Consider the following 275111-nt stretch of genomic DNA (forward strand, 5'->3'; position numbering starts at 1 on the left):
AAGGTATTCCCCTTGTGCCGGAGAATATGGACTTGGTTAATTTCTTATTGTTTCTCAAAGTTCAAGAATGTTCTGAGTGCAAAGGAATGATGCATACACATAAAAAAGTAACAACTTTCATCATAAGGGAGTGGGGAAAGACACACACTGTTATATGGACAGTGTTGGAAGAAAAACAGGAGGGCCAGATTGAGTATATTATCAGCCGAGGGACTAAGTTAAAGTATTGCATCTTACTTTTTGGTGGTTTGTTATCAGTTTGTCTCTTTTCTTTCTACTTCTTTCTTATTTTCTTAAGGCTTTTGGTGTATTCGTTTTTATACTTTAAGACTTTAGCTTCGTGATTCTATTATTTAAATATATATACATTTTTTTCTTGTAACTAGTTTTTTCACATTTCCGGCTGCTATTTTCAATCTTAAAGGCCAAGGTCTCTTGATCCTTTGGCATGTTTTTCTTCTTATTTGATTTTGGATAAGAACCGGTCTTTGGGCAAAGTTCATGAGAATTCTGTATGTGTCTTCGTCTGGCCGTTCTTCATACCGACATTATCGCTGGTAATTGATCCTCCTCCCATCAGGAACAACTTAACTATCAAACTTAAAACATCTCCGATGGTTATCAATTTATCATCAAATATCAATAAACTAAAATTTGAGGTAGTCGTTGAAAAATCAGTTAAGCACAGATTTCATCAGTTTTTCAGTAATTACGTCTAAAAGTCTTTTTTTTAAAAAAATTGGAAGGTATTTTCAATTTTACTGTAAAATTTATTAATTTGTTAAATGATTTTTCTTTTCATTCTAGATTTATAATGTTAGATTGTTAGTTCTATTACTGGTTCTGTTACATTTATTTAGATAATTAATAATTTTTATTTAGGAAAAGTAAATATGTTCTTAATTTATATGTCCAATTCTAAAACATTAATTGATAAAAATGGAGGAGTTTAGAGCATTCTTATTGGAAATTCTCACAAAAGGGTTCTCAATTCATGTATATATTTATATATGTATATATATAAGCATTAGTTTTTAATCATGAGTATCTCAAAATTATGAGAAACGTAACTCAAAATATCTGAATTGAGATATGTATTTTGGGTTGAATTTTCCATAATTTTGAGATACCCAATCCAATGGTTTATTATATTTTTATTTTATAATTTATTGATAACTTTGCTTATATACTATTGATATGGTTATTCTTAGCCAAACAAAATTTTTTTACAGCAAAGTAAGTAAATAAATAACAGCTTCAAAGAGTATAATTTTAACTACTCTATGTAAAAGGCACTTTGTTTAGTTTTCTTCTTTCTGACTGGTAAACTCGAACTCACGTTGGAATTTGTTTTCTACACCAAAATACGCAAAGCCAAATAACCAAAAGCAAAGAGTCCAAAAACAATCTTAACAGAACAGTAACTTGCAAGCAACAGATTGAGATATCTTAAAGGACACATCCATAAAGACCATCACATTTGCCCCTCCTTCTACCCCCCCCCCCCCCCCCCCCACAAAAGTGACACTTTTACTTCTGTCGTCATACACATGACAAACACTCCAAACCAGCGTTGTAAAGTGAATCTAACGATTATTCGACTTGTAAATAAAAAGAAAGAACTCAAAAGCAAAACTGAGAACAAAGATCAAAAGATGGGCTCTACAAACATAACAACTTATTAGGAAACAAATGGATTAAAAACACATACAACAATGTTAACCAGATGATACTGGCAAACTCTAAAAAAAGCTTTTTAACTTTTAGCCAACTTATTATAACCTGTTTCCTTTTTCTGGTCCTCTACCAATACAGAGATGATTGTATTCAAATTGAAATTTTTTTGTAAAGAAAAACAAATACAGAAGAGGAAGAAGCATAAAGGGTTGGAGAGAGAGGCTTGGAACCTTCAATGGAGTCTTTTTGACCCATCAACAACAAGAATCTGGAGAGGGTCTTCAAATGTTGTTTCAGCAACCCATCACTGCACAATTGTACACAAAGTTAGGAGAATGTTTCCTATCAAGCAACGTCCACTGTGGTGGATCACCGTCCCTCGGTGTCCATGAATTCAGCTCTATAAACCCACCTCCCGAGTACTTTGGTCCACCTATAACTATCAACCTCTCCCCACAAGCTCTAAAAGCAAGCCCCCATCCATTAACCGAGCCAGCTCTCTCAGGCAACCTCCCAATAGTCAACCATTTCTTCTTCTCCTTATCATACTTCCTCACCTCCATGTCCGCGTGATCAGCTGCGTACAGCTGGTTATTCACAACCGCAACAAGAGGTGGCGCTTCAGCCGCTGGCCGCGCATCAGCTTGATCAGCACGGCTTCTCGGAGGCGACAAGTCAGGGACTTCAGTCCATTTCTTGGCCTCAAGGTCATACTCTTCCCCGCACGTCAAGGCTTTGGCATCAGCACCGCCGATCCCACCAATGACGTAGAACTTACCGTCCATGAAGACCCCTGAACACATCTTCCTCGGTTTGTTCATCCGAGGAAGAGTCACCCAAGTCTGAAGCTCGGAGTTGTACATCTCAGCGAAGTCAAGAATCTTCCCCTGAGAGTCACAACCGCCAGCGAATATAGCAATCTCTCCGAGACTAGCTGATCCAAACAAACACCTCGGAGAGTTCATCTTCATACCGGAAGACCAAGAATTAGTTAGAAGGCTGTATCTGTATATTACATGAGAAGAGAAATCATCTTTTCCTAAGACGAGAAGATCCGTGCCAACGGCTAAAGACTCCTTATCTGCACACATGAAGGTGACACTAGAAGGCATCGTTGGCAACTGCATCCACCTTCTCTCTACAGGATCAAACGCAACCCACTCAAGGAGCTGGCAAGAGAAGTAAACCCAATGCTCCACGTAACCGTTTTGCCGTCTCAGCTTATAGATATCTCCACTCTTCACCAAAGAACGGAAGTTTCTACTCAAGGAAGCGATGGAGCCGTAATCAGACCGCGAGCAGCGGATCAGACAGTCGATGGAGTTGTCCCGACCAATCTCGTTGATAAGGGAATGTGAATCAGAGGAATCACCACCGTTGGTGTTGGAATCACCTTGCTCTTGCTCCTGAATAGACCCATCTTCAGAATAGTCAGAGGAATCGCTATCGTATGTAATAGAGAAACCCATTAGTTTAAGCGACTTGGTGCCTCTGATCTCACCAACAACCTCCAAAGCTCTCTTCTTGCCGTTGCCGTTGCCGTTGCTGAGCTTATTGTCGTCGTCATCCTGTGGAAACATGAAAGACTTGGACCAGGTTGATTCGGAGAAAAGCCTTGAACTCAAACACGAATCTGGTGATCGATTCTCCAACATGTCTTCCAAAAAATCGCTCGGCTTGGATTAAAAGTCTTCGAATTTCGAATCTAGATCAAAAACCCAGATGAGAAACGGATTCAGATTCGAGTAATAACCTAAATCAAAATCAAAATCAGTAATCAAGAACAGTTGCAACCCACCACAACACGCGCAAAGTCGCGAGCTTTCGAGATCCAGATCTCCAATTTCACGAGAAGAGGGAGAAAGAATCAAACCCGGAAGCTTAGAACAGCGAAATCTTCGATCCCGATCTGTTCATGATTCCTTCTGCTGAAGAAGAAAGTGAGAAAAAAAAATGATTCCTTTTGAAGAATGAAACAAAAGGGGTTTGTTTGTTTTGTTTTGTTTGGTTAATTGAAAATTAACAGATTGTTAAAGAGAGAGAGCTTACGAGATTGGATTAAAGAGAAGAAAATAATCAAATTTAAAAATCTGAGCAGTTTCTGTTCTTCGCGTTTTATCGATGTTGTCTCTGCGAATCAGAGTGAAGCTTTGGTTTTCTCAGCGGCTCCTCAAAGTTAAAACTCTTTCGACGAACTATTCTCTCTCTCTCTCTATCTCTTGTTTATTCCTCTTTTGTTAACTTTTTAACAATTATAATATGCAAAAACAGAATAATTTTTAAATTATTTACAACAACTATTCCTATTATTGTAAAAAAGAATTAGAAATTAATTAATTGAGAAGGGACAATACACCAACACAAAAAAAACTATCTCAACTAACGCAAATTATGTCTTTTTCCATAGACTAGATTTGGTTTAGTTTACTTTTTATATCTTGAAAGTATATTATAAGAAAGGAGAAAACGGAAGGCCTAAACGATTAGCCACTTTTAAAATTTAAAATACCCTTTATTTATTTCATTTGTTTAGTATAAAGGCATAGTCGTCTAGCTTGTTTACCTCATTAGTGACGTTTTGGAATCATTTTCCGAAAACAATCGCTATTCATATTTTTGGTACTTATGATGATTGGGTAATTGGAAAAATAAAGAAAATATTTAGTGCCAAAAGGACCATGAAAATTAAATTGGAATGTATTTTTTTGTCGAGGGTGAGGAAATAAGGAAAAAGAAACAATCTACTTTTCAGCGTTGAATGCAGATGTTCAGACTTCAGAGTACTTCAGCTGTTAGTTTTCAGTGGTCAAAAGGAATTTAATTACCAGCAGAAAAAGTTGTTTACAAATCCCACGTTATTGAATTTCAATATTCTTTTATTATGAAAGTACATTACAGCGAGACAAATAGATATATCTATCTCACCAGTATTAACAAAATCTCTTGAAATGTTTGAAATTTTATTTCTGTAATGTAATATACATACAGTCTAATCTACAATTAGTGAATTTTTTTTTTTGCTAAACTAACTTAGTGAATCATTGATTTAAGTTACTACTGCAAATGATTTGATCTCTTTTTCTTATGAGCACATATTTTTTTTGTGCTAAATAAAATGTTAAATCCAGATCTATTAAAGATACATTATCTAATCTCTGGATTGAAAGTACAGCCTACGGATAGTCCATCTTCCGGATATTCAAATGGATCGAAAAACAGTAGTCTATATCCGTATAGAGTGATCAATAAAATATGACTTAGTTTCGCATGACATGTGAATCGAACTTCAAATGTAGTAAAGTGTCAAACCTTTCCGCTTACCACTTGACCACAAGCTCCCGGTCAAGCACATATATCTTCTCAGACTGTTTTAGCTCTGGATAATGTGCGAGGTGAACCATATCACAACAAATTCTGGAAAATGTAAGAATATATGACTTAACCATTTACTTGGAACTTTGGAGTTACAATTTTATTGTTATCAGTATGCATAAGAAAACTATTCTTGACAAATATAACTAGAAAATTACAATAAACAAAGACTTAGTTATCCATGACAGCCCCATTCTTATAAATGTAATCACACTACCGTTCTATTCATTCACCTATCGACAGAGAAAGACAAAATCGCCAACCAATCACCACGTTAAACAATATATTTAACCATTTAAGCAAAAAAAAACAATAATTTTAACCACACACCTCTCTTTTTTACCATGCATTTATATAACCACGCACCTCTGGTTATCTATATTATTAATTTTGTAATTTGAGAAACGACGAAGGAATATTTTCAGGCGCTTGTTACCAAAAAAATATTTTCAGGCGCTTATTTATTTTTTCTCAAAGAAAAAAAAATCTCAAGCGCCAGCTTTCGACGCGTTCGGCGTTAAGGAGATGCAAGAGATGACGTGCCAAGTTATGGTACATGTTTTTTCTCTTTATTTAGGTCAAGGCCGCGTTCACCACGTGCTCTTTCTAGAATGTAATTTGTTAACAAATTTGGTATTAATCAACTTTTTTTTTTTTTTTTTTTTTTTTGTAAAAGGGCAGGTATTAATCAACTTTATTACCAGTTAAATTCCTTATCCACATACCAACTGTATATAGATATCTTGTGATCCACCGTAATATCCAAATTATTTGGTAAGTAGGTCTGAGTTTTCTGTAAATCCTTTTACGATTAACCATATAATTTATTTGTATTCAGAACTAAATAATCCCTTTTTCTGTTACAAGATTTTAAAGACTCAGTTAGGCATGCTTTTGTCGACTATCTTGTCTCGGTAGAAACTTTTGATCAGGACAATGTAAGAGTAGTGTGAAAAATATGGTCAATGGAGGTTTTTAAGTGAGTCATTTATGTTAAAAATGATAAATACATAAGAGCAAAATAAACGAAGATCTCAGAAAAAAAATTATACTCATGAGGGATTATTCGTAGTAAAGTTGTCATCATTAATTACGTTTTCATCGTATAATTAGTCTAGTGTTATCTAAACTATACTAAAAACCAGATATAAAGCCCTCTGAAGGGGTCCACGTCAGCATGTAAATTCGTCCAGTAATAATGCAGCAAATCGCCACGTCATCGGCGAGTTAAGTTGGTTTGGATTTCTGATGTTTTCTGCCTGTTTTTATCTTGATCTTGCGGCCCACAGTCTGCAAATGCTGGCCCGACCCAATGTGTTATGCGTTGTCTTCGTAACCCTAATTCGATCTTCACTCACCTTTCGACTTCCATCTCTTCCTTCGATCTTCTCTCGCCTTTCGACCTCCATCTCTTCCATCTCTATTTTCTCCAAAACCGTTTTGCCGAGTAATATCTCAATTAACTCCTCTAATCAAAACTATACTAAATCATTCAATGGATCCTTTCCACCTTCCTCACAATTTCTTTATTTATAAATATGTTTCCTATCTTATGCTCCTTCAAAGTTGATAATTTTCTCTCTAAAATTCATTGCGATGGAACCCACCGGCAAATCTTCATATCTCCACCGACCGCAAATCAGCGATAAGACCGTCGTCTCCTCCCGTAGGTGAAAACCAAACGGATCTTCGATCTCCACCGACTGCAAGATCAGCGAGAAGACCGTCGTCTCCTCGGCGTCTGTGAAACCAAAACGGATCTTCGATCTCCACCGACCGCAAAGGAAGCTCTGGAGATTACTGCAGGTGATAAGGCTAGAAAAGCCACTGAGATCCTTGAGGCAGATGAGGCAAAACGTCCTAAGAGTGGCTAATGGGTTTTCTACTTATCTTCTTATGCAGTGATTGTTTTTTTTTTTTGCTGCATTCCAAGTCGTTTTTTTATGTTTCTCTTTGGCTTTGGTGATTCTGGCTAGAAAATACACTTAGATCCTTGAGGCAGATGAGGCAAAACGTCCTAAGAGTGGCTAATGGGTTTTCTACTTATCTTCTTATGCAGTGATTGTTTTTTTTTGCTGCATTCCAAGTCGTTTTTTTATGTTTCTCTTTTTGGCTTTGTGTTCTTTTCCTTTCAGACTTCTGGCTTTTTACTTTTATGTTTAAGTTTTTTTAATACAATTTCGTTATATGGTTCTTCTTATCCTTTTTTGATATTTTTTGTTTACGATACTTCTAAAATAGGAAAAATTTTGATTTGATTGTTCCAATTGTCTCAAATGATGCAGTGTGCAGATGCCTTGAAGAGGAGGTGAGAATCAGAAGAAACTAAACGCTCACAGGATTGACTTTGCGCTCATCTATATGCACCACTCTCTTTGCATTATTTTTTTTTTCTGTTGTTGATGTTTTTGATTGAAGTTTCCTTTAGTCATAAAGAATGACTCCCTCTTTTGAAACAAAGTGGAAGAAGAAATGATTTTAATCATTCATTTTTTTTTTGCTTGAATTGCCTACTTTAATGATTGAAAACTGTGATTTACTATACGCAATCAAACAAACATTTAATACCTCTCGATGTCTACTCTACGAACGTATTTTTTTTGAAATCATTACAGAATACCATATTTATATCAATCTGCGTATGAAAAGGAAAGTTAATATTCTAACAATGCTTCTTTGAACTGAATAGGGAACTCTTGCCTAATACCCTGTTGTAAACGATTCTCTCATAAACTACCTCTTCTTGCCTAAACCAACAGCTCCTCTCTCCCACCTTCTCACGACTATTCTCCAGAAGCTCTGTAAGCTAAATAGAATCAATATTAACTCAACATATTAGTAAGTTAATATTCTTAACAATGCTTCTTTGAACTGAATAGTGGAACTCTTGCCTAATACCCTGTTGTAAACGATTCTCTCATAAACCTACCTCTTTCTTGCCTAAACCAACAGCTCCTCTCTCCCACCTTCTCACGACTATTCTCCAGAAGCTCTGTAAGCTAAATAGAATCAATATTAACTCAACATATTAGTAAGCAGGTACCTGTATTGACATATCTGATCTGCAGCGAGTTGGTTGCAACAGTCGCTGTTCAAGACTAGAATGGATAACACACCCTCCGACTAAGCCACATCGCTTGCAGATAAACAAGTCATCTCCTGCTTCATTCTCTGCAGTGTTTAATCGGAAATAAGCCATGGCTAAATCTCAGAACTGATTCGAATTGTTCAGCGTAGAAGCTTTTTATACTTACGTTGCTTTAAGCTAGGCTCTACCCTTAAGGTTTATAATTGTTTGAGGCCATTTGTTGCGTTTATTATCCCCTTTATTTATCAAAGATTGGATTGACAATTAATAAAGAAGAATTTAGACTAAATATAAAAAAATTCTGAGAAAGACTTGCAAAAACAACTCCAAACCAATGTTCTAAATGTATAATTTATATTTTAGTGTTATATATTGTGTAACTCTATGATATTATCGTTTATATTTTTTATTCTATATTATTAATATATAGTGATTTTTATTTATTTTTTGTTACTGGATAGTGATTTTTTAATACATTTAACTTTTTATTAGTTCTTTACTTACTGCTATATTTCAAGTTAAGTACAATAAAATATGTTATTATTTGATTTATATATTTTGTATATAACACATTTTAAATTAATTTATATTATACTTTTGACATCTATCCTTTTAGTATTTTACAGAATTTAGAAATAAAAATTCTGTTCTGTTTAAATAATGCAGCTCTATTATTTTAGTAAATTTTTATGCATAGTAGCATATATCATATTATTTAAGAAAAATTATAATTTAAATTTGATTTTTCTGTAATATTCTAAATTAACTACCAAAACTTCAAAGTTTACTAATAACATGTTTTTAAATAGTATATGAACTAAAGTTTATTATTTCCTATTATATTTTGTATATAAACATTTTTAAACAATATATTGTTGATAGTTTTAAAACAATTTTACGTCAATCCATTCGATCTGGTGATTAGAAAAGATATTACATAGTTTACGAATAAATTTATTTTTAGATAATATATAGTTATAGATATAAGAGTTTAGCCTATGTTAATAAATTTATTTTTGTAAACAATATTATATAGTTTACAAATTATAACCCATTTTAATGATGAGTGCTAATTTATTAAAATTAAACATTTTAAAATATATATATATTTTACTTATTTATTACAATTTGTAGACCAAAAAGACAAGCCAAATTACATATTAGAAGACGCCGAAAATATATTAATTATAATGTTCATATTACAAAATACAACTCTATTATATCGTATTGGACATTCTTGTGTAATTCCAATAGCAATTACAATTTTGCAGGAAGTTATGTATTTCAGATAAGAACGTGGTAAGCAATGTAAGAATATCTATCTATATAGTCAATGATATAAAATTTGTATTAAGAAGTTAGCTAACTATACTATTAGAAGTTTTGTAGGTAAGACAACTGTAATTTCGTATGAATTTCTTATGCTTTGTATGAATAATATTGTTTTGGTTGCACTCGCAGACCTAATAATTTTACAAAAAAGTATGTACATATATTATCAATTTAAACAACATTAGAATAAATTATTTTTATTTTTATGAAATATTTAATAATTAACAGAATATTAATTTAAATATATTATAACTTTGTAATACTGGTGAATGTATGTTCTTGCTTAAAATTGCATGTTTTACAGTGATATCTCACATGCAACACATTCCTCAAAGAATCCACCAACTTCAGGAATGAATCTCAGTGCGCCCTATCACGGTTTGTATAAGAAGTGTTTGGGACATCAGAAAACACCAAGCAGATAATACTAAAATTTTCATCGGCTTCATGTGCTACGACCACCACGTAAGCCTTTTATTAAAACTTTAACATATACATATATATGTATTTTCCAATCCAACATATTTGGTTTAAAATACTCACTACTTACTTAATTGGTTCGGCACATCAAAATTTTTTCACATTCAGGGACAACTATTTAGAAGGTCGGTTCACCGGAAATATTCAGCCAAATGATCCAAAAAAATTAACCGAGGAAGATATATTTGAATTTTCAGGATTTTCTGTCATACATAATTCACGACATCGAAAACTCACCCAACTGCCGTATTACATTCAGATCGATCAAAAGACAATAACATCGAAAGTTACAGACATTGGTCCAATATTTCCAGTTCACAATTTCTCTCCTCAGAATTACAAAAATCTATTGTGCTTAGCCACTACACCCACCTACTTACTAGGTAAGTAAGTCAGCCCAATATCAATTAAACAAATATGGATGTTTATTCTAACTCATAATCAATGTGCAAATGTCGTCGGGCAGATACTCATAATACAAAAAATAAATCAGTACCACCCAGAATTCAATATTGATGCCACAATTGGTCTACGACTGAACATGTAAGTCTAACACAGTATGTAAAACGAAATCATAATTCTCTTCACACATACACCTCTATCTCAGGTCGACAATTGTTAAACTCATACTGCGCGACAAGCAAACGGCAGATTTTAGCATCTTACAAAACATGAAGAATAGGAAATTTAAAGTTGTCATCATCACAAGCATAATTCCTAAACTTTTCCAAGGTAAATAATTTTGTTAAACACATCAAAACATAATACATATCTAATTTGTTTTATCAACAGAACAATAATATTCAATATTCTCCAGGCAAACTACTATTAAGTTCATCACCAGCAACAAAATTTCTACTTCAACAAATCAATTGATTACATAAAGCATTTCAAAAAGCGAATAAGAAATCATGCATAAGCATGCAGCAAAGAGTGACTTTAATTCATGTATCATCCAGATTATTATTCTCTTTCCCACACAGCTTGATACCTTGATTTATTTGCATTTTAAACAATTTTTTCATTGCTTTTTTTTTTAAATCTTACTTCTCTATAAAATCTTAAACTCAACTTCTGTCTTCGAACTTTACTAAGCAATTTAAATATATAGAGAATAAGAGTTTACATGAGATTGTTCGCTGACTTATGCTAAAAGACATGATTTATATCTATCATCTAAATTTTCAATCTCAAACTTATTAAAACTCAACATTTTCCGCGCGTAGCGCGGACGAAGTCTCTAGTAGTTTAAAATAAAACCAGACAATTAAATTATAGCAAAATCAGACTATTATACTGATAAGAAACTCCATGTCCTATGAGTTTCACTCAAACAACGTAAAAGGAGACTAATTTAAGTGAGTTAATTTGATTGTTTGGACTAAACAAAATTTGGAATCGAACCGTCGATATGGAAATGAAACTAGTTGAACATAATCTGGTTTTCGATTTGATGATATGATTATGAACTGAGCCTAAAGTTTATTAAATAAATAGATAACAGTTTAGTTAGTTATTTGTTTCAGAATTAATTACAAAGAGGAAATATAATTTAGTTATCAACTTACAATTTGAAAATTATCTTTGAATGTAGTCAGACCAAATCGAGTCAAAAATGAGACAAGAACAAACGAATGTGAATATTGAAAACTAGGCATGAAAAGTTTGATTAAACACGTTTGATAGGACTCAAAAAACACCTAAACCGGTCTGATATATAATTATAAGAGGTACGAAAAACAAACAATAGAAACATAAAACCCTTTAACAATAAAAAAAAAAAACAATAGAAACACGTCCATTGAAAATCTCTCATGCGAATTTATCATCTACAGATATTCAATTTTGATATCTCATGAAAATATTTTAATAAATATTTGAAAACTTTACCTATAAACTTAACAAATTAGGTGTTTTAATATGTTTATTCACTATTTAAAAACCATCTATTTAAATGTTATTTTGATTATGTTAAGTTGAAGAAATGCTTTAAATCTATAGAACACAAACTGACACATTTAATTTAATTTTAACTATCAAATAATGAAAATTAATTGTGAATAAATTTACAATTATTTTGGTAAGAATTATAGTTTAATTATTTATAAAATATATACTAAAACAAATTATTTTGAAAGTTTTCATCGAAATAAAAAAATTCCATAAAAATGCCGTCTCCATGAAATAATTATATGTATTGGTTGCAACAGAAGAAATATATATATATATATATATATATATATATATCAGATTTTAGTACTTAAAATCATGAATGCATATGTATGCTCTACAATAAATTATGAAATTGTTAGAATAGACAATTCCTCTTGTCTTTTTTTACTTTTTGTCTATAATGGCTCCTTAAAAAGGTTACTTAGTTTTATTTTTTCAAAACCAAAAAAAAATGAAGTCGATTTTTTATGACTAAAAAAATTCAATAAAAGAATCCAGTACCATTTAATACCAAAATGAACCGTTCTCATGTCAATTTAGTCATTTTATTTTATGAAAGGAAAAAAAAACACCATAACAATTATAGCAAACCTCAAAAATTGAGGTCTTAACACAACTGAAAATGATTGGCTTTAAACTTGTTATAAAAGTGCAGTTGATGTAATAAAGAAACAAAAAGTAAAATAAAAGATTGGACATAAGAGGTCATGTACACGAAGGAGAAAGAGAGGGACAAGGAGAGATGGAGAAAGAAAGACGTAAGTATATTAAATTGTGCCTACACCTTTCATTTTCCAGAAGCAAGAATCATAATCTTCTTAGCATTTTTTTCACCAATACATCATCATAACATCTGTTAGGCTCACGTCTTTTTCCTTTCCTCCTTTTGTAAATTTCTTCTCTCTCTTTTCGTATAATCCCTATCACGTTATATGCTACAAGCCTATATATATCATGCTATACAAACATGTCTACGCTGGGGTTTAATGGGCTTGTTTTATGATATGGGCTGAACAACGAGAACTGTAGGCCCATTATGAAACAACAGCGTTTTCTGTTTTAGAAAGCGCGCTTTTATGTTTGGCGTCGGTGACGGCGACTTTCGTCCGCTTTTTCTTTAAACCGAAGCAACGGTTCCGATCCGTACAAATAAAAACCAACGGTGGTGATTACACGACGAAGAAGTTGACTTACGAGTTACGACCGGTAAGTCTTATAATAGACTAGGAGATACAATCTCAACCGTCCATCTATAGATCAACGGTGTCTGTAAAACGAATCTAAAAAATAAAACGATCGTCGTCTCCAAAATTGACTCATCTGCTAGATCTTCGATCGTCGTCTCCGAATCTCCAGGCGCGATTCGAGAGTATTATAATCTATTTGAATCGGAAATTTAGGGATCTGTAGTGGTTTCGGGGGGGCATTGTTGACGACGGCGAGATATGGCCGGGAAGAGTGGAGACTCGGTGTCGATCTCGGTGCCGTATAGGAATTTGAGGAAGGATGTTGAAGTTGAGATGGTGACGAAGCATGGAAACGAACACGCTTCGTCTTCGTCGTCGTCTCCTTTGAATGGTTCTGACGGTGGTGAGCCCGTGGCGAAGGATTGTAGCTTGGTGACGCTGGTGCTTAGCTGTACAGTCGCTGCTGGTGTTCAATTCGGATGGGCATTGCAGCTTTCTCTCCTCACTCCTTATATTCAGGTATTGTTCGTTCCCGCCATTTCTGGTAGATTGTACGAATAAAGTTAAGGGACTCTAATGGTTTGTTTGGCGTATTTTATTTGCTGAATTGGATGATGTGAATTAATATATAGTTACGTTTTGACTGGTAACCATCGTAGGAACGGATAGAAAATGAATGAGTAGGAATAAAATTTTAGGAATGATGGTTCCTTGTCAAAATTAATGAGTAATAGATTTGTTCTATAATTCTCTACGAACAAAGGAATGAAGGGGAATGAAAAAGAAAATCCATTCCTCATGAATGGTAAAAAATTTAAGGAATATTAAGGAACAAAGTGTTCCTCCTCGTTCCCTTGGTCACCAGTCATATTGAACCAGTCATATTGAACGGCTTTTATAAATCAGCTTTATTGTTGTTGTAGTTGCTGATGAAGCGTTTTGAGTATCTTACCTAACAGTGTTGTTGCATTTTGGGTGATTGGTGTGCAGACTCTTGGAATATCTCACGCTTTTTCTTCTTTTATTTGGCTATGCGGCCCTATCACAGGCCTTGTGGTAAGTTTTCAATCATGTTTTGTTTCCTTTAAATTTTTTTGAGAATTTATACAAATTTTCTTGTAAGGAGATATTTATTTGGTGATGGTGGGGATATTTGTCTGTCTTGGGAGTTAAAACTCTGACTTGTATATATATGATCAGAAACATTTTGTTGGTACTTATTTGTTTGTTGGTACTTATTTGTTTGTTGGTTATTAGGTCCAGCCTTGTGTGGGCATTTGGAGTGATAAATGTACTTCAAAGTATGGAAGACGACGACCTTTCATCCTTGTGGGATCACTCCTGATCTCTATAGCAGTAAGGGGGCAATTGAAGATATGATTTTTTTTATTTTCTTTAGGATATAGCTGCGTACGTTGTGTGTTTATATATATAAGCTAAACAAAAACTTGCTATTTAGGTGATAATAATCGGGTTTTCTGCAGACATTGGGTATCTATTAGGAGATACGAAGGAACATTGCAGGTTGCTCTCTTGCTACCCTGCCTATGTCATTATTTTATAAAGAATGTTTAAATATATAGTGTTTGACGACTTGATGATGTGTATATGCGAATGCAGTACTTTCAAAGGGACACGGACCAGGGCAGCTTTTGTATTTATCCTTGGGTTTTGGTTGTTGGATCTAGCAAACAACACAGTACAGGTTCAGATCCAATCTAATCTACTAGTTCAATGGTGTTAGTCATTACCTAAATATCCTGGAATGATGTTTTCTGCTTTGGATTCAGGGACCTGCTCGTGCTCTTCTAGCTGATCTATCAGGTAGTGATAGGAATTTTCCATACATGTAACAGACTGAAATCTAGAATAGATTGAATTTTCATTGTTTCTGATCTTTAGAATAAAAAACATAAGAGATGTCTCTTGCTTTCCTTAGGTCCTGATCAGCGGAATACTGCAAATGCTGTCTTCTGCTTGTGGATGGCTATTGGGAATATCCTTGGGTTTTCTGCTGGGGCTAGTGGACGATGGCAAGAGTAATCTTTGAGATCCTCATTCTCAGAAGCTTGTATTCTATTTCCTCATTTGCAGTTTTGCATTTTTCACAAGCTGTTAAATAATCCGGGTATCTTTACTGAGCAGATGGTTCCCTTTCCTAACCAGTAGAGCATGTTGTGCCGCATGCGGAAATCTTAAAGCAGCTTTTCTTCTTGCAGTGGTAAGCAGTATGTTCTTTTTTTCTGACACATGCATCTACCAAACCATGTCATGTTTATATCTTGGGGACCATTTAGTCACAACTCAAGACATATTAATCTACCTAGTGGCTTTTGTTCGTATTTTGCAATCTGAATATATTGTTGGATATTGTTCTAAGAGTTGTCATTATTTCAGGTCTTTCTCACTATATGCACTCTTGTCACAATCTATTTTGCGAAAGAGATTCCTTTGGCAAGCAGTAAGCCCACCCGCATACCAGATTCGGCACCTTTGCTGGATGATCTCCAGCCTGAAGGCCTTGAGCACTCAAAATCGAATCATGGTGCTGCCAATGGGATTAAGTATGAAAGAGTGGAACGTGATATGGATGGACATCTTAAAAAGTCAAACAATGAGCATCAAGATGAGACCTTCATTGATGGCCCTGGATCTGTTCTAGTGAATTTGTTAACCAGTTTAAGGCATTTGCCGCCTGCTATGCACTCTGTTCTTATCGTCATGGCTCTAACATGGGTGAGTACCAAATAAAACATTATGGTATATCTTTATAACGGTTATCACCTTTGCGACATTGTTTCCTGTTCTTAGGTCCTTTTATATATTGATTGTTGTCGTCTTCCTTGCAGCTATCGTGGTTCCCCTTCTTTCTGTTTGATACAGATTGGATGGGAAGAGAAGTTTACCATGGTGATCCAACGGGAGATAGTTTGCGCGTGGAACTTTATGATCAAGGTGTTCGGGAAGGTGCATTTGGCTTGTTACTAAACTCTGTAAGGATCAGTATAACAACATTATGGTCTGCTGACACCAGTCACTCAGTTATTGAATTTTCTTCTTCCTGGTTTCTGTAGGTTGTCCTTGGGATCAGCTCATTCTTGATTGAACCAATGTGTCAGCGGATGGGTGCACGAGCTGTATGGGCTCTGAGCAATTTTACAGTATTCGCATGCATGGCAGGAACAGCTGTTATTAGCTTGATGTCTTTGAGGGATAACTCTAAAGGAATTGAACATATAATAGATGGAAACGAAACAACAAGAACTGCAGCCATAATCGTTTTTGCACTCCTCGGTTTTCCTCTAGCTGTATGTATTTTAATTCGAGCCGAAACCCTCTTTTTAAAGTTATTGTTGCAACATTTCTTTTAAATATGTGATGATAAAACTATCCTTTTGTTTCCTTTTGTGCAGATCACATACAGTGTCCCTTTCTCTGTCACAGCAGAAGTCACTGCTGATTCCGGTGGTGGTCAAGGTCGGTGTAAAGCTTCAACCATTCATAGCTCTAGCGTCTTAGATTTCAAAGTACCAAATGGTTACTTCACTCTTTTTGAATTTTGTTCTCAATGTAGGTTTGGCTATAGGAGTGTTGAACCTTGCAATTGTTATCCCTCAGGCAATCTCTCAAATCTAACCACACTTAACTTCATTATTTTTATATAATACTGCTCAAGTCCTGTTAATAGTGACAATATGGTTTGAAACAGATGATAGTCTCGCTTGGAGCGGGTCCATGGGATGCATTGTTTGGAGGAGGAAACTTACCGGCGTTTGTTTTGGCGTCTGTTGCTGCTTTTGCTGCCGGAGTTATTGCTTTGCGTAGCCTTCCCACACTATCTAGTTCTTTCAAGTCTACTGGTTTCCATATCGGGTGAAAACTTTTAAACCGGGACTCCAATACAAAACCGAGCCACACAGTTTTTTTTTTCTTGAGGTATAGACTTAAAATTCAGATTCTTTTTGTTGGCCATGTTCTCGTCTCTCGACATATATGTATGTAGGTTTTGTACATTTTTAGTTTTGTTGTAATGTAACGACACAACAATGGGACTATAAATTTACAAATACACCTCTTTATCACCTGAAAAGGTACATTTATCTTCGTTATTTTGAATCACTTCAAAGAGTTTCCCTCCCTAAAAATAAAATACTAGGTAATATTGTTTTCTGGTTAATATGTTATGTACGTTTACCAAACACTTACTGTTTGTTTGATCGTATTTGTTAAAATTTCATATATACATAATATAAAACAAGCAATATACGACTACTGTAAAGACTCCGATCCTTGCTGTACACAAATTCATAATTTTCACATTTTAAAATGGTCTGAAACGTTTCTTTTAATGCTCTTTAGCTATTTTGCATAATATTTTGGTATTAAAGACGAATTGTATTTAGAAAATGATTTACACGAAATTCTTTGAAAGGTTTGCGATTTTGATTTTCTAAAATTTAAAATGATATACATGATTAAAATAGCTTTCAAGAAACGTCTTTTGGCAGTATTAAACGTTGAAAAATACATTTCAGTGATTTAAATCGTTTACTCTAATTTAAGTCACAATACTTACTAAGATTTGAGTTTTATGAATATATTTCATAATAACTAACGTCAATGGAGTGAATGGTGACTCAACAAATGAGCCGACAACCTAACCCGAGAATGGTTAACCACAGAACACTGCTTACGTAAGTTCTAGTTGTTCCTAGCAACCTAAATGGACTTCAGCCCAATTAGTTTGATGTATGAATTTCAAGCAGTGGCAGCAAAGAATCCACTTCTTTCTGACTACTCTGAAACTGGCTAGGTATCTTACTGAAGTCAAACCAGTGCTACATGCGACAGTACTGATCTAAGGGTGTTATATGCGATAACACTGATCTAAGGGAAATAGCTAGCTTTGACGTATGGAACTGTGGTGACTTTCTATGCAAAGGTTATATCAAAAATTCTTTGGTGGACCAATTTTTCAATGTATACAATAAAGTCGAAACATCCAAACATCTATAAGATGCTTTGGAAAAAAAAAAATCAAAATTTACAATGTAGATTCAGAAAAATTTGCTACAACAAAATTTCTTAATTTTGTGAAGGTGGACTCAAGACCTATCATGGATCAAATGCATGAACAACAATTGATCTTTCAAGATATCACATATGAAGTTATGAATCTCTGCGAAATGTTCACTGTGAATTGCTTCATTGATAAGCTTCTTTCAAACTGGAAAGACTTCAAAAATTATCTTATTTACAAATAAAACTTTTTTGATTTTGGCAAACCTGTTTACCCAACTTCAGAATGAGTCACTAAAACATGATAAAATACTAAAACATGATAAAATAGATCATTTTGTACTCATGATGCTAATGTTACTAAATACATGAATAAAGGTAAATAAAAGAAAAGATTTCAAAATTTTGGTTTGAAGATTGCTTAACAAGCACTTAAGAGCTTCAAGAAACAAAGTTCAACCTCCCATAAAAAATAAGCTAGGTGGTGTGACAATTTTGGTAACCTCCCATAAACATCATATGCTTTGGTAAGTTTCTAAGTTCCACCAAAATCTCTAGTCTTTCTAAAGTAAGTTTCGAGAGCATAGCGCAGATGTTACATTCGCATATTTTGTTTCGGGTGATGTAAACAGTCTCACATACGAACGATTTATTAAGTTAAAAAAATATATCAAATTTTGACTACATATATTCGTCTATTTTCTTAATGGTTTTCGAACGTTTCAATGCCTTATATTATTGTTTCCAACTTGTTTATTTTGTAATTTTTCATTTGGATTCTCGCGTCCTAACAAAACAAAAATAAACCAAACAAAAGATAATTTGGGTGACTAAAGTCAGTTTACAACTTTACAAAGACAATGTGTCCATAAATGATAAATGACCATATATCGTGGATTCTTGAGACCTTCAATGAAACAGAACAAAATAGTATTAAATGCCTTCATATCTTCTTTGAAAACTCTTTGTGCACTTTCTCTTCATATTATTGTTGGTTTGTTCTTCTCATTCACTCTCTATAGACCATCTCCCTCCCTACCTCTCTGACTGTATACACTTTCTCAGAAGATTGATCGATGGCCAAGGGAAGCGGCACTGCACCATGCTCGGCTCGTGCTATAGTAGCTTTGATGGTTGTCTCAGTGTTGGTGCTTCAGTCTTATTACGTTGAAGCTTCGACTTACATTGTTGGTGATTCTTTGAAATGGGCCTTTAATGCTGTGGACTGGCCTAAAGGCAAACATTTTAATGCCGGTGACGTTCTCGGTATACATAATTTTACGTCCTTCACTTGAGCTTTGATAGTATTCTATTGTTTTGCTACACCTACACATATACCACAAGCAATTAAGTTTTTGCTGCCCGCCCTAGATATGTCTAAACTGTGTGTTTTTAACCAAGAATGCATGTGCAAAATCATCGTTTAAGTATTTATATGTATCATAGTCTGCAAACATTTTCATTTATTTACAATTTTCAAAAATTTGTCGTAGTGTTTAACTATAATCCGAGTTTTCACAACGTGGTCGTGGTGGATAGTGGAGGGTACAACAGTTGCAAAACTCCGGCAGGTGCGACAACATACACTTCAGGCAAAGATCATCTAACTTTGTCTAAAGGACAAAACTTCTTCATCTGCAATTTTCCAGGCCACTGTGAAGGCAATATGAAAATTGCAGTCACTGCCGTTTGATTTTCGTCATGCATTCAAGATAGTACTATGATCTTCACTTTGTCTATGTTCTTAAGAAAATATATTAAGCATCCAATAAATTTTGCATCATTAATTAGTTACCCTGTTTTTATCTTTGTTCTGATAAGTATCTGGTTCAATATCCGCAGAAGATAGATATAGCTTGATAATTTGGAGGATCCTTCGTTACTTATGTAGATTTTAAAATAGAAAAGCAGAAATCATAAACGTGATATAAATTAGAACTTCATTAATGGACTTTGTGATAACGTAATTGCTGTAGTACACTGGCCATCAATTGAACATGTTAGTGTATTAATATTTGAAGTTTTTGTATTAGAAATTTTCGGCAAAATTTTAAAATAGAAATTCTAGCTGTAAATCTATTCTGAATACAGTTTATATGAAAAATATGCCTGCGACAGTCTGCAACTAATGATATTGTCTTATACTATGATTATAATCAGACAATAATGTGACAGATTAAACAAACAAAAGAAATGTTATAACACTGAGGAACAAATCTATTAGCTTTGGGACGCCCTCTGCATATTGAATGAGTACGACCACACATTAAATATATAACAACTACTTAGATTCCACAATTTAAAATTTATTTCATGTAAGAAGAAATTAAAATGTTTAAACTAACTGGTTGAAACATTACTAATATAAAAAACCACAATCCAGACTTCTTTAGAAATTGATCTAAGCTATCATTCTTTTTTTTTGTGCAAACAAGCTATCATTCATATCCAACAAAACAAAAGAATGTTGTTCAAATTAGAAACTAGTCAAGCTAGGCTGTTATATGCCATGTTGACCTATATCGGTGAAGTTAACCTACATTGGATTCCAAAGTATAGCTAGGTGAGTCTATATAAAAACAAGAGTTTGGTTGTGAGAATTTGCTTTGATGTCTGACACATTCTCACCAAAACTGAGGCAGTCTTCTCCATTTTCCTTGATCATTATGCTTTTCTTTGCAAATATTATATGATTATGAGAAATAGTTCAAAAAAGATAAAGTATATTATATGATTATACTATGGAACCCTTATACTATATATGTATCATTTGTTTTTGTTGTTTAAGAAATGCTTCCTTTTGTTCTTACGTTGCGTTTTATATTTACGTAGACATGCGTCTATACATACACAAATAAATTTCATTATTATTGTCATTTTTAGTCTGGTTTCACTAAACCAAATTGATCATATCTAGCAATTTTTTGTACATATATTATATATATCATATCCAAAATATACAGTTTATCTGTATAATCCGTAAGGAGTTGAACCATAAACTTATGTATACATTATATGTGAGATTGATGAAGTCTTATAGATCAACTTGCCACTATTTAATTAAGTGGTGGTGACATTGAATCAGCTAAAAGTTCGAAATAATTTGTTACATCTAGCTCTATAAAATATAGTAAATGAAATATTCAATATATAGTTATATTCACTCAAATTAAAGTCGGGTGTTTAAAATTTGAATGACCTCTTAACTATAAAACTTACCACTGTTTCATTCACGTAATGCCGCGATTAAACATTGGTGGGTGAATACATATACGAGTGATGTATATATACTAATAAACGCACACACGGTGTGTACATAAGAGAGTGTATGGGCGGTAGAATCTTGGAAACAAAAAAATGATTGGAGGATTGATTTAACATAAAGAGAAAAGGGCCTCTCAGCTGTTGATAAAGACGCAATATTTGCAGAATTATCATAGGTTAAAGCTTTAAGCCACATGCATGGCCACATTGTGTATACATTTACATGTTTTATCACACATTTACATGATTTATTACATGTGCCCTGTTTATAAATACATGTATGTCGTGTCTATATACATATCCATTCGTTTTATGTACATTACATATTCGTACGTAAAGTTAAGTAGTTAACTACTTTTATTTGGATAGTTAACAGTATGACTCTTTGGGCAAATGGTTTATGTTTAAGAAACAAAAAGCTGTTTTGGTCAAATGGTCAAACTGACAAGTGACAACTAACCTTAAACTATGCACTTGTGTCATATAAATATATCCTGGTCTTTTCTGTCTTTCTTAATTACATGTTATTTCAAAATATAAAAATATCCCAAAAATTAATACTAGTATAGTATGAAAGAAACTTCACACCCTCCAAGAAGTATAGTTAATTAACAACAAAAGATTATTCATTAAACTAATTGATGGTGTTTTAGTGGCCTCCATCATTTATTAAGTTTCATTAGACATGTTCTTATTGATGAATGCAAATTCAGGTGACAGCTGTTGGCTGTTGCAGCTTGGATTGTCCAAAACATCTACCAGTTTCATTTATTTTGTATACTTACATATATAACACTCCTCACTTAGTCACTTAGATCATAGTTTTGATAAATAGTTGAATCTGAAATTATGATGATTTAGGCCCAATTAACGAAACTTTAGTTAAGCAAGCTAAGATTAAGATTAAGATAGGCATCGGATTCCTAGAAAGCTTGTGGGCATAGGGAGAGCGTGCATGAGGTAATATATGTTAAAAGTCATATAAGTAAAAGAACAGAAAATAGACGAAAAAAAAGAAAGAAAGAAAAACAAAAGGTTAGGGTTTTAGAAAAGTCGGTTCAAGTTTCTAAAGTGAGGTGCCCACACGGTTGTAGGAATCCCAAGCAATTCAGCATCTATAAATCATTTTTTACATTGCTAATATTGATTTTAATTACTTTCTTTGCACACGTGGGACAGATGAATGTGTTTTTTTTATTTCCAGTGTTGTCTTTATTTTATTTCCTGTTAACTTTGTATGATGAATGGGTTTCGGGAAAACAAAAAAGACAAACTCATGATGATAAGGGAGCGGCCTAATACCCAAAATTAAGAGCATAACCTTATGCAGTAGACAAAAGTGTATATAAAACTCTTCTTAATATTTTGGTCAAAAGATATCAAATTAAAAGAAAGTACGATCGAAAAATTCTCTTTAGTAATTTCTTTTTGTTGACGAAAAATATCCCTTAGTAATTGACTAATTTCTTCTAGGGAACGTTTCTGCTTTAACATTAAATCTACCCATAAGCATCCTTTTAAACTGTCTACATATCAATAACAATATAACTCTTTATATGTATTCATTTATTCCACTCAAATTATGTATGAGGTACTTCTATAATGGATGTAAATACAAGTGTTCGGTTTTACAAATTTCCTAGAACCATGATATTTAAGTGTCAGTCTTGTATCTGTGACAACAATACCTATCTTCCTTTGGAATGCTCTACAAGAGGCACTCCCAGTAGGTGAACAATTTGCAATCAGGAACATACCTCTTTCAAACCGATGTGCTCGATGCAATGAGGTGGAATCAGTGACACATCTGCTCTTCACTTGCACTTTTTCGAGAGAGGTTTGGGCAAGAGCCCCGCTTGCTGAAATAGTGGATGTGGAGCGCATCACAAGCACTAGTGCGGGACTTGATCAGATAAGAAGAATCCCATCTCTTCCACCGGTGGGACTGGGACCAGGAACGCTGACTGCTTCGATCTGCTGGAATCTATGGATATCACGAAACCAATTGACCTTCCAACAGAGAAAATTCACACCAGAGGAGACTCTAAAAAAAGCGACCTGTGAAGCTCGAGAATGGACGCTTGCTCAAACTCCACCGCTAACTCCGAGCCAGAGACCTCCTAGCATCAACCAGGATCCTCCTCTAAGTACCTCAACAACGCGCATGTACACAGATGCTGCTTGGAACGCCTCAACGGGCTTTGCGGGACTTGGATGGATCATCGATGATACGGGATCGTCATCATCATACTCAGCGACTGCAACCTTTGTAAAGTCGCCCCTCTTTGCGGAAACCTTGGCTTTGCGAAAAGCTATGACCTCTGCTATTGATAAAGGGATTAACTCTCTCCTGATTCTCTCGGATTCTCAGTCTCTCATCAAGCTTCTGAATTCAAAGGGAAGGAATCTTGAGATCGCAGGACTCCTCAACGACATTTATCTCCTATCTACTTCCTTTAATGCTATCCAGTTTAAGTTTATTCCTAGAGCAAACAATGATAGGGCAGACTCTGTTGCCAAACAAGCTCTAGCTGTAATGTTTTAAATGTTTAAGTTTTAATGAGTGCAGTTTCACAAAAAAAAAAAAAAAAAGAACACATTTTTAAGAAATTGAAATTTTATAAATCAACCCAAACACATTACCATATGCTTTGATTTAATCCATGATTATTATGTCAAAATTAAATAATACCTACTGAACAATAAGTCCTAGTATATAGTGATGAATGAGCTATGATCATCATTATTTAGCCACCGTATTATGAAAGTTTTTGAACTTCTTATAAAGTTCTTTTGGTAAAAAATTCTTAGAAAAAACAAATTCTTAGAAAATATCACGTTTAGTTGATAACCAGAATAAGACATGCGTCTTGCGCATGGTGAATTTATTTTTATATATTATCGAATTTTTTTAAATATATTTTATCATTTTCATACATATACAAATTTTTTGTTATTATTATATAATTTCTTTCCGATTGACCGGATCAATATTTATTAAAAATTGCAGAACTAAACTATATCATGGGTTGATCGGATTGAACATTAAACAAATTCTGACACAAAAACCTTATTTTTTTTCACCGAACACATTCTTGAAAAAAAATGAACAGTACTGCTTCCACAGTTGAATTATTTTGACATTTATCTTCCATATGGTTTTGAAAGGTTTCAAATCAACCATCAAATTGATACATATCATTTTAATGCTTTTAGTCGTATGCTTAAGGAAAATTTACAATTTTGGTAATTTAAAGTCGTTTTAATTTTTTTAAATATAACATATAAGAAAAAATATAACATATAAGGTTTCCTCATTTTTATGATTTAAAGTCGTTTTGAAAAATTTAAAATATAACATATAAGGTTTCTTCATTTTTGTAATTTAAAGTCATTTTTAAAAATTCAAAATATAACATATAAGAAAAATATATTTTTATTATATGGTAAATATGATTGTTTATTTTTTTTAATAATATAAAATTAAACAAAAATAAAAAAGAATGCAAAAAATTATTGTCAAATCTTTATTATTCATAGTCATTAATTATCATATATATGTTAATCATATTAGATAATTATGTAATTTTTATTTAAGGAAAGAATACATGCTTCTTATATATATTTTTGGTTAATATAATGTTCCCTATTAATTGAATTTGAACTAACATTTTTTTCAATTGATTCTTAAGCTGCCACGTAACCTAAATTGTCATCCTAATTTAGCAACACCTAAGCATGATTTCTTTTTAGTTAATACAAACTTAAAATTATAATTTTTAAATGATTTTCAATTAATATATAGGAGATTTGTGCGACATATATAATAACTAGTGGAGATTCGTAATCATCCAATTCCGTATGCTTTCGATATATAGAAATAAAACTCAACGTAATGTGATTATCATCTATTCAGAAGACGTAAATATGATCTTTGCATAATCACCTAATACTAGTTTGCAATAGTTATCATTGTGTTACTATTCAAAAAATTATAAATACAAATAATATACTTATCAAAAAAAATACAAATAATATATATATATGGATGTACATGTATTAATCTTAGAGACCTAATATTTTAAATAAAATGTGACAAAATAATATACAAAAGACATTGAGCAAGTTGCATGAGTTTGTAATTCAAAAAAAAAAAAAAGTTGGATGAGTTTGAGTTCGAATAGTTGTTTATATTTTTCAAAACGTTGGCTGTGCAACGTGGTGGAAACCCAAGTAGGAATACAGTAGAACACAACGACAAGTGGTTGCAATTGATTGGAGCAGAGGCCGCTCTACTTGGCATGATGAGATCATGTAAAGAAGGTGAAAGCAAGAAAAGATGCACATATCACGTTCTGTTAATATAACAAAATTAATAAACTACTATAAATCACTATGGGAAATTGGGTCATTCCTCCAACAAGACAACAACAAAACCCCATCAATTCCCACTTCACACAATAGTTCTGTTATATAACTAATCATTTCCATCTATGGATTAAGCTTTTAATATTTTTATAAGTAGTCGTTTCTACTCACTAATTTTATCATCATCTTCACTGGACCACATCCTCGTCACTCCAATAGAATAGTAGAAAGTGGTTATCCAATATATTTTCATTCTATGAGAGTTCTTAAGCAATAAAACAGTGTAGCATATTCTTATAGTTACTGCAAACAAACTATTTTTTTTATCCTGTCTTAATACACAAACATGCTCTGTGCTCTATTTTTATTTCTTAAGTTGCAAAATATTATCACTATATGATATTAATAAAATGTGGACTCACCATTCTTTCGTTTCTTCCCTTTTATTTGATAAGCATGCTAAGTAGACTATACACAAATAGTGTTGCTTTAATGTGGTACTAGATTTTGAACCGTATGAGAATAGAACTCTTTGGAAAGCAATAAATATGCGACCCTGAATAATTTATATAAAGAATATATCTTTCTTTATATATATAATAATGTGTGGGGATGAACAAGGCAATAGTGTGAGGGGTTAAGTCAAAAAAAATTTGTTGCAAAGCTATAAGAGCTGGCCACTGCCTTAAACAAACAAAAATTCAATCAATCTCTTTCCGCATTTCTTTATATATTCAATTTTATCTCGCATCTTCCATCGTATTGATCAATAGACAATATGAAACCGCTATAATCACCCCCCCCCCCCCCCAATAATCATGATATATGTGATAAATGTTTATAAAATATAGTGACGATAACAGCTTATTTCCAATTCATGTTTCTTAAAATCTTGCTTGTATTCCACTTGTGTGTATCATACTGTTAAACTCCCACTCATCTATAGATTCTGTATACTATTTTTGCATTGGATTTTATACTATATCGTTGTTGTAAATTCGTATTTTGGTGGAAACATGTGTTAAAAGTTTATAAGTTATACGATGAGCTTATGGCATAGATACTATTATTGTTATGAATGAAAATCTTAACAAGGGTGGTGGATTCACTTAATCAAAGAAGGAAAAACCCAAGTACATGATGTGAAAATATATTAAAGGAAAAGAAGACTATATATGTGTAGTTGGAGTTGGTAAAGTTGCATTATAGGTTTAGGAAATTGGAAGCTACAAACACTTTATCCAATGGGAATATCATGTACAAGTGATGGGAGATAAATGTTCACTCTCTTTCAAAGTAGAGCCCAAACGCCACAATATGACAATTTTTTGTGACATAAAGAATTGAGAACGACCCATGTTGTGGTGGGAATCATTTTTCATCTCCACCATATTTTCTTTTATTGTGATTATTTAACAATAAATATATTTAATAAATGAGTGATTTTTATAAGTCAGGTTTTCATAAATTATAAGAAAATATAAGGTCGTTAAGAAAATATAATAAGCCTTAGTTTTTTTTTTTGAACTATAAGCCTTAGTTAATCCTCAACTGATGACTTGGAGCACTATAATAAAAGGAGTGAAATTTATAAAACGAGTGAAATTTATATGGTTTATATAAACGTTTGAGTAAAAGAAATATTTTAAAAGAGAGAGCGAATATTATAAAGACAAAAACTTTGTTGGCTGATAGAAATTAAAGAAAGAAAAACGTAAATTTTTTGGTCGAACGAAAACGTACTTTAGTGTAAGAAATTGTGATAAAATGAGGGAAGAAAGGAGTGAACTTTTGCATTGGGTTCCATTATCTATCATAGAGTCGCCCTTTTTGTGGCTGCTTGTGGGCCTTTCTCATTTCACCGACCTTACTCTCCTTGCATCTATATCTCTTTTCGTTTTAACATAAAGTAGATACAGTTTCAGTTTTATACAAAATACAATAATAGTATAAGAAAAATAGATATACACCAAAAAATAGTTTAGTGTCAAATACTGTAAACCAATACGTAGTACGCATGCTTTCCCATACATATATGACGACAAGTTTGCTCGATAATTCTCACGGATTCATCATCATCCACCACGTTATAAAATTTTGTATCCACCATTTTCTTTTCTATTATAACACAAATATAAAATGGAGTATATCTTGTATACATCCAAATCCAACCCTTTAGTATAAAAAATAAAATTATGTACAAAACAATAGGGATGGAATTATTGTATGAGATCTGGATCAGTCCCGAAATTCGTTCAGGATCTATTTTAAAAGTTGCGATATTCGAAAGAGTACTTAAATCTAAAAGTAAAATTTAGATTCGTCAAAAATAAATCCGGATTTAGATATCTTGAATAACAAATCCATATAACGTAAACACAAATCTAAATTGGGATATTTGGATTTTTCTTTCTCTACTAAGCAGATTATGTAGATTGTAATTCTCTTGTAAATGAAATAAAATATTAATTTGCTCTAAGATTATTTTCAAAATTAATTTCAAACCTAAGTTTTACATGCTCCAAAAATAATTTCAAAACTTTAAATTTTAAATTTTATATAGTGAAATTTCATATTTGTAAGTTATATTGTACAAAACCTCACATTTGAAGTTTCATATAACTTTTTTAATAATTTATTTTTCAAATAATTTTGTTAACTTTTTTAGTTATCATTTTAATTTTGTATCTTATACAATTTTTGAAATTTTAGTCTTTATAATAATCTTGTTAAATTTAATACTTATCATTTTTAGTCATTATAAATTTTATTTTTATACAATTTGATACAATTTCATATAATTTTATCACTTTTATAGTTATCATTTTCGTTCTTAAAATTTAAATTTTAGTCTAATTTTTTTTATAATTTTTTATACAATGCAATATTTCATTAATTGAATAATTTGTAATATGCTTATTATATATTCTATCATTAGATAAAATTTTGTGATTTTTATTATAAATAAAAAGATTATTGTGTAAAATATAAAGTTTATAAAATAATTTTGAACTTTTTATTTTGTAGAAAAATACCCTCACACTTCAAAATTTAAAGTTTTGCCAATTTAAATTGAAATTGTTTTGAGAGATGCTCTAAACCAGAAATTAAGATATTGTAGTTTCTATACAAACCAAATCTCAAAATAGACCCTACATTTGTGTAAGGGAATTAAGCTCGAGGGAAAAATAAATGTAACTTGGATGTAGACAAGTAGTAACAGTTTTTTTTTTGTCGACTAGTAGTAGTATTATACGTATCCCTTTGTTAAGAAAAAAGTATTATACGTATCCCGGTCATATTGCAGTACAACAAACATCTATCATATAGTATTTGTTATTTACTTACAAGAAGAGTGATTTGTGACTTGTCTGACTGCTTCGGTGGTTAAATCTGCTACTATTCCAGATTCCCAAACATCACGCGCTCAAATCTCACGTGTACCTTAACATCCTGGTCAAAGTTTGAACTAACGAATCGTCCAACTGATAGTTTTAACTTTTACGATTTAACCAAAAATATAAACATTATCTTTATCACATTCCCATGTGATTAACCACTGTAAAATACTTAAAAAGTATGAAAATAGAAGTCCAAATAAAAATACTTCTATTCATTCTCTTGGAGTGTTTTAAGTAGGTTTGAGTGATATATAAGTCCAAATAGTTTACAAGTAAAAAAAAATCCAAATAGTTACCAAATAAGGTTTAAGTTTGGATACATCGAACTGCATCTTCTTTTTAAGTTACAGCTAAATTCTTCTTCAAATATTAATTTAAGTTTAAAACGAATTTCGTTAAATGTTGAATTTCTTAAACCAAAAGCATTGGTTGCTCGTTGAGTCATGTAAATTTAGTATAGTATTTGAACAAAATAACAACAACATTAATGCCAGTAGCTACTTCCTTGCAATAACTGTTCCGTAATATCTCAGTTGAAGTGATATATTTTTGTTCTATTTTACAAAATTTGGAAATAAAACTCGAACCAAATCGCTATGGAGATAAAATTATATTTAAGCAGTATGCCAGTATCTACTTATCGAAAGATAAGGAAACACAATCAAGATGAACAATAGGTGTGAAAAATGAAAACCCTATATTTCTAGATACGACTATATTGTCTGAAGATCACATGTCGAACCATGTGCACTTTTCAAATGCAAACAGTTTGAAAGATTATTCTGTGATTTAAAAAAAATTATATCATACACTCAACAAAAAAAAAACTCTTGGCAATATGCCGTAATAAAACCAGCACGTTCGGTTGTGTGCAACTTAAGGCAAGTTTTTGAATGTACTAAACTTTATTGTATTATATATTCATAAGGTAACACATTCATAATACAGTATTACATTAAGTTCATACTTTACAGGTAACTAGGATCGGTCATGAGCCCAGCCTAACGAAATATTCGCTTTGAATTTTCAAAAATTTTGAAAAAATTATATATACATAAATCCCTAAATTTGTTTAAAAAAAAAATTAAACCTTCAAATTATTAAAAATTTTATTTTATTAAATCATCCGAGATCCCAAAATTTCAGGGCCGACTTCGATGTAACTTATATATGTAAAGAAAAATGAAATAAATAGAGAAAAAACAAAAGAAGCGTTAATGGGGAGACACATGGATTTGGGGTTTATTTTTCAAACTTGCCTTCATACCCGCGCACTAAACCCCAACCTTTTTAATTTATTTTCTTTAAATTCAAGAAATCGTTTAAACACAAATACAGAGAGAGAGAGAGTTTTTAAAAGAGGAGACATGTGAAGGAGAGAGAGGAATGAGATCATTTTTTCCATTTCTTATTTACAGTTCCAACGAACTGTGAGAGAGGTTTCTAATTCTAAAACAAAACCAGTGTTCATGAATTGTCTGAATGATAACCGAAAAAAAAAAATTAAAAAAACATTTCAATCCGGGAAAAAAATCAAAACTTTATTTCTTCCTATAAAACCCTCTTTTCCAATTTCGTCAAAATTCACTCTCTTTGCGAACCTACGAATCCAGACGACTCTGTGAAGTTTATTTTATAAAGCAAGGATGAAAATGGGGCTCCTTTTCACAGAGTGATACTTTTTTTTTTTAATTTAAAGATTGGGTTTTTATTAGCAAAGTTGGAGGGGTCGTCTCGTCTGGTCTGGTCTCTGTGGGATAGAGATAGTTTTGGGGGTTTTAATAAAGGGACAAGGAGCGTCGACGAGATAATAATATTACATTAGAACAAAAGAAGACGAGAGAGAGAGCGTCAGTGAGAGAAACTAAACTAATGGAAGAGACAAGGAAGAAGAAGAAGGATGATTCCAAAAAGAAGGAGCGTCATATTGTCACTTGGTCTCAAGAGGTTTCTATCTCTATTTATTTATTTATATGATTGCTCTGTATGATCGAACAGAGTTTCTGAGATGTGTGTTTGTTCGCAGGAGGATGATATACTTCGAAAGCAAATCACTTTACATGGCACTGACAAGTTCGTGTCTTATTCTCTTCTATTTCTTCAATCTCTCTGATGGTTTTATTTGATTGATTCTGATGAAAAGATGTGTTTTTTTTTTGGTTGGGTTGATTGATATCAGTTGGGCGATCATTGCTTCCAACTTCACTGATAAGAGCACAAGGCAGTGTAGACGCAGGTTTGGATGATTGTTTTATTTTTCTTGAGTTTCTTTTTTTTTTTTGTTTAATCGGATCATGGATTTTGGGTTTTTGAAGATGGTATACATACTTAAACTCTGATTTCAAGAGAGGAGGTTGGTCCCCTGAAGAAGATACTCTTTTGTGTGAGGTTAGTCATCTATTTTTTGTTTTGTTATTACATAGAGTTTGTATCTCATCTTGTGTGTGTCTGTGTTTTGGTTTTATATAGGCACAAAGAGTGTTTGGGAACAGATGGACTGAGATTGCAAAAGTGGTCTCAGGCAGGTATATATATTGCATAACCAAAAAAAGAGCTTTTATGGTGAATGAAGTTTATGAATATGAAAGCAGATGGTAAAAGGTGTGTTGTTTCTTGTTTTGTGTGTAGAACGGATAATGCAGTGAAGAACAGGTTCACAACACTGTGCAAGAAGAGAGCCAAGTATGAAGCCATGGCTAAAGACAATAGTCTTGCTTCTTGTATCATCAACTCTAACAACAAAAGAATGTTGCTCCCAGATTGTGGTATCAGTACACCACCGAAAGCCGAAACCCATTCCCCTCTTGCTAAAAAGATGAGGTGACAACTTTTTTTTTGGTTTCTCTTCTGGTGTCCCATTGATTCAAAGAAATGAGTTTTGAAACGTTTGGTCATGTTTCATTATTTCAGGAGAAGTGACGTTCCAGATGTAACAGTGTTCGGTAGCTATGGGGATAGGTCACACATAAAGGTTAACTCGGGTGTGAATCAGCATCTCTATGGGAATAGATCACATATAAAGGTTGTGAATCAGCAGATAAGACCTCCTTTCTTAGTACTAGCCCACAATGAGGAGAAGGAGGAGGAGAAGAATCAAACAAACAGTGCCAAGGAGAGTGAAGGTGAGCAACTAACTCTGCGCAAATTTCTTCTTCTTGATGCTTATCCTGGAGCAATAGTGAAGATGCAACATAGTGAGTTCCTATTCTGTTAACTTGTGTGTTTTCTGTAAATAGGTGAGGATAAAGGGAATCATGAGGTGTTTCTTAAGAAGGATGATCCGAAGGCAACATGTTTGATGCAACAAGCTGAGCTTCTCAGTTCATTGGCCCAGAAAGTTAATGCAGATAACACAGACCAAAGCATGGAGAATGCCTGGAAGGTAAACTATTCTGCGGTTTTGCCGTGATCCTCAACTCATTTTAGCCACTACACTTTGAAACTATTGACTGGAAATATAACTACACCGTTGCAAGATTCTCTTGTGAGCTTTCAAGTAACAGAACTGTTATTGTTGTTGTTGTTCTACATGGTGCAGGTCCTGCAGGATTTCTTTAATAAAAGCAAAGAGAATGACTTATTCAGATACGGACTACCTGATATCGATTTCCAGCTTGAGGAATTTAAGGATCTTGTTGATGACTTGAGGAGTAGTAACGAAGATAGCCAAGCCTCTTGGAGGTTCTGATCTCACACTTCTTATGATTGTAGTGTTATACCGAAACGGTTTCTGACATTTTAATGACCCTTTATAGGCAACCGGATCTCCATGACTCACCTGCAAGCTCTGACTATAGCTCAGGATCAACTACAATACCACACTCTTCTGGTGATCAAACCCAACAACCCATGTCTGGTTCTCAGACAGAAACACAGTTACTACCAGATAATGAGCAAGTGGATTTACTGTCAACTTGTCATGAGATTGTGCCCATGTCGGTTGAGGAAGAGTTTAACTCGCCTGTTCAAGTCACTCCATTGTTCAGATCTCTGGCAGCAGGCATCCCAAGCCCACAGTTCTCTGAAAGTGTAAGCTTTGCACCTAAATATTTATGGTAATAGTTTTATAAAAGAGAAACATGATGGAGTATGTCTTCTGCAGGAGAGGAACTTTGTGCTAAAAACACTTGGTGTTGAGTCCCCATGTCCAAGTGCTAATCTTTCACAACCACCTCCTTGCAAAAGAGTCCTTCTTGATAGCTTGTAAACCAAACCAAAAGACCGCGGTTATGTCTCTATGGAGCTGACATAACTTGCATTTTTTTGCTTAGATTTTCTTCATAGGTTTGCAGCCATATCGGCCTGAAAAGTTTTAGTGTAGCGGGCGTGCCATGATCTGCATTCTTTTCCCCCTCGGTGTTCATAATCTAGAATCTAAGAATGTTAAGAGGTAACATTTCAAAGTCTAGACCTGAGTTTCTCTCTCAGATACTCAGGAGTGTTTCTTTTCATCATTAGCATACTTGAAGCCCATTTCATAAAAGGGTTAGCAAGTATGTACCCTTTTTTTCAGTTCATGACTTGTGTTGTGTGTAAGAAACATTCTTTTGTTTGTCCTCCTTCTTTTTAGGGTCAAACCCGGATACATAATCCGGGTCTTTTCCTTACCAATGAATTCTTGATTTGTTGTGTTCTTGATTCTCTGTACAGAATCTATAAATATTACATAAAAAGCAGATCTTTTTGTTTTAGAGTGTAAAAAGATAAAAGGCATCTGGCCTTTCTATATACAGTGATGGTTAGAAAACATGAAGAAGAAGAAAACTTAAGCCAAGACTTTCATAAAGGTTTTTGGAGAACCTTTCTTTAAGAAGAAGACAGAAACATAATGGTATTTTTTAAAGAAGATTCATGTGATTTGTAAAGAGATTATATGAATGGAAATCATTTGATTTTGGTGTGAATTACCTTATCTTTATTACTACTACTACAAATTTAAACGTACCTATGTTTTCTTGTTCTTCTCCTTCCTCCGTAGTTATAGTTGCAGAAACATAAGATTTCAAATGAAGAGGGGTTCTTAGTTGGATCTGGATTGCTTCTCTATTAAATGGGAAGAGTTAAAGTAAGTGTTAGTTAGTGGAAAGACAAAACGCAATCATCACCTTTCTTACCTTTTTTGTTTTTAGTTTGAAATTTCCAACCGCTCTTTCTTTGTACTCCTAAACCGGTTTTCAGTTCATAAAATCAATTTTTTTTTTCTAAAATGAACCATAATACCGGTTGACCCGACCAAGAACCGCTCATTACCAATGACACAATGATGCTAAGTTGCTAACAAACTTCCTGGTCGTGGTTATGGTCGTGTTAGCTCGTCATAAATATGAAGTTTTGTCCCTCGCACTGCATAGACAGTATTTTAGAATGTCCCATGCCGCTTCTGGGTGTTTCTTCTTATAGAAATCCATTGCTTCGAATCCGATCTCTTGTGGTAAGGTAAACATGTAGAGCATGTTGTATATTGTGCCCCATGTATAAGTTCATTCTCAGCCGGCGCAGCCTATGAGCATAGATTCAGCTCAACTATAGATTCAATAGAATCTTTAGGACCTGCTTGCATCACCAGCATTATGTCTCACGCGAGATTTTCATTGTACGTATGATGATATATGATTATATGTAGTACCCATGAGGCAATGGGGCATTGGGTGGTGTTTGTGAATCCGTCAAAGGCTGAGGTTTACTTTACGCATGCCTGGCTTTATTATAGGGTGTGCACCAAAGTGGGTCACAATCATTAAGGGTTGGTCGTCGTTGGTTTAAATGGAATTTTAATAATTTCAGAAATCACGAAACTTATATTTTTCTAAAAAGTTTCAGTTAAATTATTCAGGGGGAAATTAAGAAACTCGTGCATGATAGGGAGATAGATATATACGTTGTTTATTAAATCGTGAATTTAATAAAATATTAAAAGTTTATTAAAAACAAAGGTGATAAGATACTTTTGTTTAAAGGAAAAGATGATAATATTGTTAATGAATAAAATAAGGTTGAAAGCATGATAGCAACTACAATATTATGCACTCAAACGTATTTTTAAAATACGTGAAAGTTCTTTAGGTTACGATTATCATAACGGATGGCTCAATGGATAGATCATAGATGATTTGGTTGACAAACCATATAAAAAGAAAAGAGATTATGTTGTTTGAAATAGTTACAAGATTACTACTATTTCAATGCTTGGTATATAAACTTTAAACCTTCATAAAAAAAATATCAAGTTGCAAAATACATATATTGTATTCAGTCAAAAAAATAATACATATATTGTAAGTTTGTACTTTGTAACAATCTATACTCCTACCACTATTCATAAAATGCAAGTTGTCACATACGCTTTTCCAACAAAAATAATTTAAGAAATTACTTTAAGTTTGCTATATATGAAAACTATTCTAGGTACCATTAATTTGTATTGCTGCGATTAGTAACGTTTGTTTCATTAGTTCTGCCAATTTATAAAACGATTTCAAATGCAATTTTTTTTCGACTTAATTTCAAATGCAATTTTCCACAGGTGACAACTGTCAAGGTGTAATATGGACAAAAAGTCTGCTCTTGTATGTAATGTGTCGGTCCATGCTCCATGGTAATGTGAATAGATAGATCTACAAGGGAATGTGTTGGGTCAATGCATGGAATAAAGTTATAACTACAATTGAGATTAAAATATTACAAAAGCGTGTAAACTACCTCTTTTTCGTTAAAAACTAGTCTAAACTTGCTGTCACCAATAGTTATGAATTTAATAAACAAACACCTGTAGGTTTATCTAGATAAATCATTCGAATCTTTTACCACATTCAATAAAATACTATCATTCTAGATTTGATGCATCTTATAGGAGACTTTTAGCTTTTGCTTAAAGTTAAAAATGTAAAGTTGAGACCAATCCGACGTGGACTTGCTGACGCAAGCAAACACGTAACCAGATGTAGTAACCACTTTTATACCAAACTGCAGTTCTGTCTTCGGATAAGCGTATTATTGATTTGGCTCTCTGGCTGCATGCTCCCCAATCAAATGATAGAAGGATAGAATGGTAATTTCGCATAAACCCACACCACCACGAGCCTTTTTGAAATGTAAGAGTGTGCTGTGCTTACCTGTGTCCTCTCTCAGAATTTAACATTCCTTCTTCTCTCCTTCTGATATTTTGGCTTTTTCTTAGAATCTTCCTTTTTTATTTTCACCAAAAAAAGAAAATAAAATAAAAAAGTATTAATCATTTACCGGTATCAGTTACACCTACACTTTGCGCCGCTGAGCAAATCAATAAGGATAATAAGAAGAAGCTCGTTTGCTTCCATTTTCAAATATTCGTTGCCTAGAGCAAAAAATCAAAAAACAAAAAGATTGAGACTTGATCTTAGCAAAATGGGTAATTGTTTGGATTCATCAGCTAAAGTGGATAGTAGCAGCCGCCATGCTAACTCTGGTTAGTCTCCTCCTCTCCTTGCTTTCTCTTCCTTTACCCAGTTTTGTTGCTTGCTTTAGACTTAAAGACTTCTCCTTACTCTCCAATTCCAAGCCAAAGTCTTAACCTTTAAGCTGTTTGGATCTTCAAAGATCAATCCTTTTCAATTACCAGCTGTCTGATTTCAAAGATTGTAGATATATCTTTGGTACTCAATGTTGGATCAAGTTGATTTAAGATGGTTGATATGCTTAACGTTGAGATTAAGTTTATGAGCCAAAGCTAAAAGTCTTAACCTTTTTAAGCTTCTGTTTTGTCTGTGATCTTCAAAGATCAATCCTTTTGAATTACCCATCTCTGCAGCTGTCTGGTTTCAAAGATTGTAGATATCTCTTTGAGATTTAAGTGTTGGAACAAGTTGATTTATTTAGATATATTGTATAGGTTCATCGGGTTCAAGACCTTCTAGCAAGACAAGCCGTTCCACAGTTCCCTCAAGCCTAAGCATCAATTCCTACACTAGCGTAGAGTCTTTGCCTACTACACCAAGAACCGAAGGAGAGATACTGTCATCACCCAATCTCAAAGCTTTCACCTTTCACGAGCTCAAGAGCGCTACTAGGAACTTCCGACCTGATAGTCTTCTAGGCGAAGGAGGTTTTGGTTATGTCTTCAAAGGCTGGCTTGATCGAACAACTCTTACCGCTTCCAAGCCTGGTTCTGGTATCGTTGTCGCTGTTAAGAAGCTTAAAACCGAAGGTTTTCAAGGTCACAAGGAGTGGCTGGTACGTTCTTTGTTCACCTCTCCTCCATGTAAATCATAAAAGTTGTTTGCTAACATGTTTTTGGTTTCAGACTGAAGTGAACTACCTTGGTCAGCTTAGTCATCCAAATCTCGTCAAGCTAGTTGGGTATTGTGTAGAAGGTGAAGACCGGTTGTTGGTGTATGAGTTCATGCCAAAAGGAAGCTTGGAGAATCATCTTTTTCGACGTATGTCAAACCTCAGCAAAGTCTTGTTCATAACCATGTTTTTGTAATCCCTTCTTAAATGATTTTCCTGTGGTGTTGCAGGTGGTGCGCAGCCACTAACATGGGCTATAAGGATGAAAGTTGCAATAGGAGCAGCTAAGGGTCTTACTTTTCTTCATGATGCTAAATCACAAGTGATATATAGAGACTTTAAAGCTGCAAACATTCTACTCGACGCTGTAAGCAAACTCCTTTTCAACCTCCACAGTTCAAGATGTCACTTCGTTTCTAACTAAAAAACTTCTTTATTGGTGTTAATTCACAGGAGTTCAATGCTAAGCTTTCAGACTTTGGTCTTGCTAAAGCTGGTCCTACTGGGGATAGGACACATGTGTCCACACAAGTGGTTGGTACTCATGGTTACGCAGCCCCTGAATATGTAGCCACAGGTGAGACAAACTTTGGCCTTAGCTTTATAAAGCTATTTATCCCTTAGCTTATTAAACTCTTAAGCTCACATCTGAATTTTCATGTACAGGACGGTTAACTGCTAAGAGTGATGTCTACAGTTTTGGTGTGGTGCTACTGGAACTACTCTCAGGACGAAGGGCAGTGGACAAATTTCTAAAGTAGGAGTGGAGCAGAGTCTAGTGGATTGGGCAACACCGTATCTTGGCGACAGGAGAAAGCTCTTCCGGATAATGGACACGAGGTTAGGAGGTCAGTATCCTCAGAAAGGAGCATATACAGCTGCTAGTCTTGCATTGCAATGCTTAAACCCTGACGCAAAACTCAGACCCAAAATGTCAGAAGTTTTGGCCAAGTTGGATCAGCTTGAATCAACAACTACTAAACCTGGAACTGGAACTGGAACTGGTACAAGACAAGGTCTGGTTGATTCTCCGAGAGGTAGTAACGGAACTGGAACAAGGCAAGGTAAGATTGATTCTCCGAGAGGTAGTAATGGAACTGGAACCAGACAAGGTCTTGTTGATTCTCCAAGAGGTAGTAGCGGATCTGTTGTACAGAAATCTCCGAGGAGGTATAGTTATGATCGGCCTCTCTTGCACATAACACCTGTTGCTTCTCCTTTGCCTTCTCACAATCAATCTCCTCGTGTAAGATAGTATCACTGTAGTTTGGTTGCACTAATGTTCACGCTACAATGGATTTGGTGGTGTTCTTTTTTTTTTGTCATAAGCATTTTGAAATAGTTTTCTGTTGTAAAGTATATGCTGCTCAGTGTGTAAATTAATGTATCTGTTCACATTATTGATGTTTTTCTCTTTAGGTGAGCACTATGTGATCTGTGTTCAGGTTTTGGTTTTGAACTTTTTATCTTTTGAGTTATGATTACAAGACTTTGGTTCAGTTCCATTTCACTTTATATTATATCTTTGTTTTACAGAGAACTAATAAAGCATAATTCATGAAGAAATTGTAAATGACTAGGGAGAAGCATTATAACTACTATTTACCAAAAACCCTATTTGTTTGTGAAAACAAAGCATCCTTACAGTAAAACTTAAGAGAACATGTCAAAGACTCAGGCACACCAAACCAAAGTAAAACACATTGAAAACATACAGAAACAAAACAGTTAAAATGTTTAAAAAGGTTTGAGAGCTTTGTCCAACAGTGTAAGATGATCAGAGGATGACTCTCTGGATTGCTCTCTCCATTGCCTCAAAACGAATTCACCGTTTCCACTCAGCTTTTGTCGATTTATCTGAAATAAACATGAACAAACATAAATGATGTAGATTTCAGTGTAAATGTTGAAACTTTGAAGAGCCTTGTGTATAAAGGTTATAGACATCTTACCACCAATGTCCTTGGAAGAAGAAAAAGATCTGTCACTGTTGATTGATCCTTTAGCTGAAGCTATGAGAAGTCTGTGAACTCTTGGAGATATTGCACTCAGCTTATCATTATTGGCTATATGAGGCAGAGAGTGGCGCCTAGTTGTCCCGTTTTTCTCTGGCTTCTCTTGACCACCAATCCTCGGAGACCCTTGTCCTCCTCTTACCCTCGCCTTTGCAGATGCAGTTGGAGCCATGTAGCTTGGGATCTTTCTCCCGCTCTGTGTAGTAAGCCCATCTTCTTGCTGTTGACTTTCAATCTTTGCAGGCAGCGAAGTTCTTCTATCGCTTTGCTTTGTGTTCTCAGACACAACATTTCCATTCTCAGAGCTGATAATCAGAACGTCTGGCTCTTGGATCTCTTCTTCAGCTTTGTCATTTCTCTCTGCGGTTTTGAGCTCATCTTTCTCTGGCTTATCCAGAACCAGTACATTCTCATCTTTATCGAGATCAGCCTCTTTGGAAACTGTTTCAGGGCTATCTTTCACCTTTTCTTCTCCTTCCTCAGGAGTGTCGTCAACTACAGAAGCTGAAACCTTGTCACCAGGCAATTCTTTCTGCACTGAATCTACAATCTCTTTCTTCTTCTTCTCAGCGGATTTGCGTGCAGGTTTATCTACCCCATTAGAAACTGAAGCCTTTTTGAGACTAGTTCTCGGCTTCTCGTCTTTAACCTCCAGTGAAGACCCTTCTTTTATGGCGCTAGTACTTTTTCTCGAACTCTGTTTCGACTTGTTGTCATTCAGCTCTTTACCAAGCGTGGAAGGCTTCCTCACAGTTCGCTTAGGCTTTTCGTTTTCAGCTGTAGAACGGCTACTAGAGCTAGTTCCAGTATTCAAACCACCGGGTGGTTTCTTGATTCCTCTCTTGAGTTTTCCCTTGTCCGCTTCAACTGCTTGGAAGCTTCGTTTCTTTGTCTGAGATTTGGGAACCAGACTCTTAACCACCAGTGGACCAGGAGCCCAAACCTGCAACTGTGTCCAGCGGTCAAGCCACACCTTGGCTGAGTTAGGATCCTCAGGACTATACTGAATCTTCAGAGGTAATGCCGTTGGTGAGGAAACTAGAATCTGAAAAAGCCAGAGAAGCAAATAAGTAAGAGCGCGTCAGAGAATGTAATAGCAAAACTGTTGATGTTACCTTATCAATCATGGAAAGTTTTGTGGGATTCCCAAGCCAACTGCATGTGTTGGTTACTTGTAAAGTCTCAGAACTCTCAGTTTCCTACCAAACAGAAGAAAGTTCGAGTAAAGGAAATCAAAGTGGAGCTTGTAACCTAACAGAGATTCAACAATACCGTATTTGTTTTCTGAAGTTGAACCCCAGTTTCTGAAGATCTAGCATTCTTCCCACGAACAAGAGCTTGTAACTTCACAATTCCCCAAATGCACGAGTACGTAGCAACAGCTTGTCTTCTAACCAAGTGACCACGAATAACTGCTTGTACCTTAATGATACATTTAAGCTTTTGAAATTCTTCACGGGCCTTCACGAGTTTGGGCAAAAACAACAGAGTGTCAGCAGAATAAGACCCAAAATCTCAATACTAGAATGTAGTAAAAAAGTTCACCCGGTGAGATCTGACAACAGCTTGGACCTTTGTAGCAGCTTCTTCAAGCTTGAGTTCTTCAGTGTCATTCCCTGACTCAAGATTCGCATTTGGCTCATCACCTTCAATGTCTCTACTTGGCTGCTGCTCGGGGACTAGTGCAGTTTGTGTAGCTGCAACTTCTTGTGATGAAACCACCGGAGGGGCGTTGGTCGGTAAGTTTGAGACATTGTTCACCACCTTCACTACATTTTCTTCTTTTTTCGCAGATCTCTATCACACATCAACGATGATATCATTATGTTTTTCTAGACATTAGAGAAAAAAAAAAAAATCTTCTATGTTCTTACCAGCTTCTCGCTTCCTTTCTCCAAACTAGATTTTGACGACTTCTTCCCAAGAAGAGACTTGATCCATTTACCAGGACTTGGAGTCTTCCCCATTCTTTAATGGCTATAATTAGAAAGTTTCTACAGATATAGCAACCTGCATTTGGTATAAAGCACCACAAGTCTAGGTGAATTCAGGTGATACACAGCGAATCTATTGTCGCAAATGGAACATTCCGTATATAGATTCACAAATCTGTTGATGGAAACCCTAGAAAGACACACACACACACACACACAAGACATGAACCCTAACAGTCGGAAACAAGACGAAGACAGACATCGACGGTGCAGTAACTAAAGCGAAAGTAGCAGAGCACGAATCAAAAAGATAAGGGGCGAGACAAAGGCAAAGGGCACACAGACCCATTAAGTAAAGTGGACAAAGCAGAGATTTTGACGATACCAAACCAAAACCCATCTCGATTTAACAGAGAAACAAGCGGGAAAACGAGGGGAGAGTGAAAAATCGAAAACGTTTTACAAAGATATTAGAGAGACGAAATCGAGTTGTAAAGCCAAATCAAAAGAGTGAGAGAAGATGGAGCTGAAGATGTACCGAATCGAGTCTTTTGTGATCTTCAAAATGTTGTCTTTTTTTTTTTTTTTTGGCCTCCTCGCCGGAGCAGTGCCCTAAATAGCAAAAGTGGTTACAGTGAGTGAGAATCACACACTCACCGTTTTGTAATGTGTGAGAGAGAGAGAGAAAGAAAGTGGAGACTGGAGAGAGAAAAGAACGGAGTCGAAACGACAGCGTTCTTAGTATGGGCCTTAGATACTGGGCTTTAGGATGGTATGAGCCTAATTGCAGTTCATATTTGAATTTACGGAAATAACCTTTACTTTTGATTGTCAACTGTCATTATTGAAGTCGCTGATTACCGGCATTAAATGTTTTATTAACTACGTGTTACATTCTTTTGTCAAGGAGTCTTTTCATTACTCCTATCACTTTAATTCCAGATAAAATTGTTAGATGTAACGTAAAGTAAATAAGAATGTTGGACACCCCAGTTCAAATTTGATGGAATATGTGCCATTGAAAAACTTTCTACGTAGAAAAACAAGAGAGAGAGAATTATTCTCTCGAGAGTCTCTCCTTCCCACTGTCAAAAACCCTAGAATCGCCCCCGGATTCTCCTGCTTTTCGCGGTGGCTGGTGACGTTCCGTCTCCGGTCACCGTCGGACAACGATTTCGAGTTCTCGTTCCAGCCTCTATCCTTTGCGGTCCCTGCCTTTTCTCTTCTCCTTGCTCGGATGCTCTGGATTTCTCTTCGAGATCTAACATAATCCATGGAAGTCCTTGGCTTCTCTGGAGCTCCGACGAGAAGCGACGAGTTGTGGGTCTCTCTGGGGCCTTGATTTGTGAAAGTGGGAAATATTTCTTTGATTGATTTACAGATTTACATAGGTTTATATACACAAGATTGTTCCAAGATATGATAAGAACAATCCCAAAAATATAGGAACGTAAATCAGAATATTCTACAAAGTCTAACACCCTCTGACTTTTTCTCTGACAAAATGAATATCAATCTCAATGTGTTTAGTGCGCTGGTGTTGAACTGGATTAGAAGAGAGATAGACCGCACTGATGTTGTCGCAATACACTATGGTGGCGCGTCGGAGAGGACAGTGCATTTCAAGAAGAAGATTTCGAAGCCAACAAGTCTCTGCAACAACATTTGCCACGCCCTTATACTCTGCCTCCGCACTTGATCGAGAAACAGTAGGTTGCCGTTTTGCAGACCAAGACAGAAGATTATCACCCAAGAAGACACAGAACCCAGAGGTAGATCGACGAGTAGAAGAACACCCAGCCCAATCAGCATCCGAATACGCAGTCATCGTCATGTTCTGATTTTTAAGAAGATGTAACCCTTTGTCTTTTGTGCCTTGTATGTAGCGTAGAATACGACGTAGAGCTTGTAAATGTAGGTCTCGTGGATCATGCATGAACAAGCATATTTGTTGAACCGCATACGCAATGTCTGGTCTCGTAAACGTTAGATACTGTAATGCACCTGCAAGACTCCTATATTGAGTTGGATTGTCCACTGGTTTGCCTATGTCTTCAGCAAGTTTAGATTTGAGATCTACCGGGGTTGAAACTGGATTGCAATCCTGCATCCCAGCCCGTAGCAAAATTTCCTCTGCATATTTTGTTTGATTTAAAAACATGCCTCTGTCATTGTGAATCGCGGAGATGCCAAGGAATGAATCAATAAGCCCACCACCAGTCATAGGAAACTCTTGTTTCATTGTAGCGATTATGTTCTTTGTCAAGGTAGGAGTGGAGAAAGTAAGAATTATGTCATCGACATAGAGGAGCAGGTACGCAAGATCACTTCCATTCCTGTAAACAAACAAAGAAGCATCGCTTAAAGCCTTGATTAGTGATAAAGTTGACAAAGCGAGCATTCCAAGCACGAGGCGCCTGTTTCAAACCATAAATGGATCGATTCAGCTTGCAAACATAATCAGGATGATCTTTGCTGACAAAACCCGGGGGCTGGAACATGTACACTGTCTCATCAAGAGTACCATGGAGGAAGGCATTTTGCACGTCTAGCTGGTGCACTGGCCAAGCATTGACTAGCGCCACATGAAGAACACATCGAATGGTTGCAGGTTTTACAACAGGGCTGAAAGTCTCTGTAAAGTCAACTCCTTCTTCCTGTGACTTGCCATTAGCGACCAACCTAGATTTATGACACTTGAAATTCCCATGAGCATCATATTTATGTTTATACAACCAGAGACAACGGATGATATTAGCATTCTTAGGTCGAGGCACCAAATCATAAGTACCACTCTTAATAATGGCATCATACTCACATGTCATAGATGGTGTCCAATTGGGATCAGTAAGGGCGTGTTTGTAGCTTTTTGGAAGAGGAGATTGAGTCTGAGACCAAAGGGAGATGATTTGTTTTGGCTTGTGAATACCATGCATTGATCTTGTGGTCATCGAATGTCTAGGAGCCTCAGGGACCGCGGGTACAGTTTGAGTTGACTGACTCGATGAAGAAGGAGCAGCTGGAGAAGTGGGTGTCACAGCTGGAGCTGTAAGGATGCTTTTAAATATTGGAGAGACATCCATATCAGCATTAAGAAAGTCGTATTCAGTCTCCGAGATTGAAGTGGAGTCTTGATACGGGAAGCACGTTTCATCAAAGGTGACGTTACGTGAGATAATAATCTTTTTGGACTCAAGATCAAGGCATCTGTAGCCTCGGTGAAAATGAGGGTAGCCAAGGAAGATGCATCTTGAGGAACGAGGAGAAAGCTTTGAAAGATTAGCATGGTTTTTATTTGGATAACAGAGGCAGCCGAAAACTCTGAGATGAGAATAAGAAACTGGCTTCTTGAAGAGGACAGAGTAAGGTATCTGGTTGTTAATGGCTTTGGATGGTAAAAGGTTTAAGATATGAACAGAGGCATTGAGAGCCTCAACCCAATAAGTGGAAGGAAGTTTGGCTTGAAAAAGAAGAGTTCGAACAGAGTTGTTTATTGTACGTATCATCCTTTCGGATCGTCCATTTTGTTGGGACGTATACGGACAGGAGAATCGAAAATTAATCCCTTGTTCTGCAAAAAAATTATGAAACTTTGAGTTGTTATACTCTGTTCCATTGTCACATTGCAAGGATTGAATTTTCGTTTTGAAGTGTGTTTCAACATATTTGAAAAAGAGATGAAATGTTGAAAACACTTCCTCCTTGGAGCTGTGGGGATAAACCCATAAAAAATGAGAGAATTGATCCAAGAAGAGGACATAATATCGTTTTCCACTTAAACTGAGGACTGGAGATGTCCATAAGTCAGAGTGAATGATTTGAAAAGGTGCAGTGACAGATGAATCAGAAGAATAAAAAGGCAATTTTATTTGTTTTCCAAGTTGACAAGCATCGCAAACTAGAGAAAGATCATGTTTATTACAAGATAAGAGCTTAGAAGATAATAAAGACGAAAGAGATTGATTGGTCAAATGAGCTAAACGACGATGCCAAGTGTTTGAGGTGGTGGTGAGGAAAGCTGAATGCCCTGTAGTGAGCTTATTTGAAGAAGAAAACACTGGATACAGATCACCCGTACTGTCACTGCGGAGAATCGTCCGACGATTTTGAAGATCCTTCACAGAAAAACCATAAGGATCAAACTCAATGGAAACAGAGTTATCTCTGGTAAATTTACGAACAGAGATTAGATTTTTGATAATAGAGAGAGTTACTAAGATGGATGAGAGATTTAAAGGACGAGAATTTGAAGGAAAAGAAAAGAAACCCGTTTTGGTTATTGGAATTTTGACCCCATTGGCAACAGTGACTGTGTGTTTGGTGCCATTATTAAGAACAGACTGTAGATTACCTGGGTTGTTTGCTAAGTGAGCAGTGGCGCCAGAGTCCATATACCACTGATGATCAGATGGATCCATTAACGTCATGGTGTTGAAAGCAGAGGCAAAGTCTGTAGTCGGAACTGCAGCGACGAGATGATTGTTCTGACCTTGCGGCTGAGCCTGAAGCATCTGTTGGTTGATAACAGGACGAGGACCAAGAATGCCTTGATTGTTGAATTGTTGCTGCGGTATCCATTGACCTGGTTGTTGATTATTCCACGTCTGATATCCAGTAGGCCAGAAGGGAACGCCCCATTGGTTGTACATTGGTCGATGTTGATTGTTGTTGTGTCGTCCACGACCTCTGTAGTTGTTGCGTTTGGAACCTCTGTTATTGAAGAATCGCTGCTGTGGTTGAGGTTGATGATCAGATCGCTGAGTAGGAGTCGAAGACGAGACGTTGAGGACTTTGTCAGATGAGGCGGAGTCCTTGACAACAGAGGATTTCTTTCCCTTGTTAAGCCTTTCTTCTTCAAGGATGAGCATCGAACGAGCTTGTTCAAAGGTAGGGAAAGGTTGACGATGCATGATCACATTGATGATGTTGTCAAACTTGTCGCTCAAGCCATTGATCATGTAGGTGACAAGAGTTCTTTCTGAAACTGGTGCATCAACGTTAGCAAGCAGATCAGCCGTGGACTTGAGATCTTGAGAATAGGCATGGATCGTCTGGTCTCCAATGACCTTGGTACGCAGATCGTGATCGAGCTGAATAGCACGGGCCTCTTTGTTGTCCCTGAAGAAGTTCTCGATGCGAGTCCAGATTTCCCGAGAAGTACCTCCAGTTTTGAACGTACTTTTGAAGAGATTCTTCGAGAGAGTCCCGTAGAGCCACAGTTTGACCAACCCGTCACGTTTAGACCACTGTTGATCGTTATCATCCGTTGGAAGAAGCGTGCCGTCAAGGTGACCAGCAACGTCGAAGCTCTGGCAGTGAGTGAGGAAGAGCTCTCTCCAGGCGTCATAGTTGTGATCATCAATATCTAGAATGATGGGGATATGATTTTTGATGTTGTTAACACCGTACGCACGTTCAAGAGCAGTAGCGACAGGAGCAACCATGGTGGATGAGAGTAAGAAACAGAAAAAGAGCGAAGAAGATTTGAGAAAAAGAGAAGAAGAAGAGAATTATAGGTTCAGGATCGATGAACCCTCTGATACCATGAAAGTGGGAAATATTTCCTTGATTGATTTACAGATTTACATAGGTTTATATACACAAGATTGTTCCAAGATATGATAAGAACAATCCCAAAAATATAGGAACGTAAATCAGAATATTCTACAAAGTCTAACAATTTGACTTGGATGCTCCGATTGTGCTCGGATCTGGGTCAGATTCGAGACCCGAGTCTCGCCGGGATTGTGCGTCGCGTCGCTGCCAACGCTGTCCTAGCCTCTCCGTCTCGCTCCAATCGCCTTCTTCCTCAGCTCGTTTCAAGGTTTGTTTAGAGCTTCTCTTCTCAGTTCAGATCTGAGTGACATGTGGTCTCGAGGCTTGCCACAAAGAACCTCTTTCTATAGGTCGAGAGCCAACCCCATGGCGTGCTTTGGCGATCGTTGTAGCTTCCCTTCTCGCTGGTTGATGTCTAAAGGTTGGGTTTTGAGGACGACCCTCTCCGAAGGTGTCCTTGCCTGAATGTGGAGTTTTCGATCCCCTCTTTGCCCGCCTGTTGTTGTGGAGTTCTCAGTCAACTCTATATGTACTTCATGTTCCCTTATTGCATATCTCCGGTTGAAGCGTTTGTGTCTTCCCTTGATGGTTCTTGCCGCATATTGTGGTCGCGTGGCCGGTTTGAGGAACTTGTTTGTACCGCCTACGTTTGACTGGAGCTTGCTCTTCATCTTCAGCGGTGGACTGTCGGGTTTACACTTCCACTCTCTCCCGTGTTAGCTGAAGGCTAGTTTGATCGGCGTCCTCCTCATGTGGTGCCCCGGAGCCGTTGCCAGCCGCCTCCGTTGAAGCCGCTTGGAGCCACCTTCAGGTGAGTGTTCGTCTGAACGGCCTACAGCTATTCTCTTGGTTCCTTTCGGTGATCGAGAAGTGGTATGTTTGGGAAGTCATATGTTGTTTCTTGTCCTAGTTCACTTATTAAGTTCATGGCTTACCTTCATCGGATTGCTTTGATCTTAATCCTAGTTCTTAGGGGTTTTTTTATTTTTTTGCGGCCCTTAAGAACAGAATGGCTTTATAAGCAAATTCTGGTTCAATCACAATTGTAACCAAACCTTCATTCACTGCAATGATATTTACATTCTTAGCAAAAAAAAAAAAAAAAGAATATGTGCCATTTAAAGAAAAATAAAACATTTTCAAAATATTTGAAAACTCGGCGTATATCTTTTTTTGTATCAAACATATATTTAAGGATATGTTGAAAAGTATTTATGCTTGTTCACTCGATCATTCATCTCTATTTCGTGTGGTAGGCGGTGCATTAATTTTTGGAGATTCGAAAGATTTGTTTATTGATCTTATTCACACTATGTTACAAATCATTTTTCGACAAGTGATTTATCCAGCTCAAACATTATTTAAATTTAGTTATGGAGTTTTTTTCTAAATGTACTATCGAAAAAAAAAAACTTTAGTGACATAAACCAATCAATTTTTAATTGTTTGCATGTAATATAAACCGGAATGTTATTTAAGATGATAACAAAATAATGCGGGCGGGCCTAAATGTGTTAGAATAGAGGGACTGAAATACGAAGAAGCCCAAATAACGGCGTCTATTTATTTATTTGGAAGTTTTTAGGGAATTTAATAGTAAAAGAGTTGGATTGAGCGATTTGCATAAAAAATATACAATAATAATGAAATTTGCAAGAATGGAAAAAACATGTGGAGCCCAATAACAGTAGATGCAAAAAGACACTGGTAACCCTATCACTTGTATCATTCTCTCTCTCTCCTTCTTTCTTTTTTAATTGTAACAAAATTATATTAATTTTTCCCTGATAAAGGGACGTCGGAGAAAATATACGGTATCGGAAAAACGTTAGAACCCTGAACGAACGGATTCAGCAAGAACGAACAAGCATAAACACAACAAAATCTAGACCAAGATCTAAAGAGAGGAGATTGTAGCAAGGGAAAGAAGACATATGAGCTATTGGCCCAGTCCCGACGAACACAAAGGGGTATTGGATCCGATGGCCTCGCAAATTCACGGCATCCGGTGTGTTCGAAACCGTACATCGATCCATCCACGATTAGTCTTCACCAAAAGAGCCATCCCCGTAGTTGCTCTACGGCCTCGACCACTGAATCTACAAGAGACCCGACTCTCAAACTTTTTCCACCAAGTTCAGCCGCTGCCTCGCCGTCACACGCATGCTACAGCACCGCACACAAACCCTAAAATATACCGGCCAGTAAGAGCTTCAACATCTAAGAGGGATATGTCCCGGAGAACCAACATCCCGAAAACAAGCTCGTCGACACCAGGATCTTCACAGCAACGGCGCAACAAGAAGAGTGTAGTGCCGATAACTAACTAGCAAAACTCCGCAAAGATAAATAATAATTAGCCAGCTAACATGGGTTATTAAAGTTTATGTATTTGTTAGTTTAGCTGGCCAATATTCGTTAATATTAGTTATTTTAGCCGGTTAACATTCGTTAACATTAATTAGTTTAGTCGGCTAACAAATATATATTTTACGTATTTGCATCAAATCTTTACGGGCAGTATATTTGTTAGTTTAGCCGGCTAACAGATATATAAACACGTACTCATCTTCTTTGCTTTTAGTTTGGGTAGGGTTGGCGTAAGTACAAATTATATGGTTGATATATAAGTTAGTATGGTTATAATGTGACTCATTTATATCTTCCATAAATTAGCATGGCTACATGGTCGGTTAAACATAATATTAACTCTATAACCAACCACAACACATGATAAAATTTGTGTACGGCTAAACACAAAATTAACTCTTTACCAAACCTCAACACATATGATTAAAAAGATTTTTAGCCGGATATAACACTGAAAGCATAGTTAATTAATTGCAAATTTATGCTTTACAACCGATAGCACCTGAGACGAATATCTTTAGATAAAAACGGCTAAACTAAAACTTGTTATTGATATAAATTTTGGCCTGGTCCTCTTCAAAGTATCTGTAAGATCTTTGCTGGAAACTAAAATGCCACCAACAGTAATAGACCTGAAAACAGAACGTAAATGAACTGAATTATTAATATTGCTTGGCCGTATAATGTTTATCTTAAACCGGTCACTATAACACGTATCCGGCCACATAGATAAGTAAATAAACACATACCTTGGCTGAAACTGGTCTGGCCCTCTCTGCAATATTTATAGAGATCTTTGCTGGAAACTGGAACTTCGCAAGCCTTTGAACCCTCCCATTATAGACCCTTCCGATCTAAAGCAACAAAAGACATAAACTTTGTCCTATATCTGGTGAAAATCAGAGTACATGCAAATGGTGGAGAAGAAAGTTCTGTAAAAGAGAGGAGGAGAGAATTAGGAGAGAGGAGAGAGATAAAATAACAGAAGATTTTACGGGAGAAAACTTACAATTGTACAGAGCCTGGATAATCCGGTGAGAATTCGATTAGTTTGTAAGAAAGGTTCCGGCGGAGTAAACAATGAGAATGGGAAAGATGAGAGATGTAATGGCTATTTTAGAAATAAGGAGTGTATCGATTATAGTGAAAAAGGAAGTAATTCTCTCCGATAATTTTTTTTCACGCATAAGATAAAGATATAGGTGTTTTGTATGTACGTTAGGCTTTTAGAATGTTTTGTACAGTGAATAGGGGTAATGCGGACAATAAAAAAAAACACATCAGCGAGAAATGCTAAATTCCATCCTTGCAAATTACTCAGTTAGTGGTGTACATGGAATGCAATTTCTCTTGGATTTTCTAGGAGAAAAATATACTTTCAACATTGGAAAATATATATAAATGACTGATATTTTACCTTTTTATTTGATATATAAATGCCTGTTGTAGAAATATTAAATGATATACTTTCGCAGTGACGATTGTTCCAAGGCGGTTGCATGTGCTTCATCGTCTAGAATCCATAAATATTTTACAGTAAATCATTTCTTAATACTTTCTTGAAGACACGATATCACGAATTCTTTATCAAATAATGAAAAACCAGTAGTTTCACTGCACAATCATTAACTGAAGGTAATTTAATTAGCAAAAAAAAAAGATTTTACCAAATAATAAATAAATAAATAAAAGAGAAAGTAAATGAACAGTTCATCAAAACAAAAGAACACAGCTCGACATTTGTTAGAATCTCGACACTTTAAAAGAAAAGAACACAAACGTAATGGCTTCGTTTTCAGTCGAACAAGAAACGACATACATTTCTTGATCTCATTCTCACCGACAAGTGACCAAACATCATCTCTAACCTGTTCAATTATACAGAGGTTTTAATCAAACAAGTGTTATCATACATGTTTTGAACAAAATCACGTGTTGCATTATTAAAAATAAGGGTCCCTTTAAAAAAAACAAAGCACATGATCAATTTGTTTCCAAAAATTCACAAAAGAAAAACTAGTAATGCTCTCAAGTATCCTATGATCTTGGTTTGGATTTTAATACATTTTATTTATTGTCAATTCCTTTTTGACATTCATAATTACATATACCGGTCAATCGAAACTAGTTATAAACAAGTTGAACTAAATTAAACCAAAAAACATTATCTAAATCAGAAGACCTTTTATTACACAATACAATACAGTTTATAATGTGAACTTAAAATAAAATAAAATAAAAAATCATAATCCATGTTCTTCAGTGTATTAAAAGTTTGAAAAGTAGAATATAAAAAATCATAGTCATGTTCTTCTATGCATTAAAACCAGTCTGTCAAGCGGAGGTTGTGCGATGTGCAGTAATGAACAAACAACCAAACACAAAAATATCAAAAAAATTACTATAAGAAATGAAAGATGGCATTAAATGCATCCACTTAATTTTCCCATGAACATCTTAACTCTCTTTTTTGATCCCAAGCTATCCTCCAGGCTCCATCTTCCCACATAGATCTGCCAGTCTCTGTGATCCCAGAAAAAAGAAAGAGGACAACCTTCAATGAGTAATCTGTTTCTCTAAGCCAAAACACATCTCCAAACACTAAAAATTTAACAGAGAAAATGCAAAGTTCCCTCCAAAGCCATGTATTGCCCTTCACTTTCCTTCTTCTTCTTCTCCTTCTTCCACTACTCTCTGAGTCTCAGTTACCTCCAAGTGAATCAAAAACTCTCTTTGATATCCAAAAGCAGCTACAGTATCCACATATTCTTCAGTCATGGACCAGTACAGCCAACTTCTGCAACCTTCCTTCTTCTCCTTCCTTCAGAATCCTATGCTCCAAAGGTCACATAACAGAATTAACCATCACTGGAAACAGAACCAGTAAGCTCTCTGGAAGATTTGAAGAGCTCTTCACTCTTCTTACAAAACTCCCAAGCTTAAACACTTTGTATCTTACCTCACTCGGTATATCCGGTCCTCTCTCTCCTAAGATCATCACCAAGTTACCACCTTCTCTCCAATCTCTCAACCTCAGCTCTAATTTCATATCCGGGAGTATTCCAAAAGAGATTTCCTCTTTGAAGAATCTGAAAAGCCTTGTTTTAACAGACAATCTTCTCAACGGTTCTGTCTTTGATCTCAGAGGGTTGTCTAATCTTCAAGAGCTGGACTTGGGAGGTAATAATCTCGGTCCTGAATTGCCTTCACTCCCAAGTAACCTCATCTCTGTTTCGTTGAAGAACAACTCCTTTAGATCCAAGCTTTCAGAACAGATCAAGAAGATGAACAAGCTTCAAAGTTTAGACCTCTCTTCCAACGAGTTCACCGGATCGATTCCGGAGGTTCTGTTTTCTCTTCCTTCTCTTCAAACTCTCAGTTTCGCTCAGAATATGTTTAGCGGATCGCTTCCAAATTCTACCTGCAGCTCCTCAAAGGTTAGAACTTTAGACGTTTCTCATAATCTTCTAACCGGAAAGCTTCCGTCTTGCTACTCTTCCAAGAGTTTCAAGAACCAGACAGTGCTCTTTTCATTCAATTGCTTGTCTTTGAATGGGACTCCTAACGCTAAATATCAGCGTCCGCTTTCTTTCTGTCAAAACCAAGCGAGCAAAGCAGTAGCTGTGGAGCCTGTCCCCAAAGTTGAAGAGAAAGATTCTGCAAGAAGCAAACTCGGTTTGGTGATTTTGGTAATCATTGGTGTGGTCATCCTTGCAGCAATTTTGGTTGTTTCGGTTTTGATTATCCTGAGAAGAAGAAGATCAGAATCAGAAGAAGATACTTTTGAAGTGAACAACAACAACAATGATAGACATGCATCTGATAAAGCCTCAGTTTGCAGCAACACAACCACCAGCACTAAGTCATTACCAGATTCAAGTAAACAAAGTCTATTACTACTACTTTATGATTCAGTTTTTTCTCTAGCAGAATGATTAAAAGAATTTTACGAACGTAGGACGTGTACCGCAGACAATGAGATCTGCAGTGATTGGTCTGCCACCGTACTACATGTTCTCCTTGGAGGAACTGGAAGAAGCGACTAACGACTTTGATGCAGCAAGTCTTCTCTGCGAGCAGGTAAAAACAACAACAAACATAGCATGAAACAACATAATATAAAGTCTTGATTGGTTGATATATATTTGGTATATTACAACAGTTGTACAGAGGTCGTCTAAGAGAAGGCATAGCAGTGACAGTGAGATGCATCAAGCTGAAGCAGAAGAGTTTACCACAGAGCTTAGCTCAGCAGATGGAAGTTTTATCAAAGCTAAGGCACATGCATTTGGTCAGCGTTCTTGGACATTGCATTGCTAGTAACCAAGGCCACAATCAACACGCTGGACACACCATCTTCATTGTCCAAGAGTATATCTCAAACGGGTCGTTAAAGGATTTTCTCACAGGTAAAACCTGAAAAAGACATAAAAAACACATTCAATTTACGGTAGATTTATATGGGAATTTTTTAATCAGATTGTAGGAAGAAAGAGGTGCTGCAATGGCCTCAGAGAATGGCGATAGCAATAGGAGTCGCTAGAGGGATACAGTTCTTGCACATGGGAGTAGCACCAGGAATCTTTGGGAACAATTTGGATATAGAAAATATTCTGCTTGATGGAACACTCACTGTTAAAATCAGTGGCTACACTATTCCTTTACCATCCAAGGTATAAAGCCATTTTGCACAATTTTCATTTTCCTCTTTTAAATCAATCTAAGAAATTTTCTCGCATTTTTAGGTTGGAGCAGAGAGCCATCAAGTCAAAACTCCAAAGAGGTATATATCTTATAAGATATGGTAAATTACGTTTTCATCTATCAAATTCTGAAACTTGTTATGGAATTGTGTGCAGTAATGAGGATGGAGAGAAAGAAGATGTGTACCAGTTTGGAGTGATACTACTTCAGATCATCACAGGGAAGGTAGTAGCTGCAGGCTCTTCAGAGATGGGAAGTTTGAAGCTTCAGGTCTGTTCATGTTTCATATTCTCAATTAAAAACTTTTTTTCATATTTGTTAATCTACTAAATTTGGAACCCTCTTTCGTTATACCTCACAGCTGGAGAATGGTTTGAGAGATGAACCATCAGTATTGAGCAGCTTAGCAGATCCAGCTGTTAGAGGATCATATGCTTATGAGTCGCTGAGAACAACCGTGGAATTTGCTATCAACTGTCTTTGTGAAGATCAGAGCAAGCGACCATCTATTGAAGATGTTGTATGGAATCTGCAATATACAATTCAAGTGCAACAAGGATGGACAAACAGTGGGAATCATGAAGCAACCATGAAGGCAATATATGAATGAAAAATCCTCAAGAAAAAAAGCTGATCATAGAGAGAGAAACTTGTAGAAACAATAATGCAAGATGAATGTAGAGAGAATAAGTCAATATGTAGTCTCATGGATTACAATATTACATGAACCATCTTACATTGAACTCTCCAAGCTGACTTAGTAACCTGTTGTTTGAAACAAAGTAAAATAACATCTCCGAAAGATAATCAAATTGAAATAGATATAATGTGGTTGAGATAATACGTGGAAATACATAGAAACATTAATAGCAACAATCACAGAGTTTGAAAAACACACGGAAGACAGGAAAGAGAAAGAGCTAGCGGAACCAAACACAAGAGAGGAGGTTCAATGTTGTTGAAGACAAATGCTACAGCATGTTATTACTAGTCTGCAGTCCAGCTTTGTTCCACAACCTCACGGACTCTTCTGTTATACTCGCGTTTGCTTTCACTGAACATTCGAGCAGCTTCGGAATTCGCAGGAGAATTCGGATTAGGATCACAGAGCAGTGACTGTGATTTACAAAGAAAAAGAGAGAGATGGTTTAGCCAATGTGATCATATCAAGAACACCAACACTTTAAAATGGAGGCAGTCGAGGAAGTAGAGGAACAACAATCATCAACTGTTTGTTAGAACAAAGACATGGGAAGCATTTCAATATGAATGTTTCTATTATTACCTGAATGGAGGTAAGAATAGCAGCGACATCATATATAGGACTCCACTGGTTTTGGAGGATGTCCAAGCATATACTCCCATCAGCATAAACTGCACGACAACGACCAAGTGTCAGTTTCGTGAATAAGAAAAACAGGTGATGTTGGTATCTATAAACTTACTGTTAGGATGGAACATCCGAGAAACAAACCGAACAGTTGGTGGTTTGTTTGGATAATCTTCAGAAAACTGCAGTGAGAGTTTGAAAGTACCTGACAAGATCATACAAGATAGAGAATGTAAGAAGAGATAACAAAAGATTGCTAAAAAATATCAATCAAGATAAGTGATGACAATTAGAAAACATTACCTCCATCCCAAGGGGTATCATCAGGCCTGCAAATCCCCAAACAGAAGAAGGAGACGACGTAATTAGTAGAGTGAAGTGAAGGACTCAGAAAAAAAAAGGGGTTCTAATTTCACTTGTTTGATTGATTACCCGAAAATAACAGCGTTCCAGAGCATGATGTTGTTGTCTTGAGGAGCACCGCTGATTCCAGCAGGAGGGTCTTGCTGCAACCTCTTGAAATCCCTCATCAACCTCTTCCTCGCTGGAGTAGACATCCTTCTCTACCAATGATCACAGAAACTACTAAAAATCAGGACTTTCAATGTGTTCCCTCAACCACTTGCCTAAGTATCTGAAATCTACAGACGGTTATATAATAATCTATGATCATAAAGCTACATAGCTTAGAAGCACATCAGTTGCAAACAAGGGAAAAGTAAATCTCTTAGGACCGGATCAATTCAGCAAAAAGAGAGAAACTTTGAAAAGCATGTGTGATAAAAAAGTACAAACTACGGATCTACCAACGAAGATGAAAGAGATCTCACTGTTAAGCAAAAAAAGGGGAGGCGAGAACGGTGTAGGTCGTCGTCGTCAAGCAAGCATCTCTCCTCGCGGCGAGAAACGGTTGGAAACTAAAGAGGAAGATGATGAAGGCCCGGTGATGAGAGAAGAGTCTCCGATCGATCCTCGAATTCACCCCGTTGCGATTGAGAAATGATGAAGTGGAGAACTTCGTATAACGCACGCAGAAGAGAAGAGAGGGTGCTTAACCGGAAATAGACTCGTAATAACCAATTTGAACCAACAATAGAACCGAGTTTAGCAGCCTTTACTTCGGTTTATTCTTCTTTGCTTGGTGCATGTAGGTAACAGTGGGATCCAGTACTTGGACTTGGAGAGCTTATATGCTGCGTTAGAAAGATGGCAAGATGTGGGAAGTATCAGAGGCATGTAATAGATGAGAAGCAACTTGTTAAACTTACCAGGTGTGTTAGTTTGTCTGGTTAAAGTATTTGGACTGGTGTCTGGTGATGCAAAAACAGGGTTACGTGTAATTGGCATGGTCTTGATTAGGAAAGACAGACACTAAAGGACCTAACCCAACAAAAAGAAACAGCTCATTGTGTGGTCTATTACACTCGGTTTAATGTCTGAATGCGATAATCCACATAATGATCTCTTTCTCTTTGTTGGTTTTAGGTCCCTTAGTGTCTTCTATACCTCGAATGCAATCTTGATAACACAGAAGGAAGGAGCAAGTTGATTCTTGTATTACCAAAATTCTAACCTTTTGCTCTTGAATAAAAAAAAGTCTCAACACGTAACATGAATTTTTCCTCCACAACAACACATCCCATTTGGTCTAAACACTAGTTCAGTCTCTAACTGCTACTCGTTGATTGCGATAACAAAAAGATGGGATGGACACAAGAACCGAGTTCCCAAGGTTGCATGTAATTCTCAATCATCTACTCCATTCGTAGTCTCCTCCATACTTAGGTGACGACGCATTGTTAAGACGGTTAGAGTCTTCTGGTTTGATGGAGCTTGCAAACGCTTGCCAGCCTATAAGGTGTGGCAAGATGAACTGCTGACACAATGTATACTGTTAAAATAAAGGGCAAAGGGTCTTTTTACAAAGAGATTAAGAGAGAGAGAGAGAGGGCTTACGTTGAAAGCAGAGATAAGAACAGCAAACTCTGCTTTGGTGATTGGTATGTATACACTCTCATCTACATTCAAAAGCTTGTTCTGAACACCTTCATGAAAAAAAAACACAACAACGGTGGATATCAGAAGAGCTTTTAATCCATGAAAGAAACTAAAAAAAAAAGATTCACTTACTCAGGTTAAAGAAGCGGCCAGAACCATCTGGAAGAGGCTCAACTTTCAGTACCTTCCTCACTTTACCTTCATCACTACTACAACAACCATAACACAAGATCGATTCACGAATCAGAACTAAAAGAACAACATAATCTGAGTAATCAAATAGATCTCACAGGGTCCTAATCATACCCTTTTCCTTTGTTAGGATCATGGAAGAACTCACATGATTCCTTCGGCCCAAGGCTAACTAAATTACCAATCTCTGTAACTGATAATGAGAACACCTGCATCAAGTCAAATCAAAACATCAACTTACCACAATCATGTTCATGTAACAATCTATGAAGTACTAAGTTAAATATTAAACCAAACGTCAACACATGATCTAACCACAATCATAATTTCTTTCATCAAACCAAGAGATGATCATCATCACAATTCCATAGACTACTAGATAACACCAGACCTGTTTCCTGCTCCAATCGTACTGACGAACACCAGCTGCAGGAGCAAACTGAAGCAGCAAGAACCCTTCCTTCGAAAGCTTGAACGCACCGGACTGAACAAAGACAATGGAGACCAATCTAAGATCAATGCAAAGATGATTCAACAGAGATTTAGTAAAAGAGACATACTTCTAAAGCCACAAACTCGGGCGCACGAGGCTCTATAGTAAGAGCAGCCTTCCCTTTGTAAATCGAATGACCCACATAAAACCGTGGCGAGGATCCTTCCCCTAATCCAAACAAAACACATACACAAATCACAAGTATGATTTCAAGCTTCCATTTTCACAATTCAGACAGAAAGGAACAAGCTTTTTTCAAGTGGGTTTTACCATTTTGTTGAGAGTAAGCCGGCGAAGATGAGTCGCTATACCGAGACTTCACCGTTAACTTCACCCTCTCCGTCGGCTTCACGGAGAAGCCACGCCCTTTTCCGACGAAAACACCGGCGGTGAGAAAACGAGCTTCTGGGAATCGATGGGTTAAGAAGATTCTAGAGTTTACCGCCAATGGAGGAGTAGAAGATAAGAGCTGCGACATCGTCGTCTTCTCCACTGGATACGACGGAGGAAAAAAGGTTTTAAATTTCAACTAAAGGAGAGAGACAGAACTTTTCGTTAATTCGCTTTTACTCAATAGTTTTAAGATCTTTATAAAATTGGCCCAATAGTTTTTAGGGCAAATCTCCAAAATAGCACATTTCTAAGTTTATATCACAAAAATAACACTCAAAAATTAAAATGACCAAAATAGCATTTTATCTTTTGAAAAATTTAAATTTTTTTATTTTTCAAAATTTGAAATCTTATCCCCAAAACCTCACTTCTCAACTCTAAACCCTAAAACCTAAACTCTAAACCCTAAACCCTAAATTCTAAACCCTAAACTCTACCCCTTGAGTGCTATTTTTGTGATTTTTGCCCTTAAGTGCTAGTTTGAGAACAAAAACTTGATTTATTGCTATTTTGGTCTTTTTCTCTAGTTTTTACCTAAAAAAATTAAAATCAACGATTTAGATTTACTAGGTCCTTGTCTGCGCTACGCGCAGATAGTATTTTGATTTTTTTTTTCATATTTTTGTACTATTATGTCAATTGTTTAGTTTTATAAAATGTTATGTTTTTACTGTAAATTTGGAATTAAAAATCTAATTTTTTACTTACTGTAAAGTAAGTTAATTTTTTTGAATCTTACCACAACACATTATACACGAAGAGAATATAGTTGGTCTTTATATTCTTATTTGGTGTAATATTGAAAATTTTGATGGTTTGTTTAAATAGTTTTTTTAAATTATATTTTAGAATTGATTTTCGTGACTATATTCTATAATTGTCTAAAAAAATTGTTTGTCCCATATAGACATCCACATAAATATGGACTTCTGATGAATTTGTTCATTGGGATATTTAGTTTCACTTTCCACTTTATTCTCTTTTTTGGCACCCTTATGCTAGCTTGTGGGGCTAGCCAACTTGGTGCAAAAGGGTTTACAAAAGATGATTGAGATGCGCGTGATCAGACACCTTTTGCTAGGCTATTCGTACGGAATTTTAAAGATCTAGGAATATAGACAATATTTTAATAATATTAAATTTCTATTTTATATTAAAATTTAGTTAGTTTTTCTTATTTGTCATATTTTATTAGGTTTGAGACTTTTAGATAGGTTATTGATTTATTATTAATTTCTAACTGATTCGCTAATGTGTTAATTAAAACAATACCCTTAATGAATTTTATATATAACTAAAAACAAATTTTATTTTAATCATATAAAATTTATATATTATATTAATATTAAATATTTGATTCTAAAATAATATAATAAAATTTTAATTTTTTTAAAAAATAAGATAATTCTTATATATATTTTGTTGCTATCTGAAAACAATATTTTTATTATAAAAGTTAAAAAAATACAAAAAGTTATAATTAAATATTATTCAAGAAAAATTATCATTGCACATGGTACAGGAAAACACCTAGTATTATTTGAATTTCAAAAACTATGTGATGCACTGACTTTTGTGACAAATCAAATTTAAGGAACTGGGCAAGAGATTGAGAGGAGGGATGTGGAGAGGTACAAAGAGTCTTCACTTGATGAGTTATAATGGAGCATTGAAGTGCCTTTGTTGTAGTCGTAGGAGTTACACCGGTGAAATTGGGTAGACGAACAGATTTGGAGTCGCTGGAGACGTCTGAGGCGAGTAGGCTAAAGAAAAGGAAGCTATAAGTTATACAATGGACTCACTATTTTGATGGATTTGGATAGTTCGAGACCCATCATCTGAACATTTGCGATGACGTGGTAATTTGATTGGTGGGAAATATTTTGTCATATGTGGCAGTCCTAAGAAGCTTCAAAATTAGTAGCTTTTATATAGTAGGATATATGATTTTATACGCTTGTGTGTGTATCATCAACGGCCCAGACTAGTTTCTTAAAACGACAGCGTTTAGTATAATTAAACGACAGTTTATTTATCAGGCTTGACAGTATATTACAAAATTGGCCCAATAGAGTTAAAATGTACGGTTCAGATTTGTTTATTACGCTTGTGTGCATCATCAACGGCCCATATTTGTTTTAACAAAACGACCCCGTTCCGCAAAACCAGCATTGAGCAGCTTGACAGAGAGGGAGGTTTATTACGCCGGCGAGAGCTAAGTTTCAGACCTCGACGAAGAAGAAGAAGAAGAATAAAGACAACTTCTTTTATCGACCATGGCTATGCAATCCGGTATTGGGTTAACGAGGATTTTGATTCTAGCTGGAGCAGGTAACTAGGGGCTTTACGTTTCTGAGGATTTATCAAACTCTCTTTTGTTGCTTATTGGTTTTCGAATGTGAAAGGTTATACAAGTACAATCCTTGTGAAGAATGGAAAAATGGCGGATCTTTTGGGGGGGAGCTACAGGTAGTAAAGCTTTTAACTTGTTCTTCTAAGTTTTGAATGAGAAGGGTTTAGTAAAAAAGGTTCCTTTTTGTTTTTTAAGTCTTTGGTGAAGCGATTTGAGGGGTCAGGAGATCATTCAGATGACGATTCTGATGACATGGCTACTCAGGTACTGTTGTGTGTGAGTCTTTTTGAGGTGAAGAGATTGTAAAGTAACTAATGTGTTGGGTGTTTAGATGCAACGGTTAGCTATGGAGGTCCGGCAGATGTCCTCATCGCGGCAGATAACTGTCATGAATGGAGGAGCTCAAGGAGGTTTGTTTTTGTTTTGGTATTTTAAAAAGAATGTGTGTGTAGGAATCTCTGACGTTCTCTGCTATGTTTTACAGCTGATTTCACCCCGTTTATAGTCCCGGCAGCGACACTAGGAGCTATAGGTTATGGCTACATGTGGTACAAGGTAAAGTTATTATTACTTGTTTGTTTCTTTGTAACTTGGGAATGATTTCTTTCTATGAAGCTGATGTTTTGTTCCTGTTGTAGGGTATGTCGTTCTCTGACATCATGTGCGTAACAAAGCGGAGCATGGAAGAGGCAGTCTCGAACTTGACTAAGCATTTGGATACTGTTTCTGAAGCTATTTCTGTATGGTGCTTCTTCCATCAGTTTTTGCTGCCTCTTAAAATATGTTCCAATTGTATAGTGATTTTGCTTTTATGTTGTTGGTCAGAATGCTAAGAAGCACTTGACTGAGCGGCTTAAGAGGACGGACGATAAGATGGAATTGCACAAGGATCTCTTAAAGGGAGTCCAGGACAATGTATGAATATTGCATTTAAGTATTAACTAATTTATTTGACCAAAAAAAAAAAAGTATTAACTAATTTCAAGAGTTTTTTTTTAAGGGTGGTATTAATAAGTTTCAGATGGATGGATGGAACAGGTGGGTTTGGCTCTAGAGGATCTTGCTAACATTGGAGATGATTTTGACTCAATGCATAGCATTTTCGGTGGTACGGTACGTGTGAAGCTGTTTTAAAGAACCTTTTATCTGTTTCATTTGACTACCAATAGGGGACTCTTCCTCTTTTTCTTACTTACAACTGAACATTAGCCTAACTAGTGTATATAGCAAACAAAAAAATATATATAGAGAGAGCTTCTAGTGGTGGTTATTTGCATACTGATTCCATCTAAATCTCATGTCTTTCAGGGTGGAAAATTAGATAGTATTGAGTACAAGCAGGTAACTTCATTTCCCTTCTTATCAGCTCAATGACATTTGTAGAGATCATTGCAGAGATAATGTACTTATCTGTCTTCTTCTTATGTTGTTGTTATTTGTTTGTTTTCTCTGGGCAGAATATTGCGAATATGGGTTTAATGTATCTATGCGACTCTATGGGAGGAGAAAGTCACAAGATGCCGGATATTCTGATGCAGGCAAGCATTCTCTTTGAAGATAAATATATGAATGTCCATGCACATAGTTTCATCTTCTCCCTAATGATAACTTGCCACTATGGTATTGCAGGAGAAGCTTCGACTCTCTGGGAAGTTAAACACATGTATAGTCATTACAAACGAAGAAACTTCAACCACAGAGGTATTGTCTGATCAAATACATTTTTATCAAATACAGTCACGGATAGGTTTTGATCTGTGTCTTGACATGTTTCAGGGTTTAAAAGAAAGCGATAAGATAGAGCTACTTGAAGGCTGATTCAGATGGTATCAAATATCATCAAGCCTTGATGATATAATAGATGATAGTATAGGATCTACGGAGACTAGGAGTAACTATTATGTACTGGTGTTTAAACTGAGTTGTCCTTTGGGGCAATAAAGAAGATTGAATAACAAAAAGAATAACATTTTTCTAACAGCCAAAAGAAATGAAGCCTAATGATTTATCCCTACTGCACTATGTGCATACTTAGTTACAATTCTCTTTTTACAGTCTTTTTCTTGTTAGTTACCATAACAAACATGGCACACACACACACACAAACGCGCCAGCAGAGAACTTTTTAATCAGCAGGACTTGCCTGGTGTACAACCAAGCGTACCAGCATCCTTAGTGAGTCTTCTTACACCTGTTCCTGATTGAGGCCGGATCGCAAACTTTCTATGGATTGGGTTTTTCGGGGCAGGGCTCCACGCGTTTGCCCTTCCTGAATTTACAAAGTAAGCTCCGTTCAAGAAGTAATCTCTCTCTGACTGCCAGTTCCATGACTTCCACTCTGTATAAGGCGTATACTCTCTCTTTGTAACCTGCGCTTTGTTTTAAAAAAAGTTGCGTCTCAAATTGTTATGCAGTGATTAGAGAATGTAGTTGTTTTTGTGTACCTGCTTGCAGGTTTCTTTATGAGGAGCAATGAAACGGTTGCCTTGACTTATAATGGTAGGGTTCTTGTTCCCACCAATAGCATACATTTCCCAGTGAGTGTAGTCATTGTTCACTACATGGACCAAACCGTATCTGACCCTTGGCATTCTTTGGACCAATCTCTTACCAAAATGGTTAAACGCAACCGTTATCTGCATTTTCTTGTCGATCACATCCCCGTCTTTACCCCCAAACAACAGCACCTGCACATCCCAAACGCCAAACATGGTAAGGAGAGACGTTTAACAAACATTTAAAAATATATAATCCTTCCGTTCCTAAAAAAATTTATATTCTACGAAAAACTTTTGTTTCAAAATGATACATATTTTATATTAGTTTTTGTCAACTAATAATGAAAAATTGTGAAGTTCAAGAACATTAATTTCATTTTTTTAAATCTTATTGGTTTAAAAATATAGAAAATATAAAATTACAAAAAATTAAGTTTTAATATGTTTTATTAAAAGTGTGAAAATCATAAAAACATGGATCTTTTAGAAACGGAAAGAGTATTACATTGTTTAATTTAAATAATTAGTGAATTAAATCTAAGAGTAAAAACTATAAATTTTATTTAATATTTGCATTAAAAAAATCTAAAAGGACACCTATAATAAAACAAAATTTTAAATCTAAAACGACATTCTTTTGTTTATGTTTCCCATGTGTTGGTTCGGTTTTATGCTACGTTACCTCGTTATGGTCGGTTAAATGGGAGTTGGAGATAGTAATGGCGGTCGATCCCATAATGGCATCGATCATCCCATCAGAACAATGAGTCATGGAGACATGATCGATCCAAATATTCGTGGCTCCGAAAATATTGATCCCATCACCATCACTCTTTGAACGCTGCCCAACATGATGTTCACAGTCTCTGATCATCCCACCAGCCCCACATTTAATGTGTTTGATATGAATATTGTGTATGATCACATTCTTCACGAACTGTAACGTTAAACCTGCACCTCCCATTATATGTACATTCGCTCCTCGACCATCGATAGTTTTATCGTGTGTTATGATCAGTTCTTGCTGCAGTTTTATGATCATGGATCTACCGAATATGATCCATAGCGGTCTGTCGCGAGTCACTGCGTGTCTTAGAGTTCCTGGCTTGGGGTTGATGAGATCGTGGTCAGATGCGTCGGTGACTACGTAGAACTGTCCCTTTTTGCCTCCGGTTGTTTTCCGACCAAATCCTAGGACGCAGTCCGCTAGCTTTTTTCGGTTTTTGTGCCAGTTTTTGTCGCCTCGCCAGCATTTATCGATAGCGTTAAGGGAGTGGTGCCTTCCGCCACGTCTCCTTGTTTTCCGACCGCGTCTAACTTGTCGGAGCTCTCTCCTTGTTCCGTTGTCTGCACCAGTCGTCTCCATTGCTCTGAACAGTGAACAAAAAGAAGAAAACATTAAAAGAAGTTAAGTTTTTATAGAAATCAAGTTTACTTGAGTAAGAAGTTAGGTTTTAAAGACAAATATAACGAGGTTGTTTTTTCGAGAACATACAATGCGGCATGGTGGTTAAAGTGGTCCGTGACGTTAAACGGGTTCGGGTCATAAGATTTTATAGTTTCTCGCAATGCGTCGGTTTGGCGTTGGGTCCAATATTCATCGTATACCGCGACGTGACCTTGAACCGATGGAGCCACGACGGCTAGAGATAACGAGACAAAGGCGAAGACGTAGCTCCCAAGATTCAAATGAGCAGACGCCATTTGAAATCGACGGTGAGTTTTTGTAACTTATTCTGGTGATAGATAACCCTTGGAACTAGGGTCGTCCAAAAAAAAGTTTTCTGGTCGGCCTAGGGTTTAGAAATAGATGATCGGATTCATAGGTTGTTTAAATAACAAGGAACCTGAAAGAGAGGGAAGATGAAAGACATTAATCGAGGATTAACGAATATTAGCAGAGTAGTTATCATGTAACCATTGATTTTTAAAACTTTATTTGTTTTCTTGCAAAACCAATAATAGTTTGGCTGATTCTTTTTATTGTTCTTTCTATGTTTTATCCTTCTTTTGTGGAAGATATTGAGTTATTTTGTGTGGTATTTATATTTTGGGTTTTGTGCTAAAAGCTCTTCTTTTTGTCAGAATTGTTATCAAATGAGTTCAGTAAATAATCGTATAGAAAGATGCTCTAACATATTCTAAAGCGAAAACTTAGTCACATATCATCACAAGACCTTTTGGGATGGACTTTATACGGTATAATTATACCATATCAAGAGATCAACGTTGCTCTTCCGCCCACACTGATCGATTACAAAAGAAAACCTGGAAACTGAATACTGCTCTCGAGATACATCATTTCCTATAGAGAATGCTATCACATGCATTGGCGGTTGGAACCACATTAGGATGTTGATGTTGCACGGGTGAAGAATCCATGGTACTAGTTCTCAGAAAAAAAAAAGAAAAATCCATGGTACTATTTCTTGAAGTGTATTTATGCACATGCATGTTGGAATGGATCCCCTATTACAAATGAGATTCTCTTGGATTCTACTAGTTCTTTTGAAGACAAATTTCAAGCAGTGTTAGATTGTTATAGTAATATAAATCTCTCTCATCAGTCATCAGTTGAGAAAACTAATTAATAATATGGATTCTTTGAAGAGTAGGAAGAGTTGAAATCTCCTTTTACAATATAAAAGCAGAACAGTGGATCGTGCTAAGATTGCCATTACAAACTGAATATATGCAACAACGTCTTGATGAAAAGAAATCCACATGTACAGTTTGAAAGTGATAATAAAACGGTATTCAATCTACTTTAATTAATGTGATTGAAATCAATTTAATTAGATTCGTTAGGTCTATTGATGGACTTGCAAGATGTTCTAACCAAGCAGGTGATTATCCTGTTAAACTGAATTATAGTTCCTTTGTTTCCATCATGCGTTGAAACAATTTTCCTTGACGATCAGTCAATTTTTAGTTAATGAAACAACTAGTTAAAGAAAAACAATTAAAACATTTAAGACGTGTTTGGTGGTGGTGGCCAGGGTAATGCAGTCCAATGGGCTGAACTAAGTTTTTGGTCCAGTCCATAAAAGTGATGAGTGAATGACACGTGTTATCATGTTGAGATGATAGACAGTGTAATTTGCCGCGTAAGCGAATTTGCTTCGATTCGATACTCAAGTGAAAGCCACACGTCATTGAAAATGGATAAGTATGGACAGTCAGATTCCTTGTCGTTTTCTTGTATTTGCTTACGTGGAATCTCGGTTTATAGGACCCCACGCTCCTAATATCAGATGTGATTAAATTGACAGGAAATATATGAACAAAAAGATTAGCCGACACATCCGGTGTGATTTTTATCATTAATCCTGATAACCACTATTTTTTTTCTTATCACACTGCCATTTTGAATTCAGAACATTTCCAATGATATGTTTACAATAAAAAATAAAATAGAAATCCAATTGACTCCAATAAATGATAACTAAAACATTTTTTTAACTTTAAATATAAAATACTATATATTCCTTTTTTGAGAAAATATTACTTTAAATGTAAAAAGAATATATATTCCTTCAAATATGGAGAAAATAGTTTAGCAAAAAACATAGAGAAAATAATATTTTTAATAAAAAATGGAGAAGGATTTGAGTAAGATTCTCTTTTCTAAATATTACTACAGAGAAGATATGGATTTTTCAGACTAACTAAATTTTGTTTTCATATTATTATTATATATATTTTTGTAAATAATATACAAAAAACTGTTTTTTAAAGTAGAATTTGGATGGTTGGATCAGAAATGAATAGTAAGGTCATCTCCAACCCAATTCCAAAACACTATTTTATTGTGATTTTGACACAAAAATTTTTTCCAACCCAACACTAAAAATCACACCATTTTAGTGCAACACTATAATTTCACACCAAATTTGGTGTGATACTATTCACCACACTAAAACACTATTCATCCCATTAAAACACTATTAATTTATTTTATTAATAAAATAGATAATTAAATAAATGATAAATAAAAACATAAATATATATAATATTATAAATAACTTTTAATGTGAAGTTTAGTGTTATGGTTGGAGAAAAACTTTTTTTTTAGTATTGAAATTACATTAAAATAGTGTGATTTTGACACTAAAAAATAATATTATAGGTTGGAGATGCTCTAAGAAGTACACTTATCCTACTTGAGCTCTTCTGCCCCACTAATAAAACCTTGTAGTTATCCTAAATCCGTGTGGATAATTGTTGATAATGACATATAATTATAGTAACTACTAGCTGTTACTCCAATCATAAAACAAAACAAAGCTGTCACATATAACCAAAAAAATATCTAAATTTAAAAAATGGTTTAATACAGAACAGAACCGTCCCCTCTTCCAATAGCCACAGAATCACACAAGAAAATAAAATATCAGAGAGACAACGAGAGAATCATCAGAAGAAAGAAGAAAGAAGAAAGTTTCTTCTACCCAAGATTACATCAATCGACGCTAACTCCTCCTCGATTATCTTCTTCTTCTTCTTCATTCACTGTCACTTCCTTATCCGAAATTGTGTAAAGCTTCGATTTTTTTCTTTCTCAATGGGTTTTCTTGAGTCCCGATTGAAATTGTAATCTGGGTTTTCGTGTTCCGATCAAACCCAAGAAGAAAGGTTTAAACTTTCGCTCTAAAACCCACATGGGATTGGCACTGAATAGTAGAAGAAGAAGAAGAAGAACAGTGATACCAGTCATCGAGTGTTCGCTACGACTATGTCCATAACCCAATCTTCAGCATCGCTTTTCACCACCGCCACCGAGGAGAAAGAAGGAGCCTTTAGCGCCCGTTACTCGCTATGGATCAAAGAAGCTTTAGACGAGCTTCCCCACAGCTTCACAATCACCGACCCGTTTATCTCGGGTCACCCGATCGTTTTCGCCAGCCCCGGGTTTCTCAAAATGACCGGGTACTCGCGAGAGGAGGTCATCGGGAGAAACGGGAGGGCCTTTCAGGGTCCCAAGACAAATCGGAGATCGATCATGGAGATTCGCGAGGCGATTCGTGAGGAGAGACCCGTTCAAGTGAGCATCTTGAATTACCGAAAATCCGGATCGCCGTTTTGGATGTTGTTCCATATGATTCCTGTTTTCGGGAATGACGACGGGAGAGTGATCCATTTCGTCGCGGTTCAGGTCCCAATCTCGGGACGGAAGATGAGAAACGGGTCGGGTTGTTCAGAAATGGTGTTTGGTTCTTGTCGGAGAGAGGTTTGTTTAGGTAGTTACGTGCATCAGGAACGAGCGTTGCCAGTGGAGTGCGATGAACAAGGTACATGCCTGTAACTTGTTCGATGAAATTACTCAGAGAGCTTTCTTAAATCGGCTTTGTTAACGAATGATCTAATTATTGTTAAGCGGGTTGCTTTCTAAATCATTGTTTACGAATGTAGAGTTAGAGAACTGGGAACACTGTGAGGCGAGCGAGTCCGAGAAGCTTAAATCTGTTGAAGCAGTTGGCAATGTATTATCTGTTTTGACGCGTTACAGCGAGTTCGCTGGCAGATTAGTTTGTGGGAAGCGGAGCTGTTTGCGTGTTGCAGATTGCTTAAGCTCGTCGTTAGTTATATCTCTTGGTAGAATCAAACAAAGTTTCGTATTGTGAGTTTTTTTTTATCTTCTTTTGTTATGGAGTTACTGTCTGCTATACTATAGATTTTTTTCCCGTGACATTCGTATGGTAACTTTGCAGAACCAACCCATGCTTACCGGATATGCCTGTCGTTTATGCTAGTGATGCCTTTTTGACATTGACTGGTGAGTGTCTGAAATAAGTAAACTTTTAATCAGATCATGGCACTGTTCTTATTTATGTAACTCATGTTTATAGGTTACAAGAGACATGAAGTGTTGGGACAAAACTGTAGATTTCTGAGTGGGGTTGATACTGATTCCTCAGTACTCTACGAGGTAGTGATTTCGTTTTCACTTTTGAATAATAATGCACTGCGACTTTCATGTGATTGGAAGTTTATAAATGTTGGTTTAGATGAAGGAATGCATCCTAAAGGGGAAACCATGCACAGTGCAAATACTAAATTACAGGTTGAAGATTTGTATTCCTTCAAAACATTTTGTAAGAGAGTTCTTGTTTGTTTTATTTATTTATTTTCCTGATCATTTATGGTTTTGATCAGTAACAGAAAAGATAAGAGCACGTTCTGGAATCTTCTTCACATATCGCCAGTTCGTAATGCTTCAGGCAAGGTAAAATCCCATTTCTTTGTAGTGGCGTTGTCTGGTTTCTATGCAGAATCTTGATTTTATATTCAAAATTAAAAAAGAAAGGAAGTGCAGTTTGGGTTCTGTTTTTTTTTGGGATATAATAAACCGGATATGGAAAAAACAATCATAACGGTTTAGTTCCACTATGGTTTATTTTCGAATTGATTATGGTTTGGAGTTTGAGAGTTCAGTGATCTGATGTTTCTCTGTTTTTCTTGTTCATGTTTGGTTTCAGACAGCATATTTTGTAGGGGTTCAGATGGAAGCAAGTTGCAAAGATATTGAAAGTAAAGAACTGAGACCGGAGACAAGGCAGCTGAGTGTGGTTGGTGCGGTTAGAGTTGCGGTGAGGAGCTCTTTCATGGTGACTTGTTGATAGTTATTTCGCCACGAAGAAAAATGTATTTTAGAGAGAGGTAGAAACAATATGAAGTGAATTTAACGCAACATCTCTATAATAAAGTATAAATTATTGTACATGAACATAAAGTCTTTATTGAGACAGTTAAAACTTGTGGTCTTTTTTTATGTGTTCGAAATTTTCAAAACAGAGAGATGGTAATATAAAAAGAGGGTAAGTAATCAAGTTGTGTGCAATCCCAAGCATGCCGGGTTTTACAAGAAAACGGACTATAGTTAAGGCTCCTACAGAGTAAATGGGCTTTTGCACTGACAAGAAAAAGAATGGAGATGCGGGGTATCGATCCCCGTACCTCTCGCATGCTAAGCGAGCGCTCTACCATCTGAGCTACATCCCCTTTTGCTTAACAACAGCATAGAATATTATATATTATATGGTATTATAATTTTCCTGAACTGATAATTGAAATCTTCTTATAGCAAAGTGTCTGATAAATGACATGATTTGAATACCAGTAAGGATTTTTTTATAAAAGAAGATAGAATTGAGGAAAAGAAGGAGACCAAAACATCTTTCGATTCTTCACAAAAGAACCAAGAACCATAATAATACGTGAAGAACTCTTCTTCAATGTAAAGCCAATTCAAGGCAAAGACGGTCTTATAGACTTGCTAATGTTCCTGAGAACACTCCACATAACTGTCGATACAAAGAAGAGAAGAATACCAGCAACAACGGCTTCTTTAAAACCAAGATTCACCAGCAAGTTCACAAGCAGCCCCGCTAACACAACCCCACAGAAGTTAGCAGAGACAGCAGACCAGAAGGGCATGTCGAGGATCGACGCTATTATAGCTCCTGTCCAAGCACCGGTCCCAGGGAATGGAACAGCTACAAAGAGCATAAGTCCTAGCCACTGGAACTCTTCCACAGGCCCAGCTTTCTCTTTAGCGCTTTTCAATAATATTGCAAGTAATTTGGAAGCTGTCTGGCTCTTACCCGCTAAGAAAGTCACCACCTTTTTGAGGTAAAGTATGATGAATGGAACCGGAACCATGTTGCTGCAAAAACCCAAAAACATTGTCACTTCTTTTTCGTTTATACAAATGAAATGTTTGCTCTAACTTATCATTATTACAAGACTCGATCTCATTCAAGCTCACATTATTTCAAATAAAAATAACATAAAGTGTGCACCTCCTCAAACAAGACACATTGTAAATGTCACACACAAGTTATTCAATCTCTATCACAGATTCAACTAATAACAGACACGTGTAATCCTCAAACACAAAAGAACATTTCAGACAAAACTAATCACCAAGAAGACTAACCCGAGAACAGAGAAGAAAGTGAGAGACATAGGTTTAAGCTGCATCCAGTAACCGACGGGAATAGCACCACGAAGCTCGATAACCGGAAGCGTGGCTAAAGCGAACACCACAGCTTCGTCCGGCCAGCCAAAGCGGCGGAGAGCGGCGGCGATTCTGAGACCAAAGCTTGATGATTTGATGGAATCAGCGGCGGCTTTGGCATCGCCGGACCTAGCGAACCAAAGCAAAGAGAGAGAGGCCCAGAAGACAAGGCATATCGCGAATTTAACTGGGTTTACGCCGATAGATGGAAGCTGGATGATGCTTTCGTTTCCTTCTTCATTGGGTTTTCCGAGAAACCCATCTGGAGAAGAAGAAGAGGAGGAGCATCTGGTGAAGTTACGGCGTAGTGGGTGGAAAAGACTGAAACTTTGAGTCAATACTCGTGGAGAAATAGAAGATGAGTAAGCTCGAGTGGGTGATGAAGTAAGGAGATGTGGTTTTGTGGATGAGGAAGGTAGAGTGAAAGGAGAGATTGAAATCGTCATTTGTGGATTCAGCTCTGATTCTTCATTACAGGCTTGAACAAGTATGACTGCAATTATCGGACCGGAACCTTTATCAGTTTGGTCGGAAAATAGTTAATCGGGGGGAGGGGGTATTATTGAACTAAATATTTATTTTGGATACATTTATGAACTTTCTTAAGTTGAGGGTTATTATTGAAATTAAAAGAAACTTGCCGGTTCGCGTTCGGGTGTTAATATCTAGCGAGTGCAAAACGGCGTGCAGTTTTTGTTAGTATAAACAGAACAATAAGTAGAGCTTCCTTCTTCCTTCTCTCTAAAATATCTTTGGCGACGAAGAAGAACATTGGTGAGGAGGAAAGATTCGATTCGATTCGAAGCTTGAGTTTGGAGAAGAAGATGGAGGGAGAAGAAGAAGTGAGCATCAAAGAGTTAGCTTCCAATCTCACTACCTACAAAGAGCAGCTCCAACAGGTGAATAACTGTTTAATCTCTTCTTCTTTTTCAGGGATTTGGGGCTTTAGAATCGAATTATTCTTGCTTGAGAATTGGTGAAGAACAAATTGAATTGAGGCAGATTAGAGTTATTAGAGGATGCTTCAAATTAGGGTTTCGTTGAGTGTTGTTTTTTGTGAAGTAGAATGATAATCTGATTGAGAAGTTACACTCTTTTTGGGGCAGGTGAGGCAGCTTTTGTCGCAAGACCCTAGAAACTCTGAATATGCTGACATGGAAAAGGAGCTTAAAGAGGTGATCCATCACACATCCTTCCTTCTCCATCTTACTTTTGCAAACTATCAAATCTTTATGTCTCTATTGTCCACGTCATTGTGTTCGTGAGTGAAAGTAGATTATGTTAGTTGAGCATCTAGGTATCATGTCCTTTTATGTTTTCCATTCCCTCCCTCTTTTGAAGGATTCAGCATCTTGCTTGCTCGAATTAGCAACCTCATTTAACAGCTAATCATCATACTGTGGAGCTAGGTCTCACATTTGTTATCTGAAAGGTGAGTATATTTGAGTGCTCTTCCCTGGGAGAATTAGCGAGGAATTCATCATTATTTCTTATCTTGGTTGTTGTGCAGGTGTGCTATTATGGGTCTTGATTACCACTCTGCTTCCTGATTTCTCCCTGAAGTTCTATTTCTGATATAAATCTTAATAAACATTTCTTGTGGTGAAATTGCTGGCATCCTCTATGCTCTCTGACACACTTGTTTTTCACCACGTAGGTGATTGCATTGACTGAAGAACTTCTTGCAACCGCTAAGCAAAATGAGATTCCTCTTTCAGATGCTGGAGCAACCCCTGAATCACCCGATTTACTTGAGGGTGCTTGGCAAAAGATGGTATGTTTATTTCTGTTATCTCATCTCTTCTCCTTTTGTCATTTTACCTGAAAAATGCGGCTACGTGATTATTTTAGTCAGTTCTTCTTAGCAGGACTGATGTGATATGTAAACCTTGATCCATGTTACTCCAAAGTCCACTACATGTTTTAGTCACTAGGCGTGATTGTTTTCCATTTTCTTATACAGGAATCAAGGAATGACCCAATACATGAGGGTAAGTTCCCCATTGGAACAAAAGTTCAAGCTGTCTATAGCTACGATGGCGAGTGGTATGTCTGAAAAAACTCTCTGGTCTCTTGTAATTTGTCTTCTTTCCCATATTTTTGTTTGTTTGTTTGATAAGTTAAATGTTCAGGTATGATGCGACTATTGAGGCGCATACTATAAATGGCTATTTTGTTTCGTATAATGAGTGGGGTAACAAGGAAGAGGTAATGCTTCTGTTCCCGTTTGTGTTTTTCTATTAAACAAAAACTAATGTTGAGGTTGCCTTGTTTTAATATAGGTTGATCCAGATAATGTGAGGGCAATAGAGACCAATGCCCTCTTGGAAGCTGAAAGAATAGCTGAAGCTGCGAAGAACGCACTCAAAAGAAAGGTTGAGCAAGCTGCGAGTTCTGATTATCAATCCAAAACTCTACCGGCAAAGCTTAAAATCGATCCTAATGATCCCGAGGATGTGGTAAGTCAAAGATGATGTGTGATTATTTCATTTTTCTGGTCTGTCTTGTTTATGAGATCTCTCGCTTATTGTTTTTTGCAGAAAATTGCAAAGCGTAAGAAGATACATGCTTTCAAGTCAAAGGCGAGGCAGGAGCAACTCGAGGTTACACAGAACAAGAAACAGAATGCGTGGCAACAGTTTCAGACGACTAAAGCCAAAACTAAAAAGGTTAAAAAATATTCGGAATTTGGATAGATCTTCTTTCTTTGCCTGTTCTGTGATTCTGAGATGGGGTTTGGTTTGGTTGGCAGGTAGGGTTTTTTACAGGGAGGAAGAAAGAGAGTATATTCAAATCACCAGAGGATCCATTTGGAAAAGTGGGTGTGATTGGAAGTGGAAAAGGTTTGACTGATTTCCAAAAGCGAGAGAAGCATCTTCATCTCAAGTCTGGTAATGATGCTGAGGGTTCTAATGAATAAGAGAAGAGATTTTATGTTACTAAAGGATTTTCAGCTACTTACTTGAGTATCAATTGTTCCCCCCCCCCCCCTCTCGAATAAACCTCTTAAAGCAGAAGATCTAAAAACCCTTGTGGATTTTCTGCTCTTTTGTAAGTTGAATCAAAGATTAGCTATTTCCTATTGGGTGGTGTTGTTTCCCTTTGTTTAGTTGACAATAGAGTAGAGTCGACCAATCCAATTGAGTGCAATGCTTATCTTGTTTCCCTGTCCTGTCACTGTTTGCTATCAAATTGGGATTTTTTACCTTTTGCAAACTGCGATGTTATACTCCAAAGTAATATTGGGTCTATTGAAGTATTTGTCTGATTTCTTTTCCTCTACTCATTCTATTCATAAAGAGAGTACGTATTTAAAGATTTATCAGACGAGCTCTCTTGGGGTACAACATTCAGCAAAAGAATGATAAAAATATCAAAAGATGCAGCCTGTTTTGCGAGCCAGTCTGCACTCGGTTGCCTTCTCTTCCAGTTAAGTATTTGTCAATTTAGTCTGCGACATATAACATGTGCCGTTTCCCATAGTTTCATACTGCCTGAGCTTATGAGTTCACTTGCACATCATCTCATTCTTTACTAGTTATTGAAAAATCAAACAATAGAAGACTAAAATCATTCACCGTCGCAAAAATGCAATACTTGCAAAGCATATCAATAACTCAAACAAAGGTTTAATAAAAAAAACTTTTACTATTGCAAAAGTAAAAACAAAAAAGATTTCTTTTTAAATGACAGTCTGAACAATATAATCATTGTTCGCGACAAAGAAAAAAACTATGTTCTCATTTTTTCCATGTACCCTCTTGAAGTAATTGTCTCATCTCAGGCAGAGGAATTCATCATCGACCACCTTTTTTATGTAGTAACACAACATACAAACTCTTTACTCGTTGCGGATTGTCTGGTACTTTCCCCACAATCGTTCAGACCTCTTCATGTCAGCCATTAAGCTCTTGAACTTGTGGCTATAATCCACTCCACTGTTTGACATTTCACATTTAATTCAAAGAAAAGAATGATCAGATCAGTTTCGTACTTAACGCAAAAGAGAAAAATCATAATCTTAAAGAAGATACCTGATCCGATCCAAAGATGAGATAGCACGAAGAGCACTTCTGATCATGTCTTCATTACGGTCATGCTCTTGCTTCACTGCATCTTGCTTTGGCTTGAAATTTATTGTTTTTTGCAGGGGTTCCACAAGCGAATCCAGTACTTGAGAGAAACATCATGACAAAATGAAGACACATTTAAACAAATCTCTATTTTTTCTTTTCCAATTTAGAAACAATGATTTTGGAAGCTATTTAACATACCAGCTAGCACGGCTGAGGGGCATTTATCCGCTAGGAGTGAGAGTATGAGATGACACAGCATCTTCAGATCGTAATGATCTGCATAAACAGATATTTATGTTATAAAGAAATTACACCATAGGTTAATTATCATATGAAAGAGATATAGACAAACCCACCTTCTAGTCCGGATTTGAGGAAAGGAATAATGAAAGAAGACGGATTCAGTTGATCAAGACAGCTATCGAGTAGAGTAAATACACATTCAAAAGCTGCTTTCCTCAATTCAAGCCCATCATCTACAACGTGCTTGAATGGCCCTAGATCAACCGTTCTTATTAATTCTTTCTGCAAAACAAAACTTCCGAGTTATTATGATATATGACAACAATTGTGTTATACATCACTAAGACCCTTTAACATAAATTACCTTAATAACGGTTTGATCATAAAGAAGCGGTAACAATTCAGGGAGGAGTCCTTTAATAAGGTTTGGTTTATAGTGAGCAAATGTACTCAGTGCTGACACAGCTGCACGCCTCACATGCTGCATAAACCATAGAACCGGAGAAAATTTTTATGATTAGTCACAGCAAAATCATTTTGTTATCATCGAACGGGGTTGATTTTAATTGACTTACCCTGTCACCATCTTTAATTAGCATGAGGAAAGAAGAAATCTCAGGGAAGATGATTTCATCTAATTTCTCAGGCCGTTCCACTACAGAATATTTCACAGCGGTAACAACAGTCGCACGAGTAAAAGCGGCTTGGCTAGTCGTCCTTACCTATAAAGTTCAGAATGCAACACAAAGAATTGTCCATCGTTAAATCATGACGGAAAATGAGTAAATGCAGATAGTTAGATTGATCTGTATCACTTCTCTAGCTACCTTAAGTGCAGGGACCAGTTTCTCAGGTTCTATCAACGCCATTTTTCCCAAGCATTCAGCAACAACATTCCTTACACCCTCTTCCTCGCTTTCACAGTGGTTAAACAGTAAAGCAAGTATTTTCTCAACACTACAATTCTGGAAGTCCGCTTTATCAACAGACTGCCTCACGATCACCTGAAAAAACGGGGTAACAATATATCAAATCCAGTAAACCATGTAATTTGACACTATACTTAGTTCAGTAAAACTCACCTCCTTGAGTGAATGAAGAAGAATATATTGTTTTTTCTGTTGATTATCAATCTGGTTCAAGATAAAAGGTAAATAATTGGGTAGATTGCCAACAGCAATGTTTCCAAGAGCATATGAAGCCGCAGACTTTATTTCTTCAAAGGGAGATTGGAAAGACTCAATGACTATCGTTTCAATGCCAGCATGTGCGCTTAGATCTTTCCTTCTCCCAATCTCACCAAGAGACAACAGGGCAAGGTGCTGTTTTGCCTGCACGAGAAAATCCACCACCACAAAAATTAGCTGTAGATCTATAAAGGAAAATAAGCTCGACTTTAATCCCTAATAGTTCGCACACTAATACAAAATCAGAAAGCTTACTGTGTTTGTGCCGCTGTCATCTTTAAGTATTTCCATTAGCATTTTAACCGTAGAAGAACAATTCTTATCACCTGCCGCGAGACAAAGAACCGCGACACACTGTGCAATTGAATATAATGCTTGCTTTGGGACACCTCCAGACTGAGGAGAAGGTTTAGCGCAGGAAAGTAATGAGTCCAGCAAGGTGTAGAAACTCGTATTTGCATGATAAACCAAAGCTTCAAAGAATCCTTGCAAAGCCTGTGTCAAGCGTTCAAGAAATCATTTCCGTTTTGTATTTTGATCTCAGGCAAAGTATAAAAAAATTCAAACAAAACGACGAGTTACCAAAAGTGCTTGACCCTGGAGCAATGGGCTTTTAACTAAAGTTATTGCCTGCGGAAGAACTTTGTTGCGAACCGCCAAACTGATATTTTCACTACAACTCTTTCCAGTCATCAGAGTGCAGCAGAGTTCAAGCGCAAGAGCTGTCATGTGGAGATCCGAAACACTGGAAAGACAGATGAAGTCATTTTTCTAATAAAACAACCAACCCAGAAAGTAAAAAAGTAAAGAACGTTAGGAAAATTCTGGACAAACAGACCTTATCAGAGACGAAAGCTCCACAACAATAACTTCATAAGCATCTGAGACAATCTTATCTCCATACGCTGTTACCAAGGTATTCATGGTGATCAGTGTTGCTTGCCTTAGCACCCGATTAGCCTGTTATACAACAACATTAATACAAATTGCCTAAGTACCAGATATTGTATTCAGGGATATTTTCCACTGATCATGAACAGTAGAAGGAAATTGATAACAATTAGATATTGTTGCAAAAAAGCCATATACCTTTCTCAAGAATCCAGTTAGTTCAGCAATCAAATTGACCAAAACACATGACAGATCAATGTGCAGCGGAGAAGTGGCAATGACAGCAAATGCCTGCATTGGTTAACAGGATCACAGACATGAGCTAAAAAGTTCGGAAATAAAAACGTCAACAGAAGAACGAGAACAACCTTTACTGCTGTGAGGCGAGTGATTTCGTTTCCCATTCGGTCAACAAGCACAGGAAGGCATGAAGGTAATTCTTTTCTGAGTTCATCGCCAAAAGTTGAAATAACGAGACCCATGCAGGTAATAGCACACTCCTTGACCTCCTGTTGAAGCGAAGTGAGAGTTTAAGAAACATAAATAGTACAATACAAACACATCAATCTGCTTCAGTTATCCAAATTCTGTAATTACTCATAAAGACAAACTAAAAAATTTTACAGAGAAAAATATTCAGATCTAAAGCCTCCAAAACGCAGGGATATTAAAAACTATTAATAATAAATAAAAAGGGGGATTCATGCCACAAACCTGGTCCTGGTCTTGATTTGTCAAGCGAGACATTATGGCATTGTAGATTGGATGAACAAATGGTTTAAAATCAAAGCCCATACTCTGAACCACAGAAAAGAAAATTTCAGATGCAAGGATCTGTGGGTTGTGTATGGTTTGAATAATAAGTATCTAGAGAACAGACTGACTCGGCAAGTTAATAAAAAATGTCTCAATGAAGTGAGAATGTGAGATACCCACCTGAGTACTTGGACGGACTACTCTAACAAGTTCCCCACAAACCCTTAATGCCTCAGCGGTCACCTTGTAATAGCGTTCTCCAACAGCAGCTAAAACAGGACTGGAGAGAGCCTAGATTAACATAGGAGTTGGAAGAGTCAGTCAAATCAACCCGCATCGGTTGTTTATGTTCATCTTTTGGGTCAAAGGTTGTTGATGTTCATTTTTTTGAAGACTAAGGGTTTTGAAGTATTGGGACTCAACAACAATCCCTGAACATTTTGATAATATTTCAATGGACTAAACCATAAAACGTTTCCAACCTTAATGTAAGGATGAAAAACAGGAGGCGCATGCGATGCCAAGACTAACTTTGTGAAGACAAGAGCTTCGATTTTCAAGTTTGATGTAGAAGATTTATCCTGGAGGGAAAAAAACAGGAAACATGAGCAAATGAACAAAAAACAACACTGAAAGTACATAAATAAATATACTGAACATCCCGACTAACGTTTAGTGCTCTTTCAATTCCAGGAACTAGCGAACCAATATGATCAGCAAGGCAGTCAGGCAAGACGACCACAAGCTCTCTCAAAACAGAGAATGCTCCAACCTGCAGATAGTTACGGAGTTACTAAAACATTAAATAGGAACCAAACCAAACGGAGAGTTCATACTTCCGTACCTTTGTCTTAACAGACTTCTCACGCAGTTGCCTATTAATGGATTTCACAATCTTTGAGACTTCTTGCTTCAGTAGCCATTTAGGACTGCTTTAAACAAAGTTATATATTTAGTCAGCATGGATTCATTAGTAACGTGACAGACATCCATACTGATGGAGTGAAAGGGTGCAGAAGATTTGCCTTGATTCATCTGTGTCAGTTTGACCTTTTGTCACATTTCCTGTTTGTCGTAACAGATCAATGAATGTGTTGAAAACATCCATCTGTAACACAGTACCTCGGATCAGTAACCATATAGCAATGCAGGATAACTAATTTATTTATTTTACATACCTTCACATTTTCCTCCCTTTCCTTAAATCTATCAATTAGTTTCGGGCATGCCTGCACAAGAATAAATTTATTACTTAATTTCTCAACAGTGAAGACTACAGTAGAATTTCATTCCTAACATGATTAAACACAATAATAATGCCAGACTATCAACGGAAGTAAAAGATGATTTTTCTTGTAAAAAAAAATGTATAATCCTCTTGGTCATAACTAAGAAAAAGATGTATACCTCTTGATATACTTTAGAGATCATCTCAGAACGAGACACTATTAATCCCGCCAAGCATTTCGCTGCAGCTCTCCTAACTTTCCAGCTGGCATCCTCATCATCCGTGTACTCATTTGCACTCTCGCTGTGAGGGAAAAAGACATATATCACTGAGACAATGGTGCACTGTAAGGGGATAGGACTCGGATCCAATGTTTATATCAGAACTTACTCATCGTCTTCGTCTTCAGGAGTCTCACCATCAGTATCTTCATCCATGTTGTCCGTAAAATTCGGGTCATAACATATATATTCCAAAGTGAGATTTAAAATTTCATCACAATACGGTGAGATGTCTCTTGGACATCGTAGCAAGAAACTTTCAAGTGCCTGCAGTTGAATTTCAGAACGGGCATATTATCACCAATCATACCACTTAATTGAAGCTTGATAAATATTTAAATCCCAATTTCATACGACAGAATAAGAGAAAAGAGGCTACAAGCACGCCTACGTAATTATCCATTGGATAAGAAAACAAAGATTACGTCTAGTGACAAAGTAGAATAGGAATCTCAGTTGACCTGTAAGCTATATTCCCGGAGCTCCTCATCATTTTCTGAAGCGCTGGTGCAGTAATCGATCAATACTGGAACAGTGTTACCAAGATGAGTCCCAAATCGGTATCCGACAGCACGGCTAAAAACAAAAAAAACGTATTAAATAACATTACACAAATGGCAAGCCTAATAATAGATATGTATGGTAAACCATGCATCCCACTCAATAAATAGGTACAAAACCACAACTAACAGAAACATATGATAAAACTGCAGTATTACATTGGTAAGAAGTTAAAGACAAATACCACAACCAAGAACGATAGAAAAGGAAGTACCTTATTGCTCCAATCATTTGTATATTGGTGCGTGTAATCTCCGATTTAGCATTCTTGTTACTTAGGTTTTTCACAACTTTAACTGTCGCCTTTGCGAGCAAATCATCAGACAGACTCGACGCAAGAGATGCTGGACCCAAAAAAATTAAAAATTTAATGAGAAATCAGATATCCAACATTGAGTTAGGAGTTCTACATAAGACTGGGGAGAACACAAATGGAGCAGAATATATCGTTTGAACCAGCGTTGGTATCACATGAACTGACACCAACAACTGAGGAAAGCTGTCAATTAAGCCTCATGAGCTAGAATCTGGTTTCAAACAAATTTTGTTAACTTACCAATGCATGTAACAGTCTTCTTCCTGACTGTGGCTTGGTTACAGTCCAATTGCAATAACAGTGTATTCAGTAGCTTCTCGTGATCATCTGCCATTAAACTTCCATATTTTTGAACAACATCACACATGATCTCAAGACATTCACACTTAATCCCTTGGCTCATTTCCTTCAGAAGCAAGCCAGCAGAAAGTTAGTCATCTCAGATTTCGTAGGGTACGCAAATAATTATAAGCGCGCACTGTTCTCTGGTTTACTAAGAGCTATTCAGAAAGAGCTATTAAACTATAACAGCGCCAACAATACTTTAACCTAAGATCAATTCCACTATAAGTATCAATCCATCTATTGTGTACTTGTGGCATATACAATCGAAAAAAAAGAAGGAATAGGCCTCCCAGAAACTAACCTGGCCACTTATACCTCCAATCATTAGTGGAGTTAGAGTAACAAGAATAGATGGAGCGAGCGAAGGAGCAACTTGAGCGACAACAGTCCTGAGAGCTATGCTTGCGGTATCACGGTGTTGGTCTTTCCCATGCAGCAGTTTATCACATAAATTGTTGGTCATCTCCACAACACGCTCTTCTCCGACCTTCTTCACCAATGGAGCAAGACTGGAAGCAAAAAGAAACACACCAAGAGTCGGATATGGAAGAGAGAGAGAGAGAGAGAAAACCAAAAGATGCAGAGAGAAGAAAGCTAACCACTTAACAGCCAATCCAGAAACATCATCGAGCTGTTGCAATATGATGCTGGACAATCTCATCTCCAGGTCCGAGTCGAGTTTAAAGGAGTCTTTATTCAACTCATTGAGCAAGTCAGAGGTCGCCATATATCTATAGTCTTTATCTTTACCCGTCATCTGAACATTGAAACACGAAAAGTGAATCTAATCATCAAAATCAAAAGTGAGCTTAGTTCGAAATAGCTGATGAAAGACCTTTTCAATGATTCCAGAGAGTTGTAAGTTCGCCATCTTCCAACTGCAATCAAACATTGGGACTTAAAACGCTTTCACAGAAACCATATCAGCAGGAGGAGCGATGCAACTCTCACAAGCTCTCTAACAAACTGTGAAGATCGCAAAGAAGAAGCTCCGTTCTACAAATCCAACTACCTAAGACGACTACGTGTGCGAATACCAAACGAGTTAGTCACACGAGGAGGAAACCCTAACCTGAGAAGAAGAAATCGACGGCGACGGGAACAGAGCAGTGAGAGGTTTCGATCTTACGGTGTGTGAAGTTGCAAAGTAATTAAGGATTGGAGGGCCACAACTGTAATTAAGCGTTTTTTTTTTGTTCTCTCAAAAATATATTTAATACTTTTTGTCCAAACAAATTTTTTTTTTTTTTTACAACAATCCAAACAAATTTTATTTGTTAACTTTTTTTGGGTAGTATTTGATTTTAGGGCTTATTTAGGGAATAACCAAAAAAAAAAGAGAAATTAGATTTTTAGAGAGAGAAAAGAGAGAGATAGGAAGAGAAAAGAGGAGAGAGGGTGGAATTTTAGTTAGATAGTGAATTTTGTTTTTTTTCTTAGCTATTGGGTGCAATTTCTCTTGATTTTATTCCATAAGTCTATTGTTATTTTGAGGTGCCATAACAAAAGAAAAGAAACATGATTGTTGATTACGGAACAAGCAAAAGCCGTTCAATTTCACTTTTTGCACAGATAATCTAATGGTAAACTGAAAGTGAGTGTGATCGAGTCCAATCGTTAGTTCATTTACACACTCGCGTAGCTTTCTACACACACGCGTAGCTTCTAATACGATCGAGATCCAATCATTACGTAAATATTATTACATGAGATACATTTTTATTACAATATTTTGGTACATATATCTTCTAATACCAAACTGGAATGATAATTTAGCTGAAAAGACAAACAAAAGAAAACTCAAATTTCATAAACATTAAGTAGTTTTACAGGAAAACAGAAGGAAGAAAAGCACGCTAAGGAAATTTTTTCCATTTACTCACAAACTTCGCAGTGTTTCCATTTTCCACAATGTAAAGTCCATCATTTTTAGCAACAAATGAGAGTAATCCTTTCTTACATGGAAGATTTGAAAAGCTTGTTATCGCCAAAATACTATATTAATCCAACGGTGAAGATCCTTTATAAATCGAAAATATCAAAGTTTTTGGATTGCCCCCACCAGTATCATAGTTGTGTTTCGCATCAAATTTTAATTCTCCGCTTTCAACCATAGGAGATCCCCAACGATATTTCAGAATTTGACCAGGACCGAGTTTATTTTGAAGTTCCAACTTTTGATTGTGGCATACTAATGGTAGCAATGGTAGCGCTTCACCCAATCCAATACACATAGCAGCAACAGTAACTGACAGAAAAGGTATGATGTTCTTCATTTATCTTTTGAACAAAAGAATATTTTTGAATTAGTATGAATATAAAACATCAAAAAGTGTAGTATTTAAACACAAAAATAGCATCGCAAGCGTACTTTTCGCTTAGCTATAAATAACTTTATGACTTTATCTAAATTTAAGCACAAACATAAACCAATTACTTCTATGGCCAAAAAAAAAGAGTCCGATGTCGAAAAGCAAGGTTGGCCGATAAAATTAAACAATATATATTAGAGAAATTACGTATTTATTTACCAATTAGTTACATGCTTAAAGACAAAATAACCAATCATAATTGGCATTTATCATTTATACATGACAATTTGATCTATAAATAAGAAATTATATTTCATTAAATTTATAAAACATACATTATTTCACATATCATCCAAAAATACACATAAACCAAAACAATTCCTAAGATTGCTAAGTCAAGGAACTTCATCTTCAATCTTCAAAAAAAATCCAAAGATCACCTGCAAGGACAAAGCGGTGCACCATACGAATCTTTATGCTCAGCCATACCCTGTTCCCAGAAACAGCCACTTCATTAGTTAAGAGCTAGAGGTGGAAATGTTCACATGCATAGACTCAATTTCTTGAGCAGATTCCACATCAAGATTTCTAAAATAGCTACTGTATAAATCAAGAAAACAAGGCCAAACATCTTCTGGCAAGTGTTATCTACAAGTAGAAAGAACCAATCTCGATCCAAATCATATATAATCTTTGAACAAAGAAGAGAAAGTTGGAGACTTTAAGGTTAATTTACTGAAGTAACTCCGAAGTAATTCCCTGAGTCAAGCTCTTCTTGTGACTTTGTGAGTTTAGTCAGGTTTATCACGATTCAAGGAGAGAGAGTGTTCAATTGCGGGTGAGTGGAGACGACAGAGCTCGAGATCGAGCAAAGGGGAAACGCAGAGAAGAGACTCAGAGGAGGAAATAGAGTACGAGATGGGACAGGCATAAAAGTTGCAATGGCATGCCCCTCAATTTCTCATCTATTCTTTACAGATGATAGTCTCTTCTTTTATAAATCACAAAATGAGGAGTCCCAAAAAAATATTCAGGATTTTAAAAGAATACGAAGCGGTATCAGATCAACATATAAATTTCAAAAAATCTTCGATTTAGTTCAGTCATAAGATTGAAAAACCCATCAAACATGAATTGAGAAATATTCTAAGGATACAAAATGTAAGTGGAATGTGATCATATTTGGATATCCCTAAAAATCTAGGAGGGTTGCTTGGTTTACTTTTGGTTTATTTAATGAGAAAAGTACGAGAGAAGTGTGTACTTGATGTAAAATTTTACAAAAAAATATTATGTCCAAGAAAATGTTTATGTTTCAATAAGAGAGATGTTAATATTGTAATAAATGTCAGTTATGATTAATTATTTTGTCAATAAACATGTAACTAATTAGTAAATAAATATGTAATTTTCTCTAATATATATTGTTTAATTTTATCGGCCAACCTTGCTTTTCGACATCGGACTCTTTTTTTTTAGCCATAGAAGTAATTGGTTTATGTTTGTGCTTAAATTTAGATAAAGCCATAAAGTTATTTATAGCTAAGCGAAAATACGTTTGCGATGCTATTTTTTGTGTTTAAATACTACACTTTTTGATGTTTTGTATTCATACTAATTCAAAATATTCTTTTGTTCAAAAGAAAAATGAAGAATTTCATACCTTTTGTGTCAGTTACTGTTTGCTGCTATGTATATTGGATTGGGTGAAGCGCTACCGTCAGTATGCAACAGTCGAATGGTAGAAATTCAAAACAAAATCGGTCCTGGTCAGACTCTGATATTTCACTGTTCATATCCTATTATCCGACGCGGAGTTTTAAAATTTAATGAGAAACAACAATATGAAACCCGTGAGGGAAAAGCAAGATCTTGGATATGTGTGATGTATAAACAAGGACCTCAAGGACCTCAAACTGATCGTTATAGTGTTATGTTTAGACGAGATTTTTCAAAACCTCCATGTCAAGGATTACTTTCAGCGATCGCTAAAAACGATGGACTTCACTTAGAGGACAATGGAAAACCTATAAACTTCGTTGGTAAATGGGGAAAACACCCTCTTTAGTTTTTGAAGTGACCATTGGAGATGATCTTAGCTTTTTTTCCTTCTATTTTTCCCGTAAGACTAATTAATGTTTATAAAAGTTGAGTTTTCTTTTGTTTGTATTTTCAGCTAAATCATCATTCTAGTTTGGTATATTATAAGATATATACACCAAAATATTGTAATAAAATATCTTTTGCAAAAAAAAAGTGTTGTAATAAAATATGAGTCTCATGTAATATTTATGTAACGATTGGATCTCGATTGTATTAGAAGCTACGCGTGTGCGTAGAAATCTATGTGCGAGTGCGTACATGAACTAACGATTGGACTCGATCACACTCACTTTCAGTTTACCAATAGATTCTCTGTGCAAAAAGTGAAATTGAATGGCTTTTGCTTGTCCCGTAATCAACAATCCAGTTTCTTTTCTTTTGTTATGGCACCTCAATAACAATAGACTTATGGAAGTACAATCAAATATTACCCAAAAAAATGAACAAAATAATTTTTTTTGGACAAAAAGTATTAAATATGTTTTTTAGAGAACAAAAAAACTATTTGCTACAGAACTAAAGGAAGAATTTTTATTTGAGTAATGTGAAATGTAACCAGAGATTACGGTAGGATTTGACTTCTGAAACTTGTTTGTTATAGCAAATGATTAGGTAATAATCTGCGTGATGTACAGAGTGAGATATTTTATAAAATATATGCTGAATCAATAAGCTTTTCTCTGAAAAATATTATTTTAATAATAACAAAAATATGAAATATATTTTAATGATTTTATCAAACTAAAATTATAAGAACATATTTCACCAATTCAAGTAGGGCTGGGTAAACGGCTCATAATCATGTTTTGATTCTGATTCATTTGGGTTTGGGGTTTTCGGATTCATTAAGCCGCATTCAGATATTATAAAAGTCTGGATCGGATTCAGTTTGGATTTTGTTATTATTGGGATCAAAATCAGTCACGATGAAATCAACGGCTCCGAAAAATTAAGCCTTATTCAAATATGAGCCGGAAATGTCGAAGAAACTACAACGCATAAACCAAGCCTATTAAAATAAGGATACGAGAACAAAACTTTGTAATTTCATCCCGTACAAAGAATGAAAGAGTTTCTGTCCAAACATGAAATGATCAGAAAAATGTTCTTGCAGAAAGTTTTACGAGAAATGACAAGTTTTACGAAATAATCTTCCGTAAAACAAAATTCAAAAAGTTTACGCAGAAAAACCTCTTAGAAAAATCTATGAGATAATCTTCCGCATAGCAACTTTTGGAGAATCCTTGTGGAAAAACTTGCATAAAATAAACGGAGGGAATAATAAGAGAAGAAATGCCTCTTCATGCTTTAATGTCGCACTTCTCCTCAAATGCCCCTCGTCCTTCTTCTCTCTTCCATGTTCCCCCTTCCCCTTCTCCTCAAATACCCCCTCGCCCTTCTCCTCGTCCAATGTCGACATTCTCTCTCTCTCTCCATGGTCAACGATGCCTAACTCCTCCCTCTCCTTGATCAACGATGCCTAACTCCTCCCTCTCCCTGGTCAATGTCGCCATTCTGCCTCTCTCCTTGCTCAATGTCGCCATTCTCTCTCTCTCCTTGTCAATGTTACTCACCTCCTCTCTCTCTCTCTCTCCTTGATTAAAGTCGCCATTCTCTATCTCTCTCATCACTCCAGTGTCACCCTTCTCCTCTCTCATCACTCTAATGTCGCCCTTCATGCTTCCAATAAGGCCCCCATCACGTTCTCTTTGAATCTCATCCGAAATGTCTCTTGTTGGGGGCGAAATTGATAACGACGAAACCAATGTCAAAAAGATCCCGAAAAACCTTTCTAAAAAGATAATGAGAATACGAAAAACTGAAACTTTGCATTCCTAAGATTATTACACGACAAGTCATTCGCAAGGGATCGATCAAACCATCAAACAAACAATTCCCGAGCATCGGAACGACCGAACCAATGCCGTCCGACCATCAGAGAAGTTGGATTAGCCAAGGCCAACTCGCCCAACGGCGATTTGGACCGACCGATCCAACTTGCGGTTGGGCGAGTTGGACGAACTATGTCCAACTCGCCCAACGGCGAGTTGGATCCGTCGTGTCCAGCTTCGCCTTTGCCGAGTTGGATGAATCCAGAAATGTGCAATCTCGTCTCCGGAACTCCCCCGTTTGTCACATAAATCATATTTGTCTACATTCTAAAAAGGCGAAATAGAGTTTGGCATTTCAGCTTTCTGATCGATTTGGGATATACATTTTTTATTGTTCTAACTCTTTATATATGAAGTTTTTTTTCAGTTTTGGTCCAAATCTAATAGGATTCGAATTCTCTTAGGTCGTTTTTATTGTGAGCTTTAGGATATGTAACCAATGGTCCAAATCTAATAGGATTCGAATTCTTTTTTGATGTGTACTCTCTTAGGATATGTAACCAACGATGTCTACATTTTTCAGTTTTGGTCCAAATCTAATAGGATTTGAATCATCTATTATAGACTACAAACTAGATTTTTCACCCATACATTTTCATTTTATAAATATATAACAGATATTATCGCAAAACTTTCAAAGATATAATTTACATTTTAGTGTTATATATTGTGTAAATCTATAATGTTATTAGTTATGTTTCTTATTCGATATTATTAATGTATAATGATTTGTTTTATACATTTTACTTTATTATTAATTGTTATTATATATTAATATATTTTCAAGTTTGGTAAAATAAATTCATAATATGAAATAAACAAATTGAGAATCTCCTTCACTTTTTCTAATTTTTACAGACTGAATACAACACATTTTAAAATTTTATTTAGTTACTATAGAATTGATATTTTCTTAGCATAATTTATATTTCTATGTTATTTATTTTAGTATATTGTGGGATTTTTTATAAGTAAATAGATTATAATAATACTATATTATTAATTATGAAATCAATCGTTGCATTAATTTAAAAATATTTTAAAATTTTATTAAGATTTTGTTAGATATTTCCCAACATATTTTGTTATAAGTAGAAATAAAATTTAAATTTACAGTTAAAGTTTATTTATCAATATCTATATAATTTATAAGATTCTTTAGAAATGTTATATATTAAATATATTAACTTAAATAATCAAATAGATGTAATTGATGAAATAGACCTAATATGATTTTTTATGGTATTTCTTTTAATAAAGAAGATATAGAATAGGGGAAATTACATGTTTATCACTTTCATGGTACCACTTTTCATTTTTACCACTACTAATGAAGCATTTTCAAAAATACATTTTTTATTAAGTGGCAAAAGACTCGTATGCCCTTGTTATTTATATATATAATAAATTATTATTTAAATAAAAAAAATTATAATAAAAATAATAATAATAAAAAAATAAAAATGTAAATTTTTTTTATGTTTTCGAATTATACTTTTTCAAATTAGAACTTTTTTATAAATTTTTTTTTGAATTCTTTTTTTCGAATTTTTTTTTTCAAATTTCTTTTTGAAAAACGAAAATTATGTTTGAAACTATTTTTTAAAATTTTTAATATATTTTTAAGTATTTATATATTTATTAGAATCATAAATTTCGCATTCCAAAAATCCTATCCCACCCCTCAACTCTAAACACTAAGTCTAGATTAGTTATCCCTAAGGGTATAATTGTATTTTACCCTTCATTAAAGGTGATGGTAAAAGTAGTTAGTGTAAACATGAAAATTGGTACTATGAATGTGGTATTTGTGGCAATTTCCCTAGAATATAATTATAAAATTTGAAAAATAGCATACACTTTTATTTTATTTTGTTTTATAATAAAATCTTATTTAAATTAATGTAATAGTATATTTTATTAATTACGAAATTAATCAATGGTATTAATTTAAATAAAATATTTAAAATTTTTAGAAAGATTTTGTTAAATTTTTTCTCAACATTTTGTTATAACTAAAGATAAAATTTAAATTTACAGTTAAAATTGATTTATTAGTAATATCTTTATATATTTAATAGATTAATGTAAATAATTAAATAAATGTAATTAATGAAATAGATCTAATAAGGCTAGTATGATTTTTTTATGGTAGATAAAAAATGTATTTCTCTTTTAACAGATAAGATATATAGAGAAAAAAAGCAAAATAACATAAGCATATTTTCTGCATTCATGCATTACATACTCCTATAACTTATTTGAAGCGCTCGATATTAAGGAAAGAAACATTTGACTTCGCTAATCATTAGTCGAGTTTGTGGATATCAACGGCCGAAACTTGGAGGACAACAAGGTAAAGTTGGAACGCAAATAGAAGGGAGGACCTGATCCACTGATTTCTTCCCATCAGGTTTGGTTTGGTTGATAAAACCGATGGTTAAGAGTCGGTTTGGAAGTTTGGGTAAGACCAAATGCAAGAAGAACAAAAGTGAACACCGTTGTCATTGTAGAGAGCTTCATGATCTTGGTCATCTTTGTATTTGTTATAGAAAATGCTTAGCCTAGTTTGCTTATTTATATTAGACTATAGAGTAATACCATCTCAGAAAAAAGAACAATTCATTCATCGAAGAAAGAATCGTGACACTTACGTAAGTAACCTAAAATGGTGAAGAGAATCATCTACGAGTATATGCCATTAACAAAAAAACGGCAGCTGTTCATTAACTTAATTTTTCTGTAAGAAAATGCAACACAAACCAAAAAAAAATATTAACCACTGCTCAAGATTGACATTTTATTAAATTTCATAGTAACATTTTTCTAAGTTTTATAAAAAGAACACAAAAAGGAGAGTCTATTAAACTCAATAAGATATGAACTTTACAGTGAATAAAATTAAAACTATCCTTTGACATATCAATCATCAAATAGTATTCAAGGAAAACTATGTTGTAAGTGGAATAACAGATGAGGAAATTAGAGTTTGAGTGAACAATTCTGTTTTCATGACTCTTGAAACTAAAGCTTCATCTTCTAAAGTTACCTTCTGCCTTCCTTGGCTTAGCACATCCATTAAATAGAGAGAATCCTCTCTTTCGAATTCTTCGGGGACGAACAGGAGTTCCCTTACCCTGTTTCTACGAAATCAAATCAGCATAATGAGATAAACAAAACGAATCAATATATTGAAAAGAAGGTTCAGTTTCTGATTAATGACCACATACCTTGTTACTCCTTTGAGTCTTGTGTGTGTTCCAACAAAATAAAATATTACAACCAACTCTTCTTGTTCCTGGTCCTGATTCGTATCCTCCTCTGCACAAACCAAATCCAAAATGTTCATACACAACCAACTTTTTGCAGCCAGCATGGAACAACAAGGATCATGAAAAACTTACAGATTGTCTTTCTTGTGTCCGAAGCTAGAATCATGAAGCAAGCTCGGGGAAAGAGGACAATGCTCTCCTCTTTTACCTGTTAGATTCTCTTGAAGCTCACCGTTCTCACCGATTTTCAAAAGCTTAACTTCATTGTTTAGCTCATCTACCCAATGGTGAGAAGTTAATCCGGAAGAAGATATCGCAGGAGAACCTACGTTAGGCTGGCGACAAGCGTCTTCTTGAGGTAGAATCTGATTCCTTTCAGGTTTTATCCCTATTATAGATCCAGGTGTGTCTTTATCAGCTGTTTGTAGCCACGCGGTCTCTAATCTTTGTTCTCGGATGATGGATTCTATCCTTTGCATTGGGATTTTTGATCTGCTTTCTTCGCTGCTACCAACTCCTACGTCTGATGCAGCGTTAAAACCAGTAATGGCATTCAGATCTCCACCTCTGTTGGTCATTTCTGGTTTCCGAGGGACAACGAGCAACTCGGTTTCAGGCAAGAGAATTATCCTCACCTCTACGCTTCGCCTTAATACCATTTCCATCGAGTTTGTGATACTGCTTAGAAACCTTTCAGCTCTTGATTTGATATCTGTTTCTCCAAAGGCGAGATAAGCAACTAGAATACCTGCAAGTCATATACAACTTTTCAACACAGCAGGAAAGAAAAAGTGAGAGAAGAAAGAAACTTTTTGGTCTTTTACCTTCAACTTCACTGATAGATATAAGTTTCCCATGAGTATAGAGCAGCTGCCTCAGTGTTTTGGAATGGCATCTTTCTATACATTTTCTCCATATATCATTTAGTTTCTCTGAACTTCTTTGGGTAAGCATCATGGTGCTTGCGGTGCTATTGTCATGCGAGGAGATGGAGGCTTCGCTCTCTGGAACTTGGCTAGATGAGGAGGATTTATAGCAGGTGTTATCGATAACCCTGGAGAATGATTTGGCTTCGTGGGTGTGATTTCCGCTCCTCTTTCTAATCGACGCTGGGGATGCTGACTTACTAAAGTGAAGTCCTCCTACTCTCTGTTTGTATGCCATCACTTCCCTTGAAAGGCTTGATGGGTCATCATCAGTCGCTCTAGAGCTTTGCCTTCTACTACTTCCTGTATGTGTGGTTCCAGGAGAAGGCATTGACCCAAGCTGAAGCAAAGTCGCTGTGAACCATGTTGAACGGTCATTTGAAACTCTTAGCTGCTTCTCAGCCTCAGAAAGAAGTTTCAAAGCGTGCTTTAGTCCCTCCATATCCGCTTCAGTCACTACAAAAACGAAGCACAAAATTAATCAATCAGCTAAAAAGTTCAAATCAAACTGAGTGGTCAAAGACACATCGTAGCATTACTCTCACAAAACAATGGCTTATAAGGGTCTGGTTCTGATTGAGGAAAAAATCGAATGTTCTCAACAAGCTAATATATCATAATGCATCAATAAGCTAAAGTTCTAACCACTATGGATTATTTTAAATAGTTTGCTAGTAACTCACAGTTTCGTCCATCAAGGAAGGCGTCGCTGTATTTTTCGTCTACGACCTTGTATGTACCAGCAATGATATCCATGATAAGACTAGCAAGTTGAGACATCAAGACTATTGGGTCAGCTCCAAGGTCCAATAACTCTCTAGCTCGTTTCACTGTCTCTGCCGTATCAGATGACAATGCTAATTCCAAGAGCTCTAGCAATTTTTCATCTGAAACAACACCCACCTACACAAACATCAATGCCATATTAATTACATTAGTAGGTTTACCTTTTCTAATACACAGAAACATAGACAAGTTAGAAAAACTTACTAGCTCGTTTACTAGAGCAGTGGTGATACGTTTTCCCAGCAAACTTAGCTGCTCCAACATAGTTTCAGCATCTCGAAGTGAGCCATCCGCGTTCATAGCAATCAGGTCCAACGCGTGCGATTCCACATCAAGATTTTCGTCAGAAGCAATCTTCTTTAGTCTCACTACTATGTCTGCATCTTTGAGTTTGTCGAAGAGGAACTTCTGGCACCTTGACTGAATGGTCCGAGGAACATTGTCAAGGTCTGTAGTTATAAATATGAAGACAACTTTCTGCAGAGGTTTCTCAAGAAACTTAAGAAAAGACAGCCACGTCTTAGATGGCAGCAAATGACACTCATCTATCACAAAAACCTTGTATGTTGAGGAACTCCGTGGAAGCATAGTCGGTAAGTTTTTTAAAAGGTACCTAACCTTATCAGCTCCCTTCTTATTAGCTCCATCAAGTTCCCAAAAATCTCTACTTTTACCAGACATGAAGTCATTGCATTCTTTACAGTACCCACAAGGCTTCATTTCTTCAGTGGCCACACAATTCAAGGCGGCTGAAAAAATCCTTGCCGTCGATGTCTTCCCAGTCCCCCTCGGACCCTGGAAGAGATAAACAGGAGCGATCCTACTCCTTTTTACAGCGTTCATTAGCGACTGAACCACTATACTCTGCCCAATCAATTCATCAAAGAACATTGGTTTGTATTTTTGGCTGAAGCTTCTGATGTTTTCAGGTGTACTTCCTTCTTCTCCTTCGCCATCTAACACTGCAGCCTCCAAACCATCTTGACTCCTATAACTAGTAGACCATCTCCTCCCGTCTAATCTACTCTGAGCCTCTAAATCAATCTCACCAAAATTGGTGGAAAGCTCGTCGTCACTAAGCCCGGTTCCTATAGAAGACCCCCCTCTACCATCACAGCCGTATGTGAGCAAAGGCAAAACACCTTGAGCACTCCTCGAAGCAATTTTCTGTTTACTAAACCCTCCAGAAGAATGTCGACTATGTCTACGGTACACCGATTGACTCCCACACAAAATGCTACTCCCCGTTCTCCTCAAAGTATCCGAAAACGACGGAGAGCAGCAGCTTCTACATCCACCTCTATGTTTCATAGCCTTCTTGGTCCAATAACATGGAATCCCACAGCCTTGCCTCCCTGGTAAATCCAAGTGATCATCATCCAACTCATCATCACCATCATTAACTGAAGTAGTGGTACCATCCCAAGATCCAACGTTGCTTGGGTTACGAACAGCATACATGTTGTACGAGCTAGTGGACAAAGCCGGCGTGCTGTTATAAGTACACGAGGAATCCTCTTTCCTAGCAGCTCTCAGCAGCTTATTAGAGGAAGAACGTGACCAGTTCTTGTGCTTAAGCTTCAAAAGCAGAGGAGAAGCACCACCATTACCAGTGACCTTCCTCAGATCCTCCGCATTGCTGAGTTCCTCTGTATCGTCTGATAACTCAGCAGTGTCACCTCTCCTTAGAGCTAAAGCTGATCCACCATTTCTAGGTTGATATTTTGATAGAAAATCCAAACGAGACGAGTTTTGTTTCTTGCTCTTCTTCTTCCTCATCTTTGACACGCCTTGTGACGTGTCTCTGCATCTGGATATCAACGAAGCCGATTGGATTCCATACGAATCGCCATCCTTCCTCGCATCACTCACATCGTCATCATCGTTGACACTAGCTTCAGTCCACGAAGATTCTTCTTCTTCTTCTTCATCTCCTTCTCCATCCTCCTTGCTGTTTTTAGCTAAACCGCTTTTATCGCTAGAGGATCTCTGAGTTTTCCAGTTATACAAGAACACTTTCTTCTCCTTGCCTCGGTTACTACTACTCTCTCCTCGAATCGGGAGCTTACCACTCTGACTCGAGATCCTGCTCGGCGGAGGATCCACAACCGCCGCAGCGAGGGATCTAGAGGAGTTGAGAGGGGATCTCCAGGAGGAAGTGGTGCCGGGATCGCGCAGAACGCGGCCAGCTTTCCTGATTTGAGTGAGCTCTCTCTTGAGATGCAGATCCGAAACTCTCGAACCCGACATTAGCTTCCCTACCTTTTCGCCTTCCCTAGATTCTCGCTTCCGTTGTTTCGCATTCTCGAGCACACACACACAAGCGAGTAGCTACGAGAGGATCACGATGGAAAGAATCAAAACGTTAGATCCAGGAAACAGTACGAATCACTAAAGGAGAAGCAGAAAAAAAAGAGAAAGTTACTATACTATATAGGGAGTGTACTTGTTTTTCGCCGGAACTACGCGCTAGGGCTTATGCATCGTCGGCGGTGGAACAGAGAAAAGAAAAGGATGAATCTCGAGCTCTGAGTTGCCTGCGACTGCGAGAGAGAGAGAGCATGAAAGAAAGAAAGAGAGAGAGAGTGAGAATAATTTAAAATTTCAATGATTTTCCGATTATTTAAATATTGGTTATTTTATTTTTGGGAATAAACAGTGAAATGAAGAAAAAACTGTAACGCCCAAAGGAAAGGCGTGGTTTTTCCACCTTTGCTCCGGTCTCGTCATGTCATGTGTCCTCTCTTTTTTACTTTTTACTTATACTCCCTCTGTTCCTAAATAATCTATGTTTTAGAATTTTCACACTTATTAAGAAAACACTTAAAATTTTGATAATAAATGTATGATTTTCTGTGTTTAGCTATTTCCTATGATTTTTAACCAATTAAAATTCAGTAAACACAATTAATGTTTTTGAAATTTACAATTTTCTATTATTACATACATTGAAAATGTAAAATATGGATTTTTTAGAAACAAAATATCTTTCTAAAACATGGATCATTTAGAAACGGAGGGAGTATATTTTAATCTTTTGTTATAAAATTATAATCAAGAAGATTGTTAGTAATAATTTTGTTTTGTCGATGAAAACTAAGATGAACAGAATTAGAAGGAATTGGGGAATACATATATAAATAGATGAATTCTGAAACAAGTTTGAGTATAGTGTTGTTGAATAATGTACTTACATTTGTTTTCAAGACTAGCATTTTGCTTATACCCTTTTTAACGTCCAAAAACTATTCTATTACCTAAACTATAGGTAGTTTGGAAATTCAGATCGGAATAAACAACCAACAAAAATCAAATATTTATGAAAAGTACAAGTTATTTTAGCTAAACTATTTGTTGTCCAATTTTGCATGCTTGGTATATGGAAAATCTTGAAGTCCATAAAAATTTTTTGAAGCAATGCAACCTCCCTTAGCTGTGTGGAGAAACTTGACCATGCGTTTGGGTCTAGAATCATTGATATAATATCCTTGCAGTATGTTACAAACTGTTGGCAATTCTTGTGTTGAAGTATTGTGTCCATTGCTCAAATTAACTCTTACATTTCTAAGTGCAAAGAAGACATACAACTTTTTTTGTTCTCAATCCTAAAAGTTATTTATTTTCTGATCGACCATACATACTCAACCATATTCATTGTACTGTGATTCAGCAGTCTATGATCCATTTACCAAACAAATATTATGCAAGTTTAGGACTTGTATATTCCTTGCTTGATGTACTGTTTGAGTTTTACTTGAGGTTTTTGAGTTTGCGTCAAATCATATTTGGCATTTATTTTTTGTGTGTCTAATCAACTCAACTAAATCCCGTGTGATTCTTCGAAACAATTAATCGTTACGAATTTTCCATAGATACTAAATAATCTATGAATAACGATCTTCAATTTTTGATCTGACTATTGGATTGTTTCTCCGGGTAGTTGAACTCCAACCAGTTGAATTGGAAAGATAACTTAGTTATTTATCTTGTGACAAAAAATGAGATCGATCCATCAATTGGAAGCCCTGTATCCATTATTAAACCGACGTATTAGCATAGTTATGCAGTTTTTAATTATTATTTTACATCAAAATAGATTTATTATGTTTCAATCAAAAACTTGAAAATGCTCGATAAATGACTGAAAACCTTTAAACCCACATTTTAATTCGATACAAAACTCAAAACAAAATTATAAAACTGATAAAACATAATTTATCAACTAAATTTACGAAGTTTAGCAGATAAGGATAAAGAACAAATTGCATGATCCATCCTTAATTTTTTTTTTTGAATGAATGTTAAATTTATTCATCAAAAAAGCCTTCATACAACTAAGTGCATCCTTTATACTCTAGGAGCAATACCAAACTTACTCACAACCTTTCAAAATGAAAAAGCTATTTACAATCTACTTTGAAACCAAAACTGCATCAGCTTCTCCATGCCCTTAACCCCTTTCATTCTTAACAGACTGATTTTGTTCCTGATTCCCTTGTCTATCATTCTTTTAAGCACTGATAACGGCAGAAGCTTGTCACCATGTTTGAGCTTGTTACGTTCACGCCAAACAGCATACAGAACAGCTTGGAATGCATATCTGATACAGAAAAGACTCAACTTCTCCCTGGTCTCATCAGCGATAAGTAACATGATCTCAGACCAAACATTTGTGAAGGAGTTGCATAATATACCTTTGACAGTGAATTCCCAAATCTTGGATGAGTAAGCGCACTCAAAGAACAAGTGATCCATCCTTAATTACTGATATCCATTAAGTTTATAAATAGATAATCTATCGTTCCTTTTTCATCAAATAATGATGACATGTGAAATCATTTTGAAAAAAAAAACTTCAAACCCCAAATATGACGAGTTGTTTACAAAAATTCTGTTTTAAAATAATTTGAAATGTAGTGATTTTCATATTAGCTTAATATTTTGTGTTGCTTATCTAGTACTTGTTTGTTTTTTTGTCAATTTAAACATTTTTGTTTTTTTGACTAAATTTAAAACATTTTTGTTGTTGGCTAGTTTGTTTTATAACCGCTTATATTATGGAGACCAAATAATTATACTACTATCTCACCAAAATTGCTTTTTCTCTTTTGGGTAAAGTATCTCATCAAATTGCTTTATCAGCAATGAGAGCCTAAATCTTTGCCGTGACAAATGTCTTTTTTTTTTAGCAACACCGTGACAAATGTCTAAACTGTGAAAGTGCGTTAGCTGTTTTAATGTTCGGTCCGTTGGATGCGCCGAAGAAAATGAATAAGATCACATGACTATTTGTTCCCATTATTAGTATTTATTATTGATGCTATTCTCTGATTGCAGTTATTGTTGTCATCAATTATCCTTTTTATTTCATGATAACTACGTGCATAGAGAGGAACATATTTTTAAAACGTAAATTCATAAATCCAAATATGATGAGGCTTTAGAAAAAGGGTGAATTGTTCTGATGACAGGTAAGAAATTAAATGAGCAATCAACGAGTAAGTAAGCTTGTCGTCAAAAATAAATTAAAATCATAACGGAGTTTAAATCTTGAGCGAACTTTCAATGATTTGGTCATACTCATACTTGTAAGACAGTCAAAAGAAAGTATGAAATGCAAAATCATGTGGACACAAGTTGAAAATTCACCACTTCCAAACCATGTCTTAAATATGATTATTACTATCTCATCATTAACAAATTGCTATTTTTGGTCAATCCTATAAGGATAATGTGCCATAACACACTTTAAATATTCAGTTCCTTTTATATAAGACGTTTTGAAAGTTTATATTTCGTTAGTTTTACAAACATTTTATCCAAATTGTTTTTTTTTTTGCTAAAAAATGTATGCAAATTGTGTACTTATGTTATATATGTTATAACCATTTGCAGTTACATTTATTTTTATTTATCAAACCAAAATTGTATATTTACAAAAAAGAATTGGGAAATAAAATTATAAAAAATTTGAATTAAGTCAAGTCAAAACCAAACAAATAAAATAAAACAAATCAGAGATGCATTGCTAAAAAAAGTTGATCACATAACAGGCTTCGAAGCATCAGTGGAAAATGGTAAGCATACTTGAACGAAGCAAATACGACTACAAATAGATTTTTCGATGGTGTTAGTCAGCTAAGAAACATAGATCAATACATCATTATGACGTATTTCAATACGAACCCGAACGAAGTCTAATCTATTGCAAGCTTTAGATTAAAAATTTGGGAACTTATGAGACTAGCATATGGTGAACTTCAAACAAAAAACACTATTATTCAAATATTTAAATTATAGTACTAAACTGTTTCTAATTAAGTACTGAACGATAGCTTTTATGTAAAATAAAAAAAAACATTTATGGCTTTTCATTTTTGTTTGTTTTAACAAAAAGAAAAATATATTAAAGAGTCATACTTTTTCAAAACATTGTACCAAATATGGGTTTGGAGACTATCTAGATGAATCATTCTTATCAATACAACTTTCTTTATCGATTCACAAAAAGATACATACAAAACAAAGTTAATACAGTTTTCTTAAGAAATAGACATGCAATTCCAAACAAAAGAAAATAACAATTTTATTATCTGAATAGACAAGATTTATATTGGACGACATTAGGAAGACACACCTTGTCACAATTGTGAATGCCAGACACATAAATTAAGAAAAATAAAAAGAATATTGGACACAATGTCTATAAAGCTTATATATTTTCAATTATAATTTGATTCGTCTATAAATTAACTCGGAACATAATTCGATTGAACGAGAACCTCCATTCTTGGTTTAATATTTTAAAAGAAAAGAAACATATACAATATTTTGTTGATTATTTTCAACACAATCCATGATTAGTTGATAAACACACCTGTTTAAAAAAAAAATCGGAAAATTTTGAAAATAATATGTTCTTCATAAAAAATAATAATATGATGATCAGTATCTGTTCATACAACTATACAAATATCTCGTGTTTTCAACCTGACGGCAACATAATACTAAAAATTAATAATCCACTAAAATGGTGATTCAAACGGACCCAGTCTGGTAAAAAAGTAATTTGAAAGAAACTCCAATTTTGGACTTATCGATTAAAAAGAGAATAAACAGGTCGAAACATTGATCGATCCAATGACTTTGTATTGAATGGTTATTACCAAACATATATCAACAACGCAGTAGATGTATTTACGAAGATGACAGATTTGTGTATCTTTCTGATTTTGCATCAAACCAAAACCTTATGGTTTGTTTACCTATATGTTCGATGGATTCTTCAGATAATGCATTTGTAGTTGCATACAAAAAAAAAAAAAGAAAAAGGCCAAAAAAAACACATGCATCTGTTTCGTTAGATATTAGGAGGCCCCTATCTGTATGACCCATATATTTGAGTCATTTACTTCATGTCTTTTGAGAAAGGTCCTATCTATTAAATACCTTTTAAACAATATACTAGATTTTGATCCGCGTTTCGAAAGCGCGGGTTTTATAGGTTATATACGAAGTTGAAAATGTGATAGTATTTTGAGTATATTGTGTATTATTATGTTATAAAGTCGTATTATATCGAATACATAAATTTGTTTAAAATTATATAACTTATGTATAAGTTTATTCGGGATTTTTTATATACACTCTTATGTAAATCTTTCTTAAGTATGAACATTTTACCTAAATTTGATAAACGAACCAAACCAATACGAAATAAAGGTTGAGGTTCGAGATTGGGAAAAAGTTACCTATTAGATTTTTTTGGATCTGTGGGTCTCTGTCGGGTACCTAAAGTACCCTGAATGTTTTGTTCATATTATGTATATTTGAGTAATTCATACGAAATATTTGGGTATTTTCATGTTTTGATTTTTTGACTTTTCGGATTCTTTAAATCTTTTTGTGTGAAATACTCGAACCGAGCTAGATTCATTACGTAGCCAAATTACATAGTAAATTTTATAGATACTTGAATTATTGACTCAAACTGACCTGGAACTAAAAGGAACCGATCTAAACAAAAATCATTCAAATACCTAGTTGGATATAAATGCCCAAGACCCAAAGAACTTGGATCTGAAAGAAACCGATTTATATTTGACCCGAAGATCCGAATGACCAAATCTAACATTTCACTATATTTTTGTGCATTTTATAAAAGTTACATTTGTTAAGTTGGTGAAACTTAAAATTTTTTTGAGAGGTTTTTGACTAATTTAATAGTATAGATTTGTAGGTTTTTTGTTGAGCAGTAAAAAAAGATTTGTTTGGTTTTTGATAATTTAAGCTTATCTTAAATATTAAATTGTTATTTATCAATAAAATAAAATTAAGATAATATATAATTTTTAAATTTATCTTAATTATGAAGTTAATGAGACATATTTAGAGAAGAGTATAATAAAGTGTATGTGATATTATATTTTCGTGAACCAAATTTATGTGGTAATATATATATGGTATAATCTTTTCGTTTACAAAAAGATATGAGTCCAATAAATAAAAGGTTTGACTAAATGATTGTTAGAGAAATTAAAGGTAACATATTGTTTGTCCAAATCAAAGTAAGACCAGAATATTATTAGTTAATAAAAGAGTCCAAACAACTTTTTTAAGTAAATTTATTAAAATTCCTTCCATTTTAATAGTATTGATGAACAATTAAATAATGTTTGAAAGAACAAACTGATAAAGACATGTAAACTAGTAATCTATGTTAATATCTTCTGTGTCATTATTTGGATTTAGGTTTTATCCACACAAAAAGTATTTATAAAAACTAGAACATGTAACCTACTCGTTTGTAGAATTTTTCTTATCTGATACTCGTTATCAGGCGAATTTTTTTTTTGCCTGGTACACTTTATCTAGTAGTTTATTAAAATATATACACTATACATTAGTCTCATATGCTGATAAATATAAAGCGTATTGTTACCAATACCTACAATGACTGTAGACGAAAAAACAAGACTCAAACATGCAAATTAGTAGTAGCATTGACATTAACAACAACAAAAATCCAGAAAAAAAAGAAAGGCATTCCCAATTGTACATATTCTCAATCCATAATGAAAACTAAACAATTTAAAAAAGAAACGTATATTTTTATCATCTTCTAAAACCCAATTATCTGTTTTTTTTTTGTTTATATGACATCAAGGTCTGGCTCTCTTGTTAGTGCAACTGGGGCATTTGTAGTGCTTGATGTGCTCTGCTTTAGCAGGTGTTATCTTCACACATCTTCCATGGAACCATTTCTCACACGCGTCGCAGCATATCCAAAACTCATCTGTACCGTAGTTGTCTCCACAAGCGCCACAAACCGCACCTTGTTCCTCCTCCTCGTCTTCACTCTCATCTTCTTCTTTAGGCGGTGGAGATGACATCATCTTCGAAACCTTTATACAAAGAGATAAAGTGCTTATCAAAGGATGAAGAGTGAGAGAGGGATATATTTATAATAGATAAACAGAATTTACCTTCAAGCCACTAGGTTTGCTTATGCTATTGTTGTTGTTGGTACCAGAATGATCTTTGGATTGCTTTGCATTGCCTGTCACAACCTCGAAAATGGTTGGAAGATCGTTTATCATCTGGAAAAGTCTCTTCCTAGAAAAGGAATCAATTCACTGGATAAGCTTAAGAGCTGGCCAAAGCTACAATGCAGTGCAAGCTGCCTAGGCTAATTAAAAGAAATATAGATCAGAATCAGGCACATATCACATCTATTGACCTGAATCCTAACTCAAAGAACAATGGTCCAGTTAGGTGGGATTCACAACACTTAGTGACTTCAGTTTGGTCTCATGAAGTAAACGATAGGAGCATAAACTAATTAACAAGAAGAGATCAACCCATTGAACAACATCAAGAGAGTCAATAAAGACACACAGAGATAGTGTAAATATAAGCAACAAGACAACACAAGAGAATGCTAGAACGGTCATTATAACCTTAGCACACATGAGTACCCGAGATGTAACAGTCGGAAAAAAAGACAGAGCTGAGAAGGAAGGAAACTTTACCTCTCATTCTTAACAAACCCGAAACGTGCACCAAAGTAGAAGGCAACAGAAAGCAGCCAAGAATCACTGTGAACAGCGACCAAAGAAACCCAGTCCTTTTCCTGCATGCCGTCTCTAGCGAAATTGATGCCTAGAGCTGGTTCAGGAAGCTCAGGAGGAACTTCCTCGGCGGGAAGATTAACCTCCCAAGTCTCATTTGGAAGTCCATACAGACAAAAGTTCTCCTTCTCTGCATAAACAAACAAAAACACCTTATTTAGAAAAAAACAACACAGAATACTAATCCAAGAGAAAGCTTTTAACACAGGAGAAAAGTGGTAGAAACAAAATAAACAGTGACTATGAGAAAAAATTAAAACTTTTTACCAAACTATTGAAAAGTGAAAACTTTTACTCTTAAGTGAGATCTGAACTAAACGACAACGATATAACACTTTCACTATGAAAAATTTGTAATCAACTGAAACTCTGTTACATGAATGAAGGATAGACACTGAAGAAGAAGAAGAAGAAATAACTCACCAGGATCGCATGTTTGGTAAAACTTCACCATATCTGCATTAAAAAAAAAAAAAAAAAAACAAAAACAAGAAACGTCAAATCTCATCAAGAAGCACAAATCAACGCAATCTTTTGATTCGCTGGTACGGACTTCTCGGAGAAAACAAAACAGTTGAGAATCGGACAAAACAGGAAAGAACAAAGAGCAAACTGACCGATAGTGAGAGCCTTAATGAGACCAGCTCGTCGACCTCTGAAGTCGCTAAAGACCTCTTCCACAGTTCGAGGTGTATGTTGAGTAATAATATTACTCCCCTCCATTTTTTTTTATCCACCCAACAACTTCACAGACCGGAGAATAATACTTATCCTTATAGAGTTTTTTAACTGTAAAACTTAGTACTTATAATTTTTTTATTTAACCGTATTTAATATAATTGTAAAATTAATGAATTTTTTTTGCAATAATATTTTGTTTTGTTTTAAAAAATATTCAAATAAGGGTTACAATATTGTAGTTCAGTCTGGTTTTCACTTTAATATAATTCTTTAAACGGTTAGAAATTTGATATAATCATTTGTAGTATTCAGTTTGTTTTCAGTTAGTTCGTTTTATGGTTAAAATCATAATTTGAAATTTGATCAAATGAATAATGTAATATTATGGTTATATATTTATTTGTGATACATAGTGAATTTTGGTTTAGTTCAAGATGCTAAAACGCAGCCCAACTTTACCGGGATATAAACGGATGAAGTGTCTGGCCCAATAGAGAGTAATGGGCTTTTTAAGCAACCTGGGAGTAATGGGTGTTGTGAGATTTGAAGTAGTGATCGTATTTTGGAAGCTAATACTGGAAATACCCTTTTTAGGTTACCTTTTCCTTTTTCCTCTTAAAAAGAAAAGGTCGAGAGGCAATCACGCAGACGAAGCTATTTGTCTTTAAACACTGGGAGAAAACCTCTTTTGGAAGAACTACGTACTAAAAGTTTCAAAACAATAATAGATTCTTGCTATATTAAGCTTTATTGAGATAGATTTAAAGAAACGTATAGAGCTTTAGTTTATTTAAGTGCAAGACGTAATGGAAAATAATTTAAGATATCGTCATTAAGTGTGAAGATTTTGGATGGATGCATAGAAATGAGGGAGTAGAGAGTTGCAGAAAATGGTTACTTCCAACGTTTGCTCCTCTTAATCTCATTATACATATTTATATAGGAATCTATCTTGCTATGAACCTGATCAGTTGTGTTTTTTAGACTTATGGATGAGTCATAATATTGAGCTTATGTCTATGCTTTTGTGTCTTTGACTCTTTGTGAATCCTCCAGAATTATGATCAAAGATTGGTCATAAGTCTAGATAGACAATGAGTTAAATGTTTAATTGCTACTCTAGATGGTGAGGATATTGTAGACAACTTTTCAATAAAAAGCCTAATAAACCAAAAAAACATTTCTAGATATATATACTTCACAATATTTGTTACACGCATAACTATATGAACAACATCAATGCATGCATTAAATTTAAAATAAAATAAAATACACATAACATATTTGAACAAGGGTCAGCCAAATTTAAATACATTTTATTATTAGTCGTGAACTGATATTTAAGCTAGTGTTCACATCTTCTGAAAATGTTAAGCATAGTTGTTGCTTAAAAACGTATGGTCTTTTTACATTGCATTCCCTACGTTTTTGTTTTCTCAAACCCTAAGTTAGATTTGGCAAAAAAAAATCTTTTGTCAAACCCTAAGTCCTACTTACGTAGACAAAACTAGCCAGCGTATATAGTTTATCATCTGTTGAATTATTAAGAGTTAGTAGATTGTTTATGTATAAGTCGCACTAATCAGGTTTAACAACTTGGATCTAATGTGTTTTATCAAATTAATGCCAAATGAATTTAAATAATTGGATCTAGTGTGAACGACAATTAATGCCAAATGAATTTAAATAATTGGTAAATGAAAGACACAAAATATTAGACTCCTCTGATTTTAGTTGTGATTTAGAAAATTATACTGAAAACTAATTTGCCATCAATTTGTTGAAACGTTTTTAAAATTTGTGATTTTAATTAGTCTTTTTGTCGTCAACAGTCTAATTTTATTGTTGTAATCTGTTCGTACATGAAAACCGAAATCGAACAAATAGGTATAATTATCTTTGTTTGGTTCGATTTGTGGATCAAAATGTTCAGCAAGATTTGGTTAAAAACGGTGTTAAACTGGATGGATACCTTAGTCGTACGTAGTTTATAGGATCCTAGTTTAATATATAACAATTGAGTTAAAAAGAAGTTTCAAATATAATACTAATAAAATGGATATATGTAGAAAATCAGTTCCATTACATAAATTGCAATAACCAATCATAGTCTATAGCTATAAGTAACTTGTTTCATAATACAATGAACATATAAATATATATAATGAAGCAGCATTTTTAAGTAATTGGTAACATTGAAAGATCTAATTAGATTACTTGAAAGGAGAATCAGTATAATGATCTTTGTTTCCATGATCAGGTACTACTGGATTCCACATATCCCACAAGGCATTGTTTGGAACCGTCCCTGCAGGGATCATGTTCATGGCTAACGCCGCCTGAGTTTGAGGGGCTAGCGCCGCTGTAGTAGCCGCCGCCACCAATTGCAACGCGTTTGCGTTTGCGCTTAGTTGTTGATTATGAAACTGTTGAGCGATTTGATAGTATTGGTGATTGATATTAACTCCATCAGATATTTGGTAGTTAACGAGTCTTTGAAGATCATCAACAATTGCGGTCTCATCATCTTCTTGATTAGTTGTAGAGACTATAGGTGTGTTGCTTGCACCATAAGGCATTGGACGATAAATGTTCTGATTGGCTAGAGCTATGGTGACGTCAGAATTACTGTTTGTGGTGGTTGTGGTGCTACCGTCGCCGGAATATTCGGTTGAGAGCTTGTCGAGATTGTTGCTGATGTTGTTGTTGTTGTTGTTGTTGTTGTTGTTAAGGTTGTTGTCGGAATGATTAGAAGAAGATGAGTGGTGTTGCTGTTGTTGTCTTAAGGCCAAGCGGGATGATGTTGATGATGAGATTTGGTTATGATGTCTTGTAGATAGAGAACGTGGTACGGATGGATGATCTTCTACTCCTGGCCTTTTGTACACTCGGCACAATGATATCTCAGCCTATGTATATCATGTACACAGTGATTAGACTTGAGATACATATCAGTAATAACGTGTACAATTGCATTGGTAGAGTACTACCATTGACGTAGATATATATATATATATATATATATATATATATATTTATTTATTACATTGATCACATTTTTCAATTTGAGATGTAAGGATTGATATATATATATATATATATACTTTTCTACTTCTCTAGTCATGTATTTTACCAGTGCAATATAGTTGGATGTGTGTAAATCATACACAATTTATATTTGTAAACTTATGTCAAGCTTGTTGTATGCTTAGCTATCTATATAAGAACTAATACGTACATAAACGTAATGGATTCAGATAGTGACATCTTAATATACGAACAAACCGAAAACAATATATTTATCAGCCAGTGAATAAGTTACCATTTTTCATTTTCTTATGTTCCGTGTTATCGTAATCATTCATATCTTCTATAAAGAAGTTAATTAATTTTTGTACATAAAAATACTGTTATACATTCATATATGTGCCAAATTCAAAAAAGTGTCAGGCAAGTTAAATATAAGTCATGAATGTGAGAAAGAGCAGGAAACAATGTGATGAATTGTAAGAACACTAACTACGCCTCTCCAAAAACAATGTGATACTTGTGAGTATACAGAAATGTAAGTAGCTATCTTATTAATGTCTTCTACTATGCATATGGGCCATGGCTAGTAATTTAAAGAGTTCATGCGTATGGCATGAACATTTTCAGGATTTAATCGCAAACGCCGCCTTGCATTTAAGTAGCTCAGCTACAAGCATTTTGAATTTTATAAAATGAAAGATAAGTAAAAACTAATCACGAAAACAAGATTCAAACAACCTAGGGATCTCATTTCAATTTGTAAGGCATCAACCTAGCTAGGGTTATATCTATGTCTATATGGGTTACATAAAAAAAAGACTTTATTAAATATGTACCTTTTGGTATTTCTCGGTTTCATGGTGAGGGAGACGATACTCATTCATAATCCAACTGGTACGAGTGCCTTTAGGGGCTTTACCGGAGTAGAAAACTAGGGTTTTCTTTAAGCCGATCGGCCGAGAAGTCTCCGATCTGATCATCCGATCAGCTCCGGTGGCTTTCCAATACCCCGAAGTCGTTACTCGGTTTGGTCTATCTCCATTTCTATACTTTCGATCTCTTGGCACATAGAAGTACCACTCTTTCTCTCCTATCGCCGCCATCGCTGCATATACATACACATATCGTCCATCAACCTGATATAATCTTATGATAACACCAAAAAGTAAGACTTATATTCATATACACACATGTGAATATCTTATGAAGTATGCATAGGTTTGAGAAAGGAAGTAAAGGTTGATTCTTCGGAGTTCCATTATTATATACAAAACACCTTTTATATACAAAACACCTTCATTCTGTTTTTTTTGGGGTTAAAAATAATGAACCATATCCGTTATTCCAAAAATGAAAATAAAGAGGAAGTATTGAAAGATATTTAGAAGATCGGAGATTGATAAAGATATATAATCAGTAAGAAGTTTATATAGGTTATTAAAAAAAAAGAGAGTCTATATATGTTTAAGAAAAGAACTAGAGAGAGAGAGAGAGTGTGTGAGAAGAATCTCTAGATCTTAATAAATTGTGTATATATTTATCATGTTTATATTAAGTATATATAGTAAAAATTTCAAATAGTCTGTGGTTTCTTTGTGTATATACACATATTAAATGTATACTTACCTGGAAGTTCCCAAGGATCGTAGCGATAAAGATCGAGGAAAGTGATGAGTTCTACATTGAAGCGTTTGCCTTCTACTTTACGGCGAAGATAAAACTCTATAAGCTCTTCTTCGGTGGGATGGAATCGGAATCCAGGCATGACCATGTCATGATCATGATCATCAGCTTCATCATCATTTTGAACACGACTCTCGTGGGCGCCTCCATGAGTATCCTCCTCTATATCTTTTTCATTGTTGTTGTCGACTTGGTTACTCATTGTGGTGATGCTTGTTGTGGAGGATACAATTGCCATATGTAAGAAGATACTATATGAGTATATGTGTACGCATGTGGATTAAGATGAAGATGAAAAAACGATTAAGGGCTTGTTAGTTTTATACTAAACAAGGGAAGGGAATAAGAGAAATGAAATTGAGTGGTGTTGGGTAGAGATAAGAGGAGGAGAAGAAAGGAAAATTTTATAAGAGTGAACGTCGTCGTTTCTAGGAGATGAGACCAAACTGGAATAAGACAGAGAGAGGAGAAGGAGAGTTAAGGAGGAGACAAAGACTTGTCAAATTGGGGACAGGGTGTCCACGGTTTTGTTTTCTTAGCCGTGCCTTTGGACCTTTCTCTCACTCTCCATTTCTAGTTTTTTGTTATCACAAGAACAAATATCTAATCAATTTTCTTGTTAATCTAATCGTTTAACAAGTCTTGTATAATGATGTATTACGAAATTAAATCGTACATGCATAACAACATAAAAGATTCATTTTGCTATATGACTTAATATTGACTCTCTCTCTCTCTCTCTCTCTCTCTCTCTCTCTCTCTTCTCTCTCTCTCTCTCTCTCTCTCTCTCTCTCTTCTCTCTCTCTCTCTCTCTCTCTCTCTCTCTCTCTCTCTCTCTCTCTCTCTCTCTCTCTCTCTCTCTCTCTCTCTCTCTCTCAGCAAAACGCTCGTTTTGTTTCACAAAAAAAATTATTTCTTTGTGATGCAAAAAATTCATTGTAAAATTTTAATATAATTTATACTTATTTTTAGTTTAATATTAATTGTAACTTCGGTTTAATATAGGACAATTCTCTCAAATAATCATTTTTAAGTTTTTGTCACAAAAATAGTCTTAAAAAAATAGTCTTTTTTTATTTTGAAAGTTTTAATATTTATTTTTTGCTTTTCTTTTAATTTGAAACTCTATCTCCAAAAACTCACCCTTAACTATAAACTATAAGTCAAGATTATTTAATCCTAGGATAAAAATATATTTTTACTTTTTAATAAAATTTATTTTGGTCATTTTTTTCATTGAAAACTATTTTTATGACAAAAACTTAAAGATGACTATCATATGAAATTTATCTTTAATATATTGCAACTTGGATCAATTTTATAAATAATTTTTGTCATCAAAATACTAAATAATCAAATAAATGTAATTAATAAGATCATAACTCATTTTAATCATTTTTAATATATGCTATTTTTTTACGAAATGGAGGAAGTATTGTTTAGGTTTTTGTTGTTATTTACCCATGGTATTTATCCACTTATTATTAATCCGAAGATAGGTTCCACTCATTGTAAATGTCCACTGCTATAAGAAAAGAAAAAGCAAAAATGTAAAGGATGCATAATAAGCCATTGTTAGAGCTTAAACTAATCGGATCTCGGATACTAAAATAAAAATGATACTAGTAAGTTAGGATTATTCTTGTTATTTTACTCATTAAATAACCTAAAGAATTCTGATTGGTGGCCTATATCACTATTAAAATAATAATATTATGTATGATTACTATTCAGTATGTCACTCGTTATAAATATATTTACGTGTTTTTCATTTGCGTCACGAACGTTCTTTTATTATTGTTTTCCATTTCATTTTAAATGATATTTTTGGCCCGCAATATCGTCGCTATAAATTATCTTAACAATTATGAATGTGAAACAAACCCTCCATGTCTTTTTGTCAATATTCTCCATGTTTCTAAAGTTAAAAATAACTTACACTTCGTAAATCAGAAGCCTATACCAATTCTTCAAAACTTGTATAAAATATTAGCATCTATTCTATTAATCTTTTTCTTAATAGCTTTAAAGTTAAAATATTGCTTTCGGCTGTCACTGTAAAACCGTTTCAAATATTGGCTTGTACCTTTTCTAAAAAAAATTATGTTGCTGATGTAGAAATTATATATAATAGTTAAGTTTAAAATGGAAAATGACTAAAAATATCAAGTTATATATGAGGAATGAATGAAACTATGAAAGGGATCATAGAGGGGGGTGGTAGTGGGGGATTCTACGAAACAAGAGTGGGGTTGTTCCGAACCTTACTCTAGGTTTATTTATTAGTTAAAATTTTCTGTTTTCAATTCGAAAGAAATCTCTGAATGCATGCATCAGAACACATTTCATAAGCTTAGTATTTAATAGACCTTTGTATTTGGATTTCGCACCCAAAAAAAAATCCATCAGGCCATCAGGGTATCAAAAAAGAACTTTTTATTATTTTGGATTAGATACATATGTATTTAACTTTTAATTGTTACTGAGGTCAATGAAAATTGCACCATTTGTGCTTCATCAATTGTTATAGCCAAGTTGTAAAAGTTAGGTTAAATCAGTCATACATGAAAAGGAAAAAGATTCAAGCGGGTTCGAGAACAAGAAATTTAAGGATTTGAAAGAGGTTTAAGAAAGATGATACTAGAACTGGTTAAGTAATTATAAACCTAAAAGTCTTATGCACTCACTTTCAAAAGTGTTGTCCTAACTAAAATCAGACACTTTTCATCGATAATCAAATCCGTTTTCCTCAAAATAGAATTTCATTGGATTTGGTTACCCATCAATACAATCTCATTGGTCATCAAATATTGTAGTTAGGTGACATAATTTACTTTTACAAGAAATAATTGAATCCGCCAAAGTTTTTTTAAAAATCGTTATAATATTCACATTCTTATAATTAGTGACCATTCCTGCATCGCAATGATTCAAATATATTTTAAACATAAGTTGTGATGCATCTTCCAGGGACATGGACCGACCTCCTTTTTCAAAGAGTTTTCTCTCCAAATCAAGATTTGGATCGTATCTTTCACATTCTTGTGTTATAAATTTCTGTCACTAACGAGAACATATTGTTGATTTGGTTACCGATCAATACAATCTCATTAATCATCAAATTTGTATAGTTAGGTACTATAGTTTATTATCATTATAAGTATTATTGGAACCTTCTGACACTAATAAATCTTGAACCGTTAGTTTTTATATTTCACAAACTTCATTAATAAATTAATATATTATTAGTCAAACTTTTATTATGGACCCTTCCTTGCAATTATTTATCGGCGATGTATCAAGTTACATAGCTGGACCGACCTTTGTATCTCTAGTATCCTTCCAATTCAAATTGTCTCTTACTAGAATGTTGTAGTAAGAACAGACTTCTTCAACTTTAATTTGAAAATAATAATTAATATATAGTTAGCTCTGTGATTGGTTATTTGGATTCTGGTCTTACGTACGTAGTTGGAAAATATCTAGAACAGTAACTATTTTTGCATCATATGCCTTTTTGGCAAGCTGTTTCGTCACAGGTGCTTAAATAAAGTATTTTAATTGATCAGTAAAAATGCATATAAAATAAAAAAGTATTCTCTAGTAATTAACCTGTTAAAATACTTTATCAGACATAAACACTTCACCTTTTTTTATTCAAGTCTTCTGTAATAACTTTACTTTGATACACCAAATGTTATAACTTATAACTAAGAATTTATATATATATATATATATATATATAATTGGTTAACTAATTCATAACAATCCATGGACGGATGTTGATAGAAAAAAACAATCCGTGGACGGAAAGGTTAATCACGGAGATGAGAGACCAGCCGAGTCTTACCACAACCACAATGGCTTCAAGTCTTCAACCATGATAGTCTACTATAAAATCTAAAAATGACAAGAATAATCGACTCTTCACAAAACCCTTGAATAAGTTTGGCCTTTGATACCCCACCAACATGTCAAATGCATCATGAATGCTATGCTTTTGGTAGTTAACTACTAAGTGGCCTATTTAAATTTTAATATAGAGCATTAGGATGATTCAAGTGTGTGTGTTTTACAGAATACACCCAGTTAAGCAGTTACATAGTTGGGGGTTTACCAATTCTTTAGTAACAAGTAACAACCAACAAGTTTCTCTACTGTTTTACCCAAAAAAGTTTCTCTAAAATCTAAATAATGTTGAAAAAACAGTCTTACTATTTTAAAATGAAAATATATTGAATAATATAAAATAAATCCAGTCATACTATATTTGCAATAAATTATCGAGGGAAGTTTTAAATAGAATAATTTTTTTTGTAAAAAAAAAATAGAATAATATTTGAAACGATATAATATCATATGCTTTAGTTCTAGTTTACGGATTTCGGTCGAACATCTACTATTTTATCATAACAAACAGAAAGAAAATAACAACTGTAGAAAAAATATCTCAAACTCAACTAATACGTTTGCAGAGAAAATGTCCATTTTTATTCTTGACCTAATATCATGCAAGTATATTGGGAATAAGGGAGCCATAGGCATTCCGTGGCCTGGGCCTTCTTGGCGGTTGTCAACCCCTTTTCTTGGCTCTTTTTGCATTTACTAAGTTGTTTGTATTTTTATGTACAAAATTAATATCTTATATATTTCACTTTCAGTTTTTTTTGCTTATCCTACATTTTATTTTCCATATCCAAATCTTAATTTAATATCATTGGATTACGAATAGTACCGCACATACAAGAATTACATATATATATATATATATATATAATTTACTGAACAAGAATTACATATTCGTCTAATAAACTTGGAAAGTTAAATAAATGACGAAGTTCTCTTCCCAGTGATATTTTCTTTTTGAAATGAGTCTTCGAAGTGATATAATTTACAAAATAATAATATCTTCCTGAAATTTACAGCCATAAAAATTTATATTCACGTATATTAGATATATAAATAGAAACTGAGAAAAAACTAATTTTTAAGAAAAATAATTAATATAACTCAACAGCTTATATCATGATGAGCCGACCTATGAATACTAAGGCATTGTGCATGATTGATAAGATATTTACGAGTTGTTAGAAAATGATAGGAGGAAAAGTAAGTCTAAGGTAAACTGGATCTGGAAATACAAAATAATCATAATACATATTTGAATATTGTTTATCGTAGCAATTTTTTTTCTATTAACCAAGGTGACTCCAAATGTTTTTGTTGTTATTGCTTTAATGAAGATAAAATTTCATCTACATTGTTTTTATTTTATTACTATTATTATACTAATTTGATTTATAAGTTTCTTGCAAATTCTATTATGTTTTACGTAATTGGGATAATGTTCATGTGCATTGACTTATATGCTACAAAACTATATAAAACAATAACAGTATTACAATAGAACTACAGAATAATGAAATAAAAACAATTAAGTCGATATGTTTTTTTCTTCGCAGAAGAGACTAGCTGATTGCTTTAACGTTAAATATAATGTATATTTTATTTAAAGAAAAAACTGAAAGCTAATATTAAATTTTAGCGAATCAAGAATTATATTTTAGTAATTATTTTAAGCATTCAAATTATCATTAATTCTAGTATTTAAATACTTATCACAACGCGTACATTGTTTTGCGAATGATAGAAATAATTAATTAAGGAACGAATGATAATGCGTGGTAATTTTGTTTAAACAATCCCCAAAATATAAGTTTTTCTAAGGATGGCCACAGAAGAAAACCGACCAAATTGCATGGAAGAATGAGACCGGTGTTCATTTCTGTGTCTATCTTATGTGTGTGTTGTATGGACCGCCCAACCAATAATGCAGCCACAAGTTTATCTTAGAATCGTTCGTCTTCTTTTACACAAAATTACAAATTCTAACTTTTTTAATTTTAATTGTGGGGACAAAACTTAATGCATGAATATGATCTTTGGCCATCGCTCTACTAATATTATCTAGCCTTTCATTTATCATTTACGTATTATATCAAATAAAAACAGTTTGATAGTATACGATATTTTCATATATGTCGAAAAATCGGACATTTCTGTGCTCAAGAATTTTTTTGGACCGACTAGACCGCATGCATGTGTTGAGAGATTCGAGAGCTTGAGAGTTTATATTGAACGTTAGAAATTGCGATAACTGACGTTCATAACTGAATAAATTAATTTAAAAAGGTATATAAATTAATCGAGGAATTAATTGAATGAAGTGACGAAATTTGTCTTTGTAACCCTAATTTTGGAGCTGCAACATACACTTGATAGTGTTGAAAAGAGAGTACACAACTCAACTCTTGCAATTCTCATACATTTCGAATTTTCGATGGCCTTTAATTAAGTTCCGAAGGTTTAATGTTTGACTTATTATCACTTACATGTATATATGCATATCTTTTTCAATTTCTCCACCATCCAAAAAATGATGCAAAAGTTTCCGGTTTGTATTGTCTATGCATGTCGATATGTATACAAATTTGGTATTCACCCTTAAATTTTCTGACTTTTTGAAAGGGATTTTCGACCTTTTACGATTTACAGTTGCATTGTAAGATACTAAAATATTAACTTATTTTTAGTAAAAATGTAGATTTTTAGAAAATCGATTTGTAATTGCATGACACCTTGAATTCAAAATGGGCAGTGTTTCGGTGACCAAAGAACGAAAAGGAACACTGAATTCCTTATCATTTCTAAAAACAATCACCATTCACAAGGAATAGTTGTTCCTTCTTGTTCTTTCCCATTTTTTTTTGTAGAGAAATATAGAATAAAAGTATTCCTTGTTAAATTTGATAAGAAACAAACATTCATTTTTATTCCTGCAATTTTATTCCTATACGTTCATTTCCTATTCGTTCCTCGTGTTCTCGAAAAGGTCACCAGTCGGAGCTATATACTGTTATCGGATTTGAAAATAGTAATATGTATGGAAACAACAAATTTCAAAATCTATATATTATATAGTAAAAAGATTTCAAAAAAACTTCCTAAAAAGTATACCTGTATTACTAGGAGCTCCTCGTTAAAACTTAAAAGGCTCACGAGGATGTGAGTTCAAATTCAAAAGAATAAAAGACAAAAACAAGAATGTATGCTTGACGTCACGGAAAAGGATAAATGACGTGGCAGAATCTGATAGGACGATTGATAAGACAATAGCCCCACCAGCACCGTCGGATTTAATGAGAATGGGCTCAAGTTTGCTTGACTCTCTGACTAGACGGACCCGAAACACGACTCCGACAGTCAGTTGAGTCTGACTTTTTAACTACACATATCTTCTTTAGAATGTGTTTTCTTTTTGTTTTCTTTCTCTTTTTAATAACAATAATCCAACTCCTCGTTGAGTTTTTTTTTAATATTCATTTTATCACGTAATTTTTCTTCTCCAAGAATCATGCAGTAGGGGACCTTATTATCTTTAGTGGTGTTAAATAGAATCAATGCAAATAAGTTATACGTATATATAAATATCCTGAAATAGACATGAGGTTTTTGTGCGACTAATTCGATCTTATTAGTAACTTGAGTTTTCTTTGGCCAAGTATTAATCTGACTCTTGTGGAACAAATTTTCTATTATTAAACTGTTTATTTTCTATTACTTTTTCTCTAGAATTCTTTGATGCCTAAATTAGATTATTTGCTGCACTGGAAATTAGATAGGGTTTATACGAAGTTTCGTTCTCGAATTTCTTTGGTGCACTGTAAAATGTATTTACATCACTTTGTTACTCCAAAGACTTTCTCTCTTTTGGATTCTCCTTCTGGCCTTTCACGCCCTTTCTATTTGTAGAGGAAACATTTCAATATTTTCTACATAATCATTGATATTTTATGTGTTTTATTCATTGTCCTCCATCGGCCAGGCCGCAACCAACTTGGATTCATTTGTCCTCTATGTTCAACTCAAAATTTGGCACACACTTATTTTGTTCGGAGTAAAGCATAAACCTAAAATAGAATAAATAGGAAGAAATCCCTTTATAATTATGAAAATTCCATCACCATTCCAACTGAATCATGATAAAAATGTATTAAGAAACAAGTTAGTTTTACATACCTAATTAATTATTCTATTATTTTATCGCAATCCAATATGCGATGGAACATTCTTCAGTTTAGACTCGTGATGCCCCCATTGACTCTGCTTCACAGTCTGTCCATCTGTATTGGGTCGAGCACCCACCGTCTTCCTACAGATCGGATGTGTTTGTAGGTAAGACTTTCTTTCCCACATATTGATCTAGCATTGGCCTTCACAAAATTGATTTCAACAATTCATTTCACATGATAGATCTTTTAAGTTTTTTTTTTTCCACACATGACATAGTATTGGACGTGACTCAACGATTATGCATAATTATTTTCTTTTTAAATAATAAATCGATTTTACTTTTGTATGAAACTTTTTTAACATTGGTCAAATCATTTTATTACATCAGATAATATATATTTTATTACATATGATGATTAACTACATGCAACATATGCAAACAAGATGAACAGTTTCACGAACATCGATTCCACGATGTATTTCTCCCCATAACATATGAATTGGCGGATGGTTCTTCATGTACGACATCTTCGATGGACATACTCTCTCTGCAGCACATGACCACAACAAACTGGTATGCTTACAGAACTTTGGAACCTCAGAAAAGATTTCATCCTATAATTTGCAAGAATGTATTTTCTTTGGTAATTGAACCCATACCTGGTGTTGTAGAAACCTTTAAATTTTGACCTAACAATACCTCCACGTACATGTATTAAGTTTTGAATCATGATTCATTTTGTCTAGTTAAACTGATACAACTATCGTCCGATAAAAAAATGCTTCAATTTTCACCATTCAACATTTTGTTATATATGTTTTTACTAAAAATTATTTAAAAATGAATTCATGGCATTTAACAAAAAAAATCAATTGAAGTTCTTACAAATTGTATATATATTTAGTAAATATATGTTTGTATGTGTATAATTAAGTTAATTTGCAATTACATTAATAAAAAACGTTTAAAATTAAGTCAAGACTACTGAGCACTTTTGTTGGACTTGGTCATCCATCAGCAAAACATAAGATTTCAAAATCAAATTGAGAAATGAGCTAGATTATATTTTGTTTTGTTCAAAAAAAATTAGCTCATTCTCAATTTGATTTTGAAAACTAACATCTCTCGATTCAATATATTTCCTGGCATTGAATGTAAACTTGTTCAAATTATTACTAATTTTAAAATTTTGAACGAAGAATTAAGTTTCTTAGAACTTAGAACCACTAATTTTACCCCAAAAAAAAACTTAGAACCACTAAAGTAAAATAAATAACGAGTATTATTAGGACACTGTGGTCGGAGAAGTCGGGCCATATAGTGTACTGAAATAAAGAAATGTCTCTTTATAGGACAAAAATGATTAAATGACAAGGCGGATATCTCGTGAATCTCTTCGTCTGTTTCTTCCGTTGACTTAATTTATTATTGCCATAATAATTACACTTTGTTCTGTCCATTTGAAAATTATATATTTCTGTAATGTTTTCATGCTCTTTTTGGATCGATTATTCTCTGTTTATCGTCACTTCTCTAGTACATCCATCTTCTGTTCTGTCATATTTATAGATACGTGTGTGTAACTTTGTCTATACACGTGTTTTTATGAAAGTTTCTTTATATAAAGTCAACGGTTCTAAACGACAATTTTAGGCTTGTCTGTATTTTTGTGCATTATTGAAATCTCTCACGGATCCTATTTTATCCTCTTCTCAAGGTCAACGGGTATTGGAAATAATGGAAGAAAATGAAAACAGAATAACCAAGCTAGGAATATTATTTTGATTTTATATATTTTTCTTTAATATGTTAAGAGAATAAAAAGAATGTAAAAAGGAATAGTCAACGTATATAGTTTTTTTTTGAAAAAAGGCTATAGTCAACGTATATTTTGAGTTATCCTTTATAGATAGAGAGTGACTGAGTGAGTAGTATTTTGCTCGGCCAGAGGAAATGTAAAATTATTTATTAATTTACAAATGATTGGTTTGAGGACGATCAAATATTTTAAATCTTAGAATGATGATATTAACATTCTTATTAAAAACTAAATTAACAAATACATTTTGGTAACGAGTTCGTTAGCTTAGTTAGTCGTGTGTTATATCATATGAACGTAAAACGCAATTACTCTAACGACAAGGTTTAAACAATAGTAAGTATTTTATAGAATTTTGTTATTCTTGTTACATAATTCGTATAGGAAATGAGCTAACGAACCAAACTTCATACGCAGGCGATATGTTGGACTGTGAAAAAAACCGCGTGTCCAGACTAGTAAAGGTTAGTGGGCCTTTTGTGGCAACCCATCGTATTCATACAAGTTTCACGATTGCACCAATAAATTATTTCATGATAAACTAAGACAAGTGACTGACTTCTCTAAATAGTCTTGCAAACTTTTTTAAAAAAATTTACAAGTTGGGTATCTGGACCCCGAAGGCAAAACTAACTAGGTGCAAACTAAAGTTCAATCTGTTTTACAATTATTTTAAAGTAAAATTAGAAAAATATTCATATCGAAGACAAATATTAAAGAAAATAACTATGTATTATCGAATGTGACAATTTAAAACAGAAATGGAGAAGATTCTTTTCTGGTGAGCATAGACATAAATTAAAACATATTAACATATTATACTATACTAAATTTATTGAGCGTATATAACATAGAACAATCGATTTATAACAATAGTAATAATACATATGAGGAGTGAGAAGTGAAGAGGAAGAAATGCAGAAGGATAAGAGAGAAAGAAAGAGAGAGGAGAAAGGAGGAGTGGAGTAAAAGACGAGAAGGTGTAGAAAAAGTGAAGGACATGGTGGAAGAGAAGTGAGGAGTAAGGAGGAGGAACAAGGTGGAAGAAAAAAATGAAGAAGAACAAAGAAAAAAGAGGAAAAGTGAAGGGTGATGAAATGCAAAAAAAAGTAAAGAGAATGATGGAGAAAAAACTAGGTGAAAAAATAAGAGAAAGAAGAGGAGGAGAGAGTGAGTGAGGGATGAAAAAGAACAAATGAAAGTGCATGAAGGATCTGATATAGAGTATTACGATTTACGAGTATTGTGCCAAGAAGTACTACGATAAATGAATACAAAAAAACACAAAGAAAATACGTCTTTACTAGATCTCTTCTAATTAAACTTACAAGTCTTACTTAATCAAGAAAACACTAGATTCACACGTTTCTATGATCTAATACATGATCATAAGAAACTCTTTATATTTCACTCACTATACAAGTAATGAAACTCTTTTTGCTAAGAATACTTTTCTCTGTGTTAATCCCATAGAAAGCTCATCCAACCTAGTTATACTAGGTAGATTTAGTGGCTCTCTTTCCGAAGTAAAGATCTCCAAATCTTCTTGTTAATCTTTCTTTCCTTTTAAGCAAACTTCCTTTTTCTTTATTGACAAATATCCTCTTCAAACAAACTTTTTTTTTGTTTAAAGAAAAACATCCATTTGTCTTCACACATAGATTCCTTTTTCTTTTTCAAGTTCAAGCAGTCAATACACAAACTCCAATATGGCTCCAGCTTCATGCAACACATCACGTAATACCTCCTATAGTACTCCGCGAACTAATACATCAACAATCTCCCATATTTTTACTATGTATGTAAACTCATCACCCAGACAAAAAACTGTGTTGCATCTTCAATCTCCTCCTATATATCATATCAATTTGCTTACTATGGTTACTCTCTTTATTATAGTTTTTGTGTGATACATTGCAATTTGTCTTCTTTTTTTTAATCATATATAACAAAAACTAATTTTAACTAGAAGACTGGTTTATAGTTAAAACTTATGAAACATCAAACATTAGACGTCAAATTTTACCTGACGAACCATACACATGGTTAAACCAACCCAAGCCAAAACATGTCTTTTGTTTGTGAAAAAAAGTTTAATTTAATTTAAATTTTCAGAATTTGGATTTCACAAATTATCTGTACACCTCATAAACAATGTTTGGACCAAAGAAAACCAATCTACAGCTTTATAGTTAAAAGAAATTCAGATACATGACATAGCCCTTGAGCTCTCTATTCCCGCCAGCCTCTGCTTCACAAGTCAGATTAGCTTACTGGGGACAGAAGTTATATAGAGAGAGACCAAGCCTAGTTATAACCCGGATTGATTGATCTTTGTCATCTCTTTGTTTCGTTTTCTGATAATTTGTCTCTTAGATCTTTAAGAGCATCAACCACCTCAGAATCAAGATTGTGTTTCAGCAATCTCCCTTGGAAAGATGTTGACCTGTGCAACAAAGAGTAGTCTTTGTTGTTAGCTCCAATCACAGAAGTTAAAAAAAAAAAACCAATGTAACCTTGTTTCCTGCATCATTCTCTCAACCTCCTTATGCATTGATTTGATCTAAGAAACAAATGTTTCATAAGATCACATGAAAAAGCTGAAAGCGAGTCACAAAACACACAAGAAAAAGTAACTTACCTCAGAAACCAATGCCTTGCTACTCCAAACATAAGCTCCCTATCAAGAACCAGTCACCAAAATCAAGAAACAAGATATGACCATAACAAGTTCATAGCATTGATATAATGCGCAATACCGCTCCATGTGCTGCTTGTTGTTGACAAACATCAGATGTTACAACCCAAACCTTGGGGCATCCATCTTCTCTCAATGCAACCACCTGCCAGTATCAAGAATCTTATCAGAAACTAAGAAACATGTGAACTGTTTTTGGTGTAAGGTGGTCATTTTTGCCCTACCTCCTTTTCAATCCAAGAGTCAGCGCAAGTTTCTCCTGAGAAGATCACATCAACACTGACAAAAAGAAGGGTAAACCTTACTGAGTTTTGAAGTAAATAAGGATATCGAAAACATGATTTGAGTTTACCCAGCAAAGTCTTCCTTGTGAGTAGGGAGACCAGACATGAGCGCATCAAACACAACCACTACCTTAACCTCTAAACCACCAATAACTTCAAATCAAAACTTTCATTGATAAATGAAACCAAAAATGCAGATTCTTTCTTTGACAGGCTTGTACCTTTAACCATACTGAAGGAGACAAGTTCATCAACTAGCTTCTGGCGAGCAACGTCAAGCCTACCCTTCATGAAATGTTTCTTCAGCTTCATCCAGTACCCGCATACATTATAACCGTCAACAAGCAAGACCGGAACTGCATCTTCCAACAAGCCCTGATTCGTGCTGTAAAACCGCTTTCATGATAAAACACAAACACTCGTTCAACTCTCAAAGCATCAACAAACCGTTTTTGAAACAAAATAACATTTTAAAACAGTGTAATTACTAGTAAAGAGTGTTTGTAGGATCACGGTAGAGCTCGCTGTCGTCAGGTAACTCGTCTTTTTCAGCTTTCTTTTTCCTGTAACTAGTTGCTGGCTTAGCCGTGCCAGATCCTCTGTTCTGAAACTCCTATATGTGACATAACATAACACTCCAATGGGTTAGAGACATATTCAATGACATACTATTGTGAGGAAACAAAAGATCACACTGTTACATGCCTTCCACAACTTGAGAAGCTGCAAGTTATGCTTCACATTTGATTTGATTCTCGGTGGTTCTGGCTCTGAATCCTGCTACGAGAAAAAAAGAAAAGCACATCAAATGCAGAAAAAGGATTGAGAAACTTCAGATTTCATACAAAACTTATGCTTATGAGCTTAATGGTCATAACCAAGATCAAATCAATGGCTGCAAAATGCTCAATGGATCAATAACTCCAACAATAGACATCACCTTAGAAGAGGGAGATTGATGGTTCTTGCTTTTTCCTCCCATCTTCACCACGAGAACACTACAGCTAGCGACGGAGGAAGATGACGATGAAGACTGGTAGAAGTATGCGGAAGAGGAGGAGTAGCCACCTCTGTGTGGCGGCGCTCCGGCTGTTTTCATCTATGGACTACTACTAGGTGGATTCATTGGTTGCAGAGTTTGATGAAAAGTCTATGTAACTAGTGGATAATACATTGTCAACGATAATGTTTTTCTTTTTCCCTATCTTTAAGTCAAAAATCTTCTCTCTCTCTCTCTCTCTTACCTTTTTAAGCGACTAACGTGGAACTAACACAGTCACGATCCATCCATCAACATGTCTTGGACCACTTCTGCAACCGAGCCTAAACGCAAAGTGTGCCGTTTTGCTAGAGCTCTTATAAGGCTCGACCAGACAGAAGAGCATCACTGGCTCGGTTGTGGTGCACGTGAGAGATGTGGCTAGAGGTCACGTGATGCTACTCGAAACACCTGAAGCTTCTGGTCGGTTTATATGCACTAAGTGGATTTTTTAGTTCAGTGAGTCCGCTCTTCTTGTGTCAAAACTCTTCCATTAAGAAACCCAACCCGGTTTTAAAATAGGATGCGGTTAAGGAGACGGTTCAGAGTCTGAGAGATAAAGGCTTCGGAACACATAAACTATGTTTGCGAGTTCCAAAGTCTGTGATCTTTATTTTATAATACAAGTAGAGTAAAACTTAGAAGTGAACTGGTTCATATGATACATCAATATATATGAGTACAAAGTTATTTTTTATCATTATTGTTGCTGATGTTGCCTGTGAAGTTTTTATTAAGCTGAGGATAGCTTACTACCAGTTCACAGGATCAGCTGGTGGAAGCAGGAGCATCTGGCTGCTTCTCTGGGGCTGCGTTCTGAAACGCTGGAAGATCCTTGTATGACTCGTAACACTTTGCAAGGGTCGGGTACGGTTCCTGTAAAAATCCACACAAAACGAAAAAAGCACACGTCTTAACCAAAATTGTACAAGTAGAAAAGAAAAAGAAACCAAGGAGGATATCGTCTATGGTATGTATCATACATAACAGGAATATCTTTGCAACTGTGTGAGCCAAAGATAACAAGTTCATGTTACCATATATAACTAACTGATCAAGGATTAGTACGCAAAAGGCTAGGCCTGAAAAAAATGTAGTGTTGTGGAAGAAGAAGAAGGAAAAGTACCATGTTAATCTGGAACCTGTTGATAGCTCCGTAGATCTGTGGTGCTAGAAAGAGATCAGCCTGCAAAACAATGCTTCATCCCTTTAAAAGTTGCCTACTTACTGGTTGTAATAGATGGGTAGTATCTAAAAAGACAAATGAATCACTGAGAAAAATGCGGAGAGATTTAGAGCAAATACCAAGTAAACTTCATCACCAGTTGCGTGTTTTCCAGCGCAGCTCACCAACAGTTTCTCGAGAGCTGAACAGAGACATAATTACACAGGTCATTATCAAAGTGGTGGTATTACCAGTAAACATCAACGAGATGAATGGTACAAAGCGTAAGCATGGATGGATATGTTGTAACAGGGAAATGGGTAAGTATTTAACGAAAAACATTTTAACAACATCATCTTGGTTCATGGTTACGTCTCTATATCATATTTGATCATTCCAATGGGTTATGATTAGGGGTAGATGTAGAGATCTCATACCTGTGAATCCTTTTGTGATAGCATTAGTAACCCAAGCAGTTTTCTCCTCCGAATTGATCTTTTCCTCGATGAACTTCTGTAATGAAAAGGAGAAAGAAAAGAGAAGGTCACTAGAGTTTGCTAAAGCAGCGATAGGATGTAAGATAGTAACGTCAATCTCAGATCCTCACAATGACACCCAGGTTTTGATGAGGCTGTATGCCAGACAAGACAATACTTGCTGCCTGAAACAAGACAACAACCATTTCACTCACAATCAGCATAATAACTTCAAGAGTGGGGGAGACAGAACAATCAAAGATGGTACTGTGCACTGTATTCAGACTTAATAATATGATTTAACAGCAGAGAATCGAAGCTTAAGTGCATATAGCTACAAGGTTGTCTCATAACACATGCAAAAAAAAAAAAAGATAAGAGATTACAGAAGAAAAGAAAAGATTGCAGAGTACCTGGAAATTGACAGCACGTTTGTGGAGGTCAGGAGGTAAGAGCGGTGGCTCAGGATACTTCTCATCCAGATACTGTCAAACACACAAAAAAAAACAAAGATGGATGAAATGTTTATTTGAATCCAGAAAAAAACACACACACACACAATGGGTGTTAGTTAGACTGACCATTATGATGGCAAGAGAATCGGATATGACAACATCTCCATCAACAAGAGCAGGTACAGTACCCATTGGATTGATCTTCTTGAAATCTTGTGAACCAAAACGGTAATAAAAAACACTTTTTTAACGGGAATACAAGAAACCAATTATTTTCAGTTGTAATTACATTCATTCACTAAAACATTATCAATTTATCATCCACATGGTCAGTATATACTATAGCTTCTGAATTAATATATTTTATTTTCAATCAGAGCTTGAATCCGAATCAAAGCAAGGAAAGTAGGTACCTGGATCGGATTGTTCACCCTTGAGTAGATTAACTGGTATATACTCATATTCAAGACCTAAACATAGATCCAATTCAGACGAGAAGAAGAAGAAGAAAACACAATAGTTGACAAAAAGAGTAGAATCACTCTACCTTTAAGAGAGAGGGCGATACGGACACGATGAGCGCAGGAGCTTCTCCAGTAAGAGTATAGCTTCATCTTCCCCTTCTTCTCTTCTCCCAAATTCGCCTGATCATCCATCAAAATATATTTATGAGTTAAAACCATCAATCAAATCTGATATTTGACCATGCGGGGAGGAGTATTATGAAGAGCAGTAAGAGACTTAACCATGTTCACTAAATGGTTTCTTCTTCCTCTTCACAGTTCGAAGGCGATTGTGTGTTGTTGTCTTTATAAAAAAAAAAAATTAATTTTGTCATTTAGCGTTAGAGCAAATCAACAAAATGAGTTTGACTCTCTCTTGTTTAATTTACGCTGCAATTTGTTTTGTTTATATGTCAATAAACCAATCAAAAAGAGTTTTTAAGGTGATCGTTGCTGGAGAAGGCTTTTACAGGCGAATACTCTTAACTGTCAAACTCAAAGACAAGAGAAACCCTTTGGGCCTTAAGGCCCAGAATTGGTAACCCAAGTCAGCAGCTGCACAGTGCGTAAAAAACGTACAATTTAAAACATTCCCAGGAATCTCTTAGTACACAATTATTGTATATTAATGTTTTAATAAATAAATTAATCTCAAACATTTGAAAGATACATTACCAAACAAAATTATTTCATGATATTTTTTTTCGGATTAAGGGCATACATTGAAGAATCAAAATTATCCAAAACCAATATTCAATTGGATTTAAAAAACAAATAAAATGATTGCTTCTTATCTATTTCAACAAGTGAAATCAGCAACACTATTATTAACCTTTGATTAGTCTTCCTGGTTTACTACATCAAACTGCATAATTTGATATTCATTCCCTTTTTTTGGTTATTTACTCTTACTCCTGTCCTGTCCTGACCTGCTGAATAACCAACCAACCTTAACCTTTATACAAATCTAGTTCTCATATCTTCCCTGAGAGTGTTAGGGCAATGCATGAGAAGAACCCAAACGCCTATGATTATCCTCAACGTTCTTCATCTCCAATCTCCCTGGTTTTCTAACCTGGACTTCCTCATCTTCGTTAGCTTCTGCGTTTTGAAGCTCTCTCAAAGCTCTTTTAGCGTACACGGTGAAAGCTACAGTCGTCACAACCGCAATGATCAAGGAGATTACGTTGTACACTATCTCTACTGTTGTCAAACGTTGATGTCCGTATTGCACATCCGCGAATGTTCTGATCAATCGACCGCTGCATTTGAATTTCGGAATCTCAGAATTATGTTTTCAGTTTCTAGGAAGTAAACTGAGGAGAATGAGAGAGTGACCTGTAAATGTAGATGAAAGCTTCAGGTATCATTCCTGCTATGGAACCGAACAAGTAAGGCCAGAACCTCATGCTCGTCACAACGATGGCGTAGTTGAAAATGGTGTAAGGAAATGGCGAAACCCGAAAGATTGCCACGACTCTGAACTGATGGAACCAGCTTCCTTCTGCAGCTAATCTAAGAACAGCAGCTTGACGAGGCCACCTTTTCAACCATTGCTGCATTTTTGAAAAAAAAAAAACATAAGTACAGTGATCTTGTCATCAAGTAGCGAAAGGGTTCGGTTCTTACGTGGAGGCGATCACGAAACATAAGGCCGATTAAGTAAGGAAGAACCATACCAACGGTGGTTCCAACCATGATGATAACAAAACCAAGACCATAACCGAAAATCATCCCAGCTAGCCACATGGAAGGACCAGAAGGGATCAAGAAGACAGGGAACAAAGCCAAGGAAACAACAAGGACGATGGCGAGCATAGGACGGCCAAAAGCAGTTGCTTCCCATTGTAGAATCGGAATCAAAACCTACAATCAATCAAACTATCAACATTACACTCAATAAAACCGTTAAAAAAACTATCAATGATTTAGTGAAAAAAAAGAATAACCTTTTGGAATACAAATGGAACTCCCCACTTGGCGAAAACAAGAGCGAGCAAAAGAGTAAATGCACATATCCCTAAAGCCTTAAACCACCAAACCAAGTTTCTAGTCCGGATCTCTGATTGAGATACCAACACGGTTTCAGGCGGAGAAGGTTCATGGGTGGTCCCAACAACAAGGCGAACGTATTCATTATCTTCCCTCACGTGACGAACAGAGCCTGAGGTATCCTCTCTTGCCTCTTTCAATGGATTTGACATCTGTGTTCATAAGAAAGATCAAAATCAATACAAGAATCTCGACGACGAACACCGACGGCTAAAACTAAAATCCATTTCCAAATTCAAACAATCAAACAGTAGAGCTAGGGTTTAACGAATCAAACCTGTGAAGAGATTCAATTCAAAAGGAAGCACGCTAATCGGCGGCGCTAGTCAAGCTTCGTCGGTACGGTGACGGAAGGTCCAACGCCGGCGGAGAGAAACTGGGGGGGGTTGTTGCGGCGGATTTACGCCTGGCTTTAGTGTCGTTTGTTTGTTTGTTTGCTTTCAACAAGAAAAGCGTGATTTTAGTTTTTTTTTTTTCTGTTACGGAAATTCAAAATGAAAATGAGAAAGCGCATCTACTCCTTTATCTAATTTTCTAATTTGATAGCCTGCCTTCTGGAATATCGAGTCAGACTAGACTATATTATTATGATAATAATAATAACATACATTTTGCATTTGAGACCGTTGATCCATAATTTGCCTACCTGACTTGACCCACCTTTTTTTTTTTTATTAATTTGGTTTGTTTTAGCTAAGAATTTTTCCAAGCCTTTGAACATAAATAAATAGAAAATTTCAAACCAAATCCAAAACTAACCAACGAATCCTCGGATTGTATTATTTGACTCAGAAACAGGAGTGTGAATGAGACGCGCGTAGTAAACAAATAAGGGGCATTTTAGTAAATAACCAGAATGACTTGAGGAAAGTCAGACTATCTGCAACAATACTATTGCTGATGCCCTCGTAAAGACACAACGATGATGAAATTCAAGGCACAAATTCTTAAAAATAGTAATTATGATTATTTTATTATTTTTCGGATTTTTTTATAAAAAAAACTAACTAATTGCGGTCGTCATTTGTCAATGAAACCCGCGAATAGTTAAGAGATTCAGCAAATCGAATCTTTAATTAGGGAGTTTAAGAATTTTTGTTGGAACAAAAACATAGATAAAGTGAAACCTATATAATTTTATAATAATTTTTTTCTTAAGTATTTGTGGTAAGGATCATTGTTGCAGATGGTTAGTATAACTAATCCTTCTCTTCTTTTTACGTAAAAACAAAAAAAAATATAGATACCGCATCGCTTAAGGTTTCACCAAAAAGAAAACACTAATGGAGGGTAACAGTAGGCATAATCATTGATATACCTTCTCCCTTGCCAAAAACAATGATCATATCATAAGCTGCTCTGGCTGGTTTTGTCTTATTGCACAGGAGCCGTTGCTGAGCATAGCTGGGCTTGGAGACGGGTTTAACGAAATAATGTCTTAGTTAGGATAAAATATAAATGTTTACACAAATATAGCAGATTTTTGTACTTTCTGGGTCCAACAATAACTTTTGTTCATTAAAATTTTAATGGTTCTATTTTAATATAGTAGATAATTTGAAGAATTAAAAATATATATTAAAAATAAGAATTTTTGTTTCATTTCGTTTTCTTCAAAATCGGAAGCGGAAATATTTATTTATAAATTCCTTTAAATATGAGGAATTGAAAGGAACAGAGAAAAAACCTATGGGTAAATAACTTTGAAAAAAAAATATGTGTACATTTTGATGAACAATGAATTCATTGTAATTTGTTCTCTAAAATTTTTCTTTTTGAACAAATTTCTTCTCTAAAATATGGTCATTAATGTTTATGATATTGGATTTTTATCTTAAATTTTTCTAGGTTTCATAATAAGTAACGTTTAAAGTTTTTGCACATAAATTAAGAAAATTATTTTTTTCGTTTTATCTTTATTTAATACATTGATATTATTTTATTAATTAGTAAATTAATCCTACTATATAAAAGGGACTAAATTCAAGGCTTTTGAGACTATCCACCTCAGCCAAAATATTCTCATCCAAAAAGAATTAGAAATAGATGTCATTTAGAAGATAATTAACTAACATACAACTTTTAATATTTCTAGAAATTTCAAATTTGTAACTGCTAATTTATTAATAGAATCATATATCTATATTGAATTATGTTCTATTTTTAATCGTTAGACTTCAAGGGTAAATAAATTATTAATTTATAATATATATAGTTTATAACTTTATATTGTAGTTATAAATAAAGAGAAAATAATCGAGAAAAGTAAAGAATCCTACTATATAAAAGAGACTAAATTCAAGGCTTTTGGGACTATCCACCTGAGCCAAAATATTCTCATCCAAAAAGAATTAGAAATAGATGTCATTTAGAAGATAATTAACTAACATACAACTTTTAATATTTTTAGAAATTTCAAATTTGTAACTGCTAATTTATTAATAGAATCATATATCTATATTGAATTATGTTCTATTTTTAATCGTTAGACTTCAAGGGTAAATAAACTATTAATTTATAATATATATAGTTTATAACTTTATATTATAGTTATAAATAAAGAGAAAATAATCGGGAAAGGTAAAGAAGCTCATGTAAAATTATGTAATTAAAATGGTAAAATGGTGAGTATGATGAGGTGAATCTAAGAAAATTTGTTGTACAAATTATGGTGCTTTCTTCGTCTCCTATAATAATTTAAAATAAAATATATATTCACATAAATAAGTCAATATTTGTTGTTTTTTTTTTGGTAAGATATTAAGATTATCATTTTCGGAAAGGTTACACTGTTGTTTTTAAACAACTTATTACAACAAGGAAACAAAAACAACCAACAACAACTCAAGGTAAAAAAAAAACTTTAAGGAAGTCTTATACAAGAAAGATAAAAAGAAGTAGATAAGAGGAGAAAGGAGAACTTGCCGGGTAAGAGAGGAGACGGTCACGCATCATACGGTCGAGAGAGGCAAGGATGACTGATGAAGGTGAGGAGACAGCTGTGAACACACGAGCATTACGCTCTTTCCACAGCAAGTAGATGGCTGACTGAAAGTAGAGCTTCATGACTAGAGTAGCATGCGCATCTGCATTGACGCGAGGTTGATTGATCCAGCTTGCAACAGAGTGTAGATCAGCCGGAGGAAAAATCCAAACTTCAGGAGCAAAAAGCTCCCATATCAAGCGAGAGAAAGAGCACTCAAAGAAGAGATGATGGTGAGTCTCTATTTCAAGATTACAAAGGACGCACGTTCCAGAGACATTTAACTCCCAACGCCTCAAGCGATCCTTGGTTGGCAGTCTTCTCCGCAAAGCCAGCCTTGATATAAACACATCATGTGGAATATGTTCCTTGAACCAAATAGTCTTGTGCCAATATTTATTGTTGATAGTGTTTATATTTTTTCTGACATTAGTATCCATATTTTTTAGTAAACTGATCCAAAGAGATTAGTTTGTGGAGCTAACCAAACGAGGATTATAGTGTTTACTTTAGAAAAAGTAATAGGTTGAATGATAGATGGCGTGCGTGCTTTTTCACATGAAAATCTGCACATATATTAAAATTGTAAGATTTGAATCATAGAGAAAATATAGTGTATATGACTGAAGTTGGGCCATTCCGAAACTAAAGATGGCTAAAATTCTTCTTTGTCAAAATGCATAGATGTGAATCTTATATGAATAGAGTTCTCCATTGCTTATAGCAGTGTAATAAACTCCGTGTGTAAAGGAGGAAAAATGTTATATAAGTGAAAACAAAAATTATGATTTTTTTTTTCTTGTGCCTATAGACTCTTCGCAATTTGAAGAATAAATAACATACTGTGTGAAAATCTTTGGCTCGGTCAAATTTTATAGTTGTTTACAAAACTGTTGTTATCTGATTCATGTAATTTTTCAGTATTGATTTAAAAGCCCAAAAACCCATATATACTGACTTTTTGATATTTTTTTCTGTGATTTGAATTTAAAAAGAGATAAAACTTTCGATAAGTTATGTAAACTTAGAACAAGTATTTAGCTTTAGAAAGCATTTACATGTTTCAAACTTACAATATATACATATATAATGTTTAAAATTATGCATATAAAACCTGTGTAAAATGTGTCTGAATATGTTTATCTTCTTTAATGTGTTAATCGTACTATATATAACATTATTTTAAAATTTCAAAAAGTTTATCACATACAAAAAACCATCAATAAAAAATATAATTCTCCATCTACAACAAGAAAAATGAAAAACTATAAACATATAAATTTAAATTAAGAAAAACTAACATTGAAAAGACAAGAAGTTAATGTAAAAGAAAAAACGGACAAATAATATTATAAATAATATAAATTTATAAGACACAATCCGCGCGAAGCGCGGAAAAAATCTCTAGTAAGGGTAAAAACTAGAAATTTTATTTAATACGTGCATTACAAATATAAATTAAAACGTTAAATGACATTTATAGTGAAAATCATACAAAAAGAAATGGAGGAAGTATTGTTTTTTTGAAAATCAAAATCTGGTTTAATACATTTTTTATCTCTCTGTTAAAAAAAAAAACATTTTATCTCATGATCCCTCCTCACCTTGTTGGTTAAGAGTACGATTTACGAAACCTCCCCAAGTAAGTAAAGAAGGGCAGTACTGTAAATATGTGCGGATGACTTCTCAATGTCAGAGACCACTTTACTAAAGAATCTATTGTCTGAAACTTTCCAAAAGCAGAAGATGATGGCGAAAAATCACGGCGTTGAATCTAGCGGCGAAGGCCGAGGAAAGATCGGTTCGGCTTCGTCTCCGTTCGATTCCTTTCCGGAGGACTGCATCTCCAAGATAGTCTCATTCACAAGTCCACGTGATACCTGCGTCGCAGCTACGGTGTCGAAAGCCTTTGAATCTGCCGTCAACTCAGATGTGGCGTGGGAGAAGTTTCTTCCGCCGGAGTATGAATCTCTAGTTCCTCGATCACGAGATTTCTCATCCAAGAAAGATATGTACTTCGCGTTATGCGACGAGCCTGTTCTCATCGACGATGGTACAAAGGTATAAACAAGTTCATAGGGTTTGAGAATCGAATCATAGATCTGCGATGCTAATGAAGATTCTGTTATGTTCCTTGAAACAAAAGAGCTTTTGGTTAGAGAAAGCAAGTGGGAAGAGGTGTATCATGTTATCTGCGATGAACATCTCGATCATATGGGGAGATACTCCACAGTATTGGGAATGGATTACAATTCCTGAAGCTAGGTAGCTCTACTCTCTTTGTTAATCCGGTTTGTAATAAAACTATTATTGATTTTTAAAAAAAAATTTGGTATGTGTTTACTAGGTTTAAAAGAGTCGCAGAGCTTCTTAATGTATGTTGGTTTGAGATACGAGGCCGGGTGAATACTCGTGTCCTATCTCCAAGAACTCGTTACTCGGCTTACCTTGTGTTCAAGAAAGCGGATCACTGTTACGGCTTTGATGATGTGGCTATAGAAGCTGGGGTTGGAGTGGTGGGGCATGAAGCTTCTACAAGAACCATATGCTTTGAAATGGATGATGATGATTAGGGAGAGATGGGATGGATCTACCCACAGGAGAGGGAAGATGGTTGGATGGAGGTAGAGCTTGGTGAATTCTTCACTGGAGGAGATGTGATGGATAGTCATGAGATTGAGATGAGTGCTTTAGAGACTAGGGAGCTAGGTTGGAAGCGTGGCTTGGTCATTCAAGGAATTGAAATCCGTCCTGCAAATATCCAGTAAAAAAATAATGCCCGGAGTATTCATCTATATTGGTATTGGTTATGCTATTGAGTGAAGAGGTACAATCCATTTGATAGAGGTATCCTTGTTTAGTTGGTATATGTAAAACCGGTTTTAACCGATTGTGCTTTGGTATGCGTCTAATTTAAAAACGTTGTTGTAGTAAATGAGTGTTTCTGTAGATGGCGAATTTGCAGTGTTTCTGAATTTTGTCATAGTACCATATGTTGTTTTTGGTCAAATTATTATATAGATGATGAGTATTTCCGTAAATGTGCATGGGCGACTCGAGACGAATCTTTCTTTTTGTTTTTCTTGTCGGCAGAGACTACTTGAGACAAATTCTTTAAAGTCTCAGCCTTGCAGAATAAGAAAAATCATATAGATAGAGACATCTTTGGGACAAAACAAGGCGTTCACACAAAAGGCAAAGAAATTTCCAGCTCAACAGTAGGACCAAAACACCGCGTTGATGGCAGACATGTCTATCTCAAGTCTCAACCATCGGTTTTGCACTTTGTTTATAAGATTTAAGTATAATGATCTGTCGTGCTATGCTTGAGAATTACGGCAAGTAGGATTTGATTTTTTCTGATTTAAAAACTACTGAGACTATCTAGAGTATTTTGGTATTGTGAAGTTCAAATCCATGAATCTACTCAATATTGGTGATTGCTTTGAGGTTCTTTTTGTTTTCTGAGACAGAGAGGGTGAGTATGATAGATAGATCCAAACTAGGAACTAATCGATAGTTCTACTTATCCGCCAAGACGTGGTTTCGAAGTCTGTATGACTCAATTTTTTTTTTGTATGACTCAAAATTTTAATTTTGTGATATTTACAAAACGAAGTCGTTTTAACGAAAATGACATATCAGCTATCTAGTGACCTGAATAAACGGTTGACTAACCACCATTATAGTCAATGTATATATATGCACGTTTTGGAAAGTTCGTTTAGACATTTTAAAATTCTGTTGAGTTTGATGATGAAATGTGCACTATACTAAAGTTCATGATGGAATAGGCAGGACTGGAAAAGTTGGGTTTGAAATAGGCCATTTTTCTCGTAGAAGTGTGTGGTGTTGTTAGCTGCAGGAGACGGTTTTGTTAAGCCCTTTCACAAAATAAAAAAGAGAGACGGTTTTGTCATTATTTTTGATGTTCATCCATCACACCTTCACACATGAGTAAACATTGTATTGATGATTTTGTTGATTTTATATCTATTAGTTCTATATGGTTAATATTTATGAAACTAAAATTAATGTGAAACATGCAATTTAAAAAGATTATCCTATTATAATTTTTAAAAGTTATATATAATTAATTTCAGTTTATTATTCTATTCCAAGAAATTGATTTTATAATTTTATAGAAGAGTTATACTTTTTTATTAAATTGTTTTTTTAATAAATAGTAATCTTACGTGTTAAAATTAAGTACATATCAAAATCTAAAATCTAGTATAAACATAGGTAGCACGTAAGCTTCATCAGACATCTGCTTCCCATTTCGAAACCAGAATCGGAATTGGAAATCTTATGAAAGCTTTCGGAATTGCGCTTCCAAAATTCTTTGAAAATAACTTTTTTAAAAGCACGCCGGAAGCTTACGCTTCCGTTTTTGGAATCACGCTTCCGTTTCTAAAACCCAATGTCATAAACAATTACAAATATAAAATTATGTTATTAAGTTCATATTTTATATTAAAACTAAAATTAGTAGTGCTAAAATAAATAAAAAACAAATATATATATTAAAAATAATACCATAAAAAAATCTTATATATATAAAAATAATTCCATAAAAAATATTATATATATATTAATTTTTTTAATATATATATATATATATATTCAAATATTGTGTGTCAGTTATCTGTAAGATATTAAAAGTAATTATTATTTTTTAATTAATTTGATTACTTGGACAATATGTTATTATAAAGTGTTTTCATGATTATAATATGAAGTCAGCTGAAGGATATAAATTAGTAAAAATGAATAAGTGTTCTTTGTTTTTATTTGAATTATAAAATCTTTAGTTATATGTTTATAGAATTTTTTTTTATAATTTTAATATATATATATTGGGTATACGCTTCGAACATGTATCCGATTTTTAATTTTCTATAAAATTTTGTTCCATGTAACATAGGTACAAACATGGTTAATAAATATGAATTATTTTAGCTTTATTATCAAATAAAAATGGTTAATGAATATGAAATGATTAAAATAGATGGTTTTTTTTATTTCTATACTAAAATATTTCATATATAGAGAACTAAAATATATGACAAATCTTATTTATTCTTAATAAAATTATAAAAGAATATCGATCGCCAAGAGTAAATTGGCTTCTTTTTGTAAATCCAAGTAAAAACATGCAGCGTCAAGAGGTGGAGGCACGCGGCATGTACTGATGCAAAAGAGGGTAGTTCCGTAAATACTTGCGGGACGACTTTACACGATGTCGTTTTCAGTTCCATAACAACAGAGGTGACTTTTGAAACAGTCACGAGTCTTTTATCAAAACATAATAAAGCCTTGGCCTCTCCCATCTTTTTTTTTTTCTCAACAAATCTTCCAAACCGATGATGCAGGCAACGATGGGACAAAAACAAGGCGTTGAATCTAGAGTCGAAGATATCATCATGACGGGTCCGTCACCGTTCGATTTCTTGCCGGAGGATTGCATCTCCAAAATAATCTCCTTCACAAGTCCACGTGACGCTTGCGTCGCCGCTTCGGTTTCTAAAACGTTTGAATCGGCGGTTAAGTCAGATATCGTGTGGGAGAAGTTTCTTCCGCCGGAATATTCCTCGTTGATCCCACGATCGAGAGCTTTCTCGTCCAAGAAGGAACTCTATTTCGCTCTCTGCGATTATCCTGTTTTAATCGAAGAAGGAAAAAAGGTATATATATAAAAATCAACGAGTTTTGACTAGATATAATTATATAACAAGTATGTGTGATTCAATCTGATTTCAGAGATACTCCAGAGTAATTAGTGGAATAGAATCATTGATTTATGTTAGAGAATTATGTGAACAAGAGTGTGATTAGACCTTGGAGTTGGTGGTGTAGTTTTTCTGAAGTTTTTTTTAATTTGATAGAGCTTTTGGTTAGAGAAAGCAAGTGGAAAAAGATGTATTATGTTATCTTCGAAGGAAGTGTGGATCACATGGGGAAGTAGTCCACAATATTGGCGATGGGTTTCAGTTCCTGAATCTAGGTACGTTACTCCCTTTCCGGCTGACTGAAATAAAACTCATTCTTATTAATTATGATTATCAGTCTGATGATGGGGAAGAAAAAATCTTGTAATGTAGGTTTGAAAAAATAGCAGAGCTACTCAGTGTATGTTGGTTTGAGATTCGTGCGGGGATGCATACTCGTTACCTATCTCCAGGAACTCGTTACTCGGTTTACATTGTGTTCAAGACAGAGGACGGATGTCCTGGATTGGGTGATATCCCGGTTGAAGCTGGAGTTGGGTTGGTTGGACAAGAATCTTCTCAAAAGTTGATATACTTTGTTGGGCCTAGTGGTCGAAGGAGAGATAGAGAAAGGAGAGATGTGACGAGACCAAAGGAGAGGGGAGATGGGTGGATGGAAGCTGAGCTTGGTGAGCTGTACAATGAATCGTGTTGTGATGATATATCGGTTAGTGTTGTTGAGACTAAGTCTCCTTATTGGAAACGTGGTTTGATCATTCAAGGATTTGAATTTCGCCCCTCGAAAACTCAGTAACACTAGCTATATGCTGTTTCCTGTTTATGCTTTGCTTTCATGTCTAAGCAAAGTGAACCGCTTTGTTGTATTGTAATGTTTTCGAAACTTTCAAGTTTTTGGATTGAATATTTGCATGGTTTGATTTTGATCACATGAAGAAATCAATAAATAAAATGTACTAGACTTTGACCCACGCGTCCGCGCGGGTATATTTTTCAAAATTATGTTTCTATTTGTTTTTCATGTCAATAATATAAGGGCTATGCAAAATATCCGAATCTGAAGAACCGAACTGATCTCGATCCGAAAAAGTAGTACCAAACCCAAACCGAAATTGAGTAAATATCTGACTTATTCAAAATTTTAGTTTTTAGAGAACCAAAACCGAATCCGATCCGAACCGAAGTATTTCGGGTATCCGAATGTATACGAAATAGATTTATATACTTATATATATATTAATTATTTTTAGATTTTATATATATATAAAACATCTAGAATATATATGATACTTTTAAGTTGGTTTAAATACTTGAAAACATATACAAATAATCAATAGTAAATATATAAAATAGTAAAAGTATACTTAAAACACCAAAAATACTTAAAATAATTATTGATTCTCTATCCAAATATTTGAACTAAAGTAATTTATATGTTACCTTTAGGTATTCTGACATATGTTATTCAAATTTATATTTAATATATTATTTTGTTTTTACTTTTTGATAAATTTAAAGTATATAAATATATAATGAGTTTTAAAATTTTAAAAGTAATTTAAAATTATATCTGAAGTTGAACCGAACCCGCAAAAATCCTAAATGAACCCAAACAGAAATTTAGAAATATTAGAATGAGGCTGAAATCTTTGACCCCGGAAACCCGAAACTCAAACAGACCTGAACCGAACCCGATTATGTACCAGATAGAAAATTTCTCACAATATAATGGACTTCCAAATTTTCTTAAAAGTATAAGCCCATTACTTTTTTTCTTCTTAATATAGTGCTATCCATGTTTCCAAACAAACCTATTTTTTTAAACTACAATCTATGTTTCCAATCAAACCTCATTTTTAAAACTGCAATCCATGTTTCCAAACAAACTTTTTTTTAAACTACAATCTATCTTTCCAAACAAACTTTTTTAAAAAAATTGCTATACATGTTTCCAAACAAACCTAATTTGTACTTGAGTTTTAATAAGATAGATGCGTTTCCCCTTTTCTTATAAATACTCTTGTACAGGGCCGGCTTACAAGGGGACAAGCGGTACGACCGCCCTGGGTCCGAGCCCGTGTCCCCCCATGTAATGATAAATGAGGGGTTCAATTTTTAATAAATCTATATTTTATATATATAAAGAATTATAAATACAATAAATAAAATTGAAAAGAGTCCAAAATTATTTGATATGTATATAGTTTTATTTTCATTACAAAATATACAAAATATTATTGATTAAATTTTAAAAATATTTTAAACATTATCTCTATATAAATTTTAAAGAGTAAAAATTTTTTTTTTTCCCTAGGGCCCTTAGCAGTGTTGAGCCGGCCCTGCTCTTGTATGGTATCGTATAAAGCCTTATTGTGAAGTAAAAGTTGAATAGCGTTCCTACAAAGTTTGCCATCCCAAACCATGTAAAGTTATATTTTATGCAATACGGTTTTGTTTACTTCCGGTTCATAAGGAAACTGTGTAACAGTGCTTCATTTTGAAATGAAATCTTCTCTAATAGTAAATTCGTTTACATCTCTGAAATGAAAAAAAAAACGAACAGTATTCCTACAAATTTGGCCATGCCAAAACCCTATCGGAAAGCTGTTAGGCTTGATAAGGGTATTATCGGAATATTCAAATCTCAACCGGTATATATATAAAAGACGCACCCACACTTCGTGTCCAAGACAGAACACCACATCCGTGTCTGAAACGCATCAGACTCCAAAAACGCTATGGAGCAAAGTGAACTCGGCGATTCGCATTCCTGCGGAGGATGTAGCCGGAACGATGAGATTATTTCTGTCGAAGCTCCGGCGCGGTTGGATACATTGCCTGAAGATTGCATCTCGATGGTGGTTTCTTATACATCGCCGCGAGATGCTTGCGTTGTGGCTTCGGTTTCGAAAACGGTTAAGTCAGCGGCTGAATCGGATTTGGTTTGGGAGAAGTTTCTTCCTCAGGACTACTCATCTCTTGTTCCACGATCGGTGGATTTCTTGTGTAAGAAGGAGATTTATATGTCTCTTGCTAATGATTCCGTTCTGATCGACGACGGCAAAAAGGTGGAAATGTGTGAAAATAATTAGTCTTTTTTTTTTATGTTGTGAAAATTAGGGTTTCGTTTTAAAGTTGTCTCTGATGTTTTGACTCAGAGCATTTGGTTGGAGAAAGGTAGTGGGAAGAAGTGTTACATGTTATCTGCGATGGATTTAAATATCATTTGGATTGATCGTCCTCTTTATTGGAAATGGAATACCGATCCTGAATCTAAGTAAGTTCTCTATTCTTGAAGTTGTGCGATTTGGAGTTTAGATGATGTTATTCTTATTCTTATATGACTTGTGGAATCAGGTTTGAGAAAGTAGCGGAGCTTCGTCACGTGTGTTGTTTCAGGATTCGGGGCAAGATAAGTTGTGGAATGTTGTCCAAAGGGACACACTACTTGGTCTACTTAGTGTTCAAGAGAACAAGCGGTGGATCAGTCGGTTTCGAAGAGACGCCCATGGAAGCTCAAGTCGGGTTTGTGGGGAAAGAATCTAGCAAATCGTTTGTGTTACTCGAACCAAGCCGCCGTGGTTATCGTTACTCGTGTGTTTGGCGCAGACCGGTGTATAGAGAGTTCAGGACGGGACGTCCAAGGGAAGGAGTTAGAGGAGAGAGGGAGACTGATGGGCATGTGGAGGAGCCCAAGGAGAGAGGAGATGGGTGGAGTGAAGTGAAGCTTGGGAACTTTTACATTAGCGATGGTGGTTGTGATGATGATGGTGATGAGATTGAGTTTGCTATTATGGAGCCTCGGAATAGTGAAGTGGGACAAAGGAAAAGTGGTTTGATTTTCCAGGGAATTGAGATAAGGCCCATGAAAGAAAGAGAAGAAATGGTCATTGCCAAATCATCAAATTCTGACAATATCTGATTTGAAGGATCAACAGAGTTTAAAGCTGTTGTATTGGCTGCTTCATGTCTAATTGTGTAGTTGTTGCTATGCAAAACAAGAAGTTGAGGACTCTCACTCTCTCTCTATTTTGTACCAATTTTTGAATGACAATAACTTTGTGGTTATTTGCTTCACTTGAACAATGAAAAATGAAAAACCTTTTTGTATCGTAATGTTTTCAAACCTTTTTCTCTGTGACTTTGAGTTTTTGAATGTCAAAAACCTATTTTACCTAGTCATCTACAATGAAATGTGCCTTTCTACATACTATTTAGGCGATAAAAATAGATGTGGCCTTTAACAAAGACTAGAGTTTGACATACATGTTTGTGCAAATATATTATAATTTTATAAATGTATACATTTAACATTATTGAAAACATTTTAAATATATGATTTATATTTTAGTGTTATATATTTTGTAAACTTATAATTTTATTGTTTAGGTTTTTTATTCAGCAGTATTAATATATAATCATTTGTTTTATACTTTTTACTTTGTTTTACACACTATCTTGTCTAATGGTAAAAAAAAACATGCAATGAACCATACTTGTAATGAAAAACATAGAGACATGACTAGGTGCCACAACATCTTACTTATTAAAACTCAAGTACAAAATTGGAGTGTTTGGAGACTTGAATAGGACTTTTAAAAATTTGGAGTGTTTGGAAACATGGATTGCAGTCTTTTAAAAAAAAATATTTTTGTTTGAAAACAAGGATAGTAGTATTAAGAAAAAAAGTAATGGGCTTATGTTTTTTTAAAAAATTGAAAGTTATCTAGGCCACTTTTAAAATATACCAAAATGGGTCAATCTAATTCCCTAAAAAAAAATTTTCTAAACTAACCATAAAACAAAATTTAAACTTTATATACATATTTCAAATCAAAATAATAATTCAAATTTGATTTATATCAAAAATTGATTCAAAAATATACATATATTCAAAAATAGATTTTTATTAAACTATTTTTCAATAACCATTATAAAAAAATATTGTCAATATACATAAGAAAAATATAATACAAAGCCCAATTTGAAATACCAACTCAAATTATGGTTTTCATATTTCATATTAAGTTTTAAAAATATAATATATGTAATTATTTATATGATGGTATGTATAAAATACTATTAATTATATGATTACTTATATGATGGTACATATAAAATACGATTAATTATATGATGATAAAATACGATATATAATAATGACTAGGAATGGGCTTTTGGATACCCATACGGGTTTAGTTCTGATCGGTTTGTATTTTGGGTTTTCGGGGTCAAAGATTTCAGCCTTATTAGAATGTTTCTAAATTTTGGTTTGAGTTCGATTTGGATCTTTGCGGGTTTGGTTTGGGTTTGGATAACTAATTTAAATTATTTTTAAAGTCTTAAATCATTATATATTTTAAATTTCCCAAAATGTATAAATAAAATAATATATTACGTATAAATTAGAATAACATATGTCATAATACTTAAGCTTAACATATCAATTGGCTTGATTTAAAATTTTGAATACGAAATCAATAATTATTTTAAGTATTTTTGGTGATTTGAGTATACTTTAACTATTTCAGATATTTACTTTTGACTATCTATATATATTTTCAAGTATTTAAACCAATTTAAAAGTATCATTTTTGATGTTTTATATACGTTAAATCTAAAAATAATTAATATATATAAGTATATAAATCTATTTTTAGATAAATTCGGATACCCAAATACTTCGGTTCGGATCAGATTCGGTTCTCTAAATAACAAAATTTTGAATAATTAGAATATTTAATCAATTTATGTTTGGGTTTGGTACTATATCTTTGGATCGGTATCGGTTATGTTCCTCGGATTCATCCAAATCCTAATAATTACATGAAAAACAAATATCAACATATTTTTCAAAATATACACCCGCGCGCCTGCGCGGGTCAAAATCTAGTAAAATATTAAAGTTTAACATATGCTAATATTTTTTGTATAGAATATACATACTTTATGAATTTTAACCCTTTTTTAACGATGAATGATAGTTTATTTTATTTATTTAAATGAAAGTAATAATAGTTTATTTTATTTATTTAAATGAAAGCAATTTTAAAATAAAATAGGTTAATTTACCAATTTTATATAGTTCTGCTTTATTTAATTCATATAGTACTTCTATTTTATATAATATATTATAAAATCTATAAAAATAGAAAATAATTTTTATTTTTTGTTATATGAAAATTTAATTAATATTAATGTATGATCCTATTATATTACTAATTACGAAATTAATTATTGCATGATTTAAAAAAAAATACTTAAAACTTTTAATAAGATTTGGGTAGATATTTTCTCAACAGATTTTTTTTATAATTAAAAATAAAATTAAAATCTATAATTTTCAACAGATTTGTTAGACTAAGAATAATCATTATTGGTTGGATTATAACTGTAGAAAATTTACTTTAGCATTTTGTATGTAGGATTTTTGATTTAGCTTTAAGTGATGTAGTTTTAAAATTTCCTACAACTAAAAAAATGCAGCTTTAGAAAATAAGATGTTTACAACCATTTTTTGTGTGTTTTTGCTGTAATTTTAATTTTTTGGTTGTAGCTTTAAAAACCAAGATAAATCATGATTGATAATATTTAAGGTTGTAGATGAAAATTAAAGCTAAAGTCACTTCCTACAACCCAACCAATCACCCATGTCATATTAAGTAATTAATCAAATAGTCCTACTAAAATTTTTAAATAATAAATAAAAATTAGGATCCTAAATTAATAGATTAGAAATTTAAATCTATATTTTCTCAACAGATTTGTTAGACTCAGAAGTTATAATAATCATTATGTCAATTAATCAAATGATCCTACTAAAGCTTTTAAATAGTAGATAAAAATTAGCACCCTAAATTAATATATAAGATTCATCAGATTTTATGAATCATTTAAATTTTCAGGATATATTAAGGTAAGCTGGTAAGGTAAACACGAAAGAAAAGACGTTACGCGTATTAGGGGTATTACCGGAAAATCAAAATCTTAACTCGTAAGTCTTACACGAAACCGATATATAAACAAACCAAACATCCACTTCGTGTCCACAACAGAACATCACAAATCACATCAGATACCAAAATTTCAGATTCGGAGAAAAACGATATGGAGCAAATTCAAGTCGGCGGAGGAAGTAGCTGAAACGGCGCGGCGCGGTTGGATACATTGCCGGAAGATTGCATATCGATGGTGATTTATCACACCTCTCCGCGCGATGCCTGCGTTGCGGCTTCGGTTTCGAAAACGGTTAAGTCAGCGGCTGAATCTGATTTGGTTTGGGAGAGGTTTCTTCCGCCGGAGTACTCATCTCTTGTTCCTCCTCGATCGCTAGATTTCTCGTCGAAAAAGGAGATTTATCTTTCTCTCGCTGATGATTCCGTTCTGATCGACGACGGCAAAAAGGTGGAGACTTTAATCTAATCTGATTCACGAAATGTGTTAAAATTAGAATTTCGTTTTCTTATATAGTTCTTGATGTTGACTGGGGAAAAAATAAACAGAGCTTTTGGTTGGAGAAAGCTAGTGGGAAGAGGTGTTACATGTTATCTGCAATGGATTTAAAGATCACATGGAGTGATTGTCCTGCTTATTGGCAATGGAACACTGTTCCTGATTCTAAGTAAGTTCTCTTCTCTTTGCTTCATTTACTTAGTTAAAACCTCTGTTTCTTGAATTGGAATTTATATTGTCATCTCTATGTGTGGAACCAGGTTTAAGAGAGTAGCAGAGCTTCGTGACGTGTGTTGGTTCGAGATTCGGGGCAAGATAAGCTGTGGAATGTTGTCCAAAGGGACACATTACTCTGTCTACTTAGTGTTCAAGAGAGCGGGCGGTAGATCATACGGTTTCGAAGACACGCCCATGGAAGCTCAAGTCGGGTTTGTGGGGAAAGATGCTGCTAAGAAAAAGTTTGTGGTACTCGAACCAATCGATATGGATCAGCCCAGTGGTTATCGTTACACGAGTGTTTCGCTCACATGGGTGTCTAGAGAGGATAGGACGAGGCGTCTGAGGGAGGTTGGTGGGAATGTGGAGGAACCGAAGGTGAGAGGAGATGGGTGGAGTGAAGTTAAGCTTGGGAAGGTTTACATTCACGATGGTGGTTATGATGATGATGGTGATGAGATTGAGTTTTCTATTATGGAGACTGAGCAGGGAGATTGGAAGAGTGCTATGATTTTCCAGGGAGTCGAGATTAGGCCCATGAAAGAAGGAGAAGAAATGGTCATTACTAAGTGATCAAATTCCGACAATATCTGATCTGAAGTATTGAGATTAACATTTTGGAGTTGTTAAATATGCAAAGTAAAAAACCTGAGGACTATCTCTCTCTTTTGTATCAATGTTTGAAGACAACAACTTAAAAACCAAAGGACAAATATGTACAGTATATTATATGTCAGCAATATGGAGTGTTCCAAATATGTTTATACTGTTTTTCTTTAATTTAGTTTTAATATAATAATTTTATGAACTACTTAAGTAAAACGAGACTCTTTTATGAGTATGTTACTTCTATTAATTTATTTCCTATATTTTTATCACTATTAAAATTATTATTAGATTAGTATTTTAATTGTAATATGTTTATTTTCTACATTAGCTTATTTTATACTTCATATCTTAAAATAATATTTATTTTTGGATTGTAGAGATTTGAAATAATATTTGAATTTTTGAATCTTTTACATAATTTAAATGGGTATCCGATTCCAGACCACACCCGTAAAAATCATAAAACGGACTTAAACCGAAATTTATAAATATTGTATAGAACTTAACCTTTTAGCCCCAAAAACCTGAAACTCAAATATACATGAACCAAATCTGTATGGATATCTAAACGTCCATTCCTAATCATATTGACTATATATATTGCATTATTTGACATCATATTTTATTTTTATTTTAAATGTGTAATTTTTAGAAAATAACTTCAAATTATTTAAAATTGATGTGTTATAATTTCTCTTAATTTATAAATAATTTATTGAATAAAATTTTATATAAACTATTTTTAATTTTAACAATTTTTGGATCGTTTTATCCAATTTCATCATTCAAACATATGTTTTTGACCTCTTGATATGCTTGATTCAAATTTATACCGTTAGATCCACTTAGTTTATTCTTGTTTTGTGTAATCCATTTGATATGTTAGAACTGTAATGCTTGATCCATTTTTCTTGTTTAAAATCTTCATGTAACCAAAATTTGTCGAAGTTCTTTCAGAATCTCTAAAAACATTTTAATATATTTATAGGTTCATTTGTGAAACAATAAAATTTCATAAAGTATCATCTTTTAGGAAGTTAAGCCGATGAAAATTTGCAAATATTCTTCTGATTGAATATCCATGTTTTTGGATATGTTCAAGATCCTATCCGTTTAGTCCGAATAATCAAGTATCTTATTTTCATAGTCACCAGGATATCGAGTGTCCCAAATATGGAAAATTTTAGATTTTTAAGTGGATAATGTTTCGATCCTTACAAATAAATTAAAAATTAAATGGATAATCCAATATAATAATATCTTATTAGAAAAATAAAAATAAAAATAACTATTTTTTTCAAATTCTAATAACTAATATATTAAATTTAATAAATAAAAATATAGTAAAATTATCTAAATATAATATTTATAGAAGTTATATATTTAATTCGTAGAATAAATGTATATATATATGCATATAAGGGATCTTATATCTGTTCCTAAAAATATTAGTAGTTTTGTTTTGATTTGTTTTTTACGTATATTGCATATTAGTATTTCTTTGTATTCGTAGAGTTACGGATATCTAGAGACTTAGGTTCAAATCGAAATGAATAAAATTTTACGTATATTTTGTCCATCCCTTATTGTACATCAACATGAAATGAATGTTTGTTTGTATATCGGTTTTGTGTAAGACTTAAAACTATCGACAATTGTTTCCTGATTCAAAACATCTTAAATTCTAAAATGCGTATAGAGCAAAGTCAACTCGATAATTCGACTTAGCGGCTGAATTGGATTTGGTTTGGGAGAAGTTTCTTCCGCCGGAGTACCGGAGTACGCATCTCTTGTTCCTCTGTTGCTGGATTTATATGTCTCTCGCTGATGATTTCGTTCTGATTGACGACAAATAAAGCATATTTACTATAATAGTAACTAGGTTAAGATCCGCATCTGCGCGAGATAAATATTATATATAAATTATTTTATGTTTTTACATATTATGAAATAATAAATATATATTGAATAATTAAAAAATCTGTAACTATTACATACACAATTAAATTGGTGTGAACATATACATAAATTTTATTAATCTAAACAATAATTTTTTTTATTTGATAGGATATATAATTAAATTTAAATGATATGACATATATAGCATATTTTTAATATTAGTGTCTATTAAATGATGTTTTCTACTCATGATTTTTTGATCATTTCTATCTTTTATATAAAAAAAATTAAATTACAGATAATAAAATATTCATTGTGGGATCAATAGTTTTAGTAATTTATAATTTTTTAAAATTAAGTTGTGAATGTTTGTTCAAATCTTTTATCAAAAAAAATTGTTCAAGGTAAATTTTCTATTTATGTATTTTATATGGTATATAGTTTAATTTAAAATGATATATATATATATATATATATATATATATATATTAATATTAATAATTAATTAAATTAGTTTTTTTTTTACCTATATGATTTTGTAAGCATGTGTATCGTGTCATTACAAAAAATTTAAACCATGGATCACAAAATTTGAATGTGCGATTTTTAACAGTTTTAGTAAATTATAGTTGTTTTTAAAAAATTTAAATATAACATATACAGAAAAAATATTTTTTTATTATATGATTAATGTGATTGTTTAATTATTGTTAATAGTTTAAAATTAAACAAATATGATAGAAGTTACACTAATTTTTATCAAATATTTTCTATTTAAAATCATTAATTATCATATATACTTTAGCAAAATTACGTGATTATGTAATTTTTATTTAAGGAAACAATAAAGAACATTAATAATGAATTTATGGTTAGTTTAATAAAAAACTTATTATATAATTAGATGAGTCAATATATTTTTTAATAATTCTAAAAATCATTCTATTGATAACGCTTGGCTACAAAAAAAAAGAAGTTGAGATATTTGTCGATTAATATAAGAGATTTTGACTGATTGTTAGACAGACAAAATCTTTTATTCGGAAAAAAAAAATCATCTTACACGCGTATTAGGGGTATTATCGAAAAATAAAAACTTAACCTGTCAGTCTTACACGAAACCGATATATATTTAAACAAACATCCACTTCATGTCCAAGAGAGAACATTACATCCTTGTCAGAAATATACTCTCCAAAGACAGAACAAAACTAAAGATTCGAAAAACGGTATGAAGCAAATTCAAGTCAGCGATTCGAACTCCGGCCTAGGAAGTAGCCGGAACGATGAGATTGTTTCTATCGGAGCTTCGGCGCGGTTGGATACATTGCCGGAAGATTGCATCTCGATGGTGGTTTCTCATACATCGCCGCGAGATGCTTGCGTTGTGGCTTCGGTTTCGAAAACGCTTAAGTCAGCGGCTGAATCTGATTTGGTTTGGGAGAAGTTTCTTCCTCAAGACTACTCATCTCTTTTTCCTCGATCGGTGGATTTCTTGTCGAAGAAGGAGATGTATATGTCTCTCGCTGATATTTATAAAATTATTTTTTTGAATTAGTTATTTTTAAGAACTACTATTTTTTGAAACTATTTTTAAAATTTTTGTTTTCAATTTTTTAATATTTATTTTCTATTTTATAAATTTTTAAACCTCAAACTCAAATCTCCATCTCTTAACTCTAAACCCTAATGTTTGGATTAGTTAACCCTAGGGATATAAGTGTATATTTACCTCTTTAATGAATATTTTGGTCATTTTGATTCTTAGAGTCTATATTTGTAATAGAAACTTTTTTAGTGTTATCCTAAGATATTTCCCTATAATATATTATAAAATCAATAAAAATAGCAAAGAATTTGGGTAGAATTAATGTATAATCATATCATATTACTAATTACAAAATTAATTATTGCATGATTTCAAAAAAATACTTATAACTTTTAATAAGATTTGGGTAGATATTTTCTCAAACATATTTTTTTATAATTAAAAATAAAATTTATATTTATATTTTTTCAACAGATTTGTTAGACTAAGAATAATCATTATGTCATATTAAGAGCTTGATTGGTTTCCCCGCTACCATCCGCAAACGCAGCTTTTGCGGTTGGTAGCGGTTGACAGCGTTTAATTTCGAAACAATCATATAAACCGCTACAAATCGCTTCAAACCGCTCCGAACCTCTTAAAATCAAAAGCTGGTTCCAGCTAGCGTTTGCGGTTGCGGGCGGTTGCGGGAGGATAATTTCTTTTTTCTTTTTTTTTAAAACCATATAAATACAAAAATAAAAATAAAAATAAAAATTTTAAATTGGAATTATAAAAATACTAAAATATATCTATTATATTTTAAATAATATTATAAAATTTTAAAATAAAAATATTTTCTATAATATTAAAAATGTAAAACTATAACTTTCTAAATATAATTTTCATATTTATTATAATACTATGATTTTTGATATTTATTATAATTATATAAAATGTAAATATTGTTAATTTATTATTTAACCGCTATTGTATTTGAAAGTTAACCAGTCATAAGTATCCCGCAAACGCACCAATTTCTAACCACCGAACCAGTTATACAAATCTCTTAAACCCGCTGGAAACCACAACCACCCACATCCGCAAACTCCCGCAACCGCAACCGCAACCGCTGCGTTTGAACCAGTCAGGCTCTAAGTATATTTTGCTTTTAAAACTTTTAAATAGTAGATAAAAATTAGGATCCTAAATTAATAGATTAGAAATTTAAATCTATATTTTCTCAACAGATTTGTTAAACTTAGAATAATCATTATGTCATATATTAAGTAATTAATCAAATGGTCTTACTAAGAATTTTAAATAGTAGATAAAAATTAAGATCCTAGATTAATAATTAGATTCATGATTTTATGAATCATTTAAATTTGCGGGATATATTAGTGTCTTTTGGTACCTTCATAGGTAAGATAAACGCGTATTAGGGGTATTATCGTAATACCTCTTTTCTTTCTAGCCTTTGCAAGTCTTACACGAAACCGATATATAAACAAACCAAACATCCATTTCGTGGCCAGGACAGAACATCACATCCGTGTCTAAAATATACTCTCTGTCTCTGACTTAAAATCACATCAGATTCCAAAATTTCAAATTCGAAGAAAAACGATATGGAGCAAATTCAAGTCGGCGGAGGAAGTAGCCGAAACGGCGCGGCGCGGTTGGATACATTGCCTGAAGATTGCATCTCGATGGTGGTTTCTCATACATCGCCGCGCGATGCTTGCGTTGTGGCTTCGGTTTCGAAAACGGTTAAGTCAGCGGCTGAATCTGATTTGGTTTGGGACAAGTTTCTTCCGCCGGAGTACTCATCTCTTGTTCCTCCTCGATCGCTAGATTTCTCGTCGAAGAAGGAGATTTATATGTCTCTCGCTGATGATTCCGTTCTGATCGACGACGGCAAAAAGGTGGAGACTTTTATCGAATCTGATTCAGGAAAATGTGTGAAAATTAGGTTATTATTTTTTTTTTTTGGTAAAATGTTGTGAAAATTAGGGTTTCGTTTTAAAGTTGTCTTGATGTTTTTTTGACTCAGAGCTTTTGGTTGGAGAAAGCTAGTGGGAAGAAGTGTTACATGTTATCTGCGATGGATTTAAATATCGCATGGATTGATCGTCCTCTTTATTGGAAATGGAAGAAAGATCCTGAATCTAAGTAAGTTCTAGCAACTGTGCAGTGTCTGTGGAATCAGGTTACATGATGATCTTTTATTTTATTTATTTTACGTTTGTGTGTGTGGAATCAGGTTTGAGAAAGTAGCGAAGCTTCGTCACGTGTGTTGGTTTGAGATTCGAGGAAAGATAAGTTGCGGAATGCTGTCCAAGGGGACACATTACTCTGTCTACGCAGTGCTCAAGATAGGAGGGAGTGGATCACGCGGGTTAGATGACACGCCCATGGAAGCTTTAGTCGGGTTTGTGGGGGAGGAAGCTGCTAGCAAAACGTTTGTGTTACTCGAACCAAAGGGTACGTACCCGCGCGGTGGTTACTCAAGTGGTTCGTTTAGAGAGGTTAGCACGGGGTGTTCATGGATAGAGATTCCGGTGGAAGAAGTTGAAGAAGAGAGGGAGACTGATGGGAGTGTGGAGGAGCCAAAGGAGAGAGGAGATGGGTGGAGTGAAGTGAAGCTTGGGAATTTTTACAACGGTGATGGAGGTTGTGATGATGATGGTAACAAGATTGAGTTTTCTATTATGGGGACTGAGCAGGGAGATTGGAAGAGTGGTTTGATTTTCCAGGGAGTCGAGATTAGGCCCAAGAAAGAAGGAGACTGAAGAAATGGTGATAGCTAAGTGATCAAACATCTGATTTTAAGTAATCAACAGAGTTTAAAGCTTTTTGTATTGGCTGCTTACTGCTAGTAGACTTTATTTTATACAAGTTTGGAGTTTTTGATATGCAAAGTAAGAAGTTAAAAATTATTTCTTGTGTACCAATGTTTGAATGACAACAACTTAATGTCAAAAAAGATAATTAATATATGTTCAAGCTCCTTCAAAATTTCTCAATAACGTCTTTTAATATATTCGAAATTGATTAAATCTAAGAAACACATTTTTAACCTCATACTTGGGGAGATTCCAGGCTTGCGTGCCAAGTTGGAAGGATTATTGATAGCCACTACCAGACTATTGGTCAGTCAGCGGCTGGACAAAGGGTGAGGCTTTAGGCTATGTAGTTATTTTGATTTGTGGACAAAACAAATTTCGGGCTTCTTGTTATGATTATAACCAGCGAAGTATAAGTATAAATATCTCATTATTCATAAATATCTCATTATTTTAATGGGCTCTAATTTACAACTTCAAGGCCTTTATAAAATTAATTATTGGCTAAATTGGTCCTTACAAAGATAATCTTTACTTGTTTTCGCGATTTAAGAATTGTGCTCTGGTTTAAGTTGGATTGCGTTGTTTGGTTCTTTCAAATCCGTATATTACATGTTGTGAAATAAATTATTTAATTTGTAGTATATTAAAAGACAACAATAGAAGTAAGAACCAATGGATATTGGCTCAACCACCCCCTTTGAACATTTATACATGTATGAGAGAAATATACAACTAATTTGAACATTTAACTCCTTTCTTAATTTGTGTTTAAAAATTTAGAAGGACAACTAATTGGAATAGAGAAAGAGAGTATCTATTAGTTTAACTGAATTTCTTTGCGATTTCAAAACCTAATAATTTAAAAATGATATCTGAGAGAATTGACATTTATACATGTATGAGAGAGAGATTTTTTTGTCCGCATCATATATAAATATAGTGATAAGCATGAAAATTACCAAGAAATTATTTTCACTTTCTCATACAGTAAACATCACACCAACAAATGTGAAACATAGATCTGTTTTAAAATTAAAAAAAAAAATTAACATGCTGAGGTTACCGGTCATTCTCATTCTGACCGAATAAACTATAAACTGATATATATCATACATTTCTTTACATACTATTGTCTCAAATTAAAATAATAATTTATCACATATGACAAGAAATAGTCTTACCATCATATGTAAATAGCTTTTAAGAAGACAAAACTCATTGTTTAGGCACGATCCAATGATGTTGGAGCCCCTTTGCTTTATTATTTTTCTCTAAGTAAATTCCATCAACTCTAACAATCCATGAACGTTTTTCACCACATCGAAATGACCTAGCTCCTCTGTATGCGCGCCATATAATTAGAGAATTTTCCACTTTTTCTCCATACCGTAAGAGGCAACGCCATACAATTCTTTTTGGTGATATTTTCTCGTTTACTAGAATTTGATATATATCATTGACTTTTACCTCATGGAGACGTTCAATTATGTTTGTGTTGGTTGAGCAATTAACTTTGAGAATGCTACCTGGATTAAGTTTATTTTGAAACTCTAAAGTGTTTGGTTTACACGAAATACCTTCATTCAAACCAAAACACATAGCAATAACTAGCACAAATATGAGGTATTTCATCTTTTTATCTAAAATATTTGTTGAAAAGGATCATTTCATAGACGTTAAAGTGGAATATATTTATAGATTTTTGTAAACATGCTTTAATATCTTATTAACTATTAAATAGTAGTGGCTAAAATTAAACACATTTATGAACCAATCAAATTATGTGGTCGGAAATACATTTGAGATCGATAAATAAGGTGAATTAAATAATATTAGACCAATTAAAGTAAGCATGCAAATTAGTGCTGGCCAGAAAAACTAAAGAAAATCAAACAAAAAAATAATACACTCACGGTATTTAATCTAATTATTTTCAAAGTAAAATTTTCCAATTTTCAATAGAAGAAAATAAAAATTTGATATCTCTGTCTAGCACGACAATATTTTGAGCATTTTTAATTATTTAATTTATAATTATGAACATTTATTGTTTATATTAATATTTTATCTAAACTAGTACTATCAATAAAAAAGAATGTAATAATTTCAGCAAGATTTCATGTAATATTTCAAATTTGTATTTTATTAAAAGGTATTTTATAGACAATAAAATACAACAAATGTAGCTAAAATAAATAATGAATTTCATGTCTAATGATGATAAAAAATATATTTCCTTCTTCCCCATAAAACAATTATACAAAAAAATGTTTTCTTCACGCGTCATCTTCGTTTTGTTCATAGGGTTAGTGTTGGAACTGTTTTTTGGACAAATGGCTATGGTCAATATTCCGGTAAATTTTTCGAGCAATTTGATTGTCGAAATGACCGGATTGTGGAATCGTAGGATTCATTGTTATGAGCACTATGGTATAGTGTAATCATATATCAAAAACGAAGTTCGTTTGAATGAGAAATGAAAGTCTAAAATAGATTATTTGTAAAATATCTATATTAGAATTGTGAGGTAAGAAACCTCTTGTGTTTAAAATGGAGAAGTTATAACAAAGTTATAAAAAAACTTTATAGACACTTTGGTGTATTATAAAAAGAGATATTTGGGCTGGATCAAGTTTTGGAATTAATCAAATAAGATTAATCTTGTTAGCCCAAATTCATTTGCCAATCATTTAGAAAACTACTTGAAAAGGGAATAAGACAAAAGAAAATCTAGACTTTAACTTACGATCTTAGCTTAATAATGTTTTTCTTCTTTCCAAATGAGTATGTTCTTCACAATATTGAGTTAATGAGTTCAGTATGTCAAAACTATTAGTAATAACGATGTTATGCATGTCGTTTGTTTGTTTGTTGGGTCTAGACATTGTCCACGTAACATATTAGTTTTTCTTTCTTACCAATTTAATTTGGAAAGAAATTAACATATAGATGTTTATATAAATGTAGTTTTTATTCAGATAAAAATCGATTCTTATTTTCAACATTTTTCTAAAGGATTTTATTCAGATTTGTTATTGGGTGAATCCCTATGGTGAATCTCTAGGTTCACTAATCAATAGTATTTTGTTATTTTATATTCCATATCATTTAAAAAGAAACAAAATAATAAAAATTTGTAATTGTTAAGAAATAATTAAAATATTTTTAACGCCGTCAGCAAAACACTAATCTCTAAACCCTAGGATAAACCCTAGGATAAACCCTAAATACTATTTTTTTTTGTGTTTAGGGTTTACTCAAGTTAAGATTTATGATTTAAGATTTATCTAAAGATTTATGCTTTACCCAAAGATTTATGCTTATCCAAAAGCCTTATTTAGAAACTCGTTACGCGCTACGCGTGCAACACACACAGACCTAGCGATTTATTGGAAAAGCGGGAAAAATCGGAGAGTACGCAGGGAAGAATTTTTTGTACTTTCATATATAAATATCACATTTTATAAATATAATACAGAAAAATTTATATAGTAAATATTTATTAAAGATACATCACATATAACAAAATTCAGAGAATGCTTACAATATCCCTTGTTCGGAAACTCGCTAGGCGCTTCGCGTACGGCATATACGGGCCTAGCGATTTATTGAAAAATCAGAAAAAAAATCTTTCTCTATGCAAATCACAGTAAACACATATATATAAAGTAAATTTGCATAGATTACAAAGTGCAGTAGCTTTGTCTAGTTGTCTGAGTCCCCCTAAAACTCGTTCATGTCAAAAATTTGATTGTGGGCAAGTGCACTTTTGACATATAATTACTTTTTAGCTTTAATGAATGTAAAATGATCAATACATCCTCGTTTTCAACCTTGCGATTTTTCAGACTTAATACGCAGCCGTCTTCAAGTTTTCTGCAATTTCACCGTTTTGAAAAGCTATTCTAGTGGGATTCAACTTCATATAGAAGATCTATAAAGGTATAATCTGATTTCTAACTAAAAGATTTTATATTTTCAAACTTTTTCAGATTTGAAAATTTGGACAAATCGGTTTTCCAAAATTAATCGGCGATTTCCTCCATTTCGCCACGATAACCTTCTGATTTATGTTTAATCAGGTGAGTAATCGGTAACTCGGCCGAGTTTTAGAACAAGACCCAAAAGTTTAGAGTTTAATATTTTGTTGGCGGCGATATAAATATTAAAAAAGTTATTATTTTAACTTAACTTATTTTTATCTTTTTATTTTAAAAATATAATATAATTTGACAATATTTTTATTATTTTTAAAAATTATTAAATATAAAATAATAAATTACTATTAGTTGTTGAACTTATAAAAACTCTTTTATGAACCAGAGATTGGAAGATCATTAAAAAAACTAACCATTGTTTCCTTTTTTTTTTTCCGTCAATATTTCATTAAAATAGAAAGGGCTCAGCCCAAGAAAATTACAAGATAAAAGGCTCACGGCCCAATTACCACAACCTGCCAAACCCTAGAGAAACCGGCCCACAGGCCCATAAACCCAAACCCCGACACTGCCCTAACCTAGGAACTCTTGTCGGCTTAACCTAATCACGCCTCATCTCATCCCGGCGGTTACCGTCGAACGGCTCTCATCCGTCGCGCTTGTCACGGAGAGCATCAGCGGACTAACCGCGATATCATCCCAATCACAACTCGCCTACTGGGCATATCAAGCCCGAGTCTCAAACACACTGCTTTCCTTCTCCTGTCGTCGTCTCCATCGATGGAGAGCTTCATCGGCTACCGATAGCTCATCCCTTCAAATCCGAACAACCATCCTAACGACAAGAACCACACCGCAAATTTCACCCAATCCAAACAAAACAAGACCAAGAAAAAAACCCCAAAAGAGAACGGGGACCTAAACCGACAGCGTAGAGCTATGTGAGCCCCTACCCTCCGGAGCCAAAACCGGCAAAAACGGAGCAAAGAAAGCCTCCCCTTTCCGGGAACTAGAACCGGCGGCGGCGAAGCTAAGGAAGCCTCCACCTCCCGGAGAACAAACCGACGTCGACGGATCTGTGATAGCCTCCATCTCCCAGACCACTGACACATACAAGCCTCTCTTCTCACGCCGTGAGCCTCCACGCGACCGCGTCTTCCCTCCACGCAAGGAAACCACCGTTGAAAGATGGTTCCAATCCAGAGCTCCGACAAAGCGATCGGTGAGACGCGACGAAGAAGAGGCGAAAAGAAACCTCTTTGAAAAAGAATAAGGTTTCCGGCGACGGCACGGACGCTCACGCGCCGGCCGTACGCCGGAGAAAACTCTTAGATCTCCTTTCTCTCTCCTTTCTCTCTCCTGTACTTTCTCTCCCAAACTAATAGAACCATTGTTTCCTTTGTCTCTCTTCTTTTTCCTTCCGTTATCTCTTTAGACAATAGTTAGTTTCTTAATTTTAATTTTTTTTAGTTATTTCACCAATTCTCCCATCATTAAATAATGGTAATAATAAAAAGTTAGTTTTTTTCTCTCTTTTTTTGGCAGAGAGTTCAGTTTACTCAACTAAAGGCTTTCCATCACTGTGAATCTTTGATGTCAGCTTAAAAAAGAAAAAAAAAGAGAGAGAGAGAGAAGGGAGAACAGAGTGTATCAGTCACTGTACTTCCGCAAGCTTCCAAAGCTCTTCCATCACTGTACTCTTTCTCCCCACATTCAAATAATGGCTCTGAGATAAAAATCTAAGATTATAATTCTTCTATTATTTTAATCAATCTTCTTGGTATACTTGTGATTGAGAGAGACACGAAAAAAGATTCTCTCTTTCGATGGATTACGAACGAATCGGAAAGACCCAGGTGATCAAAAATGCTTCTTCCTTTCTCTCTTTCTCCCCATTCACTAACCTATGAGTGTTTTTGTGATAGGTTACTACTAGCGGCGGCGGCGGCGGCGGCTTGTCTCCGAGGAAGTTAAGGAGTATGCTTCTTCTCGGTGCTGATAGAAAGAAGAAAGAAGATATGATTGAACCAACTCCAATAATGAGATCTGGGTCAAATCAAAGTGATGACCTTGGTACACTTTTTGTTTCCCCCTTTTTGATTAATCTAGGGTTCACGGTGGAGCCCCTCTTAATCATTTTCCTTAATGACCCTTTTGTTTTGTCCCCATTTGCTTAATGGTATCTCTCTCTCTCTCCTTGTGACCGACTTTATTACTTTAAATATATGCAGTTGCTAGTGGCTCAGATGATTGCAAAGACGTTGATGTTGTGTGTGAGATCACCACTGATTATGACAACGTGTGTGAAGAAGTCAAGAGTGTTTCTGCATCCCTCTTTGAGTTTCAAAAGGACAAGGCTGCTCCAAGACTTCCCAATAGATCCTTCTCTAAACCTGCTCCATCCAAATGGGACGATGCGCAGAAATGGATCGCTAGTCCGACATCTTCTAACCGACCAAAGACAGCTGCAGGAGGACAGGTTCATGTCTCAAAGAAAGGGCCTGGCTTTGGTCGGCAGTCTTCTATGAAGATTCCTCTTGAAGTTGAAGAGCCTGATACAAAGCGAATAGATGTAAGCCAAGTCAAGAAGGAGACAGGACAGAAGTTTGTTAGCTGGGAAGTTAATCTCATTGACAACTCCATTGCAACTGAAGTTAATCTCAGCCGACATGACTCATCCATTGCAACTGCGTTTGCGCAGCCACCTTCAACAGCGAGGTCTGTGTCAATGAGAGACATGGGAACTGAGATGACTCCAATAGCGAGCCAAGAACCTTCTAGAAACGGGACGCCGATCAGGGCGACAACGCCAATCAGAAGTCCTATAACTTCTGAACCTTCAAGTCCTGGGAGAAGACAAGGAGCATCAGCTTCTCAGATGAGTAACAAGGAGCTCTCGGAGAAAGAGCTTCAAATGAAGACTAGGAGAGAGATAATGGAGTTGGGAACACAGCTTGGGAAGTTGAACATTGCTGCTTGGGCTAGCAAAGAGGATGAAGACAAAGATGCTTCCACATCAATGAAGAACAAAGCTGCTTCTCTGCAGACTTCTAAGAGTGTTTCTGAAGCTCGTGCCTCTGCGTGGGAGGAAGCGGAGAAGGCTAAGCACATGGCTAGGTAACTCAGAACTTGCAATGTTTGTTTGATCATAGTGGGGTTTAACTTAAAAATGTTTTGTGTGTAATCTTTAGATTTAGACGGGAAGAGATGAAGATACAAGCATGGGAGAATCATCAGAAGGCGAAATCTGAAGCTGAGATGAGGAAAACAGAGGTAAGTAAAAGCATGAAAGCCTCAAGAAACATAGTGAAAGTTGATCATAGAAACCATGGCCTCTGCTTATAAGTCTGTGTTATTGCAGGTGGAAGTTGAGAGGATAAAGGGACGAGCGCAAGACAGGTTGATGAACAAACTAGCTGAGATAGAGAGGAAAGCAGAGGGGAAGCGAGCAGCGGCTGAAGCGAAGAAGAATCGCCAAGCAGCTAAAACAGAGAAACAAGCTGAACAAATCAGAAGAACAGGCAAAGTACCTTCATTGATGTTTTCTTGCTTTAGCTTTTGTTCTTAGTAACAAACATAAGAAGAGTTCCAATCTTTGTATTATTTTGTACAATATAAGTGTTTGTCAAAGTACCTTTTTATTCATCTTAGTTGCTTTATAGATCTATCACTCGGTTTATAACTTTTCTGGTTCAGACTCGGTTTAGGCTCGGTTATGTTTAGGTTGTGGATAAATCTAGGAATATTTTGGTTTAAATATGGTTTCTCTATTTTTTTAATTATTATTTGGCTTTGTTAGTTTGTTTCTAGAAGTTTTCTTTAATTTCAGAATTTTCTATAAATTGGTTTGGTTTGTTTGGTTCGGTTGCGATCTAGGTCAAGGATTTATAATTTTGTTTCGTTCAAACTCGGTTCTGTTAAGGTCGGTTTAAATACTTCATCACCGTCCGTTTCCAAAAATACTGTCTGCCAATAAGAACGCACCACGTGTGTACATCTGATGATAAACGATACTAATCTCCCAATCGCAAAAAGGAAAAAACGAGCTGTGATGATGACTTTGGTCGCAAGTTTAAAAAAAAATGGAAAGGATTACTATTGCCCCCAAGCCAGAATCAAAGAGGTTATAAATACATGTTTCACGCAAGAGTTTTCTCCACAAGTTGCCTCCATGGGCAAGTATAAAGATTGTTTGAAGACCAGAGCGAATCTAAAGAAGCAGAAGAAACATGTGGCTAAAGTTGAAAGAGTGACGAGATTTACCGATCTTCCACTAGACTTGGTTGGTGATAAGATACTCTCCAAGGTTCCAATAACCTCTCTCCGAGCAGTGCGATCCACTTGTAAGTTATGGAACGCTTTATCCAGAGAATGGATCTTGAGTAACACACCAACATCAAAGCGGCAGTTTTCGAGTTTCATGACGATGGATTACAAGGTTTATTCATTGAGATTCCATCCCCACAAAGACAAGTATATGGGAGTTTATCAATCTAGAAAGCATATAGATATACTTAATCAAGTTGAGATATCCAAAGTATTTCACTGCAACGGCTTATTGTTATGCGTCCTCAAGGACAACTCAGGACTCGCCGTGTGGAACCCTTATTTGGGGCAAACAAGGTGGATTGAACCTAGATCAAAGTTTCACAAATGCGACATGTATGCTCTCGGGTATGACAAGAAGCGTAACCACAAAATCTTGAGATGTTTTGATGATTATGACATCGACAGCAGAAAACACTCTTTCATTGTCGAAATCTACGACTTGGGATCTCATTCTTGGAGGGTTCTTGACGTTACTTCGGACTGGGCAATAGATTTTGATGCTAACGGAGCGTCTTTGAAAGGAAATACTTATTTTTTTGCACAAGAGGAAATACCACCTTGTGGTGATGGAAGTATAGCGGTATCAGACCTTGAAGATTTTTTAATCTGTTTTGATTTTACAAACGAGAGATTTGGACCGCGTTTGCCTCTTCCGTTTCACTCTAGTTTAAAAGAAGGTGTGACACTCTCTTGTTTTGGAGAAGATCAGCTCGCGGTGCTGCATGAACGGTTTTATACATTAGAGACATTGGAGTTTTGGGTTACTACTAAGATTGAGCCCAACGTGGTGTCTTGGAGCAAGTTTTTGAAATTGGATATAACACAACATGATGGTTATTTGTCTCACGTTGGGAGTTTCGTCATTGACGAGGAGGAGAAAGTTGCAATGGTTTTCGATGGAGACAGAGACGACCAACCCTCAAACACACGTCGGTACCACAAGGCTTTGGCCGTTGGAGATGGATATGTTGACTTTGAGAGTCTTAGAAAATGTCCGACTGAGTCTCGTCCCCCACTGGTGTGCTCGTCTTCTTATCTCCCAAACTTAGTGCAAATCAACTAACTAGGGCAAAAGGAAAGAAAGAGAAGATTTTTAATTTCTTGGTTAGTTTTGACTCGAATATGTTTGGGGTGTGGATAAATCTAGGAGTATTTATATTATTAAAATTGAAATATATTTAATAATTGTTTGGAAATATGAATAACAAGTATAATACTTGTTTGGAAACATGGATAGCAATAAAAAAAAAATAGTGTCATTTTTGTAATTACACTTATAGAACTAACCTTATTTTCAATAGATAATACATTTTTTTATTTCCATATTTTCGTTCATCTTAACTATTTTATTAAATATATTATTTTAACAATACTTCACATCATTAATTATATTAACATAATAATAATATTGCAGATTTTTATTTATTAGTTAATCAACATTAACTTTGTACCAATTAAGAATCAAAATATGAAATAATCAGATTTTGCATATGGTTAAAAGTTCGATTTAGTCTATTTTACTATTTTTATCTTAATTTCAATCAGTAAGAAATTACGTAGACAAACACTTAATTAAAAACATAGTTTATGTGAACAAAATAATAACTTAAATCAAAATAATAAAAAATATTACATATTGTCAATTAATTTTTCACACCATATAACTATTTTACTAAATATTTTTTTTATTTGACTTAATTTAGCCAGACATAGAATTAATTGTTCAAAAGATCGGGTAATATACTTATTTTGGTTCTTCTTAGGTTTATATGGTTCGGTTCTGATGCATAGGAACCTAAAAACATGAAAATAACCAGTGTATCTGAAACGGATTTGGAATATTTGTATCACAAAAACTATATTACCTGATATTTTGAATACAATTAATTATATAGCAATACATCTAAAATATATAACACTAATAATGAAAAATAAATAATTTATAAAAATAAAATAACCAATACCGGTGCGGGCACGGGTCAAGTTCTTGTTTGGTTTAAATATGGTTTCTCTATTTTTAATATGATTTGCCTTTGTTAGGGTTTGTTTTGGGCAGAAGTCTTATTTAATAACAAAACTAATGTTTTGACCCGTGCATGTTTTCACTTTATAAATTTTGAATTTTCTTGTTGTTTAGAATAAGTTATATACTTCTATAACACTATTTACATATATTATTCTACATTATTAATATATAATATTAATATTTTACATGTAATGTATGTAGTCATCAGAAATGAATATCGATTTATTTTTGTAATATTTAGTATCAGAACTTTTTAATTTAAAGTAATTGGCTGGAACAACATCCTCTAAAAATGAGAAACTGAACATAAACTTTTATAGTTTCCATACATTATTTTATAAGTTTTGTTAATTTTATTTCAAATTATAAATAAAACTTATATGTTATCTTGATAGCAAAATGTGAATGTCCTGGTTCAATATGGTTATGCTTAAGCATGTTATCCAACCAATTGAGTATTGTTAGACTTTAAATGAAATAAATACTAAAATATAAATAAAACACAATATTGATCAAGGTTTAGTTTATAGCTAATAATAAATTTGAAGGATCTTTTCTGATGAAATATTAAGTTTATTGATCATCATGAGAAAAAAATTGTATGTACAGAGAATGAGTTTGTATAAAACTACTCCAAAAAAGCTTTAAAACTACTGCAAAAAAAAATTGAAACTAGGAATGAGCACTAAACCATCTCTGCATCAGTCCATATAGCTTTGGCTTCAAGTGGTACTTTGTAGAAGAGATCTTGTTCATAAATCTGAAGGTTTGATTTCTTGTAATTATGTGGTGATGCCCACTATTTTTTTTTTTAGATTAATTTGGAGGTATTCCGGACTTATGGAAGGGTCCAAACTAATCATTAAAGGGAAGTGCAGCTAATAGATAGACCATCTCTCCAAGTATTCAAATGGATTGAAAGCAATAACTCATATTTATGTTAGGTATCCAGAAAAAATATGACTTCGTTTCGCATAACAGGTAGATCAAACCTGAAACATGTTGGCGTTCCAAATCCTTTCCTTTACCACTTGACTATAAGCTTCCGGACATACTATTTTTATTACACGTTGGTTTATAGCTTACCAATAAATCTTGAAGTTTTTGATACCATGATTTCTCGTGAGGTAAAGTGATGGTACTACATGATTTCGTGGTTAATTTGTAGTTAATAATAAATAGTGATTGCCAAAACAATATATGTGATGCAATTTTATTGCTTTTTATAGTTACCAATAATACGTGTAACAAATTCTGGTTAGATAGCGTGATATATTTTCATGATTTTATGGTTGAATTAATTTTGAATAAAATATCAAATTACCATTAATGAAGATTTTAGGTTTAGTTAAAATTTGAGTGGCAATTTATGTAAGAGTCATTCTTGGGTTCACCCCCTAGGGTGAACCTCTAGGTTCACCAACCAATAAGATTTCATTATTTCAAATTCGATATCTTTTAAAAAAAGGAAACAAAATATTCTCAAATTATATTATGTTTTTAAAATAAAAAAGTAAAAAAAGATAATAGTTACAGAAAAAAAAAATTAAAAAAAAAAATATTTTTAATGTTGTCAACAAAACACTAAACCCTAAATCCTAATCCCTAAACCTTAAATCATAAACCCTAAACCCTTGGGTAAACCCTAAACCCTTGGATAAACCCTAAACTCTTGGATAAATCCTAAACTCTAAATAAAAAACGATTAAAACCCTAAACCCAAAACGCTTGAATGTTTTAGTGTATAGTGATTTTGATTTAGAGTTAAGGATTTATCCTAGAGTTTAAGATTTATCCTACAGTTTAGGGTTTATCCAAGGGTTTAGGGTTTAGGATTAAGGGTTTAGGGATTAGAATTTAGGGTTTAGGGTTTAATGTTATGCTGACGACGTAAAATATTTTTTTTGTAATTTTTTTTTTTACCTTTTAATTTTAAAAACATAATATAATTTGACAATATTTTGTTTCTTTTTTTAAAAGATATCGAATATAAAATAAGACAATCTTATTGGTTGGTGAACCTAGAGGTTCACCCTAGGGGGTGGACCTAAGAATAAGTCTTTATGTAATATTCCACATGGAAGCAAGGTTATTTCTACAGTGTACTTTTCTTTTACCAGAGAAGATTTTCTGTGAACCGGTTTGTTTGGTTCGGTTACGATCTCGGTTAATTCAGACCAACGATTTATAATTTTGTTTCGTTCAGACTCGGTTCTGTTAAGGTCAGTTTAGATACTTCATCACCGTCTGTTCCAAAACGCTGTCTGCCAATAAGACCTTACAATGTGTTTACATGTGATTTGATATACGATAATAATCTCCCGATCGCAAAAGAAAAAAGGTAAAAAACAGAGCTGTTATGATGACTTTAATCGCAAGTTAAGAAAAAAAAAAGGAAAGGATTAGTATGCCCCCAAACCAGAATCATATAAAAACATGTTACACGCAGAGTTTGTCTCCACAAGTTCTCTCTCCATGGGCAAGTCTCGCAACAAACCCGCATCAAAAGTAATATTTTTCTCCTAATGACTTTTCTTCTTCCTCTATTTGTCTTAAACCCTATGTTCCTGTCTGTTCTAAGAACCTAACTAGACTTTTGTTTGTGTTTTTAATTTTTCAGTTTGAAGCAACTTTGAAGAAACCTAAGAACTTAGGTAAGGCAGAGTCTAAGGAATGTTTGAAGACCAGAGCGAATCTAAAGAAGCGTAAGAAACATGTGTTGAACGTTGGAAGAGTGACGAGGTTTAGCGATCTTCCACTAGACTTGGTTGGCGATAAGATACTCTCCAAGCTTCCAATAACGTCTCTTGGAGCGGTGCGTTCCACTTGCAAGTTATGGAACGCTTTATCCAGAGAATGGATCTTGAGTAACGCAGCAAAATTAAAGCGGCAAGTTTTAGGTTTCATGACGATGGATTACAAGATCTATTCATTGAGATTCCATCTCCACAAAGACAAGTATAGGGGAGTTTATCAATCTAGAAAGCATATAGATATACTTAATCAAGTCGAGATATCCAAAGTCTTTCACTGCCACGGCTTATTGTTATGCGTACTCAAGGACAAGTCGAGGCTCGTGGTATGGAACCCTTATTTGGGGCAAACAAGGTGGATTGAACCTAGAACAAATTTCCATAAATGCGACAGGTATGCTTTCGGGTATGACAAGAACCGTAACCACAAAATATTGAGATGTTTTGATGATTATGACATCATCAACAAAAAACTCTCTTTCATGGTCGAAATCTACGACTTGAGATCTCATTCTTGGAAGGTTCTTGACGTTACTTCGGACTTGGCAATAGAGTATGATGCTAACGGAGCGTCTTTGAAAGGAAATACTTATTTTTTTGTTCAAGAGGAGATACCACCTGGTGATGGAAGTATAGTGGTATCAGACCTTGAAGATTTTTTAATCTGTTTTGATTTTACAAACGAGAGATTTGGACAGCGTCTGCCTCTTCCGTTTCACTCTAGTTTACAAGAAGCTGTGACACTCTCTTGTGTTGGAGAAGATCAGCTCGCCGTGCTATATGAAAGGTTGTATACAATAGGGACATTGGAGTTTTGGGTTACTACTAAGATTGAGCCCAACGCGGTGACTTGGAGCAAGTTTTTGAACGTAGATATGACACCACATGATGGTTATTTGTCTCATGTTGGGAGTTTCATCATTGACGAAGAGGAGAAAGCTGCAATGGTTTTCGATGGACGCAGAGACGACCAACCCTCAAAGACACGTCGGTACCACAGGGCTATGACCGTTGGAGATGGATATTGTGGATTATATGAGGGTCTTAGAAAATGTCCGACTGAGACTCGTCCCCCACTGGTGTGCTCGTCTTCTTATCTTCCAAGCTTAGTGCAAATCAACTAAGGAAAGAAAGAGATGATTTTTAATTTACCTTTGTTTGTTTCTTGCATGCTACTGTACTGACATTTTCTACTTTGTTTTCTATTCGTCTTCTAATACAATGTTCAAAGACTTCGGCCATTGCATGATTTACCTTATCCTTTAATGCTTGTTAGACGTCATATAATTTATTTGGGTAAAAAAAGAAGGGGATCTAGCTTATAAGGGCATGATTAACCTTGGTTTCTTAATTGAGATTTTTAACTCATAATTTGATATATTTTTTTTTACACTTTTCGAGACGGTTCTTATGTTTCTTATTTAAGAGAAGGTTCTTAGTTTTTCTTAGTTAAAATTAAAAAAAAGTTAAGAACCCTCTCTTAAACGAAGCTAAGATCCTAATTAAGAGAATGGAGTTAATCATAATCTAAGCATGCATAAGAATCGACATTGCATGTAGAAGTTGAGAGGATGAAGAGACTAGGACTAGACCGGCTAATAAAAAAACTAGCTGCAATCGTAGACAAAACAGCAGCTGAAGCAAAGAATAATCGTCAAGCAGCTAAAAGAGAGAAATATAAACTGGGTCTCGTAGTCTGGTGGTAAAGGAATCTCGGCTGAGGTACCCGCCATCACGAGTTCGAGCCCCGGCCACAACGGATTTAACATGATTTTCGTTTGGTCTCCAAAACCTTCCTCGCCAGTTCCGGTTGGACGCGGTGAGATAGTCGGACTAAGTGAGAGGTCCGGATACCTAGATTATCAAAAAAAAAAAAAAGAGAAACATTGAACAAATCCGAAAAACATGCATAGTGCCTTCATTGTTTTTCTTATAACGACTATTTTATTGATATTAAGCTGAATGTAATAATCCTCATGCAGAGAATTATGAATCATTGTTGGTACAAAATAATGAGATATAAATAGCCTATTGTTGTTGTTGTCTTAACAACATTATTATATGAATTGTTTTATATTCACAATAGAATTATCTTTATATTTTTTAATACTTAATATATTTTGATGAGATTTTATAATACTCTATCTAAAATCACATTTAAGCTCTATGCAATATATATTACATACACCAAATAATATAATAAAATTAATATAAATGTCAAATTTTAAAAAATAACAATTAATGTCAATACACTAAAATCGAATATTTTTTTCATCTTAGAATAAATATATTTTAAAATGAGAAATCTAAATAAAAAAACTTTTGTAAAATTAAAATCTCTGTAAATCAATAAAATTTAAAATCCCAACATTATTAATTTATAAAGACTCTACTGTATATTAATTACTATTTCTTTTCGTAAACACTTAAAAAGTAATCTCACTGATCCACTTACAATAATGACCTAATAATTAGAAACCTTACATTGGGCCGGTATAGCTTGCACACAAAGGCCCATTAAGAGTCCATAACTTACCAAACTAAACAAAAAGAACAGAACGAAACAGCATTAGTCCTAAGGGAAGACACATCAACAAAACCCAGAGAGTTCGTTCGTTCATAAACCCTACTTTCCTCTTCCTCCTCCACCTTCACCTCCCCCCTCCTCTTCAGTCGAATCGAATATCTGAGTAATACAATGTCTCCGAGCTAAAACGATGAGGCTCATTGTATTCGCTCTGCACTTCCTCCTCAAAATGCTCTGCTCTCTCCGCAACTTCATCCACGTTAATCGCAGGTTCCCTCGCCGTGTAAGCCCTTGTTTCCCTCTCTCTTCTGTCTCCTGCCCTTTCGTCTGGTTCACGAGCTTCCTCTGCGTCATTCGATACCCTTTCGTCACCAAAACACACCCTCTAGATTCCAACAGAGACTGGATCCGTAACGTCGTCAAGAACGATCTATGGGAAGATCCCCAAATCAACAACCTTTTTGATCCAGTCCATGTCCCAAGGCTCCTCCTTGATTTGAAACAAGACCCTAGGTTAGCCCTCAAGCTCTTCAAATGGTCAACGAACCGAACCGGGTCTAACCACACCGTTGAGTCATACTGTATCATAGCGCACATTCTCTTTTGTTCTAGAATGTATCACGATGCTAACAGCATCCTTAGAGAGATGGTTCAGTTACATAACTGCGATGTTTTCGACGCTCTTTGGTCCACGAGGAACGTCTGTGTCCCTGGTTTTGGTGTCTTTGATGCTCTCTTCAGCGTTTTGATTGATCTTGACATGGTCGAGGAGGCTTTGCAGTGTTTCTCCAAGATGAAGAGGTTTAGGGTTTTCCCAAAGACTCGTTCTTGCAACGGTTTGCTTCAGAGGTTTGGGAAGTTAGGGAAGAGGGAAGGGATGAAGAGTTTTTTTAAGGATATGATTGGTGCTGGCTCGAAGCCGAGTGTGTTTACTTACAATATAATGATAGATTGTATGTTTAAAGAAGGAGATGTTGAAGCTGCGAGAAGGTTCTTTGAAGAGATGAAGTTGAGAGGTTTGGTTCCTGATACTGTTACGTATAACTCTATGATTGATGGGTATGGGAAGGTTGGTTTGTTAGATGATGCGGTTTGCGTTTTCGAGGAGATGAAGTGTATGAGTATTGAGGCTGATGTTATAACGTTTAACTCGCTGATTAATTGTTTCTGTAAAAATGGAGTGTTGCCTAAGGGTTTGGGGTTCTACAGGGAGATGAAGCGGAGTGGGGTTAAACCGAACGTTGTTACTTACAGCACTTTGGTTGATGGTTTCTGTAAGGAGGGTATGATGGAACAGGCATTGAAGTTTTATGTTGACATGAGAAGAGTTGGTCTTGTGCCTAATGAGTTTACTTACACTTCTCTCATTGATGCCAAGTGTAAAATTGGTAATCTAACGGATGCTTTTAGGCTGGGTGATGAGATGTTGGAGGCGGGTGTGGAGTGGAATGTGGTGACCTACACTGCATTGATCGATGGTCTTTGTGATGCTGAGAGGATGCAAGAAGCTGAAGAGCTTTTTGGCAAAATGGTTGCAGCTGGTGTGGTTCCGAATCTTGCGAGTTACAACGCTTTGATTCATGGATTTGTAAAGACCAAAAACATGGAGAGAGCGTTAGAGCTTCTGAACGAGTTAAAAGGGAGAGGTATTAAACCGGATTTGCTCCTCTATGGAACTTTCATTTGGGGTTTGTGTGGTGTAGAGAAGATAGAAGCAGCTAAGGTAGTGATGAAGGAGATGCAGGAGGATGGAATCAAAGCGAATACGTTGATCTACACAACGTTAATGGACGCTTACTTCAAGTCTGGAAACCCCAAAGAGGGATTGCATTTGCTAGAAGAGATGCTACAACTTGATATTGACGTCACTGTTGTTACCTTTTGCGTTTTGATTGATGGATTGTGCAAGAACAAGTTAGTTTCCAAGGCTATTGATTATTTTGGGAGGATGAGTGAAGAGTTTGGTCTACAAGCTAATGCAGCAGTGTACACAGCGATGATTGATGGTCTCTGTAAAGTGAATCAAGTTGATGCCGCAACGAGTCTTTTTGAAGAAATGGCTCAAGAGGGTCTAGTTCCAGACAGAACAGCATACACATCGTTAATGGATGGGAACTTGAAGCAAGGGAATGTGTTAGAGGCTTTGGCTTTACGAGACAGGATGGATGAGATTGGTATGAAGCTTGATTTGCTTGCTTACACTTCATTGGTCTGGGGGTTATCGCAGTGCAACCAGTTGCAGAAAGCGAGATCCTTCCTTGAGGAAATGATTGGGGAAGGGATTGTACCTGACGAGGTTTTGTGTGTTAGTGTCTTGAAGAAACACTATGAGCTTGGATGCGTAGATGAAGCTGTAGAGTTGCAGGGTTATTTGATGAAGCACCAGCTTTTGACCAGTGATAAGAATAACGCACTTCCAGACATGTGAAACTCAGGAAGATGCAATCTTTATGCTCTTGTCAGACCGGTTCAGGTTTTCGGATCCAAGCCTTGTCTCGTCTGGAGAAAATGAACGAAAATGTTGAATCTTCAGACTGAGCTTCTCCTGAGAATCTATCAGCTAATCATCCAAGGAGAAGCTGTAAGAGCTGAGGTATGAAAACAAATCTAGTATTGGGGATTTGTGATATTAAACTCTGAGTTGTGTCTGTGATAAGTCTTTTTGTTGCAGACTTTGAGCTCTGCTCTGAAGTGTTGAGCTATGCAAAAGATGAGAGAAAGAGAGTGAATATGATTATGAAGTTGATTTGCTTACAGATAGGTTAATGTCCTTGAAGGTTCTTCATTGTTTATTGTATTTGTTGCTTTGAGGAACCAATCAAAAGTCCTAATTTTTGTTGTGTACATTTCTTTTTTTCTTCTTTTTACCCCAGAATGTAATTTCTTTTATTGATGATTTAAAAGTGAAAAACAAATTCTAGTTTTCCATTATGCAGAAACGGTGAAAACTATTTTCATGTATGTAGTCACAGAGAAGGTTAAACAAATTTAAGTCTTTACATTCTTTGTTTTGAAGATTATGAATGTGTTGCCAAACAAAAATTGAAAGCTTTCAGATTCGTATACTACTTTGTTTACATATATTTCAATTAAATCATCAGTTTATACTATTTTCAATTGTGTGTGAATTATCTACACACATCAGCATATAATTCGTTACTGCAGGTTTAAGTGACTAAAAACATCTTCAATATAATACTCTATTTTTTCCTCCAAAAATGAGTAAAATTAATATGGAGTAAAAATGTTCTAATCCAATTCTATTTTTCACTCCATAATGAAGTGATGAACAAATAAGAAATATATTATTTCATTTATGGAATAAATTCTATTATGGAATGAGATATGAAATTGAGTTTTTACTCCACTTTAAAAGAAAAAATGAAATGGAGTTAGAGATGTTCTAACAGGCCGCAGTAAGGTAGATGTTTCTACTAGAAAATAAAAATTCTATTCACCTAGACATAAACATAGATGTGTTCAAAGTTCTACACCCATTACCTCCAACAATTTATTTCGATTTAGTAGATTTACTTGTAATAAATATTGTTTTACAGACAAGCTATAGAAGCTTGCCCGTAAAACCAATTAGTGAAATAAGTGCATACTCTTTCCAAAACTACACTTTTTTTTCTTCCAAAACTATACACAATGGCACCGTTTCTCCTAATATCCTTACTTCAAGTTCTAATGGAAATGATCTTGAGCTCATCGACTTGATCATCTATCTTTTGACAATTGCATATCAAAATCAACAACACACTCCTTCCAAACACACATGTCAGATCGTTGCCACATCAGTTTCCCCAGAGCCACCACCACCACCATCATTAATCTATTTACCGAAGTCAACACGCAGCCGTGCATTTTTCCTGTCACAGAACCATCAGTGCGACCCTAAACTATCTCACACCCACCAGTCACCATCTATTTCGCAGCACATGGCTTTGCTAGCAACCCCTCACCGTAGGCTATGTCATAGCACAGAGGCTTGGGAGTTGGGATATTGTAGAGAGATTTGTAATTGTAAGCTCATGTATGTGGTTTTAGAAAATGAAGTATCCATAATGAACCCAAAAATAATACTCCCTCCGTATTTTTTGAATAATTGATGTTTTAAATTTTGGTTTTGTATTGAAATGATTGACGTTGTAGAGTATAATTAATGTATTTGTTTTTGAAACTAAAACATAAATTAGAATGTAAAAGTATGAATGATAAAACTTTAATCAGAAAAATAAATAAATAAATATCAATGCCATGGACAGATACAACATAGCATGTTTTTTCCTGCAGCATATTATCTCCTGCAGCGAAAATGTTTGGGACGGATTGCGGTGTAACAGATGGATCGCATCCAATGATCTTTTTAGAGAAAAGAATATTTATTCATAAAAATTGAGAGCCGCAAAAAAATCTTACAAGACCAACAACGAAGTGGAAAAAAACTAGCGAATCGGCATATTCTACGAATGCGTTAGGAAGCATCGATGTTTCTATTAAAAGTTTTTTTTTAACATGTTTTGTAAAATTTTGCTTTATGTAATATGTTAGATTTGATATCAATAAAATTCAGATGTTATTAAAAAATAAAGATTAGAATATATTTAATTTTTCTTAATATATATGAAAAGATTAAAACACATAATTACAAAAAAAATATTATATGTAATTATGTAAATATAAATTGTGAAATGATGGTTAGTACGTGGTGAAACTGTATAACGTATTACCATAATTGTCCCTTTTAAAACTATATCCGCGAACTGTAATCAGAATGATGAAAGCGATAAATATGAAAGCTTTTGAAAAAAAAAAATATTAAACTTTTGATATAAAAGCAAAAGAAGCAAAAACCATCTACAAAATCATATTTTTACTATTGTGAAAATTCACATAATCAACAAGAAATAAACTCATGCTGCTAATCAGTTTTTCTACCAAATGGAAATGAACAGTAATATATTAGATTCAAATAGGTTAAAAACAAAAATATAATTAAAGTAACTATGGGTCGTAGTTGGCATATATATCATATTTTGTGGAATCAATTTGACTATTTGAATGATTGAATTAATACACATATTTCTGTGAGGGGTAAAATACTAAAAGGGAAATTTGGGATCATGTACATAGTGGAATAAAAACCAAGTGTATAACCATAACAAAAAATAGATTATGATATTTATATATTATTTGTCATATTACACTTTCTCATTTTCACATCTCTTTTTAATTAACTTTATAAGTTTGAAAAATTATAATTTGAATTTCTTATATACTTATAAGAAACATAGATTTTTTTCGTATATGACATTTTGAATTTTGTAAAACTAACATATATTTATAAAATTGAATATATACAATAATAATAAAGTTTTGTTCTATTCTATTACATAAAGTTATATAGAATAGTAGTGATAAAATTCATCTTTCCTCAATCTCCCTCCCCAATCTCCATCCACATATCCCTTTTTCTTTTCCTTCTCCCTCTCTCTTTCATTTCTTTTTTCCTTCTCTCTCTATAATATATAATGTTCAAAAATTATATTATTGTATTCTTTTCTATTTAAAAGTATAAAATAATTTATAAAATAAAAATTGCACTTTTTCTTTCTCCTCTTTTTCTCCTCCCAAATTCTCTCTCTCTTCACTCCTACCCCTCCCCCGCCTCTTCTCTCCTCTTACTTCTCTCTCTCTCTCTCTCTCCATTTTCCTCTTTGTACTCCTTTCCTCTTTTTTTTCATCATCTCATCATGTTCTTTATACTCTTCTATTTATTAGACATTATACTTTTTTCCAGCTTCTTCTGTAAAATCTCTTTTCATTTTTTATCATTTCCGTCTTCGCTTTTCTTCCTCTCCCCTTACTCTCAATATTTTTTTTCATATATATATTTTCACATGCTATACTATATGGTCATCAAATATAGAATGATATATGTTTATTTTGTAATATATCAGCTAATTATGTTATTTCACATAATTTATTTTACATTAAACACTTGTCCTACGAATAAATATGCTTGTTCATATTGTCTACTGATTAAATTGCATTGAACCCTATAAATAAATAGTACTAAAGAAATTATATTATTCTCTATTGTTACATTTATGTTTGAAATAATCCATTATATATTGACAACATAAATAAATAGTATTTGGTTGTAACGTTTGATATACACACATTCACGCACTCGTAAAAGATTATAATGTCCAATAATGTGGTAAATTGACACATTTCTCAACACATGGCTATATTCTTTGTTTTTTTCTTAATATGGTTATACAGCAAAATCACCCATACTAAAATTGGTAAGTTTTTGACAAAAAAAATTCACCAGCAGGCAGCACCAATGGGTAAACTTTACAGTTACGAAATAGTTTACTGTGCCTTAACTTGTTTGCCTTCTTTTTTACGCGGTGATGATAACAATTCTTTAGTCACAGTGCACATATATACATAATTATCTTTTGAGCGTATTATTAGACGGAGAATCCGATTTTTTTTTCGTTGTCAAATGGGCAAGCCAAAAAATACACAGACTTGATTGCTTACTAAAAATCCATTAATTATGTTGAAAAGAGAAATAGTAGAGATTAAGAGAACAAAAATTAACAAAGCTTTTCCCTAATTAACGTACGATATAATCTCGACATAATATGTTAATTTTTTTGGTTCATGCTAGATGGAGAACTCGAATTTTTTTTTGGTTGTCACTTGTCACATGGATCATCCGAAAGATTAACTAAAAACACAGACCAGAATCCTTACTAACATGCCACTAATTGATGTATAGATAATAGATGAGAAGATAGTAGAGAGAGAACAAAAATTACAACAAACTGTTTCCCTAATTCACGATATATCGCGAAATATCATATCGCAGAGCTTCATTTTTCGGGGGAAGAGAGAAAGAATAGTTGAAAGTAAGTGTTGTATAAGAAGCTAATGGGGGAACTTAGAAGAGGGTGGCATTATATATACGCAAGGACTCAATGTGTATGTAAGAACGATAGAGAAGAATAACTCATTGTCTTCATATTTACTTGGACTAAGGAAACTTTTAGAGAATATTACTATTAGTTGGATACTTTTTGTTGTATTGCTTATAATAGCTGCCACGAAAGCTTTACTTCTTCATCATGTGTTAGTAAAATAAGTAAAATTTTGAACAATGTTCACCGCCTTAATTACCCTAGTTTATTTTGGTTATGAATAATGAGAGCTTAAATAATCAATAATTTAAAATATCCAGATATAAGACTTATATTGACTGGTTATAGACCTAAATCTTTGTATCAAATATAAAATTCTTCAAAAGGTAATTATTCCTTGATTTTATAAATCAACATAATTTAAGAATCAAATAATAAGATTTTAATCAATATCTGAAAATTTGCGACACAAATACGTATGTAATCTAACTCTCTTTTTTTTTTTATAAAAGAGAACATATATGCAAGCATAAATAAGTATATATATTATAGAATCATTTTTCTGGTTTGATATAAGTTACTAAGTGTACGTTGATATTCAAGCATACGATATCTAATTTTGTATCAATAGTATGATTAAAGACCAAAAAAAAATGATTTTTACACACAAAAAAAAAGATTTTTACATTTTCGTGACATTTTATAAATCTAGCAGGTTTTGGTGCAGTAGCACTTAAGACTACTGCATTGACCTCCTGTGAATCCTTCGCCAGTGCAAACACCGGCACAGTTCTTTGCATTGAGACACACTCCTTGAAACTTGGTACTTGGTGACTCACACGTTCTGGCTTCCACTGGAATCATTCCTAGATCACAAAATTAACCCACCAAAGTATAAAACATTTTCATTTTGAAGCATAAACATAATTATTTTTATTTTATTTTTTTTGTTAAAGGCATAAACATAATTAACTAAGAACATTCATAAATGTTATTATATATAACAAAAATGTGGAATACATGCATCATGCATTGGCTTGTAAGTAAATTATTTTCATACTCACGTATATGTTACATGCTTATAATTAGATCCAGGGCTAGTCGAAAGAATAAGATATTCGAAGCCATATACATTGGGAAACTACTGTATATAAATTTTAAGGATTTTTAGTAATATATTGTATATAATAAGTTTTCTCGGTTTCCCATAAAATAATTTAACAATATAGTTTAGCGTGTTTAAAATGTTTAGAGTTTTTTTCTTCTGAAAATTGTTTTTAGGTAGCTCTCAAAGAAAACCTAAAGAACCACTTTTTCTTCGTTTATCCCTCTGAATATGTGCATTGATCACTAAAATGATAGTTAATAAAAATTTATCAGATCATATTCTATTTATGAATAAAGTCAAAAATAACAAAAAAGTAGTATTTAGTGCTGAAGTTTTTTTTGACGTTGTTAACGCCGTCAACAAAAAATTAAACCTTAAATTCTAAACCCTAATATTTTGATTTTGGGTTTTGGGGTTTAGGATTCTTAGTTTAGGATTTAGAATTTAAGATTTAGATTTAAGGGTTTTGCTGATGGTGTTTATAGTTTAAAGTTTTGTTTACAACGTTAATGATGTTAATGTTTTTTCTTCATTTTTCAGCAATTAATACTATTTAATTTTATACTTTTTCATAAATAAAATATATATTTGCAAATTTTTATTGGTAATATTTTAGTGGTGAACAGAAGAAAAAACTCTAAAAGAAATATATTTTAAGTAGGGGTTTGATCCGATTCGTTTCGTTTGAATAATCAATTATTCGATTCGATTTGATCCGTAGCTAGTTGGATATTTGGTGTCCCCAAAAAATTTTAGATTTTTGATTAGATATCCAACTCTATCCGTAAAAATAAATTAAAAGATAAAAAAAAAATTCAAAATAATATAAAATAATAAAGTTACTTACTTTTCAAAATTCAAATAACTAATATAATAAATTTAGTAAAAAAAATACTGTATAACTTTTATAAAATATAATATTTATATAACTTATATAATAAATATATGTATATATATGCATATAAAGGATCGGACCGGATATTTGTTCTAAAAATATTAGTGTTTGTGACAAAAAAAAAAAACGTTTCTTTCCCACGAGGGTATTTGTATTCTCGACGTTGATTTCTTTTTTATTATTAGTTGAATTTAGAAGTTTTATACGTTATCAACCAAACTAAATGATGAATATTAAGATATGGAGTTCACTAATAGATACATACTGCAGAAGATGAGTTATGAACCTGCGGCAAGGAGTAGCATGAACGAGAGGAGAATGGTTGAGACCAAACGCAGAGAGAGTTTCATTTCAAGAGAGACAAATATACAAATGTTTCAATGGGAATTAAGAAAATGAAAAAAAAAGTAGGCACTATATATAAGAGGGGGGGGGGGGGGTTGAATCTTTTTGTTGGTAAACGAATTTTTCTTTGACTAATGAAAATAAATAGTTTAAGGCCTCAGAAAAAATAGAAACGAAACGTGAACCAACTAAACATTTGCACAAAGGAGCAGTCGTAATTAAAGGCTCACCAATCAACTATATAATCAAATTAATAAAACCTTACAGTTTACTTTAGTTTTTTATTTATTCTTAGAAACAACAGTTTGTATTATTTTGAGAAACAACCTTACAATTTATCTTCCAGCTTCAAAAAAATATTGTTAATTTGCTTTAATACAGTAGTTTAGTGCACAAACTTCTATACAAATACGTTAAGCACAATCCACTATTCCCTTTGTTTCCGAAAGAAAGATTTTCTAGAGTATTCACGCATATTAAGAAAACAATTAAGTTTTTACAATTAAACTTATTATTTATTTTACTATACATTTTTCAATAAATATCAACCAATAGTATTCAACCAATTCAAAATTTTCAATTAATGTTTCTTAAAAGTATACAACTTTTCAACATTTACTACTAAAAGTACTTTAAAATTTTAGAAAATCTATCATTTTGGAACAAAAAATAAATCTAGAAAATCCTACTTTCAGGAACAGAGGGAGTAAAAGATATTGATACCCTGCCAAAATAATCCAATTAATGCAAGGCTTCAATCCCATAATCCGTTAATGTAAGGCTTTAAAGCCACAAGAATACATGTACATCTCAAACATTCAACCAAAAAAGATTGATAAAGACGATTTCCACATTCATTGTTTATACCCCACTTAGCCGCGGATACATTCATAGAACCGAAGATCCGAACCAATAAGATTTAGTGCAGATTTAAATCGTATCAATTATACTAGTGGATCTTATATTCCAAATACACTAAGGTGTATCTCACATCCTAGTGTGTGGGTGAATCTTTGTCATTCGTGGTGGTGCAGAAGACTTATCTGTGCAGGTTCGGAAGCGTCACCAAATTGGTTGTAGTGGCGAGTTCAAGCCGCTCTTTTGGTGGTTGCGGGATTGCCAACTTGCGTTCATGATCGGATATTTGTGTGCTCAGTTTCTGTTTGTCTGTGGCCGGTTGGCGAGGCGGTATAGCTTGCAGTGGCTCATCCTTAGGTATTGTTTCTTGTAACTCTTCCCTCAATTTCTCGTCCTGTGCTTCATCGCCAATGGAGATTATAGGCCTTGACAAGCTCTCCGAGACCAGCTATTTCAGGTGTTGAACATGGAAGACCGACATCCGAGGAAACAAGGTTAAACCCACCGTTTCCAGAATCTGCGACATTGATTGAGAATAAAAACTGAATCATTTGGAGATTTTAGAATAGTCCAGCGGAATGTGTCTGTTTAGGTGGTTGATGCGAAGTCAGTGCTATAATATTTGAACTAGATAAGCTTTGGTTGAAATCAGATTGTAATCGAAATTGTACTCCCGTTTTTTGGGTTTTATATAATATTTCTATATTAGTAAAAAATTGGTATTATAGAAATATATCTTAGTGTTTATCTCTAGTTATTTAAGCTATTACGTGGAAAATAACATTTTAAAACAATGTTAAAATAGTTGAAACAAAAAATGCATTTTTTACCATGTATATTTTTTGTGCTGAAATTTGAATTTAAAAGAATAATCTACTTCTTGGTAAAAAAATAAGAATAATCTACTTGAGAAAAAATATGAACTGTCGTGTAGTAAACCATGCCTCCATCGTATGATGTCCGCTATTTACCCGGGACTGATGAATAACGATTTTTTTTTGTCAACTAGAGGACCATGCCACTTATGAGTGTACATGTATTTTCTTGCATTTTAATTTGAAAGCCCTTTTTCAAAAAAAAAAAACTAGAGGACCATGCCTCCAAGCCTCTCATCGGTGTAGCAAACCATGCCTCCAAGCCTCTCATCGCTGCTACTGCACCAGACATTTCTGATGCTGAACGATAAGGACCCGTTTATCTATCAATTTGAACTTGGAAAATAGCATCCCTTTCTGAAAAAAAAATTATATATCACATGCCAACAAAAGGGAATGTAGGTCTTGTTCAAAGAATGAATGATAACACAACAAGCAGTCTTTCTCTCTCCTTTCGCTCTGTCTTCTCTCTAGATCTGTCACAGAGGAAGGATTGAAAGGAGACTTCTACCGGAGTTTCCAACTCATTTCCGGTTAGTAAGCGCGATTCTAGGAAGCGGTGTGTCTCTTTATACCGCTATCGCCAGCTTCTGTTTCCGGGAAACGGTGGCTCTGATAGCACCGATTCCGCCAGCTTTCGTCTCCGGGAAAGCGGTGGCTCTGATAGCACCGTTCTTTCGCCGGCTCTTCTCCGGTTTGTTCCGGTGATAAGTTCTCGATCTACGCTTTTGCTCTTCCCCTGTCCAATCGACTCTCGATCTGAAAATCTGTATGATTTTTCGGATCGATCGAAGATGATTGTTGTTGTTTTTTAAAGCATGGATCGATGGTGTTTGTGTTCTATAGGTCTTCATCGGTTTTGGGCTCCATGGTTGAGTCGAGTCGCGCTTTTGCTCTGATCCCGGCAGAAGCTGTTGTATTCTTCCGGTGGTGGTCCGATTATTGCGGCGGCGGAGTATGCATGCCGATGAAGAGCTTTGTGACGTGGTCAAGACGTGGCGGCCTGGTGACGCGTGTCCCTCGCAGGGAGGATTTCGACACGTGTACTCTTCACGCAACTCGCGGGGAGAAAGAGGCGCCTTTGTGGGTTAGATCGTTTGGGCTTAGGGCCCAATAAGTTTTACGGTTTCGGTAGCCCTACTGTGTTTGGGCCTCATAGTTGTACTCCTGTTTACGTTTTTGGGCTTGGTCTTCTGGCTTTGTCTTTAATAAACTTTAGATGGAAAAAAAAAAAAAGGTCTTGTTCAAAGATCACGAATGTAACGTATATATATGTATCATTTTTTTGTCGGCATATTATTATACGTTTTGTGTTAAAGACTGGGGTCAAGCCAGAAGTGTTTTAGTGTCAAAATAATGCAAAAGATATAGTAAAATTGTTTAAATGACTTTTGAAAAAGGCAGTAGTACATCTGTACATGTGTACAGCTCCTGTATAACACAAAGGACACGCGTTGTAGGCTTAACGCTACATTTGCTACTAGGTACACTGCGAAACAATATCAGTAAATATATTTATTTTTTGTTTAAAAGGGATCAGTAATACTAAATATATTTATCAAGAGTGAATTACTTTGTGATTATTTCATAAGTAGTATTATTTAAACTATTAGTACCAAGACCTATCGCCATAAACGTTTTCAGAGTAACTGTATGATTTTTCTTTCTTTTCTTTTGGTAAAAAATGTATGATTCTTTTTGATCGACCTACAACTATTTCAGATTTACCGTTCACCTAGTATTAACTCTTAATAACCTTTAACGTAATTAAATACCTCGGTAGAGGCTTCTTGATAAAGAAAACGATAAAACTGATATAACATTACATGAACTGAAAACACTTGCGTTACAAAAAAAAAACAAAACACACAAACAGAGACTTATTCGAAAACATATTACACACACATGTACGGTACGACATGGTGTTGTACGGAATATTAGATAGAAAGGAACAACACCAGACGATGGATATGGTAGATTTGAGTTATGAGAATCGATCGATAGATCAGCAATGTCTGGTGCAGTAGCAACGACGACGGAAACCACGGCATTTACCTCCGCCAAAACCTTCGTTGTGACACACGTTTCCGCAGTTTGTTGAGCTCACACATGTACCCTTGAACCTATGGCTCTTCGACTCACACGTGCGTGCCTCCACTGTGACTGGACCCATCCCTACACACAGTTTAGACCATAGCTTAGTTTCATCTTCTCATGCATGGTGCGTTATTCATCTTAAGAGTTAACGGAAGAACGAGTCTTTTTGCTAAACATATACAACCAAAGCCCACAGGCCACAGCCAGTTATAGTCAGAATTGAAGGGGAGAATGAGAAGCCACGAAAAACCAACTTTCTCTACGAAGATTCGCAAGAGCAGTCGCTAGAAACATATAGATCCGTAAAAATGACAATGATATACTATTATGTAGATTCATATATTTTCATGCATATGTGCATAGTTAGATATAAAGACTGGTTAGGAGAGTAATGAACCTGTGGCAACGAATATCATGAACAAGAGGAGAACAGCTGAGATCAAACGCATAGAGAGCTTCATTTTGAGAGAGAGAAAGAAACTTTCAGGGAGAGAGAGAGTCGGAAGGAAACAAGTGTTAGGTGTGTAGGGAGCTAACGAGGAAGATGGCACTATATAAAGAGACTCAAGTGACAAGTGGTATAAGAACGATCGAGATTATTGATTATTTTATTACATAATTGAGTATTTTAATATTTAATAGATTTTTGAAATTTAAATCTTTTTGAACCATGATGAAAAGTTTTGATATTCGCTATCGATTATTGCAAGTGTGGCGTGGCGACGATTTGCTTTACCGACACTGTAAATTGATCCTTATTGGAAGTGACACGACAAGCAGAGAGATCGTATAGCTTCGACAAGTCATTCTCGAAATTTATAAAACAAACTTTCTTTTTCAGAATTTTAGAAACGTTAAAGCGTATAGACAAGTAAAATAATTGATTTGTCAGATACTGTGGAGTCCACACAATGCGATAGTGGCCACGTGAAAATGTAAGTAAACCAAGTGACGTTGTATTTATTGTATTTATCGCACCGGAAAAAGGGTTCGTATAAAACGTGAAATTTGATATTTTCCCTACTCTGTTTAGCAAAAAACCCATTTACAGGAAAAAGGAAAAACCAACCCATTTACAGGATTTAAGCAAATTAGTTTATTCATGCTACTTCGATCCGGATATTTATAATTTTATTTTAATATGCAATATCTATGAAATGAAATAAATTGTAAATAATTATTATTTTAGAACAAATATCCATTTCGATCTTTTATATACATATATATAATATTTAAATAATTATATACCACAAGATATCTTCCAGGAAAAAGATAATGTTAAACTTTGATAATATAGATATGGCCATTGTGGAAGTTACCAATTTATCCCAACAGTTGGTTCGTTGGTATTTTACTGATGGCTCTGGAAAAAAATTATTCGAGATATGGCTGGTATAGTATTTCGGTGGGATTTGACGGATTTATGGGGGCAAAAAATGCATGTCAAAGTTTCATTTGGCTATGAAAATCATAAATAACTTACAACATCTCTATGTAATTTTTGCAACAGACTGTTCTTACATGATAAAGATGGTTTCGGAACCAGAAAAATTATATGCATTGCAATTTACTTGGAAGATATACGCATATTGGAGAGAAGTTTTAGTCACTCGGAGCTTCTCTATCTACAAGAATACATAATAAACGGATAGACAACTTGGTACGCAATGTTTGAAAGCAATTGCCCTATGTCATTTACATTGAATCAGAAGTAATAGTTCATAAAATCTTAATTGAGTTTGTTAAGTTGATGTCAAACAAGAAAATATTCATATAATACAAATTCACTTGATATGTAACACCATAAAACTAAAAGTAAAAGTAGAGATGAAATTCATTTAGAAGAAAAAAAGGCAACAAAATGTTTTGTGTATATTTATATAAAATTTATGTATCATTATTAATTTATAATTTTACTAAGATTATATATTTATCTAATTTTTTAAATATTATAGAGTTTTTACTATATGTAGTAGTTATGTGAACTCTAATTCGGGATTACTTTACTTATACACAAAATATGTAGAAATATTTCCCAAAAAAAATATAGAAATTTATAAATGTAGAAATAAAAGAAATGCATTTGTTAACCAAAAAAAGAATGAAATGCATTTAGCTAAATTTAAAGATGGTAATGCACTGTTTTTCATATGGGAAGTGGCAGACAAAAAGTGAAAATTTATAAATTAAAAAAGTGGCAGGCAAAAAGTACTTAAGTTATCGGTCCTCTTTATGTTTTTCACTGTAAAATTCCAACATTTGTGAGTAACATGAAAAGTGAAAAATCAAATAACGCATCAAGAGTACTTCAAAGTTGTACTTAGTTCGCTCAAACAAAGAATCACACTGAATGGTGGTGGCTTCTCAGCTTTTTACAAAGAATTCAATCCTCTCGAGTATGCTGCTCTTGCAGCACCGTGATACTGAAGTATAGTAAACAATGTACACCATTTTCTAAGTTTTCTCTCTCAATTTTCCAGGACAGAGGCATGGCATACAACCAAATGAGGACTAGGGTTGTTGTTCAAGTGATTTTGCCTGATAATAAGAGCAACACCAGTCTCTGTTATAAGATAAGATACAAAGACCACTTGTAAATGTAAACCCACAACACAAGTGCACATGAATGGTCTTTCTAAGACCCATCTAATCGGCTAGAATGGCTACAAGAAGTTGAAAAGGTCGGTTACAAAATATTATATATATATATATATCAAATAAAAATCTATCTATCTTATTATAGTGGAAGTACCATTTACATATGTTTGGAAACATGGATAAGGATAGTAATATAAAAAAAAATAAAAAGTTGTTTGAAAATACTGATAGCAATGTATTAATTTAAAATTTTATAATTAACTTCCTAAATCTACATACTATACGAATGAGTCTATATAAAAAATCAAACATACACGAATGGGCATGTACTTTTGTAATATCTTTAGACATGTTTTTGTGTTGGTCAAATGCTAATCAAACAAGAAATATGACATACATATAAAATGTAAACGTGAGATTAGAGATCAAACCAAGTCATACACACCCAAAACCATAACTGGTCATAAGAATGCAATTTCATACAAACCCAAAACCATATAAATTCACTAGAGTTATGTATAAACCACATATAGATGTTTAAAAAAAACAGATATACAATACTAGCAGAATTACCCAACATACAAATCTTAATTTTTTATGGACTATCAAACCGGTCATTGTTATATTGATTATTCAACTGATCAAATAATTTTAAATGCCATTGATTTTACCGTTCACCTTAAAATTCTTACTACAATGTTTATGGCTCACAACATTTTACGAACGTCCCTATTACATGACACAATGATGAAATACATAGTTTAAACAATAAACAAAAGTAGTTAAGATGAAATCGTTAAATTTTTCGTTTTCTAAAGTTTGTATATATTGTAAAACATGCACCCGTGCGAAGATCTAGTCATTCCTTACATATCATAACTAGTAGAATATATATACCTCTTTCAAATCACTTCTTACACAAGATAAAAATAAAAACCAAATTAACTGGTACAACTTGTGTGTAGGCTGAAAATCAGAATCCTACACTTTCTAGGCTTCATCAATATCAGTATGTGATCATCACAAAATCAACCACAAAAGCAATTGACTTTAGTTAGCAAGACTTACATTTAAACCAATCAAAATCAACTATTGCATCTAATAGAATCCCATTTTCCCAAATCAAGCAGAGGAGTTCAGAAAAGTTGTATGCATTACCTTCAAAACCCAGTAAAAAGAAGTTTCATTTCATCAAATTCGAGCAAACCCTCCTTGGGAGATAAAAGATTGAGAAGAGTAATAATACTTGTATGATAATCATCACAGTATAAGTTTCCACTTCATAGTACCTATCAACAAGTAGTAACCCTATAAGAGCTACCAGGAGCGAATCTAGATATTTTTGTGTGTGGGTGCATAACTTCAAAATAAAAATACAAGCATAATGAGAATCAAATTTGACTTTTTGTGGGTGCACGTATGAATATTTTACCATTATATCTGCAGAAATGTTAAGATTTCACATACAAAATCATAAAAATATTTATTACAGAGAATGCACATGTCCCCATAATCTACACTGTGGCTTCGCCCCTGAGAACTACCATAAAGATCCTAATGAAGGTCAGCTGAGATTTTGCACACTCGTGCAGTGCTTCTCAACCACATCCTCATTTTCACTCACTTTCCTAGTCTTCAACCACAAATCTTCCACCAACTCGTACGCCTCGCATCATAACTTTTGCATCTTCCTCATCATTAGCATTGGGCATTCTGATTTTTGGTTCGATTAATTCAGTTTTTCTAAAAGTATAGAATTCGTTTGGTTATTTATAAAATTCAGTTTGAGTTTGATTCAGTTATTTCGATTTTTCGGTTTAGGTAACAAAATTGAAAACAAGCTAATATCCTGAGAATAAAAGTGACGGATTAGAGTCATCTCCCGAGTCTATAGCCATTTAAAAGAATGCTGCAACCATTGCATTTCATTATGGATCCTGTATGGCAAATTCAGAAAAGAAAGGAAAATCATATGAAACTGAAACCCCTAGAAAATAACAATAAAGTAATTATTTCATTCAATTGAAGAAGAAAGAGAGGAGATGCGACATTTGTTTGTTCGAATCATGTTTCTATGTACTTTTCAAATGGACTGTAACAATTCTTTATATTTGTCCTAATTTATATATGAGCCAGCATCAATTTATATAAAAAGGCCCAATAGCCTAGTCTAGGATACGAAAAAGACTAGTCGATGGCTCGATGGTGGGAAAGCTTTTTCCATTTTCATACAAGTTTTGTTTTAAACATATCAGTTTCTAGAAAATAAAACGAAGATTTAAACAGTTGGGCTAATCCTAAATAATCGGGCCTTGGCTGTATGTTGTATCTTTTTATTCCTTGGCAACCAGCCCACAAAAAGAAAAAGAAATTGAAAGATATTAGATCCTCTTTTTTTTTTTAACAACAATTCACAATAGAGCCTTGTCGTGTTTTCTTTTTGTTCAAAAAAAGTGTGTACAAATGTAATATTCGAGAATCTTTGTAAAAAAGGCTAAAGTATAAGTAATCTTAATATTGACTGGATATAATATGCAAGCTACCTCCCCATACAAAACTTTTCATATATACCTCTACTAAAACCATAAGTTTACATCGTAGGAATAAACAAAAAAGTTTACACATCCAGTTAATAAATAATAAAACTGTAGTTATAAAGTGAATTAGAAATACTTGTATATATTTGAAATACAAATATTTGAGCCGTAGATGAAAGAATCTAAAACCACCAAATGATAGAAGCCAGAAGGGATATGAAACACATTTGAAGCAAACACTTACTTCCATTCCGAGATGAAGACACTCCTCCATGAACTTAAACCATGTGTAGACATAGCTAAAAGCCTAAAACAAAAGCAACATATTAATTTTCATACAAAAATCTAAAATTCTTTTGTTTAATTTGTCCATATGACATGCCCTGTTATTGGGATATGTAAAGATCCCATATACTAAGATTGAGTCATATTTTTATTATGTAAACTTTCCTATAAACTCGGAATTGCATTGTATATATACTATCACCTGTTCAAAAATACAACTCCCAAGATTGTATGATCGGCAATTAAGCGTTGATTGAAGAACCGTGGTGATTTGCTCTAATTTGCTACAAAATCGGATCTAAACAAAAACAATTCACTTTTCTAAATTGTTAAGTTTAAAATCATTGTTAGGTTTAAACATAGTAAAAAAAGAAAGTGAAATGCTGTGGGAAATGAAGATACATCATTCTCTTTTGGAACCTATGACCTGGAAAACTGTTAAACACCCACAAATCACTAGACTACGCTATGTGTTTTAAGGTCTTTATACATTTTTTTTTGTCAACAAGGCCTTTATACATTTAATATATACTATAAAAATAGACAAAATTATTATTATTTTTTTGACCGAAGGCATTCTACAGACAAAATTAGTCTCCTGATGATTCCGATTAAACTCCACTTTTTACAACTGGCTAAGTTCCGAACAATCTGAACACATATTTGTGTGTGTGTGTATATATATATATATTAAATTATAAAACATTTTTTAGATAAAAGAAAATTTTAGTACAACAAAACCTAATCAGTTAAATGAAGAGAAAACGAGGGTTTTGTCTTAAAGCCCACCAGAAAGATACGAATGAGAAAAATTAGGTCCCCACACCACACCCCGCATGTGGACACATTTCACCGTTTTAACAGTGACACCCAAACCGTAACCATCCATCTTCTTAATTGTAAAAACAGTTTTTTTTTCTAAAGTTTATTTATTAAAATAAACTATGACAGATAAGGACCTCAGCAACATACTTTTCAAAATCATATATATGACATTAAAAAGAAAGTAGAAAACACAAAACCGGAGAGAGAGAGAGAGAGAGAGAGAAAGAGGTAGGGCTTTGTGTTATATACCATACAATATACATATATATATATATATATATATATTAGAATAGTGTCTTCTTCTTCATCATCTTCTTTACCATCATCATCATGCATGCATCTTCTTCTTGGTCCTTTCTTTAGTTCCGATTTATAGCTTTTTGACTATTTTTCCTTCTTCTTCTTGGTTGCTTTCTCTTGATCTCAGGTACCTAAAAAAATCACAACTTACAAATCTCTCTTCACTCTTTCAAAAGCTTACAAACAAAAATAAACATAAACATAAACCCTTGATTTGTTTTTCTTTGTTCCCTTTATGTCTTTTAGCGAATTGTATTTTTTAAATTCTTCATGTCGTCAATCTATATGGACTCTTCCTGTTCTTAATTACTCTCTTCTTATTCTTCCCAAAAGATAATTTGATTTCTTTCACAATTTTTTAACTCTATTGTATGGATTAGTTGTAGATTATTACGTTCTTCCACGCAAAGAGGAAGATCTAAAGATGTCATCCTCATCATATAATACAAGCGTTGTTCCTTCATCATCCTCGACTCAGCCGTTCTTCATCACCGGCTCCAGCGCCGGAGATAACGCCTTTGACCGGAAAGATACTTTTATGTCAATGGTTCAACAACCTAACTCCTCGGCTCCACAACCCAAGAAACGAAGAAACCAACCGGGAAACCCAAGCAAGTACCTCTTATTGACATACATATATATACATCACTGAGTTTTAATAGATAATTAGAAGAACTAATAAACAGAAACCCTAATCATTTATATTCTTGTATCAAGATTTCATTATCATAAACCTTTTAGGAAAAGAAAGAAAAAAAATTCATTATATTGCTAGCGTTAGATCAAATTATATTATGAGTGTGTGTGTGTGATTTGGTTTACTTCTGTTTGTAATTGTGTGTCTTATTGGCTTGATGTAATCCTCATATATTAACATCTTGAATCCGGATTGGTGATTAAGCTTAATTGATCAAACAGATCCTGATGCGGAAGTGGTAGCGTTGTCTCCAACGACACTAATGGCTACAAACAGATTCATATGCGATGTATGCAAGAAAGGGTTTCAAAGAGAACAAAATCTACAGCTTCACCGAAGAGGACACAATCTTCCATGGAAGCTCAAACAGAAGTCAACCAAAGAAGTGAAGAGGAAAGTGTATATTTGTCCGGAACCCACGTGCGTCCACCATGACCCCGCACGTGCTCTCGGAGACCTCACCGGAGTCAAGAAGCATTACTATCGTAAACACGGAGAAAAGAAGTGAAATGCGTACTAAAGAGTATCGATGTGACTGTGGTACCATCTTCTCTAGGTACGTAACTGATCTCCATCCATTTCATTTAAATAATTTGTCTGTATATGGGCTAAGTGATGAAACGTATAATATATATACGTGTGTGTAGTATCTAGATATACCCTCTTATCTAGGTAAAGGATATGACAGTGGACCATCATTTCTTTTGTATTATACTGATACTATTCTAAGTAAAAAGATGCATTCAACACTGCATGAAAACTTAGCTTATATACTAATTTAAATGAAAATATATACCAACTATATAAAATATCATCTGTAACTGAAATCTTATATATTCAGCCACGTAATTTGAACCTCGAGTACACCGTCCATAAAATGTTTAAAGTGACTACGTACATAGAATCTATCACTGATTCACAGTATTTTTTTTTTGGTTATTGTTTTCTGGGTCAACTATTTGTTTGGTTACTGATGAGTAGTGAATAGAGAAAGACAGTGAAGAGAAAGTAAGAAAGTTTAAAATATGCTAAATTTGGTCAGATGTATGAGTTGGATCTGTTTTTCCATTTCCCACTTTTGTTTTCTTCTTCTTCACTTTGCAGGTTCCCCTTTTTATGAGACTCCTCTTCTTTTGTGGACCCTGTCTTATCTCTTTCTCTCTCTAGACATATACATACATATATATTTGGTAAGAGTGCGTTACTAATTTCAATTTCATCACAGTGTTCTGGTGAAGACTTTAATGCCGTTCTAGGGTTTCTTTCTTTATTTTCATGGTTTGTGTTAAATACGTTGTCGTAGAATGTCACTGACTTGTATAACATTCCTGGGGTTTGCATTAAATGAGAAGCTCTTTCATTAAAGTAGCAATTGACTCGAGCTATAAATTCTTCTATCATTCTTTCCTAATGGTAGCCACAATAACTATAGCATTCATTAAGATGATTCACGTCAATATATATATATTGCAAAATCATATATATGCCAATAATTTTACATCCATCATTTTCTTGTTTACATATTTGTGTGAATTTTTTTTGCTAAGTATATTTGTATGAATTTTGGGTATTTATTTTGCAGACGCGATAGTTACATTACACACAGGGCTTTCTGTGATGCATTGATACAAGAAACCGCTAGAAACCCTACCGTGAGCTTCACGTCAATGACAGCTGCTAGCAGTGGCGCCGGCTTCCGTGGATTTCATGGGAGACTCGAGGGTGGCAACGCTCTCTCCCACCACCATTTGAGTGACCATCCTAACTCCGGATTTTCGTCTTTCGGGGGTTACAATCTAAACATTGCATCTTCTGAAAATAGCAGAGACTTTGCTCCGCAAACGTCAAACCCTAACTTCTTAGTACAGAGCCAAGGAATGCTGACTCAACCGAACAACAACAACAACGATCAGAGTTTCATGAACCAACAAGGTCTGATCCAGTTTGATCCAGTCAACAACATAAACCTCAAGAGTAGCACCACCAACAACAGCTTCTTCAATCTCGGATTCTTCCAAGAAAACACCAAGAACTCAGAGACGGCTATTCCTTCTCTATATAGCACGGACTCTCTTGTTCATCACCGTGAAGAAAGCTTGAACGCGGGTTCTAACGTGTCAGCCACGGCACTGCTTCAGAAAGCTACTCAGTTGGGTTCAATCACAAGCAACGATCCTTCTGCTTTGTTCAGAGGCTTAGCTTCTTCGTCTAACTCGTCAAGCGTGGTTGTTAATGACTTTGGAGGAGGGCAGATTATGGGCAACGATAATAACGGTAACCTTCAAGGTCTAATGAACTCACTAGTGGCCGTAAATGGCGGTGGTGCCGGCGGATCCGGTGGCAATATCTTCAACGTGGACTTTGGAAACAATAATGTAAACATGAGCGGCTCGGACAACTTAACTTTAGATTTTCTTGGAGTTGGAGGAATGGTGAGAAATGTAAATCGCGGAGGGGCTGGTCGCGGCCGTGTTCGTGGAGACGTTTCTTTGAATGGTGAACTAAAGTTTCCGGAGTAAAATCATCCGTTTGTAAGAACTTAATAATGCCTTATTATTACAGACTTTATCATTAGGTGATAACTTTGCTACCGTCGTTTGTTGTTTTCGTAATCTATATAGTATATATTATTAGATCTTTCTGAACTCTTTATGTATGATTTTGATTGGACTCTGTCTTTGTTTAGTTGTTATATAATAGAAAAAAGGATGTAAATTTCGAGGGTTAACGGAATAGATAGAGTTATGGGGCAAAATGGTGAAAGGTTAGTAGCTTCAAACGAAACTTTTAATATGTTAGAATGTAAAAAACATATAGTAAGGCCTGGGCATTCGGGGTCCCAAACGAGTTTCGGTTTTATCCAATCGGGTTTCGGTTTTTCGGGTTTATCAAAATCAGCCCTATTCGGATTATATGAAAGTTCGGTTCGGGACCGGTTCGGGTTCTATCGGGTTCGGATCGGGGTTAGTAAATCTTCAAAGAACCGGTACAACCCAATATACTTTCGGGTTCGGGTCCCAATCGGTTTTTCGGTTTAAAAGTACCTGATTTTTTACCTATTTTATAACCGAAACATGAGTAAACTTTGTTTTTCTGTTTTAAAATACCTGATTTGTACCTATTTTGTAACCAAAACTTAAGTAAAAATCGATTCAAAAATAAGGAACATCAACCGTGATCATTCAAAATCAAACGAAAAGTAAACATATTTACTGATAAAAAGAAAACCAAATAAATAAAAGCATAAAATGAAAACCAAGTTCTCATGAAATGAAAAACATTGTTTAATGAAAACAAAATCAAAATCTAAATACTTCAAGATTCAACGGTCATCTTCAACCATCAACCTTCATGTAATAGAACCACCAACCTTCATGTAATAGATAAGTATTTTAGATGTTCAATATTTCTTAGTGTATTTTGGATACATATTAGGAATTGAGATCATGTTTGGTACAAGATCTTTTCGAGGTTTTGAATGTTTCGGGTTCTATCGGATATCCATTTAGATTCGGGTTCGGTTCGGATAATACCCATAACCCGAAATACCACAAAACAAGATCCATTCGGTATTTACGTCGGGTTCGGATCGGTTCGGATTCATTTTTATCGGATCGGATTCGGTTCGGGTTTTCGGGTTCGGTTTATTTGCCCAGCCCTATAGTATATCGTGGCCGAAAGTTTTCGAATATTCATTCGTATGCATGTATATTTAAATTAACATCCTTGTTAAATACTTAGTAATGTTTTGAACGTGATAGTGACTGCAAAAGTTAACTCCGCGGATGAAACTGGTGAAGACATCGCATTTTTACACATTTAAAAAGGCTAACTATGATGGTCGATGGCCAAATTTCATAAAGGTTTGATTGGTAGCCCAATTTAATACGGTTGGGAGAATTAGTTTAGACTTCAGTTTCTTATGTATATCATTGATCCATGTTTCACTTTCTAATAACATGTTTGTGTGTCGATAGTAAGTTCGCATTAAATATTTGTTTGTTTATGTAGACGAAGATATCTTCTCTTTACTTTTTTCTGGTGTGTTTTTAGATGAAGGTGCTTCAAGAATCTAGAGGCGTGGATCTCCATTCTTGTTGACTATTTTGGTAGCTCAGTTTTTCTGTCAGCGGCTTAGTCTGCGTATGAAGGGTGCAGCTGAAGGCGGCGGCGGCTGTTTATGTATATTGATATATACTTTATTAGAAAATATGTGTATATAGTGTACATGTTATTATATCTAAAAAGTATAAATTTATGTTTTTTAAACCAACATGTATATCGACTGTGTAAATTATCGTTGCACCCCGTTTTGTTTTACAAATCTGATTAAAATAATTCATTTAATTAATGCGAAATTGATTATACGCATCACTAGAGTATAACTATAAATATAATTTGATTCATAAACTAGATTCACATCCCACGCTGCACATGCAACTATAGCACATTCAAAGTAATAAAACGCCAACCGTATCGGAAATATTCCAATATAAAGTCCAAACAGAAGCATCCAATATCTCCCTCTTATTCATATCTTGTCGTAATGTATATTCATGCTATATAATATTAATAACTAACGAATTCTATTCTAATGTTTTATATTATTTTATCTGTCCGGTTGGTTGCTTACTTGGTCATGACCAGTGTTCAAGAAAGTCTTATGCGCTAAGCAGGCGACTATTCAATTATTATTCAGTGCCTAGCTCCTAAAACATTTAATCAGATGCAGATTATTAGTTAGATAATTTAGGTTTGTAAATTATAATAAAATATTAAATATATTATATTAAATATCTAATTTACAAATTATAAATTTATAGTATTTACTTTTATAAATTTTATACTATAATATATTACCTATAAGATTATAATAATAAAATATATAATCTATAATAATTTATAATATTATAATAATAAAATATATAATTTCGTATTAAATTACATTTTAGAATTAAATGATTTTATTATTTTGTGGAAATATATTTAGAAAAAAAGTTTAATAATATTAGGGTTTGACTAGTGTAAATGTCGCGTTTGCGGGTGCGGCAGTGCATGTTTGCGGATACATAGGGTTGCATTTTAAGCTTTATCAAACGATTTATACGACTGATACATCAACTGAAAATTAATGCGTTTGTGGGATACTTGTGACTGGTTTGATTATCAAACACATCAACGGCTTAATAATAAATTAACACCACTAACATTTTATATAATTAAATCATATTATTATAATAAATATAAATATATTTATAAATCATAGTATTGAATTTTTAAAAAGATTTTTTTTGGGTTTATATAAGTATATATATATTATATATATATGAATGACTAAAAAATTACATCAAATATTTTTGTTTTAAATTTGTATAACATAATTAAAATATAATGTATATTATGAGTATTTATATTATTTCAATTTGAAATTTTTTATTAAATACTTTTATTTGTATATTTATATTTTTTTTAAGAAATATTTTTCTTCATTTTCTACAACCATTTGTAACTAGACGTTAGCTAGAATTAGCTTTTTATTTCGAAAGGTTTAGAACAGTGAAAAATAGTTTATAGATTTCTTATAATTGTTGTAAAATGCTAAGAGCCGCTATCACCCACAAACGTATTATATGTATGCTCTAATTTAAACGATAATATATCAACTTTTGGTTCTCAGTAAAATATATATTATCCGCTTTTAGTAAAATATATTATGATTGGTTAAGTATTTTAGTTTTATAGAATAATGGTTACAATCTTTTTTTTTTAAGTATAATATGTGACAAATTTGACCTAAAACCTAGCTACGTGGAAAAGGCTATAACCTCATGGGTAATAAAAAAGTCGGCTTGGGGCCTTCATATTCTGAGGACCAGTCTTCTCTGTACGCTTTAATTTTACCAACAAAAATTAAGTTTCACATGTATAATTTGTTTAAAGATTATATAGCTAATTAGGTTGCAGGATAGAACAAATAAAAAACAATATAATGATATTGCCTATCAATAAAATGAACAAAATTAATTTGGCGGATACTTATTTTAAATCTGTCATAACTCTCATATTAGACATTAGTATCTTATATTTTTAATCTATTATGAAGAAAATTTTCTAATATATAATACATTTTCTGTTTGTACATTTAAATACAGTATAACATCTTTAAATTAATATTCTATAAATTAATACTCTATAAATTAATATACACTAAAAATCTCTATAAAACAATATAATTTTATAGTCACAAATTGATTTTTTGGTTCAGTTAGTATATCGATAAATTAATATCTCTATAAATTAATAAAAAATTATAGTTTTATTGTAGTTCTAATATTATTAATTTATAGAGGTTTCACTATAAATGCGCCTGGACTAAAAAATCCTAAAATGTCTATGGTAACTGGATATCTTCAATAAAATTCAGATTATATTACAATATATTCAACCAATTGAAACTCGGTAAGAGAATAAAAATCGATCCCACAAAGATTTTAAATAGTAACCAAATGAATAAAGATGAACATTGTTTTCTTAACTTTCATAAGAAATAATACTATCATCTATAAGAACTATTTTTTTTCCTTCACACTCTTTTGTATTCTTTGTTTAGAGTATTACATTGCAATTTTTCACTTAAGGTCTTTAACCGACAATCATAACAAGAATACTATGAAAAAATAGGGAAAAAAGTAGGAAATAACGGATAAGAATAAATTAGTAAAAATGCAAAAATGATGGTTTCTTCTTAAATTTAATGTAGAACAAATTTTCTCTTAATACCTTATAAATGAATGAAAAAAATGAAAAAAGTATTCCTCATAAATAGTGTTATTTATTAGAAACGTTAAAAAATTAGGATTTGAATAGAGAAGGGACGAACCACATGGTTCAGACAAAAAAAAAATAGACTATCCACTTTCACATGGCCATTCACCCAAAACACTGATACACTAAAATTACATAGCATAAATATTTAATAATGAACTGTACAATATTTAGCCGTACAGATTTGTGAAGAAAACATATAAACAGTAAGTGATTTTTGAAGTTTGTCATTTTTGTAGTGGTTTAAGTATTTTTCTACGTATCAGTTATGTATGATTACTGAAAAATATAGTACTTATTTATTATAAATTAACTGTATGGTTATCTTTTTTTCTTTTTAATGATGTGATATTTTCTTAATTATATCACAAATTTTTTTATCACCATTGTGTTATTTCTTCAGAAATGTTAAACTATTTTACCAAAAATATAATTTTAAGGCATCTAAAATTATATATATATATATATATATATTCAATTCAAAATCTCAAAATAATTATATATATGCTTAAATTAATTTTCTATGATACTTTGGATAAAAATTATATTTATCCCATTTATAAAGTATTTTTAAATAACTATTTTTAGTCGTGAAAATAAATAGAAAATATGTTTCCGCTAAATCCATTTGATCCAAATTTGTACCGTTTGATCCATTAGATTCACTCTTTTGCCACTCGGTCCGTTTAATCCGCTAGATTCGCAACGCTTGATCCACTTTTTCATTCGGAGCCTTAGTTTTCTTCTCCGTTCATTTGGTCACCCATCATTCGAAACTTAAATTTAAGATTGAACAATCATTCATTCTCATTTCTACTATTTTTTTTTATTCGTTCCTAGTATTTATTAGTATTTATGTGATGGTTCCCAGTTAAAATCTAAGTCTAATACAATTTGATTCACACTGGTTGTTTCTAAAAGGAAAAAGGGTCCGAATCGATATGATATTGATCATGCAATACGTCTTAGTTTTATTTTCTAGCTGGTACATGATTGCGTGTGGAATTACAACCATGAAAAACGGATACAGCATATATGTTTCCTAGGGAAATTTTTTTGGTCCGGATTACTTACAGCGTTACAGATAAAAGTAAATAATTGTTGACAAAAAAGTAAATAATTAATTTTTCATGTTTGGGAATCAGAGAAAATTATATATATATATATATACACATATATATTAGTAAACTTATATTGATTAAGATGGATAAGGAAAAAAAAGAGAAAAGCATGTGAATGGCAGAGTTGTCGCTCATGTGAAAGTTAGAAAAAAAAATAAAAAATTGGCCCGTGATGAGACTGTCGAGTAGAGTTTATGAATAGTACAAAAATTATTCAGATTTTCTTCTGCGTAATCTTGGTCCACTTCATTATGGGATAGCAATATATATACATACTGGAAAGACAATTGGAGACGATATTTGGATAGTTAATCACACCATGGTATCTGTGACAAAAAAAAATTTAAAAAATACACCATGGTACATATATACAGTGTCAACCAAAACTACATATAGCAAGGCCAAAAAGTGATGAGATCTGATCAGGACGTCATACATCTACGTCCCAACCGGCAAAAATAGCTCTGTAAACAAAGCATATTATGTCGTCTCTCGCATATGATTTCAGGAGATTGGATTTACTATTTTTTGTGGGTTCGAATGTCTCAGTTTTTGGGTCCATCAATTCTTTCACACTGCGTCTACCACATGCAGACCGAGATTCTAAGGAAGGACGCTTCGCCAATACTTTTTTTATGGACATGTCGCGGTAAGGCATTAATTTATCAATTTTGAAGATCGAAGTTCTTTCTACTTGATTCTAAAAGATTAAAGACTCTTATTTTTTGTTCTTTAGTGTTAGATATGTTTTGAATCTTGTATGACGAGCCCAAACGATATAGGATCATTCATATATAGGTTGCGCATTTTCATCTAGTTTATCTTTATTAAGTTTAAATCCGTAAAATTTTTAGTGAGACAATTTTCGAACCGGGATACTTTTATTTATATTTTTCCTTGTGTATTATCAACGTAATCTAGCTTCCATTTAATAAAATTCGTCTTTCTCCATAGATGTATCCAATTGATGATGAATCACATTAAATATCTATGTAATTTACTTTCTTTTGTTTATTCATCTGTTTTTGCATTATTGTACAGCAACCATTATAGCATTTAGCGCCTATTACTCTTATCTGATATTCTTCAAGGAACATGATCACCATAATCTTCTTTTTTTTTAAAAAAAAAAGAAGAAGAAAATGAACACCATAATCATATGGCCGGTTCCTAAAATCGAACTTGAACAAAATTCATGTATTTTTTTTTTTTTGTAAATGAAATTCATGTATTTTATTTTTAGTAACTTTTATCAATGAATTGAAGGTTGCCAATTTTAGAGGTGGAATATAAAAAAATGTAAAAGCAATAAACAATAATTCTATTAAAAATCAGTCTCTTGGTTCAAAGTTTGACTGCTACCTTCTCAGGACATAATTTGTAATATTCCATTTTTTGCAACGTAATATTCCATTTTGGATATGAATTTCTGATCATAAACAAACTATTTTATCGTCGATGGTAACGATATGAATTGTTCTTCAAGTGTATTCAACTTTGGATATGATGAAATTAACATGTAGTTAAAAAAACAAGAGAGCGTTTTTTACATATGGATTTGATTAACCATTATATATACTTTGAACGCTTTTGATTTTTTGACAAAATATATATATTCAGAATGAAAAAGAAGAAAAGAGATGTCTGTTTTTGGTGAGACAACGGTACCATCTCTCCCTCTTGTTGCACGTCGATGGGCCTCCTTACTTGCATGTATATATGTCCTACATTGTATATATGATATTATCGTTATTGTTATTCTCCATTTAAATTATTACGACAATGACTTTATAATGCTATTATTAATATAACTAACTATTCCAATAATTCTAGATATTGTCAACAATAATGTATTTTTTTGGGCCAAGAAACAATAATGTATTTTTTGGTCAAATAACCATAATGTATTTATAATATTCACACACGCACACCAAAGTAATTCAATTTTAATAAAACAAATTCTAGAAATGGATTAAAACTTCATAAATATACATCACTCTCCCGGTCTCCCTTTCCACAAAAAAAAAAGAAATATATATTAAAAACCTAACAGGACAGACACCAAAGAGTTATCTGTCTCAGGGATTGGACTACACAAATGTGTTTCGAAGCTCTTGTAGTTCAGTCCGCGGCGGAGACGTCTTTGTACAGGTCAACGGTCCTAGATTTTGCGTTACAAAAAAGACGATTGTCTATGAACTGATGAAAGAAACCGATCAAATATTGAACGGGTTTCAAAATGTTGAACGGGTTATGCCTTCACTCAAACAAAAAAAAAAATTGAACGGGTTTCAAATTCAATTACATAATTTTAATTTCTTAGATATTTGAAAAACTCAAAAGAAATCTAGATCCAATGAAATCAGAAAAAATATTATTTTTTGTAAGGACAAATTATATATTTTAAGGAAGACATGTTTTCAAACTAAAATCGGAATCATACCAAATAGATTTGCATTAGAATTAATTTTATATTGATGCTACTTTTTAACCGAAAAATTATAGCATCAATAATGCAGACTCGTGAACGTTGAAACAGAATTGTTCATTTTGGACCGCTAAATTTAAAATATGATGGGGACAACCCTTTAGGATATGGTAGGAATATGTTACATACAAAGGCACATATTTATGCACATGTGACATGTATGTATACATGTATCGAGATATTTAGAAAGGGGATCAGAGGACATACACTCGTGACATTGCCAGCTAGTGAGGATGACAAATGAAAAGAAATTGAAGAATAAAAAGGCAAATAAAAGAAAATAAAAACAAAAAGACAAAGAAACTTAGCAAAGGCTGCTTGTACTCTCCAACTCATTGACTGCCCCATGCAATGATAAGACGATAAATGTGTCAGCCAAATATAAAAATCGAAACTGTTATTTTAACGAAATAAAATAATACTAAAAGCAGTATTCACATCCAAATTATTTGACCGTAATATACAGAACATAGACTTAGAATTGACTCCACAAATAATTAAATTATTATTTATCTGAACTACATAAGCCATTATAAATAATATTATATAATCTTCATAATCCAAGAGAATTTAGAACTGCAAAACTATGTAAAATATTATTATATAAAAAATTCTTCATTATGAAACAATAAACTATAAACTCTGAATATTGTTCAGGAGAAATCCATTTATATAAAACTATAAAGGCAAAATATTTTACAAAAAGAGAGCTGAGTTTAGATAAATGTAACTATTTATTATTACTTTTCTGATAAACTTAAATACTGAGAGACTACTTCAAATGGGATTTTGATGACGACATGCATACCTGAAAGATATAGCATGGACGTACTCGATGAATTCAAAACCTTTTAATTTTTTCCCTTGGCTAGAAACTTGCATGATGGATTCCATACGGTGGTGAGCTTGTCGAACCACCACCACCAGGATTCACATTCATGCTGTTTCTATCAGCGGAATCCGACGAAGAGCCAACTCTTTCTCTACCACCATTCCCATGTTGCTGCTGCTGTTGTTGTTGAAACCCTGCGCTTCCACTCATGCTTCTTACGATCTGTCCAACTCCAAGAAAGTCTCTAGTCATGTTCTGCTTATCAGCGCTTAGTCCTTTGTTCACTCCTCCGTACGTACCAAACTGAGAATCTACTCCATTAGCGCTGTTTCCAGTTGCGCCAGGGTTGGAGAAAGAGTTCATCAAATCGTGAAGATTACTCTCGTTTTCTCCGTACATTCCACTCCCAAAGCTTCTTAGAATCGACGAGGCATTGTTTGTATTGTTGTTGTTGCTGCTTGAGGTTGATGAACCCATTTGAGCAGCTTTCTGAAGAAGAGCAGTGGCTGACATGTGAGATGCTGAATTAGGGTTTTGCATTGACGAGCTAAAGAGTGAAGGCACTGCTCCTGAATTGATTCTGCCTGCTGAACTCATCAGATTATTAGGGAAGAGACCAGTACTTCCTCCTCCGCTTCCTCCAACAGCATTTTCACCACCAAAATGGTTTGAAAGCATATGGTTAGCCGAAGGAACAGCAGCAGCATTAGGGTTGCTTGTACCAGAAGCAATTCCGTTGTTTCCAGATAGGAAGCTTAGATTGAAGAGATTGGAGGAAGGAGAATTATGGTTATCATTTGAGAACTGCATCAAACTCTGTTGAAAATTCATTGGAGATGGCTTGATGTTATTGCTTGCAGCCAAAAACCCTTGTTGTTGATGTTGATGATGGTCTTGCTGATCATGAAAGCTAGGGTTTTGCTCTTGCATGAAGTAACCTGAAGCATTTGCAGCAATGAGATCAGAGGAAGATCGTGAGGCGCCCCCTCCACCTCCTCCGCCGCTTCCAAGTCGAAGAACGTCACCGGACTGATGATCAAGATTTTGTGGGTTCCCAATGTGGGGCAAACCAAGGATCATGCTTGGCGTGTTGTTGTTGGAGTTGTTGGTGGTTTGTCCGTAGGGAAAGTGGTGACTTGGCAAAGAAGTCAAAGAAGTTGGGTGTCTCGCACTCTCTTGAGCCAACGCGTCACAGAAGGCTCTATGTGTAATGAAACTGTCTCGCCTGCGACACACCAAAAACAAAAAGAAGAGTAATGTAACAACGGAGTCTATTGGATCGTCAGGTATATTAATCAAATGACGAAATAAGAAGACATATTACAGTTTCAAAAAAAAAAAATTAAGAAGATATATTTCAAAAAAAAAGACATATTTTGGGAAAGGTGAGAGACAAATATTTATAAATATAGAGAGAGACTCTTCATGTCACGTAGCTTCAAATAGATTCGCGTGTAATTATTGGATCTTGAAAAATAGATAGATGGCTAGAAAGTCACTCTCCTACTCTATGACACATCATATTATTATTTCAGCTATGTAATTTTAAACAGCTTACACAATACACACTCACATGCCTTGATTTATTTACGAATAATGCACGTAAATACATAAATAGGAGTACAATGTTGTGTCACACTTCAACTACGATGATGTATGTCCGTGTCTATATGATTATGTGTACGAGCAACATGTATAAATCAGTATACATGCAGTAAGTAATGAACATAAATATTATTCAATTCCGACCAAATATTATGCCTAAGATATGCTCGTCAATGGAAACTAGTAATTTAATGTGTATGTATATGTTAATGTATATATATATATATATATATCTAAATGAATACTCAAAAGAATCAAATAGGTAGGTGAAAAAAAGTTAAGTTTCACAATAGTAGCAGTATATGGAGAGAATGATTGTCAAATGAATATCTGAATCTGTCTTAATCCTAGATCCTGTAAATCCAATAAATGCAACTTCAGCATATATTCAATGAAGGACTAATATGTTATGCATAAATGGTTAAATAACTAATTATGTATATAATTATCTACCACCATATTTTTAATACCTTCGTTCCATTTATAGAACTCCTCTTTACTGACGCGCGCACACACAAACATAGCAATGCCAACCAAGACTGAAAAATACTCCTAATTTGAAAATGTTTTTAATATACTAGTTTTTGTTAAAATTTAATATATTAGTTATCACTTCTATGCAGTTTGAAGCCATTTTGTGCAAAATGTATATAGTAATTAATCAAAATAATTATGCGGTGTGTGGTTATATATGGTGCAGATTACACCCGATTCATGAAAACGAGTAATATGCTAGTAAAATTTGCACATAAGAGAACAAACACTGTAGCAACAACTCTCTAGAGATATTATATGGTTTAGCAGCACGTGAATTGCCCATATTATAAGAATCTTTTTAAATCTAAGAAAAAAAATTTAAAAATATATTAATAAATTTTATGACAGAAAATCTGGCGGTGTTTCCAAGGTAAAATATATAGAAAACACAATAAATAAAAAAAAAAGAAATTAAATTGGTCCTCTTTGGTTTTGAGTTTCTGCCAGAAAGCATCTTATGAAATATGGCAGTTTCAGTCATATACATATATATAGGTATATGCACACACATTCACGTGTGCTCATGTATCCATTTTATTTTTATAATTTTAAGTTAAAAGGAAAAAAGAAAGAAATTACTGCACGAAAGAAAGCGATAAGAGCATCGAAGACTTCGAGGCGAAACAGAAAGCGAACCTAAGAAAAAAAACCCTAGTCTATGAAGAATGACCCAGACACACATTCACACCCATATCATATAGGATTAATTATAATTTAAAGAGTTCAAAAGTTCAGAATATTTACCTGGAGAAGAGTGTACCACAATCGCAACGATATTCTTTGGTACCACAAGTCTTGGAGTGAGCTTTCCAATCAGATTGAACAGCGTAACGCTTAGAACATTTCTCGCATTTCCACTTCTTTTCACCGTGTTTACGGTAATAATGTTTCTTGATTCCGGTGAGGTCTCCGAGAGCACGTGACGGGTCATGGTGGACGCACGAGGGCTCCGGACAAAGATACACTTTCCTCTTCACTTCTTTGGTCGATTTTTGCTTAAGTTTCCATGGAAGATTGTGTCCTCTTCGGTGAAGTTGTAGATTCTGTTCTCTTTGAAACCCTTTGTTGCATACTTCACATATGAATCTGTTTGTAGCCATTAGTGTCTTTGGAGATAAAGCTATCACTTCTGCATCTGAATCTAATAGAAAAGAACAAAACATTGAGGGTAAAATTATTAATTAATTAAAAGAGATTTTATATTGCATGGTATGTAACTAATTATAATCTCAATCTTGGAAAATCAATAACTTGTGTTTGCTAATTTGCTTATTTCAAGATTTGGAAACTGAGAAAAAGGATAGATGAAAAAGGGATCTCTATTTTTTACTACATAATGATTTTAAAAATTGATCACATGATTTTATAAGATTAAGATGATAAGATTTCAATTAAGGGATGGTAATTAGCTTACTTGGAGTTCTTGGTTGGTTTCTTTTCTTTTTCTGTGGTGGAGCTTCAAGGGGTTGCTGAGGCTGCGGTGGCTGGTGGTGAGGAGGAGGAGGAGGAGGAGGAGGAACGGCTGCAGAGGAATTAGGAGGAAGCAGGTGAGACTGTTCATCTTGTCGAACTCCAAAGAAGGAAGCAGCAGAGGATGAAGAAGCAGCCATGGATTCTTATGTGTTCTGTGTGATGGTGAGAGAGAGAGAGAGAGGAGACAAGAAAAAAAAAAAGAAATGAAATGAAACTAGAGAGAAGAAACTCTTTAACATTAATTTTTTTTTGACTTCCACTGATATCTTATCTCAATAAAGCCCTAAAAATGGGATATTCCAGATTTTAAAATAATAATTATTAAATTTTCTCAGCGATTTTTTTTTTAAAATAAATAAAAGTATATGTCAGGTAATAGAAGAGAAGATGAAAGTGACAAGTGAAAACGAGTACTAGGCTAGTGAAAAAATGTTCACACCCAACTCAATAGCCTAGAGTATTAAGAGTTCATATTAAGTTTTTTAAGGGAATCTATATAATCAAATTAAATCAATCTACCTTTGTTAGTTTGGTGTAGGTTTAATCTCTTGTGTATATTGATCTATATTACATAGGATACTAAAACTATATACATGTTATGCATTTAAGAAAAAGTTTGTTTTGTTTGTTGCGCTATTGAACCAAACTATTATAATTAATTTGGGTGTCGAATATAGACACTAACACCAATACAGAGCAATTGATTATTTTCTTCTGAATATGTAAATTTTAGAAAGGAAAATGAGAACTACAGAGGTCGGTGGACCCAATCCTTTTGCCACATAACGACAGTGGATGGTGCGTGAGACAAAGCCTCAACAGCTCCTCTCCCTCGCTAACATATGTGAATAATAAATTAAAAGTGAAATCGGATCTAAAAAGTTTTTTATAAAGCAGATTACCATAGTGTTTGACACTAATTAAATAATGTAGAAGAGCAAATCAAAAGGTTGAAATGATCTGCGTACGTGATTTCAATACTGGAGTAGATCCAACATTGTAAAGTTTTCGAGTTTGAAAATGAACTAGCTATTTAAATTAACATAATGTAAGTTTTCTACTTCTTCATTAGCGGTTACTAAAACTAACCACTATATTATATATAACTAAAAATCACTAGTACTAATTCTAAGAAAATTCTGATTTATGGGTTACACTTTGTTTTTATCCTTTTTTGCCAAAGTGCATCCCATCTAGTCTAATTATTTTTGTAAAGTTTTACAAACTCTTCTCATATTTATATGAAATTCAAATCCTTGGCAAAAAAAAAAAAAATCGACAACTCTGTATTTTTATCTAACATATATATATAGACAGGTCTCTCGACTTTCCAAAGGTTACTACACAAAGCATCTAATATTTGCTTATATTCTTAACAAAATAAGATTATTTGTCACAATCGTAATCATCATCTCATATGGGTCTCTTCTTTTTGTTTTAAAATGTTCCTATCATATCATATTACACTTTTATGAATGTATGTATATCTATGTGTCATGGAAGGTTAAAAAGAGCTATTCCAAAAGGTAAAAAGGACAAAAGGAAGAATGATTGTATATATTTTTCATGTATGTGGAAAGTAAAACCAAAAAGGATACTCCAAAATTTTAACTATATTTCGTTATATTCTCCCATATATATATTCAAGCAATTGGGTAAAAACAAATCAAACAACTCTATATTATGATTCCCGAGTGATAGATCCAAACATCTTTTATTTATTCAGATAAATTACAAAACAACTAAATTCACACATAATTTTTCATAACGTTGCTGTTAATGTCTATTAGTAATATTTGTCTTAAAGATGATATAGGTTTACAGCAACCGGTATATTGTGCAGAAAATTAATCTGACATACTGCTATTTAAAAATAAATTAGTTAAGAAATTATTATAAACTTTAATTTGCTTATATGTATGTTAAGATATTTACAGTCTTTAACATATTTATTTAAAAATTCAGTCTATTCTCAAAAGAAAGAGATCAAGAAAATGAATCCATTGGTAAGAGTTTTAATTGAATATGTTTTTTTTTTGATGATGATGATGATATGACGTTATGGTTTTATTTGAACAATTATTTTTGCTATGCAAAGAATTTTTAGGAAAAGGAATAACAATTGCTATTCCCGATAACAATGACACTTGAACCGTAACCTTTCCTCTCACATACAGATTCGAACATAAATTCTTTCAAATCAACAGTAAGTACATCTAAAAATATGAAAACAGTGCAAGATTTAATTTACGATAGAAAAAGAACTCCACCTCTTTTAGCTCGTCGAGTTTGAGGTAAGATTTGGAAGCGTTGCTATCAGTTGCGTGCTTCTAAGTAGGGATTAGAGGGCCATATATATATATATATATACACACAGCGTGTAATAAATGGGTATGAGCAAATTTAAGAAGAGTTAATACAGTTTTGCTAATCATTAATTACTTTAATAAATCACTTTCAAAGTTTTCATATTATTAGCTAAATTTCGATTTGAATAAAGTTGTTACTGTAACTACCATTCATAATTTCATTTATTAAAATTACTTTAAGAAAACAACAACAATAGGCTCTTTTTAAACAAAAAAAAAACAGGCTCTTTAAATATTTTCCATTCTAGCCCCCCACTTGTGAGGAAATTAAAAAAAAAAGACAAAATGTTTTTTTTTATTCAATCAATTATTATATTTTAAAAATTACAACTCAACTTTTTTAACCAACAAAATCACCCTTTGTTAGACCATCTCCAATATCTTACTCTATTTTTTACTCTAAAATAAAGTAACTCTATAATAGAGTTTGAGTTTGTTCCAATGGTATTCTATTTTAGAGTAAAAAATAGAGTGATGAACAATAAAAACAAATTACTCTATATTTGGAGTAACCCTATTTTTCATTCTATTATAGAGTGAGAAATAGAGTACCATTAGAGCATTTTTTACTCTAAACTATATTTGAGAGTGAAAAATAGAGTGGAGTTGGAGATGCTCTTGTACACGACGCTATTCGACCAAAAAAAGAAATATATACAACGCTTAAATACGAATTTGGATGTGAATTTCTTTTTTTTTTCTTGGATGTCAAATTTCTTAATATATGACATTAACGTTGAGATGTCAAATCTTTTGCTAAAAACCCAAAACTTTAAATCTATATAGTCCCCGGTTCCAATTGCAAACGAAATTTACACCAATGGGTGTCTATGACAATATTATGCTGTTGAAATAAGATTTTTTGAAACCATAATTATCTCGATCTCTATGAAATTTATTTTTTTACCACATAAAATTTTGAAAATGATGAAGTTAAATGATTAATTTGGGTCCTATGTAAGGAAAACAAATTTTTGAGGCAGTAACATAATTCAGATAAAGTTATGTAATTTTATATAATTTTCTGAAAACAGACTAATATATGGGTATTTTGTCAAATTTTATTTTGGAAGTTTATGTGTGATTATTACCAACAAGTTACAACAGTTAATGCCACGTGTAAGTCATGGAGAGCCTATAAAATTTTCATATCTATCTAAACATATGTTTTGCCACTTGTAAGTTAATGAAAAGCTATAAGTCTCTCATATCTTTTTAAGTAAAATTTATAAATTATTAAGAAAAAAATTGTGCCGGGTGTAAGTCATGGAGAGCCTATAAATCTTTCATATGTAACTAAGAAAGCATATGACCGCGTGTAAGTCATGAAGAGCCTATAAACCTTTCAAAGATGGTATCTTGAATAACAATATTGTCGCGAACGTTACAAAAATTGCCTTTTAATGCTAAACTTTGTTCTTCACTCTGAGTTAGTTTGAGCTTAATATTTCACTTTTTGTTTGTTCTTTTCTTTAATTGACTTATCTTTCAAGGTCAGAATCTTTATATCAACAAGAAATTGAGCAGATATTACAATAAACCAAAAACTAGTAGACCTTAAAATGCTAATTAATTGGCTGATTACATGAACTCATACCTCGAGATATTATATGGGAAAAAAAAGAGATATTATATGGGTTATCATTACATAAAATGGAGGGAATCTTGTATCTGACGTTCAAAAGATTGCCTATCGTTTTAATGTGAAACATAACTATGCAAAGGCACTAAACATTACATTAATTCAGAAAGAAGTACAAAATTAAATTCGCTAATGTATCAAGCCGAATGCATATAGTGTCCTGTAGTTTGAATTTTGTTCAAGTAGTCTGCCTTGGGTTCGAGAGTTTAACTGAAATGTACATATAAGAGTGTTGTTGATGTATAGATCGCACGAAACAAAGAGTGCTGCAGAAGAATGTCAAATAAATCTTTAAGAGAAGTTTGATATCTTCAATCTAGGAATGTTCTTATTTACCTTCACATATATGGTTTTGTTGTCGGAACTATCTATGCGAATGAAACAAGTTCTTATAGGACTATCATAGACAAATCTTTTTTTAATATACCAATGATCGGTTTAATTAAAACAAATGCCCGATATGTTGTTAATATTTGTTCTAGTTTATTTCGATGCTTCTAATTCTTCACATTTAATTTCAAATATAAAATATTCCCACCGGTTTGGAATTGTGCAGACATATTAAAAACATTTAATTTTATACATTTTCTTAACAGAAACATCATAAACTATATAACTAACCATAATTAAACTAATAAAAATCAAGTTGCATAATATAAGAAGTCATATAGCATACAATCATTAAAGTTAACATTAAATTTGAAAACATCATGTAATTTGAAACAAAAAGTTTTCTTCAAAACATCATCTATTTAAAAACAAGGGGAGGGGGTATAGTTTTATTTTAGTTAATTAATGTAACCATGAACCAAGTTATTCACTCTTTTCTTCAGAACGTCAAGTTATTAAATATATGTGTATAGGCTGTTGACAAAAAAAAGGTGTATAGGCTACGTGCAGGTTGTTGCGGCACATGGTGGTTTCTTCTCTTGGACTAGGGACGTAAATTTGTTAGTTCATATAATTTGTCATCACATAAACGTGTACCCACTTCATCATTTTACATGTAACGATTTCCAGTAGATCACTTACATGAGAAACTTCTTATTTTATAACTCTGTTTACATTTCATATTTCTTTCTGCCAGTTTTTCAATTGCATAAAACAATCTGGCATTAACCGTTTGTAGTTTGTCCACCAAACGTCAATTTAAATCTTGCATGTTGAGATTACACTTTGAACACATAAATGTGCTAGAAAATATTTGTTAAAAATTGCAAATATTAATGAACAAGTACTCCTCATTACTAGAGAAAATGGGCTCTTCTGGCACAACAAACAAGACATTTGCATTATGTGTTCCTCTTTGAGAACGATCGGTGATTTTTACAGAACTTGGCTTCCATCATTCTTCTTCTTCACGTAACAAAAACAGATCTCTATATACATTTGTAAACACATACACACTTCACTCTTGGGATTCTCCTGGTGGCTCGCTCTCTTCGTCGTACATAGACTCATCATATCTCCGAAGTGAATCAAGACTGCAAACAAACAAAAACAAACATGATTTCCTTAAACAATCGCTAGTAGAAATAAAACAAGATGGATTCAATTTAAAAAAAACCTGCAATTCTGAGGAACTTTCCAAGAGAAACCAGACTCATGTTTAAGATGAAGTGGTAAAGCCATAAAGTCTCTCCAATCTTGAAGCATGATTCTAAGATCATGAAGCTTACTATCCATACCAAAGCAGCAATTCGCATGCATGGTACGAACCAGATTCATATCTTTGCTTGGCTCACAGAGTCCACCAAAATACGCCGTGTTCAAGAACCTAATCCTAAGCCCGATTCTGAAAACAAAAGGCTCCCTCTTGATGAAGTTAAGAACGTCCTGGTCGTGATACCCCGAGTACCTGATCCGTGAAGCGTACCAGTACTTGTAGAAGAGTATAGTCCTGTTGTTAGACCGCACAAAGCTAAACCCTCCGTTAGGTCTATTCTCTAAATCATTCGACCTTCCTAAGTAATGGTCACAAGCGATCTGGAAGTCAGCGTATCTGTAAAACCGTGTAAAAGGGTTTCTGAACCACATCACATCAGCATCCTGGAGAAGCAAAGAAAACCAAATCATTTCCAAGAACATGAAACCTGAACACACTCGTTCAAGAAAATGGTTATACCGTGAAGACAAAGTTGTAACCCAATTCAAGAACAGAGCGCAAGAAGTCGATTCTTCTCCACATCATCTTCAAGTAAGAACGAGTCATAAAGTAAGCCTCCTTTCCCGAGAAATCAACACCTTCTGTTTCGAGACTGAAGCAATGCTTGTGAAGCTCTCGGCAACGGGAGTACGCTTTAGCATCCAGGGCAATGATCACCAAATGGTTTAAAAGCATGCCTGTTCCTTCACCGATTCGAAAACTCTCGAAGAAGAGATCGATAACAGAGCCAGGAGCAGCCCAAGCTTCGTTCAAAGTCGTTAGAATCACAGTGTTGTCTCGAGTTGCAGCTCTACGAAGAACATCTTCAAGCTTAGGCTCTTCAAGCTCCTAACATCAAGCTTAGGTTTAGATAACATCTTCAAATCAAGAGATCAAACTCAAATGCTAACTTAGTTTCTAAATTAGGGAACCGATCAAAGCCTAAATCAAGAATCGTACTCTACATTCGTCGAATTTCAAAATGTTCTGGTGACAATGTGAAAGCGAAGAGGAGGAAGAAGCTAACCAGAGACTGGAAGGAATCGAATGAGGGGAAAATGCGAGAGAAGATCGAGGAGGAGGAGCGAGGGACGGCGTCGAGGGAATCAAGGGATCGGTAGAGGACGAAGATGGAGATGGAAATGGCGAGGATGAATGTAACGGCTCGGCGTAGGGGACGGGAACACGGCGGCATGACGAAAGAAGCTACGGCGGAGACGGAGGAGCGGTTAGCGTCGAGGGACGAAACGTGGAGCTTCGTCATCGTCTTGAGCCTCGAGGGAAGACGGTGCGATAGATTCATCTACACCGACCATCGTCGGCACCGACGCCAAAAACTTAATTTTAAGACTTTATTTGGGTTTTTTTCCTTTTTTTACTATTTTACCTAGAGAAATTACTGGATTGATGGGATATCAATAAATGATGTATAAATAACTTTTCTCTTCCCTTTTTAGTTTTAAATCTTCCAGATATGAAATAAATCAGCATATTGTTTTGATTATATGATTTAAGTTTTGGAACTGTGTTTTATTATTGGGTTAAATTCATTACTTGGTTTCAGTTTGACATTAACGTTTATGTAAATTTTATTTGTTTTGATTATATCAATAAATGTTGTATAAACGTCAAGTATAAACTTCCAAAAATGAAAAAAAAAATCAGCATCTTGTCTTGGTTAGGATTTAAGTTTTGGCTCTGTGTTTTATTATTGGGTTAAATTCATTATTACAGGTTTCAGTTTGATATTTAGTGTTTATGTAAATTTTATTTTCAAGATTTGCTCCATTAACTTTTAATCTCTGATAAACAAGAAATCCTAGGAGTTTAACAACAAAATCATCTGAAATGTTTTCACTGGGACTAATCTAAGCAGACAGATATTTATTTACTGGTTTCAGCTGCTGAGGAGAGAAACTGAAAGAGTAAGGTTGAGATCAATCTTTGGTGAAGAAGCAAAGCAATCTTTGAAGACGAATGGTGCAGAACAAGTGGAGACTGCTTCACTCGTTTCGCTCACTGATGACCCGTTGCTTCTCCATTGATGATGGTTCAAAGACAGAGACAGCGACAAATCTTCCTCTTCTTGTTCTTTCCCACTGTTCTCCCATTTGTTCTTCTCCTTCTCTGTCTTCTATTGAGGACAAGACAAACAAATAAATCAGCTTCTAAACCGGACAAGATTCGGATTGTGTTACCCCAATTTCAATAAACCTAAAAAGTTATAATAAACCTAAGCCGGAAAAAAATCTGAGTTCTAATGAACCTTAAGTTCCTATGACAACTAGGTAACTAAACCGGACACGACTCGATTTTTAAATTTCACCCAGTTTCAGTCAAACCGGTTAAGACAGCAAATCAAAATCTAATGTCCAATCTAGAATCGAAGGAGAAACATTATTGAACCGGCCTGGATTTAATTTTGCTTAGGCTTCAAAATTAAATCCAAAAGTATATAATGAGAGTATATTTTACTTTTTTTTTTCTGAACAACTAGAGTATATTTTACTAATTAGATGAAACTACACGTTGACATAAAAGTTAATAAAACATACCTTGTGGCATTGATGTGATGGAAACGCCGTCGTTTCTTTCGTCTTCTCCATGTTTATGATGTGAAGAAAGTCATCATCATCATCACCACCACCAGACTGTGAAGTCTGATTCTCTCTTCTTCCTCCTCTGTGCCAAAGTAAACAATATTAAAAAGTACAATTCAAATACAGACAAAAGGGTATATTATGATAGCTTCACTGATACAAAATTAAAAACATGTCAGAAAATATAAATGAATAAAAATTTACCTAAGAGAAGAATGTGAAGAAAGAGGAAACGAGTGAAACCCCAAAAGACAATCATTCCTTGAGGGTAAAGACAAGTTGTCATGAAGATAATCTTCTTCAGTGTCTTGTCTTCTTCTTATTGAAGATAAAGAGCTTTCCTCTGTCCCCAAAAATGAAAAAATAATAGACTATAATGAATATTCCCTTGATCAATAAAAATAATTTGTTTTAATATAAAAGAAAGCTATATGTATTTATAACAATTGTCTTATGAATCATGACACTAGACCAATAGTACATACTACAAACAGATGCTGTAAAACAATTAAATTCCATCCATTATTATAGTTTTGATGTTAACAGTTCAGATTAAAATCAGCGGTCCAGTTCTTCTATAAATCATATCATTTCAGAATATTTATGGAAAAAAAAATGGACAAAAAGTCCATACCTGATTTGCCCAAAGTGAGTTTAGAACCTCTATACATCTGTTGTATGTGATGAAAAAAGAAGAGACAGGGATTTTAATATTCAAGATACTATGAAAAAGATATAAGGCTAAGAGAGAACAAAACTAACGTCAGGTAAATCTATTACCTGGAGATGGCTCTTGACATGTGAAATGGTGAGTCCCCTCACATCCATCATCTTAAGAATAAGCTTTGGAGTGGCTCCTGTTTCATAAAACCCAACATAAATACAACGAGAACAAAAAGATTAAAAAGGTAACTATGATGATTCTTTATGTTGACTATTCATGAAAAAGGTAATGAGTAACTTTAATATTTTGTAGAGCATGAAACATAATTGCAAAAGTGTGACTTGCGAGCATGGTTCAGAAACTTGACGAAAATTATTCTTGAAGGATGATGACAGAAAATAATGAGAAATTTTCAAACTTTGGACGAAATATCCAAAAAAATAATAATAAAAAACTCCAAACTTTAGATATAGGAATGAAACAAAGTAGCAAAAGTATGAAGGCATCGTTCAACAACTTGACAAGATGATAAAAATGTTTATACTTATTAGAAATTCCCTAACAAATCCAAACTTGAAGACATATGGATGAAACAAATTAGCAAAAACTGTGAGGTTTGGTTCAAAAACTTGACAAAACAATGAGAAAATTCCAATCTGTTTCGAAAAAGATCCAAAAATTCAAAACTTAAAATATATATATTTAAGTGAAACGAAGTAGCAAAAAGTGTGAAGCTTTTCTTCAGAAACTTGAATAAAACAAAGTAACAAAAGGTTGCATTTTTGTCGAAATATTGAAGGAGAAAAGAAACGTACTATGTTGGCCACCAAGCATATCGACGGCGTTTAGGAAACAACGGTGGAGCTCCGGCGTCCATCTGAGTCGAGGCACTGGAGACCGTACGTATGGCCTAACTCTGCCGCCTCCGTGACCGTTAAAGCCAACGTCGTTGCCGTTTCTTCCACCACACGTACCCATTCCTTCACAAATCAGTCTCAAGAACCCTAAAACGTCTTTTAGATTTGGAGCACAGAAACCAAGAACAGAAGACAGAGAAACGTAGGAGAGGATTTGTGGGTATGTGTTGGATTTAAAAGAGCAAGTCTCTTTTGTTTTCTGAAATGGTTTTGGCTTTTTCTAAAAGATGACTGTCTCTTTTTCCATCTATTCTTTTTGTCTTTTTGAATGCACTCATACATATATATATATATATACACCCCTCTTTACATATATATCTGCAAAATGCCAAAAACTAATTATTAGACCTTTTTAGAAAAGGTTCATTCATTTTTATTTGCCGGATATTCCATTGTAGTTGTGTTTAAACTGGAATTGTAATTGATTTATGTTTCGATTTTGGATTTTGTTTGATATATAGTTTAGATTTAATTTGAAATATTAAATTCTAAGTAAAATTTAATATCATTAGAAATTTTCTGATTTGAGCATCATATAAAAAACATTAACACAATTTGGATAAGGGCAATTGTCAATAATAGCACCTTTTGAAATTTATGTCTCAAAAATAGCATTAGAAGGAGAAAGTCACAAAAATGACATTCATTAAAGAGTAAAATATCCCTAATACCCTTGGTTTAAAATTAAATAAACAAACAAAAATAAATAAAAATAAATAAAATAAAAATGAAAAAAATGAAAAAAAGATTTTTTTTTATATAGTTTCAGATTATATGTTTTCAGATTCGAAATTTTTACAATTTTTTTTTCTCGAAATTTTTTATTTTTTTTTCAAATTTTATTTTTATAATTTAAAAATACTTTTTAAAACTGTTTTTAAAATTTTTTTTTTTATTTTAATATTTTTTTTTTTATAAAATTTTAAACCCTAATTCCAAAACCCCACCCCTTAACTCTAAACCCTAAGGTTTGGATTAATTAACCCAAGGGGTATAAATGTATATTTACCTCTTTAATGAAACATATTTTTGTGACTTTGAACCTTGAGTGCTACTTTGGGAACATAAACTTGGTTTGGTGCTATCCTAGTCTTTTTCTCTTTGGATAATTATATTTACAAATCAAAATTTGAATCAAATTATGTAAAATATTATTTCAGCTTAAGAAAATCTAAAAAAAAACGTAAGAAAATCTACACTGAAAAGAGCTAAAACCATAGGTTTATGAATTGTTCACGACATACGTGAAGATTTGGCGATACTCAGATCTCGTAAAGACATTTTTTTTTTATAACGAAGGTATAAAAAGTAACCAGCTGGAATGTTTTAGTGTTTTTATTTGGTACTTTATAAATTTGTTTATTAAGAAAAACGAGGTGAGATTTGTTTTTTGACGTAGCTACAAGGACATAGCCATATATAATCTACAAAAATGGTAATTATACGAAAATTGTTTTGGCTTTGGTTACATCAGCCTTGACTCTTGACCCCATTATTATTATTATCTTAAAATATATAAATAGTTTAAAGAGATGCATATCAACGTACCAGAGAATCAGAGATATCTACACAAGGCTATAATATACAACTTGCATGCAAAAAAAGAACTGACTACTTTTGATCATCCAATACTAATCTCTTGTCTACACATGGGTCTATAATATTTACCTTGTAGGGATTTGAGATTTACCCCAATGAACAAGTTTCGTCTAACACTTCATCAGACTTTTTACTCGCTCTTTTTCACCATATATTGCCCCAAATTTATATAGGCCAGCTGCTGCTAAGCTTTGACCATAGCATTAATAATTGTTCCTATTTTTGTTTTTCGTTGGGGTTTCGTGTTTAACTTTCTGATTTCAGAAACTTACAACGGTCCTTCCTAATATCTTTTGGACCACCGTTTTGACTTCGTTCCCTCCCCCCCTAATTCTCTATTATTATTTGTGTTCTCTCATTTCCCATTCATTTTGTTTCTATATAGGTTATTGCCTACGGTTTTGGCACATCTAAATATTCTATGAAAAGTTATATATTTACATTGCATATTGTATCTTTTCGAATAATCATAAGTATTAACAAAATCAACGTTAGATTTTAAATAGTTGAAAATCAAAACTCCTGAAGTCCTAGAAGAGATTTTAGATCTAATAATAACTCTATAAACTTTAATCTAAAAGGATAAAGATTTTTCTTTGACATAACTTATGGTTAACTCAAAATGAATGAACCAGAAATTATTTTAGAACATTTTCTTATCCATAACAACTCTGCCATCTCAACATGTAAAACTGAGAGACTTCTGATGTATCCACTGAATCCAAATGATTCAACATCCATTATTTTGATCTTTAAAACTCTACAATAAACCACTAACTAGGTCACTGTTGATTCATGAATCATCAATTTGACAAGTTAGGAAGTATTCAAGAAATCAATTTGACAAGTTAGGAAGTATTCAAGAAGACAGCCTCAATGAAAGGATCATCAGGTTTCTTCTTCTTCTTTCTCTTTAAGATTTGCCTTTCTCCAGTATTTTTTCAAGAGAAGCAAATTTTAAAAGTGTTGACTAAGAGGTGTCTTTTCCATTAAAAATTTTATCATTCGTTATTTTCAAATGTATCAAATGGTTCATGTGATAATATCAAATTGTGGTTCCACTGAAAACATCTATTACAACAAAATTTTCTTCTATATTTTTCTTTGTAATAAAAACCTGTAAAATAGAGATGAGTTAGAAATGCTTTTAGGCCATATATAATTAATCATTTCTCCAGTTTTCTATCTAGGGATCCAATTAACTTGTGATAATTTTTAATTTAATTACAAAATTCTGGATCTTAATAGGTTCTCTTGTCCCGAATAAGTTCGTTTCAAATCAACTTCTGATAATACTTTTAGTGAGCATAAATCATCCCTCGAAAAAATATTAAAGAATACAGTATATGTAATCTCAGTCCCTCCTTTTACCAACACCGTCCGACTACATGCATGTCTTATAAATTCCATTCGGGACAGATTTCATACTAGTAGTATTTCCTTTACAAAAATCATAATACTTTATTAATTATCCCACGGTTGGTTACTCGTTACTCACATTACGTGTACGATTTCTCGTAGTATTATAGATAATAGATTCCAAGTTATTTATAAGACAACTCACACGTGGTTTCGCGCTATCAAGAAGTGCAAAAAAATTTGAAAGCCTTTTTTCAATAAAAAAAGAAGTGCAAAAAAATATGAATATTAATTTAAGAGGATAAAATAATAAACAAACTTAACAAAGTTATTTATTGAAAAAAAAAAAACTTAACAAAGTCGTCGTCTTTTTATTTTAAACAAAACTAAGACCTTTACCCAAGGAAAAAAACATAAATCAGACACAATCAAATAGAGGTGTCATTGACCTTTAACGTAGACTACTATGCTCTCTCTCCCTTTTCTTCTCATTCAATACATTCTCTATATTATTATAAACATGTGGAATTCTGCGTATATACCAAATCGCTTTATATACCAAATCGCTAAAGCGATTTAAGAGAATTTAAACAATGATGCCCCATGGTTGAGAAAAGATTAATGTTTGATTAGACGGTAATTGCTAATTAGAATATTATATTCAGTCACCAGCTTTTCAAAGATACCGAAGTTACGTATATTATCTATATATTCACCAGAAGAATGTTACAGAAAGCTAGGTTATGATCATTGTTCAAAATAAATAATCAAAAGAGAGACAATACAAATGATCAAACTATTGGACTAAGATAACAAAGTCTCAAAAAGGCTACAACTTGAGAGATTTGTAGCCTTCTTGTATTCCTTATAAAACACTATTAACATCCAAGACTACAAAAATTTCTGGATCATATTTCCTAAACTGATATTTAAATTAACTGTCATATGGTTCACCCGTCATGCATAGACTGTTGAAGTAAACACTGAAATATTTTTCCTAATATATAAACGGAAGTAGTTAAAAAGAATGGTTTTTCCTAAGGTTGTAACTAATATAAATACTGATTATTTGTATGCCAAATCGACTATTTATTAAAATTAACGCGCTTTCGCTTTAGACTATATAATAAAATTTACAACACAAACAATAAAAGAGAACAAATTCAAGGTATTGTGATATAAGTTTCATTCAGTGATAAAAAAATAAGGAAAAGTGGGATAAAAAAAATGAAAACAATACATTTAATGAGTGTGGCAGTTGACAAATAGCTCCAAGAGAAATTGAATGAGTAAATTGACTGTAGAGGTCCATGATTCATGGCTTTACCAAAATCAAAACATTCAATAGTTCTCTTTGTTTGTTTGTTTATCATACCAAGACTTTATACATATATGTAAAGATAATGTAACCCAACTGGATTTGGATACCAAAACGATGAAATTCTCTTTTTTTTTTTGTTATTTGGATGTGCAAATCTCACCAAACTATAGATTTGATACCTGTTAATATTTATTTTTTTGGGGGGTCAATATTCTCATCACCCACTGATTAAGTTCAGTCATAGACTCATAGCACATGCGAGCACAAGGCAAATTCCGAGACAATAAATAAATAATATAAAAAGGGTGCAATCCATAAAACACCTAGAGAGAAGGGAGAAGAATTAGCCCTTCACACTTGAGAACAGTAAACAGAAGAACAAAAGTGAAAGATAGTAGTTTAAAAGTGTGATTTAGGAATGGATGGGCCACAAAAGTCTAATATATAAATTACAAAGACAAAGTTTAATGCATGGCTATGTGAAAAGTTTAGAGTAGTGAGTGCATAATTATTGGAAGTAGGACCAAACAACTCTTGACTTTTCATCCTTCGGGATTGGAATTTAGGTTTAATATGTTTTCTTAGCATAACCTCTTTTTGTTTCAAAAAAGCATAACCTCTTTTATTCTCTCATTCCATGTTTTTTGGCCTTCTCATCATATATCACGGAGATACGCTACAAAGTAGTAACATGTGCATCCATCTACACATTCGTATAAAATAAGTTAAATTGTAGATTATTATATGAAAGTTAATATTTAGGGTCAAATATAGGGGATTTCGCTTATCTTGTTGAAGACATAGTTGACAAACGAAAAATGTTGAAGACAATTTTTTGGCTGAATAAATTTAACTCGATGTAAATGTGGAACCTATAGAAAAGCAATTGTTTATAATTGGCTGAATAAATGTATAACTCGATGGTTGACAAAAAAAAAATATAACTCGATGAAGACGATTGTCTACAAAATTTAGCAAAAAAAAAAAAAACGATTGTCTATATTAAATATAATTGGCTGAATAAATTTAACTCGATGAAATTGTTTATATTGTATATAATATGTTCCATTTTCTCTCTCTCAAAGATTAAAGATAGAAAAACGAACAAAAAGATGAGTGTTTGCATCTTATTTTTTTTCTTTCTGTGAAACAGTTTCACAAAGTTAAACAAGAGGAAGAAAAAAAACGAAAAGAGAGATAATCTTTGAACATCTGAGAATGTAGCAACAAATTTTTCATCACCAACAAGAAGAAAATACTGAAAAGCAGAGCCCCACCTTCTTCACAGTTCCAGAGATTCCCTGTCCAAATATTTCAGAGTATGAATTAGGACACAGAAGAAGAATGAGCAAAAGAGTCAGGTGAAACAAAATCATTGACATGCTAGAGAATCTCAGACCAAACATTTAGTACGGGTGTCTGTCTATAGAGCAGAGAAACACCCGTTACTGTCAAATCATAGTGGCAAGGACAATGAACATTGTAGTACTCAATGGCAAGTGAGAAGGTATAAATAAAGAGAATATTCATGTAGCTGTTGTGACACTGACCGACATATGCATATACAATCCACCGAATCAAGGAGTGTGTATCTGCTTTGCAGAATCTTTAAACCAGAAGATGTTCAGACACAGGCCTAAATCTGTAGTGAGTGCTGTAATTTCACAATGCTTCTTACAGATTCATATAAGTACAACATAGTGACTAGCCACGATATCTAAGAGACAGTTTACAAGTTCAAACATTGACCAAGCATAAGAGTTTGTAAGCCTAGAAGTGGGATAACATAAATGTTCAGAGGAATGTATCTTCTGAACATATGCTATATGCATATATAATCAACCAAATAAAGGAGTGTATCTTCTTGCAGAATCTTTAAAGCAGAAGAACAGAGCTAAGTGTGTAGTGCGTGCTGTAATCACAAAGCGTCCTAAGGATTTATAAATAGCAACACCAAAGTAACTATAGCCATGATATCTGAGAAACAACTTACAAGCTACTACTGAGTAGTACTTTAAGCTAAATTGAGTGCAAAAAGAACTCTCTAGGACTAACAAAACCTGCAGAGAGTCGAGTTAACGATGGAACTAGGCTTATCCAAACTTGAGACATCACTGATTGAGATGGCTTACAAGAACAAACAAATGCAAAGAAGAACAATTCGTCAAAGAAGACTCTTTCCTCAAAACTGAATCCAATATTAGTCAAATGTTCAAATCTAAACACCAACCAATCTCATTCAATTCGGAACCAAACCTAAACCGAAAAATGGAACCACGAATATCTAATTCAATCAAATCACCAAGAAGACCCGATGAACCGGAGACTAAGACACACATTAGTGCGTTCTGTGATTCTTCATAAGGATTTAGCAAGTAACACGAAGTGACTGTAGCCTATCTGTGACACAATTTACAAGCTCACACAATAACCAAGCTTAAGGCTTTCAAAGCCTACAAGTAAGAGAACATAAATCAAACATAATATATATAGTCTAGCAAATTTGAGCTGCGTCCTGTTAATCAGCGAATCTCTTCTTCCGGCTTAGTAAAAAAGCAGAAGAACAGAGCTAAGTGTTCATTGCCTGCTGTAATCACAAAGATTCCTAAGGATTTATAACTAACAACCCCAAAGTAACTGTAGCCATAATATCTAAGACACAATTTACAAGCTCACACACTGATAGTGTTAATTACTTCCTACTTAAAGACTAATGTATTAAGCTTTTGAGTGTAACAGGAAACAAGACTAACACAACCTGCAGAGAGTCGAGTTAACGATGGAACTAGGCTTATCCAAACTTGAGATAGCTTACAAGAACAATCAAATGCAAAGACGAACACATTTCTCAAGCATGATTGATCCAAAAAAGGCTTATGCTTGTGGTGTAAAAGAAGACTCTTTCCTCAAAACTGAATCCAATATTAGTCAAATGTTCAAATCTAAACACCAAACAATCTCATTCAATTCGCAACCAAACCTAAACCGAAAAATAGAACCGCGAATATCTAATTCAATCAAATGGAACCGGAGACTAACCGGGAAGCTGGAAGATCGAACCGAGGAGGGGCTAAGCATTAGCGGTCTTAGGGATAAGAGGAACACCGTTCCCTTGTAGCTTATTCTGTTTAGCCTTGGCTTCTTCCTCGCGGATCTTCTGCATCGCGAGCATCCTCTCCATCACGAGCTCGTACTCGCACTTCTCGTACACGTGGCGCTCGTCCTCGCACTTCCACGGGAGGAAGAACTCAGCCTGGCGACATTTGTTGAGCGGCATCAGGAGATGAGCGCACTGATCTCTGTATCCGAGCGGTACTTTGGCTGCCACCATCTCTTCCTGCGTTGCGATCATCTTCTTCGATGAACCTGGAACCTCCATTTTCCTCTCGCGATCCCTAACCTCTCTCCTTCTTTCTCTTTGGCGACTCCGATTTGCTTGACCCGGACGTAGTCAGGTTTTTTTTGTTCCGGGTCATAGTTTGAATGGGCTCAATTGATTTACTAAGCCCAAGTTTTATTCAATGGTCTTTTACATTTTTTCGACAACATTTTAAGTTATACAAAAGATGAACGAACCACTGATGGTGGATTCTGAGAACTGGTCTTTACTTAGCCAAAAAAAAAAATCATAAACTTTTAGTTTGATTTATTTTAGCATTCAATTGTTAATTTTTTTTTATTTTGATCTTGTTTTTACTAAATTGTTTTAGATATACAAAAATCAACTGTTAAATCAATTTTAGCAGTTAATTTTTCACTTATCTAAAACGATTTAGTTAAAAAAAAGATCAAATAAACTATTTAAACGGTTAAAAGTGAAAATTTAACATTTTTATGTTAAGAAAAAAAATCTTCACATTTTTGTTTTTTTTTGAACTTTTTTCTTTTTGTCATCTGAAATTTATTAAACATGAAACTAAATTTTACAAAGAAGTTCAAAGATAGGCAAAACGTAAAATAAAGAGATACAAACAGTCCACAATATACAACAAAAAGTCTAAACCAGGTAAACAAAAACCCAAAAAAGACTACGAGGACGGCCTAAACAATAGGCCCATTTGTTTATAACCCAATAGCAAATCGGGAAAGCTGAGTCGACATGATTGCTGAGATACGTGCACTAATGGAAGAAAACACATATTTAAAAAATACAATTTTTACTGACTCAACACCAACAGAGAATCTTCGCCGGAGATTCAGATCTCCTGAAAATCAGCGCATCCACAATGAAGAAATAACAGCTCAACAGAGCACCCGTTACAAAGAAAACCCAAAGCAGTTGAGAAAAGAAACAGATCTTCGTTTCCAGAAAAGAGAAGAAACGATTGCATTCAATCGATCTTAGAAAACCAAATTATCCTGAACATGTAACACGAACATTTTTAAACTTCAATTTGGTAGTTTTCTCAAACAACATATTTTTCGTTTTTTTTTCTTAATATATATTTCATATAACATGCATAACTTGTAATCGTGTGTACATATACTAATTTAACACTACAAAATTTAGAGAGTTATTGACTTGTTGGTTAGAAGATTGTAATTGATTTAACACTGCAAAAGCAAATGTGAGAAGACTGTTTGGAACTGAAAGAAACGAGTACACAAACAGTTTAAACAGACACAATTTACACAAGAAAGGAAACAAACTTTGTATGTAATGGAAGGAGAGAGAGAGAGAACAAACAACCACATTATAACTTGGACGCCTTCTTCTGCTTATACCTAGCGGCAGAGAAGAAGTAAACCGCCATGTTCACAAGGCTAAGCCCAGCCAAAAGCCAGAAGTAGTAATCAAGATGACCCGAGTTCAGATTATCCGATATCCAACCTTGTTCACCGTTCCTCGTCGTGAAATAAGTCACCAGCGTGAGGATCAACGAACTCAAGTAGTTCCCAAGAGCATTGGTCAAAAGAGCCAAAGCACTGCACAAGCTCCTCATTGCATCAGGTGACTGATCATAGAAAAACTCAAGCTGCCCTATGAAGTAGAACACTTCCGCCGCACCGAGGATGAAGTACTGTGGGATCTGCCATAACACAGATATGGGGACAGGAGCTCCAGACTCAACCAACCCGAGCTCGTTGGCTAAATGGAGCCTGATGATCTCGACAATCGCTGCAGCTGCCATACAGAGAACAGAGACGAATAAACCAACCCCCATTCTCTGTATCTCAGTGAATCCTTTGTCTACTCCAGTGAACCGTCTAGCTAAAGGGACGATGAACCTGTCGTAGAGAGGAACCCAGATGATGACGCTAGCTGTGTCAAACGTCCCGAGCGCTGCAGGGGGAAGCTGGAAAGATCCTATTTTGCAGTCCATTGCTCGGCCTTGTTGAACAAACATCGTGGACATTTGCGCGTATACAGCTGAGAAGATGATACCAGAAGCCCAGATAGGGAACATTCGTATCAGAATCTTGAGCTCTTCGACTTGAGTGACAGTACATAGTCTCCACGAGTTGGAGAAGTCCCCGGCTCTGGATTCTTCTTCTGAGATAACAGCAGCTTTGTCAAGATACCTGCATCAATAGAGACCCCATGTTAAACAAAGCAAAGCTATATATATACTCGTTAGGATAATAGATGTTTTAGAAAAAAATTTGGTTCACAAAAATAGATTTTTTGTGTTTTCTATGAAAATGTTGTAAATTTTTTAAAAAATTAATTAATTTATTGGTTAAAACTTATTGAAAATTGATAATAACAAAAAAAAAATTATATATTTATTATAGTGATTTAATGTGTTTTCTTAGTAACCCCAAGACCCTTGTCTTAGCTATCCCTGGAACAAGGGACCTCTAACACAATGGCATGGCTCCTTTCAGTTGAGCTAGTAAAGCAAAGCTATTCATTCCCAGGAAGAAGATGAAACTTACTGGCAATCATCGGTATGTTCGATTTTTCGACTTCCAGCAATAGCAGAGTTCTTGTCCTGCGTTTCATACAGAAGCATTGCGTCTTCAGGGACTGTGAGAGTCGATTTACGGAACGAGGCGACCACCACTTGGGAGATCCGAGTGATAGGGCTGCCTCCAGGCTTCTGAAACCTGTAAAGAGGCGTGCCAAAGAAGAAACTTGCAATGGCTAATCCCATGAAGACGGTTGGTATACCAAAACCTAAACCCCAGCCGCGGTTCTCTTGGATCCAGACAAGAAGACTAGAAGAGACTAGCGCTCCAATGTTGATGGAGAAGTAGAACCAGTTGAAGAAGGAAGCTTTCTTAACTCGTTCGCGCGAGTCCGTGTCATCGAACTGGTCTGCACCGAAGGATGAGACGCATGGTTTGATGCCTCCAGTGCCTAGGGCGATCAGGTAAAGCCCTCCAAAGAACATTGCGTACTGTGCTGGTGTTGCTGATGGACAGAAAGTGCCAATGCATTCCGCTGGCTTTAGTGCCGGAACTGATGCTGAGAGAGTTAGTGCAGACATGCCCTAAACCAAAAACAGAGCAAAGAAAACCAAAACTCAAACTTCAAATCAATTGTGTGATAAGACACAACCATTGAAAAGGTGCTTACGATGAAGTAAATGCCGGAGAAACAAGCGATGGTCCAGTATCTGCCCCAGTAAGCATCGGCTAAGACAGCACCAATGAGCGGGGTGAGATAACAAGTCCCCTGCCATGTGGTGACGTTTCTAGCAGCGGAAACGTTTCCTTGGTGGAGTTTAGTGGTGAGGTAAGTGATCAGATTCCCAGCTATACCATAGTAAGCTAGCCTCTCGCAGCATTCATTACCTACACATTAAAAACATCATCCTCATAAGGTTAAGATACATAAGGAATAGGATTGAAATGAAACAAAAATGTACCTAAAATGAAAGGACAAGCTTTCCAGTTGCCTGTCTTCTCCTTGAGTGGTGGGTTTCCATGAAGGTCCACTGAACCATCTTGAGCATACAGTTTTGGTTCCTGGTCAAACAAAAGTCAAGATTACATCTTTTAGCCAAAGACCATTGCAGTGAACAATAATAGCATCAAAATAGTTTTAACTAAAACATAATCTGATCTGCTCTGGCAAAGTTTATACATTTGGAATCATAATCACCCTCAAGGGTTATAAATAAATACATGGAAGGGAATCAACAGCAATTACCCAGAAAAATCTCTCAACAAACAAACATGCATAAGATCATCAAACTCAAGCTCAAGTCAAGATTTTTGGAGAAATGAAAACCCTAAGAGAGAGAGCGAAAAATCAAAATCCAGATTAACCTAAATTCAATCGATTAGAAACAACCCCTAAGAGCGAAATTGATGATCAAACCTGCGAGATTAAACCTTCTTCGATGAGAGGAGATTCTTCTTCAATGGAGCCCATCCTTCTCGCTTCGATTTAAGATTCCATCTTTACTCTTTATTTATTTGGAAGACGTGACGTGACGTGATTGTTTTCTATTTTAATTTTCCCCGCGACTTTTTTTTTAATTAATTGTGAAAATATTAAATAAAACGGATAATATAATAAGCAAACTAATATAATAAGCAAAGTGTACAACGACAATCTGATCTTTTGCGATAACGATTTCTCTGCTTCTTGACGACGTAAAGATAAGACTTGTGGGTCGACTTGTCCATTTTTTTCAACTTGTATTACTCTAACCAAGAAACGATATATGTTTATTTGTTGCTCTGTTTTCAAGTTTTTTTATTTTTTCCAACTTGTATTTACCCTAACCAAGAAACGATATATGTATGTATTTTATTTGTTTCTCTGTTTTCAAGTTTTTTTTCGTTGCTATGTCTCTCTTGAATTAGTTAATGATACAATTATTTTATAATATAAACAAATTTTTTAAAAACTTCTAAACACGTTTTTATTATTTGCAGATATATTTGGATCCGTTTGACAAAAAAAAAAAGTAATGGGTTTTTAAACAACCCTTATTGGGCTACTCTAAAACCTCCAGTATAGGATTTAAAGTTTAAACCTATGTAGATTCTTTAAATCAATGTTTGACTCGGCGTTATAACTGGATCAATAATCGGATTGGTCCAACCGATTCAACCAAATTTTAAATTTTAATTAAATTTATATTAAGTAACTATATATATATATATTTATATCATTGTTAGAATCTAAAAAAAAAATATCATTTTTATTTTATTTTTTCCTCTCAAAATAACATTCTTGTATGTTTAAAGTAAATCATAGATGAATATTTCTTTTTAACATAGATGAATGTTATTTTGGCATACATTAGAATAAATTTCATCTTTATCAAAGATTTTTTTTTTAATTTAGAAGAAAAAAGTATAGATAATAACAAACTTCCCTACCAAATAGAGCAAATAAATTAACAAATTACTGGAACGCCAGATTATTTGTTATTTAAAAATAGATTAATGAAATTGTATTTTGGGCAATTTTCTCAAATAACATTTTTTAAGTTTTTATCACAAAATAGCCCTAAAACAATGATCAAAATAGCTTCTTTTTATTTTGAAAATTTTAATTTTAATTTTTAATTTTTTATTTAATTTGAAACCCTATCTCCAAAATTTTACTCCTTAACTCCAAATCATAAATCTAAATTAGTTAACTCTAGGATAAAAATATATTTTTATCATAATAAAAATTATTTGGTCATTTTCTTTATTAAAACTATTTTTTGCGATAAAAACTAAAAAATGTTATCTGAGGGAATTTTTTTTGTATTTTTCTACTTGTAAATAAATGGCCTTTGAACCCCGTTAAAGGGCCTAATTTCTCCGTTTCCGGTTTTACTTGTTAACTTGGTCCGAATGTTATTGAGCTTTTAAGCCCATTGAACAATAATCTGGCGTCGTGTTGGAATTAGAAGACCAAACAAAAGACAGGCGTGCGTGTTGTTTCATAGGGATGATCTAAATCATAATTTCTCCACTTCATTTCCATACTTTATTTTATTTTAAAACCACTTTTATCTTTGGGATCTATGGTATTAATCATGATATTGCTTTGACGGACTAAAGCCTAAAGTGCTTTTCACACTTGGTTAAGGCTGCATTCTCTAATATGGACACACAGAACGTTTTTTTTTCACACAAGACATGGTTCTCCATACTTTTTCAAATCTATACATTGTGATGATAAAAAAACATCTAGTACTTATGGATCTCGAAGAAACAGATAATATCATATATAGACGTTACATATTCAAACTAACAATGGCAAAAAAATGGCTTGATAAAAAAGTGGCTTGCATTGCATGCCGCGGTAAAAATCTACGCCACGTTGGCAAAAAGAGAGACAGAGTGTGTGTTGACTGTTTGGTAAGAAAAGTTTGATATTCAGTAGTGGTCATATTTTCAATATATTTTTGGCTAATGCGGACCCTCAATACAAAGCATGAGCCTCTAGTTTTCATAGTGTTTATAACAATACAATTTCGATTTTAAATTCACCTAGCTCTAGAATCTAATGCTAACAACTAAAACAAAGCATTTTTAAGCAAACAAAGTTACCGTTCCAAACCTAACACATGACATTTTAAAGTCAATATATGCTAATTTTCTCAGAAAACATTTTCTTACACTAATTTTCTCAGAAAAACATCACATGTAAAAAAACGTTATTCGAAAAAGAGGTTAGTCACTCTCAGAAATGATATAAAGATTATAAGCATCAATTATAAAACAAATTTAAAATTAAAGCAGCTTTTTCTTTTCTTTGAAAATTCCCTTTTCTACCCCTTTCATTGCTTTAACATTGATATAAAAATTAAAAAAAATGTTATTCGATAAAGAAGTCTTTATATCTATAACTTTCTTCACTTCCTTCTCCTTCTCCATTCAAACTCCAAATGACGAATCCACCAAACCGGGTTTGGATCCAAATCTCCTTCATCTTCCTCCTTATCCATGTCTCTCTATCTTCTTCCTCCGACCAGCCTTCTATCAAAACCGATGCACTATCACTCCTCTCCTTCAAAGCAATGATACAAGACGATCCAAACAACATTCTCTCAACTTGGACCCCTAGAAAGTCCCCTTGTCAATTCTCTGGCGTCACTTGTCTCGCTGGAAGAGTCTCTGAGATTAACCTCTCCGGTAGTGGTCTCTCCGGGACCGTTTCTTTCAACGCTTTCACCTCTCTTGATGCTCTCTCAGTTCTTAAACTCTCTGAGAACTTCTTCATTTTAAACTCAACCTCTCTTCTTCTCCTTCCCCTGAGCTTAACCAACCTCGAGCTCTCCTCCTCCGGTTTAGTCGGAATCCTCCCTGAAAACTTCTTCTCCAAATACCCAAATTTCATCTCCATCACTCTCTCTTACAACAACTTCACCGGGAAGTTACCCGAAGATCTTTTCTTAGGAAGCAAGAAACTCCAAACCCTTGATCTTTCTTACAACAACATAACCGGTTCAATCTCCGGTTTAACAATCCCTCTCTCCTCATGCGTCTCCTTGTCGTCCCTCGACCTCTCCGGGAACAGTATCTCCGGCTACGTCCCTGTCTCGCTTACCAACTGCACCAACCTCAAAAGCTTGAACCTTTCTCACAACAACTTCGACGGGCAGATTCCAAAGTCCCTCGGCGAGCTAAAAAGCTTACAAAGTCTGGATCTTTCGCACAACCGGCTCACCGGTTGGATCCCGCCGGAGATCGGAGACGCTTGCGGGTCGTTACAAAACCTCAGGATTTCTTACAACAACGTAACCGGCGTGATCCCTGATTCCTTGTCTGCATGTTCTTTGCTACAGACTCTTGACCTCTCCAACAACAACATCTCCGGTCCGTTCCCGGACAAGATCCTCCGGAGCTTCGGATCTCTTCAAATATTGCTTCTCAGCAACAACTTCATATCCGGTGAGTTTCCGACGACGCTCTCTGCTTGCAAGAGCCTCAGAATCGTTGACTTCAGCTCGAACCGATTCTCCGGCGTGATTCCGCCGGACTTATGTCCCGGAGCAGGTTCGTTAGAGGAGCTGAGAATCCCGGATAACCTCGTCACCGGAGAGATACCTCCGGCGATATCTCAGTGCTCGGAGCTCCGAACGATTGATCTAAGTCTCAACTATCTCAACGGAACAATCCCGCCGGAGATCGGAGACCTCCAGAAACTCGAGCAGTTCATCGCATGGTACAACAACCTCGCCGGAAAAATCCCGCCGGAGATCGGAAAATTACAGAACCTCAAAGATCTCATCCTCAACAACAATCAACTCACCGGAGAGATCCCACCGGAGTTTTTCAACTGCAGCAACGTCGAGTGGATCTCCTTCACGAGCAACCGGTTAACCGGAGAAGTCCCTAAAGACTTCGGGGTCCTTTCCCGGTTAGCTGTTCTTCAGCTCGGAAACAACAACTTCACCGGACAAATCCCTTCAGAGCTAGGGAAGTGCACAACACTTGTCTGGCTTGATCTCAACACAAATCACTTAACCGGAGAAATCCCTCCCCGGTTAGGTCGTCAACCCGGTTCAAAAGCTCTTTCCGGTTTACTCTCTGGCAACACAATGGCCTTCGTTAGAAACGTTGGGAACTCATGTAAAGGTGTTGGAGGTTTGGTGGAGTTCTCAGGGATCAGACCAGAGAGGCTTCTTCAGATACCGTCTCTTAAGAGCTGTGACTTCACGAGAATGTATTCAGGTCCGATCTTGAGTCTCTTCACAAGATACCAAACCATTGAGTATCTTGATCTCTCTTATAACCAGCTCCGAGGTAAGATTCCATATGAGATCGGAGAAATGATCGCTCTTCAAGTCCTTGAGCTTTCTCATAACCAACTCTCCGGCGAGATTCCTTTCACCATCGGTCAGCTCAAGAACCTCGGCGTGTTCGATGCCTCGGATAATCGCTTGCAGGGTCAAATCCCTGAATCATTCTCCAACTTGTCTTTCTTGGTGCAGATTGATTTGTCTAACAACGAGTTGACCGGTCCGATCCCACAGAGAGGTCAGCTTAGCACGCTTCCGGCGAGCCAGTACGCGGATAACCCGGGACTCTGCGGTGTTCCTTTACCGGAATGTAAAAACGGGAACAATCAGCTACCCGCGGGACCGGAGGAAGAGAAACGTGCTAAGCACGGTACAACAGCGGCTTCTTGGGCGAATAGCATTGTTCTTGGAGTGTTGATATCCGCTGCGTCGGTTTGTATTCTGATAGTTTGGGCTATCGCGGTTCGTGCGAGGAAGCGAGACGCGGAAGATGCGAAGATGCTTCACAGTTTGCAAGCAGTTAACTCAGCCACAACTTGGAAGATTGAGAAGGAGAAAGAGCCGTTGAGTATTAACGTCGCGACGTTTCAAAGACAGTTGAGGAAGCTTAAGTTTTCGCAGCTTATCGAGGCGACAAACGGCTTCTCGGCCGCGAGTATGATCGGACACGGCGGGTTTGGTGAGGTTTTCAAGGCCACGCTTAAAGATGGAACATCCGTGGCAATCAAGAAACTGATTAGGTTAAGTTGTCAAGGAGATAGGGAGTTTATGGCGGAGATGGAAACCCTAGGGAAGATCAAACACCGAAACCTCGTACCGCTCTTGGGATACTGTAAGATCGGGGAAGAGAGACTACTCGTGTACGAGTTTATGCAATACGGTAGCCTCGAGGAGGTGCTTCACGGGCCAAGAACGGGCGAAAAGAGAAGGATCTTGAGCTGGGAAGAGCGCAAAAAGATTGCGAAAGGAGCAGCCAAAGGACTATGCTTTTTGCATCATAATTGTATACCTCATATAATCCACCGTGATATGAAATCAAGCAACGTGCTTCTCGACCACGAGATGGAAGCTAGGGTTTCGGATTTTGGAATGGCGAGGCTGATCAGCGCTTTAGACACGCATTTGAGTGTGAGTACCTTGGCTGGCACGCCAGGTTACGTGCCACCAGAGTATTACCAGAGTTTTAGATGTACTTCTAAAGGTGATGTGTACTCAATAGGAGTAGTGATGCTTGAGATATTGAGCGGGAAAAGACCGACCGATAAAGATGAGTTTGGTGATACGAATTTGGTCGGTTGGTCGAAGATGAAGGCGAGAGAAGGGAAGCATATGGATGTGATTGATGAAGACCTTCTGAGTGTTAAAGAAGGTTCGGAGACTCAAGAAGGTTATGGAGGAGTGATTGTGAAAGAAATGTTGAGGTATTTGGAGATAGCTTTACGGTGCGTTGATGATTTTCCGTCAAAGCGGCCTAATATGTTACAAGTGGTTGCTCTGTTGAGGGAGCTTCGTGGGAGTGAAAATAACAGTCACAGTAACAGCTCGTAAAGACATGAACATGACGATCAGTTATTGACAAGGATTTAACAGGAAACAGAAACAGAGTACTCACCAATCATTTGAACACAGTAAGAAACAACAAGAAAAGAAAACGCGTGCCATTCACGACATCTTTGGCCCCTCTCGAGCGAGGCGTGATTAAGTAAAAAATATTACAAAATTATGTATATAATAAAAATAGAAACGTTTAATATTTTATTTCATACATAGATTTGCAGGTGTTCTTCTTTCACCCATTTTAACTGTAGATAACCTGAAAAACTCAACGCATCGGATTAGCGGTAGAAAGCAGTAAACGATAATAAAGAGTAGTAACTGATACTGATACATGAATAATAAAAACAATGAAAGATAACGGTATAGAAAACTTGAAATTACCGATTTTGATATCAAAATTTTATATTATTTTTATGATTAGGCAGTAAATTTCGTAGTACTGCAATATAAAATGATCTCAAACCCAATATTTCTTCGCATCACATTACATGCATTGATATAACAATCTCTCTTGTTTTTTTTTTCTACCAAAGGCTTAAAAATCGCTCTGGTTGTATTTATATTTTCCTTATTATATTGTATAGATTTGGTTCTTTGATTGTATTGAATTCGTTCGGTTAATTATATCGAACGATTATTTACATGATATACAGCATTTCCTTTGACTTGTGACATAGTGCACATCATACATAGAATTATTGTGTCTCCGTTCTCAAAGGTATTATCCAATTATTATCAACCTATGATTTAAAACACCATTTTGATTCTTCAAATAGTTTTTTAATCATTTGAACTTCAAGTCATGCTTGGTTGACCATTGACTTTTACCCATTTGAACATAATTAATAATTTCGCCACTACATCTACATTTAAAGTTTATTGCGAGTAAAATGAGCTGCTTAGTGTTACTGTTTTTTCTCATTCACAGATTAGTTTGAGCATAAAATGGTCACAACGTATATAAGCAGTCGTAGTCGTAAGGCAAATGACATACTCCTTCCGTTTCAAAATAGATGATATTTTATGGAGTTTTTGATTTTTGTTTTTATATTTTAATAAATTTTTTAACTTTATAGTATGTTTTGTGATTAGTTGAACAATTTTTAATTTATATTTTAATAATACTTTTTAGATAAAAAATAAACTTTTTAATAGTTGTGCCACATCCTAAAACTGCATGTATTTTGAAATATAGAGAGTATTAAAAAGAAACTGAAACAAAAACAAAAATTATACAAGTACGAGCGAAATGGACTCCAATTTTATTGTCATTCGTTTAGAAAGTTTTTTTATTACAATATTTAATATATTTGCTCTTATCACATATTTTCCTCATACATTAGGAAGTTTGACGTTTCATGCCTATTTAGTAAGGTTAGCTGAAAACCACCAGCCCAGAGAACTATTACAATTAATATTTTAATAAGCCATATATACATCTATTTATTATACAAAAGACACTACAGATCAGGCTAGTGACAAGAGCCGTCAATTAGAACATCTCCATTCCAGTCAATAATTTACTCTAAATATAGAGTCGGAAATAAAGTATGAACAAACAATAAAAACTCATTTCATTTATGAAATAATCACTTTTTTTTTCATTACTCTATTTTGCAGTAAATTATGAAGTGGGGATAAAAATGGTCTTAGTAAACAATTTGTATATGGTTTATATAATTTAGTATTTTATTTTAATCTATTTAATATATTAAAATTTGTTATGATTTTAAAACTTAAAAAAATATTCAATTTTGATCTACATTTTCAAAGCGTAGTATATTTTTTTTTACAATTTTCATATAAATTATAATTGTATCCAGAATTTTCTAAATTTTAATTTTTATATTATTTTTAGAAATTTTATGTACATTGTTTTTGATTAATTATTTTTAAAATTTAAGTTTTAAATTTCAAAAAACACTATAAACTATACCATAATGATTTTCTTAATTTAGATATTTTAAAAATAGATGACATAATTATAAGAAGTTTCTTTTTTTTAGTTTATTACATGTGTATAAGTTTAGATTTCAATTTTAATTTTTTGAAATAAAACAAAAACAATAATTTGAAATGTTAATATGTTCATATTAAAAATTTAACAGTAAATTTTAACAAAAATTGATTATAGTTATTATATTAATTAATATGAACTACAACGCAGTATCATATTTTAACAAATAATATTTTACTTTGAGTAAAATAATCCTGGTAAGTTTAATATGCATTTTATTGGTTTAAAATATTTTTATGATAATATATGTTTATATTTTATCTATGTTTTAAATTTTCTATACTCAAATTAAAATTTTCTATAAATATAAATTTATAGTAATTAAAGATTAAAAATAGAATAGTTTTTATATGGCATGTTTTGTATTTGTTTTAGTTTTCTTAATAAATAAAATAAAAATGAGGTAATATATCTCTTAACTTTGTCTCACACTTATCAAAATTTGGTTTTATAAAATTTCAATATTAATGAGTTAATGTGTTTGTTAAAATCATCTCGTATTTGATTAATATAGTATTATTGATGAAATAATCCATCAAAAATTATAATTATAAAATATCAACTGTAACTTATTCCCCTCATGTACTTTAAATAATATGAACATGAGTTAATTTTAAATATTTTATTTATATCAAGTAAATATATATCTTTCAGTTGAGTCATTTTGTGCATCTCCAACTTTTCCGAATTATCTATCTTATTTATCTAATTTTAATAACTAAATCTATTTTATTTTATTTTATAAACAATAATTAGTTATCATTAATTTTTATTTTCTAATAATTTTATAAATAAAATTATATTGTGAAATCTACAATTTTTTTCTTATTTTGTGTGTATAAATAATTTAATTTAATTTATAATTTAAAATAAATTAATAGATGAACTAATCTAATTAAATTTATTTTTAATTTAATATTTACTAATCCTATAAATTTCAATAGTATTATACATTTTATATTGTGTATAACTAGAAATAAACAATACTAATGTATAATAATAATTTAATAATGATTAAAAGTTCAATTTTTATTTATTTATCAAATTTTAATATTATTTTTTATTAAACTGTATATTTATATATATATTAAATATATGATAAGTGTTAGTATTAGATTGCAATCTTAGAAAAATCTGTATAAATATTTTATGTTATTTTTTTTAGAGAATATTTGAATATTTAATTAAATTAATTGAATAATGAAATTGTTAGGCTATGTATTATAATGTATAGTTAATACAAAAATCTAGATTTGGTAATATCACATAATAGATCAAAGTTTTTTTTTGGTGCAAAGTTAGATCCAAATTGTGCTTTGTTTAGTATTGGATTTTTTAGTTCATTCTTAAGCAAGTCACTCTGGTTGACGAATTTACTCTTAAGACGCAATGAAAGTTTAAGATTATATTATACGCCAATGATCCAAATTGCACCACAGAGACGATAGCATACTTTTAGATTTAAATATTTTCAAAAAGAACAATATATCGTTCAATTATTTGTAATAGCTCGACGTGTAAATGCGCCTCTTAAGATATGGTCAATAGAAGATATTTGTAAAGAGAAATTAGTACTTTTGGTCGTGTGCGTATTAATTATTATTTATACATGCATATTAGATGATGCCTTCTTTGCATTTACATACATGTACAATTTACAATTTGTTTTCTTCTTGAGGGGGAGGGGGATAAATGTACAATTGGTCATGAATATTGAAAATTCGATTACATACAAGGATATATAGTTCAGGTTCATTCTTCTTCTTTTTGTTAAAATCATGTTTTTTTTTTGTAAAATTAAAATCATATTTATGAGGACAAGTAACCTCTATAGTTCAGAAATCCAAATCCCAAAAAGTCTCATACTATATCGAAATATATCTATCTACGTAGTTTGTTAGCTAGAGCGGTCAAATAGACAAATGTTCAAGAGAAAACATTGAACAAAATTCATATAAAAACACATATATAAGCATTAGTGCTAGTGACTGAAAAGAGAAATTGAGTAAAGAAGTATTTAAACAATATTGGGGGCAAAGGAATCATAACCTCTCATGGCACTAAACCACGAGCTAATTGATGTTGTTCCTTTTGTGGGCCTTTTCCACGATTACTCTCCACTATTCGGTCCTTTTTATTTATTTATTAAAAATAAATAGAATCAATAATATATACTCCATAGTCATCAATAATGTGAAATATGCTAAATCATAAATCACACCATATAATGGTGATAAGATTTGCACTATATTTATTGTAATGGTAAAAGTTCTAAGAACAATTATTCCTTACTAGACAACTAGTGATCTTAGAGAAATCTTCTCTTGTGCATCGGAATGGTAGCTAGATTAATAACCAACTGAAGTATTTAGATATATAATATTTAATTATTTATCAATGATATAACATTTGGTTTTCTTGGAATTTTTTTCCTAAATTTTTTTTTCTTGGAGAATTCAGTAATGTAGTTCATATATATCAAAATAACAAAGTTATATTAATATATCAGTGTAGTAAATAACATGTATATTCTTTTCATAAGAAGATAATGACTTATAATATTGTAGAATAACTTCCACAATCAGTAATTAAAAAAATATATATAATAATAATATTATTGCAAAAATCTACTAGATGTAATTAAACTGTACTTACGAACATAATCATTTTTTACTTACTACTTCACAAGATTGTAAATTTATCCTTTTGAAGAATAACTATAAGTCTTTTCTTGTCACGATTAGTTGTCTACCAAATTATCCTCTCTTTTTTTTGGTAATCACCAAATTATCCTTTCATAGGTGGATATCAAATATTCAACCTTATATTATGCTTAGTTTGTAAAACTCCTCAAATAATCTTGGTGGGAGATGGCGATGTAATGATAAAAATTAAAAAGGATGGAGTGTGTGACTTGGAACATTATATAAAGGCTACATTTAGGGCATATAATATGATACTAAACTAATAGAAAGCATAAAATGTACAAATAAGTGAGCAGCATAATGGTTACACCATAAAGTTTGTTATTGTAATTTGTAAAAGTCACATCTCTCTGTTCGTTCCCCCACGCCTCTGCCTCGACAGGGAACCCTGGATCAAACAATTACAAATCTCACAAAAGAAAATAAAAACACATTTCATATGCGATGCATATGATGATTATGTTGGTCCCATTTATTTTGACTATACATCTCTCCATATGAAATAGAGTGCTCTAGCCTTTAGTTTGCAACCATTCAAAATTACAAAACTTAACTGATTATAGACTATAGTTTCTGTTTTAATAGTGTGTTACCTTATCAATAACCAAGTTTTGAGCTTCAATAGTTCTTTTTTTTTTTTTTTGATTAACCTGGGGTATCCCAGGCCCATGGAGAGGCCCAGACTAATCCCCAAGGAGAGGTGCAGCCCACGGATAGACCCTCTTTCCGGGTATTCAATAGTTCTTCCCAAATCGCAAAGTGTTTTACCCAATATCCAGATAGACATTGTATTGAATATATTATCTTCTCTATTAAAAGAGAAGTACCATTTTTATCTACAACAAAATAGTCATACTATAAGTCTAGGTCCATATATTCAAATAATGTTTTTATTGTTTACATTAGTTTCTATAATGTATAACATTTCTAAATAATAATAAGGATATTAATAACCAATCCATTTTAACTATAAATTTAAATTTTAGTTTTAGAAATACAAATCTGTTGAGAAAAAATCTACCAAAATCTTTTAAAAAATTTAAATATTCTTTTAATTAATGCACTGATTAATTTCGTAATTAGTAGTATAATTATAAATTAATTTTAATTAAATTTTTATTAGAAACAAAATAATGAAATTATATGCTAATTTTTAAAATTTTATAAGTATATTCTACATTATATTAAAATATAATTAATTAATGAATTACATATTAAAATTATGTTTTTTGTGCAAACATATTAAAATTATGTTGAATTGGTAAACCAATATATTTTGAAAAATACTTTTATTAAGATAAATAAAAAAATATCATTTACCGTTTAAAGTGACTAAAATATCATTCATCTTTTAAAATGATTAATATTCATAAATTAAGTAATAACTTTTACAAAAAAATAAAACTGTTAACATATATTAAATTTTAATATTTAGAACTATATATCATCTATTAAGTTATTTTTAAAATGACAGCAATATATTATCATAAATTATTATATACAAATAATATAAAATTTTATATCTATTAATGAAATTTTATCCGCATGGGTGTGCGGATTAGAATCTAGTTGCGTTTTTATTTTTGATATTCAGTAGTGGTCATATTTTCAATATATTTTTGGCTAATGCGGACCCTCAATACAAAGCATGAGCCTCTAGTTTTCATAGTGTTTATAACAATACAATTTCGATTTTAAATTCACCTAGCTCTAGAATCTAATGCTAACAACTAAAACAAAGCATTTTTAAGCAAACAAAGTTACCGTTCCAAACCTAACACATGACATTTTAAAGTCAATATATGCTAATTTTCTCAGAAAACATTTTCTTACACTAATTTTCTCAGAAAAACATCACATGTAAAAAAACGTTATTCGAAAAAGAGGTTAGTCACTCTCAGAAATGATATAAAGATTATAAGCATCAATTATAAAACAAATTTAAAATTAAAGCAGCTTTTTCTTTTCTTTGAAAATTCCCTTTTCTACCCCTTTCATTGCTTTAACATTGATATAAAAATTAAAAAAAATGTTATTCGATAAAGAAGTCTTTATATCTATAACTTTCTTCACTTCCTTCTCCTTCTCCATTCAAACTCCAAATGACGAATCCACCAAACCGGGTTTGGATCCAAATCTCCTTCATCTTCCTCCTTATCCATGTCTCTCTATCTTCTTCCTCCGACCAGCCTTCTATCAAAACCGATGCACTATCACTCCTCTCCTTCAAAGCAATGATACAAGACGATCCAAACAACATTCTCTCAACTTGGACCCCTAGAAAGTCCCCTTGTCAATTCTCTGGCGTCACTTGTCTCGCTGGAAGAGTCTCTGAGATTAACCTCTCCGGTAGTGGTCTCTCCGGGACCGTTTCTTTCAACGCTTTCACCTCTCTTGATGCTCTCTCAGTTCTTAAACTCTCTGAGAACTTCTTCATTTTAAACTCAACCTCTCTTCTTCTCCTTCCCCTGAGCTTAACCAACCTCGAGCTCTCCTCCTCCGGTTTAGTCGGAATCCTCCCTGAAAACTTCTTCTCCAAATACCCAAATTTCATCTCCATCACTCTCTCTTACAACAACTTCACCGGGAAGTTACCCGAAGATCTTTTCTTAGGAAGCAAGAAACTCCAAACCCTTGATCTTTCTTACAACAACATAACCGGTTCAATCTCCGGTTTAACAATCCCTCTCTCCTCATGCGTCTCCTTGTCGTCCCTCGACCTCTCCGGGAACAGTATCTCCGGCTACGTCCCTGTCTCGCTTACCAACTGCACCAACCTCAAAAGCTTGAACCTTTCTCACAACAACTTCGACGGGCAGATTCCAAAGTCCCTCGGCGAGCTAAAAAGCTTACAAAGTCTGGATCTTTCGCACAACCGGCTCACCGGTTGGATCCCGCCGGAGATCGGAGACGCTTGCGGGTCGTTACAAAACCTCAGGATTTCTTACAACAACGTAACCGGCGTGATCCCTGATTCCTTGTCTGCATGTTCTTTGCTACAGACTCTTGACCTCTCCAACAACAACATCTCCGGTCCGTTCCCGGACAAGATCCTCCGGAGCTTCGGATCTCTTCAAATATTGCTTCTCAGCAACAACTTCATATCCGGTGAGTTTCCGACGACGCTCTCTGCTTGCAAGAGCCTCAGAATCGTTGACTTCAGCTCGAACCGATTCTCCGGCGTGATTCCGCCGGACTTATGTCCCGGAGCAGGTTCGTTAGAGGAGCTGAGAATCCCGGATAACCTCGTCACCGGAGAGATACCTCCGGCGATATCTCAGTGCTCGGAGCTCCGAACGATTGATCTAAGTCTCAACTATCTCAACGGAACAATCCCGCCGGAGATCGGAGACCTCCAGAAACTCGAGCAGTTCATCGCATGGTACAACAACCTCGCCGGAAAAATCCCGCCGGAGATCGGAAAATTACAGAACCTCAAAGATCTCATCCTCAACAACAATCAACTCACCGGAGAGATCCCACCGGAGTTTTTCAACTGCAGCAACGTCGAGTGGATCTCCTTCACGAGCAACCGGTTAACCGGAGAAGTCCCTAAAGACTTCGGGGTCCTTTCCCGGTTAGCTGTTCTTCAGCTCGGAAACAACAACTTCACCGGACAAATCCCTTCAGAGCTAGGGAAGTGCACAACACTTGTCTGGCTTGATCTCAACACAAATCACTTAACCGGAGAAATCCCTCCCCGGTTAGGTCGTCAACCCGGTTCAAAAGCTCTTTCCGGTTTACTCTCTGGCAACACAATGGCCTTCGTTAGAAACGTTGGGAACTCATGTAAAGGTGTTGGAGGTTTGGTGGAGTTCTCAGGGATCAGACCAGAGAGGCTTCTTCAGATACCGTCTCTTAAGAGCTGTGACTTCACGAGAATGTATTCAGGTCCGATCTTGAGTCTCTTCACAAGATACCAAACCATTGAGTATCTTGATCTCTCTTATAACCAGCTCCGAGGTAAGATTCCATATGAGATCGGAGAAATGATCGCTCTTCAAGTCCTTGAGCTTTCTCATAACCAACTCTCCGGCGAGATTCCTTTCACCATCGGTCAGCTCAAGAACCTCGGCGTGTTCGATGCCTCGGATAATCGCTTGCAGGGTCAAATCCCTGAATCATTCTCCAACTTGTCTTTCTTGGTGCAGATTGATTTGTCTAACAACGAGTTGACCGGTCCGATCCCACAGAGAGGTCAGCTTAGCACGCTTCCGGCGAGCCAGTACGCGGATAACCCGGGACTCTGCGGTGTTCCTTTACCGGAATGTAAAAACGGGAACAATCAGCTACCCGCGGGACCGGAGGAAGAGAAACGTGCTAAGCACGGTACAACAGCGGCTTCTTGGGCGAATAGCATTGTTCTTGGAGTGTTGATATCCGCTGCGTCGGTTTGTATTCTGATAGTTTGGGCTATCGCGGTTCGTGCGAGGAAGCGAGACGCGGAAGATGCGAAGATGCTTCACAGTTTGCAAGCAGTTAACTCAGCCACAACTTGGAAGATTGAGAAGGAGAAAGAGCCGTTGAGTATTAACGTCGCGACGTTTCAAAGACAGTTGAGGAAGCTTAAGTTTTCGCAGCTTATCGAGGCGACAAACGGCTTCTCGGCCGCGAGTATGATCGGACACGGCGGGTTTGGTGAGGTTTTCAAGGCCACGCTTAAAGATGGAACATCCGTGGCAATCAAGAAACTGATTAGGTTAAGTTGTCAAGGAGATAGGGAGTTTATGGCGGAGATGGAAACCCTAGGGAAGATCAAACACCGAAACCTCGTACCGCTCTTGGGATACTGTAAGATCGGGGAAGAGAGACTACTCGTGTACGAGTTTATGCAATACGGTAGCCTCGAGGAGGTGCTTCACGGGCCAAGAACGGGCGAAAAGAGAAGGATCTTGAGCTGGGAAGAGCGCAAAAAGATTGCGAAAGGAGCAGCCAAAGGACTATGCTTTTTGCATCATAATTGTATACCTCATATAATCCACCGTGATATGAAATCAAGCAACGTGCTTCTCGACCACGAGATGGAAGCTAGGGTTTCGGATTTTGGAATGGCGAGGCTGATCAGCGCTTTAGACACGCATTTGAGTGTGAGTACCTTGGCTGGCACGCCAGGTTACGTGCCACCAGAGTATTACCAGAGTTTTAGATGTACTTCTAAAGGTGATGTGTACTCAATAGGAGTAGTGATGCTTGAGATATTGAGCGGGAAAAGACCGACCGATAAAGATGAGTTTGGTGATACGAATTTGGTCGGTTGGTCGAAGATGAAGGCGAGAGAAGGGAAGCATATGGATGTGATTGATGAAGACCTTCTGAGTGTTAAAGAAGGTTCGGAGACTCAAGAAGGTTATGGAGGAGTGATTGTGAAAGAAATGTTGAGGTATTTGGAGATAGCTTTACGGTGCGTTGATGATTTTCCGTCAAAGCGGCCTAATATGTTACAAGTGGTTGCTCTGTTGAGGGAGCTTCGTGGGAGTGAAAATAACAGTCACAGTAACAGCTCGTAAAGACATGAACATGACGATCAGTTATTGACAAGGATTTAACAGGAAACAGAAACAGAGTACTCACCAATCATTTGAACACAGTAAGAAACAACAAGAAAAGAAAACGCGTGCCATTCACGACATCTTTGGCCCCTCTCGAGCGAGGCGTGATTAAGTAAAAAATATTACAAAATTATGTATATAATAAAAATAGAAACGTTTAATATTTTATTTCATACATAGATTTGCAGGTGTTCTTCTTTCACCCATTTTAACTGTAGATAACCTGAAAAACTCAACGCATCGGATTAGCGGTAGAAAGCAGTAAACGATAATAAAGAGTAGTAACTGATACTGATACATGAATAATAAAAACAATGAAAGATAACGGTATAGAAAACTTGAAATTACCGATTTTGATATCAAAATTTTATATTATTTTTATGATTAGGCAGTAAATTTCGTAGTACTGCAATATAAAATGATCTCAAACCCAATATTTCTTCGCATCACATTACATGCATTGATATAACAATCTCTCTTGTTTTTTTTTTCTACCAAAGGCTTAAAAATCGCTCTGGTTGTATTTATATTTTCCTTATTATATTGTATAGATTTGGTTCTTTGATTGTATTGAATTCGTTCGGTTAATTATATCGAACGATTATTTACATGATATACAGCATTTCCTTTGACTTGTGACATAGTGCACATCATACATAGAATTATTGTGTCTCCGTTCTCAAAGGTATTATCCAATTATTATCAACCTATGATTTAAAACACCATTTTGATTCTTCAAATAGTTTTTTAATCATTTGAACTTCAAGTCATGCTTGGTTGACCATTGACTTTTACCCATTTGAACATAATTAATAATTTCGCCACTACATCTACATTTAAAGTTTATTGCGAGTAAAATGAGCTGCTTAGTGTTACTGTTTTTTCTCATTCACAGATTAGTTTGAGCATAAAATGGTCACAACGTATATAAGCAGTCGTAGTCGTAAGGCAAATGACATACTCCTTCCGTTTCAAAATAGATGATATTTTATGGAGTTTTTGATTTTTGTTTTTATATTTTAATAAATTTTTTAACTTTATAGTATGTTTTGTGATTAGTTGAACAATTTTTAATTTATATTTTAATAATACTTTTTAGATAAAAAATAAACTTTTTAATAGTTGTGCCACATCCTAAAACTGCATGTATTTTGAAATATAGAGAGTATTAAAAAGAAACTGAAACAAAAACAAAAATTATACAAGTACGAGCGAAATGGACTCCAATTTTATTGTCATTCGTTTAGAAAGTTTTTTTATTACAATATTTAATATATTTGCTCTTATCACATATTTTCCTCATACATTAGGAAGTTTGACGTTTCATGCCTATTTAGTAAGGTTAGCTGAAAACCACCAGCCCAGAGAACTATTACAATTAATATTTTAATAAGCCATATATACATCTATTTATTATACAAAAGACACTACAGATCAGGCTAGTGACAAGAGCCGTCAATTAGAACATCTCCATTCCAGTCAATAATTTACTCTAAATATAGAGTCGGAAATAAAGTATGAACAAACAATAAAAACTCATTTCATTTATGAAATAATCACTTTTTTTTTCATTACTCTATTTTGCAGTAAATTATGAAGTGGGGATAAAAATGGTCTTAGTAAACAATTTGTATATGGTTTATATAATTTAGTATTTTATTTTAATCTATTTAATATATTAAAATTTGTTATGATTTTAAAACTTAAAAAAATATTCAATTTTGATCTACATTTTCAAAGCGTAGTATATTTTTTTTTTACAATTTTCATATAAATTATAATTGTATCCAGAATTTTCTAAATTTTAATTTTTATATTATTTTTAGAAATTTTATGTACATTGTTTTTGATTAATTATTTTTAAAATTTAAGTTTTAAATTTCAAAAAACACTATAAACTATACCATAATGATTTTCTTAATTTAGATATTTTAAAAATAGATGACATAATTATAAGAAGTTTCTTTTTTTTAGTTTATTACATGTGTATAAGTTTAGATTTCAATTTTAATTTTTTGAAATAAAACAAAAACAATAATTTGAAATGTTAATATGTTCATATTAAAAATTTAACAGTAAATTTTAACAAAAATTGATTATAGTTATTATATTAATTAATATGAACTACAACGCAGTATCATATTTTAACAAATAATATTTTACTTTGAGTAAAATAATCCTGGTAAGTTTAATATGCATTTTATTGGTTTAAAATATTTTTATGATAATATATGTTTATATAAAAAATTTATCTATGTTTTAAATTTTCTATACTCAAATTAAAATTTTCTATAAATATAAATTTATAGTAATTAAAGATTAAAAATAGAATAGTTTTTATATGGCATGTTTTGTATTTGTTTTAGTTTTCTTAATAAATAAAATAAAAATGAGGTAATATATCTCTTAACTTTGTCTCACACTTATCAAAATTTGGTTTTATAAAATTTCAATATTAATGAGTTAATGTGTTTGTTAAAATCATCTCGTATTTGATTAATATAGTATTATTGATGAAATAATCCATCAAAAATTATAATTATAAAATATCAACTGTAACTTATTCCCCTCATGTACTTTAAATAATATGAACATGAGTTAATTTTAAATATTTTATTTATATCAAGTAAATATATATCTTTCAGTTGAGTCATTTTGTGCATCTCCAACTTTTCCGAATTATCTATCTTATTTATCTAATTTTAATAACTAAATCTATTTTATTTTATTTTATAAACAATAATTAGTTATCATTAATTTTTATTTTCTAATAATTTTATAAATAAAATTATATTGTGAAATCTACAATTTTTTTCTTATTTTGTGTGTATAAATAATTTAATTTAATTTATAATTTAAAATAAATTAATAGATGAACTAATCTAATTAAATTTATTTTTAATTTAATATTTACTAATCCTATAAATTTCAATAGTATTATACATTTTATATTGTGTATAACTAGAAATAAACAATACTAATGTATAATAATAATTTAATAATGATTAAAAGTTCAATTTTTATTTATTTATCAAATTTTAATATTATTTTTTATTAAACTGTATATTTATATATATATTAAATATATGATAAGTGTTAGTATTAGATTGCAATCTTAGAAAAATCTGTATAAATATTTTATGTTATTTTTTTTAGAGAATATTTGAATATTTAATTAAATTAATTGAATAATGAAATTGTTAGGCTATGTATTATAATGTATAGTTAATACAAAAATCTAGATTTGGTAATATCACATAATAGATCAAAGTTTTTTTTTGGTGCAAAGTTAGATCCAAATTGTGCTTTGTTTAGTATTGGATTTTTTAGTTCATTCTTAAGCAAGTCACTCTGGTTGACGAATTTACTCTTAAGACGCAATGAAAGTTTAAGATTATATTATACGCCAATGATCCAAATTGCACCACAGAGACGATAGCATACTTTTAGATTTAAATATTTTCAAAAAGAACAATATATCGTTCAATTATTTGTAATAGCTCGACGTGTAAATGCGCCTCTTAAGATATGGTCAATAGAAGATATTTGTAAAGAGAAATTAGTACTTTTGGTCGTGTGCGTATTAATTATTATTTATACATGCATATTAGATGATGCCTTCTTTGCATTTACATACATGTACAATTTACAATTTGTTTTCTTCTTGAGGGGGAGGGGGATAAATGTACAATTGGTCATGAATATTGAAAATTCGATTACATACAAGGATATATAGTTCAGGTTCATTCTTCTTCTTTTTGTTAAAATCATGTTTTTTTTTTGTAAAATTAAAATCATATTTATGAGGACAAGTAACCTCTATAGTTCAGAAATCCAAATCCCAAAAAGTCTCATACTATATCGAAATATATCTATCTACGTAGTTTGTTAGCTAGAGCGGTCAAATAGACAAATGTTCAAGAGAAAACATTGAACAAAATTCATATAAAAACACATATATAAGCATTAGTGCTAGTGACTGAAAAGAGAAATTGAGTAAAGAAGTATTTAAACAATATTGGGGGCAAAGGAATCATAACCTCTCATGGCACTAAACCACGAGCTAATTGATGTTGTTCCTTTTGTGGGCCTTTTCCACGATTACTCTCCACTATTCGGTCCTTTTTATTTATTTATTAAAAATAAATAGAATCAATAATATATACTCCATAGTCATCAATAATGTGAAATATGCTAAATCATAAATCACACCATATAATGGTGATAAGATTTGCACTATATTTATTGTAATGGTAAAAGTTCTAAGAACAATTATTCCTTACTAGACAACTAGTGATCTTAGAGAAATCTTCTCTTGTGCATCGGAATGGTAGCTAGATTAATAACCAACTGAAGTATTTAGATATATAATATTTAATTATTTATCAATGATATAACATTTGGTTTTCTTGGAATTTTTTTCCTAAATTTTTTTTTCTTGGAGAATTCAGTAATGTAGTTCATATATATCAAAATAACAAAGTTATATTAATATATCAGTGTAGTAAATAACATGTATATTCTTTTCATAAGAAGATAATGACTTATAATATTGTAGAATAACTTCCACAATCAGTAATTAAAAAAATATATATAATAATAATATTATTGCAAAAATCTACTAGATGTAATTAAACTGTACTTACGAACATAATCATTTTTTACTTACTACTTCACAAGATTGTAAATTTATCCTTTTGAAGAATAACTATAAGTCTTTTCTTGTCACGATTAGTTGTCTACCAAATTATCCTCTCTTTTTTTTGGTAATCACCAAATTATCCTTTCATAGGTGGATATCAAATATTCAACCTTATATTATGCTTAGTTTGTAAAACTCCTCAAATAATCTTGGTGGGAGATGGCGATGTAATGATAAAAATTAAAAAGGATGGAGTGTGTGACTTGGAACATTATATAAAGGCTACATTTAGGGCATATAATATGATACTAAACTAATAGAAAGCATAAAATGTACAAATAAGTGAGCAGCATAATGGTTACACCATAAAGTTTGTTATTGTAATTTGTAAAAGTCACATCTCTCTGTTCGTTCCCCCACGCCTCTGCCTCGACAGGGAACCCTGGATCAAACAATTACAAATCTCACAAAAGAAAATAAAAACACATTTCATATGCGATGCATATGATGATTATGTTGGTCCCATTTATTTTGACTATACATCTCTCCATATGAAATAGAGTGCTCTAGCCTTTAGTTTGCAACCATTCAAAATTACAAAACTTAACTGATTATAGACTATAGTTTCTGTTTTAATAGTGTGTTACCTTATCAATAACCAAGTTTTGAGCTTCAATAGTTCTTTTTTTTTTTTTTTGATTAACCTGGGGTATCCCAGGCCCATGGAGAGGCCCAGACTAATCCCCAAGGAGAGGTGCAGCCCACGGATAGACCCTCTTTCCGGGTATTCAATAGTTCTTCCCAAATCGCAAAGTGTTTTACCCAATATCCAGATAGACATTGTATTGAATATATTATCTTCTCTATTAAAAGAGAAGTACCATTTTTATCTACAACAAAATAGTCATACTATAAGTCTAGGTCCATATATTCAAATAATGTTTTTATTGTTTACATTAGTTTCTATAATGTATAACATTTCTAAATAATAATAAGGATATTAATAACCAATCCATTTTAACTATAAATTTAAATTTTAGTTTTAGAAATACAAATCTGTTGAGAAAAAATCTACCAAAATCTTTTAAAAAATTTAAATATTCTTTTAATTAATGCACTGATTAATTTCGTAATTAGTAGTATAATTATAAATTAATTTTAATTAAATTTTTATTAGAAACAAAATAATGAAATTATATGCTAATTTTTAAAATTTTATAAGTATATTCTACATTATATTAAAATATAATTAATTAATGAATTACATATTAAAATTATGTTTTTTGTGCAAACATATTAAAATTATGTTGAATTGGTAAACCAATATATTTTGAAAAATACTTTTATTAAGATAAATAAAAAAATATCATTTACCGTTTAAAGTGACTAAAATATCATTCATCTTTTAAAATGATTAATATTCATAAATTAAGTAATAACTTTTACAAAAAAATAAAACTGTTAACATATATTAAATTTTAATATTTAGAACTATATATCATCTATTAAGTTATTTTTAAAATGACAGCAATATATTATCATAAATTATTATATACAAATAATATAAAATTTTATATCTATTAATGAAATTTTATCCGCATGGGTGTGCGGATTAGAATCTAGTTGCGTTTTTATTTTTGATATTCAGTAGTGGTCATATTTTCAATATATTTTTGGCTAATGCGGACCCTCAATACAAAGCATGAGCCTCTAGTTTTCATAGTGTTTATAACAATACAATTTCGATTTTAAATTCACCTAGCTCTAGAATCTAATGCTAACAACTAAAACAAAGCATTTTTAAGCAAACAAAGTTACCGTTCCAAACCTAACACATGACATTTTAAAGTCAATATATGCTAATTTTCTCAGAAAACATTTTCTTACACTAATTTTCTCAGAAAAACATCACATGTAAAAAAACGTTATTCGAAAAAGAGGTTAGTCACTCTCAGAAATGATATAAAGATTATAAGCATCAATTATAAAACAAATTTAAAATTAAAGCAGCTTTTTCTTTTCTTTGAAAATTCCCTTTTCTACCCCTTTCATTGCTTTAACATTGATATAAAAATTAAAAAAAATGTTATTCGATAAAGAAGTCTTTATATCTATAACTTTCTTCACTTCCTTCTCCTTCTCCATTCAAACTCCAAATGACGAATCCACCAAACCGGGTTTGGATCCAAATCTCCTTCATCTTCCTCCTTATCCATGTCTCTCTATCTTCTTCCTCCGACCAGCCTTCTATCAAAACCGATGCACTATCACTCCTCTCCTTCAAAGCAATGATACAAGACGATCCAAACAACATTCTCTCAACTTGGACCCCTAGAAAGTCCCCTTGTCAATTCTCTGGCGTCACTTGTCTCGCTGGAAGAGTCTCTGAGATTAACCTCTCCGGTAGTGGTCTCTCCGGGACCGTTTCTTTCAACGCTTTCACCTCTCTTGATGCTCTCTCAGTTCTTAAACTCTCTGAGAACTTCTTCATTTTAAACTCAACCTCTCTTCTTCTCCTTCCCCTGAGCTTAACCAACCTCGAGCTCTCCTCCTCCGGTTTAGTCGGAATCCTCCCTGAAAACTTCTTCTCCAAATACCCAAATTTCATCTCCATCACTCTCTCTTACAACAACTTCACCGGGAAGTTACCCGAAGATCTTTTCTTAGGAAGCAAGAAACTCCAAACCCTTGATCTTTCTTACAACAACATAACCGGTTCAATCTCCGGTTTAACAATCCCTCTCTCCTCATGCGTCTCCTTGTCGTCCCTCGACCTCTCCGGGAACAGTATCTCCGGCTACGTCCCTGTCTCGCTTACCAACTGCACCAACCTCAAAAGCTTGAACCTTTCTCACAACAACTTCGACGGGCAGATTCCAAAGTCCCTCGGCGAGCTAAAAAGCTTACAAAGTCTGGATCTTTCGCACAACCGGCTCACCGGTTGGATCCCGCCGGAGATCGGAGACGCTTGCGGGTCGTTACAAAACCTCAGGATTTCTTACAACAACGTAACCGGCGTGATCCCTGATTCCTTGTCTGCATGTTCTTTGCTACAGACTCTTGACCTCTCCAACAACAACATCTCCGGTCCGTTCCCGGACAAGATCCTCCGGAGCTTCGGATCTCTTCAAATATTGCTTCTCAGCAACAACTTCATATCCGGTGAGTTTCCGACGACGCTCTCTGCTTGCAAGAGCCTCAGAATCGTTGACTTCAGCTCGAACCGATTCTCCGGCGTGATTCCGCCGGACTTATGTCCCGGAGCAGGTTCGTTAGAGGAGCTGAGAATCCCGGATAACCTCGTCACCGGAGAGATACCTCCGGCGATATCTCAGTGCTCGGAGCTCCGAACGATTGATCTAAGTCTCAACTATCTCAACGGAACAATCCCGCCGGAGATCGGAGACCTCCAGAAACTCGAGCAGTTCATCGCATGGTACAACAACCTCGCCGGAAAAATCCCGCCGGAGATCGGAAAATTACAGAACCTCAAAGATCTCATCCTCAACAACAATCAACTCACCGGAGAGATCCCACCGGAGTTTTTCAACTGCAGCAACGTCGAGTGGATCTCCTTCACGAGCAACCGGTTAACCGGAGAAGTCCCTAAAGACTTCGGGGTCCTTTCCCGGTTAGCTGTTCTTCAGCTCGGAAACAACAACTTCACCGGACAAATCCCTTCAGAGCTAGGGAAGTGCACAACACTTGTCTGGCTTGATCTCAACACAAATCACTTAACCGGAGAAATCCCTCCCCGGTTAGGTCGTCAACCCGGTTCAAAAGCTCTTTCCGGTTTACTCTCTGGCAACACAATGGCCTTCGTTAGAAACGTTGGGAACTCATGTAAAGGTGTTGGAGGTTTGGTGGAGTTCTCAGGGATCAGACCAGAGAGGCTTCTTCAGATACCGTCTCTTAAGAGCTGTGACTTCACGAGAATGTATTCAGGTCCGATCTTGAGTCTCTTCACAAGATACCAAACCATTGAGTATCTTGATCTCTCTTATAACCAGCTCCGAGGTAAGATTCCATATGAGATCGGAGAAATGATCGCTCTTCAAGTCCTTGAGCTTTCTCATAACCAACTCTCCGGCGAGATTCCTTTCACCATCGGTCAGCTCAAGAACCTCGGCGTGTTCGATGCCTCGGATAATCGCTTGCAGGGTCAAATCCCTGAATCATTCTCCAACTTGTCTTTCTTGGTGCAGATTGATTTGTCTAACAACGAGTTGACCGGTCCGATCCCACAGAGAGGTCAGCTTAGCACGCTTCCGGCGAGCCAGTACGCGGATAACCCGGGACTCTGCGGTGTTCCTTTACCGGAATGTAAAAACGGGAACAATCAGCTACCCGCGGGACCGGAGGAAGAGAAACGTGCTAAGCACGGTACAACAGCGGCTTCTTGGGCGAATAGCATTGTTCTTGGAGTGTTGATATCCGCTGCGTCGGTTTGTATTCTGATAGTTTGGGCTATCGCGGTTCGTGCGAGGAAGCGAGACGCGGAAGATGCGAAGATGCTTCACAGTTTGCAAGCAGTTAACTCAGCCACAACTTGGAAGATTGAGAAGGAGAAAGAGCCGTTGAGTATTAACGTCGCGACGTTTCAAAGACAGTTGAGGAAGCTTAAGTTTTCGCAGCTTATCGAGGCGACAAACGGCTTCTCGGCCGCGAGTATGATCGGACACGGCGGGTTTGGTGAGGTTTTCAAGGCCACGCTTAAAGATGGAACATCCGTGGCAATCAAGAAACTGATTAGGTTAAGTTGTCAAGGAGATAGGGAGTTTATGGCGGAGATGGAAACCCTAGGGAAGATCAAACACCGAAACCTCGTACCGCTCTTGGGATACTGTAAGATCGGGGAAGAGAGACTACTCGTGTACGAGTTTATGCAATACGGTAGCCTCGAGGAGGTGCTTCACGGGCCAAGAACGGGCGAAAAGAGAAGGATCTTGAGCTGGGAAGAGCGCAAAAAGATTGCGAAAGGAGCAGCCAAAGGACTATGCTTTTTGCATCATAATTGTATACCTCATATAATCCACCGTGATATGAAATCAAGCAACGTGCTTCTCGACCACGAGATGGAAGCTAGGGTTTCGGATTTTGGAATGGCGAGGCTGATCAGCGCTTTAGACACGCATTTGAGTGTGAGTACCTTGGCTGGCACGCCAGGTTACGTGCCACCAGAGTATTACCAGAGTTTTAGATGTACTTCTAAAGGTGATGTGTACTCAATAGGAGTAGTGATGCTTGAGATATTGAGCGGGAAAAGACCGACCGATAAAGATGAGTTTGGTGATACGAATTTGGTCGGTTGGTCGAAGATGAAGGCGAGAGAAGGGAAGCATATGGATGTGATTGATGAAGACCTTCTGAGTGTTAAAGAAGGTTCGGAGACTCAAGAAGGTTATGGAGGAGTGATTGTGAAAGAAATGTTGAGGTATTTGGAGATAGCTTTACGGTGCGTTGATGATTTTCCGTCAAAGCGGCCTAATATGTTACAAGTGGTTGCTCTGTTGAGGGAGCTTCGTGGGAGTGAAAATAACAGTCACAGTAACAGCTCGTAAAGACATGAACATGACGATCAGTTTTTTTCTTCTTCTTGGTCTTGATGAATTTGTCTTGTTTTATTTTATTTTATGAAAAATGTATGTGTGGACCCATGATTAACAAAAAAATTATATATTACCTTTGTTTTTTGTGATTCACTTTATTATAAATACACAGCTAGGGTATTAATGAAATGAGTATATTTTCACAAAAAAAAGGTAATGAAAATGATATTTGCTAGATACAAGTTGGGTTTGGCTAAAGCAGCATCCACATACATATACTTGGGTCATGGACTCGTGGAGAACAGCAAACGGAACTCCTTAGAAGCATCAGGTCCATGATGACTTTTATACTTCAGCCCCATGAGGATTTAGCCACCAATATTAACGAACATGTCAATTTGATTGATTAAGATAGTTGAGTTTCAAGTCTTCAGTGCTTAAACAATGTCTAAATTAAAGTAAAAAAAAAATGGTTGTTTTATTACAAGATGAATGAATTACAGAACTAGAATAAAAATATCTTGTGCAGAAGAAGATCAGGGAGAGTTCAATGTCGCTTAGATCGTGCACTTGGCAACGAAGATTGGCACCAAGTGTTTTCCCACACTGATGTGGAGTATCTACTTAGATGGGGATCAGATCACAGACCTGTTCTGGTACGAATAAAATCAAAAGAGTCGACTGGTCGTAGAGGCTTCAAGTTTGATCGGAGATGGCTAGGGAAAGAGGGATTCGCTGAAACGGTAAAACACGGCTGGGGGCAAGAGGATCCGAGAGAACCGACTAATATATTTGAGAGGATAGGCCGGTGTAGAAAAGCAATCTCTAAGTGGAAAAGAAAAAACCCATCAAACAACTTGAAGCTGATCGAAAAACTCAAGATGGAGCTGGATAAAGCACAAGGTAATGATAATATGTCCAGTGAGGAAGAGCTAGAGCTAAAATGGAAATTATGTGAAGCATACAGAGAGGAAGAACTCTTCTGGAGACAAAAAAGTAGAGCCATTTGGCTTAGGGAAGGAGATAGGAACACGAAGTTCTTCCATGCGAAAACAAAACAGCGCCGAGCCCGGAATCGTATCACCAAACTGATGGACTCACTGGGAAACTGGGTGGAGACAGAAGAGGGCATAGAAGGATTAGCTAATAGCTATTTTGATACTCTTTTCACAGCTTCAGAACCGAGTAACCGAGATGAAGCTTTCCGGTACATTACCGCGACGGTTACTCAGGAGATGAATGCAACCTTGATGAGAGAGCCGAATGAGGCTGAGATAAAAGAAGCCGTATTCGCTATAAACCCAGAAAAGGCACCGGGACCTGATGGAATGACCAGTTTATTCTATCAACGGTTCTGGAAAATAGTGGGAAAGGAAATCGTGAAAACGGTTCAAGCCTTTTTCGCCTCTGGAGAGCTAGACGAGCGCATAAACCAGACCAATATCTGTTTAATACCAAAGACGGAGCGTCCAAAGAATATGTCGGAGTTCAGACCAATAAGCTTATGCAATGTAAGCTATAAAATCATCTCAAAAGTCCTCTCATCGCGTCTGAAGAAAGTGCTTCCGAAGCTAGTTTCAGAAACACAATCGGCCTTTGTGGCTCGTAGACTTATTACAGATAATATCTTAGTGGCGCAGGAAATGTTCCATGCTCTGCGTACGAATCCAAGCTGCCAAGGAAAATTTGTAGCGATTAAAACAGATATGAGTAAGGCGTACGATCGAGTAGAATGGAGTTTCCTAGAAACCTTAATGGAGAAAATGGGTTTTGATGATAGATGGATCCAGTTGATCATGCGATGTATATCATCAGTCTCTTACAAAGTCCTCATAAATGGAGAAGCGAAAGGAAACATCACACCGTCGCGTGGCTTGCGACAAGGCGACCCGTTATCTCCCTTCCTCTTCATACTATGCACAGAAGTTCTGATATCGCAAATACAACATTCAGAAAGGGAGAAGAAGATCACGGGTATAAAAATTGCAAGGGAGAGCCCACCGATCTCACATTTACTCTTCGCGGACGACAGCCTCTTCTTTTGTAAGGCTGAACAAAGCGAATGCAGTGAACTAATGAGACTCATCGACGTCTACGGAAAAGCCTCAGGACAACAACTGAATAAGTCAAAATCTTCAGTTATGTTCGGTTCTAAGGTTGTGGCGTCCTCAAAAATTGACCTGAAAAGGTCGCTTGATATCAACCAAGATGGAGGGATGGGCATGTACCTCGGCTTACCAGAGAAAATATGTGGATCTAAGAAGCAAGTCTTCAGCTTTGTACAAGAAAGACTAAACGACCGTACTAACTCGTGGTCATCGAAGCTGCTATCCAAGGGGGGAAAAGAAGTTCAAATCAAGTCTGTGGCCCAGGCTGTCCCCTCATATGTAATGTCCTGCTATCTTCTTCCATTAGGAATTACTAGAAACCTTACTAGTGCAGTCTCGCGGTTCTGGTGGACTACAAAAAGTGAAAACAGAGGTTTGCACTGGGTGGCTTGGGACAAGATCTGTATTCCTATGGATAGGGGAGGACTGGGATTCCGAGATTTCCATGACTTCAACCTTGCGCTATTAGCCAAACAACTATGGAGACTTCTCAAATATCCAAATTCTCTATTGGCACGGGTGATGAAAGGAAGGTACTATAGACATACAAATCCAATGAACGTAGATAAAGCCTCAAACCCATCGTATGGCTGGAGAAGTATCCTAGCAGGGAAACAAGTCCTACTACAAGGATTAAGGAAGAGAATCGGAAATGGGTATGAAACTAGGGTCTGGGAAGAACCATGGCTCCTTACGTCTCCTGCAAGACCCCCACTATGCTGCGACAATATCAGAGACGATCATCTACGAGTTCACCATCTCATCGATACAGAGACCAATACATGGAACTCAGATATGTTGCATACCTTTATAGCAGCCGCAGATATACCTCGGGTTGAATCGATACGGGTGAGTCGCACAGGAAGAAGAGATTGCTACAGCTGGGACTTTACTAAGTCCGGTACTTACACGGTAAAATCTGGTTACGCAGTAGCTCATGATCTTCGGACACGAACACTCCAGCCACTGGTGTCTGAACCCAGCACTACGGATCTTAAAAAAGCAACATGGAAGATCAAAGCGCCAAGGAAACTGAAGCACTTTATCTGGCAAGCTATCACTGGATATGTCGCTACGGCGCAGAACCTAAAAGATCGCCACTGTGCACCGGACAGTACCTGCGTTCGCTGTGGAGCGGATTCTGAAACTACTAATCACACTTTGTTTGAATGTCCACCCGCCCTACAGTGTTGGGCTCTGTCGCAAATTCCTACAGCTCCGGGGTTATTCCCGCGGCAATCTCTTTTTGAAAACATAGATTATCTACTAGGGAGAGCAAAGGGACAAGGCGTAAATGTGGAGACGACGAAAGTCTTCCCATGGATAATGTGGTATATATGGAAGGCGCGTAATGAAAAACTGTTCAATAACAAGGACATTACACCACCGGAAACGATCCAAACCGCCATGAGAGAAGCAGAGAGCTGGACGATCGCGCAACTTACGCCAGAAATGGAAGATATGGGGATGAACGAGGCACTCGAGGACGTATCAACAGAGACCCAAGCTCCGGAACCACCAATATGGAGATGTCAGGTAGACGCTTCATGGATAAGTACTCGGGAGGCTACTGGTCTAGGTTTCGTGATAATAAATGCAGGAACGACAACTCTGTTTGGGGCAAAGAGAGTAAGCACGGCGGAATCTCCTCTACATGCAGAGGCTGAAGGGCTCGTATGGGCAATGCAGGAATCGCTAAACAGAGGATACATGTCAGTGCACTTTGAATCAGATTGTCAACAATTAGTGAATCTATTACAACGAGATGAAAAGGAGTGGCCGGCATTGGCATCAGAACTGGATGAAATTAAAGCTCTGTGTACTAGCTTCGACACTTTCTCTATTGCGTATGTTTCACGGTCTCTCAACATCCGTGCGGATGGCCTAGCAAAAGGGGTCCGTTCACGCGATCTCAGGGTTACTTATGTTCAAAGCTGCGCTCCATGGTGGCTAGCCCCTGTTGCTAACCAAATGGATGCAGTCTAAGTTTGGTTTTTTATTTCGATGTCAAAAAAAAAAAAAAAGAATAAAAATATCTTGTAACTGGTCATATATTGTTTCATTGTTCTATAACTTCGAAGTATGACCGGTTCTGGCTGGGTCTGTTGTTCGGTTCGATGCGTTCTCCAGCCTCCGATTCGGTTCATCAACTGTGTCGGGGGTGGGGGGGAGGTGGTTCTTTCTAGTAGCAATAGATTAAGTGATTGAGGGGCAAAAGAAACATTCTCATATGTTGTTAAAGGATGGCTACTTCTTTAGTTGAGCTACTTCTCTGGATCTTTTATTAGATCGTTATGGCGGTTCCGTTTTTTTCATGGTTTCCTTTTCCACCGTTTTGTGCTCGCCCAGCACAATAAGAGCTTGGTTTGACAGCGGTTGTTTTGTTGGCTTTTCTTTTCAGATAGTAGATTTTCACTTGAAAGCTTTGGTTGTAGAGACTCTCGCGATCAACGAGTGCTTTTGCGAATGAACGGTTTTTATGCAGTGGTGTGGAGTCGCTATCCGTGATGCAAATATTCCGGCTAGATCGGTGCAATCACAACACACGATTGTATCTTTATTTGGGATCTTCGGTTTTCACCGGACCGATCTTTTTTGTTCCTTATGCATTTAATTGGGTTTTTAATTTGTTGTAGTTGTTCGCATTAGAAGTGGTAGCCAAAAAACGTTGTAGGTGCTTGTATGGTTTTGGAATGGCCTTTCTACTGTCAGTAGTGAAAATGAGCATTGGCTAGGCATCAGCTTCTTTGGACATATTCTGATATTCCTAGCCCAACACAAACAAATACTTAACTGCAAAACTCTCAACTTTTATCAAAGTATTTGAATCTAGCATGGATATTAAAAATACATTACTGGATGTTGATCTTTTTTTTAACGTCCACTGGATGTTGATCAAATCATAAAAATGTCTAGTTTCTTTTTGGTGAAGCATCAGTGTCTTGCTACTGTGAGAATGTATAGCGCATGATTTTGCGTATATTAATAGTTACCATCTGCGGGTTACCATATAAGTATATAACTATGCGTATTATTTTACTACAAAAAAAAGGAAGAGAGAAATTATAATAGTCGATTCACTTGTGACAAGACATATCGAAGGGGGGATGATGAGTGGGTCTCATTTTAAAGGGTACTTTGGTGAACTACAAAACTGAGAAAGAGATGTTGCAGGCCCGGAGTATATTTGTCTCTGCGAACCATATACTGCAGATATACAACTCAAATAGTTTCTCTTTCCTCTGTAACATTAAGAGTAAACTAGATTTTGACCCGCGCTTTCAAAGCGCGGGATTATTTTCGAAACATTCCAAATTTATTTGATATAAATTTGTATTTTAATTGTATCTACACTTAGATATTACGAATGAAACATTATATTCAATGTTTTGAAACCCGATCCGATCCGCAGTTAAATTGCCAAATTCGATAGTTCATAAGTAATCCATTTTAGTTTAAAAAAAATTGTTATTTAAAAATTCTATAAAACCCGTAACAACCGCTAAAACCCGAGATCTGGTTATCGGTTGAACTGATAGATGACCCAATATATAATCCGGTTTGATTTATTATTATATTTTGAGTATTGCAATATATATTCATGAACGTTCAGAAGAATAGTGAATATATTATGAAATTGATATTCCAATTTTAATACAATTTTAGTCCAACTAAAATTCCATCTTGTTAATGGATTAATATTTGAGTGGATGCATATTAAAAATAAAATAGATTTGAGCATCAATAATGTGTATACGTCTATTACAAATTAATGATTTACGTTTTCAAAAAAAAGTATAATTGTTTATTTAGTTATTAGATACTTTTTGATGTTTTGTCTATGGCTTATTTTAAATTTTAAATTTAATTTCATTATTCGCATTAGAAATATAAATATTTATAATTTTAATTTTGATATATATTTTAATATATTTAGTTCTTAATTTTTTTATAATTTATATATATAATTTTATTTTTAAACAATTAAAATATTGACTCTTACTCTGTGGCTTCGATTTATGTTAATGTAATGTTTATGATATATTTGTGTTAATATATTTGTTCAATTAGTATATATTTGATATATATATTTTATGTCTGTTTGAGTAATCCGTAAAAAATATATTCATAAAACTATCAATAGTAACATGTTTCATCATATAATTACTGTTAATATTTATTTTATAATATGTATTTATATATTTTTTAGTACTCTACTATAAGAATTATATTTTTATGTATTTGGTGAGGGTTTTGAACAATTTTTTTTTTTTGCATTTGGATTAATATTATAGTTGTATATATACGAATGAATATATATATATATATAATTATTTATTACATTAATAACTAAAACATAATTGATTAGTTATTTGAATTTTGAATTAATATAAATTAAATTCATTAGTTTAAAAAATAATAGATTAGTTAGTTAGTTCCTTAATTTTAGGTATAATGTATATTTAACAATTAAATTAGATATGAGTAGAATAATAGAAAATGTAATTAAATATAATTGTCCAACCTATACTATTTGTAAGTAGATAAAAATTGCTTATGTTTTAATAGTATTGATAAATAAATTTGTCTTACTTTACCTTTTTACTACTGTATTAATTATTATTTTCTATCGTCCTTTTTATAAACTTTCCCTGGAAAAAACATCCCTCAAGGTCCTCGCTGTAATTGATAAATGATAGATAAAGATACTAAATCCTCAAAAGAATTATATTTCGGTAAAATATCCTCAAAAGAAAATATTGATGCTTTTTTTTTGTTTTTATATGTGGCAATTTTGTATTTTGTTTCTTATAGCTAACAATGCCACAATGCATGTTTCCTTTCCTGTGTGCCTGACACTTTCTTACGGCCTTATCTCATTTGTGTGGGAAACAAATTTGATTCTTATTACCAAACGTAAATTATTTCGTATAATAAGGGAAACTGTAACTTAAATATAATATATATGTATAAGTTAAATGAAAGCAAGCAAATACTATATTTACAATAATATCATAGAATATATATAATACCCATAGTAATTATAGACGGCTAAAAATAGCATATTAGTTTAAATATTCATATATTTGATCCAAAAAAAGGTTTAAATATTCATATAAATTTATAGGTTTAATTTGACTGCAGATGATTTTCTGCATTGCATGTTGCATGTCTTGTTTGAAAAGGTTTATGTTAGTATGATATTGAATTATTAGAGGAAACAACGGAAAATGGCTAAGTGGGAAAATAACAAAGAACAAATTGCGACATGGGCAAACATTATCTAAGTATACATATAAAGGAAGACGAAGAATCTTTGAAGATTTAAATGTATCTGAAATTAAATAAGAAAAGAAAAAGAAAAATCAAATTTACTAGAGCAAATATAAAAACAAAAGTGAAAAATACCAAAAAAATGCTTCAGGTTTCAGTGCAAAACACAGATATCGCAGGAGAGGGTCCATCTACATAATTGAGGAAGACTAAATAGTAGTAATAATTAAATGATTTAAGCAAATAAAGACAAACCTCATCAGATTCCTTTTTATAATAGTTAATAAATACATTACAATTTTGCCAGCGAAAATTAGTTCCAAAAAAAAAAAAAAATTTGCCAGCGAATATACATAATTTATATTACTATTTGACGTGAAACACATTTCATGATGTTTTATATAAAAACGTACTTTAAACAAAATGTCAAGCTCGAACTTCTGTAAATATAACAAAATAAATTGAACCTTATGCTTCTGTTTTTCTTACCCATAGAAGCAAGCAACAAAGCAAAGCAAAATGATTTTGGAACAAGGTAGTGATTTAAAAAAAAAAAAACAAGGTAGTGATTAAACATTCTAATGACAGAACTACCCATATGGGTAACAGGGTAAGGATGTCGACTCATGCATCCCATCAAGGAAGTGAGGGGTATATTTGCATGACGTGGAAGTTAAGTATATGGTTGTTTCTTTGTGGGAAGTATGAGGCAACCATGTGATCAGAGATTTCCATGCTAAGCCACTTCTAAATCCAACAACTAATATTGGCAAACTTTAATATTAGCTTTGGTATAACCAAATCTAACAACTAAATATTCTTATAAACTTTTGTTTTTGATATCAATGACAAAGTAGCTATGGTATAAATTGTTTTTTTTTGTCATCGCTATGGCATAAATTGATATTAGGTATTTTATACGTATTGAATTTTAGGGTTATATGATAGTTCTGGTTTTGGGGGAAAAATTATGAGATAATTCTTGTGGAGTAGTAGAGAAGTGGCTACAATAACAGCAGGTCTTTAGGATTGAGAAAGATAAGCATTTGAAAGTTAGGGGAGTAGAAGCAAATATGCACATGCTCCTCTAAAAAATGCGCATATCATAAAAGATAAAAAGCTAAACTCTTTTCCTGTTGCACGTTCCATTGTTTTTCCTTTTTATTTTCATTCGATTTATAACTCCAGCACCAACTTAGTATCATAGACAATTCAATTATATTCATAGTTCCCTGTTTTCGGTAAATGCAATTATAATTCACAAAATCTCAAAGCCGCTAATTACATGCATATATCTATTACAAATACCTAGATACATACATATGTATTTATTGACAAAAAAGAACCGTGTTGAATAAATCTTCGATAGTGAATCCATCATTTGAACACATGGTTAGACATTATTACATGCATTGTTTCAAATTAACGAGTTATATAAATATATCAATGCAACATGTGTTTAGCCATTGGTATAAAGAAAGCCTAATATGTATGCTCTCTCTATATCTCTCTACCTTGTGACAAACATAGCTGCAGAACCTGTAAACCTCCCTACGTGTTGACACAAATGATGAAAGCAGAAATAGTCGCTTTCAATGCAATTGATTGCACTTTAAATGCAAAGAGAAAATAAACGCCATGATTTTCAGTGCCTTAACCCACTTCCTTAGTTTTCTCAGACATACATTCGTGTCGTTTCTCATTTATTTCTCCAAGTGCTCAGTAAAAAAGTCTTTATATCCTCCTAATTCTGCATCAAAGTTGGTCCCAAAAGATGTACAAAAACCTAACCCACCTCAGATTTTACATTTCTGTAGTGCTTCTTCACTCTCATACGCAAACGATCGTCTTCTTTTGATATTTTGTACATTTTTGTTTTTTGTATATATAGACTTGCCTCAATCAACCTCTTTAATTCTCTTTTCACGTATCGACATTCATTTAATATGCTTGTTCATACATCATAGACGTGTCCAATCTATAAATACTTGGTAGGAAATATGAATCATCACTATAATGTATCAATTAAGAAATTTGAAATGTATGTATTCCGTCCCACACCACTGTAATTCCATACCGTCTTTTTGTCTCCATTCATAACCTATAAGTCATCAAATGGTCTTGAAAAATGTCTAATTTTTGTGTGGGTTTCCGCTGATACACCTTTTAAGATAAAGTTTTGAATTTCTATATATAAATGCAGTGATTTACCAATTTAATTGATCTCTTCCAAATGTGAGAAAGTGAATATTAAATGTCACGATTTTCCTCCGAAATTTGACTCCACTCAATCATGTTTTTCCGCGTTGAAGAATTGGCTATAAATTGATTTTTTTCAATCCAACAAATGACAAAACAAATAATTTGATCTATCACCCATAGGCCATAGATGGACACGGCTAAGTGTTTCAAAAAAAAAAAGCAATACACTACTATCCTAATATATAAAAGGGACTAAATTCAAGGTTTTTGGGAATATCCACCTCAGCCAAAATATTCTCATCCAAAAAAAATTAGAAATAGATATCATTTAGAAGATAATTAACTAGCATATGACTTTTGATATTTATAAAAATTTCAAATTTGTAACAGCTAATTTATTAATAGACTCATATATCTATATTGAATTATGTTCTATTTTTAATCGTTAGACTTCAAGGATAAATAAATTATTAATTTATAATATATAGTTTATAACTTTATATTGTAGTTATAAATAAAGAGAAAATAACTAGGGAGGATGAAGAAACTCATGTAAAATTATGTAATTAAAATGGTAAAATGGTGAGTATGATGAAGTGAATCTAAGAAAATTTGTTGTACAAATTATGGTGCTTTTTTCGTCCACTAAAATGATTTAAAATAAAATATATATTCACATAAATAAGTCAATATTTGTTATTTTTTTTGGTAAGATGTTAAGATTATCATTTTCTGAAAGGTTACACTGTTGTTTTTAAACAACTTATTACAACAAGGAAACAAAAACAACTAACAACAACTCAAAATAAAAAAAACCTTAAGAACATATACAAAAAACATAATTATTAAATTATCCTACAGTCCAAAGAGGCAAAGATGACTGATGCCTATTAAATTAATATAAAATAGTACACAAAAAACATAATTATTTATATAAAATTAAATTGATACCAGTACAAACTTATTGGAAAGCTAACATCAAACAATTAAAAAACAAATTATAATCGAATCTAAACAACACTCAAAATTATTTCAGTAAAATAGTGAATGTATTTATATTGTACTATGACAAACTCTAAAATAGTTTGAGAGAGGCAAAGATGAGTGATGCCTATTAAATTAATATAAAATAGTACACAAAAAACATAATTATTTATATAAAATTAAATTGATACCAGTACAAACTTATTGGAAAGCTAACATCAAACAATTAAAAAAACAAATTATAATCGAATCTAAACAACACTCAAAATTATTTCAGTAAAATAGTGAATGTATTTATATTGTACTATGACAAACTCTAAAATAGTTCGTATTATAGATTGTTTCCTTGATTTCAATTTTTCATATAACAAATTTCATTTTCAAAATTTACAGATCAATAATCCCCGCGTAACGCGGCCAAGAACCTAGTATACATAATAGTCTGAATATTGAGAAACTCCTGAGTATAATCCTACAAAATCTGTTGTGGATTATTTTTTTTAGTATTTTTCGTGTGTTATATGAACACTATACTTATATGTATATGTACATATGCTGGTTTCGTTCCAAAAAAGTATATAAACTGTTTTATTTCTTTTTTTCTTATTTTAGAAAAAAGAACTGAAATGGATTTAGGAAGATATGTGGAAATAAATGACTATGGGAGTGACTGGTTTTCCAGCTACCACCCGCAAACGCAGTTTTTGCGGTTGGTAGAGGTTGTCGGCGGTTTGCAACAATCATTCAAATCATTTTAAATCGCTTTAAACCGCTTTAAACCGCTCTGAATCTCATAAATTCAAAAGCTGGCTCCAGCTAGCGTTTGCGGCTGCGGGCGGTTGCGGGAGAGTAAAATTTTTATCTTTTTTTTTAAAACAATATATATATAAAAGTAAAAATATTTAATAAAAAATTTAAAATTGAAATTATGAAAATATTAAAATATATCTATTATATTTTAATTAATATTATAAAATTTTATAATAAAAATAATTTCAATAAATTTTCAAAAATTAAAATTATAACTTTCTAAATATAAATTTTATATTTATTATAATTTTCTGATTTTTGATATTTTTATAATTATACTAAATGTAAATATTGTTAATTTATTATTTGACTGTTACCGCATTTGGTAGTTAACCAGTAATAAGTCACCCACAAACGCACCAATTTTTAACCGCAGTACCAGTCGTACAAATCTCTTAAAACCGGTAGAAACCGCAACCGCCCGCATCCACAAACTCTCGCAACCGCAACCGCAACCGCAATCGCTGCGTTTGAACCAGTCAGACCCTATATTTATAAGAAAATGAGTAGATAGAAAATTTGCTAAAATTTGTAATAACAACAAGCGAAAAAAGTTCGGACTGTTTTATCATATGAATTAGATCAACACTTTTTGTCCGAATCTAACGAATGATGAAACGATGTTTGTTTATGCACCTCGTTATAAGTGTAACGGTCACGGACCAAAACGACATCATAATAGTACTTTACCATCATTCAGTCTCAGTATATATAAACTCATGCCAAGCAATTATATAGCTTACCCATTTTGTATTTAATTTAAGTGAATTCCTTTTCCAAACCTAACAATTAATTATTGCCTACATGTAGGTTTTATTAGCCTGTTACATTGATTGCTTCCATCAGTAAAATGTTTGAACAAGCTCAGTTTAAGCTTCACGAAAAATATTGTGGACATACAAGCACAAATAACTCTCTTTTTTTTGTTCAAAGCACAAATAACTCTATATACACGAAAGTTATAGATTTGACCAAGTTCTTATATGTGGGCGTAGCCACGTAGGCTAAAAACCACGTAATTAATACAAATTGCCAGTGTAAACGTTCTAAAATGGTAAATGATAAAGTGATACTGCAAATGGTTCTATGAGCATGGAATTTTATTTTTCAGCGATTACAATGATTAACCATCACATAAAATATAGTAATAAAAGAGGAAAACTAGGAAACCCACGTAATTTAATAAACAAAATTATCAGATATAATGTTTAATTTTTCGTAGTTTCTATATATTAAAACCCTTATCAAACTCTATGATCCCTCTCCGTCAGTATTCGCTGACGACATGTAACTCACCACAAGAGATGTCTCTTCCGTCGCTTGAAACTGTCCTTTACAAGTTTGACAAGTAACTTGCATAAGCGTTGAGCTTATCTTCTTCATAGATTGTTCCTTTAAAAGCTTAGCTCTCTTAAGCTCAGTTTGTGCTTGTTGCCTTATCTTCTTCGCATTCGCAAACTCATTTTCCGCTATCTCTCGCTGTCTCTTCGCTTCTCTTTTAGCTTCCTCCGCGTACGCTTTCTCCTTCATGATCTCTTCACTCGCCATTAGTTCTTTTATGCGATCAAAGTTGTTGTAATGATGATAGGATGATGATGATGGAGCAATGGAGAGGTTTAAGTTTGTGGTATCATGATTATGATGATGATGATGATGATGAAGAGATGGTTCTTTAACTTTGTGTTGTTGGTTTTCTTGATTAGGGTTTAGATTTGGCGTCGATGGAAGAAGCTGAAGTTCAAGGTTGAGATTTGATGAATTGGTGAGAAGTAAAGGCGTTAAAGATGAGCTTCTGATATGAATTGGACGTCCTTCTAGAGGTAGAGGAGTCGCAACTGTAACCGCACCACCGTAATTCGTTTCGCTAGATGGAGTGCTTGCAGTTGAGGCGGTTCTAGAGGAGCAGGCGGTGACAATGACGGCGGTTTGTGGCGGTGGCGGCGGTTCATGGTGAACATTCCGTACGGAACAGTTATCTTGATGTTCAATAAAACTCTCCACCCTAAAATAAAAGAAAAGAAACTTATTAAATGACTTCATATGATATTAGGGTTGTGAACTGTCAAAGTGATTATATATTGGTAAACTTATAATTTAATAATGAGTTTCCCTGTTTAGGCTTATGAGATAACTTAGACTCGTAATAAATACTATATTAACACGAGTTTGAGTCCACTAGAAAGCCTAAAAGTGTGTAATTTCTATAGAGATGGGGGGGGGTCAATGTCATTAACCTAATTAATTATAAGTTTCTTTTTTCTGGTCAATAAATAATTAAATTTCTTTTCATGTCATAAACCAAACAAAACAGTCAAATAGAAATCTTAAGAGACTGATGCATATATATCAATACACACAGTTAGTAAAATTCCTGAGGGATGGTCAAATCAAACAAAACTATTTGGTCCACAAATATCAAACTTGGTTCCGGGTCGCTAGAGCAATTTTATAATGTACGACATATAATTTTATTTTGTCCAAAAAAAGATACTTAATTTTATCAAATCCAGTTTCTTGTATATTAAGCAATTTTTTTTTATCAAATTCGTCCAAAAGTTGGCATCTTTCATGAATAATTGTATAATATCAATAACTGATAAAAACGGTCCAAAATTCAAATTGGAATATTTTCTGATTAAAAATCGAATTATAGTGAGAAGAACAAGAAGTTTTACCTGGAGAAGACACGACCACAGTCACAAGAATGGCCTCTAGTGCCACAAGTTTTGAGATGAGCTTTGTAATCTGATTGAACAGCATAACCTTTAGAGCATTTCTCACAAACCCATTGCTTATGGTTGCTGTGTTTTCGTCTGAAATGTTTTTTTATTCCGACAAGATCTCCAAGAGCATGACAAGGATCATGGTGAAGACAACTGGGTTCAGGGCAAACATAGACTCGTTTCTTCACCTCTATGTTGTTGTCTCTCTTCAGAAGCTTCCATGGAACCTTGTGACGTCTTCGATGCATCTGGAGATTTTGATCTCTTTGAAACCCTTGGTTACAGATCTCACATATGTATCTATCTGATTCAAGAAGAGTTCTTGGTGATAGTGACACAACTTCTGCATCTGGATCTGAAGAAAAGAAACAAAACCTATTAAAAATGTAAAACTCATGTTTTAATTTCGAGTAACATTAATACTTTGAGATTTTTTTTTAAGTTTAAATTAAGGGGTTTAAGAGCCCATTAATACCCCCCATAAATTTGCAATTGGTAATATGAAACATAATGAAACTTTAAAATAAAACCCATCACAAAACATATCTTTGATGAAACAAAAACTTTTAATGTGGTTTAACTTAAATTCTAACATATCAAAAGAATGTATTTAGTTGAACATTAACAAAATGTGTGTTTGGTGGAGTTTAAGAGAAAACCAGGTAAAAGTACCAATGATGCCCATGAGTTGAATTTGGACATAAAGAAATAAATTCAGAAAAGATTGAAACTTAAAACTAAATTTATAGTGGGACTTCATTATTACCTGGTGTTCCTGCAGGTCTTCTTTTCCTCTTTTGAATGGATGTCTTTGTGGTGGTGACCCCATTTTCTGAAGAAGAGAGTAAAGGATCAGAAGAAGAAAAAACCACACAACGTGTGTTAGCAGTGTTCTTCTTGGAAGCAGCATCATCCAACATCACCACTGCTCCTTGATCTGTTTTCATCAGTCGCTTCTTTTCTTTCTCTCTTTCTTTTTGACTTTATTGTATTTGGATTGTAGAGATTGATTTGATGAAACAAGACCCAGAGACAAAAACAAAAATAAGAATAAGAAGAGATTTTGAAGATAGTGGGAGGTTCAGCTTTTACAAGTTAGAGTAAGGAGTAATAAAGAGAGAGGAAGAGATAGGGGAGAAAAGTTCTCTTAAGCTTTCTGCATCAAAAGCTTTTCAAAACTTTTTCTTAGACACTTCAAAGTTCGCTTATGTTAAATATTATGATGAAAGCTTTTCTTGGGTCTCTCTCTTTCTCCCTCTAGTTCACTCTTATCTATTTCGAATCATTAACCTTTCTCTCTCATACACTTGAGAGTTTGGAGCAAGTTAGGGGGGCATTGATGCCTATATTGCCTCTGCTTATAAAGCTCATTGCACTGTTCCATCACTACATACACTGTTGGAGAGAGATAGAGAGAGGGATGTGTAAATTAGGATTTACATTTGGATTTTTATTTTTGTTATTTTGTATTTATATTTAAGACTTTGTTTCTTAGAGTATGTTGCATATAATGATTTTTGGCTTGGACCCATATCTTGTCTGTTTGATGAATTTGTCTGATTCCTTGAACCTTCATTAATTATTTTTAATCATTGTAAAAACATTGTAAATATATCGTTGTTGTCACGATTTACCTGACGTATGAAAGAAACAATTTAAATAAATATATTGTTTTCATTAGCATACTATAATTTTATATGGAATTTATATTTCCATTAATGGTAGACTCAGTAACTAAGCGGCTATCCATTCCTATACAAATTTGTATCAAATGTAGGATTACCAAATATAGTGCAGGTTATATATATATATCAGTAGTCTTTCTTAATTTTTATTTGCAAATAATGGGAAATATTTTATATTGATATATATGGCGCTCACTTTATAGATGAAACAACTAAATAACTAGGTTAACATAATTAGTTTTTAAAAAAGGTTAATTAACATATTTATAACATATAGCCTGATTAGTTTTTTGACTGTCACTCTCAAGTCCTTTAAATAGTGTGATTATACATCACTTATACATCTTTGCGTTCCATCGTTGTTAAAGCCAGAGGCGTACTTACTATTGTTTGAAAAAGGCTTCTGCCTTAGGCCCCCGAGAAATGTGTAATTTTTAGGGTTTCTAATTTCATAAAATTATTCTATAGAGCTAAATATATAGATTTAGGTAGATTTTTACCTGATTCTGAAATTTGACTTTTGTTTTTGATGAATTATTTTATTCTAATCAATTTCAATATGTGTTAAAAATGCAAAAAAATTAATTGAAGAACTGACAGGATCTAACTCACAGTTATGATTTTCATTTTTCCTTTGTTATTTACTATAATCCAATTTTTTCCTTACCAAAAATTAGTTGTTTGTATTTTTATTTATACAGTATGATAGTTTGATGAAAGAGTTCATAGAAAAAATAAATGATATGTTTTAACATACATATTTTTTATCTATCATCATTTTTTAAACGACAAAATGTTGTATATTTTATCTACCATTATTTTTATTCAATATTTTGTTAGTATCACTTTTATTTTTATTATTTTATCATTTGTATTTAAATGATTGTTTTCTCTTTCTAAAATACCAAATTATTACTTTAATTTTCTCTAAAAATAGCAGTTTTCTACTTATAATTTTAACCTTTACTTTTATATTACAAATTTAAAATGGTTTCTATCACAATTAAAATTTATATTTTCTAATACGTATTACAAAAAAAATATTTTTAAAATTTGCCTTGAGCCCCCAAAATTTGTCGCACGGCCCTGGTTAAAGCAGCCCAATAAGATCTAAACAATTTTAGAAATTTTGGCATTGTTAACTATATTGAAATGATATGTCATCACTTTTCAAAGGTTGGTCCACAACGAAATGACTACATGTTAAGATTCTTTTCAAATTACACTTGGAAACAAAGGAGAGGGAAAAGGTATATGGTTCTTGTGAATAATACAAGGATAATTGTATAATTGAATCAAAAACCAAACTCTATAACTTTCAATTATTTAGACAAAACTATTATTTTTTATTCGGCTTATATATTGGATGTACTCTGCCCATACAGTTAAGGGAAGAATAGAAAGAGTTTTTCTTTAAAAATGGAGTAGTATATAGTAAAAGACAGTCGCTCGATAAATCTAAATACATGCATAGCATAATAATTGAAGCCAAGAACAAATATGAAAGTAAATTAATTTATTAGTATATACTATCAATATAAACTCTACTGGATCTCAAAGAAAATAATTTTAAAATAAATTATTCGAACTTGCACGTGACATTACGTCTTACTCACGTGACCTTTTTCTCCACCCTCCATTGTCGTTTCCTTTTAGGCTTTTGCCTTTCTTCTTTTAGTCATTTCCTTAAGAGGTAGGTTTTATTAACAGATCTAAAAATGAGGGGGAAATTTATTTTACAACGAAACAGTATGAAATTATATATGAATTTTAGTGCTAAAACTCATTTAAAAGATGTAAAATTTTATCGTATTATGATCTATGATGATACATATTATTTTGACAAAAAAAACTAATTTGACATATTACAGATGAAGGGATTTTAACATATTCCCAGACAATTGTTTAAAGCGGTTTTAGATTGAATTTCTAATTAACATCTTTTAACTTAGACTATAGAGTATTTCATTAAAAAAATTGTTTTTACAAATGAGAGTTCTGAAAAAACAATATACAATACGTGTTATTATAGACGTATTTATTTGAGATCGGTTTTGGTGACTAAATTTTATTAATCTAGGAAAAATTATATTATAGCAAATAAAATACTTTACGTAAGTATTTCAATACTTTTATAAGGCCTGCATAGATGTAGAAAGAAAATTAGGGTGACATTTGATCCAAAAGTAAAAATTTATATAGAAGATTAAAAGTTGAAATTTACATAGAATTAAAAAAAAAAAGTTATAACTCTTTCCAGGACTGTCTCCTTATATGTTCAAATTTCCTACTAGAAGATACATATGATGTGTTAAAAGTTAAAACGTCTGTTGTTCGAAAATCATCCATTTTTCATATTGGGACAATGTTAATCTGAATGCTCCCGTTACATATGCTAAAAGACAGTCTCCCTCTTTGAATTGGCTTTCGGATATTGACGTATATAAGCTTAGAACCTTAGCATATAGATACTGAGTTTATAATATAAAACTAATTGAATAACCATATAATAAACTGAAAAGAAGATGAGAATACTGAATATGAATATGAAATTTGAGTTGGAAAGAGAGATCAAGTCACATGCTCCAAATTTACAAAGCAAAGAAATGCCATCATCTCCCCCAACTCCTCTCTTTGATTCTCTTTATCTTTTCTTCTTATATTCATTTATGTATACATATAATTATTTTATTTATATGGAAAAAGAACATTCCCAAATCATCATTAGTCATTTTATTCGGATATTTTGGTCTCATGGCTTCATCCTCACGTTTTTAAGAAACTATTTTTGAGAAAAAGAGCGGCCACAAAATACAAGATCTACAATATAAACGAATTTATGTATATATTAAATTGGTTACATAATATTTAAAACAAAATTTAATTAGGTTAAATAAATTTCCAATGAGCAAAAAGCTTTGTTAACATGTGACTTGTTGCAGAAAAAAACATGTGATTATTTATTAGAGGGAAAGAGTTTTGGGCCATATGTCAATCCACCGAACGTATTTTCGAATTAAGGTTATGATGGAATGAATGTTTGGGCCTTCATGTGATAAAATGGTACGTATATGAGCCTGTTCAATTTGTAAATAAGAAATCTCGGATGCATGATTAATAGGAGGTTCTTAAGTATCGGAATATAAGAAACTATCTCTTAAACGGTTTGCACTAAACATTATCATTTTGCATAAAAAATATTGTAGATTTAAGATTGTGATTTAGAAATTAGGAACAAGGGTTTTTGTTGATTATGGACATTCTTTTAGATTATTTGATCAATAGACATTCTTTTTAAATTTTTTTTTTTAAAACTGCTATTTTGTAAAAATTATCATTTTTTTCTAAAAAATATTATAGATTTGAGATTGTAATTTAGAAATTAGGATAACAAGAGTTTTTGTTGATTTATGGATATTCTTTTAGATTATCTTATCAATAGGCATTCTTTTTAAAAAATTTTTTTAAAAAATGGCTATTTTGGAAAAGTTATCATTTTTGCTTAAAAAATATTGTAGAGTTGGGATTGTAATTTAGAAATTAGGATAGCAAGAGTTTTTGTTGATGTATGGACATTTTTTTGATTATTTGATCAATAGACATTCTTTTAAATTTTTTTTTTAAAACTGCTATTTTGGAAAAGTTATCATTTTTCCTAAAACAATATTGTAGATTTGGGATTGTAATTTATAAATTAGGACAACAAGAGTTTTTTTGATATATGAACATTTTTTAAGAATTTTAGGTTATATTTTTTAAATAAATTTTCTAAAAACTTCTATTTTAGGAAAGTTATCATTTTTGTAGAGAATATTGTAGATTTGAAATTTTGATTCCGAAATTGGGATAACAAGAGTTTTTTTATTTATGGATGGGTATATTTTGAGAAATTTTGATCAATAGGTGGCTTTTTAAAAATAAACTTTCTAAAAACTTTTATTTAAGAAAATTTATAATTTTGTAGAGAAATATTGTAGATTTTGGATTGTAATTTAGAAATTAGGATAATAAGAGTTTTGACTGATAGATGACATTTTTTTAGATTATTAGATCAATAGGTTTAATTTTTAAATAAATTTTCTAAAACTGATATTTTTGGAAAGTTATCATTTTTCTAGAGAAATATTATATCTTTGGGATTGTAATTTATAAATTAGGATAACAAGAGTTTTTGTTGATATATAGACATTTTTTAAGATTACTTGATCAATAGGCATTGTTTTAAAAAAAATTAAAAACCTCATATTTTGGGATAGTTATCGTTTTTGCGTAAAAAATATTGTAGATTTGCGAATGTAATTTTGAAATTAGGATAACCATAGTTTTTGTTGATAGATGTGCATTTTTGTAAGATTTTTTTTTATCATTAGGTTATATTCTTTAAATAAATTTTCTAAAAAATTATACTTTAGGAAATTTATCATTTTTGTAGAAAAATATTGTAGATTTGAAATTTTAATTCAGAAATTGGAAATTGGGATAATAAGAGTTTTTGTTTATGGATGGGCATATTTTTAGAATTTTTGATCAATAGGTGGCTTTTTAAAAATAAACTTTCTAAAAACTATTATTTTAGGAAATTTATAATTTTGTAGATAAATATTGTAGATTTTGTATTTTAATTTAGAAATTAGGATAACAAGAGCTTTGGTTGATAGATGACATTTTTTTAGATTATTAGATCAATAGGTTTAATTTTAAATAAATTTTCTAAAATTGCTATTTCGGGAAAGTTGTTATTTTTGTAAAGAAAGATTATATCTTTGGGATTGTAATTTATAAATTAAGATAACAAAATTTTTTGTTTATATATGGCATTTTTAAGATTATTTGATCAATATGCATTCTTTTTTAAAAACGAATTTAAAAAAAACTGCTATTTTGGGAAAGTTATCGTTTATGCATAAAAAATATTGTAGATTTGAGAATGTAATTTTGAAATTAGGATAACAAGAGTTTTTGTTGATAGATGTGTATTTTTTAAGAATTTTTTTATAATTAGGTTATATTTTTTAAATAAATTTTCTAAAAACTTCTATTTTAGGAAATTTATCATTTTTGTTGAGAAATATTGTAGATTTGAGATTTGATTCAGAAATTGGGATAACAAGAGTTTTTTTTATGGATGGGCATATTTTTAGAATTTTTGATCAATAGGTGGCTTTTCAAAAATAAACTTTCTAAAAACTATCATTTTAGGAAAATTATAATTTTGTAGAGAAGTAATGTAGATTTTGGATTGTAATTTAGAAATTAGGATAACAAGAGTTTTTGTTGATAGATGACATTCTTTTAGTTTATTTAATCAATAGGTTCAATTTTTAAATAAATGTTCTAAAACTTCTATTTTGGGAAAGTTATCATTTTTGTAGAAAAAGATTATAGATTTGGGATTGTAATTTAAAAATTAGGATAACAAGAGTGTTTGTTGATATATGGACATTTTTTTTGATTATTTGATCAATATGTTCAATTTTTAAATAAAATTTTCTAAAACTGCTATTTTGGGAAAATTATCATTTTTGTAAAGAAAGATTATTGATTTGGAATTGTAATTTAGAAATTTGGATAACAAGAGTGTTTGTTGATATATGGACATTCTCTTTGATTATTTGATCTACAGGTTCTATTTTTAAATAAAAATATCTAAAACTGCTATTTTGGGAAAATTATCAATTTTGTAAAGAAAGATTATAGATTTAGGATTGTAATTTACAAATTAGGATTACAAGAGTTTTTGTTGATATATAGACATTCTTTTAGATTATCTGATCAATAGACATTCTTTTTAAATTTTTTTTTAAAAAACTGCTATTTTGAGAAAGTTATCGTTTTTGCATAAAAAATATTGTAGTTTTGGGATTGTAATTTAGAAATTAGGATAACAAGAGTTTTTGTTGATATATGGACATTTTTTTATTATTTGATGAATAGACATTCTTTTTAAATATTTTTTTTTTAAAACTGCTATTTTGGGAAAGTTATCATTTTTCCTAAAAAATATTATAGATTTGTGATTATAATTTAGGAATTAGGATAACAAGAGTTTTTTTGGATATATGGACATTTTTTAAGAATTTTTTTATCATTAGGTTATATTTTTAAAAATAAATTTTCAAAAAACTTCTAGTGTAGGAAAGTTATCATTTTTCTAGAGAAATATTGTAGATTTGAAATTTTGATTCAGAAATTGGGATAACAAGAGTTTTTTTTTTTATGGATGGGCATATTTTTAGAATTTTTGATCAATAGGTGGCTTTTAAAAAATAAACTTTCTAAAAAATATTATTGTAGGAAATTTATAATTTTGTAGAGAAATAATGTATATTTTTGAATTTAATTTAGAAATTAGGAAAACAAGAGTTTTTGGTTATATATGACATTATTTTAGTTTATTTAGTCAATAGGTTCAATTTTTAAATAAATTTTCTAAAACTGCTATTTTGGAAAAGTTATCATTTTTGTAGAAAGAGATTATACATTTGAGATTGTAATTTTGAAATTAGGATCACAAGAGTTTTTGTTGATAGATGTGCATTTACTAAGAATTTTTTATCATTTGGTTATATTTTAAAAATAAATTTTCGAAAAACTTCTAATTTAGGAAATTTTTCATTTTGGTAGAGAAATATTGTAGCTTTGAAATTTTGATTCAGAAATTTGGATAACAAGAGCTTTTTTTATGGATGGGCATATTTTTAGAATTTTTGATCACTAGGTGGCTTTTTAAAAATAAACTTTCTAAGAACTATTATTTTAGGAAATTTATAATTTTGTAGAGAAATATTGTAGATTTTGGATAGTAATTTAGAAATTATAAAAACAAGAGTTTTTGTTGATATATGACATTATTTTAGTTTATTTACTCAATAGGTTCAATTTTTAAATAATTTTTTAAAAACTGCTATTTTGGGAAAGTTAGCATTTTTGTTGAAAAAGATTACAGATTTGAGATTGTAATTTAGAAATTAGGATAACAAGAGTTTTTGTTGATATATGGGCATTCTTTCAGATTATTTGATTAATAGGCATTCTTTTTAAATAATTTTTTTAAAAACTTCTATTTTGCGAAAGTTATCATTTTTGCATAGAAATACTCTAGAATTGAGATTGCAATTTGGATATTAGGATAACAATAGTGTTTGTTGATAGATGGGCGTTTTTTAAGAATTTTTTATCATTAGGTTATATTTTTTAGATAAACTTTCTAAAAACTTACATTTTAGGAAAGTTATCATTTCTGTAGAGAAATATTATAGATTTGAAATTTTGATTCAGAAATTGAGATAACAAGATTTGTTTATGGATGAGCATATTTTTAAAATTTTTGATCAATAGGTGGCTTTTTAAAAATAAACTTTCTAAAAATTATTATTTTAGGTAATTTATAATTTCGTAGAGAAATATTTTAAATTTTGAATAACATTCTTTTAGGTTATTTGATCAATAGTTTTAATTTTTAAATAATTTTTTTAAAACTGCTATTTTGGGAAAGTTGTCATTTTTGTAAAAAAAAGATTATAGATTTGAGATTGTAATTTAGAAATTAGGATAGCAAGAGTTTTTGTTGATATATGTACATTCTTTTAGATTATTTGATGAATAGGTTCAATTTTTAAATAAAATTTTCGAAAACCGATATTTTGGGAAAGTTATCATTTTTGTGAAGAAAGATTATAGATTTGGGATTGTAATTTATAAATTAGGATAACAAGAGTTTTTGTTGATATATGTACATTCTTTTAGATTATTTGATCAATATGCATTCTTTTTCAAAAAAAAATTTAAAAAACTGATATTTTGGAAAAATTATCATTTTTGCATAGAAATATTGTAGATTTGAAATTTTGATTCAAAAATTGAAATAACAAGAGTGTTTTTTATGGATGGGCATATTTTAAGAATGTTAGATTTGACATTAATTAATTGATAAATTATATAATTTTAAATAAAATAATTTTCTTCTTTGATATAATAAAACTTTGTAACTTAATAATGTACATCAAAAACATAACATTAATTTATATCTAATATTCTTATTATTGGAGAAAAATCTGCGTTTTCGAAGCATAAAACCAAATATGTTTACGAGAGTTATGTTACGTTTAACTCTTGTGCAAAAAGCAAAACAGACGATATGTTTAACTGTCGTAACGACTTGACAAGTGATCATATATTAACTAACGTTCTAAGAGCATCTTCAACCCCACTCTATTTTTTACTTTAAAATAGAGTTTAAAGTAAAAAAAGCTCCAATGGTACTCTATTTATCACTATATAATAGAGTAAAAATAGGTTTACTCTAATTATAGAGTAATTTATTTTTTTTTTGTTCATCACTCTATTTTCTACTCTATTTTAGAGTGCCATTGGAGCAAATTCAAACTCTATTATAGAATTACTTTATTTTAGAGTAAAAAATAGAATAAGCTATTGGAGATGGTCTAAGATTCAAAACAGTAATTAATTATTAGGATCGCAGGATTTGTTCGCGCGCGCACTCGTGTAGTCTCTCTTTCTCAAACTTGAGTCGACTTCTGAACTGGGCGATAAACTTTTCAGCTTTAGAATCTATGTAGCTGTCCCCGGACTCTTCAGAGCTAAGACTGGCATTGCTAGCCATCCTAACGTATTTGCTTTTACATGGTCTCATTTTGAACGGCGGAGGGGGAGGCGGCAGCGAAGAAAAAGAAGAACGGGGAGATGACTGTAAAGAAGACCATGAAAGCGACAAAGATGAACGTCGATACGTAAAAGAAGAAGGCGGAGACGACGGTGGAGATAGCAAAGAAGAAGGAGGAGACAATGGCGTATACGAAGGCTGCTCGAAAGCCATATACGATGATTGAAATAGCAGATCTTCTGCCTCAGTCGTTGAGTACTCTTTGTTGCTCTTGGAGAAGATGTAGCGGACAAAAGCGGCTAAACAGAGAAGAATAGCGAGCACGTTCCATCGTTTGTCGACAAAAATGAGCCAACCAATGTGCATGACACGGAGAGTGAAGGGAAAGACGAAGTGGATGGTGGAAACTGAACAAAACGCAACATAATACAAGAGTATAGCGTAGAAAACAATGTAGCGGCCAAGATAGGTGGGTTTGGAGTACGCACCTTCTGCCATATTCTCTCCTCTTTTTTTTCTTTAGATCTTCAAGAAAGTGACACCAAGAAAAGAAAAAAGCGTGATCGTCTCTCTTATCTCTATGGACGTTAAATTACTTGAGAAAGATGGAGCTTGATTTCTCCGTTCTTAGAACAACCTACTATATAATAGTACTATAGTATAATATAAAGAGGAAGGAGGGAGGAAGAAGGCTAATAACTAATAATTATTAAAGAATGACTTACATTATTGTTTATGTAACCATAAACCCACCGTACAACCTACACTTTCACTTGGGTCCCCCACAAACGCTCTATGTCCACGGCCAATCCACGGTTTTTTTCCACAGATCATCGACGACCCTCGGATGAGGAGATGTCACACGTCATCAAATGAAATCTGTAACGTATCAACTGAATAACGTCTCGCTCCACGTCACCAGTTCGGTTAAATGTTTTATACTATTAGAATCCTTTGAATCAGAAAAGTTAGGTTAAGGATAATGTAGGCCTTTTACAGTAGGAGTTAAGCCTGGGCGTTCGGGTATCCGTTCGGGTCGGGTGCTTCGGATTTTCGGGTTTTTGGATAGAGAGGTACATAACCCATTCGGGTTATTTTATATTTCAGATCGGGTTTGGGTTTTTAAGGTTATTTCGGATATAACCGAATTTTGTAACAAATAATAAAAAAATTCTATGTATCCTTGATTTAACCATGTGAGACCATAAGCAATACTATTGAAATTAAAAGATTGAACAACTTAATATAAGATTTATGATCTTTCTGATTTGTTATTACGTTTAGGAACACGAACATGTATTCTTTTTCTTCGTGTAATTTCTATTTGTATTATCTTGTATAAAAAATGGTAAAAACCCATCTATTCATAAATCAAAATCAAAGAGACATCAAAATCAAACAGAAATCAAACATGGATAATCATGAATGTTTGAGCTCATGCCTGTATAAAGAGCAAAGAGAAAACAAATCGCAAAACCTACTTGTAATCAAACATAAATCAAAATCGCAAAGTATAGTGATTCATACGTGTAATCGGTCATAAAATGAGTTTGAGTATGTACTGAACATATACGCTGAAGAAGGAGAAGACGGGAAAATGAATGGAATGAAAGATGTAAATTTAGGATTAGTAATTTATATATATATATATATATTCGGGTACTTCAGTAATTAGTTAGGGTATCGGATATAACCAATCGGGTATGGGTATCTAGACTGAATGAATCTAAAACTCGTTCGGTTTGTTTTTTAATTTCGGTTCGGTTTTCAGTTCGCGGTTTTTGGATCGGTTCGGATTTCGGTTAATATGTCCACGCCTAGTAGGAGTCTTCTGTGATAAACAGATTTGTCACTAGTTCATTAAAACCTTCATTTTTCTTATATATATTGAATTCGTCCTTTTTCTTCTTATTACTTGTTCATTTATTTTTGAAAAATTTTCTATGTAAGCTATTTTTAATTTATTTTCACAAAAAGTCTCAAAGAAAAAATGACAAAAAAATTTCATTAAAGGGTAAATATACATTTATACTTCTAAAAAAACTAATTTAGATTTAGGGTTTAGAGATAAAGAATGGAGTTTAAAATTTTAAAAATATTTGAAAAAAAATATTTTTCAATTTGAAAAAAATATTAATTTTATTATTATTATTCTTATTATTATTATTTATTTATATTTGTATATTTATAAATCAAGAGATAAAATAGTCTTTTGTCTCTTTAATGAAACATCTTTGGTTGTTTTCCTCTTTAAAAAAAAAATTTGTGATAGAAACTTAAAAATTATTTGAGAGAATTGTTCATTATTTTCAAATA

General features: G+C 33.8%; 44 protein-coding genes, 5 long non-coding RNA genes, 1 other non-coding gene and 1 pseudogene across 70 annotated transcripts in view; 26 read left to right on the forward strand and 25 right to left on the reverse strand.

Moving 5' to 3' along the window:
* Window positions 1–1656: 1656 nt before the first annotated feature.
* Window positions 1657–3934, reverse strand: LOC103875459 (F-box/kelch-repeat protein SKIP11). 2 transcript variants are annotated; one of them, XM_009153982.3, is made up of 3 exons: window positions 3727–3934; window positions 3476–3602; window positions 1657–3382 (listed from the first exon to the last, which is right to left on the reverse strand). In XM_009153982.3, the coding sequence occupies exon 3, from the start codon at window positions 3330–3332 to the stop codon at window positions 1971–1973; it is 1362 nt and encodes a 453-aa protein (XP_009152230.2). In that variant the 5' UTR covers window positions 3333–3382; window positions 3476–3602; window positions 3727–3934; the 3' UTR covers window positions 1657–1970. The 2 variants fall into 2 exon arrangements, with proteins under 2 accessions (XP_009152230.2, XP_009152229.2); XM_009153981.3 differs by having other exon boundaries at window positions 3476–3605; window positions 3727–3921.
* Window positions 3935–8505: 4571 nt separating this feature from the next.
* On the forward strand, window positions 8506–17208 carry LOC103875460 (sucrose transport protein SUC3). 4 transcript variants are annotated; one of them, XM_009153986.3, is made up of 14 exons: window positions 8535–13608; window positions 14080–14145; window positions 14347–14445; window positions 14574–14613; window positions 14710–14794; window positions 14880–14913; window positions 15029–15128; window positions 15235–15310; window positions 15487–15825; window positions 15939–16082; window positions 16164–16397; window positions 16503–16566; window positions 16664–16707; window positions 16799–17208. In XM_009153986.3, exons 3-14 carry the CDS (start codon window positions 14379–14381, stop codon window positions 16964–16966), a joined length of 1395 nt encoding a protein of 464 aa, XP_009152234.1. In that variant the 5' UTR covers window positions 8535–13608; window positions 14080–14145; window positions 14347–14378; the 3' UTR covers window positions 16967–17208. The 4 variants fall into 4 exon arrangements, with proteins under 4 accessions (XP_033130026.1, XP_033130027.1, XP_009152234.1 ...); XM_009153985.3 differs by having other exon boundaries at window positions 13348–13608; window positions 14549–14613; XM_033274135.1 differs by having other exon boundaries at window positions 8506–13608; window positions 14549–14613; window positions 16503–16707; window positions 16799–17185.
* A 249-nt stretch (window positions 17209–17457) lies between these two features.
* LOC103827502 (basic blue protein) lies at window positions 17458–24770 on the forward strand. Its single transcript, XM_009102985.2, has 2 exons — window positions 17458–19374; window positions 19602–24770. The coding sequence occupies exons 1-2, from the start codon at window positions 19185–19187 to the stop codon at window positions 19799–19801; spliced, it is 390 nt and encodes a 129-aa protein (XP_009101233.1). The 5' UTR covers window positions 17458–19184; the 3' UTR covers window positions 19802–24770.
* On the forward strand, window positions 22959–23917 carry LOC103827842. Its single transcript, XM_009103404.1, has 2 exons — window positions 22959–22963; window positions 23032–23917. Exons 1-2 carry the CDS (start codon window positions 22959–22961, stop codon window positions 23915–23917), a joined length of 891 nt encoding a protein of 296 aa, XP_009101652.1.
* LOC117126283 lies at window positions 24287–34153 on the reverse strand. Its single transcript, XR_004448836.1, has 2 exons — window positions 34087–34153; window positions 24287–29193 (listed from the first exon to the last, which is right to left on the reverse strand). It is a non-coding gene; the product is annotated as an uncharacterized LOC117126283 (long non-coding RNA).
* LOC103827503 (transcription factor MYB88) lies at window positions 30467–48019 on the forward strand. 2 transcript variants are annotated; one of them, XM_033274137.1, is made up of 11 exons: window positions 30467–31088; window positions 31168–31214; window positions 31321–31377; window positions 31457–31529; window positions 31611–31666; window positions 31770–31961; window positions 32052–32263; window positions 32378–32523; window positions 32680–32822; window positions 32897–33038; window positions 46725–48019. In XM_033274137.1, exons 1-11 carry the CDS (start codon window positions 31014–31016, stop codon window positions 46806–46808), a joined length of 1227 nt encoding a protein of 408 aa, XP_033130028.1. In that variant the 5' UTR covers window positions 30467–31013; the 3' UTR covers window positions 46809–48019. The 2 variants fall into 2 exon arrangements, with proteins under 2 accessions (XP_033130028.1, XP_009101234.1); XM_009102986.3 differs by lacking the exon at window positions 46725–48019 and adding an exon at window positions 33244–33832 and having other exon boundaries at window positions 32897–33170.
* LOC103827504 lies at window positions 36336–38870 on the forward strand (annotated as a pseudogene).
* Window positions 39000–42028, reverse strand: LOC103827505 (protein IQ-DOMAIN 31). Its single transcript, XM_009102988.2, has 7 exons — window positions 41894–42028; window positions 41296–41431; window positions 40967–41218; window positions 40694–40882; window positions 40537–40620; window positions 39359–40466; window positions 39000–39263 (listed from the first exon to the last, which is right to left on the reverse strand). Exons 2-7 carry the CDS (start codon window positions 41386–41388, stop codon window positions 39232–39234), a joined length of 1758 nt encoding a protein of 585 aa, XP_009101236.1. The 5' UTR covers window positions 41389–41431; window positions 41894–42028; the 3' UTR covers window positions 39000–39231.
* On the reverse strand, window positions 41929–43673 carry LOC117126282 (uncharacterized mitochondrial protein AtMg00810-like). The gene has a single exon (XM_033274139.1). The coding sequence runs from the start codon at window positions 43595–43597 to the stop codon at window positions 42830–42832; it is 768 nt and encodes a 255-aa protein (XP_033130030.1). The 5' UTR covers window positions 43598–43673; the 3' UTR covers window positions 41929–42829.
* Window positions 48020–49611: 1592 nt separating the features above from the next.
* Window positions 49612–51228, reverse strand: LOC103827506. Its single transcript, XR_004448835.1, has 2 exons — window positions 50031–51228; window positions 49612–49913 (listed from the first exon to the last, which is right to left on the reverse strand). It is a non-coding gene; the product is annotated as an uncharacterized LOC103827506 (long non-coding RNA).
* Window positions 51229–51641: 413 nt separating this feature from the next.
* Window positions 51642–54728, forward strand: LOC103827508 (probable LRR receptor-like serine/threonine-protein kinase At2g02780). Its single transcript, XM_009102993.3, has 7 exons — window positions 51642–53160; window positions 53240–53361; window positions 53444–53690; window positions 53761–53954; window positions 54027–54064; window positions 54141–54255; window positions 54347–54728. The coding sequence occupies exons 1-7, from the start codon at window positions 51903–51905 to the stop codon at window positions 54593–54595; spliced, it is 2223 nt and encodes a 740-aa protein (XP_009101241.1). The 5' UTR covers window positions 51642–51902; the 3' UTR covers window positions 54596–54728.
* On the reverse strand, window positions 54705–56478 carry LOC103827507 (ubiquitin-conjugating enzyme E2 2). Of its 4 annotated transcripts, none has more exons than XM_009102990.3 (6): window positions 56146–56478; window positions 55748–55897; window positions 55619–55644; window positions 55431–55520; window positions 55271–55359; window positions 54705–55101 (listed from the first exon to the last, which is right to left on the reverse strand). In XM_009102990.3, exons 2-6 carry the CDS (start codon window positions 55870–55872, stop codon window positions 54973–54975), a joined length of 459 nt encoding a protein of 152 aa, XP_009101238.1. In that variant the 5' UTR covers window positions 55873–55897; window positions 56146–56478; the 3' UTR covers window positions 54705–54972.
* A 371-nt stretch (window positions 56479–56849) lies between these two features.
* LOC103827509 (single-stranded DNA-binding protein WHY3, chloroplastic) lies at window positions 56850–58557 on the reverse strand. 2 transcript variants are annotated; one of them, XM_009102995.3, is made up of 7 exons: window positions 58269–58557; window positions 58066–58166; window positions 57897–57989; window positions 57620–57714; window positions 57446–57519; window positions 57272–57360; window positions 56850–57188 (listed from the first exon to the last, which is right to left on the reverse strand). In XM_009102995.3, exons 1-7 carry the CDS (start codon window positions 58474–58476, stop codon window positions 57066–57068), a joined length of 783 nt encoding a protein of 260 aa, XP_009101243.1. In that variant the 5' UTR covers window positions 58477–58557; the 3' UTR covers window positions 56850–57065. The 2 variants fall into 2 exon arrangements, with proteins under 2 accessions (XP_009101243.1, XP_009101242.1); XM_009102994.3 differs by having other exon boundaries at window positions 57446–57522; window positions 58269–58554.
* A 1410-nt stretch (window positions 58558–59967) lies between these two features.
* LOC103827510 lies at window positions 59968–62756 on the forward strand. The gene is given in 13 exon segments (XM_009102996.3): window positions 59968–60722; window positions 60797–60846; window positions 60849–60860; window positions 60940–61008; window positions 61076–61154; window positions 61229–61299; window positions 61383–61484; window positions 61570–61659; window positions 61783–61857; window positions 62053–62085; window positions 62202–62282; window positions 62374–62445; window positions 62521–62756. Coding segments are annotated over 13 exon segments (831 nt in total). The 5' UTR covers window positions 59968–60667; the 3' UTR covers window positions 62563–62756.
* Window positions 62757–62816: 60 nt separating this feature from the next.
* LOC103827511 (probable pectate lyase 6) lies at window positions 62817–67345 on the reverse strand. The gene is made up of 4 exons (XM_009102997.3): window positions 64738–67345; window positions 63925–64612; window positions 63189–63431; window positions 62817–63113 (listed from the first exon to the last, which is right to left on the reverse strand). The coding sequence occupies exons 1-4, from the start codon at window positions 64944–64946 to the stop codon at window positions 62874–62876; spliced, it is 1380 nt and encodes a 459-aa protein (XP_009101245.1). The 5' UTR covers window positions 64947–67345; the 3' UTR covers window positions 62817–62873.
* A 261-nt stretch (window positions 67346–67606) lies between these two features.
* On the forward strand, window positions 67607–70015 carry LOC103827512 (protein TWIN LOV 1). Of its 2 annotated transcripts, none has more exons than XM_009102998.2 (7): window positions 67607–68533; window positions 68655–68862; window positions 68954–69018; window positions 69092–69171; window positions 69251–69306; window positions 69399–69468; window positions 69722–70014. In XM_009102998.2, the coding sequence occupies exons 1-7, from the start codon at window positions 67978–67980 to the stop codon at window positions 69860–69862; spliced, it is 1176 nt and encodes a 391-aa protein (XP_009101246.1). In that variant the 5' UTR covers window positions 67607–67977; the 3' UTR covers window positions 69863–70014. The 2 variants fall into 2 exon arrangements, with proteins under 2 accessions (XP_009101246.1, XP_009101247.1); XM_009102999.2 differs by having other exon boundaries at window positions 67978–68533; window positions 69405–69468; window positions 69722–70015.
* Window positions 70016–70171: 156 nt separating this feature from the next.
* Window positions 70172–70244, reverse strand: TRNAA-AGC. Its single transcript has one exon. It is a non-coding gene; the product is annotated as a tRNA-Ala (tRNA).
* Window positions 70245–70374: 130 nt separating this feature from the next.
* Window positions 70375–71801, reverse strand: LOC103827513. The gene is made up of 2 exons (XM_009103001.3): window positions 71182–71801; window positions 70375–70908 (listed from the first exon to the last, which is right to left on the reverse strand). The coding sequence occupies exons 1-2, from the start codon at window positions 71706–71708 to the stop codon at window positions 70491–70493; spliced, it is 945 nt and encodes a 314-aa protein (XP_009101249.1). The 5' UTR covers window positions 71709–71801; the 3' UTR covers window positions 70375–70490.
* A 143-nt stretch (window positions 71802–71944) lies between these two features.
* On the forward strand, window positions 71945–74478 carry LOC103827514. Its single transcript, XM_009103002.3, has 8 exons — window positions 71945–72161; window positions 72369–72437; window positions 72920–73036; window positions 73226–73308; window positions 73395–73470; window positions 73545–73721; window positions 73803–73931; window positions 74015–74478. The coding sequence occupies exons 1-8, from the start codon at window positions 72087–72089 to the stop codon at window positions 74180–74182; spliced, it is 894 nt and encodes a 297-aa protein (XP_009101250.1). The 5' UTR covers window positions 71945–72086; the 3' UTR covers window positions 74183–74478.
* A 341-nt stretch (window positions 74479–74819) lies between these two features.
* On the reverse strand, window positions 74820–83454 carry LOC103827515 (cullin-associated NEDD8-dissociated protein 1). 2 transcript variants are annotated; one of them, XM_009103003.3, is made up of 29 exons: window positions 82219–83454; window positions 81982–82024; window positions 81746–81903; window positions 81448–81655; window positions 81042–81207; window positions 80700–80829; window positions 80386–80500; window positions 80034–80191; window positions 79823–79946; window positions 79594–79644; window positions 79441–79523; window positions 79260–79344; window positions 79086–79187; window positions 78898–78996; window positions 78596–78706; window positions 78374–78457; window positions 78028–78168; window positions 77858–77950; window positions 77607–77728; window positions 77351–77513; window positions 77024–77263; window positions 76664–76912; window positions 76409–76585; window positions 76157–76303; window positions 75946–76062; window positions 75695–75863; window positions 75537–75614; window positions 75297–75435; window positions 74820–75200 (listed from the first exon to the last, which is right to left on the reverse strand). In XM_009103003.3, exons 2-29 carry the CDS (start codon window positions 82015–82017, stop codon window positions 75104–75106), a joined length of 3642 nt encoding a protein of 1213 aa, XP_009101251.1. In that variant the 5' UTR covers window positions 82018–82024; window positions 82219–83454; the 3' UTR covers window positions 74820–75103. The 2 variants fall into 2 exon arrangements, with proteins under 2 accessions (XP_009101251.1, XP_033128095.1); XM_033272204.1 differs by lacking the exon at window positions 82219–83454 and having other exon boundaries at window positions 81982–82043.
* Window positions 83455–90236: 6782 nt separating this feature from the next.
* Window positions 90237–95107, reverse strand: LOC103827516 (protein STICHEL). Of its 4 annotated transcripts, none has more exons than XM_009103007.2 (7): window positions 94884–95107; window positions 92642–94768; window positions 92335–92554; window positions 91550–92107; window positions 90858–91473; window positions 90684–90774; window positions 90237–90590 (listed from the first exon to the last, which is right to left on the reverse strand). In XM_009103007.2, exons 2-7 carry the CDS (start codon window positions 94685–94687, stop codon window positions 90486–90488), a joined length of 3636 nt encoding a protein of 1211 aa, XP_009101255.2. In that variant the 5' UTR covers window positions 94688–94768; window positions 94884–95107; the 3' UTR covers window positions 90237–90485. The 4 variants fall into 4 exon arrangements, with proteins under 4 accessions (XP_009101255.2, XP_009101252.2, XP_009101253.2 ...); XM_009103004.2 differs by having other exon boundaries at window positions 90237–90596; XM_009103005.2 differs by having other exon boundaries at window positions 90237–90596; window positions 94868–95040.
* A 2388-nt stretch (window positions 95108–97495) lies between these two features.
* LOC103827517 (PHD finger protein ALFIN-LIKE 6) lies at window positions 97496–103358 on the reverse strand. Its single transcript, XM_009103008.2, has 5 exons — window positions 103185–103358; window positions 102991–103023; window positions 102469–102697; window positions 101923–102052; window positions 97496–101841 (listed from the first exon to the last, which is right to left on the reverse strand). The coding sequence occupies exons 1-5, from the start codon at window positions 103288–103290 to the stop codon at window positions 101599–101601; spliced, it is 741 nt and encodes a 246-aa protein (XP_009101256.1). The 5' UTR covers window positions 103291–103358; the 3' UTR covers window positions 97496–101598.
* A 1930-nt stretch (window positions 103359–105288) lies between these two features.
* Window positions 105289–108531, reverse strand: LOC103827519 (NAC domain-containing protein 35). The gene is made up of 3 exons (XM_009103009.3): window positions 107905–108531; window positions 107115–107383; window positions 105289–106157 (listed from the first exon to the last, which is right to left on the reverse strand). Exons 1-3 carry the CDS (start codon window positions 108197–108199, stop codon window positions 105462–105464), a joined length of 1260 nt encoding a protein of 419 aa, XP_009101257.1. The 5' UTR covers window positions 108200–108531; the 3' UTR covers window positions 105289–105461.
* Window positions 108532–119927: 11396 nt separating this feature from the next.
* On the reverse strand, window positions 119928–122072 carry LOC103827520 (uncharacterized protein YacP). The gene is made up of 10 exons (XM_009103011.3): window positions 121777–122072; window positions 121542–121613; window positions 121325–121449; window positions 121058–121221; window positions 120905–120974; window positions 120777–120831; window positions 120614–120697; window positions 120496–120534; window positions 120371–120417; window positions 119928–120300 (listed from the first exon to the last, which is right to left on the reverse strand). Exons 1-10 carry the CDS (start codon window positions 121933–121935, stop codon window positions 120192–120194), a joined length of 924 nt encoding a protein of 307 aa, XP_009101259.1. The 5' UTR covers window positions 121936–122072; the 3' UTR covers window positions 119928–120191.
* A 360-nt stretch (window positions 122073–122432) lies between these two features.
* LOC103827521 (glutathione S-transferase Z1) lies at window positions 122433–124927 on the reverse strand. The gene is made up of 10 exons (XM_009103013.2): window positions 124718–124927; window positions 124519–124615; window positions 124385–124441; window positions 124098–124183; window positions 123930–124001; window positions 123648–123701; window positions 123478–123553; window positions 123181–123242; window positions 123002–123061; window positions 122433–122751 (listed from the first exon to the last, which is right to left on the reverse strand). Exons 1-10 carry the CDS (start codon window positions 124718–124720, stop codon window positions 122644–122646), a joined length of 675 nt encoding a protein of 224 aa, XP_009101261.1. The 5' UTR covers window positions 124721–124927; the 3' UTR covers window positions 122433–122643.
* A 285-nt stretch (window positions 124928–125212) lies between these two features.
* Window positions 125213–127331, reverse strand: LOC103827522. The gene is made up of 5 exons (XM_009103014.3): window positions 126804–127331; window positions 126424–126678; window positions 126104–126340; window positions 125813–126030; window positions 125213–125736 (listed from the first exon to the last, which is right to left on the reverse strand). Exons 2-5 carry the CDS (start codon window positions 126676–126678, stop codon window positions 125469–125471), a joined length of 978 nt encoding a protein of 325 aa, XP_009101262.2. The 5' UTR covers window positions 126804–127331; the 3' UTR covers window positions 125213–125468.
* A 3596-nt stretch (window positions 127332–130927) lies between these two features.
* LOC103827523 (F-box protein PP2-B10-like) lies at window positions 130928–132550 on the forward strand. Its single transcript, XM_009103015.3, is given in 3 exon segments — window positions 130928–131570; window positions 131656–131774; window positions 131857–132550. Coding segments are annotated over 3 exon segments (912 nt in total). The 5' UTR covers window positions 130928–131198; the 3' UTR covers window positions 132278–132550.
* A 1579-nt stretch (window positions 132551–134129) lies between these two features.
* LOC103827524 (putative F-box protein PP2-B2) lies at window positions 134130–136231 on the forward strand. Its single transcript, XM_009103016.3, has 3 exons — window positions 134130–135196; window positions 135398–135516; window positions 135614–136231. The coding sequence occupies exons 1-3, from the start codon at window positions 134876–134878 to the stop codon at window positions 136032–136034; spliced, it is 861 nt and encodes a 286-aa protein (XP_009101264.1). The 5' UTR covers window positions 134130–134875; the 3' UTR covers window positions 136035–136231.
* A 386-nt stretch (window positions 136232–136617) lies between these two features.
* LOC108872370 (F-box protein PP2-B1-like) lies at window positions 136618–139379 on the forward strand. Its single transcript, XM_018659954.2, has 3 exons — window positions 136618–138306; window positions 138397–138515; window positions 138596–139379. The coding sequence occupies exons 1-3, from the start codon at window positions 137977–137979 to the stop codon at window positions 139158–139160; spliced, it is 1014 nt and encodes a 337-aa protein (XP_018515470.2). The 5' UTR covers window positions 136618–137976; the 3' UTR covers window positions 139161–139379.
* Window positions 139380–142278: 2899 nt separating this feature from the next.
* Window positions 142279–143717, forward strand: LOC103827526 (F-box protein PP2-B1). Its single transcript, XM_009103019.2, has 3 exons — window positions 142279–142642; window positions 142741–142859; window positions 142951–143717. The coding sequence occupies exons 1-3, from the start codon at window positions 142427–142429 to the stop codon at window positions 143477–143479; spliced, it is 864 nt and encodes a 287-aa protein (XP_009101267.1). The 5' UTR covers window positions 142279–142426; the 3' UTR covers window positions 143480–143717.
* A 4546-nt stretch (window positions 143718–148263) lies between these two features.
* LOC103827525 (F-box protein PP2-B1) lies at window positions 148264–153559 on the forward strand. The gene is made up of 3 exons (XM_033272938.1): window positions 148264–148870; window positions 148999–149117; window positions 149209–153559. The coding sequence occupies exons 1-3, from the start codon at window positions 148574–148576 to the stop codon at window positions 149735–149737; spliced, it is 945 nt and encodes a 314-aa protein (XP_033128829.1). The 5' UTR covers window positions 148264–148573; the 3' UTR covers window positions 149738–153559.
* A 1752-nt stretch (window positions 153560–155311) lies between these two features.
* Window positions 155312–157399, forward strand: LOC103827527. The gene is made up of 5 exons (XM_009103020.3): window positions 155312–155588; window positions 155658–155805; window positions 155964–156849; window positions 156924–157005; window positions 157094–157399. The coding sequence occupies exons 1-5, from the start codon at window positions 155559–155561 to the stop codon at window positions 157298–157300; spliced, it is 1353 nt and encodes a 450-aa protein (XP_009101268.1). The 5' UTR covers window positions 155312–155558; the 3' UTR covers window positions 157301–157399.
* Window positions 157400–157645: 246 nt separating this feature from the next.
* On the forward strand, window positions 157646–161646 carry LOC103827844 (putative F-box protein At4g17200). The gene has a single exon (XM_033272937.1). The coding sequence runs from the start codon at window positions 157733–157735 to the stop codon at window positions 159122–159124; it is 1392 nt and encodes a 463-aa protein (XP_033128828.1). The 5' UTR covers window positions 157646–157732; the 3' UTR covers window positions 159125–161646.
* Window positions 161647–162605: 959 nt separating this feature from the next.
* LOC103827845 (F-box/kelch-repeat protein At1g24800) lies at window positions 162606–163964 on the forward strand (the record flags this gene model as incomplete). Its single annotated transcript, XM_033273583.1, has 1 exon — window positions 162606–163964. A coding segment is annotated over one exon (1359 nt), but the record flags the coding sequence as incomplete, so codon positions are not given.
* A 1128-nt stretch (window positions 163965–165092) lies between these two features.
* Window positions 165093–168298, forward strand: LOC103827529 (putative pentatricopeptide repeat-containing protein At2g02150). 2 transcript variants are annotated; one of them, XM_009103022.3, is made up of 2 exons: window positions 165093–167960; window positions 168025–168298. In XM_009103022.3, exon 1 carries the CDS (start codon window positions 165558–165560, stop codon window positions 167793–167795), a length of 2238 nt encoding a protein of 745 aa, XP_009101270.1. In that variant the 5' UTR covers window positions 165093–165557; the 3' UTR covers window positions 167796–167960; window positions 168025–168298. The 2 variants fall into 2 exon arrangements, with proteins under 2 accessions (XP_009101270.1, XP_009101269.1); XM_009103021.3 differs by having other exon boundaries at window positions 165094–167960; window positions 168039–168298.
* A 2654-nt stretch (window positions 168299–170952) lies between these two features.
* LOC103827530 (defensin-like protein 10) lies at window positions 170953–176511 on the reverse strand. Its single transcript, XM_009103023.3, has 3 exons — window positions 176418–176511; window positions 174595–176028; window positions 170953–173171 (listed from the first exon to the last, which is right to left on the reverse strand). The coding sequence occupies exons 2-3, from the start codon at window positions 174656–174658 to the stop codon at window positions 173014–173016; spliced, it is 222 nt and encodes a 73-aa protein (XP_009101271.1). The 5' UTR covers window positions 174659–176028; window positions 176418–176511; the 3' UTR covers window positions 170953–173013.
* Window positions 176512–176579: 68 nt separating this feature from the next.
* LOC117125879 lies at window positions 176580–178374 on the forward strand. Its single transcript, XR_004448338.1, has 2 exons — window positions 176580–176788; window positions 177624–178374. It is a non-coding gene; the product is annotated as an uncharacterized LOC117125879 (long non-coding RNA).
* Window positions 178151–179023, reverse strand: LOC103249170 (defensin-like protein 2). The gene is made up of 2 exons (XM_009103025.3): window positions 178881–179023; window positions 178151–178561 (listed from the first exon to the last, which is right to left on the reverse strand). The coding sequence occupies exons 1-2, from the start codon at window positions 178942–178944 to the stop codon at window positions 178392–178394; spliced, it is 234 nt and encodes a 77-aa protein (XP_009101273.1). The 5' UTR covers window positions 178945–179023; the 3' UTR covers window positions 178151–178391.
* A 5891-nt stretch (window positions 179024–184914) lies between these two features.
* Window positions 184915–188444, forward strand: LOC103827531 (protein indeterminate-domain 4, chloroplastic). Its single transcript, XM_009103026.3, is given in 5 exon segments — window positions 184915–185155; window positions 185409–185639; window positions 185947–186229; window positions 186231–186281; window positions 187308–188444. Coding segments are annotated over 4 exon segments (1458 nt in total). The 5' UTR covers window positions 184915–185155; window positions 185409–185452; the 3' UTR covers window positions 188245–188444.
* A 6715-nt stretch (window positions 188445–195159) lies between these two features.
* LOC103827532 (protein indeterminate-domain 5, chloroplastic) lies at window positions 195160–202928 on the reverse strand. Of its 4 annotated transcripts, none has more exons than XR_004448312.1 (4): window positions 200548–200879; window positions 199878–200274; window positions 196968–198216; window positions 195160–195395 (listed from the first exon to the last, which is right to left on the reverse strand). XR_004448312.1 is itself a non-coding variant. In XM_033272537.1 (4 exons), exons 2-4 carry the CDS (start codon window positions 200741–200743, stop codon window positions 197028–197030), a joined length of 1782 nt encoding a protein of 593 aa, XP_033128428.1. In that variant the 5' UTR covers window positions 200744–200758; window positions 202877–202928; the 3' UTR covers window positions 196754–197027. The 4 variants fall into 4 exon arrangements, 1 of the variants encoding a protein (XP_033128428.1); XR_004448313.1 differs by lacking the exon at window positions 195160–195395 and adding an exon at window positions 195551–195832; XR_004448311.1 differs by lacking the exon at window positions 195160–195395 and adding an exon at window positions 196209–196498.
* Window positions 202929–205732: 2804 nt separating this feature from the next.
* Window positions 205733–207803, reverse strand: LOC103827533 (uncharacterized protein At4g15970). Of its 2 annotated transcripts, none has more exons than XM_009103030.2 (4): window positions 207290–207803; window positions 206743–207108; window positions 206185–206666; window positions 205733–206101 (listed from the first exon to the last, which is right to left on the reverse strand). In XM_009103030.2, exons 1-4 carry the CDS (start codon window positions 207563–207565, stop codon window positions 206026–206028), a joined length of 1200 nt encoding a protein of 399 aa, XP_009101278.1. In that variant the 5' UTR covers window positions 207566–207803; the 3' UTR covers window positions 205733–206025. The 2 variants fall into 2 exon arrangements, with proteins under 2 accessions (XP_009101278.1, XP_009101277.1); XM_009103029.2 differs by having other exon boundaries at window positions 206743–207111; window positions 207290–207656.
* Window positions 207804–208068: 265 nt separating this feature from the next.
* LOC103827534 (putative Myb family transcription factor At1g14600) lies at window positions 208069–211177 on the reverse strand. Its single transcript, XM_009103032.2, has 6 exons — window positions 210342–211177; window positions 209643–209719; window positions 209497–209533; window positions 209067–209205; window positions 208818–208944; window positions 208069–208396 (listed from the first exon to the last, which is right to left on the reverse strand). The coding sequence occupies exons 1-6, from the start codon at window positions 210502–210504 to the stop codon at window positions 208160–208162; spliced, it is 780 nt and encodes a 259-aa protein (XP_009101280.1). The 5' UTR covers window positions 210505–211177; the 3' UTR covers window positions 208069–208159.
* A 4566-nt stretch (window positions 211178–215743) lies between these two features.
* LOC103827535 (NADH dehydrogenase [ubiquinone] 1 beta subcomplex subunit 7) lies at window positions 215744–218168 on the reverse strand. The gene is made up of 2 exons (XM_009103034.3): window positions 217762–218168; window positions 215744–216023 (listed from the first exon to the last, which is right to left on the reverse strand). Exon 1 carries the CDS (start codon window positions 218099–218101, stop codon window positions 217793–217795), a length of 309 nt encoding a protein of 102 aa, XP_009101282.1. The 5' UTR covers window positions 218102–218168; the 3' UTR covers window positions 215744–216023; window positions 217762–217792.
* A 1097-nt stretch (window positions 218169–219265) lies between these two features.
* On the reverse strand, window positions 219266–222208 carry LOC103827536 (protein NRT1/ PTR FAMILY 8.3). The gene is made up of 5 exons (XM_009103035.3): window positions 221993–222208; window positions 221538–221637; window positions 221246–221463; window positions 220603–221159; window positions 219266–220245 (listed from the first exon to the last, which is right to left on the reverse strand). The coding sequence occupies exons 1-5, from the start codon at window positions 222044–222046 to the stop codon at window positions 219417–219419; spliced, it is 1758 nt and encodes a 585-aa protein (XP_009101283.1). The 5' UTR covers window positions 222047–222208; the 3' UTR covers window positions 219266–219416.
* Window positions 222209–222468: 260 nt separating this feature from the next.
* LOC117125854 lies at window positions 222469–228154 on the forward strand. Its single transcript, XR_004448314.1, has 2 exons — window positions 222469–224007; window positions 227937–228154. It is a non-coding gene; the product is annotated as an uncharacterized LOC117125854 (long non-coding RNA).
* Window positions 224048–228154, forward strand: LOC117125853 (serine/threonine-protein kinase BRI1-like 2). The gene has a single exon (XM_033272542.1). It carries the CDS (start codon window positions 224511–224513, stop codon window positions 227913–227915), a length of 3405 nt encoding a protein of 1134 aa, XP_033128433.1. The 5' UTR covers window positions 224048–224510; the 3' UTR covers window positions 227916–228154.
* A 1696-nt stretch (window positions 228155–229850) lies between these two features.
* On the forward strand, window positions 229851–233678 carry LOC117126248. Its single transcript, XR_004448782.1, has 2 exons — window positions 229851–231279; window positions 231344–233678. It is a non-coding gene; the product is annotated as an uncharacterized LOC117126248 (long non-coding RNA).
* A 457-nt stretch (window positions 233679–234135) lies between these two features.
* LOC117125914 (serine/threonine-protein kinase BRI1-like 2) lies at window positions 234136–248543 on the forward strand. 2 transcript variants are annotated; one of them, XM_033272863.1, is made up of 2 exons: window positions 234136–238163; window positions 248409–248543. In XM_033272863.1, the coding sequence occupies exon 1, from the start codon at window positions 234749–234751 to the stop codon at window positions 238151–238153; it is 3405 nt and encodes a 1134-aa protein (XP_033128754.1). In that variant the 5' UTR covers window positions 234136–234748; the 3' UTR covers window positions 238154–238163; window positions 248409–248543. The 2 variants fall into 2 exon arrangements, with proteins under 2 accessions (XP_033128754.1, XP_033128752.1); XM_033272861.1 differs by having other exon boundaries at window positions 234137–238157; window positions 248403–248543.
* On the forward strand, window positions 244370–248555 carry LOC103827537 (serine/threonine-protein kinase BRI1-like 2). The gene has a single exon (XM_009103036.3). It carries the CDS (start codon window positions 244994–244996, stop codon window positions 248396–248398), a length of 3405 nt encoding a protein of 1134 aa, XP_009101284.1. The 5' UTR covers window positions 244370–244993; the 3' UTR covers window positions 248399–248555.
* A 12279-nt stretch (window positions 248556–260834) lies between these two features.
* On the reverse strand, window positions 260835–267779 carry LOC103827538 (zinc finger protein SHOOT GRAVITROPISM 5). Its single transcript, XM_009103037.3, has 3 exons — window positions 263254–267779; window positions 262440–262842; window positions 260835–261766 (listed from the first exon to the last, which is right to left on the reverse strand). The coding sequence occupies exons 1-3, from the start codon at window positions 263432–263434 to the stop codon at window positions 261016–261018; spliced, it is 1335 nt and encodes a 444-aa protein (XP_009101285.1). The 5' UTR covers window positions 263435–267779; the 3' UTR covers window positions 260835–261015.
* Window positions 267780–274971: 7192 nt separating this feature from the next.
* Window positions 274972–275111, forward strand: part of LOC103827540 — a 2933-nt gene continuing 2793 nt past the window's right edge. The window contains exon 1 of the mRNA XM_009103039.3: window positions 274972–275111. This exon is cut by the window's right edge and continues 1900 nt beyond it. The gene's annotated coding sequence lies outside the window, so the exon portion shown is untranslated.

The sequence above is a fragment of the Brassica rapa genome, chromosome A06, assembly GCF_000309985.2.
Source record: "Brassica rapa cultivar Chiifu-401-42 chromosome A06, CAAS_Brap_v3.01, whole genome shotgun sequence".
NCBI lineage: Eukaryota > Viridiplantae > Streptophyta > Magnoliopsida > Brassicales > Brassicaceae > Brassica > Brassica rapa.

What these genes read in the sequence shown, in the direction of transcription:
- LOC103827511 (XM_009102997.3), bottom strand. Translation starts at nt 64,946, where the DNA reads ATGGCGTCTGCTCATTTGAATCTTGGGAGCTACGTCTTCGCCTTTGTC. An exon ending in TTTAACCACCATGCCGCATT is followed by an intron (nt 64,613 to 64,737) that starts GTATGTTCTCGA and finishes TTCACTGTTCAG; the next exon opens with AGCAATGGAGACGACTGGTG. An exon ending in ATTTAACCGACCATAACGAG is followed by an intron (nt 63,432 to 63,924) that starts GTAACGTAGCAT and finishes TGGGATGTGCAG; the next exon opens with GTGCTGTTGTTTGGGGGTAA.
- LOC103827520 (XM_009103011.3), bottom strand. Translation starts at nt 121,935, where the DNA reads ATGAAAACAGCCGGAGCGCCGCCACACAGAGGTGGCTACTCCTCCTCT. An exon ending in CACAAGGAAGACTTTGCTGG is followed by an intron (nt 120,832 to 120,904) that starts GTAAACTCAAAT and finishes TCTTTTTGTCAG; the next exon opens with TGTTGATGTGATCTTCTCAG. An exon ending in ACTCTTGGATTGAAAAGGAG is followed by an intron (nt 120,698 to 120,776) that starts GTAGGGCAAAAA and finishes TGATACTGGCAG; the next exon opens with GTGGTTGCATTGAGAGAAGA.
- LOC103827844 (XM_033272937.1), top strand. Translation starts at nt 157,733, where the DNA reads ATGATAAACGATACTAATCTCCCAATCGCAAAAAGGAAAAAACGAGCT.
- LOC103827526 (XM_009103019.2), top strand. Translation starts at nt 142,427, where the DNA reads ATGGTGATTTATCACACCTCTCCGCGCGATGCCTGCGTTGCGGCTTCG. An exon ending in TGATCGACGACGGCAAAAAG is followed by an intron (nt 142,643 to 142,740) that starts GTGGAGACTTTA and finishes AAAAATAAACAG; the next exon opens with AGCTTTTGGTTGGAGAAAGC. An exon ending in AACACTGTTCCTGATTCTAA is followed by an intron (nt 142,860 to 142,950) that starts GTAAGTTCTCTT and finishes GTGTGGAACCAG; the next exon opens with GTTTAAGAGAGTAGCAGAGC.
- LOC103827519 (XM_009103009.3), bottom strand. Translation starts at nt 108,199, where the DNA reads ATGGCAATTGTATCCTCCACAACAAGCATCACCACAATGAGTAACCAA. An exon ending in CGATCCTTGGGAACTTCCAG is followed by an intron (nt 107,384 to 107,904) that starts GTAAGTATACAT and finishes ATGTATATGCAG; the next exon opens with CGATGGCGGCGATAGGAGAG. An exon ending in AAACCGAGAAATACCAAAAG is followed by an intron (nt 106,158 to 107,114) that starts GTACATATTTAA and finishes TGATATACATAG; the next exon opens with GCTGAGATATCATTGTGCCG.
- LOC103827503 (XM_009102986.3), top strand. Translation starts at nt 31,014, where the DNA reads ATGGAAGAGACAAGGAAGAAGAAGAAGGATGATTCCAAAAAGAAGGAG. An exon ending in TTGTCACTTGGTCTCAAGAG is followed by an intron (nt 31,089 to 31,167) that starts GTTTCTATCTCT and finishes GTTTGTTCGCAG; the next exon opens with GAGGATGATATACTTCGAAA. An exon ending in CCTCTTGCTAAAAAGATGAG is followed by an intron (nt 31,962 to 32,051) that starts GTGACAACTTTT and finishes TCATTATTTCAG; the next exon opens with GAGAAGTGACGTTCCAGATG.
- LOC103827512 (XM_009102998.2), top strand. Translation starts at nt 67,978, where the DNA reads ATGTCCATAACCCAATCTTCAGCATCGCTTTTCACCACCGCCACCGAG. An exon ending in AGTGGAGTGCGATGAACAAG is followed by an intron (nt 68,534 to 68,654) that starts GTACATGCCTGT and finishes TTACGAATGTAG; the next exon opens with AGTTAGAGAACTGGGAACAC. An exon ending in ATCAAACAAAGTTTCGTATT is followed by an intron (nt 68,863 to 68,953) that starts GTGAGTTTTTTT and finishes GTAACTTTGCAG; the next exon opens with AACCAACCCATGCTTACCGG.
- LOC103827517 (XM_009103008.2), bottom strand. Translation starts at nt 103,290, where the DNA reads ATGGAGGGGAGTAATATTATTACTCAACATACACCTCGAACTGTGGAA. An exon ending in TTACCAAACATGCGATCCTG is followed by an intron (nt 102,698 to 102,990) that starts GTGAGTTATTTC and finishes TTGTTTATGCAG; the next exon opens with AGAAGGAGAACTTTTGTCTG. An exon ending in GCAAACCTAGTGGCTTGAAG is followed by an intron (nt 101,842 to 101,922) that starts GTAAATTCTGTT and finishes CTTTGTATAAAG; the next exon opens with GTTTCGAAGATGATGTCATC.
- LOC108872370 (XM_018659954.2), top strand. Translation starts at nt 137,977, where the DNA reads ATGGAGCAAAGTGAACTCGGCGATTCGCATTCCTGCGGAGGATGTAGC. An exon ending in TGATCGACGACGGCAAAAAG is followed by an intron (nt 138,307 to 138,396) that starts GTGGAAATGTGT and finishes GTTTTGACTCAG; the next exon opens with AGCATTTGGTTGGAGAAAGG. An exon ending in AATACCGATCCTGAATCTAA is followed by an intron (nt 138,516 to 138,595) that starts GTAAGTTCTCTA and finishes TTGTGGAATCAG; the next exon opens with GTTTGAGAAAGTAGCGGAGC.
- LOC103827530 (XM_009103023.3), bottom strand. Translation starts at nt 174,658, where the DNA reads ATGAAACTCTCTCTGCGTTTGGTCTCAACCATTCTCCTCTCGTTCATG. An exon ending in CATGCTACTCCTTGCCGCAG is followed by an intron (nt 173,172 to 174,594) that starts GTTCATAACTCA and finishes TTTGTGATCTAG; the next exon opens with GAATGATTCCAGTGGAAGCC.
- LOC103827535 (XM_009103034.3), bottom strand. Translation starts at nt 218,101, where the DNA reads ATGGAGGTTCCAGGTTCATCGAAGAAGATGATCGCAACGCAGGAAGAG.
- LOC103827534 (XM_009103032.2), bottom strand. Translation starts at nt 210,504, where the DNA reads ATGGGTACGTGTGGTGGAAGAAACGGCAACGACGTTGGCTTTAACGGT. An exon ending in ATGTCAAGAGCCATCTCCAG is followed by an intron (nt 209,534 to 209,642) that starts GTAATAGATTTA and finishes CACATACAACAG; the next exon opens with ATGTATAGAGGTTCTAAACT. An exon ending in CATCACATCAATGCCACAAG is followed by an intron (nt 208,397 to 208,817) that starts GTATGTTTTATT and finishes TGTCCTCAATAG; the next exon opens with AAGACAGAGAAGGAGAAGAA.
- LOC103827505 (XM_009102988.2), bottom strand. Translation starts at nt 41,388, where the DNA reads ATGGGGAAGACTCCAAGTCCTGGTAAATGGATCAAGTCTCTTCTTGGG. An exon ending in CTGTTGTCAGATCTCACCGG is followed by an intron (nt 40,883 to 40,966) that starts GTGAACTTTTTT and finishes AAACTCGTGAAG; the next exon opens with GCCCGTGAAGAATTTCAAAA. An exon ending in AACTTTCCATGATTGATAAG is followed by an intron (nt 40,467 to 40,536) that starts GTAACATCAACA and finishes TGGCTTTTTCAG; the next exon opens with ATTCTAGTTTCCTCACCAAC.
- LOC103827533 (XM_009103029.2), bottom strand. Translation starts at nt 207,565, where the DNA reads ATGAATCTATCGCACCGTCTTCCCTCGAGGCTCAAGACGATGACGAAG. An exon ending in GTTACAACTTTGTCTTCACG is followed by an intron (nt 206,667 to 206,742) that starts GTATAACCATTT and finishes TTGCTTCTCCAG; the next exon opens with GATGCTGATGTGATGTGGTT. An exon ending in AAAGTTCCTCAGAATTGCAG is followed by an intron (nt 206,102 to 206,184) that starts GTTTTTTTTAAA and finishes GTTTGTTTGCAG; the next exon opens with TCTTGATTCACTTCGGAGAT.
- LOC103827522 (XM_009103014.3), bottom strand. Translation starts at nt 126,678, where the DNA reads ATGTCAAATCCATTGAAAGAGGCAAGAGAGGATACCTCAGGCTCTGTT. An exon ending in TTCCATTTGTATTCCAAAAG is followed by an intron (nt 126,341 to 126,423) that starts GTTATTCTTTTT and finishes GATTGATTGTAG; the next exon opens with GTTTTGATTCCGATTCTACA. An exon ending in GCTTTCATCTACATTTACAG is followed by an intron (nt 125,737 to 125,812) that starts GTCACTCTCTCA and finishes ATTCAAATGCAG; the next exon opens with CGGTCGATTGATCAGAACAT.
- LOC117125914 (XM_033272863.1), top strand. Translation starts at nt 234,749, where the DNA reads ATGACGAATCCACCAAACCGGGTTTGGATCCAAATCTCCTTCATCTTC.
- LOC103827507 (XM_009102990.3), bottom strand. Translation starts at nt 55,872, where the DNA reads ATGTCTACTCCAGCGAGGAAGAGGTTGATGAGGGATTTCAAGAGGTTG. An exon ending in TGATACCCCTTGGGATGGAG is followed by an intron (nt 55,521 to 55,618) that starts GTAATGTTTTCT and finishes TGATCTTGTCAG; the next exon opens with GTACTTTCAAACTCTCACTG. An exon ending in CTATTCTTACCTCCATTCAG is followed by an intron (nt 55,102 to 55,270) that starts GTAATAATAGAA and finishes TGTAAATCACAG; the next exon opens with TCACTGCTCTGTGATCCTAA.
- LOC103827521 (XM_009103013.2), bottom strand. An exon ending in GGGTGAACAATCCGATCCAG is followed by an intron (nt 124,184 to 124,384) that starts GTACCTACTTTC and finishes TTGGTTCACAAG; the next exon opens with ATTTCAAGAAGATCAATCCA. An exon ending in ACAGGTTCCAGATTAACATG is followed by an intron (nt 122,752 to 123,001) that starts GTACTTTTCCTT and finishes GGATTTTTACAG; the next exon opens with GAACCGTACCCGACCCTTGC.
- LOC103249170 (XM_009103025.3), bottom strand. Translation starts at nt 178,944, where the DNA reads ATGAAGCTCTCTATGCGTTTGATCTCAGCTGTTCTCCTCTTGTTCATG. An exon ending in CATGATATTCGTTGCCACAG is followed by an intron (nt 178,562 to 178,880) that starts GTTCATTACTCT and finishes AACTGTGTGTAG; the next exon opens with GGATGGGTCCAGTCACAGTG.
- LOC103827509 (XM_009102994.3), bottom strand. Translation starts at nt 58,476, where the DNA reads ATGTCGCAGCTCTTATCTTCTACTCCTCCATTGGCGGTAAACTCTAGA. An exon ending in GGCTTACTCTCAACAAAATG is followed by an intron (nt 58,167 to 58,268) that starts GTAAAACCCACT and finishes TGTTTGGATTAG; the next exon opens with GGGAAGGATCCTCGCCACGG. An exon ending in TTCTTATCTCTGCTTTCAAC is followed by an intron (nt 57,189 to 57,271) that starts GTAAGCCCTCTC and finishes TTGTGTCAGCAG; the next exon opens with TTCATCTTGCCACACCTTAT.
- LOC103827536 (XM_009103035.3), bottom strand. Translation starts at nt 222,046, where the DNA reads ATGGGCTCCATTGAAGAAGAATCTCCTCTCATCGAAGAAGGTTTAATC. An exon ending in AAGAAGGTTTAATCTCGCAG is followed by an intron (nt 221,638 to 221,992) that starts GTTTGATCATCA and finishes TTGTTTGACCAG; the next exon opens with GAACCAAAACTGTATGCTCA. An exon ending in TCTCCGGCATTTACTTCATC is followed by an intron (nt 221,160 to 221,245) that starts GTAAGCACCTTT and finishes TTTTTGGTTTAG; the next exon opens with GGCATGTCTGCACTAACTCT.
- LOC103875460 (XM_033274135.1), top strand. Translation starts at nt 13,348, where the DNA reads ATGGCCGGGAAGAGTGGAGACTCGGTGTCGATCTCGGTGCCGTATAGG. An exon ending in TAGCAAACAACACAGTACAG is followed by an intron (nt 14,795 to 14,879) that starts GTTCAGATCCAA and finishes CTTTGGATTCAG; the next exon opens with GGACCTGCTCGTGCTCTTCT. An exon ending in TTGGCTTGTTACTAAACTCT is followed by an intron (nt 16,083 to 16,163) that starts GTAAGGATCAGT and finishes TGGTTTCTGTAG; the next exon opens with GTTGTCCTTGGGATCAGCTC.
- LOC103827515 (XM_033272204.1), bottom strand. Translation starts at nt 82,038, where the DNA reads ATGTTTGATTGCAGTTGGAAGATGGCGAACTTACAACTCTCTGGAATC. An exon ending in CAAATGATTGGAGCAATAAG is followed by an intron (nt 80,501 to 80,699) that starts GTACTTCCTTTT and finishes TTTTGTTTTTAG; the next exon opens with CCGTGCTGTCGGATACCGAT. An exon ending in ATGATCAAACCGTTATTAAG is followed by an intron (nt 75,864 to 75,945) that starts GTAATTTATGTT and finishes TTTGTTTTGCAG; the next exon opens with AAAGAATTAATAAGAACGGT.
- LOC103827538 (XM_009103037.3), bottom strand. Translation starts at nt 263,434, where the DNA reads ATGAAAACAGATCAAGGAGCAGTGGTGATGTTGGATGATGCTGCTTCC. An exon ending in AAGACCTGCAGGAACACCAG is followed by an intron (nt 262,843 to 263,253) that starts GTAATAATGAAG and finishes TCTTTTCTTCAG; the next exon opens with ATCCAGATGCAGAAGTTGTG. An exon ending in TGTGGTCGTGTCTTCTCCAG is followed by an intron (nt 261,767 to 262,439) that starts GTAAAACTTCTT and finishes CTTTTATTTTAG; the next exon opens with GGTGGAGAGTTTTATTGAAC.
- LOC103827525 (XM_033272938.1), top strand. Translation starts at nt 148,574, where the DNA reads ATGGAGCAAATTCAAGTCGGCGGAGGAAGTAGCCGAAACGGCGCGGCG. An exon ending in TGATCGACGACGGCAAAAAG is followed by an intron (nt 148,871 to 148,998) that starts GTGGAGACTTTT and finishes TTTTTGACTCAG; the next exon opens with AGCTTTTGGTTGGAGAAAGC. An exon ending in AAGAAAGATCCTGAATCTAA is followed by an intron (nt 149,118 to 149,208) that starts GTAAGTTCTAGC and finishes GTGTGGAATCAG; the next exon opens with GTTTGAGAAAGTAGCGAAGC.
- LOC117125853 (XM_033272542.1), top strand. Translation starts at nt 224,511, where the DNA reads ATGACGAATCCACCAAACCGGGTTTGGATCCAAATCTCCTTCATCTTC.
- LOC103827537 (XM_009103036.3), top strand. Translation starts at nt 244,994, where the DNA reads ATGACGAATCCACCAAACCGGGTTTGGATCCAAATCTCCTTCATCTTC.
- LOC103827529 (XM_009103022.3), top strand. Translation starts at nt 165,558, where the DNA reads ATGAGGCTCATTGTATTCGCTCTGCACTTCCTCCTCAAAATGCTCTGC.
- LOC103827532 (XM_033272537.1), bottom strand. Translation starts at nt 200,743, where the DNA reads ATGGCTGCTTCTTCATCCTCTGCTGCTTCCTTCTTTGGAGTTCGACAA. An exon ending in AAACCAACCAAGAACTCCAA is followed by an intron (nt 200,275 to 200,547) that starts GTAAGCTAATTA and finishes CTTTTCTATTAG; the next exon opens with ATTCAGATGCAGAAGTGATA. An exon ending in TGTGGTACACTCTTCTCCAG is followed by an intron (nt 198,217 to 199,877) that starts GTAAATATTCTG and finishes GGTGTGTCGCAG; the next exon opens with GCGAGACAGTTTCATTACAC.
- LOC103827524 (XM_009103016.3), top strand. Translation starts at nt 134,876, where the DNA reads ATGATGCAGGCAACGATGGGACAAAAACAAGGCGTTGAATCTAGAGTC. An exon ending in TAATCGAAGAAGGAAAAAAG is followed by an intron (nt 135,197 to 135,397) that starts GTATATATATAA and finishes TTAATTTGATAG; the next exon opens with AGCTTTTGGTTAGAGAAAGC. An exon ending in GTTTCAGTTCCTGAATCTAG is followed by an intron (nt 135,517 to 135,613) that starts GTACGTTACTCC and finishes CTTGTAATGTAG; the next exon opens with GTTTGAAAAAATAGCAGAGC.
- LOC103827508 (XM_009102993.3), top strand. Translation starts at nt 51,903, where the DNA reads ATGCAAAGTTCCCTCCAAAGCCATGTATTGCCCTTCACTTTCCTTCTT. An exon ending in TAAGTCATTACCAGATTCAA is followed by an intron (nt 53,161 to 53,239) that starts GTAAACAAAGTC and finishes TTACGAACGTAG; the next exon opens with GACGTGTACCGCAGACAATG. An exon ending in TGGGAAGTTTGAAGCTTCAG is followed by an intron (nt 54,256 to 54,346) that starts GTCTGTTCATGT and finishes TATACCTCACAG; the next exon opens with CTGGAGAATGGTTTGAGAGA.
- LOC103827514 (XM_009103002.3), top strand. Translation starts at nt 72,087, where the DNA reads ATGGAGGGAGAAGAAGAAGTGAGCATCAAAGAGTTAGCTTCCAATCTC. An exon ending in ACAAAGAGCAGCTCCAACAG is followed by an intron (nt 72,162 to 72,368) that starts GTGAATAACTGT and finishes TTTTTGGGGCAG; the next exon opens with GTGAGGCAGCTTTTGTCGCA. An exon ending in CTAAAGCCAAAACTAAAAAG is followed by an intron (nt 73,932 to 74,014) that starts GTTAAAAAATAT and finishes TTTGGTTGGCAG; the next exon opens with GTAGGGTTTTTTACAGGGAG.
- LOC103827527 (XM_009103020.3), top strand. Translation starts at nt 155,559, where the DNA reads ATGGATTACGAACGAATCGGAAAGACCCAG. An exon ending in AACGAATCGGAAAGACCCAG is followed by an intron (nt 155,589 to 155,657) that starts GTGATCAAAAAT and finishes TTTTTGTGATAG; the next exon opens with GTTACTACTAGCGGCGGCGG. An exon ending in CTGAGATGAGGAAAACAGAG is followed by an intron (nt 157,006 to 157,093) that starts GTAAGTAAAAGC and finishes GTGTTATTGCAG; the next exon opens with GTGGAAGTTGAGAGGATAAA.
- LOC103827513 (XM_009103001.3), bottom strand. Translation starts at nt 71,708, where the DNA reads ATGACGATTTCAATCTCTCCTTTCACTCTACCTTCCTCATCCACAAAA. An exon ending in ACTTTCTTCTCTGTTCTCGG is followed by an intron (nt 70,909 to 71,181) that starts GTTAGTCTTCTT and finishes GGGTTTTTGCAG; the next exon opens with CAACATGGTTCCGGTTCCAT.
- LOC103827516 (XM_009103004.2), bottom strand. Translation starts at nt 94,687, where the DNA reads ATGTCGGGTTCGAGAGTTTCGGATCTGCATCTCAAGAGAGAGCTCACT. An exon ending in CTGCTCTAGTAAACGAGCTA is followed by an intron (nt 92,555 to 92,641) that starts GTAAGTTTTTCT and finishes ATGTTTGTGTAG; the next exon opens with GTGGGTGTTGTTTCAGATGA. An exon ending in GGACACAAGAAAGACAATCT is followed by an intron (nt 90,775 to 90,857) that starts GTAAGTTTTTCA and finishes TGGTTTGTGCAG; the next exon opens with AGGAGGATACGAATCAGGAC.
- LOC103875459 (XM_009153982.3), bottom strand. Translation starts at nt 3,332, where the DNA reads ATGTTGGAGAATCGATCACCAGATTCGTGTTTGAGTTCAAGGCTTTTC.
- LOC103827502 (XM_009102985.2), top strand. Translation starts at nt 19,185, where the DNA reads ATGGCCAAGGGAAGCGGCACTGCACCATGCTCGGCTCGTGCTATAGTA. An exon ending in TAATGCCGGTGACGTTCTCG is followed by an intron (nt 19,375 to 19,601) that starts GTATACATAATT and finishes AATTTGTCGTAG; the next exon opens with TGTTTAACTATAATCCGAGT.
- LOC117126282 (XM_033274139.1), bottom strand. Translation starts at nt 43,597, where the DNA reads ATGAAACAAGAGTTTCCTATGACTGGTGGTGGGCTTATTGATTCATTC.